Consider the following 278,877-nt stretch of genomic DNA (forward strand, 5'->3'; position numbering starts at 1 on the left):
TGTAAATTTAGTAGCTCATGGTCATTTTTGGTGTCAGCTGTCATGTGTGGTGAGATGATGGTTGGAGAGGACTCTGAGGCCAGACTTCCTAGGGCCAGACCCCCAGACTCCGCCGCTGACAGAGTGTGTGACCCTGGGCAACAAATGTCACCTTCCTGTGTCTCAGGCTACTGAGCTGTGAAGTTAGCCTTATCCTAAGGATTCAGTGGAGGGCTTCCCTTGTAGCTCAGTCGGTGGAGAATCTGCCTGCAGTGCAGGAGACCCGGGTTTGATCCCTGGGTTGGGAAGATCCCCTGGAGAAGGAAATGGCAACCCACTCCAGTATCCTTGCCTGGAAAATCCCATGGACAGAGGAGCCTGGTGGGCTGCAGTTCATGGGGTTGCAAAGAGTCGGGCACGACTGAGCGACTAACACTAAGGATTCAGTGAGCTAAGCCAGGGGTAGCTGTGCCATCAACCTGTTAAAGAGTACAACTCAACTGAGGATCTAATTGGCTTTATACTAAACAATCAATGAATCTAGCAGCATCTCACCTAGCCAGGAGAAACGCACTCTGAGGAGCTGTACAAATCGATGGCTTTTATAGGCCTAAGTTGGGCAGGATGAGGAGGCGATTAGCCAAAGAAAGAAAAAGGATTATTTTAGTCAATTATTTCCTTACAGGCAGAGGTCAGGAAAGATAGAAGTCTTATCAAGAAAATTACCTCACTAGTGTTGATCAAGAAGTTTCAGACTGGTTAATTTAAAGTTTCATGCCTGGGAACAGCTGAAACTATAATCAGGTTAAGTATTAAGTTTTCGTTTGAGTGACTTGGCTCAACACAAATGGACTCCATTTGAGGTCTGTTGCCTCATCTTTAATAGATCATAAGTTCTATGTAAATGTTGGCAATTATAGATCCTTTTTTAGAAAAATATTTATTTATTTATTTGGTCATGCCAGGCCTTACTGCAGCATGTGGGATAGTTCCCTGACCAGGGATCGAATCTGGGCCCCTTGCACTGGGGGCATGGAGTATTAACCACTGGACCCCCAGGGAAGTCCATTTAAAAAAAATTTTTTTTTTCTTTTTTCTAATGTCAGTGGCTGGAAGCTTTTATTTATTTGTTTATTTTTGGCTGCACCATGCAGCATGTGGGAATCTTGGTTCCCCAACCAGGAATTGAACCCCATGCAGTAGAGGTGCAGTATCCTAACCGCTGGACCACGGGTCCCCTCTTATACAGCAGTTTCTTGACTGTTGCTTTGTGGTTTCCCTTTCCTGATCTCTCTCCTAGTTTCTGATATGCGCACATTTAGTTTTATAATACATAAAGTAGCTAATACTTGCATCTCTTCTTTGCATTGTCTAGAGCTATACTGTCCAATACAACACCAACTGGCCAAGTGGGACTATTTTAATTTAAATTAATTAAAATTCATTAAGATTTAAAATTCAATGGAAAGAAAGATGTGGCTTTTATACACACACATACACACACACACCTACACACAATGGAATACTACTCAGTCATAAAAGAATAAAATAATGCATTTGCAGTAACATGGAAGGACCCCTAGGGATTATCACACAAAGTGAAATAAGTCAGAAAAAGACAAATATCATATGATATCACTTATATGTGAATCTAAAAAAAATGATACAAATGAACTTATTTACAAAACTCAGTCATAGAAAACAAACTTATGGTTATCAAAGGTGAAAGGGATGGGGGAGGGATAAATTAGGAATTTGGGATTAACAGGTACATATCACTGTATATACAATAGATAAATAACAAAACCTATTTCTAGCACAGGGAAACTATATTCAATATCTTATAATAACCTATACCGGAAAAGAATCTGAAAAAGTATATATTATATAATATACATATTTTTATTCTATACATTATGTAATATACATATAGGATAAAAGAGGAGAAGGCAATGGCACCCCACTCCAGTCCTCTTGCCTGGAAAATCCCATGGACGGAGGAGCCCGGTAGGCTGCAGTCCATGGGGTCACTAAGAGTCGGACACAACTGAGCGACTTCCCTTTCACTTTTCACTTTCATGCATTGGAGAAGGAAATGGCAACCCACTCTAGTGTTCTTGCCTGGAGAATCCCAAGGACAGGGGAGCCTGGTGGGCTGCCGTCTATGGGGTGTCACAGAGTCAGACATGACTGAAGTGACTCAGCAGCAGGATAAAAGAATATCAGGTGGCTCTAGTGGTAAAGAACCCATCTTCCAATGCAGAAGACATAAGAGATGTGGGTTCAATCCCTGGGTGGGGAAGATCCCCTGGAAGAGGGCATGGCAACCCACTCAAGTATTCTTGCCTGCAGAACCCCATGGACAGAGGAGCCTGGTGGGCTATAATCCACAGGGTTGCAAAGAGTCAGACATGACTGAAGCAACTTAGCATGCATGTGTTGTTGTATGGCAGAGACCAACACAACACTGTAAATCAACTATACTTCAATTAAAATTTTTTAGCTAATTAATTTATTTTGGCTACACTGGGTCTTTGTTGCTGAGAATGGGCTTTCTCTAGTTGTGGCGAACAGGGGCTACTTTCTAGATGCGGTGTGTGGCCTTCTCATTGTGGTGGCTCCTCTTGTTGCAGAGCACAGCCTCTAGGGAGCTCAGGCTTCGGTAGTTGTGGTGCACAGGCTTAGCTGCCCCGCGGCATGTGGGATCCTCCCAGACCAGGGATAGAACATGTGTCTCCTGCATCGGCAGGCAGATTCTTAACCACTGGACCACTGGGAAAAACCAATGTAAAAAAAAAAAATTGTTTTAAAGATTTAAAATTCATCTCCTCGGTTGCAACTAGCCAGCCGTATTCCAAAACAACACATGGCCAATGGCTTCACCGTACTGGTTAGCACAGAAGTAGAATATTTCAGTTATCTCAGAAATTCAAGATCAGCACTGTCTGATCTAGAGTCTGGATCAGCAATGTCTGGTCCAGGGTTTGAGTCTAAAAATGGAACACTATTCATTTTCTTTCCTTTAAATATTATACCAATATTATTCAGTGCACAGTCTAATAATTTACTAAGATTACCCATTCTTAATTATGCTTCTTTATTTTTTCCTAGAATATCAAATTGCTTTTCCTAGTTGCTTGCTCTGAGTGGCCTACCTGTCCCCCTGCCTCTCCTCATGGCTACACAGCTTCATCCTGGGACTGGTAGTTATTTCTCTTGAAAGTGGAATCCCCTGTTACCTGAACCCTACATCCTTCTTTCATGATTTATCCCTCATTTTTGTTGGAACACATCCTCAAGTCACTTCCTAAGAAAGTGACCTTCCTAAGAAGAAGTTAAACTTTCTAAATAATCTTACACCCTAATATGTCTTTATTTTATTCTTATACTTGCTTGATACAGAATTCTTGGCTAAAAATACTTTTCTTTAGAATCTAGAGGGTATTGTCTGATCTTCTTCTACTATCTGAATACTTGATTTTGCTGATGAAAAGTCTGATGCTAATCCAGGAGATTTTTCTCAAAAAAAAGGAAAAATTGAATGCTTTCAAGTTGAGGAGCCCTACTCCAGTACTGAATGCTTTCAAATTGGGAAGACCTACTCCAGTACCTCGGAGAAGGCAATGGCACCCCACTCCAGTACTCCTGCCTGGAAAATCCCATGGACGGAGGAGCCTGGTAGGCTGCAGTCCATGGGGTTGCTAGGAGTCAGACATGACTGAGTGACTTCACTTTCACTTTTCACTTTCATGCATTGGAGAAGGAAATGGCAACTCACTCCAGTGTTCTTGCCTGGAGAATCCCAGGGATGCGGGAGCATGGTGGGCTGCCGTCTCTGGGGTCACGCAGTCGGACACGACTGAAGTGACTTAGCAGCAGCAGCAGCAGCAACTCCAGCACCTAAATCCCCAATTAGCTTTATTAGTTCACTGTAAAATATGAATATACTTAAATACCAGACAGTCAAAAAAAAAGCCGTTGCAATGTGAAAAGAAAGTGCCCAGATTAACCAACCCCGTCATCTATCCTGCCTTCCTCCTTCCTAAGAGAACCTCAGTTCATTCAGATGGCCACCCTCTCTGCATATCAGGGACACTGGCCCCTGCATATCAGGGACACTGACACACCCTTTCAGCTCCAGGAGAAAGTCTGATGATCTAAAGTAACCACCACCACTTCTACCCACAATTGGATCAGAAAAGAGAATGTGACCCCATTCTAGCCACTGAGTTGCAAGCTTATAAGGTTTGAAAGTTCTTCTTTGGCTAAAACAAAAACAAACAAATAAAAAAAACAGGAGAAATGACTTTTCCTTCCTACACATGATTAAAACACATCCTACAACTCTGAGAAGAACCAGCCCTAGGATGCTGACAACGTTATGGGTGCAGAGAATGGAGACAAACAGCATGGGATCCTGGAGGCCTTATAAAAACCAATCAATGAGTCCTGAGTCCCCTTTGGTCCCCTTCTATGGGCTTCCTATTAGTTGGTAAAATTGCAGAATACAAAATCAGTACATAAAAACCAACTGTGTTTACATACACTAGTAACAGACTATCAGAAAGAGGAATTAAGAAAACAATCCATTTATAATCGCATCAAAAAGAATGAAATACCTAGGAATAGATTTAACCAAGAAGGCAAAAGATCTGTACACTGAAAACTATAAGGCATTCATGAAAGAAACTGAAAAAGACAGAAAAATGACATTATATTTCATGTTCACAGATTAGAATAATATTGTTAAAATGTCCATACCACCAAAAATAATCTAGATTAAATGCAATCCATATCAAAATTCTAGTAGCATTTTTCACAGAAATAGAACAAACAATTCTAAAGTTTGCAAGGGATCACAAAAGACCCCAAGAGCCAATGCAGTCTTTTTTTTTTTCCACTGGAAGTTGGCATGAATGTATTTCACAAATGAGAATTAAGTTGGAAAATATTAGTGCAATTTAATCACCACAGGGGTGATTAATAAAGATATACTGACAGTAAACAAAACAGTAAAAAATTACAGCTTGTTTTTTAAACGGCACCCATTAAAGACTGAAATAGTCAAAATTTGAGACACTGTCACACATTCAGTACTTTAAAAAGTTCACAGACAACAATGAATTAAAAGGCACTTTTTAAAAAAATCTAGTTTTTCACTGCCACTTGGGAAGAAATTCCATGGTAGCAGTTTCTAAAATCCTTTCTTATTGTTAAGGAGTAATTAGTGTTGGCACCAGAGGATGCTATTTGCAAATGGTAGGTAGCAGTCAGTCCAAAAAACATATCTGGGCCAGGGCTGTCTTGCACTCCTGCTCTCCAGCCTTCTGTGGCTAAATGGTGGTAACTCAGAGAGGAACAGGCTTTGGACCACAAGCTCTGGCTTATCAGGAGGCCGTCTAGATGAGACATCTCACGGTTTGGAATACTGAAGTCCATCCTACTCCATAGGAAAAGGAGTGTCAAAGAGTGGGGTCACCCAGTGAATAGCTCAGCAGCTGTCATTTTGTGTTACCCCTGTAGTTTTTAACAAGAGCATCCTGTATGTGTGGATATGGGGGAAGCTGGGCTTGAGGGTACTTAAAAAGAGAACAGTATCTTACCTGTTGACAACAAGCTCATAAGTTTGACATTGGTCTTTCCAAGTCAGCCGGCACAGGTGCTGACCCACGGGCCTGCCTACCTACTCAGGTGCTTCAGGCTCCCATCCCTGCCTCCTACTGCACCGCGCCAGAGAGACTTCTGATTGGAAGTCAGTAGACAGGATTTTATGTTGGCACATGGATGAGAGAATGAGGCAAAGGACCAACAGGTTATTTAGTAAACAAAAAAAACTACCTACCCACAGTGATTTTCCCAGGCCAGCATTACAAAAAATTATGTAAAGAACCAAGTCATCACTTGCTTCTGCTGGCCCAGTGTATAGATACTGCCCTGAGTGGTTGGAAAGGTGGGGAGCCACCAATATTAGGACCAGGCAGGTGCCTGGCTGCTTAGCACCTTGGTACCCCTTTCTCCACACCCCCTGTTTCTACCTCCCAGAGCCCTGGAGGTAAGACCCAAGAAAGGATCCTTGGGCTTTGCATTAAAACCACCTCGCTGCCAGTGGAGCTCTGACAGGATCCAACAGTTGTTGCTAAGGGAAAGAGTGCTTTTGCAAAAGGGGCAGGTTAGAAGAGGGAGGTGATAGTGAATATCCTTTAGAAGAACTCAAATCCATCTGCTGAACAATACCCAAAAGGCTGAGGCCACCCAAGACACAATTTGCAATTTGGTCCAGGGAATACCGAGTAGGCGGCCTCACTGCCTGACTCATGGGAGCCATCAACTGTCCTTTTTGGCTGGAGGAACATCAAAGAGCCGGGCTGCCTTTTTGCACAGCAGAGAGAACCAGTAGATCTGTGGCGCGATGAGGAAGGCATTGGCCACATTGCAGTGGAAAGGAATGTGGAAGGGCACTCGGAGCAGGCTCAGTCCCTGCTGCCGGCCGTAGGACCAGTACATGAAAGGGAAGAGGAGGATCCGACACAAGAAGAAAGTGGTCAGCGTGAGGATTCCATTCACCTTGTACAGCAGCGTGTGCTGCTGCTTTAGCTGGATCAGAATTCTGCCCAGCGATACAAATGGAGTGCTCAGTTCTGCTGTGAAGATGCAGCCGACAAAGAAGTCTCCAAGCTCTCCCCTGAGCTTCTGGGCAATGGGCACAAGGACAAGCAGAATGAACACATGGTGTGTGATCATGAGGCGGTTTTTGCTTAGGAAGTTTTGAAAAATGGTGAGGGAATGTCTGCTGCTCTGGTCCCCGGCTCGATACCACTCACAGAGGTACATGGCGTAGGTGTCATAGATCATGTAGGGAATCAAAAACCAGACATACTCTCGGGCAAGCCAGTGCCTGTCGGTTATCACGTCGCTGCAGGAGCGGATGACGATGATCCCAGACCCGGTGGTCAACACAGCCTGCACTGAAGAAACCAGCCTGGTGCTGATCATCACGCAGTCGTGGTGGGTCCAGGCGGGCCGCGCGCGCCGCAGCCCCCAGGTGCAGACCCCGAAGAGCCCCGGGAAGAAGAGCGAGCCCCAGGCCAGCGGCAGCAGCATGGGTGCTCGGGCTCGGCCGCCTCGCTCGGCGCCCTCGGCGTGGCTCGGTCGGCTCCGCATGCGCGGCTCGGGGACTGGCGCGGCCCGCCCGCCCCTACTTCTACCCTCCGCCCTCCGCTCCCGTCCCGGCCCGCCGCGACTCTGGCCGCCGCCGGGCGATGGCCCGGAGCTCGCGGCGCCACTCCCCGCGTGACCAGGCCGCGGACCGCGATAGGCGCGGGCCGGCCGGGCGGGGCGGGGTCTCGCCGCCGCCGCCCCTGGGCGGGAGGCTGCCCCGGATTCCCCGGCCGGCGAGTGGGCGGCGGCGGGAGCTACTGCCCGCCGGGCCCTGAGCGCGCCGATGCTGCGTCCCCGACCCGCGGCGCGCCAGTGGCCGCCGCCCGGCCGAGCCAATGCAGTCTTGAGAAAGAACAAAGCTGGAGGCATTACACCTCCTGACTTCAGCCTATATTACAAAGCTATAATAATCAAAGCAGTATGACACTGGCATAAAAACAGACACACAAATCAATGAAACAGAATAGACAGCACAGAAATAAATCCAAAAAATATGGTCAATGAATTTACAACAACAAACCTAAGAATATACAATGAGGAAAGGAAAGTTCTTCAATTAATGGTGTTGGGAAAACTGGACAATCACATGTAAAAAAATTAGTCTTTGTTGTTTAGTGACTAAGTCGTGTCTGGCTCTTTTATGACCCCATGGACTGTAGCTCACCCATGGAAAGCTCTTCTTTCCATGGGATTTTTCAGGCAAGAATACTGGAGTTGGTTCCCATTTCTTTCTGCAGAGGATCTTCCCAACCTAGGGACTGAACCTGCATCTCCTGAATTGGCAGGTGGATTCTTTACCACTGAGCCACCAAGGAAGCCTTAATGTGCACCCTTATCTTAACATCATACACAAAAAAGATCTCAGAATGGATTGAGGCTGGAACTTAAGACCTGAAACCATAAAACTCCTGGAAGATAACACAGGTAATAAGCTCCTTGACATTGATCTTGACAATGACTTTTTGAACTTAGTACCCAAAACAAAAGTAAACAAGTGGGACTACATCAAACTAGAAAGTTTCTGCACAGCAAAGAAAACTACCAATAAAATGAAAAAGCAGGGACTTCCCTGGTGGTCCAGTGGTTAAGAATCCACCTTCCAATGCAGCGAACTTGGGTTTGATCCTTGGTCAAGGAACTAAGATCCCACATGCCGAGGAGCAACTGAGCCCACACAACCCAATTAAGACCCAACGCAGCCAAACAAACAAAATCCAAGGCTAAGAAAGAGCAAGTAGAGTGACAAACTCCACATCTGACTATGAACTTCCTGGGGCCGACCCCCAAAGGGACAGTTTATATGATGAGTTCTCTTATTCAAGGAGGAAGAAATACAGTAGTTCCTCAGAGGAGTCCGGTGTTTTCCTGGCACTCACACAAAATTACTTTTCACATGAGAATATCGCTCATGCTGGTTAATGTCAGGGATGACATCAACCGACAACATGTCAGTCATGAGTAAGGGTCTAGGCCTTGAAGGCAAACATTCTAGCCTGACTCCCTGACATTAACTGTGTGAAGTTGGGCACGTTTCTTTCCTTTTTTCTTTTTATGGCTGTGCCATGCAGCTTGCAGGATTAGTTCCCCAACCAAAGATGGAACCCTGGCCCCCCGCAGTTAAAGCACCAAGTCCTAACCACTGGGCCATCAGGGAATTCCCTTGGGCACATTTCCGATTCTCAGTTTTCGAGACCTTTGAAATAAGAATAAAGAATCTACCTCATAATGTTATTTGATCTGTTCATTTATTTCATAAATATTTGTTGAATACTAAATTCCCCGGTGACTCAGCAGCAAAGAATCCGCCTACAAGGCAGACGATGCACGAGATGTGGGTTTTTTCCCTGGGTCAGGAAGATGCCCTGGAGGAGGGCATGGCAACCCACTCCAGTCTTCTTGCCTGGAGAATCCCGTGGACAGAGAAGTCTGGCGGGCTACAGTCCATGGAGTTGCAGAGTCGGACACGACTGAAGCCACTGAGCATGAAAGCAACCATGAATTAGGCATAGTTTATAATCATGAACCAAAGAAAGTGCCAGTCACCTGTCCTGGAGGTGACTGTCTCCCAAGGGGAGACAGAGTCTAGACAAATCTACAGTGTTTGCTATTACGGAGAACAAAGTCAGATCAAAGAGCCTGTCAGCAGATCATGCCTGGCGTGTTCTGGGAACCCCAAGGAGGCCAGCATGTCTGAAGCAGAGTGCATGCCAGGGAGAGGGTGGGAGGGAGGTCGGAGAGAAAATAGGGCCAGATTCTGAGGGCAGGAGTTCCTGCCCCGGGTCAGGTGAGAGATGAGGGAGTCTGAACCAGGATGATGGGCAATGTGGAGGCCAGTTATCAACTGTTGCTTATCTTCTGAGGTAGAACCAATGGAATTTCTTAGCTTATTAGCTTTGGTGGGCGTGTGTGTGGGGGGGGTGTTGTGAGAGAGGGGATCTGACAACACCAAGATTTCTGTCGCAACTAACTGTAAGAACCAAACTGTGGTTTTCTGATACGAGAAGGCTGGGGATGGAGCAGGTTTGGGGGAGAAGATAAAGAATTCATCTGGGAACATGCTAAATTTGATACGCCTTTTAGATACCCAAGTGGAGGTTCCAAGTAAACAATTCTCTATGAGCTCCTACCAGCAAGTAAGGAGCTCCCAGAAGACACCCACACTGAAGGTGTGGATTTGGGGGTCATCAGAATATGGTTGGTATTTAAAGCCATGTCCAGATGAGCTCAGCTCACGAGTGAGTGTTAGGGCTTCCCTGGTAGCTCAGAGGTTAAAGTGTCTGCCTGCAATGCGGGAGACCAGGGTTCGATCCCTGAGTTGGGAAGATCCCCCTGGAGAAGGAAATGGCAACCCTCTCCAGTACCCTTGCCTGGAAAATCCCATGGACGGAGGAGCCTGGTGAGCTACAGTCCATGGGATCACAGAGAGTCGGACACGACTGAGTGACTTCACTTTGCATCACCAAAGCAAATCAAGAGTGAGCGTTGATGAAGAGACGACGACATGTGAGGTGGGTGTTACTCCAGTGAAGAATGGGCCACAGTGGCTCAGAGAGGTTAAGTGACTTACCTAAGATCACACAGCTGGTATGGAGTAGAATCTGCATTCACAACTAGGTCCTAGTACTGCATTCAAAATGGTCTTAGATCTTTAGTACTGCTTTAGAGTTGTCATTGTAGGCTTCTCTTTATCCAATTTGACCTGGGGCTATCATTGAGAGTGTTTAAAGGGTTTGTGTGCATGCCTGCTAAGTAGTTTCAGTTGAGTCTGACTCTGCAACCCTATGGATTGTATGTATATTTGATTTACAATGTTATGTTAGTTTCAGGTATACAGCAAAGTGACTCAGGTGTGTATATATATTCATGCAAGCTAAGTCTCTTCAGTCATGTCCAACTCTTTGTGACCCTATGGACTGTAGCCCACCAGGCTCCTCTGTCCATGGGGATTCTCCAGGCAAGAATACTGGACTGTGTTACCATGCCCTCCTCCCAGGGATCTTCCCAATCCAGGGATCAAACCTGTGTATCTTAAATCCACCTGCATTGGCAGGCAGGTTCTTTACCATGGGCACCACCTGGAAACCCTTAGAGGGTTTAACTGGTGTTTAACTGCTGCTGCTGCTGCTGCTAAGTCGCTTCAGTCGTGTCCGACTCTGTGCGACCACAGAGACAGCAGCCCACCAGGCTCCCCCGTCCCTGGGATTCTCCAGGCAAGAACACTGGAGTGGGTTGCCATTTCCTTCTCCAATGCATGAAAGTAAAAAGTGAAAGTGAAGTCACTCAGTCGTGTCCGACTCCTAGCGACCCCATGGACTGCAGCCTACCAGGCTCCTCCGTCCATGGGATTTTCCAGGCAAGAGGACTGGAGTGGGGTGCCATTGCCTTCTCCGGAGCTTTGAGAAAAGCCAGAGAATCAGTAGTCCAAGTTCGGGCCTGGAGGTCTGATGGGATTCCCACACACCAAGACAGTGAAGATCTGTGTGCTTTGCAAAGCCAGAGGTGGTAGGAATTTAAATACTAGATTTCGGAAGTTAGAGGACCTGGCTGACCAGGTATTGGCCATTAAGGCATGTTTTGGGATCCATTCCAGCCCCAGAATAAGTAATGAAGTACTCAGTACACCCATGCAGCTTTCCTCCAGTCTGGAAAATGTCACCAACGGGTGTCACCAACTGCTTGCCCTCATCCCAGCTCTAAATTGAAGGGAATGCTAAAATGATAAATGACAAATGGTAAGATGGTAAATGATAAAACAAAAATAATGCTTGTCTCTCCAGGAATGCTATAAGATTAAACAAGAAAATGTCACTGAAATTACCCAGCTTAGGTCAAGCACTGGCACAAAGCTGAATTTCTTCTCCTGCCTCGGCCATTAAGAATCTCAGCAGAGATCCCTCAGAAGCCATAAGACTTCCAAGGGTCCCCTCTTGCCTCTGCCCCAGGCACTTGTTCAGTTTGACACATCCCACCTAGGAAGTGGTTTTCAGAGTTCCATAGACCCTGGGGTTCAGAAGTGGTGCTTTGGGGCTTGTCACCCTAGCCTGATTTGTCATCTGCCTTCCACCCCGCAGATCCCTTCTCTGCCCTGCTCTCTACCCTGGAGGCTCCTTTGCTCTCTGGCTCCCACTTGGGTTCAGTTAAAGTTAGGACAGCCTGGAGATCAAAGGGAAAGAAGAGAGGACATTTCTGGCCCGCTCTAGTCACACTTCTGACTTTATCTCCCTGCTCATGTCTATAGGATCTGTGAGGTGATCTCCTGTGATATTGTGATTCGAAATAAGAAATATATATTTAACCTTTGTCTCATTTCTGGCACAGAACTCCCCCAAACCACACACACACACACTGGAATTGATGATCAGAATTTTATCCCCTCCTGTGTCTCCACCTTTCACTGGGGTTCAGCAACACTATTTCTTCCCTTAAATCTTGGAATTAGTAACAGTTTCCCTTTATTGTTAGCCTCTAGGGGCTTCAACATTCTTTGTAGGTTCCTTTAATCATACCTATAACTCTACCAGGAGTCCCTATATTAAAGCCTCTGGAATTGTGCTGTCCTATACAATAATCACTACAATTTAAATTGCAATAATTAAAATTAAATACAATTTGGGACTTCCCTGGTGGTCCAGTGGTTAAGAATCTACCTTGCAAGGAAGGGACACTGGTTCGATCCCTAGTGGGGGAACTAAAATCCCACATGCCTTGGAGCAACTAAGCCTGAGAGCCACAACTAGAGAGTCCTCACTACACAACAAAAGACACCATATGAAGCAAGGAAGATCCTGTGTGGTGCAACTAAGACCTGATGCAGCCAAATAAAATAAATTAATTAATTAAAAAAAAAAGCCACTGGCCCAAGCTATCCCTCCATTAACCCCCATGGAGTCATTCTGGCTACTCCTTCAGGAAACTCCAGAAGGCCCCACATTCCTGCTACTGATGAGTTTACACCCAGATAGCAACTGGAGAATGGAATGGAAACCCACTCCAGTATTCTCACCCAGAAAATTTCATGGACAGAGGAGGCTGGTGGGCTACAGTCCACAGGGTCACAAAGAGTCAGACATGACTGTAGCAACTTAGCAGCAGCAGCATTATTATCACCACCAAGGCAATTTCAAGAACAATCAGAAGACAAACCTCCAGTGGGCTTCAGGTAGGTGTTACATGTCCTGCTTCCTTGTAAATCTCAGAATAGCTGGTGGCTGTAGAGCCACAGGTAACCTGCTGTAACTGAGTAGGACCCTATGGGCCTTCGTAGGATTTCTCCCTGCCTCCTGCCTATCCTCTGCCTGCCTCTTTACTGTAGAAAAACGTCAGCCTCCGAGGTCTTCCCGGAGTTCCACAGAATAAATTTAATCAGAGAAATGAGAAAATGCAGAAGCAAAGGAAAATAGTCAAACAAGACAACATAATAGTAGTTTAGGCATTAAACAAAGTCAAGGACCTTTAGTTCCCTTTCTTATCAAGGGCTACAGATAATTCTTGGATCTATTTTGCAGATACTTTCTATTTGCAGAAATCCCCTCCGGGTGGAAGAAGTTCACTGTATATTGCCCACAAGCATGTAGACCCCAGACAGGTTGGAACCAGAAGGTTGATGATGCTGACTTCAGTTACCTCACTGCAAACCAATCAGAAGAATGACCACACGCTGATCATGGGCCCCACAACCCTCTTTTCAACATGTAGCTGCTTCCTCTTTCCCCTATACAATCTCCAAGCAAAAACTCGGGGAGTGGGGAGTTGGTTCTTTGGGACATGAGTTCACCTTCTCCCTAGGATTGCTGGCTTCCTCAATAAAGGTGTCTTTCCTTACGTAGCACTTGTCTCGTATTGGACTCTTGAGCAGTGAGCAGCCAAAACTGAGTTCAGTAACAAGCCTGTGGCCATGACACTCAAGGACTGGCTCCTTCCACTGCGCCTGTTTCCCCACGCCTGCCTCTAGCCCACATGGCATGGGTGCCCATGAACACAGAGAATGGGGGCTTTCTGCTGGCCTCTGTGGAGAACTCTGGGGACATTTGTAGAAAACCAAAAGCTGCCCTCTACTGTCTCAGCTGCCACTGATCTGGGGGCACAAGGTGGGGCTGGGCTGGGGTGCCACATAGTGTAACCAGAGAGCCTGCCTGGGGCTCTGATCAGAATGCAGTAACAGGGGCTGGACATACCTACTTTTTACATTAAAAATTTTTTTTTATTTTTTAAAATATTTATTTATTTGGCTGCATCGAGTCAAAGTGAACAAGGATGGGATCTTTCATTGCAGCACCTAGGCTTCTCTAGTTGAGGCACTTGGGATCTAATGTGTTCAGGTTCAGTAGTTGTAATACATGGACTTGGTTGTCTCTCCGCATGTGGGATCTTAGTTCCCCAACCAGGGATTGAACCCACATCTCCTACGTCTCCTGTGTTGCAAGCGGATTCTTTACCCACTGAACCATCTGGGAAGCCCTCCAGTCCTATCTAAAGAACTAAAAACAAGTCTTGAAAGCATCAAACTGTTTTCAAGGCACTATGACCCCCCCCACCACTTCCAAATTTCTTAGCCAAATAATAAAATTGGTTTTTAATTAATTAGTTAATTAATTTTGGTTGCACTTGGTGTTCGTTGCTGCATGTGGGCTTTCTCAAGCTGTGGTGCATGGGCTCAGCTGTCCCCCAGGTCTGTGGAATCTTCTCTGACCAGGAATCAAACCTGTGTCCTCTCCATTGACAGGCGGATTCCTGGGACCACCAGGGAAGTCCCAACATAACTGTTTTTGAGAACAAAGTTCAAAATATTTAGAGGAGGTTGCCACCTATGTTTGAGTGATGAGGTCAGAAAATCCTCTCCCCAAAAGTAACTATAAATCTGGGCAAAACAGACAAAACAGTCACTTCGGAGCTCTGAAACTGACCAAACACATGTCCCAATCTAAGAAGGAATTGACTTGAAAACTGCTCAACTTTTAGTTAGAACTGGGGGAGGCTGTTCTTGTGTTCTTGCTTGAGGCTGCTTCATCTCACCTCATCCCAGCTGCCAAGGTGGGACAGTGTTGAGGACCAGCAGGTTCACTGATGAAGGGGGCTCATTGGATTTAGAGATGCAGACAGTGCCCACACCAAGCAATGTTTCTGGTAGAAGTAGCCAAATTGGGGGTGTGAAAGTGAGAAGAGCTGATGCTTTTACTAGCCTGATGCTGTGGTTGAGGCTGAGGCACGCATACTCCTAGTTGAGGCTGTGTGCATTTGCAGTGGAGGGCAGGGGGGCCCACTCCATCCTTCCACGCTTGGCTAACCCTGGGGCCACATGAGCAGAGAAGCTTCAAAAGGGCTCAGTGGAAAGTAAAGCTGGGGCCAACTTGAAAACAGCTTGAACTTTGTACTCTCCTACCCACACACAGATCTTTTTTGGCAGAGAACAGAATTCTCACTGATTCGAGGTAACTGCGTACAGCCTCCATTCAATAAGTGGCTGACCATTAAGTGACACCGACACAGAGGTCTTCCTAGGAACCCAAGCTTAAAAATAAAAACATCAGTTGGTTAAAAAACAAAACACGAAAAGACAGGGTAGAGACCATGGCCACACACCATGAAGGAGGCAGATTTCACAGATACTGCCTACCAGGCTAATTATTAAACAAACAAACAAACCATGACAACAACAACCTTTAGGGGGCATCAGTCCAAACTCAGTGGGAAAAAAAAATGTAATAGACCAAGACTTTGAAGTACCTATTATAAATATGTTCAAAGAACTAACAAAGAAAAGTGTGACAACAAAACAAAGACTCAAAGCATGACAATGAATCAAAAATAGATCATCTTGAGAAGGGGGAGAAATCATGGATTTTTTTCAAAGGAAAGAAGTTCTGATACCTGCTACAACATGGATGAAACTTCAAAACAGTATGCTAAGTGGAGTAAGTCAGACACCAAAGGGCAAATTCAGAGAAACAGAAAAAATGGAGACTACAAGGGATTGGAGGGAGAGAGGAATGGGGAGTTTTTTGTTTAGTTACGGTACAGAGTGTCTGTTAGGATGATGAAAAATTTCTGAAGGACTTCCCTGGCAGTTCTGTGGTTAGGAATCTGCCTGCCAACATGGGAGACAAAGCTTTGATCCCTGGTGTGGGAAGATTCCACTTGTCATGGAGCAACGAAGCCCAGAAGCCACAACTACCAAAGCTTGAGCGCCCTAGAGTTCATGCTCCGAAACAAGAGAAGCCACCACAATGAGAAGTTCGAGCACCACAAGCAGAGAAAGCCCACACATACAGCAACGAAGACTCAGCACAGCCAAAAATAAATAAATACATAATTTTTAATAAAAATAAAAATAAAAATAGGCCATAAAGTGGGTCAGATCTCTCACCAAAAATCCTGGCTAAACTTCAGAATCACACAGACCTGGGTTCTATCACTCTATCATTTTCAGATTCTTCAACATGGGGCAGGTCAGTTTTCCTCACCTCTCTGAGCCTCATTTTTCTCATCAGCAAGATGGGGAAAATATGTAGTTAACTAGTAGGTTGTTGGGAAGATGAAACATAATACTCCTAACTTATTTAGATACTTAAGAAATGTCAGAAATTCCCTGGTGGTCCAGCAGTTGGGACCCTGTGCTAGCACTGCTGAGGGCCTGGGTTCAATCCCTGATCTGGGAACTAAGATCCCACAAGCTGCATGGCATGACCACAAAAGAAAAGGAAAAGGAAAACAGAGATGTCAAATGATTTCCTCTTCTCTTATCAAATAGAGACGGGTTTAGAGTAAGAAGTCTGAGTCAGATAAGAGGCCTTTAGGACAAAGGGCAAAAGCCCACATCGTGTCCAAGTGACCATGGAGAGCTTGAAATAGAGAAATGTGCCCAAAACAGGGAGCCACAGGGCCAGACGCCACAGAGTTGAGTGGGGCAGAGACATGCAGGGTAGTGGGTGGAGAACAGGAAAGTGAGAGCAAGGACGATAGCATCAGAACAGGAAGACCAGATGCTGCCCAAGCAAATCTCAGACAGCATCAGCATCTGCAGCTAGATTTTACACACTTGTCATATGCAGGGTTTACACAGGGAAAGTGTTAGTTGCTCAGTTGTGTCCAATTCTTTGCAACCCCACGGACTGCAACCCGCCAGGCTCCTCTGCGCATGGGATTAACCTGGTAAGGATACTGGAGTGGGTTGCCATTTCTTCCTCCAGTGGATCTTCCCAACCCAGGGATGGAAGCCGGGTCTCCTACGCTGCAGGCACTACACCATCGGAGGCCCCAGGGCAGCTGTGGCTTACACAAGGAGGTAGGCCTGACCTACAGGGCAGGCTGGGCCAGACAAGCCTCCTGGAGAATGGGGGTAGTGTCGGCCCCCAGCCAGCCAACTGGAGATGTGAGCTGGGACTTTCCCCCTGAAGGAGGCTGGTGGTGGTCTGGGAAGTGGTGAGCCTACCACAGTGAAAGTGTATCATTGAACTTGGGGAATAGTCAAAAAGGACCAGCAGCAGCCCAGCCTCTGTGGGGAGTTCAGAAATAGCTACTGACATTGTCCATTACCCACCCTGGGATCATGCGCAAAACGTACCCGCTCCGACTCCATGAACTGCAGCCCACCAGGCCCCTCTGTCCATGGGATTTTCCAGGCAAGAATACTGGAGTGGGTTGCCATTTCCTCCGCTGGGGATCTTCCCAAAACAGGGATCAAATCTGTGTCTCTGTGTCTCTGTGTCTCCTGCATTGACAGGCAAATTCTTTACCACTGAACCACCTGGGAAGCCCTCCGTGTGTAAAACATCTGCTACTAAATCCACTCTTGAGGGAATTCCCTGGCAGTTCAGGGGTTAGGACTTTGCACTTTCACTGCTGAGGACACAAGTTCAATCCTGGTCAGGGAACTAAGATCCCGAAAGCTTCTGGATATGGCCAAAAACCAACCAACCCACCCTTGAGAGGAATTCCTCTTGGGTCTCAGCATCAGGAAGAGATGGGCATCTCCAGGGCTCTAGCTTGGTTGTGGCTGGGAGCAGAGTGGAAGGCAGGCTGCCAGGTTCAGGCCTCCCCACTGCCTAGGAGCCTGGGGTCCAGTGACTGTGCAATGAGGCGTCAAGCCAGCCAGGAGGGTCTAGAATGGAGGGCACGTGTGTCAAAGGTATGAATATACCACACCTCCTCAGGCTTTGTGGATTCTGACTCTTCATTAATCTTAACCCCTTTTGGGGCTCCTTCTCAGACCTCATCTCCCTCAGGACCCCACCAGAGGCCCAGGGCAAAGTGTGATACCCTGGAGTATCCAGACTCCCCTCCCCGAATCCTGCTACTCTTCCAGAAAACAGCCTGCCAAAGGCAAGAGGCTGCATTTCAGAGGGGCAGGTGTGCGATGCAGTAATGACACCTGCAACTTTGACCTTGAACTCTACTGTAAATCTGCCCCTGGCTCAATGATACCCTCAGGAGTTAGAATGAAACGACCCCTCAGCCCTGCCTCCTTGGAAGATGCTTGGCCTTCCCAGGTGGCCCAATGGTAAAGAACCTGGCAAGCTATAGTCCATGGGGTCACTAAGAGCCAGACAGAACTGAGCAACTGAACAACAAAGCCCTGCTCATACTCTAATCTTGTCAGAGACCTCACCTGTGAACCATATGTTATAAATTCCATCATTAAATTCTGCCGGGTTGGGGCACATACTTTTTAGAGGCAGAATCCCAGTGTGTCCCCCTTCGTCTGGCAAAGTAATAAAGCTCTCCTTTTCTATTCCACCCAAAACTCTGTCTCTGAGATTTGATTTAGCACTAGGGTAGAGAGGCTGAACTTTTGGTAATGGAGCCTGGAGCCTGGAGCCTGGAGCTGAGGGAGGCAGCAGGGAAGAGACACGTGGAGGTAGAAGGGCTGGTTCAGGCCAGGCCATAGGAAACCCATCAGCTTCAAGTTTTCAAACTTGATCTTGAGGGCAATGGGGAGCCTTGAAAAGTTCCAGTGAGGGGCTTCCCTGGTGGCTCAGTGGTAAAGAATCCACCTGCCAATGCTGGAGATGCAGGTTCAATCCTTGGGCCGGGAAGATCCTTCACGCTGCAGAGCAATTAAGCCCGTGCGCCACAACCACTGAACCTGTGCCCTCAAGCCCGTGTACCCCAACTACTGAAGCCCGACTGTCCTAGAGCCTGCGCTCCACACCAAGAGAAACCACAGCCATGAGAAGCCTTCGCACCTCAACTAGAGAGCAGCCCCCTACTCACCACAACTAGAGAAACACCTGCACAGCAATGAAGACCCAGCACAGCCATAAACAGATAAAAACCAATTCCATTTATGTAACATAGAAAAGATGTAAGTACTTAAAAAAAAAAAAAAGTTTCAGTGAAAGACAAGGTTCCTCACTTCTGTCTTCCTCTTCCAAACCCATAACCCAAATCGAATCATAGGGGAAATTTCAGACAAGTCCAAATTTTAGGAATTTGACCATAAACCACACCAGCATTCCTCAAACTGGTCAAGGTCAGTGAAAACAAATCGGAGGAGCAGTCAGAACAGAGAAAGCTAAGGAGACATGACAGCTAAATGTACCGCGGTGTTCCAGACAGGATTCTGAAACAGAAGGGGGATGTTACGGAAAGTTAGTAAAACACAAATAAAAGTTTAACCCATCCACACAAGGTAGTAATATAGTAATCTATCCACACAGTGGAATGTTACCCAACAATAAAGGAGAATAAATAAAGGAGAATAAAGTACTATTACACGTTACATCGATGAATCTTAAAAACATGCCAAGTACAAGAAGCACACACAGAAAACACATTAGACCACATATGGGATGATTCCATTTGTGTGAAATGCCCAGAACAGGCCAACCTCCAGAGACAGGAAGTAGGTTAGAGGAAGGCAGGGGCTGGAGGGTGAGTGGGGATGGGGAGAAATGGGGGAGAAACCACTGCTGGGTGGGGTTTTAGACAAAATTCTAAAATGAGGTTGTAACAATGCTTTCGCAACCCTGCGAATGCACTAAACAAATGGTACTTTAAGTGGGTGGATTCTATTGCAATAAAGCTATTTAAAAATAGTAATGTCAAAAACAAAACAAAATAGTAACATTGGTTCATGGGTTAACAAATGTGCCACTGAAAGATGTTCACAATAGGGGAAACTGGGTGTATGCTCTGTACTATTTTTGTAAATCTACAAAACAATTGTAAGATACAAAAAGCTTATTTATATAAAAATTATACAGTGATTTACCTGGCCCTTCAGTGGTTAAGAATCTGTCTGCTAATGCAGGGGACAATGCAGGTTTGATTCCTAGTTTGGGAAAATTCCACATGCTTCAGAGCAACCGAGACCCCACAACTTTTGAGCCTGTGCTCTGGAGCCCATGAAACACAACCCCTGAAGCCTGAGCGCCCTGGAGCCCATGCTCTGCAACAAGAGAAGCCCGTGCACCGTAAGGAAGAGTAGCCCCACTGAGACCAGAGAAAGCCCATACACAACAACAAAGAGCCAGTACAGCCAAAAATAAATAAAAATTAAAAACAGGGGAAAAAATAAAAGACTGCACCTCCAATGCAGTGAACGTGAGTTCGATCCCTGGTCAGGGAACTAAGGTCCCACATGCTGTGTGGGGTGTGGCAAAAAAATATTATATATTCACATGTAAAAATTATGTATATGTATACACACACACATATATATACACATACAGTTTGTTTGGTTTAAGGCAAGGGAGTTAAGCGTTGATAGGGGCTTGAAACAGGGACATGGCCAATGAAGAATTGAGTGAGGTTTAAGACGGGGAGAGACATTCAGCTGGATGGAGTGCTAGTTTCCTACTGAGGCTAACAAATGACCTCAAACTTAACACAGCACAATTTTATTAGTTCTAGCAGTGGTCAAAAGTCCCAAGTGGTTTCACTAGGCCAAAACCCACAGTGGAGCTGCGTTTCTTTGTTCCAGCATCTACAGGTACCCGCATTCCTTGGTATCTAGCCCCATCTTCCAACTGCAAAGCCAGCAGCAGGTGTAAAATCTTCACCTCCCGCTCACTTTGACCCTCCTCAGTTCCATTCACTCAATAGGACCCATGGGAACATACTGGGCCCGCCTCACTAACCCAGGACACATCAACGTGATCATGTTTGCAAGCTCCCTTTTGCCAGACAGCCGTGCATTTACAACTTCTGAGGCTTAGGATGTGGCCATTGTGGAGGACTATTAATCTGCCCACACCTGTTGTCCTCAGGGATGTAAACACAGAGGGGATGTGTCTGTGTCCACCCAAAGCTGAGGAGCTAGGATGCCTGCAGGATATCTGGGGGAACTTCCCCTTGGCTTCCATCTATTCACCAAACACTACGCACCTCTGATGAGTCAGTCACTGGGGATATAAACGTGAATACTGTATTTCATTGGTTCTAAAACATCTGTTTTTTCACTTTGGAACATATCTGAAATCAGGATGCAGCTTTGATTTGAGTCAATGACATCTTACAACTGCAACAAGCAGGGTTTTCTTTCTAACACATGAAGACATCTTACAACTGAAGGTATCTTGAAGTCAGTGAAATCCAGGTCTGGACAAAGCACTAGAGTAGGCTCCACTGCTATAGACATTATTATAGAAGGTAGCTGCCTCACTAGAGAATCAAGTATCCCCACCCAGCCCCTCCACCCTTTCCTGGTTCTCAGCCTGCCTCCTTCCGCCCCAGGATGCCCATTGCCCCATGGCTCTGCTGCTCAACTCTTGGCTAACTGACGCCACCAGAACCATAGCCACACCCACGTTCAGCTCTAACACATGAACTGGTCCGTGAACCGGGCCCTCTCCCAGGTGTAACCTCGAGTTGGGCCCTGTGGTTTTCCACCTGGATGCACATGGGAAACACCTGGAAAACACTTGGGAGTTTTTCAAAGACCCAGGCCATCCCTAGACCAAATCATTCATAATGTCTGAGGAGTGAGGTCACAGTTCCCCATAGACTCCAACAGAGAGCCAGGTGGAGAACTAATTGGTGTGAGTAAGGAGAGGCCTGAGGCAGCACCAGTGGGAGGTGGAAAGTGTTAGGTCCAGACTACACAATGACACCTATCGGTCTTCCTCCCAATCCTCCCCAGACGCACTCTGAATGGAAAGGACCAGCCCAGTTCTTGCAGTTTCCTAAAGGAACTAAACTCAGTCAAATATATTGTAGGAGCCCAGGAAATGTAAGCTGCACAGACTCCAAGGCCAGCCAGAAAAGGCCTGGTGCCAAGAAAGGCCTTCGAAGGGAGTCCACTGGGTCGGGGACGGTCCTCTGATTCACTGTGTAACCTCCAGCGAGACACTGCCCATCTCTGGGCCTGTGCAGACTGGCCCAGGTGGCCTTGAAAGTCCTTTAGGTGCCAACATTGAGTTTAGACTTTACCTCAGAGACCATTTCTATCTGCTTCTAAGAAGTCTGAGACAGCGGGGAGCAAGCCAGTAAGCATCAGCCTTTCTGCTCACTCCCAACAGATGTCTCAGCCCATCCAAGCCTCAAGATTCCACTTCTGGGGCTCTATCCTATATTGGTTACAAGGCAGAAGCCAAAGACCTAAGAACAGCAAAATGGGAACCCTCAGGGGATTCTGAAGAACAGCATGTGAGTGGAGAGATTTTTCAGCTGAGAACAAAGTCCGGATTGGGAGGCCACAGGACACCTCACAGGCCCGGCCCTGCCCCAAGGAACGGGAAACAAAGGTGAGGTGGTTCGAGGGACCAGAGAGAAACTCCCAAGGAGGAAATTCACGAGAGGAAACGCTAAGGGCAAGAACAAGTCCAAAGGGACCTGGAAGAGGTTCCCAGCTCCACCTTCTGGCCATCAGCACAGCCAAGGCCCCTAATACACAACTAAAGGCTTTTATTGGGAAAAGGAAGTTGACTGAAAAGTGGCCCCCAACATCTTCACTGCCTGAGGCAGCCGGGGCCTCCTCCACAGAGTCCAGCAAAGAAGGGACCACCAAACTGGGCCCTCAGGAGGCTCAGGTGTAGAGGTCAAAGTCAATCCGTTTGGAGTTGTAGAACTGGCCACCCGGGGGGTCCAGCTTCCGGCAATAAACGCCATCTGGGAAGTAGCCTTCGTTCACCCAGGTCTGCAGGAAGAGAGGGCAGAGCTAGGAGAGGACTGATGGGGTGGGGGGAGGGAAAGAAGAGGCACAGCAAAGTAGAGAGAAGCTTACCTGCATCTGGGTGCTGGTGAAGGGCCCGTACAGCTCAGCATCCCCTGTGTTCTCCCACTTATATTCCCACATCACGTCCGCAAGACCATCTCCAGGTGACTCTGCTTCTAAAATAATAGGCCAAGTCATTTGGGCCTCCAGTGGCCTGCCCCCTGCCCACAACCCCCCTCCTCTGCCCTTCAACCTTACCTTCCCTCTGGGCAGGGGTTGGGGTCTCCAGCTCCCCCTCTGTCACTTCCTCAGCAAACATGTCCAGGGAGGGGGGCGGTGTGGGGTCACGGGGTCCCTGGGTCTGGCACGCCAACCCCTTCAGTCGCAGGGCCAACCGTTCCCTTGTCTCCTGATACACTCCCAGGTTGCCCTGGGCCACCATCTGGTCAGCCAAGCCGGAGAGCCGGTCGAGGCGCTGGGGGGAACTGGGCCGCCCGGGCCCCTTGCTGCCTTCTTTGCTTCCCCCTCGGGCTCCCAGACGCCTCAGTGCCCCAGCCACTGTCTCTCTTGGCAACATCAGTTCCAGAAGGCCCTCCAGGAGGGCTTGGGTGCTCATTGGTGTCTGGCCCAGGCTGTCCTCCTCCTCTGAGTCTGACGGCGGCCGCTGATCAGGTGGCCGCTCCCTGATCTTTACCTGTAATGGGAAAACAGGAAGGTTTTATTTCTGACAAACTGCCAGCAAGGCCCAAGCCCAGCCATGCTAATCTCCGGGCCTCACCCAGTCAATGTTATCCAGCCAGCTGTCTCGGATTTGAGCATCCCGGTTCAGGAAATAGTTGCCGTCTGCATCAAAGTGGCCTTCCTCCATCTCTTCCTGCAAGTTGAAGGGTGTGATCCGCACACCTCCCTCACTGGGGAGCGTGGCTGCTTCCTGACCTGTACCCAGACAGACACAAGAATCCCATGCTAGGCATGCAAGAGACAGGAGCCTCCCGTCCTCCACGGCCCCAGAGGTCCCTATTTGTTCCCCCAGCAAAAAGTCAATTCTTGGTACAGCTCACCTTCCACATCCTCTGAGGCCAAGATGTCATATTTGCTGGACCCTTCCTCCTCCTCCTCCTCCTCCTCATCGCTGTCCAAAGAGTGTTTGCCTTTGAAGCGGCTCCCGGGACCCCCTACCCCAGCTACAGGGTCCACCAACTGTGGGCAGGAGACAGAAGTTAAGAAAGAAGCAAGTTACTGGCTATGACCCCAAATACTCTAGAATCTACACTCAAACTGAAAATCTTGCAAAACCATATCTCAGAAATACGCGGAAAAGCTGACCCTTTCCATCCTTTCTTTGTCCCTCTAGATCTCTCTTCTGGCTTCTAATTTTTTTCTCCCTTCACACCGCCACAGAACAGAGGAGTCTGGCCCCCCTCACCTTTTTCTTGGGGACACTGATTTCATCCTCGTCATCATCTCCCACGCCTTGGAAGGTCACTTTCCTCTTTGGCATGACTGGACAGAAGGGCTTTTCCAAACTGAGCAGAGGGAAAGGGTGCAGATTAAGGGAACTGGGTGAGGAGGCAACTCCCCGCGAGGGGGCCCCCTGCACAACAGATCTTTTACTTGGCGGGTACTAGATCCACTTTGGGAAGGGAGTACAGAATCAGGAGCCGAAAGGCGAGCTGGTAGTCCAGAACCCGCCCCTCCCCCCGCCCCTCCCGGGACTTGGCTTAGCATCTAAAAGAGCCGCTGGAGCGGAGACGCAAGAGCGGACGGGCGGAGGAGCTCCTATGGGCACCCCCACCCTTGACGAGAGGAGACGGGCTCCCCCACGTGACCACCCTTATTCCAGGCCCCAGCAGTGCTGGGCGCGATGTGCTTCGCGGGTAAACACCCGCTCCACCACCCCCAGCTTCCTCGGAACCCGAGGGGCCCCGGCAGACCCAGGACCTAGCGCCCTGGCAGCCCCGCTCCTCCCTGCGCCGAACTCCCAACTCCGCGGGGTGACTCCCAACTGTCTTGGGCTGTGTACAAATTAGAAAGGCGGCAGGGCCACGGGGACACCAGCAGTCCCGCCGGCACGCGCTCACCTAAGGATCCAGGAAAGGTGGGGGAAGAAAGGGAGAGAGGGTTTCACCAGGGCTACATCCGGGCCACCCGCCCGCCACCACCCGGAAGAGAACTGCGGAAGGCGGCGGGGAAAGCCGGAAGTGGCTTCACTCGGGTTAGATGAACAACTGAAGGAGCGGGCGGAAGTACGCGCCGCGCGGGGAGAGACGCCCCCTCCCAGAAGTGACGCGAGCCGTGTGGGGCGACTATGGTGAGAAGAGGGGACATTTGAACGCCTAGACCCTGATCGGACGAGGATGGCCGGAAGTGGTCTCGGTTTCCTCCTACAACACTAGAGGCTCTGAAGAGAAAGGGGCGCCCAGGTTCACGATGGAGGAACAAAGTCCCAGCAGGGCCGGTGGGTTCCTGCCCTAGTTTTCTCTTTCCCGGGTTGTCTCCTTTTCCCCACGGCTGGTTCTGCGCCCTTCATCATCTCATTAGAAATCCTGCCTTCCTACTCTTGGCGTCCAGTTGTCCGCCCTTTGCTAGTCCGAGGTGTAGCCTTGCTGTTGTCTCAGAGGTTCTCCTGGGACTTTCCGAACCCAGCTCCTTTTAGGACCCAGGGGAAGTCTAAAATCAGCCGCCTCCTATCCCCTGGCCAAGTTCCTGGTTTCTGAGGTGGGAAGAGTCAAATAGGAGAGGTGGCAGTGGCACCTGTTCCCAGTACCGAGGCCTGAAGTCCCTTGTGCCCTCATCTCAGGTAGGCCTGGGAAAGGGCCGTAGTGGATATCCGCCAACCCCAACCCCAAACAGGACCCCAGCACTACAGTCCTGCCCAGGTTTTGTAATTTGGCCCAAGGGGCAGAGCTGAGGTTGGGAGGTGGGTGGAAGGTCCTTCTTGAAAACTCAAAAGAGTTTGAATCCCTCTAGACCAAGACCAAGACAGTGCCCAGAAAGAGCCTGCTGGAACCAGAGGAGGGCAGTGCTGGGGTACTCCGGATCACCAAATGCCCCACTCCTCCTTTCTCCGCTCCTAGGGTTTCTTCCCACAGTGGGCTACCATGAAACTGCACCGAAAGTCCGTGCTCCGTTTCTTCCGTGGGTACAGAACACAGGCTCCAGACCGGGAGGGCATCCTGCTAAAGAAGGGGGCCCGAAATACCAGTTATCAGCGCCGCTGGTTCATCCTGCGAGGAAACCTCCTCTTCTACCTGGAACACCAGGCTGACCACACACCCCTGGGTCTCATCCTATTAGAGAACTGCCAGGTGGAGCCACGCCTTGGAGCCACAGAACCTTATGCCTTTACCATTCGGACTCCAGGGGGAGATGGTGGGCGGGCCTACAGGCTGGCAGCAGAAAACCGGGAGGAGCTGAGAGCCTGGCTGTGGGCGTTGGCCGGAGCCACCTGGACGCGGCTGGCTGAGCTGCTACGCCCCCTGGAGGCCCAGTACCGGGAGCTGTGCCAGGCAGTTGGCCAAGAGCCCGGCTCACCCCCAGAGGACTGTGGCTCCCCAGCCACCCCCAGGACCCTCTTCAGCTTCCAGGAGTTGCACGAGCACTTTGGAAAGGAGATCCGGATGCTGCAGGCTGTCCACAGACAGTTCCAGGAGGCCAGTGACAACGGAGGCAGCAGATCCCCAGCAGGTGGAGGTGAAGCAGGAACGCAACAACTGTGTTGATGAGTGACTAATAGACTAAAGACCCAAAGGTATCTGCCAAGTCTAGTCAACAGCTTCCAGAGACACCCAGATCCTTGCTAACTCATCACTCCCTCCCTCCTTGTCCTTACTTTAACCCCACTCATCAAGTAACAAGGCAAAAGACAGGCCCAGGTACAACAGCAGGTTCTTTTCCGGTTCCTCAAAGCGGCCGCACAGGGTGGGGGCAGAGACAGAAGAACATGTAAACATTGGGTTCCACCCCCTGGGGCTCAGGGGAAGACCCTTACCCAGGAAGGGGCTGGAGGGTTGGAAGGGACAAAGTGAAAGGCAGGGGCCCTGGTCAGATAAAGCAGGGGAGGCCTGAGAATACAGAGAAAGGTGGGTGAAGAGGAAGGAGAGCAAGGAGGGTGGTGGTGGGAGGTGGGAGACATTTCCTGTTCCAGTGCGTGTCCCCTTAAATAAACTAGAGTGCAAGAACACTGAGGAGGGAGAACCAGAGAACAGAAGATGGAGTGAACACCCCCACCCGGGGCCCACCAGGTCCTCTGTACATAATTACAACACAGAGATGTCCAGAAGGAGAGCAAGAAGAGCCTGGGCCCCCAACCAGGAACTGGGGGAAGACAGGCAGGACTGAAGGGGGTAAAGGAACCCAGCTTCACTTCACGGGTAAGGGGAGTGACTGGAGTGTAAGAATCTGAAAACTGCTGACTCCCACTGCCACAGGTCACCCCTGCGGTGACCAAAGGCCAATCAGGAGAGTGGCACCTGGGAAGGGACCCCAGTTGGGCCGAGCTGGAGGTGAGGTGTCCACTGCTTCCCCAGGGAAATGCAGCTGCCCCCCGTTCTGACTGTCCTGGCCACGTGGGGATCAGCGGCTGGCACGGAGACGGGGAACAAGCCACTTTCCTCAAAAAGAGGGACAGCCTGCCAAGGGCGGGCTGGGAGCAGGACCCCAGGCTAGGTCTGCTCTTGGCTGAGGGAAAAGAGGGGGCCACGTAGTCCAGCCCCAGGGCAGAGGTCAGAAGTACGCATCCTGCCGGGCCTCTGATGCTGAGGACCTGTCCCCGCCGTCCTGGGGGGCAGGCGGTCCATCTGCCTTTCGACGGAGTGAGAGCTTCCTGCCCTGGGCCTTCTTCTCCTGCTTCTGCCGCTCCTTCTCCTGTTTCTGCTGCTCCTTCTCCTGCTTCTGCCGCTCCTTCTCCTGCTTCTCCCGTTCTTTTTCCTGTTTCTGCCGCTCCTTCTCGCGTTCCTTTTCCTGTTTCTGCCGCTCCTTCTCCTGCCTCCGGGCCTCCTTGCCGCTAGGGGCCAGAGGGGCGCTGTTGCCAGTAGGCGAAGGAAGGGATGGACGCAGTCCCTCGGCGGTGACCACGGGCCCTGGGGCAGGCCCCGCGCTGGCCCTGCGGACGGGAGGGGGTGGGGAGGGGACCCCTCCACCTGCCCGGGAGCCCCGGCTCTTGAGGCCAGGGAGGCTGAGGAGGCTGGAGGAGGGGCCCAGGGGGGGCAGCTGCCGCCGGCGCTCCTCGTGGATGGCCCGGGAACCATGTAGTCTCCGTGAGGGCCGATACTGCAGCTCGCCCCGGGTTTCCAGCCACTTCTTGAGCTGGGCTGCGTTCTCTCGCTCAATCAGTGCTTCTGTCACTTGGAGGTTGGTCACCTAGATGGAGAAGACATGGGTACCAGGGTGAAGTGGGGTGGGGATCTACTGAAGCGGGTGTGAGGTACGCTAAGGCCAGGACCTACCTCGTGCACCAGGAAGTCCTCCTGCATGCACTGCTGAGGCAAGTTCCGCAGCTGCTCCATGGTCTCATACATGCCTTGGCAGGAGCGCAGCTTTTCCACCGAGCCCAGCGTGTGCCGCAGCAGCACCAGGGCCACCCGGAAGATGATCTTGACGCCTGCAGGCCCGAAGAGAAGAGGCCATGGGTGATCAGCCTGGGGGGGTCTCAGCCTGGCCCGTGCAGGGGGTACTCACAGCCCCCATCCCTGTGTATTGTTGACCCGACAGATGAGGAAATGGAGGCCTTGAGAAGAAAATGAGCCACCATGGGTTTTAGGTTCCTGGGAGGCAAAGCAAGCTGTGGCTGGTGGCAGAGCCAGTAAGATCAAGTCTCAGTTTCTCCAGCCCCGAGATGGATCTCAGCCACCATGGAAACCCCAGTCCCACTACTGGCCTACGTGGCTACAGAAGTACCTTCACAGAAGAACATATCCCAGACCCGGAGCACTGAAGCCCAGGGCAGGGTGCGGGCGAAGATGCACATGAACCACTCTGTCATGTAGAGCACGGGATCAATGCGCTGCCGTCGCAGGTGCCGATGTGCCAGTGGGGAGGCCCGGCGCAACAGAGCAAAGAAGATCTCTCCGTCCAGCTGAATGGCCTCCTGGAAATGGGATGAACCATGAGAGGCGCCCTGGCTGTGGGCCCCCTGGGGTGGGACTGGCGCTGGCAGTCGGATCCCATCCGTGAGGCGGGAGCCTCAGCTCAGTGGGAGGGCCCAGAGCAGCCAGCCAGAACGGCACAGGGTGAGGCTCAGCCCGCCCCGAAGTCCTAGGGACAAGCCGTAGCCCCAGGCGCACCAGCCTCCACACACTCACCAGCCCTGCGCTGTAGTAACCAGGGAGATACTTGTCGCAGATCTGCACCAGGCACCAAAAGGCTTGCTGAGAAAGACAAGAACAAGGAGGGAGGGGTGGGGCCAGAGGAACAGGGGGCAGGGAGCTCCCCCGTCACCCCTGCAGGCCCAGCCCCTCCCTGACTAGGTCCGGCGTCTGCTGACCTCAGCAGGCATGTGCATGAGCAACACCGCGGCCACGGGGGCCTGGGCCTGGCAGTAGCCCTCGTCGGGCCGGTAGATGGTGTAGGCCTTCAGGATTCGATACAGGTCCTGCTGCCTGTGGGCACGGGAAAGACCATAAAGGCAATCACAGTACTTGGGACTCCCTGCCCCTGAACAAACCCCGACCCCAACCCCACCCCAGACTCCCCCAGAGCTTGTGCAGGATCAACCCCGGAGCTTTACCAGCACACACCTGATGTAGCTACCTTCCTACCTCCTGAGCTTAAGCCAAAGTCTCAGATCATCATGGAGGCTTTCTCCCAGGCTCCAGCCTTCCACCCTTGCTGCACACCCACGTGCTCCCTACCCATTCCCCACAGGCTCTGCTCTCCATCTGCCACCATCCCTAAACCCTCAAGGTCACCTTTTCCAGGAAGCTCTCCTCTGCAGCATCGGCCCTCCTCTGGCACTGTCTGCGTGCTTTAACCTCCCAGCAGGTGCTCTCCCAGGGCAGAGCCTGCCTTATCTGACTGGATTTCATCAGTTTCCCCCCAGGCCAGGGCCTTGGTTCTTTCGGAGTCCTGGGAAGCCAGCTGGGCCTCAGATTTTCCTCTTATCTCTGCATCCAGAAGAATACATGCTCTGCCCCAGATCTGTCCCTTTTGCTTGAGGGTGCTCCATAGCTGTATGAGGGAACTCCAACCCCTCAGCCCCCCATTAGAAAGCAGAGGGCCTGCCACCCCTCCCCACAGCTGGTCATCACATCATATCAACACTAAATTCTGAATTTCATTCGTGTCTAGGCCTTCTCTCCAGCTTCCCTGGTGGCGCAGAGGTTAAAGGGTCTGCCTGCAATGTGGGAGACCTGGGTTCGATCCCTGGGTCAGGAAGATCCCCTGGAGAAGGAAATGGCAACCCACTCCAGTATTCTTGCCTGGAGAATCCCATGGACAGAGGAGCTTGGTGGGCTACAGTCCACGGGTTGCAGAGTTGGACATGACTGAGTGAGGCGGCCTCTCTACCTCCACAGTTACTGAGCAGCTCAGCCCTTCATCTCTTAACCAGGGAAATGTTCATAACCTCCCAGATCTTCTCCCTGCCTCCAGTCACACACTCCTGACCACAGCTTACAACAGTGTTTCTCAAAATTCAGTCACTGAAGTGTGACCTTCATTTGTGCTTTATCTGCACACCGCCCCACTGTTATTTCTCTACTTTGTAATAACATCCATGAAATGACAGGTTTGATATACTAGTTATTTCACCTAATATGTATTAAATATGTAACTTCCACAAGCTCTCATGCTACTTTCACCCACCTGCCTGATTCTGTGCCTCTGCCTCCTCCCGCTGCTATGAGTGAACTATTTGTGAATCTGACCAACCACAGCCTTTCCAATGGGTCCCATCCCTTCTTGCCTACACAGGCCATCCTCCAGCAACCTTCCCATCACTTGGGTATCATCCATTTTTCTCTAACTACAGATGCTGGCAGCATACCAACATGTCATTTCCTCTAGCTTATAAAAAATAAAAAAGTCTATCTACCCAAATTTCCCCTCTGAATATCACACCATTTCTTTCCTGCCTGTTCAGGCAAACCCACCCAGAGTACAGATTTGCTATCCTCAGTTTCTTTCCTCCGATCCTCCATTTGGGCTTTAGTCCTTGCTCCACACAAAACCGCTTTTATCAAGGTCACCAATGACCTCCACATTGCTAAATCCAGAGGTCAGTTTACAGATTTGACTTGACTCGATCCATCAGCAGCAGCTGATCCTGAAACTTCACTTTCCTTCCAGGAAACACTCTCCTGGTTTTCCTTCTAGCTTTTTCCAGTTTCCTTTACAGGTCCTTTCCCATCTTCCTATTCGTGAAATGTTAGCGCTGTACGCTCAGTCTCTGAACACCCTCCTTTCATAGCTACACTTCCTACTTTGATGACCTCATCTAGTCCCATGGGTGAGATCTGGTCCCATCTAGAGGCTGACATCTCTCAACTTCCAATTTATCTCCAGTTTAAATCTCTCCCAGACTTCTCTGGTGGTCCAGTGGTTAAGACTTCACACTCCTAGTGCAGGGGGCACAGCTTTGATCCCTGGTTGGAGAACTAAGATTCTACATGCCAAATAGCATGACCAAAAAAAAAACCTCTCCCTGGATGTTGTGTATATTGTATATCCAGCTTACCTGGCATCTCACCTGGATGTCCAGTGAGTATTTCAAACTTCACATTCACAAAATGAGTTCCTGATACACCCCTCAAGGTTACTTTTCCCCAACCACCCATATCAGTATATTGTAACTACATTCATGCTAGTTTCTAAGACCAAGAACCTTAAGAGTCTTCCTTATCTACTCTCTCTCTCACACACACCACTCCACATCTAATCCACTGGCCTTGGCTCTACCTTGAAAATATATTCAGAGTTCAATCCCTCCTCCCCACAGTTCCACTGCTACCACCCTGGTCTATCTACCACTGTCTCTGTCTGCGATTATGGCAACAGTCAACCTGGTCTCTGTTGCTGCCCTTGTCTCCAATCATCTGTTTTCACCACAGCAGCCAGAACAATCCTAGGGGTTTTTTTGGGCAGAGTTGCACAGTATGTGGGATCTTAGTTCCCAACCAGGAATCCCAGGGATCAAACCCATGCCCCAGGCAGTGGAGTCTTAGCCACTGGACCACCTGGGAAGTCCCAGAATGATCCTTTTAAAACACAAGTCAAATCAGGTCACTTGTAACCCCATCTCCACTCACATTCTCTATTGGCCTTTCTTGCTTTAAACTCTTCTATTTATTACCATTGTACATACGACATATTTTCATTCTTTGTTGTCTATCCCTACTAAAATATAATAAGCCTGGAGAGGGCAGGAGTTTTTATCTTTCATTCACTGCTATCATCTGTAACTAAAACAGTACCTGGAAGCTAGCAGGTGCTTGATAAGCACTTGCTGAGAGGATGAACTTACTGTTAAAGTTTATCCACGTGCTCCCACAAGGAGCTGAGAACCATCTAAAAACATCTGGCACACTACTAGGAAGCGATATATAGACTTCTTGAGGAAGTCTGGCAAACAGAACAAAAATCGAAGGGCCCTGGCACAGCATTTAAGGGCTCTTAACTGCTTTGCCAGCTTCAGCAGCTCTAGCCAATGCCACTGCCCAGACAGAGCTTACATAACCCCCCAGCCAGGAAAAACCCTGCCCCTTGCTCTGCTTCCATCTATCCTTCAAAACATCACTCACATGCAACCTCCCCAATGAGGCTCTAATGTGTCCCACATCCCCCTTACCAATACCCCCACACCACTCCCCCATCACCCCAAGTCAGTGTCTCCCTCCCTGGACCCATCCTTCAGTATGTCTTGACCCTCAATTCATCAAAGACCACTCCTGCAGAATTCCTGGGAGGCAAGAACTGCTTTCAGCCCAGACTTGCGTCCACCCACCACGGACTCACACAATCAGGTTGCCTTACCCGTGCCCGCCTCGAGCAGCAAACATCTCGTGGAAAGGGAACTGGCGGTGCAGGTCCTTCTCAATCACATCCAGCCACTTAGGGTCCCCAGGAGCCCGTTCCAGCTCCTGCAGTGGGACAGCTGAGATTACCTCAGACTCTGGGGGTATGGATGATGGCCCTCACACAGACTCTGTCATTGGCCCCACACCCTGGAGCCGTGCGCACCTCAAACTTGCCCGGGTTCTGCTCCAGGAGTTCCTTGCTATTGGACAGGTACTGCCAGGCCTTGGCTCTGAGGGAGGAGGGGATCCCCTTCCGGCAACGCAGCTTCACCTAAGGCAGGGTGGCCAGCAGGGGAACAGCTTCAGTGACTGCCACAGCCTCCAAGCCTTCCCCTGAAGCCCTCAGGCTCCCTGGGACACCCAACCTGGCCTTCTATCTTTTAAAGTTACTCCTCCCCCAGGCCCAAGAACCACCTACCCGCAACATGGTCCAGAGAGCAGGTAAGACTAGGTTCCTGGGCTTCCCCAGAGCCCATGGGCCCACCCTGTCCTCCCCACCCCCACCACATCCGTGGCCCTGCCCACTACAGCCTTCTCAAACCTTCTGGAAACGCCGTGACAGCCACTTATCCCAGTGACTGAACATCTCCAGCCATTTGAGCTCCCGCTGCCGAGCCACATCCACAGGAATGGAGCTCTCTCTGAGGATATGGGGAGTAGGAAAGAAGTCAGTAGCAGCAGTATAAATCCTGATGCTGCAAGACTGAGGCAAGCCCTCCCAATCTCCAATGAGAGCCCAGACCACAAACACATTCTGTGAGCTATCAACACATCAGGATGTCTGGTCACTCCACCCTCCAAGGCCCTAATTCACCACACTGAAAGGAATTCCCTTTGGACGGAATCTCCGAACAGAGATCACATTCTCATGTTGGACCTCTATACAGAGGCTGTGTTCAAATCCCACTTCTGACACATAAAAGTTGGGGAGAGAGTACAGGATATGTATAAAGTATACTTTGTACTGGGGCTTCTCTGGTGGCTTAGATGGTAAGAACCTGCCCACAACGCAGGAGACACAGGTTCCATCCTTGGGTTGGGAAGATCCCCTGGAGAGGGGAATGTCTACCCACACCAATATTCTTGTCTGGAGAATTCCATGGACAAAGGAGCCTGGCAGGCTACAGTCCATGGGGTCACAAAATGTCATACACAACTTAGCAGCTAACACTTTCACTTTCACTTCACATATTTTACATTAGACCTTCACCACTTACTCACTGTGTGGCCTTGGGCAAGTCACTCTCTAAGCCCCAATTTCCTCATTTGTAAGATGGAGGAAAAAACAGTATCACCTAGCACGGCCTCAATGAGTAAGCAGCAATTATTATCCACAAAATTAAATACAGAACAAATATCTGTCTCCTTAGAAGCAACTGAGTTTCCTTCTACCAGACTCTTGAGATCCCTTGAACCATCTGCAATCTCCTCTACCTCCTCCTCCTTGGAATCACCCCAGATTACCAAGCAAATGAAGCTCTCCTTGCACGGCCTGCTCATTGTTCTAGCAAAGCTTCACACTCAAGATACCACATCAGTCTTAAAACAGTTACTTGGAGGAGCCAGCATTAGGTGAGTGGAATGGAAGAAAGTGCTAGTTCCCAGATAGACCTGAGCTCAAATCCCACTTGTCCCTTAGAAATTGGGGAGTCTAGCAAGTGAGAATCAAGTCTCTTCCTTAATCTGTTAAAAGGGATGCCACCGCCTACATCACCAAGTTAGGGGAGGACTACTGAGAAACTGTATATAGAGGACTGTTAAATGGAAGGTTTAATGTTAGTTTCTTTTGTTCCAGAAGCTCCTTAAACTGAAAGGTGATTTCTCTATCTTAAAAGTCAATTCCAAACTCTACTAAAGGCCAGAAGGAGTAAGATCCCTTTCCGGCCCTCGAAATGTCACAAGCTAGCAGAGGGATGACGGCAATGTGATGAGGGAAACGCAATGCCACAGATGCACGGAAGAGGCAGCTAACTGAAGCAGGGGCAGCAGATATCAGAGAAGGCTTCCTGGAGGAAAGGACATCTGAGGGAAGCCATGAAGGACTGAGTAAAAGATGGCAGGAAAAGGCCAGGAGAAGGGCATTCCTGGCTGATGATACAGCCTGAGTATGAAAGGAGAAAGACTACCATCACTTCAACAGCACACAGCACATGGTGAAAAGTGGGAAAGAGGACCAGAGAGGTTGTCAGGGCTGATAATAAGGAACCTGTGTCTAGGCTAAAGCTTAAACTTTATCCTCTGGACAGTGGGGAGCCGCTAAAAGTTTGTAAGAAAACGTGCCCCACGGTCAGCCTGACCTCAGAAGTAGATTCTGCCAGTGTGAAGATGGGTTTTAGAGGGAGAAAACCACAGAGCAGAGAGTTAGCACCCAGCACGGTGCCTGGTACACAAGAGGGGCTCACTAAAATCCAATTCAATCCAAGTTCCTTAGGGCAGGATAGCGCCATAGGTCACGTGGATCCAAATTATTTGAATGGGGCAATTCACTCGATTGCTCTAATCCTGTTTCTTCATCTGTGAATTAGGTACAACAATGCCTCCGTCATGCATGGGAAAGCACCAGCCTTCCCCACATAGGACCGCGAATGTTGATGCTCGAAGATTTTCTGAAATTTTGTTGTTGTTTTTGGATTATACCCCCTGCATTCTTTAGAATACCCTTCAACAGGGCTTCCCCCAACACCAGGCAGGTCCCCCTGACCCCAACACACACAGCCATGACTAAATTCTCATTCTCCACAATTCAGATCAGTCTGGCTGAATTCCCAGCCTGGGCAAAAGATCCCTCCCCTAGGTGCTCACAAAACCCCGTGATGATCTCCAGGCTAAACCTAACATATGATGTCGAAACCAACGGTTTAAGTATTTGTCTCTCCCTCTAGATGATGAGCACCTTGAAAAGCCCATTTGATCCTTGGTACCCAGCACAGGGCCTGGCACCGGGGTTCTCTGGCGAAGCTGTACACTGAACTGACCAGCAGGTTAAAGGGGTACAGGACCAATGGGGAGCATCCAAAGAGAGGAAAGGAAGAAGTCAGAAGTAATTACACCCCCACCTTAGGAGTGACTCAGGCGCCTGGAGGGAACTAGGAAAGAGTAAGCCCGGCTAGGGAGATGAGGAAATGGGGAAGAGGCCTCCCCCACCCCCTTTCCTTCAGTGAAGACACAAGCCTGCTCTTCTGTTTCACAGAGATGCCCTGCCTTCGGGTCTCTCTTCCATCAGACTTCCCCAACTCATCACCCCATCAGACCTAGGGCTACGGGGGAGAGGTGCTTGCACCCCTCCAGACTTTGCCCCTAAGGGACCAACGATCTCTATCAGAACCCCTGTCTGGTCAAACCTCCAGACTATCCGGCCTGTAGCTGGAGACTCCCATCAAGGAGCTGGGACAACCGGAGGTATCATCTCATTCTACCTTTCACTTCACAGAGGAGGCAAGTGAGGCCCTAACTCCAATGGGGAAGGCACTCACTCAAGGGCGTGCAACACACCACCAAAGGCAAGGCTTAGACTCAAACCCAGAACTCCTGACACCTGGTCTGAAACCTTAACAGGCTGGTGCCACAGAAATGGATGTTCTAGGATCCATGCCTCAGGACGCTCTAGGCAGGATAGGATCCTTAAGCATCCCACTCCCACTGGTCACTCCCTGGATCCTCAGAGAAGGATGCGCCAAGAGAGTGTAGGCAAGGTGTATCCTTTCCTCCCCATCCCGCCCCACCTCTGCTTCCTTGAAACAGGCCCACTGGGTACTCACAGGCTGCCTGAATACTGGCTGCCCCCAAGGAAGCCGTACTTGTCCGTCTTGCGCAGGGCCAGCCCGTTTATCTCAGAGTCTGAGCCCATGGAGCTCACATCATCCGCCAAGGACTCCAGGGTCCCAGACATGAGGCTCACGGAGTCCAAGTAGCTCAGGGTGTCTGGGGCCTGCCCTCGAGGCCCAGAGATGCCAGGTCCCAGGCTGGACATGGAGCCTAGGTCCTGAGAGTTTTCAGCGGGCTCCGGAGCTGGGGTCACCGTCACGACAGCTACCTGGGCCTCACATGACCCTGGAGGGCCTGTGCCAGGCCCTGAACGGTCCTCGGGAGCCTGTCCGGTTGATGCTGATGTTGCTGCCGCAGCTCCATGTCCACTTGTCACCTGTCCTGCTGTCACAGCTGCAACCCGTGCAGTCACACCTGAGGCCACTGTGGTTCCCGGCTTGGGGGCGAGAGGGGGTTTGGCTGTCAGGGCCCCAGGAGCCGTTCTTGAAGGGGTCCTGGTGAGGGTCCCGGGTCCAGGATCGGGTGAGGGTATAGCCTCCTCCGTCTTCGGAGGGTCTGCCCCTGGGGCCTGAGCCACGGACATCTCGGCTCCAGCCACAGCCTCGGGCACCAAGGGCTCCGGGCTGGAGACCTGCGCCCTGGGGGCATCGGGTGAGGCCTCCAGAGGCAGTGTCACCTCCGTGCTGCCTGTGACCGTCGGGCTGGGAGCCGAGTCTGAGGTCTGGGTCGGACCCGGTACCCATGCGGGCCGCGCCTCCCCGGGGGCCACCAGGGTGACCGGGGCCGAAGTGGCCGTGGTCACTGGCGGCCCCGGAGCCACCACCAGGACGGGCCCGGCCCGAGAGCCGCGGGGCGGCGGCGAAGGGGCCGCGGGGGCGCCATGACGGCGCGGCGGGGCCACCAGGGGCGCCGGGCCCGTCTCCATGTCCGCGGGCCGCCCCTCACATCCCCCCGCAGCGGCGGCCGCAAAAGGCGCCGCCCCTCAGGCCGCTCCGCGCCGCTCGCCGAGGAAGGGGAGAAGGCGAAGGGCGCGGCCCGGCTCGCGCCGGGGTCGAGGGCGGCGCGCGGGCGGCTGCCCAGCGCGCGGAGCCGGGGAAAGGGTCCCGGGGCGCCAGGCGCCGGGGTCTCGCTCGCGCCCTCTACCTCCCTCTCGCTCTCTCGCCGCCGCCCCCTCCCTCCCGCTTCGGGCGAGTGGCCGACCTCGCGCCTGCGCACACGCCCCGGTGCCGGCCAAGCGGCCTGCTTCTCGGCGCTTCACGCCTGCGCACGGGCAGTCCCATCGCGCTCCTTTTTTCTCCCGCCTCGTCAGAGGTCTTGGACGAATAATAGGAGAGAGGGAACTGGGTTTCTGCCAATCGTTGGGAGGGTGGGTGGGGCTGGAGGTGGGAAGGGGTGGGTAATTTGGGAAGAGGAAACAGAGAAGGCGGAGGGTTATAAAACCAATGAGAGGGCGAGTGAAACCCAGCGGAGGCGGGACGAAGGCATTAACTAGTAGGAAAGCGGGAAGCCGAACCTCCTGGCCAATAAAGATGACTGAAGAGTGACAGACCGTGGAAGGAGGCGGGTGCTGTGCGAGAAGAGGCGGGCCTATGTAAAAAAGAATGGTTAAAAGGGAGCCAATGGAAAGGGAAGTGGGAGGAGGTCAGGTTGACAGAGAAAACTATTTGGGCGGTGACAGACAGTATCCGCAGTCAATAGCAGCTGAGGGATTCTTTGGGTGTCCCAAGAAGGTCCGGAAGAAATGACAGCTGCGAGGGGCGGGCCAAATTTGCGATTAATTTGCCTTGTCAGCCAATGAATGCATCCTCTCATTTTAGTGATAAGGAAGGAAGAGAGACAGCTGTCTCAGCCAATGGCAACATCCAAAGGAAGGGGGTGCTACCAGCAGGCGGTGCCAAGCCAGGGATGTCGGTGACAGTCGGAGACAAGCGCGGGAGGGGGTGACAGTTGGGGACAGCGCTGAGAGGGGCGGGGTTCGGGAGCATTGGTGAAACCCTTAGCCAATAAGCGCCACGCTGCCCTGCCTGAGTCCTCTCTTGGACCAGTTCTTTCAGCTCCCAAACCCACCACGGGGCACTTGATTAGGTGCTCTCTGATCGAGTACTCTTGCCCTTCACTCTGTCTCTGATTCTTATCCCAGTCCGCTACAAACTCCAGGTGACTATAACAAGAGCCCCCAAATCCTGTAAGTGACTTATCCTTCTGGATCCACCATTTCCTGCGGGTATCCCAACCCCTAGGTCCCTGTCCTCAGATCCATCTATCTGAGCTCCTCCCAGAATCCAGGCTCCGGTTCCTCAGAACTCATCCTCTGAGTGCCCCCTCCATTCTAGTGGAGATCCCAGACCCCAAATCATGGATTCCCACTACCATGAACTCTCATATCTCTGTTCTTATTCTTTGGAGGATGCAGAACAAACCCTCTGGACGCCTCTCATTGACACACCGTTCTGTGCTCCTCCTTTTCTGCCAGGAAACCAGACCCCAATCTCATAATCCCTCTACTCCCCCCGCACCCCACCCCAGGCTACCCTAGACCACAAACACAAAGCCCAGACTTTACCAGCCCCTCCTCTCTCTGGGCTCCATCTCCCTGGGGCCCAGGATTCAGGATTCAGCCCCAGAAGGGCTCCAATTTCTGTGCAAAATCCACCATCCTGAAATTTCAGTCAGGCCTAGCTAGCTCCCAGTTTCACAGTTCCTTGGTCTCTGAGTTCTCTGAGGCTCCTTTCCCCAGCTCAGACTCAGATCCTGTGAACTCCAGTGTCTGAGATCTGCCGCTCTTTATCTCATTCTTTTCAAACTCCCCACTTTCCATTAGGCCCAAGCTTCCTAAGTACTTCCTCCATTCCCTTCTATTGAGTTCTCCTCCCCTCCCACAACCCAGTAAGAAGTGGGCTCTTCCCTGAGCCTGGATCCCCATGGTAACCTTATAAGGTGAGGCAGCTGTTGACTGAGGCAGGGAGGGCCCAGTGCAGGAGGCCAAGGGCAGCTGCTAAGTTTAGGGTGGCTCCTTCTCCCTTCTTAGAGACAACAGGTGGCTCGACCTCAGTGCCCAGAAAAGAAACTGTCTTAGAGGCATTGGCATGAGTCTGGAGGAGGGAGCCGGGAGGAGGCAACTTCTTCAGGACATCAGGTCCTAAACGGAGCAGGAGGAGGAGGAGACATAGGTGTCCTTGCCAACCTTGAACCTTCTGGGGCTTCCTCAGCCACTATTTCCCCAGGCCTCCACTGTATGGAATGGACAGGCACTGAGGCCCAGAGGGTTGGGAGAGAGGACCTCAGAATCTCACGGTCAACCAAGCTGGTTCTTGCCCAGATTGGAGAGAGAAGCCATTGGCCATCCAGCCACCAAGGTGGAGGTGATTAATTAGCTTCTCTCTTGGTGTCTTTGACTCCCCTCCTCTTGAGTTCCAACTTTTACATCCATATCCAAAAAAGTGATTAAAGACTCACACTAGACCATGTCTTTCTCCTGTTTCAAAACTTTTCAAGGCTCTCAAGGTCTCAGCCCTCAGTCCAATCTCTGGTGTCCAGGTCCTTGTATCCTCTGCTCAAGCCCCATCCCAATTCTGGCGATCTGAATACTTCTGATCTTTGATTTTTCCAGGTCTTTGCCCATCCTTGCCCTCCACTTAGCATGCCTGTTCCTGCACTTCTACCCGACACTTCTAGCGGCCTTCATAAGGTCATTTCAGTATTCCTACACAGGCCTGCTATGCCCTCTACTTCTGTATTCCAACTGGTGTGTCATTTTCTGCATTTACCCTCTCTCCAGAGCTAGACTGTAAGTTCTACCAAGGCAGGGCCTGAATATTAATTGTAATGATTGTAAGAATTCCCTGGATGTCCAGTGGTTAGGACTCCAGGCTTTCACTGCCAAGGGCCCAAGTTCATTCCCTAGTCAGGGAGCTAAGATCCCACTAGTTGTGCAGTGCTGCCAAAAAAAAGAAATTATAACGATCATACATCACTAATTGTTTCCCAATATGTTCACATCCACAAGTTCTTTGGCCTGGGAATTACCTTCCCATTTTACAGAGCAGGAAACCAGGGCCCAGAGAGTTGGAACACAAAACCCAATGTCACAGAGCAGGCTCGCTGCTCCAGGCTGTCTAGTCTCTTCATACTTAGTGATTCCATGCCCCACATCTTCCCTCACAGACTGCCCCCTCTCCTTGAAGGGGATGTAGACTTCCTGATCCTTCAGCTTCCCCAGATAGCTCTCTCCCACTTTTAATCTGTCACTACCCAAATACATACATACTCTTGACTGTGAACTCCACAATGGAGGAGGACTGTGTTTGCCCAAGTGCACCCACGTGGTGCGCTTGGAGGGACAGCAAGGGGTGTCTTTGGTCAGCCTTCAGCCTCCCTTCTCCAACGCCTCCATGTTTGATCAGACCCAGATCCAGGAGTTCAGAGGTGAATATGGGGAGAAGGGAGACTGAAGTATGGTCCAGTGCCTGGTACACTATTGCTGCTTAATAAATTTACTGGGTTTAAACCTTGCAGGGATACAGGAGCTTGGTTCCTCTCTCTCCTAGTCCTGTGTCTCAGCCTGGGCCCTCTCTGAACACTGGCACATTCCAGCTTCCTTTGGGGAGAAAGAACATCCCTTCCTGCCCAGGTCCTAGCAAGACATGTCGCCCAAGACACCCTCCCTCCTTTGTCCCTCGCTAGGCTCCAGCTGCTGCTGGCCCTCCAAGAAAGGAGAGGCCCTGAGCTGGGCTATTTTCGTATCTGGGGTGGGCACCCACAGGGCTAAGGTTACAGTGGTATGTTAAGGGCTCCCTGGGGCAAGACTATATAACTCCAGAGGGAGTGCTCCAGACGGACTCTCTGCTCCTTTCCAGCCAGAGCTGCTGCCTTGATCCCAGGAGACCTAAAACATGGTGAGTGAGAATCCCCCAGCCCAAGATCAGATTTCTCAGACTTCAGGGCAGCCTCACCCATTGAAAGAAAGGAGCTGGTTCCAAGTCTGGCAAGAGGAGAAAAGATGAATCTTCCCTTTCTTGGTATCGTTAATGGGGAATATATAGAAGGATGCCCTAAAGGACCCAACCAAGGATAATCTGCCCAGACACTCCACTCTCAGGAGCCCAGTCCCTCTGAAAGCACACTCCTTCACCTTCCTATATCCCCTGGAACCAGCCAGGCCAGGATTCCCATTCCCATTTTATAAATGAGAAGGTAGAGGTTCAGACAAGGTGAATAAGTGGATCATGGACACACAGCAAGTCTAGGACTCAGAGGAGCCAGGCTCAGGGCATTCAGAAGGCAAGAAACATTTCCCTTGTTGGGCAGGGTGGAAGGATGGGTACTTGAGGGCTTCAGATAGAAATTTGACAATCCAACTGAAACAAGTCCCCTCAGCAAAGAGTCGTAAGGAAGGGGAAGCCTAGAGCCAGAAGAGTTGCTTTAGAAGAATGAACTTAAAGAATCCACCAACTCCAGAGGAGTAAGGATGGGTCCACGAACCCCTCTGCCCAACCCTCACCCTTCAGGCACCCAAGAAGGCCAAGAGAAGGGCAGCGGCAGAGGGCGGAAGCTCCAATGTCTTCTCCATGTTTGATCAGACCCAAATCCAGGAGTTCAAGGAGGTAAGTGTGGGGAGAAGGGAGACTGAAGGCTAACCAAAGGCACCCCTTGCTGCCCCTCCCCCCACCCCTCCCTGGAATGTGCACCTGTTTGGGGGAAGGAGAAGGGCTTACATTCCTTACTCCCCTCCCTGCTTGGAGTGTAAGAGGACCTCTGGCTGGCAACCAGAATCTCAGAATCTGATCTGCCTGGAGTAAGGATGCTGAAACTTGGCCATGGGAGACCTAATCTCTCCTTGCCTCTGCCCTCCACAGGCCTTCACAGTAATTGACCAGAACCGGGATGGCATTATTGACAAGGAAGACCTGCGGGACACCTTTGCAGCCATGGGTGAGCTGCCTCCTCTACCTGTAAAGATTCAAGGCTGCAGAGTCCTGGGAGTTCAGCAGCTGTGGGTCCCAGTCCTGCCAGGCCACCTTGGGACTCAGTCTATCCCGGATAAAATTGGATGGGATAAAAAAATAAAAATGGATGGGATGATCTGAATTTATAGGAAGCATTATTCTCTGGCTGCAAGACCCCACTCCAGCCCCTGCTTTCCCAACCCTGTTCCAGGGCGTCTCAATGTGAAGAATGAGGAGCTAGACGCCATGATGAAGGAAGCCAGTGGGCCCATCAACTTCACTGTCTTCCTGACCATGTTTGGGGAGAAGCTCAAAGGTGAATGAAGTATGATGTGTCCTTGGTCCAACACCTCAGCTGCCTCTCCTCAGAACTTTCAGGGACTGACCCTTTAGCAACCTTTCAGCTACATGTGCCCTCTGACCCCCTCTAGGTGCCGACCCTGAGGATGTGATCACTGGAGCCTTCAAGGTCTTAGACCCTGAGGGAAAAGGCACCATCAAGAAGCAATTGTAAGTGACACGCTCCAGCTGCTCCCACACAGAAAGCCTCTTTCAATTCCCACCAATAACAGGCACTGCCAGTGATAAGGGTGGCTCAGACAGTAAACAATCTGCCTGCGCAATGCAGGAGACCTGGGTTTGATCCCTGGGTTGGGAAGAACCCCTGGAGGAGGGCATAGTAACCCATTCCAGTATTCTTGCCTGGAGAATCCCTTGAGAAGCTCTTCAGAGGAATCTGGCAGGCTACAGTCCATGCGGTCTTAAAGAGTCGGACACGACTTAGCGACTAAGCACCGCACAGCACAGGGATAAGGGAAAAATCAGGACTGTGGAAATGGGCGATGGAACACAGGAAGAAGGGCAAAACGGGAGGTCAGAGTGTTTGGGAGACCAATGAGGAATCCAGAGTGACCCTGGTTTTCAAGATGAGACTGGGAATGGCAAGGGGGATGAGGTGGGAGGGCGTGGAAAGGAATCACGAAGTCCAGTCTCAAACCTCCCGTATATCGATCACCTCTCTCCAGCCTGGAGGAGCTGCTGACCACGCAGTGTGACCGCTTCTCCCAGGAAGAGGTGAGTGGAGGAGGGGTCTGGAGAAGCGGAAGGATGGGGGAAGGGGAACGTAAGGAACCAGTTGGTGATACTCTGCCTGTTTTCCACAGATCAGGAACATGTGGGCTGCCTTCCCCCCCGACGTGGGCGGCAACGTAGATTACAAGAACATCTGCTACGTCATCACGCATGGCGACGCCAAGGACCAGGAGTAGAGCGGACCCTTTTCGGCCTCTGCTAGTCAAAGCCTTCCTGCCAGTCCGATCTCCCCACCCAGACTAATAAATTGAAAGGGTCTCGTTTCTTATCCGCGGCGCCTTCAGTGCGTTTGTGTGAATGGGATTCAGGTGGGAGGCTGGGCAGACACACCGGCTGGCACGAAAGGAGTGCCCAGCAAATGAATTAATAAATGGTGGCCCGGAGGCTTGGGTGGAGCGGTTCCACCCGCTAAACTCGCACTTATTCCCGCTGGGAAAGAGAAGACTTGCGTGCCCTCAGAGAAACTCAGTTTTTATTGAAGTCACGGATAGGGAGAAGTGGGGAGCGGATGCGGGTGTTCAGGGTTGGAAGACGAGGTCGCGCTCCAGAAGTGAGCTCGGGCGGAGCCAAAGGCGGGGCTACAAATTCCAGGATTGGGAGAACCTGAGAACCCGCCCCTTAGAAGGGCGGGCCTTACAGGCTGGGGCTCCGGGATTAGGCGCCTGGCAGCCTGGGGCTCAGGGATTGGACAAGAGACGAACCGAAGGCGGAGGCGAGGTAGAGAAAGCCCCGATGGGGGCCTCAGAGAGCGTCGGACTGCTCGCCTTGAGCTTGGCTCAGCTGCATCTGGGCCTGCATCTTCTCCAACATCTCTTGCATGCGGCGCAGCTGTGCGGGGCAAGATTGCAGGCATTGGGTCCGGACGAGGCCAGAGAGGGGCTCCAAAGAGGACTTGGGAGTCTTGGTCTGGGGGAAATCTCACCTCTTCGTCTTTCTCGCGAATCAACTTCTCCGTGTCTGCCAGAGGCAGCATGGGCAGCGGGATCTCTGTGGCGCTTTGGCGGGAAAGCTTACTAGGGGATGGGAGAGAAGGCAAGGAATCAAAGGCGAGGGCCTTGGTTGAGTCATCGCTGCAAGACAGGATCTGGAGTTAGTTTGGAGTCTAAGATGCGGAGCCATATCCTTAGGTTAGGGAGGTAAGCAAAGGGGATGGGGAAAGAAAGGCCCTGGGAGAGAGGTCTAGAAGGTGAAGTCGAGGTCATGGAGAGGGAGGGTGGGGCCTTGGAAGCACCTAACTCTCCGCGCTGGCTCTCACCTACGGCTGGCTCGATCCCGCGCCCCAGGCCGGGCCAGGCTCTGTAGGCAGCGGGCCCGGTAGCCCTCGTAGAGCAGGTCGTGCGTCACCTCCTTCAGGTCCTGCAGGTGTGTCTGCACGAGCATCCGTCGCAGGTTCAGGAAATCGCAGTGATGTGGATTCTCCACTGGGGGGCGGACCCGCGAGCGTCAGGGAACTTAGATCGGGTGGGCTGCCCAAGGACCTCTCTTGGGGCTCCTAGGACCCCTGGGACCAGAACTTTCCCCAACTTCACATGTTGGGTACGGTTAGCTGGGAGGCGGCCTGGGCTCCCTGCTGGCCTCAGGACGCGTACCCGGCCTTAACTTACCCTCTACAGTGCCCCAGGAGTAGTGGCGTCCTCTCACCGGTCGGGGCCCGCCATCCCGCACTACTTCGCAGGAACCGACGACGGCAAAAGGGATGCTTTCCTAGAGCGGAGGAGTCAACGATCTCCATCCTCTCCCCTTCCCGTGGACAGAAACCTTTCTCAGCTCCCACCTCCACATCCGCCTCCCCTGGCTTCTCAGTCTCGTCCTGTTTTGCCTCTGTACCTTCATCTCCGCATCCTGCCTCTTGAAGTCTTCATCCTCATCAGAGTCACATTCGGGGAACTGGTAAATATTGATCTCTTCCTCCTTCAACTGTTCCCGGATCTTGGAGGAGACAAATGCAGACAGAAACACAGAGGCTGTGAGCCACAAAGGCCACCAGAGACAGTGAAATCTAGATACAGACATAGGATGAAAGAGACAGAGAGGAAGGCGTGAAAAACAAAGATGGTGAGAGATGGGCATCCAGGAAGACTGAAAACAAAATCTCAGACGATGAAAGAGACATGCTGCTGCTGCTGCTAAGTCGCTTCAGTCGTGTGCAACCCCATAGACGGCAGCCCACCAGGCTCCTCCATCCCTGGGATTCTCTAGGCAAGAACACTGGAGTGGGTTGCCATTTCCTTCTCCAATGCATGAAAGTGAAAAGTGAAAGTGAAGTCGCTCAGTCGTGTCCGACTCTTACGACCCCATGGGCTGCAGCCTACCAGGCTCCTCCATCCATGGGATTTTCCAGGCAAGAGTACTGGAGTGGGGTGCCACTGCCTTCTCCATGAAAGAGACAGAGGATGAAAAACTGAGACCTTACCCTAAGAGGGAAAAGACTGATGTTTGGGAAGTTTTGAAGGTGAGCAGACACCAAAAGACCAGGAGAGAGAGACATAAGTGGAAACAGTGGGAGAGGGCGCTGAAGAAGTGGGGAAATGGGGGCATGGTGAGCATCCTGGGGCCAGACGGATAACATGGGTCGTTATGTCCACACTCCTGCCCTCAGATCTTAGCCAAGCATCCAGCCCAGGGATTCTATTCTGAGCCTCCAGAGATGTGGCTTCCTGAGGCAGCTTATGACCCACCTTTCTCAAAAACTTTCTTCCAGTCTAGCCTGACACATCACGCTCCGAAAAGGCTACCCCAAGATCAAAGAAGTCAAAGCTGAGTTCAGCTTTTGTCATGACTTGGCTTCATGTGCAGACCAAAGGTCAGAAGCCACCACACATACCTTCTGTTTGAGGGCCTGTGTTTCCTTTGGCATCAGGGCATCTGCTTTGCCAATGACTGGGATGATGTTGACCTTCTCGTGCACCGCCCGGAGAAAGGCCACATCTAGGGGACGGAGCCTGCACCCAGAAATTTGTCAGGGCTCAGTTTCAGGGCACAGAGACCCGCCCCCCGCCCTCCCCAAATGTCCCAACCCCCTAGGGTGTCCCACAGACCCCCGGCCAAAGGGTGAGATGAAGTAGAGGCAGCAGTGGACACGGGAATCCTGGATGTTCTTCCGGTTCAGGCCACTCTCATCCCGAAGATACTGCTCAAACTGCTCCTCGATGAAGCGCACCACAGGCAGCCAGCTGGGGGTGCGGGGAGAGTGCCGGCAGTCAGAGATCTGGACCGCAGTGGAGGGCAGGGGGCAAGGCTAGCCAGGACTGTGGGGGTGAGAAGCAGGGTCTTTGGCTTCAACCAAAGATGTCAGAGGGAACTGGCAGGTGAGATGTTGGGAAACACAAGGCGTTTTGGGCCCCAGGACCACCAGAAACAGCTCCTGCTGTTGCAGGGACGTGAGTAGGGCAGGGCAGACCAGCCCTGAATCCGACCCCTCGATCTCAGAGTAGCCACATTGGGAAGCTGAGCCCTGAGCTCTCCCCCATTCCTCACCAGTCTGAACAGTCCACTGAGTCCCCAAAGCCAGGTGTGTCCACCACAGTCAGCTTCACCTTAATACCCCCCTCCTCGATCTCCACGCCCCGGCGCTCGATGGTCAGCGTTTGCGTCAAGCGAGCTATGAGGATGGGGAGAGGTCAGGGAGCTGGCGAGGGGTCTGAAGCAGGACTAATTTCCTTTCTCAGACTCACAGTTGCCCCCCACCCATTTTTCAGGGGAGGAGACTGAGTCTCAGAGAAAAGCAGTGAGCTGCCTGAGTTCCCCAGAATGTCATGGGAGACCCAGAAGGAAAGGAAGAGTGTGCAGTCTGGGAGGAGAGGGGTCAGAGGGCGTGGGCAGCGTGGTGAGGAGAGGGGCATCTTACCACTGGCTTCTGGTATTTGCCGATCCTCATAGAGGTTGGTGAGAAATAGGCTGTTGATGAGGGTAGATTTTCCCAGGCCTGACTCCCCTGTGGACAGGTCAAGCCCAGCTGGTCAGGTGAGGGGACAGCCAAGGTCTCTTGAGGACCCCCTACCAGGCCCCTCTCCAAAACCCTCAGACCTGCCACCATGAGTGTGAAGTCAAAACCCTTCTTGACAGACTTGCGATGCAGCTGGTTGGGGAGGGCGGCAAACCCCACATACTCCTTGTCCTGTTGGTGAGGGTGGACGATATGAGGCTGCTGGGGGTGGCAGGCAGGGTCCCCCAGTATGACCTGATCTCAGAGGCTAGGAGAAGTCAGCCTACTGTGGGTGGACCTGGACCTGGCTACCCTGGGGTCTGGGGACGGAGAGATGCCTGGATTCCTGGGCGTAAGGACTCACCATGGCCCCGATAGCTGTTGCTGCACCTGATAGCTCTCCCCACTTCCTCTGGTGGGGCAGGAAGTTGAGGGCGGCAAACAAGGGGGCGGGCAGTATAGGATCTGAGATGCTCCAACTGGCCCAGAGAGTGGGGAAAACCAAGATCGAGAACAGCTGGTTCTCGATTCTTGGGTCCTTTTGCCCATCACCCTGATAGGAAGCCTCAATCCCTCTGTTTTTTCTACACGTTTATTCCAAGCCCCGCTGTGGCCCCATCACCCTGATGGAAGGTAGGGTTTAAGCAGAGAGGAAGGAAGTGGGTTGGTCTCTCTAGCAAGTGAGGTGAAGGCTTGGATAAAGACAGTTTAAAACAGTTTCAGCCTGGTGCTCTGTGATGACCTCGAGGGGTAGGATGGGGGTGGGGTAGGGAGAAGGCTCAAAAGAGAGGGGATATATATATATACTTATGACTGATTCATGCTGTGGTATGGCAGAAACCAACACACCATTGTAAAACAATAATCTTCTAATTAAAAAATAATAAAATTTTAAACAATTTCCAAGGGTCTGAGTGGACCAAAAGCAATAAGATTGAGGGTAGGAGGGACTATCTATTTTCCTCCCCAGCTCATGCACTGGATTCTTAAAAAAGGACTTCAGGTCTTTGGATTTTACTGCCAGAGAGTCTGCCTTCAGAATCCTAGCGAAGGCACTCCTCTGCTCAAAACCCTTCACGGACTTCCCGGTGATCTTAATCAAGTCTGAGAGTCCTGGCCAAAGCCTCCTGCATCTGACCTCATCACCTCCTCTGATTCGCCCTTGGCAAGTGCCCACATCCTTGGCTCTGTCTACGATTTTGTTTATTTTTGCCTGTGCTGGGTCTTAATTGCTGCAAGGGCTTCTCTCTAGTTGGGACGTACAGGCTTCTCATTGCGATGGCTCCTCTTGATGCAAAGCACAGGCTGTAGGCGCAAGGGCTTCAGGAGTTGCAGCTCCTGGGCTCTAGAGCAGTCTCAGTAGTGGTGCACAGGCTTAGTTACTCCTTGGCATATGGGATCTTCCCAGATCAGGGATGGAACCCATGTCTCCTGCACTGACAGGTGGATTCTTTACCACTGAGTCACCAGGGTAGCACCCTTGGCTCTGTCTATATTGGACTTTTCCTTCTTCTGCACCAGGTGAACTCTGTCTTTCAAGAGTTTGATTCAAAGGGTTCTTCCTCCTTTATGAAATCTTCCCCACCCACAAAAGGAAGAGTCATTTGCCGTCCTCTGGACTCGCCAGCACCTTTCATAGCCCCTCCAATGCCCACCTTTGCTTACCTGGCTGTCTCTTCTACTCCTGGCTGAGCTTTCTGAGGGCAGGAACTATGTCTTCCTAATGTTTACATCCCTGGTGTCTTGCACAGGGCCTTCGTGGTGCCAATAAATAATATACCAGATGAATGAATGCATGAAAGAGTGAGTGATTGAAATTAGTTAGGGAAAAGGCAGGGAGGCTACAGAATGTGTAAAAGGAACTTGTCTTTGGAGTCAGAAAGAACTTCCCAGACCTCAGTTCTACCACTTGCTGTGTGATCTTGGGCAAGTCATTTGCCCTCTCTGAACTCCATTTTTTTCATAGTAAGATGAAACGCACACACTTAGACTTTTTATCAGGAATCAGTGATTTTGGATGACACAGGCTTTGGAGCTAATCATTTATGTAAACAACATACCATATATACATATATATATTAATATATATGTACACCTGTTGTTGTTGTTTAGTTGCTAAGTTGTGCCTGACTTGTTTGCAACTCCATGACTGTAGCCCACCAGGCTCCTCTGTCCAGGCCAGGTAAGAATACTGGAGTGGGTTGCCATTTCCTTCTCCAGGAGATCGTCCTGACCCAGGGATCGAACCTGCATCTCCTGCTTGGCGTGCATGTGCACGCGCACGCGCGCGCACACACACACACACACACACACCAACTTTAGAACTTATAAACTGAATGATCTCTCTGAACCTTAATATGACCTATAAAGCACTGTTTGGTCTATGTGTGTGTGTGCGTGTGTGTGTGTGTGTTAGTCATTCATTCGTGTCTGACTCTGCAACTTCATGGGCTATAGCCCACCAGGCTCCTCTGTCCATGAGATCTTCCTGACAAGAATACTGGAGTGGGTGCCATTCTCTTCTCCAGGAGATCTTCCCGACCCAGGGATAGAACCCACGTCTCCTGCATTGCAGGCAGATTCTTTACCATCTGACCCACCAGGGAAGCCCATTGCTTGGTCTGGATCCTGCCTATTGCTTCAACCCCATTTCTGTCCTTCACTCCTTGTGGTTCTATTTTTCATTTCCCATTTAGCCCCTGTTGTGTCCCCCCTCCCACCTTCATGTGTTGGAGCCCTTACCCCCATGACTATATTCGAAAGTAAGACCTTTAAGGAGGTAATTAAGGTTAAATGAGGTCAGGAGGGTGGGGCCCTGATTGGATAGATCTGGTGTCCTTATAAGAAAAGACACCAGCAATCTCTGCGCATGCACAGAGAAAAGGCCATGTGAAGACATAGTGAGAAGGTGGCTGTCTGCAACCCAAGAAAAGAGGCCTCACCAGAAACAGCCTCTGCTGGCATTTTGATCTTGGACTTCCAATCTCCAGAATTATGAGAAAATATAAATCTGTTGTTTAAGACTTCTAGTCTGTGGTTCTCTGTTATGCCAGCCTGAGTTAATACAGCCCCATAGCACCCTCCTTTATCCTAAGGCAACCACTCTAATGTGCACAATGTGTAATGGTTTTTTTTTGTTCGTATATATTTTGAAAAATGTGTAGTTCACGGTACACAAATGTTTACAGAAATAGTTGTATGTGTTTGCATATGTGTTATATATATGTTATGTATGTAATGGGCTTCCCTGGTGGCTCGGAAGGTAAAGAATCTGCCTGCAATGCAGGAGACCTGGATTCAATCCCTGGGTTGGAAAGATTCCCTGGAAAAGGGAACAGCTACCCACTCCAGTATCCTGGTCTGCAGAATTCCATAGACAGAGGAGCCTGGCAGGGTACAGTCCATGGGGCCACAAAGAGTTGGACATGACTGAGCGATTTCCACTATGTATGTAATACATGTACATAGTACACAAATGTTTACACAAATAGTAGTGTAGTAGTGAAAGACATTCAGTCGTGTCCGACTCTTTGCAACCCCATGGACTATACAGTTCGTGGAATTTTCCAAGCTAGAATACTGGAGTCGGTAGCCTTTTCCTTCTCCAGGGCATCTTCCCAACCCAGGAATCAAACCCAGGTCTCCCGCATTGCAGATTGATTATTTTCCAGTTGAGCCACAGTTATCTGTGTTAATATATATTTCTACTTATTAATTTATTCAGTTAGCATTAACTTTCAAGATCCATCCATGCTGACATCTTATCCTTGTTTCAAGCTCATTTTTATTATATATATATGTATATTTCAAATTATTAATTTTTGGCTGTGCTGGGTCTTAGTTGCTGCACGCAGGCTGTCTCTAGTTGCAGCGAGTGGGGCCTACTCTAGTTGCTGAGCACAGCCTCTAGAGTGTGGGCTTCAGCAGTTGTAGTGCCTGAGCTCTGTAGTTGTGGCACACGGGCTTAGCTGCCCCATAGCATGTGGGATCTTCCCAGACCAGGGATCAAACACGTCTTTTGCAGGCAGATTCAAAACCACTGGACCACCAGGGAAGTCCTTCAGCCTCACTTTTAGTACTCCCTTTCTGTAACCCTGGGAAAACCACCCCTCTGGCCCTTACTTTCCTCATCTATCATATGGGATTGCATACTCCTGCCACACTGAATTCACAGAAGTTGTTCCAAGTTTCATATGCTTATGTAGGGATTAAGAGCTGTGTGATCCTGACCATCTTACTTTAACTTTCCTGTGATTTCGTTTCTGTATCTGTTAAATGATTCATTAATAATTTCACCTCATAGGGCCATGATGAGGATTATCTGTCTGATACACATAAAACTCTTAGCAGTGCCTGACATAAAAGATGAGCTTGAATGCTAGCTCTTGCTATGACGTGAGCTGAGAGGTGTGACAGTGCCAATAGCTCCAACCTAGCGACTGCTCTTCTGAATCAGTTGCTGAGAATCCAGACGGAGTGAAATCAGTCAGGGTTGCCGCCCTCTGGGGAGACGGAGACAGCCACAAGTGTGACACACAGCACTGGTGCTAAAAATGTAGTGTAATAAAGAGATAAACAGAGAACTTTGAGAAGCCGAGGGATGGGATAATTACACCCTTCCCCTGCACCACAACTCTTCCTCCTACACTTCTCATCAGGCTAAGCAGCCCTACCATTTTAGTTAAAACTCTGAACGCCTCCCTCCCTTGCCCTCTGCAAATATATTCAGTTGATTTTCAAGTCCTTTCTACTGATGAGAAAAAGCAGCCCTTCCTACCTACATCCCTCACTGTTTTGCCCCTGCCCTGGTTTCAGACTCAAATCAGGCTCTTCCCCGAATTACTCAACAACCTTTAAGAAAATAACATGGACACACCTGTCAGAATGGCTATCATCAAAAAGACCACAAATAACAAATGTTGGCAAGGATGTAGAGAAAAGAGAACCCTCGTACACTGTCGGTGGGGATGTAAATTGGTGTAGCCAATGTGGAAAACAGTATGGAGGGTCTGTAAACAACTAAAAATAGAACCACCATGTGACCCAACAATACCACTCATGGGCATGGATCCAAAGAAAATAAAAGCACTAACTCAGAAAGATACATGCACCCCAGTGTCCAAAGTATGGAAGCAATAACAGCCAAAATGTGGGAGCAACCGGTGCCCATCAACAGATGAATGGATAAATAAGATGTGGTGTTACATACACGCACACAATGGAGTACTACCTGCTGCTGCTGCTGCTAAGTCGCTTCAGTCGTGTCCGACTCTGTGCGACCCCATAAATGGCAGCCCACCAGGATCCCCCGTTCCTGGGATTCTCCAGGCAAGAACACTGGAGTGGGTTGCCATTTCCTTCTCCAGTGCATGAAAGTGAAAGTGAAAGTAAAGTCGCTCAGTCGTGTCCGACTCTTAGTGACTCCACGGACTGCAGCCTACCAGGCTCCTCTGTTCATGGGATTTTCCAGGCAAGAGTACTGGAGTGGGGTGCCTCAGTCATAAAAAAGAATAAAATTTTGCCATTTGCAACAACATGGATGGACTTGGAGAGTAATATGCTTAGTGAAATGTCAAAGACAAATACTATATATTATAACTTACATATGGAATCTAAAAAATAAAGCAAGCTAATGAATATAACAAAACAGAAAGAGACTCACAGATCTAGAGAGTAAACTGGTGGTTACCAGTAGGGAGTTGGGAGGGAGAAGGGCAAGATAGGGCTGAGAGATTAAGAGATACAAGCTCCTATGTGTAAAATAAATAAACTACAAGGATATATCATACAGCACAAGAAACAGGGCCAACATTTTATAATAACTATAAATGCAGTATAATCTTTAAAAATTGTGAATCACTATGTCATACACCTGAAGCTTATATAATATTGTAAATCAACTATACCTCAACAAAAAAGAAAACAAGAGAAAAATAACATGTATATTCGTTTATTTATTGTATAACCAATACATATTCTCATGGGAAAATGAGCAACTGCAAATGGTTAAAAAACATACATCTAATATCATTGCTGATATAACCTCATTTTGATTTTCATCCTTCTGGATTTTCTCATATGCCTATGTATATGAATAAATATATATTCACAAACCTAAGATCATACTATAATTTTAGAAACCTGTTTTTGTCATTTAATATGTCCTGTAAGTCTATGATCACAAACACACATCTACATTATCATTTTTTAATAATTTTATTTCATTATCATTTATATACACTTATATTTCACTTGTATTTATTTATTTATTTGGCTGTGCCAGGTCTTAATTGCGGCTTGGGGGATAGAAGCTGGGTCCCGTGCATTGGGAGTGTGGCGTCTTAGCCTATATTATCGTTTTCATAGCTGCTTAGTATTTAGGTTGATGGGCTTAGTATTTAGGTGGCACTAGTAAAGAACCCACCTGCCAACGCAGAAGACATAAGACATTTAGATTTGATCCCTGGGTCGGGAAGATACCTTGGAGGAGGAAATGGAGTGAAAGTGTTTGGGCTGTATTCTTGCCAGGAGAATCTCACGGACAGAGAAGCCTGGCAGGCTACGGTCCATAGGGTTGCAAAGAGTAGGATGTGACTGAAGCAACTTAGTGCACACAAACACATTTAAGTTGATTCCCACTCTTCCCCGTGATAAACAACGCTGAGCTGGGATGACTATGTTGTGCTATCATTGTGCACTTGTCCAAACCATTTCCTTGGGCCTCATTTGTATAAGGGGAATTACAGAGTCAAAGGAAGTCACACATTTAAGGCATTTGTACATGTTAACAAATGCCCTCAAAAAAGGTTCGTGGCCTGGTTAAGTTCAGAAATGACATGAATTAGTAGTGACACAATATTCCATTTACATGCTTATTAATTCCAACAAATTATGCTTAGTCATTTCTGGGATAAAGACTTTATAATGATAAAATTTGGGGCCTGTTTGGAGAAAGGAAGATCCCCTCTTGAGGTTTCTATGGGGCAGTGAATGGTAGACAGCAGTCTTACCATTTCATAATCACCTCAATTACTTCTTTTTCATCTCACCATCATATCTTCATAACCACCTATGGCCCTACCAGACATCCTTGGAAGGGCTTCTATATCTTCAGACCTGAGTTCAGATTCAGACCCAATAACTCCAGGTTTCATCTTCTCAAAGTTAGACCTTGTTCTACAAGTGACTATGGCATGAGGGCTGACCAGCCTTTGGGGGGTTCCCTCCAAGAGGGACTGGCTCTTTGCCATTTTGGTACCCTCTTACCTCCATTTCCCAGGAATGTGCCTGGTACATGTTGGACCCCCAGGAAATGTTTGTGGAACTAATCATCAACTTACCATCTTATCTGCAGCTTCCACTACTTTCCTATTATGTAAACTTATGACACATTAATCAGAGCTATTATTTATTTTCCTCTTTTGAGGACTGATCATAATCATGGAGATTGTCATGTCATAAATAAATATATATACATATATAAATCTGTATGCAGGTCAGGAAGTAACAGTTAGAACTGGACATGGAACAAAACACTGGTTCCAAATAGGAAAAGGAGTACGTCAAGGCTGTATATTGTCACCCTGCTTATTTAACTTATATGCAGAGTACATCATGAGAAACGCTGGACTGGAAGAAACACAAGCTGGAATCAAGATTTCCGGAAGAAATATCAATAACCTCAGATATGCAGATGACACCACCCTTATGGCAGAAAGTAAAAAGGAACTAAAAAGCCTCTTGATGAAAGTGAAAGAGGAGAATGAAAAAGTTGGCTTAAAGCTCAACATTCAGGAAACGAAGATCATGGCATCCGGTCCCATCACTCCATGGGAAATAGATGGAGAAACAGTGGAAACAGTGTCAGACTTTATTTTGGGGGGCTCCAAAATCACTGCAGATGGTGATTGCAGCCATGAAATTAAAAGACGCTTACTCTTTGGAAGAAAAGTTATGACCAACCTAGACAGCATATTCAAAAGCATATTCAGAGACATTACTTTGCCAACTAAGGTCCGTCTAGTCAAGGCTATGGTTTTTCCAGTAGTCATATATGGATGTAAGAGTTGGACTGTGAAGAAGGCTGAGTGCCGAAGAATTGATGCTTTTGAACTGTGGTGTTGGAGAAGACTCTTGAGAGTCCCTTGGACTGCAAAGAGATCCAACCAGTCCATTCTGAAGGAGATCAACCCTGGGATTTCTTTGGAAGGAATGATGCTAAAGCTGAAACTCCAGTACTTTGGCCACCTCATGAGAAGAACTGACTCATTGGAAAAGACTGATGCTGGGAGGGATTGGGGACAGAAGAAGGGGACGATCGAGGATGAGATGGCTGGATGGCATCACTGACTCGATGGACGCGATGGACAGGGAGGCCTGGCGTGCTGCGATTCATGGGGTCGCAAAGAGTCGGACAGGACTGAGCAACTGAACTGAACTGAATATATAAAGATAATTACAGTCTATATAGGGCTTCTCTGGTGGCTCAGGCAGTAAAGTATCTGCAGAATTTGCCTGCAATGCAGGAGGCCCGGGTTTGATCCCTGGTTTGGGACGATCCCCAGGAGAAGGGAATGACTTCCCACTCCACTATTCTTTACCTGTAGAATTCCATGGACAGAGGAACCTGGCAGGCTACAGTCCATGGGACTGCAGAGTTGGACACAACTGAGTGACTAACACTTCCATTTTTCATATATATATACACATATAGATATATGTATGTATTTGCCTGCTCCAAGTCTTAGCTGCAGCATGCAGGATCTTCAATCTTCATTGCACATCAGGGATCTTTTAGTTACAGCATGTGGGATCTAGCTTCCCCACCAGGAATTGAATCAGTGTCCTCTGCACTGGGAGCTTGGAGTCTTAGCCACCAGATGACCAGGGGAGTCCCCTTAATCATCTTTGGATCCCCAAGCTTCTAGCGCATAGTAGGCTTTCCATTAGTGTGTGAGCCACTGTGCCTGGAGTTCTTCATTCAGGGTCCCCTTCAGCCAGGCTCTGGACTTCGCTGAAATCTTAGCTGATTGAAAGGATCAGCTTGAAAACACCTTCTTCCTTGGTTACTTCAGCCCAAAGAGTCACAACTGATATTTTTTACTGAGTACTTTACACATATTATTCTCAACCATTCAAATTAGTTAGTATCTCCATTTTACAGTTCAGGAAACAGAAGTAACTTCCCCACCCAAGGTTAAAGGGAGTAAATGACAAGATCAGGAATAAAACTTTGCATGAATGACCTTAAAGACAATGTCCGCAGCCACTAAACTCTATAGGTTTCTCTCTGTACCACATTCCTATCATATCTTTGTTCACTAGGTCATTGTAGATTGTCCACATATCTGTATGTCTCCATGTTCTAAATGTGATAAATTGGGCCATAAAGAAGGCTGAGCACCAAATAATTAATGCTTCTAACTGCAGTACTGGAGAAGACTTTTGAGGGTCTCTCGGACAGCAAGGAGACCAAATCAGTCAATCCTAAAGGAAATCAACCCTGAATATTAATTGGAAGGATTGATGCTGAAGTTTAAGCTCCAATACTTTGGCCCCTGATGCAAAGAGCTGACTCATGGGAAAAGACCCTGATGCTGGGAAAGATTGAGGGCAGGAGAAGGGGGCAACAGAGCATGAGATGTTTAGATAGCATCACCAACTCAATGAACATGAATTTGAGCAAACTCCGGGAGACAGTGAAGGACAGGGAAGCTTGTCATGGGGTCACAAAGAGTTGGACATGGCTTAGCAACTAAACAACAAACATTTGTGCACGCTCATTCCCACAAAGACCTCTTCCTGGTCTCCCATACTATATCTTGAATTAGTGCATATAACTCTCATGCCCTTACAGTTCTTATTTATCATGAATTGTGTGCTTGCCCCTTTAAAATGGTAGCACCCCAAAGACAACTCTTACATGTGCTTTATCTCTTTATCAAACTGTTGGCATAGTACTGAGGCACTAATAAGTGTTGACTAATATACAAATCTTAATTAACTCTCTCCATCATTAGATGAGCTGCAAACAGAGGCACTCCAACCACTCCCCAAAGGCAAACATGCCCAGAGGAGATACTGGGGATCACACCCCTGGGACCACTGAAACAGCCCCAACCTGGGCTGCACCAAGCTGGGAAACAAGGTTTAATGTTTTCGCTTCTCCCTGGGTCCTTTTGTAGCGCCGTAGGCCTGTCCCTAGTCTTCCCATGGCCTCTTTTCTATGCGTCTGTCTCTCTTTGTCTCTGCCAGTTTCTCTCTTTGTTCCTCTGCCTCCGGGGTTGTTTCTCGCCAGGTGCCCTGCCCAGTTCCTCCGACTCTGCTTCAGCGACTTTAATCTCTCTTATCTGTTTCTACATGTCTTTGTTTCAGGAGGCCAATCTTTTGCTCCTGCGTGTTTGGTCCGCTGCAGTCTCTCGGTCTCTCTGCCTTTGCATCCTCTGACTGGGGGCTCTTTGGGTTACGACTCTGAGAGTCTCCGGATCCAAGTCTAAGTCCGTCGGCCTGACTCTCCCCAGCATTTATCTGGCGTCTGCCACTAGCTCCCGATGCCGCCTCGGTCTCCCCAAGCCGAGCCCAGCCCAGCCCCCACCCCCGGCCCTCGGCCTCGCCGACCAGCCCGGCTTTGTTTCCTGCGTCTCGGCGCCCCGCCCCCGCCCCGTCTGGGGTCTCCGCCGCCCTCTGCCGCCCTTTGTCTGCCTTGGTCTTTCCCCCACCCCTTTCCCTGGGTCTGTCTTTGGCTGTCTCTTTGTTTCTCCAGGCTGGGGTGGCTGGAGCTGTCTGCCACCTCCGGAGGTCGGCGCGGGTGGCCGGACACAGCGACAATTAGGAAGAGTCTTCGGCCCTCCGCATCCAGCTCCAGCCCAGGAAACACACGGTTAATACCACAGAGTTCGGGCAATTGGACTTGGCTCAGAGTAGCCCTTTCCGCGGCACGCGGCTGCCCGCCGGCCACCGAGCTCCAGAGGACACGGGCGGCCCCCACAGGCGTGCAGCTCCTCCAGGGTCCTAGAGCGGCCCGGTGCCGCCCGGCGCTTCCGCTTCCCGTCCCCGCCCCCGGCGGCCGCCCCCGGGACGCCCGGGTCCGAGCCCCCTCCTCGTTTGGCGCCGAGCCCGATCCCCTAGCCACTGGTGGCACGGGCACCGGAGCCCCGCGGAGGAGCTCCGGGGGGCCCCGGACTGGCGGAAGCGGCGGCTGAAGCGGCAGCGGCAGCGGCCGGAGGGGAAGGGGGAGGCTGCGCGCCGGAAGGAGCAGCAGGTGCAGGGGGGACCGGTGGCGCGGGCGAGGGTCACCGGAGCCGCGCCCCGTACCTCGGACACCCGAATGCTGTCCGGTGCCCGTGCCGGCCGGCAGAGGGCAGCGGCAGGGCCCCGCCGTCCGCACATGGCTGTGTGACCGTGAAATTGTGTCTGTCTCCTTGCTCAGGGCGGCGTGCCGGCGATGGAGCGCGCGGTGGAGCCCTGGGGTCCGGATCTCCGCGGCTCAGAGGAGAGAGAGCATCTGAGAGGCGCCCGCACAGGTGAGGGCCGAAGCGGTGCACCTCCATGGGCAGGTAATGGCCGGGTGGGGCCCCCGGTTCTGGGCTTTGCCTAGCCCAGACCCAGAAAAATAGGACGTGAACTGTGCTGCCAGGGAGGGGGAGGGAACCAGTGTTTCTGAGCACCAGCTAAGCGACACGCCTTGAGGGGCATCATTTCAAGGACTCTCTCCCCGTCCCCTGCAGTCATCATCATCCTCCCTGCTTCAGTCCTACTTCAGGCCTCGTTCTATCTCATCCTGGCAAATGCAGCGTCCTCCCCTCAGCCCTTTTCTCTCCAGTGTTGACCTCACTGTGCAGCCACATTGATCTGAGTCCTGGTCTAATCCTGTCTCTCTCCACAAAAATCTTCCCTAGCTCCCTTCTGCTACTAATTAAAAGCGTTAGTCTAGCGTTCAGTTCAGATCTTCCATGCTTCATCCAGTCCCAATATCCTTTTCCAGCTTTATCACACATTCCTTTCCATGGTTTACTTTTTTTCTGCGCTGTGAAAGCCTAGCCCTATCTCTCTAATGTCCTCTCTCTAGTGACAGCACAGTTCATTCTGAGCCTACAGTTATAATTATTTGTGTTTTATCTTATTTCTCCTACCAACGCTAAGTATCCTGAGGGACAGCTGTGTGTCTGGCTCCTCTCAAGTACATACAAGATGACTGAAGAAATAAACTGCAGATTGGGATAAAATCTAATTAGTAAATACCAGGCTTTCCACATAGAATATAAGGTAGGGCTTAACAGCAGGCTTGGGAATCAGACCCGAGTTAGAAACCTGGCTTTGTTACTTTAGAACCTTGAGTGAGTGACTTAAAATTCTCAGAGACTGCATGTCTGTAAAATGGGGACAGTCAATAGTATTACCTCATAGGATTGTTTGCAAGGATTCAGTAATGATTGGCACATATGAAAGGCATGGTAAAAGGAGGTTACTGTTACTGAGAGGCACAGACAATATAAGGGCTTCGGAAATTCAGAGGAGAGAGATCTTTGCGACCACAGATTGTCAAGGATGCCTTTCTGGGGAGACTGCTATTGAAGATAGTGTGTTAATCGCTCAGTGTGTCCAACTGTGCAATCCCATGGACCCACCAGGCTCCTCTGTCTGTGGAATTCTCCAGGCCAGAATACTGGAGTGGGTGGCCATTCCCTTTTCCAGGTGGTCTTCCCAACCCAGGGATCGAACCTGTTTTTCCCATGTCACAGGCTGATTCTTTACCATCTGAGTCTCAGAGGGAAGGCTGAGCCAAAAGGCAGGATCTACCGCTCCTTTTTCTTTCCCCAGGTCTAGGGAGTGAGCATGCGGAGATTTCTCAGCCAGATGAGTTTGAACATGCCCCACAGGAGGATGACTTGGAGTTCAAGGAAGAGGAAGATTTGGCCCCAGGTCATGAAGTAGGAAATGCCTCTCTCAAACCTAAAAGCATTCAGACCTGGGATGACCTGTGGGTCCAGAGGGAGGGGCCTGGAAAACCTCAGGCTCGGGACAGAGGCCCTCGCCTCCTAGGAGAACCACGCTGGGGCCAGGCTAGTGATCGGGCTGCTGTATGTGGCGAGTGTGGCAAGAGCTTTCGGCAGATGTCAGATCTGGTGAAACACCAGCGAACCCACACCGGGGAGAAGCCCTACAAGTGCGGGGTCTGTGGCAAGGGCTTTGGGGACAGCTCTGCCCGGATTAAACACCAACGAACTCATAGTGGCGAAAAGCCCTACAGAGCCCGGGCGCCAGCCCAGGGGCCCCCAAAGATTCCTCGGTCCAGGATCCCGGCTGGCGAGCGCCCCACTATCTGCGGTGAATGTGGCAAGAGCTTCCGGCAGAGTTCGGACCTGGTGAAACACCAGCGGACACACACGGGCGAGAAGCCGTACAAGTGTGGCATCTGTGGCAAGGGCTTTGGCGACAGTTCTGCCCGTATAAAGCACCAGCGGACACACCGAGGGGAGCAGGTCCCCCGGCCCGTGGTGCCCCGGCGGCAGCCATCTCGAGCCGCCACGGCAGCTGCACAGGGACCTAAGGCCCAGGACAAGCCATACATCTGCACTGATTGTGGCAAAAGATTTGTGCTCAGCTGCAGCCTCCTGAGCCACCAGCGCAGTCACCTGGGGCCTAAGCCCTTCGGCTGCGATGTGTGTGGAAAGGAGTTTGCCCGGGGCTCAGATCTGGTGAAGCACCTGCGAGTGCACACAGGAGAGAAGCCCTACCTCTGCCCCGAGTGTGGCAAGGGCTTCGCTGACAGCTCTGCGCGAGTCAAGCACCTCCGCACCCACAGTGGCGAAAGGCCTCACGCCTGTCCCGAGTGTGACCGTACCTTCAGCCTCAGCTCCACCCTCCTCCGCCACCGCCTCACTCACATGGAGCCCCAGGACTTCAGCTTCCCAGGCTACCCTCTGGCCCCCCTGATCCCCAGCCCACCCCCTAGCTCCAGCCCACCCCCACCTCCTCTAGGCACCAGCCCCCCGCTGACACCTCGAAGCCCTTCACACTCAGGGGATGGCCCTTTTGGCCTGCCTGGCTTGGAGCCGGAGCCCGGGGGCCCACAGGCTGGAGAACCGCCACCACCACTGGAGGGTGACAAGCCCCACAAGTGCCCTGAGTGTGGCAAGGGCTTCCGCCGGAGCTCGGACCTGGTGAAACACCATCGTGTACACACGGGGGAAAAACCCTACCTCTGCCCAGAATGTGGCAAAGGTTTTGCCGACAGCTCAGCCCGAGTCAAGCACCTCCGCACCCATCGTGGGGAACGGGCTAGGCCACCACCACCATCCACTCTCCTGAGGCCACATAACCCCCCTGGCCCAGCACCCACTGCCCCTCGATCACGAGTCCGGGCTCAGCCCTCTGGACCCAGCCAGCCCCATGTGTGCGGCTTCTGCGGGAAGGAGTTTCCCCGGAGCTCAGACCTGGTCAAACACAGGCGTACACACACTGGGGAGAAGCCATACAAGTGTGCAGAGTGTGGCAAGGGCTTTGGTGACAGTTCTGCCCGTATCAAGCACCAGCGTGGGCACCTGATCCTGAGGCCCTTTGGGACAGGAGATGGTCTGGCAAGGCCCCTCAAACAGGAGCCACCAATGGGACTGGAATGATGGGGTCCAGGGAGGGTGGAGGCCCAAGAGACCAAAGGGAGGGTATCTGCTGCTTAAGCAGAGAAGAAAGGGCCTGGGAGGTGGTGGGAGGGAGAAGGAAGGGAAGAAACAAAGGGGACAAAGGAGTGAATAGATAGAAATAGAAATTTGGAGACAAACGATCTTGAAGCTCAGGAAACTGTCCTGGCTGGGCTGGGTCAGGACCTTGCCAGTTTGGTTTATACCCCCAGCTTCTAGAACACTGCCTGGAATACAATAGGCAATAAATACCTGTTAATAAACTAGCGTTAGCCTGAGGGCCCTTAAAGAATTCTAAATTCCTACTGCCTCTTAACCTGTAAATTGACCCCTCCCAACCTTGCCTTCCCCTCCACCCCCACCCAGACCAAGCATCCTGAACCAGGTTTGTTAGACCTAGAAGCAATGAGACTTCTGAGGTTAAGGGTAAGAGTGAGGCCGGGCCATCTTGACCATCCTGCTGATGGGGAGAGTACTGTTGGTAGGCACGCAGTACCCAGCCTCAGGCCACTGGACATGGTGGGAGCCAGGAAGAGGACACTTGGAGTGAGTTCAGACCCAACTGCCCTGACCACCTGGACACAACAGAATAGGTGAGACAGCGGAATGAGCACTCATTTGCTCTGGATGCCAAGCCCAGGTCCTGGTGGACAGCAGCAGACACACATTGGCTGGGAGAAGGGCAATATAGGAGTGAGGAAAGGCCAGGGAACTACCAAGGCCTAACAGCCACATCTCCATATGTCTTCTCGCCAATAAACTGCTTCTTATCTGAGGCTTGGACTGGTGTGTGCGTGTGTGTGTGTGCATCGTGAGGGGTGAAAAAGGTGCTGAAGGGTCACCACAGGCAAAGCCCACAAGCCATGTGTAAACTTGCCATCTTTGAGCCCATCAAAGAAATTGGGTCGTCAAAGCTGCTTTTTAGCTCAGGCAACGGGTTAAAAAACGGCCACCAGGTCTGTCAGTTGATGCCCTAGACCTGAGTGCTGGCTGCCCACAGGCGCCACCTACGCCACAGGATCTAGCGCGACCCTTAAAAGGAAAAACGCGACGCCACCGGTGGGAGCGTGCGGGGGTCAGTGTTAGGCAAGCGCTGTTGCTATGGCGACAAGTACCCGGAGAAAAAGTGGCCAGCCGGTCTGGTAGGGGCGCAGAAGACCCAGACGCTGATGCTCTGCCTTCAGGGAAACCCCGCCTTCCTACGACCCCTTTTTATTTGTCGAGAAACGGGTCATTAGGCTGCATAGCCCAAAGGCGATGTCTCTATCCCCTGGAAAAGGCAACCATATTTCCCAGCCATCCGTGCGTCGTTAGATGCTGGACTCTTAATTCCCAGCTTTTTCCAAGGAGGGCGCCAGTAGGGAGGAAGGGGGGAAAAGGAACTGACCTAATTGGCCAGGGACCAAAAAGACTAGGGCGGCTCACCCATCTAAGAAACGAAGTACAAGACTGCTCTGCAACTTCGCTGGCTTGGCATTTCAGCTAATCTGCGTGCGGTAACGGTCCCTGGGTAGAAGTTCTCGCGACATCTTAACCACTGGCCGGGATTCCCTAGAAACCAATGAAAGCTTGCTGCAGCGCGGTTCCTCCCAGCCTTCCCATCCCTACCAAGTTGTTACACAGACTCGAAATCCCAGTGTTTTGACTTCAGCCCCGGGGTTCTTTGCGGCTTCTGTCCTTAGATGCACACACCCCTCAAAGACTTTAATGGAGGCCTTTGGGAAGATTGTTTCTGCTGGTTTCCATGTCTCTCCACACTACCAGGTCGGCTTCCAAGCTAATCTGCCGTGAACTTTGTAAAAATTTGACCACATCACTCCCCTATTAAAAACTCTGCCGTATAGCAGCATGTCCTGTCTGTAAAACTTAACTCCTTAGTTGGCATTCAAGACCTTCCACTTGTGTGGTTTCAACTCTGTGCCTCTTAAATGTTTTGTTTTCGTAACTTGGAATGCTCGCCACCCCCAATCCAAATACCTTAAGCGTTGCTTCCTCCCAGAAGTCTTCCCTAAACTTCCAACCTGGGTTAGAACCCCCTTCCTCTGAGCCCTTAACACATCAAGAGCTTCTTTAGGATAAAGAGACACTCAACAACAGCATTACCTACTGCGTGCTGGGTATAGGGCATAGAAAGATGAACAAGACAAAACTTCTGCCCTCAGTTTCTATGCAGAAGATAAACATTGAACAAATATTTTCAAGTGTGGTAAAGACTACGCAGGAAGCTTGCAGGTAGGAGAGAATCCTACATGATCCAATGCCTCTTCAAAGAAGTGGCAATTATGTTAAGACCTAAAGAATGATGGATGCCGGATGGTGTGTTCTCTGTACCAAGTCCTTAGGGATTCAGGAGCTCAGGTAAACTACTGAGGCTGAAGGCAAATAGTGAAATGCAGAATAGTGAAAAGTAAGATAAAGACTTTTCCAAATTCAATTTTCTACTGCCTAGTCCTAAACGGGGCCTGGCACATAATAGCGCTCCCTCAATACTTTGGTGAATGATGTCCTTGAACATGATGTGCTCTTCACAAGAGTTCACAATCTCACAAACTGCTACCTGTTTGTCCCTCTGGCAAACCCCCACTCATCTTTGAAGGTCCTTTATCTCTTCAGCGGAGAAGGAAATGGCAACCCACTCCAGTACTCTTGCCTGGAAAATTCCATGGACTGAGGAGCCTGTTAGGCTACAGTCCATGGCATCAGAAAGAGTTGGACATGAGTGAGCGACTTTACTCACTCACTATCTCTTCAGTGAGGCCTGTACCCAATATCCACTCCCTTCCAGGGAGTTATTCACTCATCCCACTAGTCTCCTGCCAGAACACCTATTATTTCCTTTTCATATGTATATTTCATATGTTTATTTTTCATATAAAATATTATCTAGGCTTCCCTCATGGCTCAGACAGTAAAGAATCTGCCCACAATGCAGGAGACCTAGGTTCAATCCCTGGGTTGGGAAGATCCCCTGGAGAATATATTATTGGGTTTTAAAACTTTTTATTTTTGGCTGTGCTGGCTCTTTGTTGCTGCACGGGCCGCTCTCTAGTTGCAGTGCGCAGGTTTCTCATTTCAGTGGCTTCTCGTTGTGGAGCACAGGCTGTAGTCGCACAGGCTCCAGTAGTTGTGGCTCCCAGGCTCTAGAGCACAGGCTCAATAGTTGTGGCACACAGGTTTAGATGCTCAGTGGCATGTGGAATCTTCTCCGATTAGGGATCGAACCTGTGTCTCCTGCACTGGCAGGGGGATTCTTTACCACTTAGCCCCTAGGGAAGCCCTTCATGTGTGTTTTAAAATCATGATCTTCTTTACTAGACTAAGAGACCCTCAGGAACAAGCTTGGATTCCAGACAGGTACTTGTTCATGATCCTCCTTCTGCAAGTGTCTGTTCCCAAATCCTCCCACAGTAGGAGGACCTTCCAGTGGGGACTTTCACTGCTCCCGGCTGAGTCTCCTCACTGATTCTCCGAATCAGGGCGAAGCACGTCTGGCCTTTTGCTAGATTTCCAGCCATAATCTGGCCCCTGCCTGCCTCTCTTCCAACTCTCACATGACATTTCTCCTCACTTGGCTCCAGCCACACAAGTCTTCTCTCTTTCCCTCAGACATGCCAACTTTAACCTCACCATAAAGTTTCTGTAGTTCTGTCTAGAACATTCTTCATCTAGATTTTCAAATGATTAACCCTTTCTCATCATTCAAGTTTCATTTCATGTATTATTTCCTAAGAGATGCCTTCCCTGCTCACATTAAAGAAGCCCCCAACCATAGCCACCCCCTGTTGCACCATCTGGTCCTATTTCCTTCTGATACTTATCCTTAGCTGGAATTATCTTATTTACTTGTTGACATTTTTTACATCCTGAGAAGTGCCATAGTAGTCAAGGTTTTCATCTCTTTTGTTCATGCCTGCATCTCCAATATCTAAAATGGTGTCAGGCACACAGTAGGGCTCAATAAATATTTGATGAGAGAATGAACACAAAGTGACTTGGGGGATCCTGATTGTATCATACTCATTTACCCTCTTTTCACAGGTCTGAGGAAGAGCAAAACTTTGACCAGATGTAATCCCAACATCCAAATTATGCTCTGGGTTCTGCAGACTGAGGATCAGGCTTCACTCCTGGCTCTGCTACTGATTTCCTCATGTAACCTCAGTTCTGAGAGATAATTTGGTGCAACAGAAACAAAATGAGCTTTGGAATTTGTTACTTACCAGCTATGTGACTTTGAGCAAATTACTTAAGCTCTCTAAGCTTTTAGTTCCCTCATTTGTCAAAGGAAGATAATATTATTGATCCCCACAGGGTTGTTGTAAGGACACTAGGGATTGTAAGCACTTACTGAATGTTATTTCTCTTTCTTTCATCATTTCTGAATTCACATTGCCCCATTCATAAAATAGAATTAGGTATATTTTTCAAGAGAAGTGCGAAAATACAAATCTTTATATATGAACTATCTCAATTTTTAAATATTGGGAATTAAAATTTGTAAAAGACCTCTCAGGCTTTTTTTGAAGTATACTTTTAAACCTGAGGGCCAAAATACTTCTGTGGATTGGATCTGGTCTGTGTGCTATAAATTTCCACCTAGGCTACTGGGTTGTCAGAGATGCTATGACAACACTTACTGTGAAACTTAGGTAAATCATTTTACCTCCTTGAACTTCAGTTAGCTCATCTGTGAAATGGACCCACCTTTGTGAGGAGATCAGGGGTGTAAAAGGCTTAGCATAACGATGGCGCCCAAGAGGCGCACCACACAATAAATGGCAGCGATAACTTGGGTGCCTGTTGGTAAGTATGTACTAAAGGGGCAAGCTATCCCAGAGACCACTGCCCGAAGGCAATGCCGGGAAAGCAGAAAAGATGGAAGAGGAGGCAAAAAGAGGGAAGGAAAGAGGTAAGGAGGCAACAGGGTCCGCCCTCCAGGCGGGGCGCCAGCGAGAGGCCCAGGCAGGGGCGGGAGCGCACGTGGCCTATTTCGGGCGGAGCAGACGCGCTTGGCCGCCACGGAGACCTCCGAGCCGGCCACAGGAAACGAGCCTTGAAGGTAGGTCACAACTGGACTGTGAGGACGTTGAACACCGAGTAGGCCGGCCTGGGGTCTTTGGGAGTTATGGAATAGCGGAAGGCGCTGGGTGTGGGCTTGCCACCCTCCCAGGGCAGTTTGGGCCGGACGCCTGGGTCCTCTGACCCCTCCCCCTCGGGGGCGGAGTTATGTGTTCTGAACCAATGGCCAGTCGCCTCTGAGGCCCCGCCCATGCCCCGCCCCCGGAGTCGCAGCGTCGCAGAGTGCCCAACCGCCCGGCGCCCTGGCCTGGGGCAGCGCGAGCGCCCGAACCTGCGGCTGGTGAGTGCGCACCCCCCAGGGTCTCCGCCCCGATCCCGCCTCCAGCCCGTGCCCTAGAGCTCCGGGCCGCTGACCCAGGCTCCTGGGAGTGACTCAGCGCGGGGAGGGTGGCGTCTCAACGGGGCTGGAGATTCGAAGTGTTCAGGGCCTTGAATGCCAGGATGAGTAGCGTGAACGAGTCTTTCGAGCTGGTCCCGGGACAAGGCTGGGGCCTAGAGCCGGGCTGGGATACAGGGAAGAGGGTCAGACACAGATCTGGGCATGGGAGGAGAAGCCACGGCTGCATCGCCTTGTGTGGGCCAGAGCCATGGTCGAGGGGGCGGGTCCTGAGCTGACTCAGCTCCCTGCCCCAGGACACCAAGATGCCCGGTGAACAGCAGACGGAGGAGGAGGAGGAGGAAGAGATGCAAGAGGAGATGGTGCTGCTGGTGAAGGGTGAGGAGGAAGAGGGTGAAGAGAAGTATGAAGTGGTGAAACTCAAGATCCCTATGGACAACAAGGAGGTACGTGTCCCACACCACGGGGGTTCCATCGGCCCTAAATCTGGTTCAGGTCCAACCTCCCTCAGTCAGAAGCCAGGGATCCTGCCCCTACTTTCCCAGGACTCTCAGGCTTAGAATCTGAGTTGGCCACCCATCCTTCTGTCCCATTGTCCATGCTGCCACAATACAGATGTCACGCCTACTGTGCCAGGCTCTGTGCTGGGTGCTGGGGAGTAAATGCCCTCCTCGGTTTCTCGTGGAGCTTGATGTGTAGCAGGGTTAGACTGACAAGGGTGTGGAAGGTTTAAAAGAGGGGAGTTTTAAGGAGATCAAAGTATGAGATTTCCCCTTTCAGGACCCTAGCTGCCACTAGGTATATTTCTGTTTCCCAGAACTCTACAAGACTCCCATCCCCAGCCAGAGCAGCCCTTGTGTCCATATGCAGGTTTTCTGGGCCCGGGTTCCCTGATTTCTTTCTGCACAGGGGCCAGTTCCCAGGAAAAGAAAGTTCTGCTGCCCCCTAGTGGGTGTGGTGGACCCTAGGGGGAGGGGGCTAGCTTCTGTGGCCTCCTCTTCCAGTCAAAATAACTATTTAGGGAATTCCCTGGCGGTTCAGTGGTTAGGACTCCGCGCTTTCACTGCCTTGGCTCGTTTAGTTCTGTTTTTCTCAGGCCTCCTTGGCCCATCCTCCTAGCTCAGCCTGCCTCTTCCGGCCCTGTGAATCCCCTGGTCTCCTTTGGCCTGTAAGTTAAGAACTCAAGACTCCAGAGTTTAGGGTGGACTTTCAACTCCATCACTTACTTACCAGCTGTGTGACCTTTGGCAAGTTTAACCTCTTTGTGCCTCAGTTTCCTTATTGGTAAAAGTGAAATCATAATAGCACCTACTTCTTGGGATTGGAAGGATTAAATGAGTTAATACTTGTAAAGAGTTAGAACTGTGTCTGGCACACAATAAACATTCTGTACATATTTGTTGCTATTATTATTCATTCTTCCTCCTAAAGTTCAGGACGTTGGGCGAGGTCATCCTTCTGGAGATGTTCCAACTCATTTTTATCAAGGCCTCAATAAGGCTGAATCCTGGGGCTGGATGTGAACAGGGAAACCAACATGGAGGCCTAGACTGAGGATTGAAGGCAAATAACTCAAGGCAGTAGGAAAGGTTTCAGGGAAATAACTTTGACATGGGCCTTGTAAACTTAGCGGGAGTATGGCAAATAGAGGAGGAGGAAGGGCATTCCAGGATGAGGAAAACAGCAAGTGCTCAGAAAAGATAAGGCCAGAGAAACAGATGGACCAGACTGTTTGCGTATGTATAGTCAGCCTATAGATTTGTACCTACTGTGTTAGGTTATGCAGTGCCGTGAGAAGCTTCAAATCAGAGAAGAGGTATGATCACATTTCCTTTTTAGAATCGTTGGTTGTCATGGGGAGACCAGGTCAGGTAAGGCTGATAACCTGCTCTAAGGTAGTGGCAGCAGTGGAGGGAAGATGGAAAGAAGGAGATATTTGGGAACATTGATTGGAGTGGCTGGAGCTAAGGATGGAAGGGTGGAGGTAGGCATGGCTAGTCATGAAAGGGAGGTAGGGCTACACTCTGAATGGTGTCACTTAGTGGTTAAAAGCGTCGGTTCAAATCCTAACAACCACATTTACCAGCTTTGCCTCAACAGCTTTCTCATCTATAAAATGAGATAATGAAAGTAAAATCCTTGAAATCCAGTCTAAATATCATGTGGGTGACTGGATTTGGAGGAGAGTAGAAATGAGTTACACACACATCCCACAAAGATTTAGCACTGTGCCCACAAAATAGCTCATCAACTTGCTGTGTGGTCTCCGTGAGTCTGGGTTCTTATGAAATAGTGGTCTCCAAAGCTCAGTGTCCACATTCTATGAGTCTCAGCTCTCACCCAGTCCCATGGCCAGTCATTGTCCAGGACAGGCCCTAATTATGCTGCACGCAGGGATCAGTCTCTTACCCCCTTATCAAAATCCAAACTATCTTAATGAATAGAAAGATTTTTTTCCCAGAGGGTTCTACGTACATCCAGTTCTGTCTTTCCTTGCTTAAAATCGAACCTTGAGCGGTTTTGTTTCTCTAAGCTCCCACGCCTGGCATTCCAAGCTCTTCATCCTTCGACCTCATGGCTTCATCTCTAGTCAGTCAGCATCCTTCCCATGCCCCAGTTTCAAGTACACCTGACCTTGAAGACTTTGCCCATGTGGTCTTTTGGCCTGTAAAATGCTCTTTACTTTTCCCATCTGCTTTCTCTGGGAGTAGTGTGCCTCTCTTCTAGATCAGCTTTCATTTTTAACATGCATACATTCCACTTGGGGATCTTGCTAAAGTGAAGATTCTGATTCAGTAGGTTTGGAGTGGGATTTGAGATTCTGTATTTCTAACAAGTTGCCAGTGACGCTGCTGGTCTGTGGACCACCCTTCTTGTAGCAATGAATGAGGGAGGTCAGGATTGTATTTTATACTCTGTACTCCAAAGAAGGGAGATTTGGATAGCTAAAAGAATCCAGGGAGGGAGACAAGCTGTGGAGGTGACCTCAAGCTTGTCAGTGAGATAGGATTGCATCATGGCTGAGAGAAAAGGCATTTTGGACAATGACAGCCTTCCGTTGTAAACCCTGGCCCTGCTGATGGATCAGCTGTAGGGCCTTGATAGTCACTTACTTCTGAGTCTTCTATCATTTTAAAATGGAGCTAATACAATCTAACCCAAAGGGTTGGGAGAATTTAAAACAAGAACATGGGTGAAAAGTATTTATTGCAGTTCCTGGCACATAGTGAGTGCTTAGTAAATGGTAGTTATTTATTAATTAGAAAAGTAATGGTTGAAGAAGAAACTGGAACGTTTGCTCTTTTTTTAAACTTAAGCAGAAAGACAAAAATCACTAACTTTAAATACTTGGATTATCATATTATTATACTACATTATCCCCCTAGTGCTCTCATGTTAAGAGTGCAGACACCCATTATTCTAATTTTAAAATCTGACAGTTGTAGAATTGAAAAGACATGTAAGTCTGGTATTTGCCAAACTTCATTCACGTGTCTATTACTCACCTGTTGTGCTCATTTATTTAGTTGCCTTCTTCAAATAGATTCATGTTGTTTTGATAAATAAATTTACCTTCATCTGAACAATAATGCTGATAAAACTGGGATTCATGTGATGTGTTGTTTTTCTAATAATCATGAAGATAAATACATTATGATCATACTAAGATAAAAGTAAGCCTACATAATACTTAGAAGCCTCTTGCATTCTGTGATGTGCATACTTCACGTCTGGAAATACTTGATGTTACCTAGCCTACCTTGCCTTCCTTGGTTCAGTGAGGCAGGGGGAGGGAGGGACTTGCCTGGGGTCTTAATGAGCTAGACTCAACCCCTCTTACCAAGATTCTTCCTGGAGCACCCAAGGCCTCTCCTCCTGGAGTTGGAGATTCCAAGGGTACTTGTGTGAAGAATTTCTTTTTCCCAAATTAGTGAATCCAGGGTTAAGAAAGTCCTCAGACTGGTCAGTCACCTAAAAGAAGGATGCCAAAGAAAAAAATGGGCCAGAAAAATATAGATATAATGAGAAAAATTATTTCCACGATATAAACCCCTTGGTTGTTAAAACCAGGGCAAGACTGGAAAGTGTGACCTTGAATTCAGACTGTGCCAAGTTGCTGTGGGGAGTTTCTCAATTTAAAGTATCAAGTTGTATTTTAACCTTGAATCCCTCTTGGAGAGTGCCAGGCACTTGGAATCCAGCCGCTGGCACATCTTGGCACTCTGAGTGCAGGGAAGCAGTGTAGCCTATGGCTGAAGGATGAGAACTCTAAAAGTCAGTCCTGACTCTCATGGGCTATATCAATTTAATCTCTCTCAGCTAAGTCTTCTCACTTACCAAAAGATAATGCCTGATCCTGAGGGTAGGGGTGGGGGAGGGGTGACAAGAAGATTTAATACAATAATGTACATAACAACACTGTCAAATCTTATACTCTAATGTTATCACTAATATCATTATATAACTGTTGTAGCCAGGGTTGCTTTGGTTGGTGACTAATTTTTCAAACTGCTTCGTTTCCACATTATTGAAAAAGTGAAAGTGAAAGTCTCTCAGTCATGTCTGACTCTCTACGACCCCTTGGACTACATATAGTCCATGGAATTCTCCAGGCCAGAATACTGAAGTGGGTAGCCTTTCCCTTCTCCAGGGGATCTTCCCAACCCAGCGACTGAACCCAGGTCTCCCACATGGCAGGCAGTTTCTTGACCAGCTGAGCTACAAGGGAAGCCCCACATTTCTGAGGTGGTTACCAAAAAGCTGCTGTCTTTTTAAAATTAATTAATTGATTATTTTGGCTGTGCCAGGTCTTAGTTGTGGGATGTAGGATCTAGTTCCCTGACTAGGGATTGAACCTGGGCCCCCTGCATTGGGAGCATGGAGGCTTAGCCACTGGACCACCAGGGGAGTCCCCAAAAACTAGTCTTTAACAAAGGATCTTGAAGGCCCTGAAGCTGCTCTCCTTACAGCTTCAGAAAAAGGCCTTACTACTCCCTAGTTGTCACCTCTCTCAAGCTGTTTCTTTATCTATAAAAGAATAATGATAATTACTTGGTAAAGAAGGAATATGGGGAGACGGAAGCTAATGCTTTATCCTTAATACATGCCTGTTTTTTCACTTGGTCATGAATTAATATTCTATTTGCTTAGTCCATGAAAGTGAAGTCTCTCAGTCGTGCCCGACTCTTTGTGACCCCATGGACTGTAGCCTACCAGGCTCCTCTGTCCATGGGATTTTCCAGGCAAGAGTACTGGAGTGGGCTGCCATTTCCTTCTCCAGGGGATCTTCCCAACCCAGGGATTGAACCTGGGTCTCGCACATTGCAGACAGGCACTTTACCATCTGAGCCACCAGGGAAGCCCTGCTTAGTCCATAGCAAAGATTCAACATCACTTTTGCTAGGATGAGCCTTCTCTTTTCTACCAAGGAAGCAGTGTATCCTCAGTACTCCTCTTTACTGTTAGTACAAACTGTTTTCCCTTCATCTGTCTCTTATAAAGCATTTATTTTTTCTGATTTTATCTCTAGAGACCCAGACCTCATGAAACTGATTTATTCTCAAATTCTTTTCATTTCAGGCCTCAGAGTATTTGGGTTTCACCCTTGCCGCCTTTTGTGCAGCTTAAAAAAATGATAGGTGCTTGCTCTTAAAAGTTTATTAAAGAGCCTGAACTTGATTGTAGCCTGGCTCTAAGACACCATGCTCTCCTGGGTCTCTGACCTCACTGGCTGCTGTCTCCTTTGCTGGCTGCTTTGCATCTTGCCTCCCAGTTCTCTCTAGTCCCTGGGTGAATTCATCCAGTCTCAAGGCTTTAAAAATCCCCTGCAGGCTGATGTCTTCCCAATTTACATCTCCAGCCTGGGCCTCTCTCCTGAGCTCCAGATGTGTCCAGGACAACTGCGGATAGGATCAGAAACAGATCACAGGTACCAACTCGTTGTTCCCCCCGCAACCCTCCACCCCCACAACCATTCTGTAGATGATAATTCCGCCTTTGCAGTTGCTAAGCTCTAAGTCCTTGGAGTCGTCTTGACGCCTCTCTTTATATCTCATGTCTAATCTATCATTAGGTTGGCTGTCTCCAATTGCAGACTATATCCAGAAGCAGACCACTTACCACTTTCACTTTCCACCTCTGTCGCCTGGGTCCAAGCCATTGTCTTCTCTGGCCTGCAGTACAGGGGCCTCCTCGGTGGGTTTCTGCCCCTTCTCCTCCGCTATTCTGTGGAACCTTTTAAATATGAGTCTTATCTGTACCTCATTGCTCAGAACCTTCCGACATCTCCTCTACTGGTTCCTCATCAGATTCTCATTCAAGGCTCTATGCTAAGATAACGCCTTAAGGACCACTCCATGGATTACTCCTCCCCTCCTGTGTTCTGCCCTAGGCACTTTTTCTTGTCATTCCTGGAACAGAAAAACTCCTCCCTCGGGGCCTTGCTTTCCCCTCTGGAACCTGCTCTTTCACCTCCTTTAGGTAAAGGCTCATGACATCAGTGAGGTTTCTTAACCCTATTTAAATTTGCACCATCGCCCCGTACCAGCACCCCTTTCAGCCATTCTTCCTGAAATTATGAATTCAAAAAAAATTTAATGCTGAATCCTCAGTTCCTAGAACAGAGTCTGGCACATTACGCGCTCAATAAATTTTGGTTGAATTAATAAAGAATAGCTGGAACGACACCAGGCATTGTAATATGTGCGTTAATTATCTCATTAGACGCGCACAACCGTCCTGAGAGGTGCACCCCTTGATTTTAACTACTTAACAAACGAGGGACGGAGAGGCTGCAGCTGGTGGAGCCCCAGGTCTCCGGCTCCTGGGTCTCTCCGTCAGGGCTGACCTGTCCCCCTCTCCCCGCAGGTCTCGAGCGAGGCGCCAGCGCCATCGGCGGACCCGGCACGCCCACACGCGTGCCGGGACTGCGGCCGCGCCTTTGCACGCCGCTCCACACTGGCCAAGCACGTCCGCATACACACGGGCGAGCGGCCCTTTGCGTGCACGGAGTGCGGCCGGCGCTTCTCGCAGAAGTCGGCGCTGACCAAACACAGCCGCACCCACACAGGCGAACGGCCTTACGAGTGCCCGGAGTGCGACAAGCGCTTCTCGGCCGCCTCGAACCTGCGGCAGCACCGGCGGCGCCACACGGGCGAGAAGCCGTACGCATGCGCACAATGCGGCCGCCGCTTCGCGCAGAGCTCCAACTACGCACAGCATCTGCGCGTGCACACGGGCGAGAAGCCGTACGCGTGCCCGGACTGCGGACGCGCCTTCGGCGGCAGTTCATGCCTGGCGCGCCACCGACGCACGCACACGGGCGAGCGGCCGTACGCCTGCGCCGACTGTGGCACGCGCTTCGCCCAGAGCTCGGCGCTGGCCAAGCACCGGCGCGTGCACACGGGCGAGAAGCCGCACCGCTGCCCTGTGTGCGGCCGCGGCTTCGGCCACCGCTCCAACCTGGCGGAGCATGCGCGCACGCACACTGGCGAGCGGCCCTATCCCTGCTCCGAGTGCGGCCGGCGCTTCCGCCTCAGCTCGCACTTCATCCGCCATCGTCGCGCGCATATGCGGCGCCGTCTCTATATCTGCGCCGGCTGCGGCCGGGACTTCAAGCTACCAGCTGGAGCCACTGCCACCGAGCGCTGCCCAGATTGTGAGGGCAGCTGAGCCGCCGTTTCTTTTCTCCGCGGGGTGCGAGCCTCCAGGTGGGGAGGGGCACTCTGGGATCTCAACCTGGGGCTGCGTTAATCTGGACAACTCCCCGCCCCACCACCAGCGTCTTGAATAGGATGGGACTGGCAGGCCTGGCTGCCCTGGAACTGGGAGACAGGATTCCCTTACCGGGATCCCTGGAAACGTGCCCACTTCCCCCTCATTACATCCCCTCCGCCCATGTTAGAGTGAATAAAGTATTATATCCTTACCCCACCCGTGCCTGTGTTTGAGGTGGGTGGGGAGAGGCGGAAAGTTGGGGGGGGTCTCCCTAGGCTTAGGTGAATCGGCATGGATTCAAGTGGGGCTATAAGCCCCAAAGTGTTCCAGGAACTGGGTTTGTGGGTGTGGAGTCATTCTACACTTGCTCCTTGGTTATGTCTTCATGAACTCAGATCTAGAAGGGTTCATAAATTTGTCACATTTGTAATCAATGGGCACTGCAGTTCGCGGAACTTTGGTGAGCGGGCATGAACCTCATGCAACTCAGTGTAGCAAAGAGAAGCAATGGTGGCAACTTTGTGTGCAGGTGTATGCTCACTCATGTCCAGGCCCCTCTGGCCGTGTAATTTCCCAGGAAGAGTACTGGAGCAGGTTGCTATTTCCTTCAGAATTTTCCCAACCCAGAAATTGAACTCATGTCTCCTGACTTTCCTGCATTGGCAGGCAGATTCTTTACCATTGCACCACCTGAGTTTAAAGGCCTTCAGTGCTAGCTCATTCTCATCGTCAAAGCATTCCAAAGTTAGGTAACTCATCTTACCTTTATTTCTGCAGATAATCAGAGAGGTACTGACAGCGTCAGTAGTCCCTTGGGGGACTGACAGCAGTCCCTTGTCACTGGGACCATGATGGTGGAGCTGTTGGATAGGAGAGGTCCTCAGTGCTATCTTGGAGTTTAGAGAAGCTCTTCCCAGAGGTGACGTTTTTTAGCTGTGCCCTGCAGGGATCTTAGTTCCCTGACGAGGGATGGAACCTGCACCCTCTGCACTGGAAGCATGGAGTCTTAACCACTGGACTGCCAGGGAAGTTCCCTCAGAGGTGATATTTAAGCTGGTCTTAAGGTTAAGAGAGTTGGGGTTGGGGAAGTATGGAGAGAGCCCCTGAAGCTGCATAGCAGACTTGTTAGAGCTTACAGACATCCTGGGGGTGGAATGTACGGACAAAAAGCAAGGAGGTTGGCAGGAGACAGACCACTAAGGACACTGAAAGCCAGGTGAATGGTTCAGAGGCCACAAAGAAGCCTTGAGGGATTAGAGGGGAGGCAGGGATCTGACATAGAACTAGAATTCATAGGAGTTAAAGGTGGACCTGGGACACGGGAGAGTTGGGGCTAATTTCACTTCTTAGCTTGGGGGACTGCAGGCAGTGTCACTGAAATGGGGCCACAGGATGAGGCGCAGGACAGGAGTTGAGGGGGCAGCCATTGTTGCAGCCCAGTCTGGGCACACTGAGTGTGAAGTAAATGTGGAGGCGTCAGGAAGGTGATAGAAGTAACAGCTCAGGGGTGTCAGGTCTGGAAGGTATGGCACCACATCCAGAAGAGGGTACTCGAGAACTTGAAGCTGTAAAGGAACAGCCAGAGGTAGAAAGAAAACCGAAAGTGTCTGGGACATCTAGAGGAAAGTGTTTCACAGGAAATTTAGCTGTCAGATGCTGCTCTGGCGACCACTGTGTGTGTGTGAATTCAGGGAAAGCGAAGAGAACAGTTTCCGTTGAGGTGTGTGCATGCTCAGTCCTGTTGTGTCTGACTCTTTATGAGCCCATGGACTGTAGCCCGCCAGGCTCCTGTCTGTGGAATTCTCCGGGCAAGAATACTGGAGTGGATTGCCATTTCCTCCTCCACAGGATCTTCCTGACCCAGGGATTGAACGCAGGCCTCCTGTATCACAGATGGGTTTTTTACCCCTGAGCCAACAGGGAAGCCCCCCAGGGGAGGGGTGGGGCTGAAAGCCAACCTTGAGTGGGTTAGGGCAGAAATGAGGAAGCAGAGTGGGTGGCTTGGCTATGAAAAGCATGATGGAAATAGCTGGAGTTTTGTTGGTTTTGCCTTATCAATAGGGAAGAGGCTCGATTAGGATTTATGGGCTGGTGGGAAGGGCTAATGGAAAGGAAGAGACCTTGATTATATAGAGGAGAGAGAAGATAATTGATCAAGGAGGCAGGATGAAATAAGAGATCAATAAGATAAAGCTCTTGCTATCACTGTTAGGAAGAGGAAAGGAGGGTTTGGGAACTTAAAGCAGTTCCAATCTGATGGATTCTCTTACCAGGGAAGTAAGAGAGGTCACTGGTTAAGAGGGAGTGAGGTCATTAATAAGAGGACTGAGGCCAGTAAAGAGGAAGGCTTCATTTCACTGATGTGGAAATAGGGTGAAGGAGGCAGGCCACAGCTATCTCTGAAAAGGAAGTGATGTGCTTGAGGTCACACAACGTGTGAATCATAATGTTCCCAACACTATCTTTAGGTATAGAAGTGGAACAAACTGGCCTTGGGAAGGAAGGCCGCAGAGGGGATGGGGAATGTTAGGCATTGCAAGGTCCAAAAGACTGGGGCCTGGGACTCAGCCCTAGGCCCAGGCTGGCCTTAACATGATATTTCCTGCCCTGGGCCCCTGAAAGTTTTGAGTTGAAAGAGCAAACTGATAACGACAACTGCAAAGTTAACAACTACCTACTATGCACCAGACACTGTCCTAAACACTCTACTTTTTTTTTTTTTTTTTGACCGTGTGGCATGTGGGATCTTAGTTCTACGACCAGGGATCAAACCCAGGCCCCCTGCATTGGAAGTGGAGGGTCTTAACCACTGCACCACCTGGGAAGTCCAGCACTCTATTTATAATATAATAGCTTACTTAAACCTTACAACCCTATTAAGTAGATACCATTATTTTCATTTTAGATGAGGAAATGGAGGTACAGAAAGATAAAAATATAATGAACATCGTGTTGCATGCTAAGTTGCTTCAGTCGTGTCCAGCTCTTTGCAACCCTATGGACTGTAGCCCGCCAGGCTCCTCTGTCCATGGGATTCTCCAGACAAGAATACTGGAGTGGGTTGCCATGCCCTCTTCCAGGGGATCTTCCTCACCCAGGGATCAAACCTGTGTATCTTGTGTCTCCTGCATTGGAGGCGGGTTCTTTATCACTAACACCACCTGAGAAGCTCCATAATGAACATCATCTGAGCTCAGATAGCCTGGCTCCAGAATCTGGGCTCCTATCCAACATTACATAAAGCCTCTGATCTTATTTAGAGAAGGGGAAGGGACTTACATGAGATCAGACAGGGAACTTTCTAGAAATCAGATCTCTCTGTTCTGCAGGTGGGAGGTACAATAGAAAAACATGGGAGTTGGGCTCGCAGGCATTGCGGGTGTCCCTCTCCAGCGTGGACTGAGACAGAGCCTCCCCGGCTGCCCCAGGAAGAGTTTAGAAGCTGATAACCAAAAGTTTTATTGAGGGAGAAAAAAACAGGAGGCTATCTTCTGGAGGTTCTGGGCCCTTAGACCTCAAGAAGTGTAGCCCCCAGGTCCGTGATCTCTTAGGAAAGAACTAGAATGAGATACATTGGCCAGGCACCCTCTGCTCCTCAGAGGCCATGCTGAGCTGCAGGTTCTGTGCCCATGTTTCTAGGTTGAGACCTGACCTATGGACTCAGAGGCAGGGTCTGTAGGCCCCATGGCCTGGTTTTCAGAGGTGGCCCCATGGGGTAAGTCTGTATACTTGCAGGCAGAGCCACGGGATAGATGCGCTGGGTAGCGTCGCCGGTTGGTGTCCATCTTGGAGAGCACTGCTTGGGGCAGGTCTACACGGCAGCGGGCTGCCAATGCTACCAGGTAGATGAGGACATCACTGAGCTCCTCTTGAAGGGCTGCTCGTTCCCTGGGGGACCAGGCTTGGGGCCCAGGCTCCTCATCAGGCTTCCACTGACTGGGGACAGAACACACAAGACAGGCACACACACATAGATGCTAGCTAGGACAGTGGGTTCCACCTCTCTTAGGAGCAGCCCAGTCCTTGAAGCGGTGAACTCCCACCTCCTGGTAAGTTTCTTCCAGGACAAGTCAACCCATCTGGGCCCTGGACTCCTTATGGTGGGGAAGAGACCTCATCAGATGATTCACCCAGACCTCTGTGTTCCTACCTAAGCCAAGGAGAGGACATTTCACTTATTGGGACCCAGTCCTACTTGCCAACCCCCAGTCACTTCTACCCCAGACTAAACCTTAGACCTGGACCACGGCAAAAGTCTGCTAACTCATCTTCTCTTCTTACCCTACCATCTTTTAAAAGAACAAATTACATTTCATCCCTCCCCTGCTTAAAACTCCCCCAACTGGACTTCTCTGGTGGTCCAGTGGTTAAGAATCTGCCTGCCAATGCAGGGGACACGGGTTCGATCGCTGGTCTGGGAAGATTCCACATGCCATAGGGGCAGCTAAGCCCGTGTGCCACAACTGTGAGCCCATGCACTGCTCGAGCGCCCTAGAGTCCATGCTCTGCAACAAGAGAAACCACTACACCTAGAGAGTAGACCCTACTCACTGCAACTAGAGAAAACTCACATGCAGCAACAAAGACCCAGCACAGCCAAAAGTAAAAATGACAACTCCTTCAACTGTTCTTGGAATAAAATCCAACCTCCTACCTCGCCCTCCAGGTTCTGCATGAAATGACTCCTGTCTCTGCCAATGTCATTATCCACCACACTCCCTCTGACCTGCCCCCCACCCACCCTTAAAGCCATTCATTCTGGCCTCTTCTGTCTTGCAAATAGGCCAAACTGTCACAGGGCCTTTGCACTTACTGCTCCCTCAACCTTGAATGCTCTACCCCACCCATGCTTCCCATCAGGTCTCAGCTCAAATGTTACCTCCTTAGAACAGCCTTCTCCCTCTGTTACCTTCTTTCTCAACACCTTGTGTTATTTGCCTCCTAGAACTTGTCACAATTCCATATCTTTCAAAGTTAGTTCACTTATTTATTGTCAGTCTCTTTGCACTGTGAGTGTATCCATCTTGTTCAAGACCATATCTTGATTCTAGATGACCTAGCACCCAGACAGTGCTCATGCACCTGTAATGAATGAATGAATGGACTGCCCTCCCACACATCTGTGCTGTCATTTCTCCATGCCCCTGAGACTACCCTGGTTTAGTCCTCACCACATTTTGCCTCACCTACACCAGTCTCCTCACTGATTTCCCCTGACACAATTCTCCTAGGGGATCAAATCCACTCTGCAGGTACAGTGATCTTTCTACCACTCAAATCAGGTCAGGCGTTCTGTCCAGAACTCCATTACTTCCCAGCCGAATCCTACCATTCTGTGTTCCTATCCTACCCCTCTCCTCTGCGGCCACAAGAGATACATGTATCAAGTACTTATTGTGTGTTGGGTACTTGAGACACACCAGAGAACAAGACAGATACAAAACCCTTGCCCTTTGTCAAGAAGCTCGCACTAAAGGAATCCTACCTTGTCGCTGAATTCCTACATTCTCACTGAATTTAACTCGCCCTTTTCCATCTCACTACCTTTGCAAATGTGGTTCCCCCTCTCTGGAATGCCTTCTATAGAAGATCAGCCTTTCTACCCCAGAGGCAGAGGTAAAGGAAGGTTGCCACCACCCCTTCTCAGACCTGGATCTACCTTGCTGTTTTTACACCTTTCTCTCCCAGGAGATTGGGAGCCCCTAGAGGGCAGCGGACCCATAAGTCATCTCTCTAAATGCCCAGCAACCAGGTACAGAAGAGCTTGGCAGTGAGGAGCGGAAACTGGATCCATGGATATTTGATGGTCAAATGAATCCTCCCCTCCCCTCCTCAACACAGACTCTTCCAGAGAGCCTGTCATCTACTCACAAGAGCTCTGCCAGCTCCCCCACTTCCCCCACCAAGGCCAGGAGGAGGTTCCGAGGCTGATGGAACTGCTCCCAGTCTCGTTCAGCAGCGAACTCAGCATGGAGGCGGCGGCTGGAATGGGAGAAAGAGGTGGAAGTCCAGGTCCAAGGTTAGGGGATGGGGGAGGAGATGCGGGGCCCTGGCAGGTACTCAGTGAGATGCAATGGGGGCATGCGAGTCAGAGGGGATTCTGCAACTAATTCTTTGGATGGCCTAAACAGGTCATCTCTTTTTTAAAGGATGTGGTTTTCTCATCTGTAAAATGGGTGCATCCTTACACAGACCCTAAACTATCGAAATCTAATAATACCCTCGTTTTCATTATTCCACTTCCTGTTGCTGCTTCTACAGTTTTCCTCCACCTGGAATAACCCTGTCTCTGCATATCTAAATCCTATTGATTTTACGGAATGCAGCCCCAGGACACTTCCCCCAAGAAGCCCTCTTGGATTTCCTCTAGAAAGAAATGTCTTCGACGTCTCAACACTGCATTTGCTCCCATCCTACCTCCCGCTCCTGGAGGACAGAGGCAGGGCAGAAGCATCACCGTACTCCGGCATGTCCCCTGCCTCAGATGTGTACAGTTAAGCCCATTTTGCAGAGGAGAAGGTTAGAAGTTCGCCTGGGGTCAGCCCCCAGAACTAGAACCTGAGCACAGCTGCTAGCCTTTCTTTCCGAACACGTGGAGGGACCCTACCCGAAAGGAGGGAGTAGGGGCGATCTACCCAGCTCAGGCTGGGCAAGGACGGCTTACATGTCCTCCAGCGTTGGTTCCGAGCTGAAGCTGAAGGGGCCGGTAGCGGTAGTGCTCTCTCCTCTGGCACCTCCACGAATCTCTTCATTCGCGGACATGCCGCCCACCGAGCTGCAGCGGGGACCGTCAGGGAGAACCAGCAGCCAAGCTCGGAGCCCCCGCCTCCAGAGCCCTGACCAATCACAGGCGTTTGTGATTGCCTCACAGGGGCGGAGCCAAAGGAAAGACCAGTTACTCATGTGGAGTTAGCTAAATCCCTCCCCTTACCCGGACTGGACCAATCTGAGAGGCCTTCAAGCGGGTGTTCTTTGGCTTTCGCCCCTGAATTCTTGAGTCTTGACCAAAAACCTTAAAGATATAGGTACCGGATTTGACCAGGGGAAGAGACAAAGGGCAGAGAGCGGAGAGCGCAGGCGCGTCATTTCCCTTTGGGGCGCCAGATGGCACCAAAGCGAAATGACAGTTCCGGGAGCCTCGTGGCGAACCCCAGAAACGAATGGTTTAAAGGAGAGGGGAGAGTTTATTAAAACGATACAGGAATGTCTCCAGGATAAAACTGAGCCTGAGGAATGAACTGGAACTAGGGTTGTTCAGTCGCTCAGTCGTGACCGACTCTGCGACCCCGTAGACTGCAGCATGCCAGGCTTCCCTGTCCTTCACTGCCTCTCGAAGTTTGCTCAAACTCGTGTCCTTTGAGGACTTCTCTGTAACCTAAAAGGCGAACAATCTGCCTGTAATGCCAGAGACCAGGGTTCGATCCTTGGATCTGGAAGATCCTCTGGAGAAAGGAATGGCAATGCACTCCAGTATTCTTGCCTGGAGAATCCCATGGACAGAGAAGCCTGGTTGGCTGCAGTCTGTGGGGTCGCAAAGAGTCGGACACGGCTGAGCCACTAAAACACACACACACACACACACACACACACACACACACGTCCATTGAGTCGATGATGCCATGCAACCATCTCATCCTCTAGGGGAACTAGGGAAGCTGTTTCAATTTTACATATTTAATCCTCACAGCCTTTCATTCAGTCCTCAAATCAGCCCTCTGAGGTAGTTAATATTATAGTCATCATCTCCGTTTTACAGACACAGAAACTGAGAGATTGAGTAATTTAACTCTACAGCTAGTTAAGTGGTAGCCAGGTTACAAATTTAAGCAGTTTGGCTTCAGAATCTGGGTTAACTCCTACACTGCTGCTACTGCTGCTGCTGCTAAGGCGCTTCAGTCGTGTCCGACTCTGTGCGATCCCATAGACGGCAGCCCACGAGGCTCCCCCGGCCCTGGGATTCTCCAGGCAAGAACACCGGAGTGGGTATATTGTCTCAAATGGTGATAAGTACTATGGTAGATAGTAAGATAGAAAGGACCTGGATCCTTGATAACATTGCTGAGCCACTTATTTTAAAATAGGTTACAGAGATGCCCGGATTTAAGACTCTGGTTGTATAAGATAATAAATCACTTTATTGGTCAAACCACTTTTACGGTTTTGTTTTTGCTACTTGTCTTTGAGAAATTGACATTTAACCTGAGTAATTATTAATAAATCAAGGGAAATAGGGGACTTCCCTGGTGGTCCAGTGGCTAAGACTATGCACACCCAATGCAGGGAGCCAGGTTCAGTCCCTGGTCAGGAAACTAGATCCCACATGCTGCAATTAAATATCCCAAATGCCTCAATTAAGTCTCCCAAATGCTGCAATGACGATCAAAGATCCTGCATGTTGCAACTAAGACCTGGCATAGCCAAATACATGTTTTTAAAAAAACATTAAAGAAAAATCAAGGAGAATAGAGTACTAGGTAGAGAGGACACCATTGGTTAAAGTAGGGAAGGCTTGGCATGTTCTAAATGCAAAAAGAGTTCCAGTGTGGCAGGAATGCATTGAACAAACAAGAGGGAGAATGGTGGGATGTGGTGTTGGAGAAGTAAAAAGAGATGAGATCAGATCAATCAACCATTGATTTTATTTCATATTTTATTTTATTTTAGATTTTAAGTATGTGGGAACCTTTTGAAGGATTTTAGGCAGGGGAGCCATATGATCATATTTTGTATTTCTGAACCCTCTTACTGCTGTGTTAAGAATGAACCGGAGGAGGGACTTGCCTGGTGGTGCATGGATAAGAAGATAAGGTGGCATCCATCTGCCAATGCAGGAGACATGAGGTTGATCCCTGATCCAGGAAGATTCCACATGTCAGGTAACAACTAAGCCAGTGCACCATGACTACTGAGCCTGTGCTGCAACTGTTGAAGCCCACATGGCCTAGAGCCCATGCCCCACAACAAGAGAAGCCACTGCAGTGAGAAGCTCTCATATGGCAACTAGGGGGTAGCCCCCACTCACCACAACTAGAGAAAGCCCTCGCAAAGATTCAGTGCAGCCAAAAATAAATAAACAAATAGTTTCAAAGAGAATGAACCAGAGGAGGGCAAGAGTAAGAAGCAGGGAGATGCATTACTGCAGTTTTCTAGCAAGAGATGTTGATGAATTGGCCTGGGCTGATGGCAGGTGAAGACGAAAAAAAATAGATGCTTATCTTGGAGATAGACCTGTAGGTTTTGTTGGTTTTGAACTAGTGAGATGGGAGAAAGGGTAGAATCAAGCATGGCTTGCAGGTTTTGAGTGCTGAGCAGCTTGGTGGATGGATGGTGACTAATACTGGGATGAGGAAGATGAGATGCAGGATTGAACACAAGAGGCATCAGAAATGTGGTTTAGGACAAAGCAAGTGAAGACCCACATCAAGTTGGCAGGTGGATTTATGAGCCTGAGGGTTAGAGGCAAGATGAGGGCTGAAAATTCAGATTTGGTAGTCTGTCATTTAAACGCTAAAGTTTGGGAATTCGAAAATAACTAGTACAAGAATCTAGGTAGGCAAGACTAAGATTTGGGGTACTCTGACATTTAGCAGTTGAGCAGAAGAGAGGAAAAGGGCTACCCTTGTGGCTCATTGGTAAAGAATCTGCTTGCCAACGTGAGAGAGAGGAGGATCGATCCCAGGGTCGGGAAGATCTCCTGGAAGAGAAAATGGCAACCCACTCCAGTATTCTTGCCTGGGAAATCCCATGGACAGAGGAGCCTGGCAGGCTACAGTCCGTGGGGCTGCAGAGTCAGACATGACTGAGCAACTCAATAACAAGAGAAGAGAAGGTGAGGTAGGAGGAAAATTGACAGAGTGTGAAGTTATGGACGCCAAGAGAGGAAAGTATTCCAGAATGAGTGGACATCTGATGCGGCTGAGCAGCTGGGTAAAGTGAGAGCACCGAATTTGCTACTGGATTAGGCAACATGGAATTTAGATATGGGAGGTTGGAGATATGAGGGTGTCCTGGGTAACTCCTAGGTTTCTGGCTTGAGTAAATAGATGAATGGTTTTGTCATTTGCTGAAATGAGGACATAGAAGATCTGGAAGTGGTGGTAGGAGGGAAGATACTGAATTTAGTTTGGGACAGGTTGAGTCTGAGATCTAGGCAAAACATCCAGGCAATGTCCAGCAGGTAGGTGGATATACAGGTCTGAAGTCTGGAGCATTGAGCTGCCTTATGGATCTGGGTACTAAAAGTTTCCGGAGCCAAGTACCACCCCTAGCACCTTCCTTGGTGTTTACTAAGCTTCTCCAGTTGTGTGTGTGCTCAGCCACGTCTGACTTTGCTGCCCCATGGACTGTAGCCTGCCAGGCTCCTCTGCCCATGGAATTCTCCAGGCAAGAATACTGGAGTGGACTGCAATTTCCTAAAGCAGGGGATCTTCCCTGAAGGCAAAGGTCGAACCCTCATCTCTTGTGTCTCCTCCACTAGCAGGCGGATTCTTTACCACTAGTGCCACCTGGGAAACCCAGCTTCTCTAGCCTGAAGACAAACTCTTACTGGAATATAAAATACCACTTGGAGAGCAACTTTCTCGGGAGTCCTCTGCATCATCGCAGATTTTTTAAGAGTCAGGTTTTCAGGATTTCTAGAGTTCACAGGTCAAATGGTCCTTGGAGACTGATCTGAAGGAGGAGGCACTCTCACTGAGACTGCCTCTGCCCAACCCCCCTCCACCAGGAGGTTCCCTGGCAGAGCTGTAAAGCTCTTCCAAAGCATCCTGCAGGGACATCCAAGTTCTTTGCTCCCAAGACATCATCCTCTAGAGACCAACCGGGACTTCTCTAGCAGTCCAGTGGTTAAGACTCTGCTTCCACTGCAGGGGGCCTGGGTTCACCCCTGGTCAGGAAATTAAGATACTGCGTGCTGGGCAGCGCAGCTAAAACAAACATACAAAGGTGTTTCTCCATTGCCGGCTAATAAATGTTTAATGACAGAGTGGACGGAACTTTGTTTTTGCTGAAACAGGCACACATACACCCTTGTACCACTCAAGAGTTTGGCCACCTTCCCCACTAGAGCCAAACAGGTGCAACTGGTCTCAGTAAGGCTCTTTGGGAAAACTTGGAGTGGAAGTGGCCGCAGCAGCCGGAGAACAAAGCAGCAAAGGCCTGTAAACTGCGAAGGTGGTGTCCGGGTAGGGGAACCTGGGCCAGTCAGAGGTCCCAGAGACAACAGAGAGCGATGGGAAACTAGGACTCAGGTGATTGATTGGGAACCTACCTGCCAATGCCCTTGGGAAGACTGTTTCTCTTCTCTGAGCCTTGATTTCCCTATCTATATAATGGGGATCTGGCCTAGATGGCCTCCAAGGACACTTCATAGTGTGCTAGGAGGACCAGGACAATATGTATTTTGTCCATGGGTGGGTCCCAATAATCTACTTCAGTTTTGTTTTCTTTTTTTGCATTGCTAAACAGTTTGTGGTATCTTAGTTCCCTGACCAGGGTTTGAACCTAGGCCCTTGGCAATGAAAACTCGGAAAGTCCTAACCACTGGATTGCCAGGGAATTCCCAGTGCTGTTCTTATTGGAGGTAGATCTATAGGCCTTACTGGTTTTGAACTTGGGAATGGGAGAAAGGGTGCTGCTATAATTAAAATGGGCTTCCCGGTTGGTGCAGTGGTAAAAAATCTGCCTGCCAGTGCAAGAGACGTGGGTTTGATCCCTGGGTCAAGAAGATCCCATGAAGGAGGAAATGGTAACCTGCTCCAGTATTCTTGCCTGGAGGATCTCGTGGACAGAGGATTCTGGCAGGCTATAGTCCATGGGGTCGCAAAGAGTCAGATACAACTGAGTGATTGAGCATGCACACATATAAATTTTTCAGGGCCAGTCATAACAGAGCTTTTTTCAGAAACTCTAGCCTAGCCCTGTCAGGCCAGAGAGTCCCCAAGACCCTTGGAAGTCCTTCGCCAACCTATTTGTCTGGCCATATCCCCCTACACACAGGCTGAAATCCACTCTCCCTGCCTTTGCTCACCCACTCCCCTAATTCTGGAATGCCCATCCCCATTCTCTGCATATCCAAATCCAAATTCCACCCATCCTGTAGAGCCCTGCTTCAAAGCCTCCTCTAGGAAGCCTTCCGAAACTTCCTCCAAAAGGACAGAATTTGGTTTTATATAGTACTTCCTTCACTCTTATTGCCACGGCACTTACCACTTCTTACTTTAATTTGGGGGAGACTGGTGACCCTGTTCTAGATTCACCCTCAGTCCAGTCTCCTGGAGAACAAAAGCAGTGTCAGGCTTTTGTTTCCCAGGACCTGGTACTTGAGTTGATCTATACATACATTTAGAGGAGGGTATCTCACGGGATCCTCTCCATGACTTGCCTGCCACAGGTGAGTATGGCTGTGTCTATTTTACAAATGAGGAAACTGAGACCCAGAGAGGTCTGGAGACTCATCTGAGATCATCCGGAAGGGCGAAGGCTGAAGCTCCCCAGAGTCCCCAGTGCTCTTCAGCACGGAGTAGAGGAGGCAGCTCACAAGTGCCTGAGTATCTGCTGAGGTCGCCTGGCGCTGCCTTTCCTTCTGTCCTTTCTGTCCCTCCTTTTCATCTTCCTCTCTCTCTACTTTCAATGTCCTCTCCTTTTTCTTTTCTTTCTTTGGCTCCCTTTTTCTTTCTCTTTCTTTCTCTCCATCACCTTTTAAGAAAACCTTTTTTTGCTTTTTCTTTATTATTATTTATTTTTGGCTGTGCTGGGTCTTCATTGCTACCCTCAGGCTTTCTCCAGTTGCAGGATGCGGGCTTCTCATTGCTGTGGTTTCTCTAGTTGTGGAGCACGGGCTCTAGGGTATGCAGGCTCAGTAGTTGTGTCCCATGGGCTTAGTTGCCCTGTGGCATGTGAAATCTTCCCAGACCAGGGATCAAACCCGTGTCCCCTGCATTGGCAGGAGGATTCTTAACCACTGGACCACCAGGGACATCCTCCTTCACCTTTGTTACACCTTTGTTTATACCTGTGATTCTGTTCTGATTTCCACCTCAGGCCTGTCACCTCCCATTACCTGCTACTTCCACTTTGCTGCCCAGGCCCTCTTCAAGGAATAGTTGGATGCCTACCTTGCTTCCAACCCCCTAACCCTTCCTAGGTTAACTAAGAGGACCCAGGCCAGGGAAGCATCTGATCGTTTTCCTGCCCTTTTCTACTGTCCAGCCCAAGCAAGAAAATAAACCAGTTACAGAGTTGTGGCCCAAATTTCTTATCCAAAGCCTTGTCTTGAGAGATTGGTGGTACCAACTTCCACCACTAGGAGACACTAAGAGCAAGGAAAGTGTGAAAACAGAGGGTGCCGGAGTCCCAGTGTGTCTCACTCACTCACTCATTGATTCAGTATATCCTAAGCATTAACTGTGGGCCAGACACTGTTACAGGTGGTGGGGATATAGAACGTCCTCTGCCATCTTGGAGCTTACACACTTGCAGAAAGGGACAATTAAAAAGTAAACTAAGAAGGAACTTTCCTGATAACCCAGTGGATGAGACTCCGAACTCCAAATGCAGGGGCCCTGGGTTTGATCCCTGGTTGGTTAACTAGATCTCACATACCTCAAACTAAGACCCGGCATGGCCAAATAAAAAGAAAACAAAATATCTAAGAAGCCAAGAAAGGGCTTCCCTGGTGACTCAGCAGTAAAGAATCTGCCTGCAATGCAGAAGACACGATTTTGATCCCTGGGTCAGGAAGATCCCCTGAAAGAAGGAATGGCAACCCACCCCAGTATTCTTCCTGGGAGAATCCCATGGACTAAAGAGTCTGGTGGGCTACAGTCCATTGGGTGGCAAAGAGTTGGACATGACTGAAGCAACTGAGCACGCAGACATGCCAAAGGTAATAAATAGGATGATGAGTTGGAGAGTTGCTTGGTATTGGCTGAGGTCAGAGAGGGCTTTTATGAACAGGTTTTATTCTAACTGAGCTAGGACTGAAAGTTAGCCAGTTGTATAGAGAGATGGAGAACAAAGGATCTCGATTTGTTTGAGAGAAGTAACTCAGTCGTGTCCGACTCTGCAATCGCATGGACTATAGCCTACCAGGCTCATCTGTCCATGGGATTTTCCAGGCATGAGTACTGGAGTGGGTTGCTATTTCCTTCTCCAGGGGATTTTCCTGGCCCAGGGATCGAATCCAGGTCTCCCACATTGAAGGCAGGCGCTTTACCATCTGAGCCACCAGGGAAGCCCAAATACTTCTTTGAGCCCCTTTTTTCGGGGGCGGGGGAGGCAAGAATACTGGAGTGGGTTGCCATTCCCTTCTCCAGATCTTCCTAACCCAGGGATTGAACCCGGGTTTTCCACATTGTAGGCAGACACTTCACTGTCTGAGCCACCAGGGAAGTCATAGAAAGGCTAATGGGCTAGATAGAGTTCAGTGAGAAAGGCAGTGAGTGTGCAGTGAGATGAAGTCCCTTGAGATGAAGCAGGGGTTTTGTGGAAAGTAATTTGAGAGCTTTGAGCTCTGAGAAAACCTGATTGAATTTATCTATTTATTGTTGTTAGATTACATTTTGTTTATTTTTGGCTAGAGTTGATAACTGCCTCAGTTTTTTTAAATTTGCTAATTTTCTATGTTGTTGCTTTCGTTTAGTTGCTCAGTTGAGCCTGACTCTTTTGCGATCCCATGGACTGCAGCCTGATGGGCACCTCTGTCCATGGGACTCTCTAGGCAACAGTACTGGAGTGAGTTGCCATATCCTTCTCCAGGCGATCTTCCCAAGCCAGGGATTGAACCTGAATTGTCTGCATTGCAGATGGATTCTTTACTGCTGAGCCACTGGAGAAGCCCCAATTTCCTATGTAATTATCACTAATTCTTTTTACATCTTCCGATTACCTTCCAATACAATTTTTCACACAATTAAACATATCAATACTCTATCAGTTCCATTTTCCTTTTCCTAGAAGCCTTCCAAGCTTCTGTTCCAGCATGAGCTGGTTCTTCTCTGTGCCTGGTGGACAGCTCTTACCTTGAGAGCTCCCTTCACCTTTCACCTGTGCTGGGTTGCATTTCCTGGACCCCCTGTTTTTCCTCTTTCTCCGTTTGCTCCCTTGTTTTGCTGGAGCACATCTTCGAGCAGTTTCTTAAGAAAGAGTGAATGCAATGAAAACACTTCAATACCTTGCACATCTAAAAATATCCTTAGGCTATTTGTTTGGAAAAAAAAAACAACGTGGCTATAGAATTACACAGAGAAAATCACTTACCCTCAGAATTTTGGAAGCACTTTCTCATTGTCTTTTAGCTTCCAGTTCACTGCTGAGAAGTCTGATACCAAACCTTTGTGATCTCCTCTCCTCCCAGAAGCTTTAGGAGCTCACCATGATTGGAAGCATGGACTTTGGAACCAGGCTGTTTAGTTAGTAGACTGCCAGTGCAACCTTGACCAAATTTCTCAATCTCCTTGCACCTCAGTTTCTTCATTTGCAAAATGGGGTTGTTGGAAGTTTACAGAAGTTAATACATATAAAAGCACTTAGAACAGTGTCTGGCAGAGTATTATATAAGCATTTGCTATTGTTTTTATTATGGTCTTTTAATCTGTGGTATTTTAACAATAGTTAATAATAAAATGAATGTAGGCCTTTAACCACTCCAACTCAAAAGGCATGTTAACAGACACAACTTTTAAATTTCAGAAAACTTTCTTGTGTAATTCTTTGTTTTCTTCCTTTCATATGTTTTATTACCTCTTTCTGGAATTCTTATTTGTTAAACCTCCTGGCCCATCTCTGACTTTCCTGTTTTCCCCCTTCATTGTGCATCTTTTTGTTTTGTTCTCCTTTCTGATAAATGTCAGCTTTACCTTCTAAATCTTCTACTGAGGACTTCCCTGGTGGTCCAGTGGTTAAGACTCCAAGCTTCCAATCCCTGATCAGGGAACTAAGATCCCTTATGTCTTAGATAGTGATAGTGAAGTCGCTCAGTCGTGTCCGACTCTTTGCGACCCCATGGACTGTAGCCTACCAGGCTCCTCCGTCCGTGGGATTCTCCAGGCAAGAGTACTGGAGCGGGCTGCCGTTTCCTTCTCCAGGAGATCTTCCCAACCCAGGGATCGAACCTGGGTCTCCCGCATTGCTGGCAGACGCTTTACCATCTGAGCCACCAGGGAAGCTAATGACAACAAAAACTACTGAATTTAAAGATTTTTAGCTGTGTTTTTATATTCTAAGTGCTTTGCTCTCTTATTATCTTTCAATGGCTGCTTTTTCTTCTTTTATTCCTTTTTTTTCTTTTGCTCCCTGTATAGTCTTTTTGTCTTTTTTGTTCGTTTGTTTGCTTTCTTTCCAGTTGGAACTTGCCTCAAATGTCTGGTGATCCTTTACTGCTCCTATTTGACAATGAGGCATTAAAAAGAATGTTTGTAAGTGAAGCTTTCCAACTGGGAGGCTTCCTAGTACAGGGATTTTCACTGGGGGCTCCCTAAATGTTTGTATTTATAGGTTTTTCTCCCCTGGGCAGACTTATTTTCTCCAGAGAAGTACCTTCCACCTGTGCCAGGCAGGGGCAATATAAGCTTCCCAGTGTTTCTAATACCGAAGCTGAGAGAGAGAGGGCTGGACAATCTTGTTTTTGTCTTTACTCTTGCTTTTGGTGAGGCTCCCTGTTCTCTGCTCTGCTGATTGCCTTTTTATAGTATTTTTTAAATTCACATTTTCCAGAGACCAAACTGTCCTTTACCTACAGAGGTGAGAGGCAGTCATGTGGCTGTATGACACGGTGCGGGGAAAAGTTTGAAAACTGTGAAGATTAATTACCCTATGCATAAACTTTTAACCAGTATCTTTGACCCCATCTTCCTTGGTGTATTTGGAACCTATCCCCAACTCTGAAGGCATTTTTTTAGGGGGGCCACACCTTGCAACTTTTGAACTGTGGTGTTGGAGAAGACTGTTGAGTCCCTTGGACTGCAAGGAGATCAAACCAATCAATCCTAAAGGAAATGAGTGCTGAATATTCATTGGAAGGACTGATGCTGAAACTGAAGGTCCAATACTTTGGCCACCTGATATGAACTGATTCATTGGAAAAGACCCTGATGCTGGGAAAGACTGAAGGCGGGAGAAGGGGATGACAGAGGATGAGATGGTTAGATGGCACCACCGACTTGATGGACAGGAGTTTGAGCAAGCTCTGGGAGTTGGTGATGGACCGGGAAGCCTGGCATGCTGCAGTCCATGGAGTTGCAGAGTCAGACACGACTGAGCAATTGAACCGAACACCTCACAGCATGTGGGGTCTAAGTTCCCCAACCAGGGATGGAACCCATGCCCCCTGCAGCGGAAGTATGGAATCTAACTATTGGACCACCAGAAAAGTCCTTCTGAAGGCATTTATACTTTGGCCTCCTCTGTTCTAAGTCAATTACCCCTCTTACACCCACCTTCCACCTTCCAAGAACAGCTGACACCTTTCCTTTGCCATTTCCTCTCCCACCCTCTAGGCCTTGGGATTTATGACTGTTATGATCCTTTGCTATCAACACCAAATGTTATGTTGGTTCATTTTATAAAGCTGTAAAAGATGAATAATTCCAAAGATACATTCGCCAGAAGAATTTTCAACAAAACTATTTCACTAGAAATGGCTTTATTGATGAAATCACCAGGAATTTTCAACACAAGATTTAACATCTTAATGTCCACCAAGACCTGGGCTCTGGGGTTTGGTCTGCCTCTCCCAGTCCTTAAAGGGGTTTAGAGAGAGACGTCATTAACAGAGACCAAGTTAGGTGGTTGGAGGTCCTCCTTTCCCAGTCATTGGACAAGCTGCTCAATTCTTGTCCAGAGTAGGAAAGAGCCAGTGTTTCAGAGTAATCTAATAAGAATTTGACATTGCATTTAAATCTCTCATAACAATTTCAATTTATCAACAGTATTGGTCCAAACTTATTTGTTTCTGATCTAAGTCTTTTTCATTTTGCATTTTTGGTGTAATTTTAGTAAATAATCTCACTCCCTGTGCAGAAATCAATTAACCCCGTGCCAAGAAAAATACCTCAAACCTGAGTAATCTCCTCTTACTCTTGGAAAGAGGAAACAGGGGGTTTTCTGCTTTTTCCACTCAAGAGATGACCAAATATATACCCTCGACCCCCCGGAAGTCCAAAATGTTACTTCTGGCCTTGGAATGTGCAGCTTTTGATGGGCTGATTCAAATTACCTAGGAAGAGCAGCTGGAACTACTATGCAGGCAGCCTTCTTTGGAAATTTCTTCCTAAAATAAACTCTAGTGATTGCTCCATGCTTGTGTACAAAGGCTGTACAGTTCGAACAACTTCTGCTGTTCCATCTCACAAGCTAGGCTCAGAGGAGACACTGGAGTTCTCAAGAGCAAGAGTAGCAGTGGCCCCACGAGGTAGGACCTCAATAACGCGAGGCTTGTCAATGATCCGGGCTGTCCGGTTTCCTTTTTCCACAATACCGACGATCCAGGCTTGATGACCCTCTCCATACTTTGAAGATTTGATTTCTGAACAAAAGCGAGCTGCTTGTTCTCTTGGCAGACAAATCAGTAGCCCCCCAGAAGTTTCTGCTGAGGTTCCTTGCAGGAGACCGAAGCGCCCGCTGGCCTTGCTGATGGCAGCCATCTTGGCAATGATGGGCAGATTATGAATGACAAACGAGACCTCATTTCTTTGTTGTTTTGCAAGGTTCTGAGAGTGACCCAGAATGCCAAAGCCGGTGATATCTGTGGCTGCGTGGGCATTAAACGTGTGCATCAGCCCGGCAGCAATTCTATTGAGGGTAGCCATGTTGAACATGGCTTCCTGATAACCCAGCTCTACCTCTTCTCTGGAGACCACCATCTTTATCTTATTCCATCGTTCAGGATTATCCAGCCATTGGTGGGCATTGACGGCAACCTGGGTTCCTAAGGGTTTAGTTAACACGAGCACATCCCCAACAACGGCGCTGTCAGGCAAGATGAATTCATTTGGTTGACATACTACAGTGGCAACTCCACCTATGATAATCCAAGGGTTTACCACCGTTTGCCCACCAGTCACTGCAGTCCCTCCTTCCTCGGCAGCATCCCGAAAGCCTTTGATCATGAGTGGTGTTATCTTTTCTCGCTCCTCCTCAGGCATACTCTGGCTGACGCTGAGTAGCATCAACATGTTATCACACTCAGTAATGCCCATCGCGTAGAGGTCACTCAGCACGTTGGCACATGCGATGCGCCCCATCATATAGGGATCTTCCACCAGGGGGTAAAAGAAGTCGGTGGTCTGCACCAAGGACAGGCCCCCGTGTCTCAGGGGTATGACGCAGGAGTCCATCCCAATGCCCAGGCTGGGGAAGGGAGGGCTGGGTTCCGCCCTCACCGGCAGACCGGCTTCCTGGGCCGTCTCTTCAAGGCCTCCGACCAGGCCCCGGCCCGGCGCGGGCAGCACCTCCGGTCGCGTCAGTCCCGCCAGGAGTTTGAGCAGCGTCTCCTGGGGGACCTTACAGCCTCAGCCCTTCATGCCAGAGAAGCCAGTGAGCCGCCAGCTCGGGCTGAGACCCAACGCCTGGGGCTCGAAGGGCCGGTAGCTCGAGAAGCCCCGGCCTAGAGGCAAGCCCACCGGGCCCGAGGAGCCTTCCCCCGCCGCCACTGCCGCCATAGCCTCTCCGCCGGCGCCAGTCGCCGCGACTTCCGCCATTACGCCTGCCCGGCAGGGAGGGAGAAAAGAGGATGGAGGAGGAGAGGTCCCTTTTATTTTCCACTCCAGTTAGTAAGGCGTAACGACATTACCGCAGACTCTCTCTGGCACGACTCGCGGAGCACAACCGCCGCCACACCACGCGCTCCAGGATGTCCCGAGGAAAGGGACGCCGGCCTCTCCGTATTTATCTTGCTGGTGATTGACAGCCGTACCAGCCAATGATGGCTTCGCCACTAAGGGGCGGGTTTCCTTTGGTCTAAAAGATATACTACAAATCAACCACCAGCTTGCGAAATTGGTCTCGGCAAGATTACTGAGCAAATGCTTTGGTTCATTTCCCTTGATGTAATTTAAATGATCTCTTAGGAGTGGCTGGCGGAACTCTGATTCCCTAGAGAGAGTTTACCAAGTCCAGCATTTTCAAAGACGAGGGCAGATCGGTCACTTGGTCAACCTCAAGCCGGTCAGATTAGTCCAAGGGTCACTTGGTAGCGCACATGATCTATCCAGGGTAGAAAAATAGCCCAGGAGAAAAATCGGAACGAATATTGAGAAATTAGATATTAAGTTACTACCATTATGTAAGCAAACTGCAGCATCAACATAATGAAATGTTAACGAGGACTTGGTCGGACATGACTGAGCGACTAAGAACAGCGACTGAACAACAACTTTAAAGTGTTTTAGGACTCTGAAGTCCAGACTCCTGCGAGGGTTTTGGTGCTATTTCCACCACTAAACCTATGCCAGTCACTTCCTCTCTCTTGGGATCAATGACTCATCTGAACAGTAAAGTAGCTTTACCTAGGGTTCTTCTAGTCTAAATTTTTTATATCCCTTTAAGTTAATATATACGAGAGTGTGTGGTGTATTCATGAAGGAAAGCTTGTCAATATCTGTTAAAATGATAGCTGCACTAAATACCTTTGACCCAGTAGTTCCATTCTAGAACTTTATCTTTTAGATATACTCACCTATGTGAGTGGGAAATGATATTTATTGCTGTGCTATAAGCATACCTGAACAACTTAAATGTTCATCAGTTATGATTAAAATAAATTGATACATATATATAATGGACTATAAGACAGCCATAAAAAAGAATGAGAAAGCATTGATATGATTATGCTGACAATAGTTACAGTTCTAATAGGCAGGATTCTAAATGCTCTACATATATTAACTAATTTAATTCTCATAAAGACATTATAAGTTAGGATTTGTTCCACATTTTACAGATAAGTAATATAAGACACAGAGAGATTAAATGGCCTAATCAAAATCACCATGAGTTTAGCTTGAAGCTGAATATGAATCCATGCAATCTGCTCCAGAGACCACCAAATTATATTGCCTATAATGTTTGTTAAGAGAAACAAACAAGCTTCAGAGAAGTATGTATAGAATACTACAAGTTGTTGTAAAAGGGGGAAATATATGCAAAAACGTATTTCTGGAACGGTGATCACCAGAAACTGGTAATTTTGATTATCTGTGGGGAGACAATAAGATGATTAGGCGACAGAGATTCTTTTCATTGTGTTGTCTTTTTGATCTTTTTGAGTTGGAACTTAAAATTTAACATTTGAATGTAATACTTAAAACAAAATTAATGCCTATGGGAGTATAAATTGATGCAAACATTTTGAAAAAGAGCCTGACCTTAACTGATAAAGTCGGACATATGCAAACCCATGTGATTCCACCCAAGGACATGCCCTAGAGAAAAATCCTGCCCTTGTGCCTCAGATAATATATACAAGAATGGCTGTAAGAGGTCTGGAGAGGATTGTACAACAGTGTGAATGTACTTAACACTACTGAACATAAAAGGTTTAAAAAAGTAGATAAGATGGTAAATTTTATGTTGTGTGCATGTGTGGTGTTTTTGGTTTTTTTTTTTTTTTTTTGCTGAGCTGAGAGGCATGTGGTATCTTAGTTTCCTGACCAGGGATCGATCTGTGCCCCCTACAATGGAAGCAAAGTGTCCTAACCACTGGATCGCCAAGAAATCCCCTGTTATGTGTGTTTTTCCACAGTCACAAATATAAAAAAATATAGTAGATACTTATAGACTTTATAGTCCACCATTACATTTGTTTTTTATTACTGCATAAGTGAAGTGAAGTTGCTCAATTGTGTCCGACACTTTACAACCCCGTGGACTATAGCCTACCAGGCTCCTCCATCCATGGGATTCTCCAGGCAAGAATACTGGAGTGGGTTGCCACTTCCTTCTCCAGGGGATCATCCCGACCCAGGGATCGAAACTGGGTCTCCCGCATTGCAGGCATACTACAGTATTAAGTCCTGGAGTGAACTGGAAGGAACCAGAATGTTAGATTTAGAATAAGCTGTCACCATGACTCTCCTAAAAGGCTTAGCTAATTTGTCTAATGTGTGGCTGTGTGGCCTAATGGATAAGGCGTCTGACTTCGGATCAGAAGATTGCAGGTTCGAGTCCTGCCACAGTCGAAAGGGGATGGATTGCTTTTTGAGAGCTTCCCGGGTGGCTCAAGTGGTAAAGAATCCACATGCAATGCAGGAGCCACAGGAAATGCACGTTCGATCCCTGGGTGACCCCTTGGAGGAGGAAAGGGTAACCTACCCCAGTATTCTTGTCTGGAGAATCCCATGGTCAGAGGAGCCTGGCAGGCTACAGTCCATAGGGTCACAAAGAATAAGACACGACTGAAGCATATCAAATAGAGATGTTAAGAGAATTGAATTTTTAAAATGTGTGTAAAGTTCCTGGCTGATGGTAAACTCAAAATAAATGATAGAACTTTTATCATATAGTACTGATATTGTGGTTGTAGGGACTGAAATTTAAATTCACAAATCTTGTAACATCGTCCAGAGTTTTTTATAAAAATAAATGTATCCATCTTTCAAAGGAAAAAGAACTGTAACAGAAAATGATCCAAGTTCTCATTAACCTAAGAGTGCACAAACAAGCTGTGGTGTCACCACACAATGGAATATTATTTATCTTTAAAAATGAGGTGTAGGCATCATCAATATGAATAATCTCAAAAACAAAACATTGAAAAGAAGCAAGTTATAGAAGAAAACATAAACTAGGATACCATTTATAAACAAGCAATAATATTTTATTAGTAGCAAATATTAATATTTTATTAGTAACAAGCAATAATATTGTTGAGATGCATACTTGATAAAGACTCTTAAAAGGTAAAAAATGAATGATTAACAAAGGAGTTGTTAAAAGATTAGCATAGGAATTACTTCTGGGGAAGGGTATGTAAAAGAACTTTTGGGCTATGTTAAATTCTGTTCCTTGGACTGAGAAGTAGTTACATAGGTTTTCTTTAAACCATGCACACATATTTCCCCATGCTTTTTGTAAATAAACTATATATTTCAACATTTTCAAAAGAAGAAAATAGGCTATATTTCAGAGTTTTAAAAAAATGAGATACTGAAGAAGCAATAGATGTGAAAGCAAAGGACCTCTGGGTTTTATCTGATCTCTGTGTTTGCCCTCAGTGAGTTGTCTGGCCTTAAGGAAGTTACATAACCTCTCTACACCTTAGTTTTAATTTCTGTTAAATGTGCATCATCATCTCTGCTTCAGACCACATGAACATCTCAACTATGAAAAGTTCTCTGCAAAATGTTCAGCGTATTGTTCATGTGAAGAATTCTCTTATCAGTGAGTGAAACGCAAACACAGTCTATGATGTCTGTAATAACTTCAACTGGGTTAAAAAGTGGCTAGATTAGGTGGCCCTGGTTATATTTTCTCTTAGTTCTCTGGACTTTTCCTTCTCAGTATTTGGTGTAATTTGTACTTCTTCATTCATGTGGTTACACCATGACTATCTGTTCCACTGACCTGTAAGCTCCAGAGAGCAGGGGCTGCTCAGTTTCATCCACCCTAGCATTTAAATAGCCAAAACATTCCTTGAATGAATACTTTATTTTATACAATACAGTTTGCTGAGCACACGAGTCATGTGATGTGTTCATGCATGCTAAGTTGCTTCAGTCGTGTCCGATTCTTTGCGATCCCGTGGACTGAACTATAGCCCACCAGGCTCCTATGTCCATGGGATTCTCCAGGCAAGAATACTGGAGTGGGTTACCATTTCCTCCTCCAGGGGATCTTCCTGACCCAGGGATCAAACCTGCAGTTCCTGCATTGCAGGCAGATTCTTTACTACTTGAGTCACCAGGGAAGTCCCCTGAGTCTCATGGTAGTGCTGAGCATTTTCATTTATTTATCTCCTCATTTATCCTCAGAGCAGCCCCAGGGAATCAACACTCTTACCTGCATTTTACAGATGCAGAAACTGAGGTCCCTGATAGGTTAGGAGAGTCTTGCACAGGGTCAACCAGCTAGGAATCAACCTGGTGAGAATTGCAAATCCGAGTTTGTCTAGCCTGAAGGCTGGTGCCCTACCCCTCATTTTGGCAGGCCCTTTGAAAATACTAGTAACCCTCACCACACCCCTCAAGAAAACAAGACTCTTTCTTTTTATAGGTACATAAGGTAATTTTTTAAAGTTTAGTTTTAGTTGGAGTATAATTGCTTTAGAATGCTGTCTCTGTTTCCGCTGTACAACAAGAATCAGCAACATGTATGTATATATCTGAGCTTCCCAGGTGGTACTAGTGGTAAAGAACACATCTGTCAATGCAGTAGACGAAAGAGACATGAGTTCAACCTCTGGGTCTGAAAGATCCCATGGAGGAGGGCATGGCAACCCACTCCAGAATTCCTGTCTGGAGAATCCCATGGTCAGCGGAGCCTGGCAGGCTACAGTCCATAGGGTCACAAAGAGTAAAACACGATGGAAGCAACTTAGCACAGCACAGCACAGCCCGTACACATATCCGCTCCCTCTGGAGTCTCTCTCCCACTCCTTCCCCTGCTGTCACCCTTCTAGGTCATCACAGAGCACTCAGCTGAATTCCCTGTGTTATACAGCAGCTCCCATTAGCTGTCTATTTAAACGTGATAGTGCATGTATGTCAGCATCAGTCTCTCAGTTTGTCCCACCCTCTCCTCCCTCACCCCCAGGGACTCTCTGGGGGGAAAGTATGTATCCATATTACTTCCTGTCACTTCTCCCTGGGACCAATGTTCCCTGGTGCCAGTGCAAAGAAAGTCTGGAATTTTCCTTGGCCAGTGACCAACCCCCTGGGCCAGGACAAGTTCATGTGCCTTTGAGCAGACCATTCACCTGGGTGGATCCTTGTGATTGCATCATGAGCTTTCGAAAGCATCCTTTTTATCTTTTTCTTCTTTTTTCACTAAGAGATTCATTAAACTACATTTGCCATTCGGGCCAAAGACTGCAAGGTAGAAACCTGGAGATGGAGTGGGGAGAGCAGACAAAAGAGAAGAAAGAGGGATTTTAAAGAATAAGATAATCTGAGTACCAGCCCATCATGTTAAAGAAAAACAGAGGTACATAGTTGATTTACAATGATATTAGTTTCAGGTATACAGCATAGAGCTTCAAAACTTACAGATGTATTCAACTTAAAGTTATTATCAAATATTGGCTATACTTCTCCCGAGCTGTACAATACACCCTGTAGCTTACTTATTTTATACACAGTGTCCGTAGTTTGGACCTCAATCCCTTACCCCTGTCTGTTGCTCCCCACTCCCCCCATTTGTTTTTCATATGCAATGAAAGCCCTGGGGCTGGGGCTACTTACAGTTATTTCCAGTTATAATCATTCAGAATCATAACACTACACTTTAGGCTTCAGTGCACTTTTTGTTTTATTTATTTTATTGAGTTGGCCGAAAAGTCTGTTTGGATATTTCTATACAATCTTATGGAAAAGTCCAAATGAATTCTTGGCCAACTCAATACATGCTGCCCTGCCGAGCCGCAAGCAGGATCTTTGTACCTTGACCAGGGATTGAACCCATGCTGCTTGCATTGGAAGTGCAGAGTCTTAACCACTGGACCAGGAGGGAATTTCCTCCATACACTTGGAAAATTTTGTTGTTGTTGTGGGAAGATAGACATTCTGTACATTTTCAGTACACTGAAAACACTTCAACAGGCTCTTTCCATTACATTTTTTTCTTGTTACAAAATCACTGTCTTGGCATTGTCTGTGGCCATGTGGCCTAATGGATAAGGCGTCTGACTTCGGATCAGAAGATTACAGGTTCGAGTCCTGTCATGGTCGCAAGGACAGGTTGCTTTTTGAGGGCTTCCCTGGCGGCCATGCCGGTGCGGCAACCCAAGAAGGGCGGGTCACGGTGGAGAGGTCTGACAGAATGTAGTCCACTGGAGAAGGGAATGGCAAACCACTTCAGCATTCTTGCCTTGAGAACCCCATGAACAGTATGAAAGGGCAAAATGATAGGATACTGAAAGAGGAACTCCCCAGGTCAGTAGCTGCCCAATATGCTATTGGAGATCAGTGGAGAAATAACTCCAGATAGAATGAAGGGATGGAGCCAAAGCAAAAAAAATACCCAGCTGTGGATGTGACTGGTGATAAAAGCAAGGTCCAATGCCGTAAAGAGCAATATTGCATAGGAACCTGGAATGTCAGGTCCATGAATCAAGGCAAACTGGAAGTGGTCAAACAAGAGATGGCAAGAGTAAACATCGACATTCTAGGAATCAGCGAACTAAAATGGACTGGAATTTAACTCAGATGACCGTTATATCTACTACTGCGGGCAGGAATCTCTCAGAAGAAATGGAGTAGCCATCATGGTCGACAAAAGAGTCCGAAATGCAGTACTTGGATGCAATCTCAAAAATGACAGAATGATCTCTGTTCATCTCCAAGGCAAACCATTCAATATCACAGTTATCCAAGTCTATGCCCCAACCAGTAACGCTGAAGAAGCTGAAGTTGAACGGTTCTATGAAGACCTATAAGACCTTTTAGAACTAACACCCAAAAAAGATGTCCTTTTCATTATAGGGGACTGGAATGCAAAAGTAGGAAGTCAAGAAACACCTGGAGTAACAGGCAAATTTGGCCTTGGAATATGGAATGAAGCAGGGCAAAGACTAATAGAGTTTTGCCAAGAAAATGCACTGGTCATAGCAAACACCCTCTTCCAACAACACAAGAGGAGACTCTACACATGGACATCACCAGATGGTCAACACCGAAATCAGATTGATTATATTCTTTGCAACTAAAGATGGAGAAGCTCTATACAGTCAACAAAACCAAGACCAGGAGCTGACTGTGGCTCAGATCATGACCTCCTTATTACCAAATTCAGAGTTAAATTGAAGAAAGTAGGGAAAACCTCTAGACCATTCAGGTATGACCTAATTCAAATCCCTTATGATTATACAGTGGAAGTAAGAAATAAATTTAAGGGTCTAGATCTCATAGATAGAGTGCCTGATGAACTATGGAATGAGGTTCATGACATTGTACAGGAGACAGGGATCAAGACCATCCCCATGGAAAAGAAATGCAAAAAAGCAAAATGGCTGTCTGGGAGGCCTTACAAATAGCTGCGAAAAGAAGAGAAGCGAAAAGCAAAGGAGAAAAGGAAAGATATAAGCATCTGAATGCAGAGATCCAAAGAATAGCAAGAAGAGATACGAAAGCCTTCTTCAGAGATCGATGCAAAGAAACAGAGGAAAAGAACAGAATGGGAAAGACTAGAGATCTCTTCAAGAAAATTAGAGATACCAAGGGAACATTTCATGCAAAGATGGGATCAATAAAGGACAGAAATGGTATGGACCTAAAGGAAGCAGAAGATATTAAGAAGAGGTGGCAAGAATACACAGAAGAACTGTACAAAAAAATCGTCATGACCAAGATAATCACGATGGTGTGATCACTCACCTAGAGCCAGACATCATGGAATGTGAAGTCAAGTGGGCCTTAGAAAGCATCACTACGAAAAAAGCTAGTGGAGGTGATGGCATTCCAGTTGAGCTGTTTCAAATCCTGAAAGATGATGCTGTGAAAGTGCTGCCTTCAATATGTCAGCAAATTTGGAAAACTCAGCAGTGGCCACAGGCCTGGAAAAGGTCAGTTGTCATTCCAATCCCAAAGAAAGACAATGCCAAAGAATGCTCAAACTACCTCACATTGCATTCATCTTACATGCTAGCAAAGTAATGTTCAAAATTCTCCAAGCCAGGCATCAGCAATACGTGAACCGTGAACTTCCAGATGTTCAAGCTGGTTTTAGAAAAGGCAGAGGAACCAGAGATCAAATTGCCAACATCCAGTGGATCATGGAAAAAGCAAGAGAGTTCCAGAAAAACACCTATTCCTGCTTTATTGACTATGACAAAGCCTTTGACTGTGTGGATCACAATAAACTGTGGAAGATTCTGAGAGAGATGGGAATACCAGACCACCTGACCTGTCTCTTAAGAAATCTGTATGCAGGTCAGGAAGCAACAGTTAGAACTGGACATGGAACAACAGACTGGTTCCAAATAGGAAAAGGAGTACCTCAAGGCTGTATATTGTCACCCTGCTTATTTAACTTATATGCAGAGTACATCATGAGAAACGCTGGGCTGGAAGAAACACAAGCTGGAATCAAGATTGCCAGGAGAAATATCAATAACCTCAGCTATGCAGATGACATCACTCTTATGGCAGAAAGTGAAGAGGAACTAGAGAGCCTCTTGATGAAAGTGAAAGAAGAGAGTGAAAAAGTTGGCTTAAAGCTCAACATTCAGAAAACAAAGATCATGGCATCCAGTCCCATCACTTCATGGCAAATAGATGGGGAAACAGTGGAAACAGTGTCAGACTTTATTTTTCGGGGCTCCAAAATCACTGCAGATGGTGATTGCAGCCATGAAATTAAAAGACGCTTACTCCTTGGAAGAAAAGTTGTGACCAACCTAGATAGCATATTCAAAAGCAGAGACATTACTTTGCCGACTAAGGTCCGTCTAGTCAAGGCTATGGTTTTTCCAGTAGTCATGTATGGATGTGAGAGTTGGACTGCGAAGAAGGCTGAGCACCGAAGAATTGATGCATTTAAACTGTGGTGTTGGAGAAGACTCTTGAGAGTCCCTTGGACTGCAAGGAGATCCAACCAGTCCATTCTGAAGGAGATCAACCCTGGGATTTCTTTGGAAGAAATGATGCTTAAGCTGAAACTCCAGTACTTTGGCCACCGCATGCGAAGAGCTGAGTTGTTAGAAAAGACTCTGATGCTGGGAGGGATTGAGGGCAGGAGGAGAAGGGGACGACCGAGGATGAGATGGCTGGATGGCATCACTGACTTGATGGATGTGAATCTGAGTGAACTCTGGGAGATGGTGATGGACAGGGAGGCCTGGCGTGCTGCGATTCATGGGGTCACAAAGAGTCAGACACAACTGAGCAACTGAACTGAACTGAACTGAACTTGTGGCTCAAGCGGGAAGGAATCCATCTGCAATGCAGGAGCCACAGGCAATGCAGGTTCGATCCCTGGATGACCCCCTGGAGGAGGAAATGGTACCCACTCCAGTATTCTGGCATGGAGAATCCCATGGACAGAGGAGACTGGTGGGCTACAGTCCACGGAATCACAAATAATTGGACACGAATGAAGTGACTTAGCATAGCACAAATTGTCTAACCTCTAGGAACCTCAGTTGCACTGCCTAAAAGATAATAATACATATCAAATAGGAATGTTAAGAGAATTGAATTTTTTAAATGTGTGTAAAGTTCCTGGCTGATGGTAAACTCAAAATAAATGATAGAACTTTAATCATATAGTACTGATATTGTGGTTGTAGGGACTGAAATTTAAATTCACAAATCTTGTAACATCGTCCAGAGTTTTTTATAAAAATAAATGTATCCATCTTTCAAAGGAAAAAGAATTCCTTAAAAAAGATTTTTTAAGATTCCTTAAAAAATTGCAAATAGAACTGCCTTATGACCCAGAAACACTACTGCTGGGCATACACATCGAGGAAACCAGAATTGAAAGAGACACATGTACCCCAATGTTCATTGCAGCACTGTTTATAATAGCCAGGACATGGAAACAACCTAGATGTCCATCAGCAGATGAATGGATAAGAAAGCTGTGGTACATATACACAATGGAGTATTACTCAGCCATTAAAAAGAATACATTTGAATCAGTTCTAATGAAATGGATGAAACTGGAGCCGATTATACAGAGTGAAGTAAGCCAGAAAGAAAAACACCAATACAGTATACTAACACATATCTATGGAATTTAGAAAGATGGTAATGATAACCCTGTATGCGAGACAGCAAAAGAGACACAGATGTATAGAACAGACTTTTGGACTCTGAGGGAGAGGGAGAGGGTGGGATGATGTGGGAGAATGGCATTGAAACATGTATACTATCATGTAAGAAACGAATCGCCAGTCTATGTTCAATACAGGATGCTTGGGGCTGGTGCATGGGGATGATCCAGAGAGATGATATGGGGTGGGAGGTGGGAGGAGGGTTCAGGATTGGGAACTCATGTACACCCGTGGCGGATTCATGTCAATGTATCACAAAACCAATACAGTATTGTGAAGTAAAATAAAGTAAAAATAAAAAATTTTTTAAAAAAGGAAAAAGAGGAACTGTAACAGAAAAACACTGAAATGATCCAAGTTTCTCATTAACCTAAGAGTGCACAAACAAGCTGTGGTGTCACCACACAATGGAATATTATTTATCTTTAAAAATGAGGTGTAGGCATCATCAATATGAATAATCTCAAAAACAAAACATTGAAAAGAAGAAGCAAGTTATAGAAGAAAACATAAACTAGGATACATTTATAAACAAGCAATAATATTTTATTAGTAGCAAATATTAATATTTTATTAGTAACAAGCAATAATATTGTTGAGATGCATACTTGATAAAGACTCTTAAAAGGTAAAGAATGAATGATTAACAAAGGAGTTGTTAAAAGATTACCATAGGAATTACTTCTGGGGAAGGGTATGTAAAAGAACTTTTGGGCTATGTTAAATTCTGTTCCTTGGACTGAGTAGTAGTTACATAGGTTTTCTTTAAACCATGCACACATATTTCCCCATGCTTTTTGTAAATAAACTATATATTTCAACATTTTCAAAAGAAGAAAATAGGCTATATTTCAGAATTTTTAAAAAATGAGATACTGAAGAAGCAATAGATGTGAAAGCAAAGGACCTCTGGGTTTTATCTGATCTCTGTGTTTGCCCTCAGTGAGTTGTCTGGCCTTAAGGAAGTTACATAACCTCTCTACACCTTAGTTTTAATTTCTGTTAAATGTGCATCATCATCTCTGCTTCAGACCACATGAACATCTCAACTATGAAAAGTTCTCTGCAAAATGTTCAGCGTATTGTTCATGTGAAGAATTCTCTTATCAGTGAGTGAAACGCAAACACAGTCTATGATGTCTGTAATAACTTCAACTGGGTTAAAAAGTGACGAGATTAGGTGGCCCTGGTTATATTTTCTCTTAGTCCTCTGGACTTTTCCTTCTCAGTATTTGGTGTAATTTGTACTTCTTCATTCATGTGGTTACACCATGACTATCTGTTCCACTGACCTGTAAGCTCCAGAGAGCAGGGGCTGCTCAGTTTCATCCACCCTAGCATTTATATCGGAGAAGGCAATGGCACCCCACTCCAGTACTCTTGCCTGGAAAACCCCGTGGATGGAGGAGCCTGGTAGGCTGCAGCCCATGGGGTCGCTAAGAGTCGGATACAACTGAGCATCTTCGCTTTCACTTTTCACTTTCATGCATTGGAAAAGGAAACAGCAACCCACTCCAGTGTTCTTGCCTGGAGAATCCCAAGGACAGGGGAGCCTGGTAGGCTGCAGTCCATGGCATCGCTCACAGTCTGACACGACTGAAGCGACTTAGCAGCAGCAACAGCATTTATATGGCAAAAATATTCCTTGAATGAAAACTTTATTTTATACAATACAGTTTGCTGAGCACACGAGTCATGTGATGCGTGCACGTGTGCTAAGTTGCTTCAGTCGTGTCTGATTCTTTGCGATCTCGTGGACTGGACTGTAGCCCACCAGGCTCCTATGTCCATGGGATTCTCCAGGCAAGAATACTGGAGTGGGTTACCATTTCCTCCTCCAGGGGATCTTCCTGACCCAGGGATCAAACCTGCAGTTCCTGCATTGCAGGCAGATTCTTTACTGCTTGAGTCACCAGGGAAGTCCCCTGAGTCTCATGATAGTGCTGAGCATTTTGCGTTTATTTATCGCCTCATTTTATCCTCAGAACAGCCCCATGGAATCAACACTCTTACCTGCATTTTACAGATGCAGAAACTGAGGTCCCTGATAGGTTAGGAGAGTCTTGCACAGGGTCAACCAGCTAGGAATCAACCTGGTGAGAATTGCAAATCCGAGTTTGTCTAGCCTGAAGGCTGCTGCCCTACCCCTCAGTTTGGTCAGCCATTTGAAAATACTGGTGGGTCAGAGGTTAAAGCATCTGCCTGCCATGTGGGAGACCCGGGTTCGATCCCTGGATTGGGAAGATCCCCTCGAGAAGGAAATGGAAACCCACTCCACTATTACCTGGAGAATCCCATGGATGGAGGAACCTGGTATGCTATAGTCCACAGGGTTGTAAAGAGTCGGACACAACTGAGCCACTTCACTTTCACTTTGAAAATACTAGTAACCCTCACCACACCCCTCAAGAAAACAGGACTCTTCTTTTTATAGGTACATAAGGTAATTTTTTAAAATTTAGCTTTAGTTGGAGTATAATTGCTTTAGAATGTTGTGTTTGTTTCCACTGTACAACAAGAATCGGCAACAAGTATGTATATATCTGAGCTTCCCAGGTGGTACTAGTGGTAAAGAACACATCTGTCAATGCAGTAGACGAAAGAGACATGAGTTCAACCCCTGGGTCCGAAAGATCCCCTGGAGGAGGGCATGGCAACCCACTCCAGTATTCTTGTCTGGAGAATCCCATGGTCAGAGGAGCCTTGCCATAGGGTCACAAAGAGCAAGACAGGACTGAAGCAATTTAGCACAGCACAGCACAGCCGGTACACATATCCACTCCCTCTGGAGTCTCTATCCCACTCCTTCCCCTATTGCCACCCTTCTAGGTCATCACAGAGCACTCAGCTGAATTCCCTGTGTTATACAGCAGCTCCCATTAGCTGTCTATTTATGTCAACATCACTCTCAATTTTTCCCACCCTCTCCTCCCTCTAGTTCCTCTTCACTTTCTGCCATAAGGGTGGTGTCATCTGCATAGCTGAGGTTATTGATATTTCTCCTGGCAATCTTGATTCCAGCTTGTGTTTCTTCCAGCCCAGCGTTTCTCATGATGTACTCTGCATATAAGTTAAATAAGCAGGGTGACAATATACAGCCTTGAGGTACTCCTTTTCCTATTTGGAACCAGTCTGTTGTTCCATGTCCAGTTCTAACTGTTGCTTCCTGACCTGCATACAGATTTCTTAAGAGACAGGTCAGGTGGTCTGGTATTCCCATCTCTCTCAGAATCTTCCACAGTTTATTGTGATCCACACAGTCAAAGGCTTTGTCATAGTCAATAAAGCAGGAATAGGTGTTTTTCTGGAACTCTCTTGCTTTTTCCATGATCCACTGGATGTTGGCAATTTGATCTCTGGTTCCTCTGCCTTTTCTAAAACCAGCTTGAACATCTGGAAGTTCACGGTTCACGTATTGCTGATGCCTGGCTTGGAGAATTTTGAACATTACTTTACTAGCATGTGAGATGAGTGCAATTGTGTGGTAGTTTGAGCATTCTTTGGCATTGCCTTTCTTTGGGATTGGAATGACAACTGACCTTTTCCAGGCTTGTGGCCACTGCTGAGTTTTCCAAATTTGCTGACATATTGAAGGCAGCACTTTCACAGCATCATCTTTCAGGATTTGAAACAGCTCAACTGGAATGCCATCACCTCCACTAGCTTTTTTTGTAGCGATGCTTTCTAAGGCCCACTTGACTTCACATTCCATGATGTCTGGCTCTAGATGAGTGATCACACCATCGTGATTATTTTGGTGGTGAAGATCTTTTTGTACAGTTCTTCTGTGTATTCTTGCCACCTCTTCTTAATATCTTCTGCTTCCTTTAGGTCCATACCATTTCTGTCCTTTATTGATCCCATCTTTGCAGGAAATGTTCCCTTAGTATCTCTAATTTTCTTGAAGAGATCTCTAGTGAAAAAGTTGGGTTAAAGCTCAACATTCAGAAAACGAAGATCATGGCATCCGATCCTATCACTTCATGGCAAATAGGTGGGGAAACAGTGGAAACAGTGTCAGACTTTATTTTTTGGGGCTCCAGAATCACTACAGATGGTGACTGCAGCCATGAAAGTAAAAGACGCTTACTCCTTGGAAGAAAAGTTATGACCAACCTAGATAGCATATTCAAAAGCAGAGACATTATTTTGCTGACTAAGGTCCATCTAGTCAAGGCTATGGTTTTTCCAGTAGTCATGTATGGATGTGAGAGTTGGACTGTGAAGAAAGCTGAGCACCGAAGAATTGATGCAGTTGAACTGTGGTGTTGGAGAAGACTCTTGAGAGTCCCTTGGACTGCAAGGAGATCCAACCTGTCCATTCTGAAGGAGATCAGCCCTGGGATTTCTTTGGAAGAAATGATGCTTAAGCTGAAACTCCAGTACTTTGGCCACCTCATGTGAAGAGTTGACTCATTGGAAAAGACTCTGATGCTGGGAGGGATTGGGGGCAGGAGGAGAAGGGGACAACAGAGGATGAGATGGCTGGATGGCATCACTGACTCAATGGACGTGAATCTGAGTGAACTCCGGGAGATGGTGATGGACAGGGAGGCCTGGCGTGCTGTGATTCATGGGGCTGCAAAGAGTCGGACACGACTGAGAGACTGAACTGAACTGAACTGAACTCCTCCCTCACCCGCAGGGACTCTTTGGGGGAAAGTATGTATCCATATTACTTCCTGTCACTTCTCCCTGGGACCAATGTTCCCTGGTGCCAGTGCAAAGAAAGTCTGGAATTTTCCTTGGCCAGTGACCAACCCCCTGGGCCAGGACAAGTTCATGTGCCTTTGAGCAGACCATTCACCTGGGTGGATCCTAGTGATTGCATCATGAGCTTTCGAAAGCACCCTTTTTATCTTTTTCTTCTTTTTTCACTGAGAGATTCATTAAACTACATTCGCCATTCGGGCCAAAGACTGCAAGGTAGAAACCTGGAGGTGGAGTGGGGAGAGCAGACAAAAGAGAAGAAAGAGGGATTTTAAAGAGTAAGATAATCTGAGTACCAGCCCATCATGTTAAAGAAAAACAGAGGCATATAGTTGATTTACAATATGATATTAGTTTCAGGTATACAGCATAGAGCTTCAAAACTTACAGATGTATTCAACTTAAAGTTATTATCAAATATTGGCTATACTTCTCCCGAGCTTTATAATACACCCTGTAGCTTACTTATTTTATAACACAGTGTCAGTAGTTTGGACCTCAATCCCTTACCTCTGTCTGTTGCCCCTCACTCCCCCCATTTGTTTTTCATATGCAATAAAAGCCTTGGGGCTGGGGCTACTTACAGTTATTTCCAGTTATAATCATTCAGAATCATAACACTACACTTTAGGCTTCAGTGCACTTTTCGTTTTATTTTTTTTATTGAGTTAGCCAAAGAGTTTGTTTGGATATTTCTATACCATCTTATGGAAAAGCCCAAATGAATTCTTGGCCAACTCAATACATGCTGCCCTGCCAAGCCGCAAGCAGGATCCTGCTGCTTGAACCCATGCTGCTTGCATTGGAAGTGCAGAGTCTTAACCCCTGGACCACAAGGGAATTTACTCCATACACTTGGAAAATTTTGTTGTTGTGGGAAGATAGACATTCTGTACATTTTCAGTACACTGAAAACACTTCAGCAGGCTCTTTCCATTACATTTTTTTCTTGTTACAAAATCACTGTCTTAGCATTGTCGGTGGCCATGTGGCCTAATGGATAAGGCATCTGACTTCGGATCAGAAGATTACAGGTTCGAGTCCTGTCATGGTCGCAAGGACAGTTTGCTTTTTGAGGGCTTCCCGGGTGGCTCAAGTGGTAAAGAATCCACCTGCAATGCTGGAGCCACAGGAAATGCAGGTTTGATCCCTGGCTCAGGAAAATCCCCTGGAGGAGGAAATGGCAGCCCACTCTAGTATTCTTGCCTAGAGTATCCCATGGACAGGAGAGCCTGGTGGGCTATACAGTCCACGAGGTCGCAAAAAGTTGGAAAACGACTGAAGCGACCTAGCATGCACGTCATTGTAGAAAAATCACGAATTGCAACTTAGGCAGGAGGAAAAAAGTTTTAAAAAACACTTGAAATCCTTTCTCCCAGAAAGAGTGTTAATGACCCCTTAGTAGAGCAGAGCTAAGTTTTTCTTCCTGTGCTACGTGGAGGGCCACCACTTAACACTGAGCTCTAGGGGGCGCCCAGTCATTCCCTCCAGGCTATGTGGAGCAGCATCCTGTGGATTTGGTGCATTACATAAGCTTACACACACAAAGAAAGATGGAGGACTTCCCTAGCGGTCCAATGGTTAAGATTCTGCGCTTCCACTGCAGAGGGTGAGGGTTTGATTCCTGGTGGGGGAACTGAAATCCTGCATGCCTCTTGGCCAAAAAAAAAAAAATTCTTGAACTGAATGAAAATACAACGTATCAACTTAAACTTTAATAATTATTTTATTATTTTTATTATTATTTTACTTATTTTTATTTTTTGTCTGTAACTTGCCACATGTGGCTGTACCATACTCCAAATTGGGAAAGGAGTACATCAAGGCTGTATATTGTCACCCTCTTATTTAACTTATATGCAGAATGGTGGTGGTTTAGTCGCTAAGTCATGTACGACTCTTGCGACCCCATGGACTGTAGCCTGCCAGGCTCCTTTGTCCATGGGATTCTCCAAGCAAGCATACTGGAGTGGGTTGCCATTTCCTTCTCCAGGGGATCTTCCTGACCTAGGAATTGAACCTGGGTCTCCTGCACTACAGGCAGATTCTTTACCAACTGAGCTATGAGGGAAGCCCTATATGCAGAATACATCATAGGAAATGCCGAGCTGGATGAAGCACAGGCTGGAATCAAGATTGCTGGGAGGAATATCAATAACCTCAGATATGCAGATGACACCACCCATACGGCAGAAGGTGAAGAGGAACTAAAGAGCCTCTTGTTGAAAGTGAAAGAGGTGAGTGAAAAATTTGGCTTAAAACTCAACATTCAAACACCAAAGATCATGGGATCCAGTCCCATCACTTCATAGCAAATAGACAGGAAAACAATGGAAAGAGTGAGAGAGTTTATTTTGGGGGGCTCCAAAATCACTGTAGATGGTGATTGCAGCCTTGAAATTAAGACACTTACTCCTTGGAAGGAAAGCTATGACCAGCCTACACAGCATATTGAAAAGCAGAGACATTACTTTGCCGACTAAGGTCCGTCTAGTCAAAGCTATGGTTTTTCCAGTAGTCACATATGGATGTGAGAGTTGGACTATAAAGAAAGCTGAGCACTGAAAAATTGATGCTTTTGAATTGTAGTGTTGGAGAAAACTCTTGAGAGTCCCTTGGACTGCAAGGAGATCCAACCAGACCATTCTGAAGGAGATCAGCCCTGGGATTTCTTTGGAAGGAATGATGCTAAAGCTGAAACTCCAGTACTTTGGCCACCTCATGCGAAGAGCTGACTTATTGGAAAAGACTCTGATGCTGGGAGGGATTGAAGGCAGGAGGAGACGGGGATGACAGGGGATGAGATGGTTGTGTCACGCGAGTGTATATTCCTCAGTTGCCTCGTCACAACAAAGATTTGGAGTGACGGACATGAAAGCCCTCAGCGCGTCACAGCTCTTGGGTCTTGGACAAATCGTGTTATAGCTCTTAGGCAAATCAGTGTTACAGCTCTGTTTTATTTAGAAAATAGCAGGAGAATCCATCCTCGAAGTGTGAGGGCATGCCAACCCAAAGACTTGAAGGAAAGAGAGTGGAGGAGCGCATGGGGGAGGGGGAGAGAGGGAGAGAGAGAGAAAAAGAGAGAGAGAGAGCGTTTTGGCTCCTCCTTTTATATGTTTTTTTCCTCCACCTGGGCCTGCCCTATGCAAATTGGGCTTAGACAGGAGTGCTGTTTGTTGTACCTGAAGTCTTCACTCTGGTCCTCGGACCTTCCTTTGACCGTCCTTGTGTTTTAGCCACTGCCATTTTGGACTCCTTATCCCTAGTCTACCACTGACTCAATGGACATGAGTTTGAATAAGCTCTGGGAGTTGGTGATGGACAGGGAAGCCTGGCGTGCTGCAGTCCATGGGATCGCAATGATTTGGACATGACTGTGCGACTGAATTGAACTAACAAATGACTGCCCTTATCTATTGTTATCTCTGTCTCCATTAGCATGTCAACAGACTGATGACAGGGATTGCTGTTCACTTCTATGTCTCTAAGAGCCAGTGTACAAAGGAGGTCTTCTATAAATACTTGTGAATGAACCTAGGGGAGTCTCAAGCATGTATTACCTACCAGATATTTTCCTACCACTCTTTTATTTCTTATTAGAAATAAATAGGATAATCCTCTTTTTATTATTTTTTTAGTTTTTAATTTAAACTGGGGCTTCCCTGGTTGTCCAGGGGTTAAGATTGTGTGCCCCCACTGTAGGGGTCTTGGGTTTGATCCCTGGTCAGGGAACTAAGATCCCACACGCCACAGTTCAGCTCAGCCGCTCCGTCGTGTCTGACTCCTTATGGCTTAGCTGGTAAAGAATCCACCTGCAGTGAAGACTTGGGTTTGATCCCTGGATCAGGAAGATCCCCTGGAGAAGGGAAAGGCTACCCACTCTGGTATTTTGGCCTAGAGAATAGTCCATGGGGGTCACAAAGAGTCAGATACAACTGAGCGCCTTTCACTTTCTTTCAGGTTGCTCATAGCTTTCCTTCCAAGGAGCAAGTATCTTTTAATTTCAAGGCTGCAGTCACTATCCACAACCGATTCTGGAGCCCCAGAAAATAAAGTCTGTCACAGTTTTCATTATTTCCCCGTCTATTTGCCATGAAGTGATGGGACCAAATGCCATCATCTTCGTTTTCTGAAAGTTGAGTTTTAATTCAACTTTTTTCACTCTCCTTTTTCACTTTCAACAAGAGGCTCTTTAGTTCCTCTTTGCCTTCTGTCATAAGGGTGGTGTCATCTGCATGTCTGAGGTTATTGATATTTCTCCCAGCCATCTTGATTCCAGCTTGTGCTTCATCCAGCCTGGCATTTCGCATGATGCACTCTGCATATAAGTTAAATAAGCAGGGTGATAGTATACAGCCTTGATGTACTCTTTTCCTGATTTGGAACCAGTCTGTTGTTCCATGTCCAGTTCTATCTCTAATTTATTAGTTAGGGATAGATTTAAGAAGAAAAAGTAAAATCTGGAGAGAGGGAGGTAAGAAGTCTGGTATGTGAGTGTGCATTGTGTGATTGTGGCCAGGGAAGGCCTCACTGAGAAGGTGACCTTGAAGTAAAGACCTGAATGAAAAAAAGGAATAAGAATGCAGACACCTGGGAGAGAGTGTTTCAAGAAGAGAGAATGGCAATTGCAAAGGCCCTGGGGCAGGAAGGAGTGCACCTGGGGAGTTCTAGGAACAAGGAGGCCAGAGTGCCTGCTGCATAGTGAGTGGGGAGAGTTTGAGGAGATGAAGTCAGACAGAAGGGCACAGGGTAGCAGGCACAGGACATAGGGTTTCATAGGTCTTTGTAGGATTGATATAACCTCACTTTTAAGCTTTTAATCTTCAGTCAAATCCCAAAGATTCAAAACTTTTCCCATAGGCTTGAGCCCCCCTGCTCTGGCCTGACACCCAGGTCAGTGTTCTCATTGCTGGTCTCTGATTTGGACCTGACCCAGGCCATGTTCAACCCTAGTTCCCATTTCTCACCTCGCCTGAACTTGCTCTGTGGGACATCTAGCAATGTTGTAGCCACGCGTTCCAGGAAACAAACTCACTCAGAAGGACAATGCAGATAGTGGAGTGCAGTTTATTACACTGGCGGGCCCAAGGCAGAGTCTCCTCTTAACCTAGGACCCCGACCAGTTTTTGTGAAAACCTTATATACCCTAAGTGTACTTGCTCAAACCCACCTCCCCAAATTCCTCGAAACTAATCTGGACAAGGTAAAAGAGAGATACGATCAAAGTTGACCCATGATTCATGTGTCACAAGACTAGATAAGCAGTGGATATTTATCAATAGGCCTGTGGTCATATCCCGATAAACATAACAGAATTGACCACTTTGTTCTGTTACAGAGATAATTAACATATTTTTTAGGCAACAGAGAGTCCAAGTACAAGTCCTGAGGTTCTTTTATCCGGGGGTCTGGTTTTCCATTGGTGTGCCGTTTCTATAGACACCGGGCACAAAATTCAGAGTCCATCAGGAGGGTGACCATACTTGTAGCCTAATGTTTGCAGCCTGGTCTAAGATGGAGTCCAGCTGTTTCCTCCTTCAGCAAGAGCCCCTACCTCAGAAAATTTGAGAAGTGACACCCACAGCCACATAGCTATCACACTGTTAACCACCTGCCATCATCCCAAATGGCAGGAAGTTTCATCTCTGTATTTGGGGCAAATGTGAGAAGCCCTAGTGAGTCGATGCTTGCCACAAGAAAAAAAAGAGAAGCAAGGAGAGAAAGAGGCTGGGAGTGATAATGGTACTTAGGGAAGAGAGGGTTCTGAGACAAAGATAGAAATCTGAAGAGCGGCTTTGAAGATGATGAGAGAGGAAGTCATGTGATCATCTAGGAGCACAGATTTCCAAACAGAGAAACCCCTGGAGCAAAGGCCCCAGGCCAGAGGGAGCCAGATGTGAGCGGAAGAGCAGGAGGCCATTGTGAGCAGTGACAAGTGGGTGAGAGAAGAGGTGGGTGAGAGAAGAGCAGGAAGGGGTGACGTCAGAGGGGCAATGAAGAGCCTGATGTGCAGAGACCATGGGCCACTATGAAGGCTTTGGCTTTGGCTCTGGGTGAAATAGAAGATGTTGGATGTTTAGACCAGAGGCCTGACATGACAACTCTGACTAAGCTGGGGGCAGATGGGTTTGGGAGTTAGAAGCAGGAGGACAGTGAGGAAGTTTCTATGAAAACACAGGGAAGAAGCAATGGTGGTTTGCAGCAGTGGCTACACTGAAGATGGCGAGAGGCAGTCGGAGTCAGGACATGTTTTGAAAGTAGAACCAACAGATTTCCTGATGACTTGAGTGCAGGATCTCCTGGGTGGAGGATCTTTGGATTTTTTTCTCCTAGTCGCAAGAGGAAGCCACAGAGTTGGTTTTGAGCAGGGGGTTGACATGGTTGCCTTTGTATTTTTGAAATATCACTCTGCTGTTAGGTCAAAGATAGTCTGGAGGGGAAGCATGCAGTGGAGGGCAATGAGGGATGGTGATAGCTTGGACTAGGAGGAAATAGGTGGAGGGTTAAGCAACACACCACAGCTCTTCCTGCTTCTAGGCCTTTGCACAGGCTGCTCCCAATCACCCAAAAAGTGTCTATGGCTGACAAGTGCTATTATCGTCAAGACTCAGGGAGTCCCTCCCCCAGTGATTTCCTCTGTTCTAGCATTATCATGCTGGGTTTTCTCTGACATCTGTGAGCTTCTCACAACGGGGATCACATCTCACTAAGCTCTAAGAGCCCAAGGCCCAGCACGAGGTCTGGTGCAGACAAGGCCTTAACGAGCATTTGTTGAATGAATAAACAAAAAGAATGTGAAGGAGGAAATAGATCAACACCGTGATTTTCGGAGCTCACCAAAGCACTGTAAGCTCACCAAAGCACTGCGAATCCTTTATTATTGTTGTCACTGTTTTCTGATTATGAAAGTAATAAGTGCTTTTTATAAAAAAAAGTTACAGATATCAATCATATCATTACGATCCCCCAAACCTCATCCTCTATACTCTAGAAACAAGACATCTCTAGTATTTAGAAACAATGGCACCCCACTCCAGTACTCTCGCCTGGAAAACCCCATGGACTGAGGAGCCTGGTAGGCTGTAGTCCATGGGGTCACTAAGAGTTGGACCCAACTGAGCGACTGCAGTTTCACTTTTCACTTTCATGCACTGGAGAAGGAAATGGCAGCCCCCTTCAGTGTTCTAGCCTGGAGAATCCCAGGGATGGCGGAGCCTGGTGGGCTGCTGTTTATGGGGCCGCACAGAGTCGGAAACGACTGAAGCGACTTAGCAGCAGTAGCAGCAACATGCAGAGTTCAGGAAACATTCTCCCCCCATTTGTATATAGATACACTAAAACACAAAATGTCTAAGAGGCAGAGAGATGGGAGAGAGAGAAGCTGAGAAAGACAGACTTCCTGCCTAGTAGACAAACAGATGTGACACACTGCTTTGCAACTTTTTTTTTCTACTCGCATTATCACAACAATCTTTCTACACTAAAAATTTACTATTTTTTGGTAAAAGGCTGAACAATATTCTATAAGATGAATTTGTTTAAGCGATATAAGCAAATTCTTATTCATATTGGCTATTTAACTTGTTTTCTACCTTTTTTTTTAAAATGTAAAGGTTTCTTTGGATATCTTTGTTGTATGTATTTTGAGACATCACCTTTTTTTTTCTGGGCTGGGCCTTGTCTTCATAGCGGCCTGCGTGTATTTCTCTACTTGCAGCTCTTGGGTTTAATTGCCTCATGCCATGCCATGGAGATCTTAGTTTCCCCACCAGGCAGCAAACCCAAGTCCCCTGCATTGACCACCAGGGAAGTCCCTTTAGACACCAGATTTTAGAAGCAGAGTTGAAACATGTGTTCCTCTTGTGGTGGTTTTAAGATTTGGGTCTTGGTCTTATGTGACTATTAGATATAGTCTAATATCTAATAGTATAATTAGATCACATAGTGATCACACACAATGGTGTGATCACTCACCTAGAGCCAGACATCATGGAATGTGAAGTCAAGTGGGCCTTAGAAAGCATCACTATGAACAAAGTTAGTGGAGGTGATGGAATCCCAGTTGAGCTATTTCAAATCCTGAAAGATGATGCTGTGAAAGTGCTGCACTCAATATGCCAACAAATTCAGAAAACTCAGCAGTGGCCACAGGCCTGGAAAAGGTCAGTTTTCATTCCAATCCCAAAGAAAGGCAATGCCAAAAAATGTTCAAACTACCACACAATTGCACTCATCTCACATGCTAGCAAAATAATGCTCAAAATTCTCCAAGCCAGACTTCAAGAGTATGTGAACTGTGAACTTCCAGACGTTCAAGCTGGATTTAGAAAAGGCAGAGGGAAAAAAAAAAAAATTTAAAAAAAAAAAAGAAAAGGCAGAGGAACCAGAGATCTAATTAACGTCTGTTGGATCATCGAAAAAGCAAGAGAGTTCCAGAAAAACATCTATTTCTGCTTTATTGACTATGACAAAGCCTTTGACTGTGGATCACAATAAACTGTGGAAAATTTTGAAAGAGATGGGAATACCAGACCACCTGACCTGTCTCTTGAGAAACCTATATGCAGGTCAGGTAGCAACAGTTAGAACTGGACCTGGAACAACAGACTGGTTCCAAATGGGAATAGGTATACGTCAAGGCTGTATATTGTCACCCTGCTTATTTAACTTATATGCAGAGTACATCATGAGAAACGCTGGACTGGAAGAAACACAAGCTGGAATCAAGATTGCTGGGAGAAATAACAATAATCTCAGATACACAGATGACACCACCCTTATGCCAGAAGTGAAGAGGAGCTAAAAAGCTTCTTGATGAAAGTGAAAGAGGAGAGTGAAAAAGTTGGCTTAAAGCTCAACATTCAGAAAACGAAGATCATGGCATCTGGTCCCATCACTTCATGGGAAAGATGGGGAAACAATGTCAGACTTAACTTTTTTGGGCTCCAAAATCACTGCAGATGGTGATTGCAGGCATGAAATTAAAAGACGCTTACTCCTTGGAAGAAAAGTTATGACCAACCTAGATAGTATATTCAAAAGCAGAGACATTACTTTGCCAACAAAGGTCCGTCTAGTCAAGGCTATGGTTTTTCCCGTGGTCATGTATGGATGTGAGAGTTGGACTATAAAGAAAGCTGAACACCAAAGAATTGATGCATTTGAACTGTGGTGTTGGAGAAGACTCTTGAGAGTCCCTTGGACTGCAAGGAGATCCAACCAGTCCATCCTAAAGGAGATCAGTCCTGGGTGTTCATTGGAAGGACTGATGTTGAAGCTGAAACTCCAATACTTTGGCCACCTCATGCAAAAAGTTGACTCACTGGAAAAGACCCTGATGCTGGGAGGGATTAGGGGCAGGAGGAGAAGGGGATGACAGAGGATGAGATGCCTGGATAGCAACACTGACTCGATGGACATGAGTTTGTGTAAACTCCGGGAGCTGGTGATGTACAGGGAGGCCTGGCGTGCTCCGATTCATGGGGTTGCAAAGAGTCGGACACGACTGAGCAACAGAACTGAACTGAACTGAGGATTTTCAGCCAGGAAGAGACTAAGGGCTGATATGAGCCGTGTTCACATTTCTCAAGAGGCTTCCAAGTGGGAAAATAAATAGAGTAGTTCTAAGCATTTCCCCAGGCTTGCCCAGTGGATCAGTGGTAAAGAATCCACCTGCCAGTCAGGAGCCCCACCCAGAAGATATGGTTCAATCCCTGGGTCAGGAAGATCCCCTGGAGGAAGGTGATAGCTTATGGTGAAAGGTCAGATTCCTGATCTCCAAAGAAGAAGATTTACCTTCAGGACTTGATCACTCAAGAGCTTTTGTATAGCAGAGTTTTATTAAAGTATAAAAAGAGACAGAAAGCTTCTGACACAGACATCAGAAGGAGGATGGAGCGTGCCCCCTCGCTAGTGTTAGCAAGGGAGTTATGTACTTTTTTAATTGGTTATTACAATAAATCAAAAGAATGGCTCAAGGTTGTAAAGATCTGACTAGACCCACTCCCACAATTTACATTTTAAGATAACAAGATTAGTCAGAAGATTTTCAGAAAGGAGAAACTGTCCTTAAGTGGGATATATTATTATTATGTAATCCTTAGTACAGAGTTTAAACTTATTTGTTTGTTGTGTAATGATCAGTTCTGGGCTTAAAGAAAAAAACGTTTCATGTGGCTAAGACTAAGGAATGTAGGGAAAAAATGTTTGTCCTTTTCTCCTTGAGAATTCCAGACCCCTTTCTCCTCCCCGGGAACCCTGGACTTCTTATCAACCAACCTAGGAATTGACTCTCTCATTCCCCCCTTTTCTTTTAGGAGAAATATGTTGCAAAGGGAAAGGGGTGTCATTTTCGTTCCCTAACTACTTCCTGCTGTTGAGGGGCATGGTCCCTAAATTGTTGAGGCAACATATTCCCTTAAGGCTCATATTGAGGGTCTCTGATCCAGGGGTTCCAAATAATATTTGGAAGAGGTTGTGGCACTCCTAGGAGCCTGGACAACCATTTGTAACTTAAAAGCTTTCAAATGGTTAGAAACAAATCCAGTTATACAGTTACAGACGCAGGGAGCAAACAGTAAAAACAGAACAATTAGAATTATTACGATTAAGATAGTTTTCCAGCATGGGGAGCTAGTTAACGTTTCCCAAAGTGAGGTGACTGAGGCTTTAGGAGAATCCATAGCCTGAATCATCTTGTTCATGTGTTTAGTAAAGTGAGCAACATTAGTACTCATACTGGGTGTGAATAATGGCACAAGTTTCTCCTTGTGCAGCCGTTAGAATATCTAAGGCCAATCTGTTTTGTAAAACCACCTTTCTAATTTGTATTTGTTCATCACTAAGGGCTGAAAGTTAGTCAGAGCGTCCACTTGCAGCATAGCATCTTATCTGTAGTTCCCAGAGAGGGAACGAACATTGCAGCCAGATAATCATACCAGTGAAATACATATCTTGCCCAGTGAGTTTTAACATGTGGCAGATTAGTAAGGCTTCTCTGTAAGCTCTGAAAATATGAAGCCAAGAGTAAAAGCTAGACCTAGGGTGCATCTCCCTATCCAACCAGGGGGAAGCCACACCCATAGGTAAGAGCCACATATCCAGTAGACCCTGTCTGGGGCAAGCCAGCATGCCTGGGGGATCCAGTCCCAATTATTGCCTGGCCAGGCAAAAGGAGGACCTGAACTGGGATTGGAAAACACAGGAACACAGGAATGATTAGACTGCATATTTCTTGAGGCAAAAATCTCAATTGTTTCTAATCATTATAATTACTTTGTCGGCTAACTTCTGGGGGTGGCTGTATTTGTTTCCAGCATATAGGAATATCAGCTAGGAGGTATCTCTCTTTAGGAGTTAGCCATATGACCTCATCCCATATTTGATAAACATCAGGTAGAAAACCACCAGATCTAGACCCATTTACCTTCTTTTGTGCAGCAAAATAGTCATTAAACCAAGTTGAAACATAATCAAAATTAAAAGTTACATTATGCCCATAGTTACATCCATCTTAGGATTGTTGCTGCTGCTGCTGCTGCTGCTGCTGCTGCTGCGTCACTTCAGTCGTGTCTGACTCTGTGCGACCCCATAGACGGCAGCCCACCAGGCTCCCCCATCCCTGCGATTCTCCAGGCAAGAATACTGGAGTGGGTTGCCATTTCCTTCTCCAATGCATGAAAGTGAAAAGTCAAAGTGAAGTTGCTCCGACTGAGCGACCCCATGGACTGCAGCCTACCACGCTCCTCCATCCATGGGATTTTCCAGGCAAGAGTACTGGAGTGGGGTGCCATTGCCTTCTCCATCTTAGGATTGTTAGATGACATTAAATCAAGAAGAGGAGTCACATATGATTGTTGGTGAAGGTATTCTCAGAACTGAAGAAAGTCCTTTCCTTGAAGTGGAGAAACTCACCATGGGAAGTCTTTAACTGACGAGGAGGGGAGTGCTCCGCAGACCCAGCAATTATGTGGCGTAGGAATGAGCCCAGGGCAGGAAGGCGTTGTCTTGAGGGTCAAATGGCAGACTCAGGACTTTTGGAGTCAGCAGAAGCAAGCCCACATAGATTCTCAGGCCCATCTTGGTTCCTGGCTCAAACACCATCTTGTTTGATTCAAAGGCTGGGTCAGGAATTAACCTCCCAGTAATGTCTTTTGAAAAGCTAAAAGCTGAGTCACATAGTTAATTTTAAAGCTTCAGGATCTATGACAATATCTGTTCACAAAAACAGTCTGTCATAGAGACAGCCCCTTCTTTGGATGGGGAGGGCAATTCAAGACCTCATTAAAGCTATGGGTAGAACTGTAAACCAGCTGTCTTGTGTTTCCTGAGTTACCTTACATGGGTGTCTTTTAATAATGTCACTAGCCTTTTCAACTTTTTCTGAGGATTGGGGTCTTCAGGAACAGTGTAAGTGATAATTCTATTCCTAGAGCTTCTGACACCCAGCAGCTTTAAAGGTGGAGCATTGTTGCTCTGAACTTTAGAGTTTAAGATTCCACTTACATCATGAGAAGTCAGTACAGTAAGATTTTGCCCGTTAGTCAACTTACAAGCTTTAGGCATTAGTAAAACAATAATAACAATCACTCTTAAACAATGTGGCTGTAGCTTTTATTTTCAGTAACAAACAAACTAAACTCTGATCCTGTGGGCAAACTCAAAGTTGAAGGCTGCAAGAGAGCAATTTGAAGAGTCTTAAAAGCCTTTTGAGTAACTAGAGACCAAACCAGCTTGTCGGTTTGGGCCTAAGTCTCAGTTATAAGTTTATATAGAGGCCAGGCAAGTTCCCCATAACCTGGAATCCAAATTTGGCAGTAGCCTGAAATGCCCAAGAATCCTTTCAATTGTCTTAAAGTCATATAGGTTTAACTCTAGAAAGCATCCCTCAAATCAATGATTGAAAAATATTTGGCTTGTCCAGACAGCCCTATTACAGCAGTGGATCATGAAGAAAGCAGACCAGGAGCTTTACTGAGCAGAAAGTGGCCCCAGTGTCCAAAAGAAAAGACTGATTGGCCCTCCACAGCTATTAATACCCGGGCTTCCTCAGGTGTTACTAGGACAGGAGCTTGTGTGGGGATCCCCGGGCACTTCCGGTCCGATTGTCTTGAGAGTCTGACCCCTGGGGCCTACACCTCAGAGGGCAATCTCTTCTCCATAAGGTCCTTTGCAGACAGGACAGGGAGCTGGGGCAGCTTAGCTGCCTGAGGGCAATCCCACTTGAGATGCCCCTCCTTTCCACAGTGATAGTAAGCCCATCCCTTTTCACCTGGGTTCCTCTGGGCTTTTTTCCTGAGGCTGTTTCAGAGCAGATCTAACAGCTTGGGGCTTCAGTCTTTTGCCTGGTTCTCTTTTTCCTTCTATTTTCCTCCTTCTGCACTTTGAAGATTGACATTAGTAAACTTGCGGAAAGGCTCCCGTCGTCTGTACTAGGAGTTTATCAGGACTTTCCTTCTCTCCCTGTTCTATGTCAGCAAACTTAGCATAGTTTAAAGTTTTAGCATGTGCTCACTTGAGTCCTTTAAGAATACACCCAACAAAGTGACTCTGTTATAGGAATTGCTTGGCTCCTAGTAGGAAGGAGGGCTATTTCATGTTCCCTCTTTCCCCTGGTCTCACGTTCAAGCCATTCGTCTCCAAAAGTAGTAGCTTCCCTCAGAACTAGAGCTCTCGAGTCAGGAGTCAGCGTCTGTCCCAAGACATACATTACATCTTTCCAAGTAAGGTCATAAAGTAAAGTTAGTCCCGCAAAGTCTTCTATATACTTTTCTGGATTCTCTAGATAGTCTCCACTGCAGTTGGTACTGTTTGAATTTCTACCGAGACTGAGGCAACCCCTCCTGGAAGTGTGCCCTGATTCTCAGCCTGTTCAGTTGGGAGCCCCTGATACAGGGGCAAAGAGGACAGGAAGGAGCTGAAGATTTCACACCCAAATCTGTGCCCTTAGGACATAAGTCTGACATGTCTTACAGAGAGATAAAGAGCAACACATATGTCACTTCTACCCATTTCTCTTGTTTTCTACAGATCTGGTCTAGTTGTAAAACAGTGATAATTGAGATCCTTCAACAGATCAGCATTCCCCATCTTCTAAAGGACACTGTGGCCATTCAGTATCATGGAAGAAAATCAGGAGTGTCTTTTTTAAACTCTGGGGATCAAACTTGTCCCAGTTTTTAAAAATACATTTTGAAGAAGTCTTTCTGGAATTGCTAGCTCCCATCTGTAAGAGAGAAAAAGCGGCATCCACAGCCATGACTTTTTTCCAATGGAAGTGTCCTTCCCTGCTCTAGATGGGGATGTAGACAGACTCTCCACCGCAGCTTTCTTTCCCTGGTCGGACTTAGTCTGTCCCTTTACTGACACAGGCGTCTTACTCACCCCTCCTGGTTCTACCACTGAGGCGGGGTGGAGATGCCCCAGGGATAGACCTGATGGCATCCCAGAATGATTTAGTTCCATACCACCAAGACCTTTATTTGATTTCCCCTTTTCCTCTGATGCCACCCAGAATGTAACAGATTAGCTTTCCCAAGCAAGTACTTGCTTGGAATGTTTCCCAAGCCAGTACTACTAGGGGGAAGCATCCGTCTTCCATGTGCCCATGTACATTTCTGAGTACAGCCCTAACCGCAGTAGAAATGGTGAGTGTAAAGTGATGAACAACAGCCAAGATGTCCCTTCTGTGTCACCACGCCAATATATGTGACAGCAAAAGAGGTGGTGGAGGGTTGGCCAGCGAGGAGAAAGTGATTTTTCTCCTCAAGCTACTAGGGCCAATCCTTCCAGTTCATTTCCACAGATTACACAGAAAGAAATACCTAAGGAATTGAGATAAAAGCCATCAGAGGGTCTCCTCTGGCCCATTAAGAGCAAGGCTACCAAAGGAAGAAGCCCATTGTATTTCCAATCTGACCAGACCCTGTAACCTGATCTGTGTCCTCAAGAAACACATGGTCACCAGCAGTGCTTCTATCCACAGAGAGGAGACACAGCCATGACAAAGACTCACTTTCAGGTTGCTGGCCCCTGAGGCAGGCAGCCAAGGGAGTAACCTCTAGCCTGAGAGGCGTTCCTGGAGCTCGAGTTCTGCCGAGTTCCCGAACGTGCTGCTGGAGCTAGAGTTACATGCTCCTAGTAACTTTCTCAGAGAAGGCAATGGCACCCCACTCCAATACTCTTGCCTGGAAAATCTCATGGACAGAGGAGCCTCGTAGACTGTAGTCCATGGGGTCGCTAAGAGTTGGACACGACTGAGCAAATTCACTTTCACTTTTCACTGTCATGCATTGGAGAAGGAAATGGCAACCCACTCCAGTGTTCTTGCCTGGAGAATCCCAGGGATGAGGGAGCCTGGTGGGCTGCCGTCTATGGGGTCGCACAGAGTCGGACACTACTGAAGCAACTTAGCAGCAGCAGCAGCAGTAACTTTCTAGTGAGGCTTGCCTAGTCTAGCAAGGTTAAGCGCTTCCATACATGGGGTCTATGTAAAAGTACACAGTAGCAGCATGGATCACAATTCCCTTGAAAGTGTATGATATGACAAATTAGGTTAGTAGTTCTAATTCCCCATGCAATCACTAAATGGTCAGAGACCAGGAAAAGATGACCAAGAAAGGAAAGTTCAGTCCACACACTCTGCCTGTCTCTGGCCGTTCCCCTAGCAGGGACCTTGAGTGTCCCTTGGCCTTGACAGGTCGGTATAAACCCCCGACAAGGCTCCCTTTTTTGGGACTGCCTTCAGTCATTACGAGGCACCATGAAACCACAGAGCAGGGCTCATCACTTGCATCGCACAGGGCATGTCATTCATTTATACAAGCACACCATAGAGTTAGTAAAGTAAAGCAGAAAATGTGCATACTGAGAAAGCAGAGAGGCTAGAGCTCTGACTGTTCTTACCTTGTCCTGACGATACCAGACAAGCTCCCAAGATGATAGCTTGTGGTGAATGGTGTTGGATTTGTGATCTCCAAAGAAGAAGATTTAATTTTGGGACCAGGGACCAGACTTGATCACTCAAGAGCTTTTGAATAGCAGGGTTTTATTAAAGTATAAAAAGGGACAGAAAAAGCTTCTGACATAGACATCAGAAGGGGGATGGAGCGTGCCCCACACCCCGCTAATGTTAGCAAGGGAGTTATATACTCTTTTAGTAAAGAAGTGAAAGGCAAAAGAGAAAAGGAAAGACACACCCATTTGAATGTAGAGTTAAAGAATAGTAAGGAGAGATAAGAAAGCTTTCCTCAGTGATCAATGCAAAGAAATAGAGGAAAGCAATAAAATGAGAAAGACAAGAGATTTCTTCAAGAAAATTAGAGGGAATATTTCATGAAAAGATGGGCACAACAAAGGACAGAAATGGTATGGACCTAACAGAAGCAGAAGATATTAAGAAAGTGAAGTTGCTCAGTCGTGTCTGACTCTTTGTGATCCCATGGTCTGTATTCTACCAGGCCTCTCTGTCTATTGGATTTTTCTAGGCAAGAGTACTAGATGGGGTGCCATTGCCTTCTCCAGGGGATCTTCCTGACCCAGGGATCAAACCCAGGTCTCCTGCATTGCAGGCAGACGCTTTACCCTCTGAGCCACCAGGGAAGCCTCTGAGCCGCCAGGGAAGATATTAAGAGATATTAATAATACACAGAGAACTATGCAAAAAAGATCTTCACGACCCAGATAATCATGATGGTGTGATAACTCACCTAAAGCCAGACATCCTGGAATGGGAAGTCAAGTAGGCCTTAGAAAGCATCACTACGAACAAAGCTAGTAAAGGTGATAGAATCCCAGATGAGCTATTTCAAAGCCTAAAAGATGATGCTGTGAAAGCACTGCCCTCAATATGCCAGCAAATTTGGAAAACTCAGCAGTGGCCACAGGACTGGAAAAGGTCAGTTTTCATTCTGATCCCAAAGAAAGGCAATGCTAAAGAATGCTCAAACTACCGCACAATTGCACTCATCTCACATGCTAGCAAAGTAATGCTCAAAATTCTCCAAGCCAGGCTTCAAGAGTACGTAAACTGTGAACTTCCAGACGTTCAAGCTGGATTTAGAAAAGGCAGAGGAGCCAGAGATCAAGTTGCCAACATCAGTTGGATCATAGAAAAAGCAAGAGAGTTCCAGAAAAACATCTCTGTTTTATTGACTATGCAAAAGACTTTGTGTGAGTCACAACAAACCATGGAAAATGCTTAAAGGAAAGGGAGTACCAGAAGCCCTGACCTGCCTTCTGAGAAATCTGTATGCAGGTCAGGACGCAACAGTTAGAACCTGACATGAAACAATAGACTGGTTCCAAATTGCGAAAGCAGTATGTCAAGGCTGTATATTGTCACCCTGTTTATTTAACTTATATGCAGAGTACATCATGAGAAATGTTGGGCTGGATGAAGCACAAGCTGGAGTCAAGATTGCCAGGAGAAATATCAATAACATCAGATATGGAGATGACACCGCCATTATGGCAGAAAGTGAAGAGGAACTAGAGAGCCTCTTGATGAAAGTGAAAGAGGAGAGTGAAAAAGCTGGCTTAAAACTCAACGTTCAAAAAACGAAGATCATGGCATCTGGTCCCATCACTTCATGGCAAATAGATGGGGAAATAATAAAAGCAGTGACAGACTTTTTTTCTGGGGCTCCAAAATCACTTGTGGATGGCAACTGCAGCCATGAAATTAAAAGATGCTTGCTTCTTGGAAGAAAACCTATGACCAACCTAGACAGCATATTGAAAAGCAGAGACATTACTTTGCCAACAAAGGTCCACCTAGTCAAAGCTATGGTTTTTCCAGTGGTCATGTATGGATATGAGAGTTGGACTATTAAGAAAGCTGAGTGCCGAAGAATTGATGCTTTTGAACTGTGGTGTTGGAGAAGACTCTTGAGAATCCCTTGGACCGCAAGGAGATCCAACCAGTCCATCCTAAAGAAAATCAGTCCTGAATATTCATTGGAAGTACTGATGCTGAAGCTGAAGTTCCAATACTTTGGCCACCTGATGCAAAGAACTGACTCTTTGGAAAAGACCCTGATGCTGGGAAAGATTGAAGGCAGGAGGAGAAGGGACAACAGAAGATGAAATGGTTGGATGGCATCACTGACTCGATGGACATGAGTTTGAGCAAGCTCCAGGAGTTGGTGATGGACAGGGAGGCCTGTCATGCTGTAGTCCATGGGGTTGCAAAGAGTCAAACATGACTGAGGGACTGAATTGAACTGAATGGACAATAAATCAAAAGAAGGTCTCAAGATTGTAAATTTACATTTACGCTAACAGGATTAGCCAGACGGTTTTCCAGGCAGGAAAAACTGTCCTCAAGCAGGATACACTGTTATTATATAATCCTTAGTACAGGGTTTCAAGAGAGTTGTTTGTTGCGTAATCATCAGTTCCCAGCTTAAAGAAAAAAAACGTTTTATGTGACTAAGATTAAGGAATGTGGAGAAAACCAGATGTTTGTCCTTTCCTCTTTCTTGAGAATTCCAGACCGCTATCTCCATTTCAAGAACCCCTGACCCCTTTCTCTTCCCTGGGGACCCCAGACTTCTTATCAACCTGCCTAGGAATTGACTCTCTCAAGGGGGAGAGTCATCTCCCTGGTGGCTCAGATGGTAAAGCAGTTGCCTGCAGTGCAGGTGATCCGGGTTTGATCCCTGGGTTGGGAAGATCCCCTGGAGAAGGAAATGGCAACCCACTCCAGTACTCTTGCCTGGAAAATTCCATAGGCTGAGGAGCCTGGTGGGCTACAGTCCATGCGATCGCAAAGAGTCGGACACGCCTGAGTGACTTCAGTTTTAGTTTCAGTTTCAAAGGCATGGCAGCCCTCTCCAGTGTTCTTGCCTGGAGAATCCCATGGATAGAGAAGCCTGACAGGTTGTAGTCCATTGGGTTGCAAAGAGCCAGATATGACTGAAGTGACTCAGCACACAGGAATGCAGGTACAAGAATTTCCCTAGGGCAGAACCAAGTCTAAAGCAGGGGAGATTTCCCTGACATTCCAGCGGTTGGGACACTGCACTTCCAATGCAAGGGGCACAGGTTCAGTCCTGGTTGGGAAATGGAGATCCCACATGCCATGCAGGAAAAAAAAAAATTGAAGAATAGGACTTGCAGGAAGGCACATTGGCATGTAATACAAGAAAGCATTTTCCTACAGGCAGCAGTGCTGGAGACACAGTGAATCTCCTTGAGAAGTCATGCGTGTCCCATCTCTGGAGGTGTGTGAGTAGCCCCTGGCTGAAGATTTGGTGGAAGTTAAAATATAGCAGATTTATGTGAAGTGAGGGAAGGTTGGATTAGGTGATTCAGGAGTTCTTTCAAATCGGAAACTCTCTTATTACACTTCTAGCAGAAGATGTCATAAAGGATGGAGTGGAGAAGCTGGCTTCAAGCCTTTGAGATCACCTTGGGAAGATTCTGACACATGGTGATGGGGAATGCACATTTCAGGCAAAACGGATGGGCCGACGAGAGACTGAGGAAGAACGAGTAGGACATGAAGCTAAAGAAGTTTCAGCCTAGTTATGTCGTAAGATTGAAATTTACCCCAAATAACAAAGAACTTTGGGCATTTCTGCGTCACCCTAGCCTCTCAACTTCTATCTGAGTACTACTGCCCCTTCCAGGGGCGTTGAGGATGAGATGGCCAGATGCAGGTTTATAGGCTGGTTTATATTTCGAATGTGACCCTGTTCCCTTGGTCTCAGCTGACTACTGTAGAGTAGACATTGGCACTGTAGCTGGCCCAGTCAGGTTCTCCCTTTTTAGATGGGATGCCTGCTCCAGCCACCTGGAAGACTCAGTTGTTTTGAGGTCCCCCTGAGGGCCCCATGGTCTTTTCATTTGGGATGAGGTTGTCAATAATGGGTAAACTTGGGACTTCACTGGTGGCCCAGTGGCTAAGATTCTGTGCTCCCAAGACAGGGGGCCTGGGTTTGATCCTTGGTCATGGAACTATATATATCCCACAAGCTGCAACTAACAGTTTGCATGCCACAACTAAAGATCCTGCATGCCACAACTAGGACCGGGTCAGCCAAGTAAATAAGCATTTAAAAAATAATAAAGGGCAACCTTTTTTGAGCTTTGTTGAAGAGGTAGAGAAAGGTGGTCTGCAGAGAGGAAGTGAAGGATGGGGGGAGATGGGTTGCTCGCTCCAGCCACCTGGAAGACTCAGTTGTTTTGAGGTCCCCCTGAGCTTTGTTGAAGAGGTAGAGAAAGGTGGTCTGCAGAGAGGAAGTGAAGGATGGGGGGAGATGGGGTGCTCGCTCCAGCCACCTGGAAGACTCAGTTGTTTTGAGGTCCCCCTGAGGGCTCTGTGATATCCTTTAAACAGATTTATTGTTTTAATTTTAGCCAGTTCAGATGAGCTCCTGGTACTTGCCACAATGTGAGATTTGGCCAAGACCTTCTTTCATAGGGAGTCAACCAAGGCCGTGAAGGGAATTATCCATAGTTCCTGAAGGAGTTTCAGGAATATTCATCTGGAGGAGGGGTGGCAGAGAAGGTAAGGTCTCCCTGATCACTTAGCTATCCCCCCAAACACTTCATACGGTGCAAACACTTGTACAATAACCAGTCTTCCAGATTCTGTTTTTCTGTTTGACCTGCTTTCTCTTTCTTGCCTCCCTCCTCTCTTTCTTTCTGGCAATACAACATGGCTTGTGGGACCGTAGCTCCCTGACCAGGGATCAAACCCTGACCCACAGCAGTGAAAGCACAGAATCCTAACCACTGAACCACCAGGGAATTTTCCCTGACCTGTTTTCTAGATGGACTCAAGCCTTCTAATCAGAAGATGGGAAATGTTTTCTTTTTTCTCACAGAGGTAGAGAGATGGTAGGGAGTCACTTTCTTTGCCGTAACAAATCAAACAGGGTGACGTTACTGATATCCTCAATACACATAAAGCAGGCCAAACTTGGGTTATGACCACTTTGGAAGTTCAAGAATGGCTGGGCATGCCCAGAGAAGTTTCGAGGTAACCCTACAGAAATTCTTTTCAAGAGAGAGTAGAGAAGTTTCCTGAAGATGAGGGAGACTCATGAACTTGACCCAAGAATGAAGTTGCCAGAGGGGAGCTGAGGTCTTTCCTATGTACAGTAGCTACTATCTAAGTATATATATCTGGCTCAGCCCCCTGAGCATAACTGAGGGTTCAAGACCAAGAGAAGTTGAGACAGCAGAGTAAGTAAAAACTGAAAGAACTGCTTCACCAGCTGAACGCCCCGGAGCCCAAGCAGTGGAGCCTTGGGGACACCTCTACCATAATGGAAATTCAGAATAGAGAGATTTTCTCCCGACTCTATCACCCCCTGGAGTCAGCTTTGGCATTTGAAGGACTTGGGGCTAGTTGCCTCAGGTCTAGGCTCTAGAAGCTGAGGTAGGAAGCCTGGAGCAGCTCACATACCGGGACTGGCCTTCTGAAATAGCACAGAAGACTTGCAGGAAGCTGGAGACCTTGTAGTAGCTGGTGGGATTCAGAATGCAACAGCATGGGAGGATAAAGATGAATATGATCCTATTTGAACTCACAGAGGTTGACTCCTGTCCTCTGAGCTACGTTCAGAAGAAGGAACCGCCCAGAGAGGTAAAGAAATTGATCAGCACCACATGGCAAGACAGTAGGGCTCAACTGAGTTCCAGATTGCTGGCCCTGAACTATATTAGTTTTTGGCCACAAAAGTCAATCCCCCCCCCCCCCCAAGAAAAAAAAATCAGTGTTACATCTAGAGATTGGGAATGGAGCCATTGAAGTGAGGTCACCCAGGGACCACGGGGTCCATGGATTGCAGGTGAATGCCCATCTTTAGGAGATCCCTACCTTTGGTGTGTTCCACTCAGCCCTCCCTCCAGGTAGAGGAAAAACCCAAGTTGAGTTTCTAGAACTTTAGAATGCATGGTCCACCTAGCCATGACATCATAAGGGCCTTGGAAGAGGGTGATAGACTTAGTAAACTCCTTTCCCCTGAGGCTCTGTCTCCTTCTCTGGGGAGGTCTGCCTTCTAACCTCTACTGGCAGCTGGGAAGAAGAGGAAGCAACCTTGTGGTGGCCCAGATATTTGTGTCAGAATCATCCTGACCAAAGCAGCTTGTATCAAGACACCCAGGAGGAAGTAGTGGGTGGGGACCCGGCGGCTGGGAAATAGCAGCTGATGGCAGCCGGTGGCATTTACACCAGCGGATCTGCTGTGAATCTAAAAAGAGAACTCTGCCCTGATTTGTCCTGGGTTTAGAGGCAGTTGGGCCTGGTGGATGGTGGGTGTGGCAGGGAGGCCTCAGCCCCTTCCTGTTGCCAGCTACATCACCCAGAGGCCCGCTGGTCCCTGAACACTGGAGTCTCCCTCCTGCCACAGCCTTGCTTAGTCAATATTTTATTCATTCAAGAGCCACAGGAAAGGGACTTTTTTTCTGGTCCAGTGGGTAACAGTCTGTTCTCCCAATGCAGGGGGCCTGGGTTCCATCCCTGGTCAGGGAACCATTATTAGATCTTGCATGCTGCAACTAAGACCCAGCATAGCCAAATAAATAAATAAGCTTTAAAAAAAAAAAAATGAGCCACAGGAAAGAAAAGGCTCAGTGTGAGAGTCCAAGTGGACTGGGACACGAGAGGCCATTAGGAGTGGATGCCGCCTTCCAAGTTATCGCTGTGCCTGGTTTATGGAGCTCATATTTCTATCTCTCATGACATATTTCTCTGCGTGTTTGCACTGCCCTCTCCTCACTTATAACTGGACAATCCTCTCTCTGTTCCCCAGCTCACATTCTGGCAGAAGCCAATGGATTGCTTACCTGCCACCAGTGTGTTGTTTCGTGTTATACAGCCATTAAGTAAGGAACTCAGCCTTCTTCTTTAATCTCCTTCAACCTCTTCCTTTAGGATGATACAGATTTTTGCTTCTTAAGAGCCTAGACCCTGGAAAGCAAAAGCCTCTTAACTATCCTTAGAGAAAAGGGTAGCCCCAAGCATTCATTCATTCAATAAATACTTACTGATTCAATATTTATTCACTTTGCTCCAAGTACTGCTTTAGGTACTGGGCACACAGTGAGGGCTTCCCAGGTGGCGCTAGTGGTAAAAAAAAAAAACCTGCCTCCCAACGCAGAAGACACGAGGGTTCGATCCCTGGGTCTGGAAGATCCCTTGGAGGAGGGCATGGCAACCCGCTCCACTATTCTTGCCTGAAGACTCTCCCAAGGACAGAGGAGGCTGGCGGGCTACAGCCCATAGGGTTGCAAAGAGTTGGACACGACTTACCGACTAAGCACAGCACAGGGAAGATGGACAATCAACTGGATGGCTAAGGAAATTAGGCAGTAAAAGTAGTTTGTTAGTGCTAAGGAACAAGAACCTCAAGGAGATGAGGGAAGGAGCCTGCAAGAGAACAAGTGTCCGGAGGCAGAGGGTGATCAAAGAGCCGGGAGAGCAGAGAGGCTGAAAACGAGTGAGCTTGAGGCGAGCAAGCTCAAACAGATGATGAGATATCTGATGGATTAAAGCTGCATGGGCAATGGTGAGAACTTTGGCTGGTATTTTGAGTGAAATGAGAAGAAGTTGGAGGGTTTTGAGCAAGAGATTGATGTGATCTATTATTTTTGTTTATTTATTTTTGGCTGAGCACATGCCATGTGGGTTACCAGTTCCTCAACCAGGGATCAACCCATGTTCCCTGCAATGGAAACCTGAAGTCTTAACCACTGGACTGCCAGGGAAGTCTCTGACATATTTTCAAAGGACCCCTCTGGCCGTAGCAGAGGCAAAGTTGGAAGCAGGACCGGTTAGTTAGGGGACTGCCACAAAATCTAGGTACAAGGAGCTTCTGTACTGGTGAACAGGTGGAGGTGCTGGGAGAGGGTAATGCCTGGAGAGGACAAGGAAGCTCTTTCCTCACACCCTGCCCTGTTCATCTTTTCCTTCTGGCTGTTTCTGAATTATCAGTTCAGTTCAGTCACTCAGTTGTGTCCGACTCTTTGTGACCCCATGGATTGCAGCATGCCAGGCCTCCCTGTCCATCACCAACTCCTGGAGCTTGCTCAAACTCATGTCCATTGACTCAGTGATACCATCCAACCATTTCATCTTCTGTTGTCCCCTTCTCTTCCTGCCTTCAATCTTTCCCAGCATCAGGGTCTTTTCCAAAGAGTCAGTTCTTCGCATCCGGTGGCCAAAGTATAGGAGTTTCAGCTTCAGCATCAGTCCTTCCGATGAATATTCAGGACTGATTTTCTTTAGGATGGACTGGTTGGATCTCCTTGCGGTCCAAGGGATTCTCAAGAGTCTTCTCCAACACCACAGTTCAAAAGCATCAATTCTTCGGCACTCAGCTTTCTTTATAGTCCAACTCTCACATCCATACATGGCCACTGGAAAAACCAATAGCCTTGCCTAGATGGACCTTTGTTGGCAAAGTAATGTCTCTGATTTTCAATATGCTGTCTAGGTTGGTCATAGATTTTCTTCCAAGAAGCAAGCATCTTTTAATTTCATGGCTGCAGTTGCCATCCACAAGTGATTTTGGAGCCCCAGAAAATAAAGTCTGTCACTGTTTCTATTGTTTCCCCATCTATTTGCCATGAAGTGATGGGACCAGATGCCATGATCTTCGCTTTTGAATGCTGAGTTTTAAGTCAGCTTTTTCACTCTCCTCTTTCACTTTCATCAAGAAGCTCTTTAGTTCCTCTTCACTTTCTGCCATAAGGGTGGTGTCATCTGCATATCTGAGGTTATTGATATTTCTCCCAGCAATCTTGATTCCAGCTTGTGTCTCCTCCAGCCCAGCATTTCTCATGATGTACTCTGCATATAAGTTAAATAAACAGGGTGACAATACACAGCCTTGACATACTGCTTTCCCAATTTGGAACCACTCTATTGTTCCATGTCAGGTTCTAACTGTTGCTTCTTGAGATTTCTCAGGAAGCAGGTCAGGTGATCTGGTATTCCCATCTGTTGAAGAATTTTCCACAGTTTGTTGTGATCTACACAGTCAAAGGCTTTGGTGTAATCAATAAAGCAGAAGTAGATGTTTTTCTGGAATTCTCTTGCTTTTTTGATGATCCAACAGATGTTGGCAATTTGATCTCTGGTTCCTCTGCCTTTTCTAAATCCAGCCTGAACATCTGGTAGTTCACGGTTCACATACTGTTGAAGTCTCACTTGGAGAATTTTGAGCATTACTTTGCTAGCATGTGAGATGAGTGCAATTGTGTGATAGTTTGAGCATTCTTTGGCGTTGCTCTTCTTTGGGATTGGAATGAAAATTGACCTCTTTCAGTCCTGTGGCCACTGCTGAGTTTTCCAAATTTGCTGGCATAATGAGGGCAGCATTTTCACAGCATCATCTTTTAGGATTTGAAATAGCTCAACTGAAATTCCATCACCTCCATTAGCTTTGTTTGTAGTGATGCTTCCTAAGGCCCACTTGACTTTGCATTCCAGGATGTCTGGCTCTAGGTGGGTGATCACACCATCGTGGTTATCTGGGTCATGAAGATCTTTTTTTGTATAATTGTTCTGTGTATTCTTGCCACTTCTTCATATCTTCTGCTTCTGTTAGGTCCATACCATTTCTGTCCTTTGTTGTGCCAATCTTTGCATGAAATGTTCTCTTGGTATCTCTAATTTTCTTGACGAGATCTCTCATCTTTCCCATTCTATTGTTTTCCTCTATTTCTTTGCACTGATCACTGAGGGAGGCTTTCTTATCTCTCTTTGCTATTCTTTGGAGCTCTGCATTCAAATGGGTTTATCTTTCCTTTTCTCCTTTGCCTTTCAGTTCTCTTCTTTTTTCAGCTATTTGAAAGGCCTCCTCAGATGACCATTTTCCCTTTTTGCATTTCTTTTTTAATAAATAAATACTTTAAAAACACCTAGACATTACAATGGAAACAACGTTGCCCACCATTCCTGTTCTACAGGATTAAGTTGTAAACCACAGCAGTTGCCTGCTGACAGTACAGGGAATTCCAGAAGAAAAATAGGTGGAGCTTTCTGTGTTTGGGATGTAGATAATTAAGATGCATGTCTAAGGAAGAATGTCAATGACCCCAGATGCTTGCATCTTCTCATATGTAGAAAAGTAGTAAAATCATTAATTTAAGATCTCTGGCTTTGTGATTAGATTAGTAATCTTTTACCAAGATGCATGGGCTTCCCAGGTGGTGCTAGTCGTAAAGAATCCACCTGCCAGTGCAGGAGACTAAGAGACTGGAGTTCGATCCCTGGATCTAGAAGATCCCTTGGAGTAGGAAATGGCAACCCACTCCAGTATTCTTGCCTGGAAGATTCCATGAACAGAGAAGCCTGGTTGGCTACAGTCCATGGGGTGGCAAAGAGTTGCACACAGCTGAGCAACTGAGCACACGTACACCCAGATGCATGCTTGACGACGTGTATTTCCCAGCCCCAGAGTCATGGGTATCCTGGCTCCTCACTTCCCACTTGAGAGCAGTTCCTCAGAGCTATCTGAGAGGCCAGCTCCTGGGTATAATACTCAATAAGGTCTGAGATAAAACTGAAATTTGATGCTTTTACGGTGTGCATTTCTTTTTTGGTGGGGGGTCGGGCAGGGGGGGTCTTCCCTTATGGCTCAGCTGGTAAAGAATCTGCCTACAGTGCGGGAGACCTGGGTTCAATCCCTGGGTTGGGAAGATTCCCTGGTGAAGGGAAAGGCTACTCACTCCAGTATTCTGGCCTAGAGAATTAGTCCACGGTGTTGCAAAGAATCGGACATGACTGAGAGACTTTCACTTTTTTTTTTCAGTTGACAAGACCATCAAGAGAAAAAAAGGTGAGATGTTGACAAGTAAAGAAAAGAAGAATTGGTAGAATTGCCATGATTCCTCTGAAAGACAATTTATTATTATGTATTGTTTTTGAAGATATATATGCCTTATGACTTTAATTCTTATGGCTACATCATAAGGAAATTTATAAAGAATAAAGAAAGAGACATATACCAGGATTTTTATTGAAGCATTGCAACTCAGTATCTATCAGAAAAGGAAGACTTAAAAAAAAAAGGAAGACTACATGTGAACATAATCCAAATAATGGAATATTATATAGCTGTCAAAATGAATAAACCAGAGCTATACATATCTGGGCTTTCCAGATGATGCTAGTGGTGAAGAACCCGTCTGCTACTGCAGGAGACACGAGATGTGGGTTCGATCCCCGGGTCGGGAAGATCTCCTGGAGGAGGGCCATAGCAACCCATTCCAGTATTCTTGCCTGGAGAATCCCATAGAGGAGTCTGGCAAGCTACAGTCCATAGGGTCACAAAGAGTTGGACATGATTGAAGTGACTTAGCACACATACATGCATTCATATCTACTTTGATTGGGCTCACAGACACTGAGTTAACAAAGCAAAGTACAGAATATTTTATACAGTTTGGAAATTATTTTGTCAATTAAAAATCACAAATATCACAAAATGTTTATTGTGATATTTATACATACTAAAATATAAAAGCATCACTGAACTGAACTGAAGTCACTCAGTCATGTCTGACTCTTTGCAATCACGTGGACTGTAGCCTACCAGGCTCCTCAGTCTATGGAAAGCATCACTACCTTCAAACAATTGTAATTATTGCCTTGAGGAGAGGGCATGAGGGAGGATTACAGTATTATTTGTACTGATACACTTACCAAAAAATATAGAATAATCTGATGCAAAATAAAAAAATCTGTGCACAAAATGATGATGACTTGAACCATGGAATGATCAATGATGAAGGTGCAAAAGACCATAATATAGGGCATTCCCTGGTAGGTTAGTGGTTAAGACTCCACACTTTCAGTGCAAGGGCATGGGTTTGATCCCTGGTTGGGGAAGATCCCACATGCTGCAAGGTGTGGCCAAAAAAAAAAAAAGCATGATACAACGTCCTGTTTGCCTTCTTGATTGGAGCAAGAGAAAATTTTCTCATAATTTTCAGATGAACCTACAGAAAATTAAGACAATGAAAATCACTTTACCTTAGAGAGGGCACAGAGACTTGAGGCATCCAAGCCATTGGTTCAGTCTTAGTTTCATGGATTTTGTGTAACCTGGAACTCCCCAATCTGAGATCTCACTTGTCACTCCTCTGCGAGGTGACAAGTTTGAGCTCATTTCCATGGTCCTGTATGGAACAATTCTTAAGTGGAACAACCATGTCATCCTGGAGAGAGCTGTATCTGTTGAGTGCAACCTATCCATGGCCATCTTTGCCCTGGGCTTGACGTCAGGTCCCATCAGCCATCACCATGCCAACAGGATCTGTTTCACACTGCTCATGTGATGCAGCCCAGATGACATAACACAGAACCAGCTGCTGAAGCTACTTCCTTAGAAGGAGGTGCAAGTATGACCAACACTATGTGAGTTTCATCTGTTTTTCTCTAGATACTTGGTCTGTTTGAACACTGAGGAGACATTTGTAGCTTCTTGAAGCTACAAAGCACAAGTAAGCCCCCCACATTCTGGCAGGTCAGAGGCCCAATGCAGGAGACAGCAAGTGATTTTTTTTTTTTCCAAACTGAAAACCAAAATGTGATAAATATACAAAGGAGTATACCCACCTGCTGAAACATACACATAAACTATAAGCCAAAAAGTGGAGACTTTGAGATTGTTTCCTGAATTCCTTTCATCCCAGGTGCTCTATTCATTGCTACTAATACACTTAATGTTTCTATAAACTTAAGCCCTAACTCAAGCATCTAAAATTTGAAGCTGGTGTAAAGCAAGGATTCCCAACCTCTGAGATCTAAAATGCCTGATAATCTGAGGTGGCACTGATGTAATAAAAATAGAAATAAAATGCACAATAAACGTAATGCTCTCGAATCATTCTGAAACCATCACCATCCCCCTGCCCGACTCCCTGTCCAAGGAAATGTTGTCTTCCATAAAACCAGTCTCTGGTGCCAAAAAGTTTGGGGACTGCTGGACTGTATAGGAAAACCTTCACACTGGAGATGGCTAATTTGACTATTAATTCTGGGTTAGATGTTCTGTGGGTCTCCCTGGTGGCTGAGTGGTAGAGAATCCACCTGCCAATGCAGGAGACATAGGTTCCATCCCTGGGTTGGGAAGATCCCCTGGAGGAGGGCATGGCAACCCACTCCAGTATTCTTGCCTAGAGAATCCCATGGACAGAGGAGCCTGGTGAACTATAATTCATGGGGTTGCAAAGAGTCAGTCGGACATGACAGAGCAAGTAAACAACAACAGATGCTCTGTGGTGAGAGGAGAATTACAATTTTTCCAGACAGATAAAATCCGTATGCATTTAACTACTAGAATAATTTTTTGTCACGAAGAATGTACAACTCCAAATGGTTTTGTTGTTTTTTAGCTGCTAAGTCGTGTCCAACTCTTTGCGACCCCATGAACTATAGCACGTCAGACTTCCCTGTCTTCTACTTTCTCCTGGAGTTTGCTTAAACTTATGTTCATTGAGTCAGTGATGCCTATGGTTATTCTAGAGATTTTATTCTGTTACTTTATATACTTCTATGATGTTTGAATTTTAAAATGTGCATTCTTTTTGTAGTTAAAAAACAGAAGAATTTGGTTAGCTGTAAATTGGAACTGCTGTACAGAGAATTAACGAAATCAGTCTGACTTACCTGATTTTAACTGAATTTGAAAAAGACTATTTAACATCATCTCATTATCAAGAGCTAGCTTGTCGCATTGTAACTGCTTGGCAGTAGATTACCGGTAATCTGCTTGCAAAAGCTTTCCCCAGGAGACTTCCCTGGTTATGACTGGGACTCCATGCTTCCAATACAGAGGGTGCAGGTTTGATCCCACTTCTTATGGTGCAGCCAAAAAAAAAAAAAGCCTTCCTCAAGGCAATAATACTAAAAGTGATCTTACTGGTTGAGCAGGATCTCCTCGCAATAGGAAGATAATCTGAAGTGTATCAGCATTGCCTTCCCATAAACAAGTATGCTTCCTCTTTTCTGTTGTGTTTTTAATTTTTTTTAAAAAATTACCCAAGTTGGGGTTTCCCTAGTGGCTCAGTGGTAAAGCATCCACCTGCCAATGCAAGAGACACGGGTTTGATCCCCTATCTGGGAGCATCCTACATGCCTTGGAGGAACTCAGCCCGTGCGCCACAACTATTGAGTTTGTTCTCTAGAGCCCACAAGCCACAACTACTGAACTACGTGGCCTAGAGCCCGTGCTCCGCAACAGCTCCGCAACAAGAGAAGCTGCTGTAATGAGAAGCCCAAGCCACAACTAGAGAGTAGCTCCCTCTCACCACAACTAGAGAAAAGCCCTCACAGCGACGAAGACCCAGTGCAGCCAAAAATAAATGAGTAAATAAAATTGAAGCTACCCAAGTTTGACATCTTTGTTGTTAAAAAAAAAATTTTTTTTCCAGAAATATGTAATCTATATTCTGCTGAGGTAGCCACTGTTTGGAGTTTGGTTGTGTCCTTTCAGATTATTATTTTTTCTACACACTCATGATTTCAACTTCCATTTTCCCCTCTTCCTTTGTTTTTTAAATATAAATCACACGCCATTCATCGGTTTCATGTATTTACAAAGTTGTGCAACCATCGCCATTAATTTCAGAACATTTCCTCACTCTAAAAATATCTCTATACCCAATAGCAGTCACTCCCTTTCTCCAGTTCCTGATCCTGGCAACCACCAATCTATTTTCTGTCCCTAGAGATTTGCCTGTTCTGGAGATTTCACCTCAGTGCAATTATACGGTCTGCCTGGAATGCGGGAGACCCAGGTTCAATCCCTGACTCAGGAAGATCGCCTGGAGAAGGAAATGGCAACCCACTCCAGGACTCTTGCCTGGAGAATCCCATGGAGGGAGGAGTGTGGTAGGCTACAGTCCATGGGGTCACAAAGAGTCGGACACGACTGAGCGACTTCACTTTCACTTTCTTTCACGTAGCATGATTTTCAAGGCTTGTCCATGTTGAAGCATGTACTAATATTTCATCCTTCTAAAAATATTTGTTTTTTAAGCTCAACAATTTGTATTTACTTATTTATTTAGCTGCCTTGGGTCTTAGCTCTGGCATCGGGGATCTTTTGTTGTTGTTGCAGCGCATGGACTATCCAGCTGTGGCTTGCAGGCTCCAGAGCTTGCAGGCTCAGTAGCTGTGGCTTGGATTTAGTTGCTCTGAGGCCTGTGGGATCTTAGTCCCCAGACCAGGAATTGAACTTGGGTCCCTTGCATTGCAAGGAGGATTCTTAATCACTGGACCTCAAGGGAAGTCCCTGATTTTTTAAAATTTATTTTTTCTTATTCACTAATTTTTTTTACCCACACTGCACTACATATACGATCCTCGTTCCCCAACCAGGGATCAAACCCAAGCCCCTTACAGTGGATGCACAGAATGTCAAGCACTGGACCACCAGGGAGGTGCCAACTTCATTCTTTTAAAAAAAAAAAATTTCTTTTAACACCCAAAACACTTTGTATTGGGGTATAGATGATTAACAATGTTGCGATAGTTTCAGGTGAACAGCAAAGGGTCTCAGCCATACATATACATTTATCCATTCTCTACCAAACGCTCTCCCATCCAGGCTGGCACATAACACTGAGCAGGATTCCATGTGCTATACAACGGGTCTTTGTTGGTTATCCATTTCAAAGACAGCAGTGTGTTCTTGACCCTTCCGAAGTCCTTAACTATCCCTTCCCCCTGGGGCAACCATGAGTTCGTTTTCTGAGTCTGTGAGTCTCTTTCTGTTTTGTAAGTTTATTTGTGTCGTTTCTTTTTAGAGTCCACATGTAGGGGATGTCATATCATTCTTTTTTTTATAACTGACTAATATTCCATTGTATGAATAGACCACATTTTGCTTACCCATTCATCAGTTGGTAGACGTTTGCATTGTTGCCAATTTTGGGTTAATACGAATAATGCTGATTTGAGCACTCTTGTATAAGTTTTTTTGTAAACACATGTTTTCAGTTCTTTTGGATCTAGACCGAAACTGTGTTTAACTTTTCTGAGGGACTGTCAAACTGTTTTTCACAGTAGTTTAAATTCCCACTGGTAAAGCAAAAGGGTTCCAGTGTCTCCACATTCTCACGAACCCTTAGTTCTTTTCTTTCTTTCATTTTCAGTCTAGCCATCCTCGTGGGTGTGAAGTGGTATCTTTTAGTGTTGATTTGCATTTCTCTAGTGACTAATAATATTGAACATTTTCATGTGCTCAGTGGCCATTTTATATACTGTCTTTGGAGAAACATCTTTGCCCACTTGAAAAACTGGGTTGTCTTTTTATCACTGAGCTACAAGAGTTCTTCATATATTGTTTCGTTTTTTCCTTTTTTGGCCACACCTCACGGCCTGTGGGATCTTAGTCCCCAGAACAAGAATTAAATCCACTCCCTCTGCAGGAGAAGCTTGGAATCCTAGTCACTGAACGCCTGGGAAATCTCACCAGAGTTCTTTATATATTCTGGATACAAGTCCTGTACCAGATGATTTACAAATCATATATCTTCCATTCTGTGGAAATTACTTTTTTGTTGTTATTTTTTAGACTCAAAATGAATGATTAAATACACTGTTCTGTAACTTGCTTTTTTTCTTTTCTTCAACAGTGAGTATATTACGGGCATCTTTCAATGTCAAGGGAAAGCTATTTCATCCTTTTCCCCCCACCCCCATCTTATTTTTTTCTTTCCTTCCTTTTTTGTGGCTACATAGCATTCCGTGACGGTTGTACCACAGTTCATCTGACCAGTCTTCCCCTGAGCGTTAATGAATCCTAAGTTCTTATGTTGGTGAAGGACTGAGACACTGCAGCTGTTGGGCAGCACGACTGTGCTGTCTTCCCCAGGATAATATAAAAATGCAAGAGGCACAGGAAGTGTCTAACCTGCTGAACACTTCCTCTCCAAACCCCATGCATGCGGTTTCACAACCTCCCTAGGCACAACCTCTCTCCCCCGGATTCTGTCACCAGCCTGGTGCCTCTGTGAGAAAGTTCCACTGCAAGACGCCCTGGGGATTTATCATTTCCCTCTTTCACCCATTCCGGTCGCCAGTAAATCCCAAGAGCCCTCTGGGGTGGCTCCCTCCAGCCGGCCTGAAAGATGAATTCCTGCACCATCGTGATGAGGTTCCTGCTGTCTGGGCCTTTTGTCTTTGGTAGGCAAGGGAGATGGGGAGGGGAAGGGGCATGTCTCTGTGCTGAGGGAAACAGCAGGTCTTTGTAGAACTTAGAACGGAGTAAATGAGAAGCTGATTTAAGTGTGGCATGGGCCATAGGCAATGCGGGGGGCTGGGGAATCCTGGAGAGAGGGGAAGGAAAACAAAGAAAGTCAGACAAACAAACAAACTACAGGCAGGATCTGAAGGTCTTTTTAGGCAAAAGAGGGAGAAAAAGGTCACAGCAGTGAGAGATGGGGGAGGGGGCCCTGAAAAAGGGGATGTGCCTGCGTGCTAAGTCGCTTCAATTGTGTCCAACTTTATGTGAACCTTGGAGAAGGAAATGGCAACCCACTCCAGTACTCTTGCCTGGAAAATACCATGGACAGAGGAGACTGGTAGGTTACAGCCCATGGGGTCACAGAGTCAGACGCAACTTCTTAGAGACTTCACTTTTGCACGTTTGTGCGACCCTATGGACTGTAGCCCACCAGGCTCCTCTGTCCATGGGATTCTCCAGGCAAGAACACTGGGCGGGGGGGGGGCGGGGGGGGGGTGCCATGCTTTCTGGGGGGAATGGTTAATGTGCACATAGATCTGGCCTAGGATCTGGTTCTATGCATGGTTCTACCTCTCATTGTCATCTTGGACAAGTCCCTTCTGGGGCTCAGTTTCTTCATCTGAATAAACGAGGCCTGCATCTCTGACACCTTAAGTTGTATGAAATAAGCCCAAGACCTGTAAGGAAAGCAGGGCTGAAAAAAGACAGTTTGGGGCCTTTCAGATGACACCAAGGATCACTGAGGTTGGGGAGGTGATAGGGGAATTTGAGATCTAATGGTTATGGCAGAGACTGGTGCATGGGGGTGGGGGAAGTTAGGGAGTGTTACCTGAGCAAGGAGGCAGCCTCACAGAGTCAGGGGATCTCCAACTTTCACAGGGAGGAAGCCTGAGGCTAATGATCTGAGTTTTCAGGGCGACTGGGCCCCATGTCCCAGGGAGAAGCGGGTGTGTGAGGAGCTGCGAACCCTTGCGGCATTCCCATCACCACAGGTGGCCCCTTCAGATTGCTCCTCCCTTAGGCGCCACCATCTTCTCATCCTTCCTTTGCTGAGAGGCCAGTCAGAAGTTGTGCGCCCTTTAGAGCTCTGGGTAGTAGGAATCGCGGCTTCCATATGCCCTGCAGTCCAGACCCCCAGGAGAGGTTGGAGGTCCTGCAGCTTCTGGTCCTGCCCCAGGTGTGGGTGGCTTGACCACACTAAGAGCTGTGGTTGGCAGCCAATCAGCGCCTGCCGCTGTGGGGGCTTGTGAGGTAAGGAGGAGCCCCTGGTCGGAAGTGGCTGACCCGCTTTTTGTCTCAGCCCCAGCCTGGAGCTACAACCTGGATGTGCGACACGTGCAAAGCTTCTCCTTCCCACTTGCCGGGAGGCATTTTGGGTACCGTGTTCTGCAGGTGGGAAACAGGTGAGCTGTTGCTGCAGGCCCTCTCTGCCCTGGCCAGGACCTTTCTGTTTCGAGGAGTCTGTGGTGGGATCCAAGCAAGGCCATCTGATAGTAGGATGAGAACTATCCATCGTTAAAGGGCCCCAGAACTTCCCTGGTGGTCCAGTGATTAGGACCCCAGGCCTCCACTTCAGGGGCAGAGTTCAATCCCTGGTTGGGGAACTAAGATCCCACATTGCGGTGTGAAAAAAAAAAAAAAGAAAAAAAAGCCCTATAAGTGCCTAATAGAAGGGGATACATATGACAACCCCTAAAACGCTTAGCCACACTTTCTCAATTCCAGACTCTCCCAAACTAGACAGTGAACTCCTTCAAGGCAGAGATTTTGTTTCTCTCTCAAATCCCCTCTCCATCCCTAGTACATAGCACATAGCAGGTAAGCCATATGTGACTTTTGAATTGATTGCTGATTGAATGAAACCACAGTGTCACATTCTGGCAGATCATTCTCTCGGCCTGTTTTTCTGTACTGTCAATGGGAAAGATCCTTAACTTTCTAGAATTCTGGCATATTGGATTATTTTTCTGGGATCCAATAAGGAAGAGATGGGAGCTTAGCATCCACCCGGATAGGGAGTGGCTGAATTGCTTCCAGAAACCTTTTGGGAGATCTGAACCCCCTTAATAGGTCAGAGTGGTTGGGCAAAGACCTGGGCAACTCCATCTCACAGGTGGAATTTCTCATCAGGGTTGTTGTGGGAGCTCCAAATGAAGGGAACAGGATGGGAAACCTGTATCAGTGCCAGCCAGAAACTGGAGACTGCCTGCCAGTCACACTGAGTGAGTAACTGGTTTGGGAGGAATGTGCTCAGGAAGTCGAGGCTGGCCCCATCACACCTGGGTTGCCTAAGTTTCTCCAGGTGAATCTTCTGGTGCCCACAGGTTCCAGCTATACCTCCAAGTACTTGGGAATGACCTTGGCAACAGACCCCACAAGTGGCAACCTTTTGGTAAGATTTTTGTATAGTGTGATATCAGTACCTATGAAGCTTTTGCTAGGAAAGGGAGACAAAAGAAAGAAAAAAGTGAATTAAAGATCCTATACAGATGAATGAAGAAAATGTGGTACATATATACAGTGGAATATTGCTGTTGTTTAGTCTCTAAGTCGTGTCTAACTCTTTGCGACGCCATGGACTGTAGCCCACCAGGCTTCTCTGTTTATGGGATTCTCCAGGCAAGAATACTGGAGTGGGTTGCCGTTTCTTCTTCCAGGGGATCTTCCTGATCCAGGGACCAAACCCAAGTCTCCTGCATTGCAGGTGGATTCTTTACCATTGAGCCACTGGGGAAACCACACAATGAAGTATTTCTTAGCCATAAGAAGGAATGAAATTGGGTCATTTGTAGAGATGTGGATGGACCTAGAGTCTGCATGCAGAGTGAAGTAAATCAGAAAGAGAAAAACAAATATCATATATTAACACATGTATGTGGAATCTAGAGAAGTGATATAAATGAACCCATTTGCGGGTCAGAAATAGAGACGCAGACGGAGAGAACGGATGTGCGGACACAGTTGGAAAGGGGAGGGTGGGACAAATTGGGAGATTAGAATGGACACATATACACTGTCATGTGTAAAATAGATAGCTAATGGGTAGCTTTTGCATAGCACAGGGAGTTAAACTCAGTGCTCTGTGATGACCTCGAGGGGCGAGATGAGGGGACTGGGAGGGAGGGCCAAGGGCCCAAGTGGGAAGTCCAAGAGGTCCATGTATACGTATAGCTGGCGCTATACGTACACTTCGTTGTACAGCATACATTAACATAACATTGTAAAGCAAATATACTCCATTTTTTAAAAAAGATCCTATGGAAGATTAAAGGCACCAGAGAGATTTGGATTCAGTTAGCATTTATTGAGACCCAACTATCAGCTCTTTTTAAGACCTTAGCTACCTCAGTTGTTGTTTTTTTTCCCAAATGTGAAATATCTGTGACCATTCATACACAAGATGACTTATGGTGGTATACGACTTTAACATTTTAATAGTTATACATTGATTTAATGGTTTATTAGAAAAAAATATACAAGTCCCTCAAATTCATGATTTCTTGGATTGCATTGCTTATGAGGCTAAAGTTTTAAAAAGTAAATTTTTTTTTTTTTTAGACAAAGCAAAAACCCAAGAGGTAATGCAAAATGGGACTGGAAGTAGGTCCAGGAGAAGGAAGCAAAATAACTTACAGCATAAATAAGTTAAAAATGAACCAGTTATTACTGAACCAAGAGACTCACAATACATTTCTATCCATTGCACATAGCTGCTTTGTCATCAGAAACAAGAGTTTCAGAACTGGCCAGGGAGGGGAGTGCGGGGCCAGCAAAATTGCTACATTGTATTCACAATTGGGTTCAGAGGCTGTACAGGGAGGAGAAGCCCCCTATCCCTTTTCTTACCCCTTTGGTCCGTTAAGACCATGAGACCCGATGCCCAGAGTTGATTTTAAGCCACAAAGTCCTGGATTTGTTTTTTTTTTTTCTTTTTAATTCTGTTGAAGTCTAGTTGATTTACAATGTTGTGTTAATTTGTGCCGTACAACATAGTGACTCAGTTATACATATGTTTTTTCATATTCTTTTCCATTATGGCTTATGACAAGATATTGGATATTGTTCCCTGTGTTATACAGTAGGACCTTGCTGTTTATCCTATGTATAACATACATTATATAGGATAACTATATATAATAGTTTGCATTTGCTAATCTCTAACTCCCAATCCTTTCCTCCCCTATCCCTTCTCTCCCAACAATGTCCTATTATATAACACAAGGAACTATATTCAATATCTTGTCATAAGCCATAATGGAAAAGAATATGAAAAAGAATGTACATATATATATGTGTAACTAAATCACTTTGCTGTACTCTAGAAACTAACACAACATTGTAAATCAACTGTACTTCAATGTTTTAAAAAAATAAATCTTAATTAAATGAAATATTAAATAAATAATAGTATGTGTGATATGCCCATATGGCAGAAATTGTGAATTCCTACACAAATGCCTAAAGCTTGAGAAACCCTGCGTGATCTCTTCTAATCCTTAGGACAGAGGTGAGATAGGGATCAGTATACACATTTTACACAGGAAGAAACAGGACCCAAGGGGTTAAAAGCCTTTGTCAAGATCACACAGTTTTAAGGAGGTAGAGTCAGGATTTGAATCAGATTGCTATCTGAGACAAGTCCATTGTTCTTCCCAATTCATCTCAGCAGTATCCTGACCCAGGTGTATGAGAGACAGAAGGTTAAGTGAGTGAAATAAAGGGTTGGCTGAAAAGTTCCTTTGGGTTCAGTATGGAAAAACCCAAACAAACATTTTGGCCAACCCAATATTTATCCAGTATTAACTTGGAGTTTGGTTACTTAGCTATGATTACACACCAGGCACCGTACTGGGTTCTGATGGGGGAAAGGGGAATGAGATACAGAGACGACTATGACATGATCCAGACCTTTCAAAATTACAGTCTGGCAGGAAAGATAGTCATCAAAAAGGAAGCAGCATTGAAGATTCTAGGAATAGTCATTTGATTTGGTGTAAACGCAGAATGTGTCATTGGGAATAGAAGCAGATGGGCCTGGAAATGTACAATAGTGCCCACTGTAAACAATATGAATGCCAAACTAACGAGTTTAGATTTCATCCTGGAGGCAGCGAGCATCCATTGGGGTATAGCATTGATAGTGAGGATGAAGAGACTGATACAAAAGACCTGGAGGCTGAATTACCTTGCCTTGGTAACCAGTTGGTTATAAGGAATGAGAGTCGAGGGATAACGATGCTAAAAGGCAATGTAGACTTGGTATTTCTGTTTGATGGCTCAAGGAGCTTGCAGCAAGATGAATTTCAGAAAATTATGGACTTCATGAAGGATGTGGTGAAGGTTTTTGTTCTTGGCTGATGATGCACAAAAGACACACAGCAAGAGGAAGCCCCAACCCGTTTCATTTTTTAATAATTTAATTATTATTTTTTTTTTTTCTGGGCTGAGTCTTCATTGCTGAGTGGGCTACTCTCCAGTTGTAGTATATAGGCTTTTCATTGCAGCACCTTTTCTTGTTGCAGAGTACAGGCTCTACAACACATGGCCTTCAGTAGTTTCGGCTTCTGGGCTCTAGAACAAAGGCTCAGTTGTTGTGGCACATGGCTTAGTTACTCTGAGGCATGTGAGGTCTCCCGGGATCAGGGATCGAACCCATGTCTCCTGCATTGGTTAGCAGATTCTTTACCACATGGAGCCACCAGGGAAGCCCGCCTCAACCTTTTTGAAACTCTTTGCTTCCTTCAGGCCTGTGATCCTGGGCTGTCTCGAACATGTGACCAGAACATCTATCTAAGTGGTCTCTGTTACCTCATCCACGAGAATCTGAGGGGTCCCGTGCTACAAGGGTACCCTGGTTATCAGGGTAAGGAGTGGGGGGCCCAGTGGGGAGCAATACCTCCAAGTGGTTGCCCTTTCATGGGAACAAGCATGGGGAGGCCAACCCCTGGAGACCCTTTACCAAGTCCCTCCGTGTCTGACCTCTGTAGAATGTATAAAGGGCAACGTAGACTTGGTATTTCTGTTTGATGGCTCAATGAGCTTGCAGCAAGATGAATTTGAGAAAATTGTGGACTTCATGAAGGATGTGATGAAGAAACTCAGCAACTCTTCCTACCAGGTAAATATAGTAGTTAGGATTCCTGGCGGTAGGCAATAGCTACCTAAAGGCATAAAGGGAAATTCCAGTACTAATACAATGTGTCTCTATAACCTAAGGGCATGACTATTACTGGACTTTTGCTTCCAGAATTCTCCCTAATTCGTATTTCTGTTTCTTTTTGCCTCTTGCTTCCCTCTTCTCTTTCTTTCCGTTTCTCTCTGCAGACTGGCTCTCAGCTTCTTTAGATCACATGGGCTGGTAGAAAGTGCCCAAGTTCACATGTTCAAGTTGCAGGAGGGCTGTTGGGTTTTTTAAATTTTTTTAATCATCTTCTCAAGCAACCCCTCCCTCTGTAAATTCCAGTTTCACACAGGGAAGATTTTGACTGGCCTCACCTCAGTCCAGTGGCCAACTTCGGCCCAGCCAGTTGTACCCAATTTAGCAGGGTCATATTCATACTCAGCAGAAATATGGCTGCTAGGAACCATCTCCTGTTGGTGAGGTGGGCAAACCCAGAGAACCAGAGCCCAGCAGACAGCATTCTATAAGGGATTTGAAATGTATTTATTTCTGTGTTTGTTTATATACGACCTCATTCCTTCTTCTTCTTTTATACAGCCTCATTTTCAAAAGAATGATTTGAGGCAAGAATGTGGAGTTGGGTTGCCCAGGTCTTGGATAAGAAGTTGAGATTGGAGCAGACAAGTGGGAAGGGCTGTGTAAAGAGCTTCATGTCTTCCTTCTTTTTTCTAGTTTGCGGCTGTTCAGTTTTCTACAGATTTCAAAACAGAATTTACTTTCTTGGATTACAATAGACAGAAGGACCCTGACGCTCTGTTGGCTGGAGTCAAACACATGCGTTTGTTGACCAACACCTTTGGTGCCATCAACTATGTTGCGTGAGTTCCCTTTTGTGAAAGATCCCATCCATCGGTTGTCCTGGGTATTACTAGCTTCTTCAGGTTGCAAGGTGTAGGAACTCAACAGGTAGATCTAGCAAGGGACAGGTTATTGTAAGAATTCAAGGGGAGCTATTTTAGTTCAGGTCCTTTCATTGATTTATTTTTAGTTGAATGATAATTGTTTCACAATGTCATGTTGGTTCCTGCCATACAGCAACGTGAATCAGCCATAAGTATACATATGTCCCTCCCTCTTGAATCTCACTCCCACCCTCCACCTCATCCCACCTCTCTAGGTCCTCACAGAGCAATGGGCTGAGCTCCCTGAGTTATACAGCAACTTCCTAGTAGCCATTTTTTTTTAACATATAGTAATGTATATGTTTCAATGTCACTCTCACAACCTTTTTTAAAAAAAATATTTATTTATTTTAGGCTGTGTCACGTCTCAGTTTCTGCATGTAGGATCTAGTTCCCTGACCAGGGATCAAACCTGGGCCCCCTGCACTGGGAGCCTAGAGTATAGGCCACCTGACCACCAGGGAAGTCTCTCATTGGTGATTTTGGACAGAGGAGTGATAATCTGACTTATGTTTTTAAAAGGATCCCTCCAGCTGCAGAGTTGTGATCAGACTGTGGGAAGGGCAAGGGTGGAAGCAGGGAGGCCAGTTTGCAGGCTATTGAACAATCTAGAAGAGAGACGACGGTGGCTTAAGCCAGGGTGGGAATCCTTGAACAGGATCCATGATAAACTGTGTTCAGGTGGATGGAAGCTAGGGAAACAGTTGCATCCGAGATAGAACCAGAGATATTGGCAGCAAGTGGTTTTGACCCGGCCCACCCATCAGATTCTTCTGTCCTTGGCAGCTTCCGAGTGTTAATAGCTCTCCCATTCTCCCCTCGTTATCTCTTCACCTCACACTGTGGCCTCTCCAGGTGACTTTCAGCTTCTGTGCCCAAAGCAGATCATGCCCTAAGTCAGCGATGGTGGGATGGCCACTCTTGGATAAATTGTCCATCTTTGGTTAGCTGCAGAGAAGGCAATGGCACCCCACTCCAGTACTCCTGCCTGGAAAATCCCATGGACAGAGGAGCCTGGTGGGTTGCAGTCCATGGGGTCGCTGAGGGTCGGACACAACTGAGCGACTTCACTTTCACTTTTCACTGTCATGCATTGGAGAAGGAAATGGCAACCCACTCCAGTTGTTCTTGCCAGGAGAATCCCAGGGATGGGGGAGCCTGGTGGGCTGCCGTCTATGGGGTCACACAGAGTCGGACACGACTGAAGTGACTTAGCAGCAGCAGTTGGTTAGCTGTGGGGTGAGGAGAGAAGGATGGTTCAGATAGAGTGGCTGTCCCAGGGGAAGTGGTGGGCAGCCCGTCTTGCTTCAGAAGGAGGCTGTGGGCTCCTGGAATTTGCAGCCTGGACCTGTCCAGAATTTAGCCCTCCCCTCTTTCTCTTCTGTCACATGACTGAGCACCTACTCGAGTCAGAACCCAGAGATACAGCAGCAAATCAAACATGGCTCTTTCCTCGGGGAGCTCATGATTTGTGGGGGAAAATTGATGTGAAAACAAGCCTCTTTGATTCCCTAGGAAACTTGCCATTGCAGAGATGTACAGGCAGCCTGGAGATGATTGGGGAGGCAGAGGTGGTGTTGAATGAGCTTTCTCTAGAAGAGTGCCTTTCCAGTTCTCTTTGGCTATGGAACCCATCCTTCCCCTGGAATCTCACCTAGATCACCAGCATATCTAACTGATTGAAGGGTAGTTGCCATATGGTTGAAATGGAGAGTAGGAAGCCCAGAGTCTCCCCTCACTGCCCACGGTCTCTGGGACAACCTCGTGGCTACCTAGAATTCTGTTGAAGACCACTGGTCCAGAAGGAGAGATATGGCGATCTGGGCTGAGGAAGGAGGCTCAGAAGAGAGCTTTTGAGGGCTGGAAATAGCTGCCTGGTAATTGTGAAGAGGGGTTTGTCATCATTAGCAGGGCAGTGACTTAATAAGCATGGTGAGGCAGAGCTTCAGAGGATCTGGCAGGGAGTCTCTTACATCCCCCTCTTCCTGGATACAGGAAAGAAGTGTTCCGGCAAGAGCTGGGAGCCCGCCCAGATGCCACCAAAGTGCTTATCATCATCACTGATGGGGAAGCCACCGACGAACAGAACATTGATGCGGCCAAAGACATCATCCGCTACATCATTGGGGTACAGGCCCCAGGTCCCTGCTACTTCTTAGGACCCGTCTTCCCTCTCCTATTCTTGAACCCCACTCCCTTTCTCCCCGGGGCCAGGGTCTTGTGAAAATAGTAGAAAATTGTTCTGCAAGTTTGGAGATGCCAGCTCTTCACTCTTCATTTCTTCCAGATTGGAAAGAACTTTAAGACCAAAGAAAGTCAGGAGGCGCTCCATCAGTTTGCCTCCAAACCCGTGGAGGAGTTTGTAAAGATCCTGGACACATTTGAGAAGCTGAAAGACCTATTCACCGAGCTGCAGAAAAAGATCTATGTCATTGAGGGTGAGTGGCAGGCCCTGGGAGAGAGGTTTTGGGGGTGTATAAAGAACCTCACCTAGGACGTTAGATTTGAGGCATGCGGAATAATAATCACGAGCGCTTACAAAGCATGTGTCACTGTGCTAAGAGTTCTCTGGATAAAAGACCTCAGGTAGGAACTTAGGGGAGGGTGATATAGGAGCAGCCTCTATTTTCCTCTGAAGTTCTGTCTTCCTCTTGAAGCTCGGCCTGGTCCAGGACGGGGCTCCAAGCTGACCTATGTCTTATTGGTGTCAGCTGTGTTCTGTAGAATGACTATAATTGTTTCCATAACTCAGCTCCCTCGTTGTCATTTAACCTGGGCTTTAAATTATTTGAGAGCAAGCAGGGAGGGGCTGAGTGCAAGGAGCCCATAGGCCCTCTTTCTTGCCCCAGAATAAGAGAAGTTTGGTTGTAGTTGTCAGACAGGAGAGTATTTCCCCAAGTAGCCTAGTCTGCTGAAAGGTACGTGATTCCCTCAGGAAGCCCCTTCACTTAGGACACAGCCTTGGTGTTCACATCATGTGAAGAGGCAATGTGTTATATATAATGGGACCAAGCAGAATTAACTCTGCCTGTGTTGTGTGACCTCAGGCAGGTCACGTTCCCTCTCTGAGGCTCGTTGCTCTGTCAAACAGGAATCGTAATAGCTGTCTCAGAAGGTGGTAAGGTTTAACCACTGTATTCATTTCCTAGGGCTACTGTAACAAAGTACCAAATATGAGGGGGCTTAAAGCAAGAGAAATGGGTTGTCTTACAGTTCTGGAGCCTAGAAATCAATACTCAAAAGCTTGACAGGGCCATGCTCCTTGGGATGGTTTTGGAGAGAATCCTTCCCTGCCTCTTTCTTTAAAAAAAAAAAAAAAGTGAATAATTAATTAATTTGGCTGTGCTGGATCTTAGTTGAGGCACACAGTATCTCTGATCTTCATCGGGGCACACAGGATCTTTTGTTGCAACATGTGGCATCTAGTCCCCTGACTCAGTCCCCTTGCATTGGGAGGGTGGAGTCTTAGCCACTGGACCATCAGGGAAGTCCCTCCCACCTCTTCTAACTTCAGCGTTTGCTAACATTCCTTGGCATTCCTTGTCTTGTAGCTACATCATTTTGGTTGCCTGGCTGTCTTTTCCCTGTGTGTCTGCCATTATCTTTTCTGTGTGTCTGTCCTTCTGTGTCCAAATTGCCCCTTTAATAAGGACACCAGTCATATTGGATCAGGGCCCACTCTAATGACCTCGTTTAAACACATCATAAGCTAATGCCTGTGGCTGGCAATTTGTTATATAAGGGAATATTGAAACACTCTTATCAATAACATCCGAGTAACAAAAGACGTATAACCATGACTCTGGTCAGTAAGTTGTTAACTTGATTACCTCTGTAAAGACCCTGTTTTCAAATATGGTCACGTTCTAAGGTACAAGGGGTTAAGACTTCAGTATATTTTCTTTAAGGTACGCAGTTCAAGCCTTAATGACTGTTTAGAAAGTGCTTGGTAGTTTGTAGGCTCTAAGTGAGTCATAGCTCTTATCCTCTATCCTCCCAGCCCTTACTCATCCTTCAGATCACAGTTTAGATGTCATCCTCTCTGATACTTCCTTGTTGATCCCAAGTCTGGGATCCTGTGTGCTGCTTTAACCACTGTGTTTGTTTCCCATCACACCGCTAGGATATACATTGTATTAGAACTCCCTATTAGGATTTCCCTAGGGGGTCCAGTGCTTAAGACCCCAAGCTTCCACTGCAGGAGGCATAAGTTTGATGTCTGGTCAGGGAAGTTCAAGTTTGTTAATTCTAGCCGTGGAGTCATGAATATATTGAGGGCTTTCCTGATGGCTCAGTGGTAAAGAATCTGCTTGCCAATGCAGGAGACAGGTTTGATCCCTGGTCTGGGAAGATCCCACATACCACAGAGCAACTAAGCCCATGCACCACAATTATTGAACCAGTGCTCTAGAGCCTGGCAGCCACAACTACTGAAACCTAAGCACCCAAGAGCCCAAGCTTTGCAACAAGAGAAGCCACTGCAGTGAGAAGCATCACAACTAGAGAAAGCCTGCACAGCAATGAAGACCCAGCACAGCCGAAAATAAATAAATACATTAAAAAAAAAAAAAAGAATACATTGGAAAATCACTGGAGAAGGTACATCGATCATAATTCAATTAAAAAACAAACAAATAGGAACTTCCCTGGGGGTCCAGTGGCTTAAACTCTGTGCTTCCAATGCAGGGGGCCCAGGTTTAATAAGGGAATATGCTGCAGCTGGTGGCTCAGACGGTTAAGCGTCTGTCTACAATGCAGGAGACCCGGGTTCCATCCCTGGGTCGGGAAGATCCCCTGGAGAAAGAAATGGCAAGCCACTCAGTACTACTGCCTGGAAAATCCCATGGACAGAGGAGCCTGGTAGGCTACAGTCCATGGGGTCGCAAAGAGTCAGACACGACTGAGCGATTTCACTTCTTCATGCTGCAGCTGAGAGTTTGCATGCCATAGCTAACACCTGGTGTAGCCAAATAAATAAATAAAAATTTAAAACAAACAAAAACTTGGACTGAAAAAAATTGAAAAAGAGAAAGAACTCTCTATTAGATGTCTGTCTCCCACACTATACTGAGATGTCTATCTCGGTATGCATGGTGCCTGATTTTCCACCACTGTGTTCCTGGCACCAAGTATTTAGTGACTGTAAATATTTCTTCAGTGCATGAACACATCTTCATAATAATGGCTATGGTTCTTAAAAACTTACAGGTCACAGGCCCTTTATCTATATCACTGAATCCATTCTTAGTATCCTTGCCAGGCTGGTGGTAATTATTTTCATCTTACTGATTAATGCTGGCAGCAACTATGGAGCAGACACTGTGAATCCGACTCTCAGGGATAGTGTCAACATAGAACTCATGTTCAGGTTGAATAAAGAAAGATAAGGGGCTTTCCTGCTGGTCCAGTGGTTGAAAGTCCTCCTGCCAATGCAGGGGACATGTATGTGATCCCTCATCCAGTAGGATCCCACAGGGGCTGCACCCATGGAGTCCAAGCACTCTAGAGCCTGAGCTCTGTAACAGAAGAGGCCACTGTAATGAGAAGCCCATTTGTGGCAACTAGAGAAAGCCCTTAAGACCCAGCACAGCCAAAACCAAATAAATACAAAGAAAGATAGTAAGACAGGAAAACAGTGGAAACAGAGACTTTATTTTGGGGGCGCTCCAAAATCACTGCTGTTGGTAACTTCAGCCATGAAATTAAAAGACGCTTGCTCCTTGGAAGAAAAGCTGTGACCAAACTAGACAGCATATTAAAAAGCAGAGACATTACTTTGCCTACAAAGGTCTATGTAGTCAAAGCTATGGTTTTTGCAGTAGTCATGTATGGATGTGAGAGTTGGATATAAAGAAAGCTGAGTGCTGAAGAGTTGATGCTTTTGAACTGTGGTGTTAGAGAAGACTCTTGAGAGTCCCTTGGACTGCAAGAAGATCAAACAATTCCATCCTAAAGGAAATCAGTCCTGGATATTCATTGGAAGAACTAATGCTGAAGCTGAAACTCCAATACTTTGGCCACCTGATTTGAAGAACTGACTCATTTGAAAAGACCCTGATGCTGGGAAAATTAAAGGCAGGAGGAGAAGGGGACGACCGAGGATGAGATGGCTGGATGGCATCACTGACTCGATGGACATGAATTTGAGCAAGCTCCAGGAGTTGGTGATGGACAGGAAAGCCTGGAGTGCTACAGTCCATGGGGTCACAAAGAGTTGGACACAACTGAGCAACTGGATTGAAGCAGGATGTTTCAAGATTGTGATAGGTACTGTAAAGTAAATGAATAAAGAGATAATACAGGTTTAACTGGAAGAAGCCATGTTAAGGAATCTTTTTAAGGAAGGCCTTTCTGAGATGCAGAATTTTTTTGTGGCCACACTGACCAGCTTTTGGGATCTCAGTTCCTCGACCAGAGGTTGGACTCAGGTCACAGATTGAAAGCCTGGAATCCTAACCACTAAGCCACCAGGGAACTCTCATGAGATGCCTTTTTTTTTTTTTTAATTGAGATAAAATTCACTCAGAGATGACTTTTGAGCTGAGGCGTGAAAGATGAGAATCAGACAGTTATGGGAGGAGAGTAGACAAAGAGGATTATAGTCAGAGATAAGGTCAAGTGCAAAGGCCCAGAGATGGGGCAGGGATGGACATGGAGGAACAGGGGAAAAGGTCGGTGTAATGAATGTGGGGAGTAAGGGAGAGAAAAGGCTGGAGAGGAAGGCAAGGCCTCCCAGTTCCTCATAAGGAGTTTGAATTTTAGTCTTCAGACCAATGCGAAGTTGTGAAAGGCTTTAAGAAAGTGAAAGATGGGATCTGATACACATTTTTCAAAAAAAGAGTTAACTTGCTCTGTGGAAAGAGGCATAGAAAAAGGAAAAAATGAAGTCCAAGGGGGTTCCCTGGCAGTCCAGTAGTAAGGGCTCTGTGCTTCCACTGCAGGGGATGTGGGTTAGATGCCTGGTCAGGGAACTAAGATCCCACTTGCCTTGAGGCATGGCCAAAAAGAAATTAAACAGAACGAAAGAAAAGGGAAGAATCAAGGTTGATTCCTGGCTTTTAGCATGAGTCGCTAGGTGGATGGGAGTGGCCTTCATTGAAGAGGGGAAGCCTGAGGAGAAACAGAAATCAAGAGCTGCCTCTTAGATGTGCTGAGTTGGATAACAGAATATCCACATTTGGGTCCCATGGAGTCTCAGGGGACACTCAGGGCATAAGTGGCTTCCCCGTCTGACTCTAAAGTCCATGCTTTTGGGAATTCCCTGATGGTCCAGTGTTTAGGACTTGGTGCCCTCCCTGCTAGGGCCCCAGGGTCGACCCCTGGTGGGGGAACTAAAATCCCATAAACTGTGTGACGCAGCCCCCCCAAAAGTTCATGCTCCTTCTACCTTGCCTATGGGCAGATGCTGTGTGATTTTTTTCTCAGTCCTTTCATGAGCATCACTGCTCCTTGGGATTCAACCCATTCTCCCTACTTCATCCCTCAGGCACAAGCAAACAGGACCTGACATCCTTCAACATGGAGCTGTCCTCCAGCGGGATCAGTGCGGACCTCAGTGAGGTGAGTGACGGGCCTGGGGCAACAAGCAGAGGAAAGTGGTGAGAATGAAGCTGATCCCGCTCGTCTGCCACTCTTGGCAGGGCCATGGCGTTGTGGGGGCCGTTGGAGCCAAGGACTGGGCTGGGGGCTTTCTCGACCTGAAGGCAGACCTGCAGAGCAGCACATTTGTTGGGAATGAACAACTGACAGTAGAATCGAGGGAAGGATATTTGGGTAAGTATTTCTTTTTTTTCTGCTGGTTTCTTTCCGGTTTGGGGAACCAGAGAATCACTCACGTTGACTTTCAAAATCATAATGAAAGCAATGAAGCAACAGTATGAAGAAGTTCAGTTTAAATATGGTCATAATAGTCTCCATTTTTCTTTAACAGCCCCTTGTGTGTGGGTGCATGCTCACCATGTCTGACTCTTTGACCCCATGGATGGCAGCCCATCAGGCTGCTCTGTCCATGGGATTTCTCAGGCAAGAATACCAAAGTGGTTTGCCACTTCCTCCTCCAGGGGATCTTCCTGACCCAGAGATGGGATCTGAGTCTCCTGCATAGGCAGGCTGATCCTTTACCCCTGAACTACCACGGAAGCCCCAAGTATGGTCCTGACAGTCTTTATTTTTTCCTTAATAACCTCTCACCTAGGTATTAATCACATTTTTATTTTCTGTGTCTTATGATGCTTTGACATGTTATGGCCTCGCTAGTCCTGGAGAGACTGGCTCCTCCCAGGGCTAGTTAATTTCTACAGGTAGAAAACTGCTTGCCTGGGAGAAGGCCTTCCATTGGCCAACCAGCCAATCCAGAGCCTGCTCCCCGATCAGTTCTTTATCTAACTTTCATGCACCAGGCTAGTATCTGCCCTGACCTAAATCATCCCTGGCCCAGGTACTAGACAACTGAAGACCATCCCTATAGCTCAGAGCCTACCAATGTTATTCAAACCGCCCAGTCTTATGTGTGTGTGTGTGTGTGTGTGTGTGTGTGTGTGTGTGTCTAAGTTAGTCACTCAGATGTGTATGACTCTGCGACTCCATGGACTATAGCCTGCCAGGATCTCTGTCCATGGAATTCTCCAGGCAAGAATACTGGCATGGGTTGCCATTTCCTCCTATAGGGGATCTTCCTGACCCAGGGATCAAACCCAAGTCTCCTGCATTGCAGGCAGATTCTTTACCTTCTGAGCCACCAGGGAAGCCCAACCTCTTTGTGTTGTCATTCAGTCATACCTATGAAATTAAAAGACGCTTACTGCTTGGAAAGAAAGTTATGACCAACCTAGATAGCATATTGAAAAGCAGAGACATTTCTTTGCCAACAAAGGTCCGTCTAGTCAAGGCTATGGTTTTTCCAGTGGTCATGTATGGATGTAAGAGTTGGACTGTGAAGAAAGCTGAGCGCCAAAGAATGGATGCTTTTGAACTGTGGTGTTGGAGAAGACTCTTGAGGGTCCCTTGGACTGCAAGGAAACCCAACTTGTCCATTCTGAAGGAGATCAACCCTGGGATTTCTTTAGAAGGACTGGTGCTGAAGCTAAAACTCCAGTACTTTGGCCACCTCATGAGAAGAGTTGGCTCATTGGAAAAGACTCTGATGCTGGGAGGGATCGGGGGCAGGAGGATAAGGGGACGACGGAGGATGAGATGGCTGGATGGCATCACTGACTCGATGGACATGAATCTGAGTGAACTCCCGGAGATGGTGATGGACAGGGAGGCCTGGAGTGCTGCGATTCATAGGGTCGCAAAGAGTCGGACACGACTGAGCGACTGAACTGAACTGAATTGATGCATTAAGTCCTGAACACATTTTACTGTGATGGCTTCTCTTGTTGCAGAGCCTGGGCTCTAGAGCACTCAGGCTCAGTAGTTGTGGTGCACAGGCTTAGCTGCCCCATGGTATGTAGGATCTTCCCTGACCAGGGATCGAACCCACGTCGTCTGCATTGGCAGGTGGATTCTTAACCACCGGACCACCAGGAAAGTCCAAGTACACTTTAAAACAATCTAACTCATTAATAGGCGGACCAGCCCCTCCTCTGCAAGGTTTCTTCTTCTAGAATTGTCCAGGAACTCCAGGATTGATTCAGTCTCAAGAGTTCACCAGATGCCAAGCACAGAGGAAATGCGTTTGGTCAACTCACAACTGTTATTACTTCTTTCTGCCTCGTGATGTCTTGTCCTGCACAGTCCTGGGGATGCTGTTCATCCAAGGTGATGCCAGTCTCATGAACAGAGGGATCTTGGCCTTGCACTCAGGGTTATAGCCATTCTAGTTCATGTTCAACCAGTCTCAAGGCATAAACTGACTTCAAGAGCCCTGCAGTAGGACTGCTTCTGGGTCAAACCCCCTCACAGGTCTAGAACCAACAGCTTCCTCCCTTCCTCACATGTGACCCTTGCCTAGGAGTGGGCTCATTACACAAAGACTATTATTTTTCAACTCTCAGAACACAAAGATCTTGTTAAATACTTTCCTCGGGGAAATTGGTGCTATTCATCACGCATCTACCCTTCTAAGGGGGACTGCCCCAAGTGATTTTTTTCATTTTCTTTTTTTGACAAGTATTTGGGACAAGTATTCTTTTTTTGTGAAGGCTTCCCCAGTGGCTCAGTGGTAAAGAATCTGCTTGCAATGCAGGAGCTACAGGAGATGCTGGTTCAATCCCTGATTCAGGAAGATCCCCTGGAGGTGGACATAGCAACCCACTCCAATATTATTGCCTGGAGAATCCTATGGACAGAGGAACTGGGTGGGCTACAGTCCACGGGCTGCAAAGAGTCAGACATGACTGAAGCGACTTAGCATGCATACATTCTTTTTTTGTGCAAGTATTATGCACCAGGCACTGTTCTAAGTGCATGACACCTATTAACTTCTTTGATCTCATTTTATCTTCCCAGCAACACTGTAAGTAGGTATTTTTATCATCTCTATTTTACAGATGAAGAAACTGAGGCCAGGAGACTATTTATTTATTTATTTTGGCTGCGTTGAGTCTTCAACAGATCGAGGGCTTTCTCGAACTATGGTGCCTGGGCTCTAGAGCACATAAGCTCACTAGTTGCAGCAAATGGGTGGAGTTGCCCCTGGGCACTTAGTTCCCCGACCAGGGGTTGAACCCACATCCTCTGCACTGAAAGGCGGATTCTTAACCACTGGACCACCAGGAAAGTCCCAAGCCCAGGGGACTTTAAATAACTTGTCCAGGGTCACAGAGCTAGTGGGTGGAACCCAGGGTCTGTGGTTGGTAACCACTTCACTTACCCTACAGCATCTACACTGCTGCCTTCAAAGAGGTTTTTTGTGCTTCAGTATCCAGCTGGCTCTCCGCAGCTGTGGGTTCCATGTTTATGATCCAAGGTTGGTTGAAGCCACAGATTTGAAACTCGGGGATATCAAGGGCCAATTGTAGGACTTTGAGCGTCTGTGAATTTTGGTATTGGGGCAAGTCCTAGAACCAATCCACTGCGGATACCTAGGGACAACTGTACTGTAAAATAGTTGGCAAGGTGGCTCCCTAAATAAGAAATAATGCCAAAGTTGAATCTCTAGTTAGGCACCCACCCCACAATACACACACACACACACCCACACATAGATGTCTGTGTGCGTGTGTTTATATATATGTAGAAGTAAATATATTCTTGATTTCCTGCTACGTTACTGTCCTTCAGATCTTAGTTTATGTTTCACTAGCATGGTGCCAAGCATCTTACATCCACGATCTTATTTAATCCTCAAAACAACCCTGTAAGATTGGTACTGTCTCATTTTTTTTTTTTTTAATGAGAAAACTGAGGCTCAGAAAAAAGAAAGTAATTTACTCAAGATTATACAGCCAGGAAGAAGTCACACTTGGATTAAAACCTAGTCTCTCTAATTTCAGAGATCAAGTTCTTAATCCCTGTGCTTCAGGAATATACATGAAGAAACCAGGAGAGTGGTTTGGCCTCTTCACCATTCCTCTCCTGGGCTATAGACTCTCAGACATCTCTTTGTCTCACTCACTTTGAATTGCTCTAAGCAAAGAAGGTCATGCAGGGAAGAGATAAACTGAGAGATCAGGAATGATATATGCACATTAAAGTGAAAGTGAAAGTGAAGTCCCTCAGTCGTATCTGACTCTTTGCGACCCGTGGACTGTAGCCCACCAAGCTTCTCCATCCATGGGATTCTCTAGGCAAGAATACTGGAGTGGGTTGCCATTTATTACTATATATAAAATAAAAGTATATATTGTATATAGCCCAGGGAACTCTACTGAATACTCTGTAATGGCCTATATGGGAAAAGAATCTAAAAAAGAGTGGATATATGTATATGAATCAGTTTGCTATATATGTGAAACTAACACAACATTGTAAATCAACTATACTCCAATACAAATTAATTTTAAAAAATAAGCAAAGAAGGTCAAGTTGGGTTAGTGAGCCATCTTCAGAGCAGTCCTATAAGCTGGCTCTTGGCTCTCACACAATCCCTGATCTAATTTCCTGCAGCACTTGCTCCAGCATTTTGTCAGTAGGAACAGAGGGCAGGAAACCTCGCCACAGAAGCTGTGAAGTATGAAGATAACCTCCGTGATACTTTGAAGCAGGAAATATTTTCATGTCACCTCCTTTTTTTTTTTTTTTCCTTGAGGTATGGTTGACTTACAATAATATATTAGTTTCAGATATACAAGATGGTGATTCAAGTTTTTATAGATTATGCTCCATTTATGGTTATTATAAAATATTGGCTATATTCTCTGTGCTGTACAGTCACTACTCTTTGTGTTTGTCGTTCAGTCGCTCAGTTGTGTCTGACTCTCTGGGACCCCATGGACTGCAGCGTGCCAAGCTTCCCTGGCCTTCACCATCTCCCGGAGTTTGCTCGGACTCATGTCCTTTGAATCAGTGATGCCATCCAACCATCTCATTCTCTGTCACCCCAGCTCTTTATGTTTACATTTCAGTATTTTTATTAGGCTATGTCTCGAGGCTGATTGATTTGTATAATCTTTTCATTTCAATCTTTTCTATTAAATTTTTATGAAAAAATTTTCAAACTTTTGAGAAAAGTTAACAGTACAGTGAACACCCATATACTTTTCACCTTATCAGTTATTAACATTGGCCACTTTTGATTTATCTCTCTTTACGTATATATGTAAAGAATAACATACACAAATGTATATTATCAGTCAGCATTCTCCGGAGGAAACAAAGCCAACAGGATATATCTAGATCTGTATCTTTATAAAGATAAATAATTCTTTTTGTCTCTTTTCTCATCTATCTATAAAGAGATTGGTTTTAAGAAACTGGAGACTTCCCTGGTGGTCCACTGGTTAAGAATCTGCCTGCCAGTGCAGTGGACACAGGTTCTAGCCCAGGTTCGGGAAGATTCCACATGCTGTGGGGTAGCTAAGCCCGTGCACCACAACCGCTGAAGCCTTCTAGAGCCTGTGCTTGAAACAGACAAGTTACCACAGTGAGAAACCCTTGCACCACAACAGGAGAGTAGCCCCCACCTGCTGCAACTGAGACCCAGCTCAGCCAAAAATAAATGTTTTTCTTAAAAAAAAAAGAAAGAAAGAAATTGGGTCATGCGGTGTGAGAACTGCCAAGTATGAAATCCATAGGGCAGGCTGGCAGTCTTGAGGTCTCTCTTGCCCTGTTTTTAATCTTCATGCAAACTTTGCCTTCTTCTTACTAATATATCACATTTTATTTCATTCTTTAAAAAGAAGGTAGTCTCCTTTACAGACCCTCAGGTGAACTGAATCTCGGAAAGATGTTTACCCTTTAGCACGCGGCTGCTTTGTCTGCGCATGCGTTTTATCCACGGTTTTAGAAATAGTTTTGGACCATGGCGCCAGGATTTGTACCCCTCGGAGCACATGGCTGCTCTTCTCAGGAGAAGGTCTTCTGATGATTTCAGTGCATCGTTCCTGCTAACCCAGCTTCCCAGGATCTCCACCACCTTTTCCCCTGGGGTGTACCTTCTTTCAGCAGCCCTTGTGTTCCTGACTCCAAGGCCCTCCCTCTCTCTCTCCTCAGGTTACACGGTGACCTGGCTGCCCTCCCGAGGGATGATGTCATTGCTGGCTACTGGAGCCCCCAGATACCAGCATGTTGGGCGGGTGCTGCTGTTCCAACAGCCAAAGAGAGGAGGACCCTGGAGCCAGATCCAGAAAATAGACGGGATCCAGGTGAGCGTGGCTGCAGTGGCATCAGTCGATGAGGGGCTGGCGTGATACTAGTTATGCTCTCTGTCGTCTTCTGAACACTCATGCACCTGTTGTGTGGTGGCCCTATGCCAACCACTGTCACATTTGTTCCCCACAAAGCCTCTGGGGTGTTCTATCATCCCCTCTTGCCAATTTAGGGGCTTCCCTGATGGCTGATCGTCTAGTCCCATCACTTCATGGCAAATAGATGGGGAAACAATGGATACAGCAAGAGACTTTTTTTGGGGGGTATGGGAGCTCCAAAATCACTGCAGATGGTGACTTCAGCAATGAAATTAAAAGACACTTGCTCCTTGGAAGAAAAGCTATGACCAAACTAGACAGCATATTAAAAAAGCAGAGACATTACTTTGCCAACAAAAGTCCATCTAGTCTAAGCTATGGTTTTTCCAGTAGTCATGTATAGATGTGAGAGTTGGACTATAAAGAAAGCTGAACACCAAAGAATTGATGCTTTTGAACTGTGGTCTTGGGGAAAACTCCTGAGAGTCCCTTGGACCGCAAGGAGATCCAACCAGTCAATCCTAAAGGAAATCAATCCTCAACATTCATTGGAAGGACTGATGCTGAAGCTGAAACTCCAATACTTTGGCCACCTGATGCACAGAACTGATTCATTGGAAAAGACCCTGATGCTGGGAAGAATTGAAGGCAGGAGGAGAAGGGAACGACAGAGGATGAGCCGGTTGGATGGCATCACCAACTCAATGGACATGAGTTTGAGTGAGCTCCTGGAGTTGGTGATGGACAGGGAAGCCTGGCATGCTGCAGTCCATGGGGTGGCAGAGTCGGACATGATTGAGCAACTGAACTGAACTGGTGGCCCAGATGGTGAAGAATCTGCCTGCAATGCAGGAGACCCAGGTTCGATCCTTGAGTCGAGAAGATCCCTTGGAGAAGGTAATGGCTACCCACTCCGGTATCCTTGCCTGGGAAATCCCAGGACAGCAGAGCCTGGCAGACTACAGTTCATGGGGTGGCAAAGAGTCGGACACGACTGAGCGAATAACACTTTCACTTTCTTGCCAATTTAAGAACCCAATTTGGACTCTTTGGTGGTACAGTGGATTAGAATCCGTCTGTCAATGCGGGGGGACATGGGTTTGATTCCTGGTCCGGGAAGATCCCACATGCCGTGGAGCAACTAAGCCCACGGGCCACAACTAAACAAACAAACAAAAAGAACCCCGCTTGTCTAAATTCATATGGGCTCTAAGCTGGATTGTTACTTGGCCTCCTTCATCAATTGAAATTGATCAGAGGCCGGACAAGAAACTCAGGCGTGGCTTTACTGGGGTCCTTGATGCAGCAGGGCAGATCAAGAACAACAGGTTCCCTTGTGGGCTTGCTCCCCAAGAGGGGGCAGACTTGTTCCTTCTGTGAGGTGAGGGTAGGGTTCCTTCTATGAGGGAGGGCTGACTTAGGTGGTTTGCCCACTCCTTAGGTGGTGTTGGGTGCCGGGGGCATGTGCATTACCCTGCTTTTGCTCCCAACCCCCTGTTTTTGCTCCAGGCTCTTCAAAAGCCGCAGTTAGGTTTTTTTGGTCTCTTTGTATCATTTGTCCAGAATTTGACCCAACTGCGGGCACATACACAGTTAAATTTAGTCTCACACAATTTCTTTGTATAAAATACAAAGAGATGTGTGCAGGTCCAAGCATTGCAACGCTGCAGCCCAAGGTGTCACAGGTCCTAGCTTGTCTCAGGATCCAGGACTTGCACCTTTATTTGAGGGCTTGGAGTAGGATGGATGTGGTGCAGCTGATGAGGAAAGAGGTGTGTGGCTCTGGATTTCTTCCTCAAACATTTTCCTCTCCTTGCAGGTTGGCTCTTATTTTGGTGGCGAGTTGTGTGGCGTTGACGTGGACAGAGATGGGGAGACAGAGCTGTTGCTGATTGCAGCCCCCCTGTACTATGGGGAGCAGAGAGGAGGCCGGGTGTTTATCTACCAGAAAATACAGGTGGGGACCAGAAAACTAAGCACAGAACGAGCGAGAGACTCCCAGGCTTTCTCAGGTCTCAGTTATTCTGAATGTTTCCTGTCTGACCCTGTGTTAATCAGACCTTTAGAACAATGACAAACAATAGCTAGTATGCAGGGGTGGCTAAAATGTGTGCCAGGCCCAGTGCCAAACTTTTTATATGTAGGATACCTCGTTTGAGTCTCATAATCACTTTCTGGGACACTATGAGCTTTATGAATGGAAATGTTGCAGCTCAGCATAGTTGGGCAACTTTCCAAAGGCACGAAGTCATACCGAGAGCAAGGGTGGGGAGTTCCCTGATGGTCCAGCAGTTAGACCTCTGCCAAATAAAAAAAGCGGGAGCTGGAACTTGAACCCAGGTTGATGTGACAGCACTGTTCCAGTTCTGGAAAGGACCACACCCAGTATTTCTGTAGTGTTCTTCCTGTCCAGTGGAGAAGGAAATGGCACCCCACTCCAGTATTCATGGCCGGAGAATCCCATGGGCAGAGGAGCCTGGTGGGCTACGTTCCATGGGGTTGCAAAGAGTCGGACACGACTGATGCGGGCACACACACTCCAGATCCAGTGCCTTACCCTGTGAAAGCTTACTGAGTGACTGAGGCGCAACCTGTCGCCTTGCTCCTTCCCAGCTGGGGTTCCAAATGGTCTCAGAGCTGCAAGGGGAGACCGGCTACCCCCTTGGACGATTTGGAGCCGCCATCGCTGCCCTGACAGACATCAATGGGGATGAGCTGACGGACGTGGCTGTGGGAGCCCCTCTGGAGGAGCAGGGGGCTGTGTACATCTTCAATGGGCAGCAAGGGGGGCTGAGCCCCCGGCCCAGTCAGGTGAGGATCCTGACCTGCCAATCAAAACCCATTCCCAGGCCCCTGGAAGCTTTCAAACCCCTATCCTGCTCCCCAGTCCAGCTCTTCCCACCCTTCTGCCCATCCTCTCCGCTAGCTTAGCATGAATTTCTCTCTTGGCTTCAGCGGATAGAAGGGACCCAGATGTTCTCAGGAATTCAATGGTTTGGACGCTCCATCCACGGGGTGAAGGACCTCGGCGGGGATGGCCTGGCAGATGTGGCTGTGGGGGCTGAGGGCCAGGTGATTGTGCTCAGGTAAGATGGGACTCCTGAGTCCTACCTGGGGATGGTTGCAGCTCTCATCTTTTGAGCAGTTGTGGTGTAGTAGGCGTCATGCTAAATGCTATCGCCATCAGCACATTTGGTCTTCAGCCCAACCCTGTGAACCTGGTTCTCCTATACCAGCTTCGTGTCTTACTCCAGATTACACAGCTGCTGTTCAGTGGCAGATTGTGGTTTGAACTGAAGTCTGACACCGGCTTCCCTGGTGGCTCAGTGGTAAAGAATGCGCTTGCCAATGCAGGAGACGTGGGTTTGATCCCTGGGTCGGGAAGATCCCCTGGAGAAGGAAACGGCAACCCACTCCAGTATTCTTGCCTGGGAAATCCCATGGACAGAGGAGCCTGGTGGGCTGCAGTCCATGGAGTCTCAAAGAACTGGACACAACTTAGCAACTAAACAACAACTGTCTGACACTAAAACCTCCTACTGAAGCATGTGATAGCTTTAGAACCTGGTCATTTGAGTTCAAGTCAAAGACCGTTATTAACTTCTTGGGTCATCTTACCCCAGTCACTTAGCTGCTCCGGACCTCAAGGTTTTAGTCATCTTTGAAACTGTAATGGCATTTCCTGCCTGACGCATGTTTTAGAGTCACTGGAAGCCTCATGTCATGTCACATAGTGAATGACATCATGCTAAATACTTGATGCACCTGCTGTCTTCAGTACTGAAACAGGCATTGACTGCGGGGTGTATGGGGTGGGGGGGAACATATAATAAAAAAGTACAATAAATAGGTAACTATAACTGTGGTAAGTGCCACTAGGGACATGAACAGGGTTCTGTGAGAGAGAATAGCAGGGGAGAACTACGATAGGCTGGATGGCCAAGAAAGGCCTGTTTGAGGAGCTGGGACTTGAAAGGTAAGAAAGAGCCAGGCTTGCAGAAATCTGGGATAAGAGCTTTCTATGTTGAAAGCCCAGGAGGTGCCAAGGCTATAAGGCAGGCAAAAGTATGACATGTCAAGACTTTTCTGGTGGTCCAGTGGTTAAGAATCCAAGCTTCCACTTCAAGGGATACAGGTTTGATCCCTGGTTGGGGAACTAAGATTCCACATGCCTTGAGGCCACAATGTAAAAATAAATAAATAAATCAGGCCAAGATATTTTAAAAATTACTAAAAACAAAAAAAAAAACAAGTATGATGGAACTGAAAGAGGGTAAGGAACTGAAAGAGGGTCAGTGTGGTAGGTGGTAAAACTGGAGAGGCAGGTGGTATGAAAAGACAGTGAAAAGTCTGGATTTTACTCTGAATATCATGGGGCATCCTTGCAAGATTACTGGCATTGAAGTAGTACAATATCTTAGTTCCCCCACCAGGGATCAAACCTGGGCCCTTGGCAGTGAAAGCTTGGCGCCCTAACCACTGAGCAACCAGGGATTTCCCTGACTTCTTTCTTTAGAAACTCACTCTTCTGTATGGAAAATAGGTCAGAAGGCTGGTAGGATGAATTATCATTATGGGGAGCCCTAATGAATGATCATTATTATTGTTGTTGCAAAGAGACAGTGACAATGAGGTCTGCAGTGGGGAAGGGAAGTCCTCTGGATTCTGCTGGAGCCCCAGGTCTGATTGGGGGTGGCAGCTGAGGCCAAGGGAGAGTGTTGGTTGTTTCCTGCCCTGCAGCTCCCGGCCTGTGGTAGACATCATCACAAGCATGTCCTTCTCCCCGGCCGAGATCCCAGTACGTGAAGTCGAGTGCTCCTATTCCACCAGCAACCAGGAGAAGGAAGGCGTTAACATCACAGTCTGTTTCCAGGTCAAGTCTCTCATCTCCACCTTCGAAGGTCAGTGCTGTCCTCTGGGTGGCCCCCAATCCCAGCCCCTGGCCCCAGGATCTGCCACCACTCACGTCTTGCCTTTCCACCCTGCCCAGGGCACCTGGTTGCCAACCTCACTTACACTCTGCAGCTGGACGGCCATCGGACCCGAAGCCGAGGGCTGTTCCCAGGAGGGAAACACGAACTCAACGGGAACACAGCTGTCACCTCTGTCAAGTCCTGCTTTATGTTCTGGTTCCACTTCCCGGTGAGGAGCCAGCAAGGCTGCTTGGGGCAGGGGAGGGGTGGATGAGCTGACCACAGTGGGAGGCAGCCCCAGTGCCAGGCTCAGCTCCATCATTGTCCAGTGAGGGTCACAGGTCACCTTGATCTCCCAGTCCTACCATTTCCTCTTTGTACCATAGTAGTAACTATACCTTCAGCATGTTATCTTAGAGTCCTTAATCCACGTCCACAGGCATTTTTAACATGACTACAACTGTAAAATGCTTACCATTTTTCCCATACTCTATTCACACATTGTATATCAATGCTGCAGTCTAGCTTTCAGATTTATTGATTCTGGGGGGGAGCCATACCGAGCAGCATGTGGGATCTTAGTTCCCCAATCAATCAGGGATCAAACTCTTACCCCCAGCATTGGAAGCTCAGAGTCTTAACCACTGGACTGCCAGAGAAATCCGCAGATTATTTTTAATGGCTACAGAATATGTAGTCTTATGGAATATTCAGGCATGGCAGTGTGTCACTATTTTCCAGGTATACATCGTCATTTATTATTAGCATCCATCCCCAAAAGAATTTTTTTAAGTTATTAGTTTAAATAACTGCTAAAATATCCAAATTCAGTTTGTTGACAACCATCCTGTGTGAAATAGAATTGATACTAGATTTTATCCTGGTCTCTTAAGTATTTCATAAGAAACTGAGTATAAAATTGGTGTGTAAGTTTGTTTTTAGTTTTTTATTAAGGGAAATTTTGGACATACAAAAGTAGAAAAAATAGTTCAATGAAATCCCAAATATCCATCTCCTGGTTTCAACAATTATCACTGACAATCTTACTTCATTCAGAGCTTGTCTGTCTCATACTGCAAATCCCCACCATAGAATTTAGACATTTTAAATAGAAATTAGCCAGACAAGAGGCACTGTGACATCATAGAAAGACTTTAGGCTTGGGAGTTGGAAGGGTCTGGGTTCACTACCTAGTTCTGGTCCTTAGGGAAATGTGTCACCTTTTTATACTTCATTTTCCTTGTGTATAATTTGAGGATAATGATACCTACCTCTTCAAGTTGGGGGAAATGTTACCTAAGTATAATCTGAATGTCTCCGAAGTGTCAGGCACTGGTATTAATAATAACATAAAAGACCAAGACTCTGGACTTCCCTCGTGGTCCAGTGGTTAAGAATCACCCTTGAAGGCATATACCTTGAGGAAACCAAAATTGAAAGAGAAACATGTATCCCATTGTTCATTGCAGCACTATTTACAATAACTAGAACATGGAAGCAGCCTAGATGCCCATCGACAGATGATGGATAAAGAAGTTGTGGTACATATACACAATGGGATATTACTCAGCCACAAAAAAGGAACGCATGTCAGTTCTGATGAGGTGGATGAACCTAGAACCTATTATACAGAGTGAAGTGAGTCAGAAAGAGAAAGATAAATATCATATTCTAACTCATATATACAGAATTTAGAAAAATGGTACTGAAGAATTTATTTACAGGGCAGCAATGGAGAATCAGACATAGAAAATAGACTTATGGACATGGGGAGAGGGGAGGCGAGGGTGAGGTGTATGGAAAGAGTAACATGGAAACTTACACTACCGTATGTAAAATAGATAGCCAACGGGAATTTGCTGTATGGCTCAGGAAACTCAAACAGGGGCTCTGTATCAATCTAGAGGGGAGTGATGGGGGTGGGAGATGGGAGGGAGGTTCAAAAGGGAGGGGGATATATGTATACCTATGGCTGATTCATGTTGAGGGTTTGACAGAAAACAACAAAATTCTGTAAAGCAATTATCCTTTAATAAAAAATTTTAAAAAATAATAATAGAAATAAAGTGCACAATTAAATAAATTTTTAAAAAAAGAATCCCCCTTGCAATGCAGGGGACGCAGATTCAAGCCCTGGTCCAGGAACTAGGATCCTACATGCCACAGCTAAAGATCCTGGGTGCCATGACTAAGACCCAAGATGTCCAAATTAATTAATTTTTTAAAAAGACTAAGACCCACTCCTGTTCTGGAGGACCTAAGATATTCTGGTTATTCTAGAGTATTTTTTCTTTGTGCAAACTTTGATAGTTGTTACCTAGATGAGTTCGGCAAAGATCTGGGGGCTTCTGTTAGGACTCAGGGAGGAAAAGCACTGTGGTTGATGGCTGATATCTGCCTTGGAATTGGGGCTGAGAGATGAACACTGACAGAAAAGCAAGTCAGGCATTTCACAAACACCCGATGTGTAGTAAACATATTCCCACTGGTAAGTTCTCAGACAGCTAGCTGCTGGAATTCCCTCATTTATAAAGTACGGACAAGGTGTGTCTTTCACTGGAAGTGTTGTAAAGGTTAAACTCTTGACAAGGGATGTATTCTTGTGGTCCTCAGATATGCATTCAAGATCTCATCTCTCCCATCAACGTCTCCCTAAGTTACTCTCTCTGGGAGGAAGAAGGGACACCGAGGGACCCAAGGGCGGTAAGAACAGAGGAGTTGGGGGAATTGATAGTAAACAGGGGAGAATAGAAATTCGATTTGGCAGGATTGTATTATATTGGATTCAAGCAGTAGAAATGAAATATGCTTACTTAAGCAGGAAGGAGTCTATGGGAGTTTTGTACTTACAAGACATTAGGAAAACTGGGGTTGGAAAGATGGGGGACCAGCGTGGGTAGAGTCTCTAGGGGCTCTCAGTAGGAAGAAATAACGGATGGACTGCCCAGGGCATGGCCCCTTCTGTGAATCTTCTCCCAGTCCCTCAGCGCATCAGCTTCAGACTTCATTAGGCTTCTCTTGCCCAGTTGTATCTGACTCTGCAATGCTATGGACTGTATAGCCTGCCAGGCTCCCCTGTCCATGGGATTTCCCAGGCCAGAATATTGAAGTGGGTTGCCATTTCCTCTTCCAGGGGATCTTCGCGGCCCAGGGATTGAACCTGCGTCTCTTGCACTGGCAGGCAAATTCTTTACCCCTGGGCCACTTGGGAAGCCTCATTAGGCTTCCAACAGGAGGCAAATGTCTGAGAGATTCAAATTCCAGGGAGAGAACACCAGAAGGCCTAGGACCATATCTGTGGAAGAACAGGGCACCTTGATCAGCCTTGCCAAAGGATACTCCACTGAGGGGGCAGGTAGTTCCCGCAGAGCCTCACTGGGGTGCCCTTGTTATGGAAAAGAAGAGGAAAACCCTGTCTATCTTTGTCTACCTGATCACATGCTCCCTGCCCAGCACCAAAAGCCTGGTTTCCTCTTCTCAAATCCTTGACACTCAGCCACTGGTTTAGCTTCTGTTGGAAGGGAGCAGGGTCTGATGGAAGGAACCTGGGCCTGGAAGCCTGAAGATGAGGATTTTTTTTTTAAAGGAATATTCTTGGTTGATTACAGACCCAGCCAAAGCTGTTTATTGTTTTATTTATGGCTGTGCCGGGTCTTTGCCACGGCACAGGCTTCGCTCCAATTGCAGCAAGTGGGGGCTACTCTCTAGCCGTGGTGCTCACAATTCTCTTTGCACTGGCTTCTCTTACTGCAGAGCATGGGCTCCAGGGTGCAGGCACATGGCCTCAGCAATTGTGGCTCCCAAGCTCTAGAGCATAGGTTCAATAGTTGTGGCTTAGTTGCTCCCAAGCCTGGGCGATCTTCCTGGACCAGGGACCGAACCCCTGTCTCCTGCACTGGCTGCAGATTCTTCACCACTGAGCCACCAGCCAAGACCCCTGGATTTTTTTTCCCCTGCCCCGGCGCAAGCAGGTTCTGTCTTACTCCGGCACTGTCTCTGCTCTGAAGTGAGTCCCAGCATTGTGGGCCCCTTCAGAGCTGGAGCATGGTGACTGCTAAGCACCATGTGGGTTTTGCCAGTGCCCCACTCCCCAACCTGCCACGCACTCAGGATGTACAGGGACAACCAGCAGTTTCTCCCCCTGGTACTAATTAAAAGAAAAGACAAACTGTGTGGGGTGGCAACTCAGGGTTAAAAAGAGACCTGAGGTCACAGTTGTCAAAAAGGCTTCCTGGGGGAACTGTCACTGGTTCTGGATCTCACAGAATGAGTGGACTTTGTGGGGAGGAGAGGCATGGTTTTAATTTTGGAGACAATGAGAAGGTGGGCTTAGCTTCTGTCAGGACAACTGAGCAAGACAGAGGCCCTGGATGCCCCTTTGGGGACCGACTGTAGTTTCTGGTGGGTGGTGGGAATAATTTGTGTGTGAATGTTGAGGGTAGGCGAAAGCACTCAGCAGAGAATGCCAGGACCCCTGCCTTTAAGGAAGAGTCAGAGGCTGCTTGGCAGGTGGCTTAGAAGTCGAGGAGGCTGGAGTCTTCTCTAGAACATACAGAGGATCACCCATAAAATATTTCTGTGACCCCATTACCCTCCACTGCCTAATATGAATTGTCAGGCCAGGGGGACTTGGACCCCGCATCTGGACACCTCCTGACAGGTGGCACCCCAGCCGGTCTGAGCACCTCTCTGCTCCTTACACCTTACGCGGGCAGTCTCTCTTGCCTTGGTCTCGGTGTAAGCTGTTCTTTCTTCCTCTCTCTCCATCCTCTTCACCTGGCTCCCTCCTCCTCATCCTTTATATTTCAGTTGTGATGCCATCCCTTCAGGAAGCTTCCCTGATCTCCAAGCATGGGAGAGTGCCCTTCTACACCCTTTAAACACATCCTGTACTTGTCCCACCCTCACGCTTGAGGGTGCCTGGCCCTTTCTCTCACCAGATTGGGAGGAAGGGCAGGGTGTCTGTTTTGTTCTCTGGTGTGGGGGGGGGTCTGGGGGCTTCCCAGGTGGCCAATGGAAGAGACATAAGAGACTCAGGTTTGATCCCTGGGTTGGGAAGATCTCCTGAAGGATGAAATAGCAACCCACTCCAGTATTCTTGCCTGGAGAATCCCATGGACAGAGGAGCTTGGGGGGCTACGGTTCACAGGGTCACAGAGAGTCGGACATGACTGAGGGGACTGAGCATGCATGCACATGGGAGTCTGGTCCAGAGCAGAAATTCTAGAAACATTGAAAAAACTGGCCTTGATCTAATAAGAGCTGGAGAGCTATTCTAGAAGGGAAGTGGGACTCACACGAAAGAACCACAGGAAGAGCTATTCCCCAGCAGAAGAGCCTAGATGCTGTGCAGCCAGGTGCTCCTGAGAGCAGAGAAGTTGGGCTGGGGAAAGCTAGGGGAATGCGTGGTCAAGGCCCAGATCTCCTGGCCAGGATGGGAAGTGGACACACGTGCTGAGCCTCCCTCGAGGAGCTGCCTCCAGAGGAGGGCGGCACAGACAGCCTCAGGCTGAGTTGGGAGGTGGGGCCCACACTGGGAAGGCTTTGGCTCCTGGGAGGGATGCAACCACACCCCACCCCCCAGCTGAGCCCTGGCTCTGAGCCCTCCAGCTCTGCTGCCTCAACCACCTACTCCTGTCTCCCCCTCCTCCGTGCTCAGCAGGGCAGGGACATCCAGCCCATCCTGAAACCCTCACCACACTTGGAGACCAAGGAGGTAAGAGGGGCAGAGGGGCAGACAGAGAGGCGGGGGCCAGCCCTCCTGGGTGTGGGGACCTGAGCCTCCAGGTCCTTTCTACTTGGTCTTTCAGATTCCTTTTGAGAAGAACTGCGGAGAGGACAAGACTTGTGAGGCAGACCTGAAGCTGGCCTTCTCCGACATGAGGTCTGTAAGGCTTCCCACCCCCGGGCCCTCCTGTTTCACCCAATGTTTTCCCGAGGCAGCTCCTGGCTATAGAAGGAACACAGGGTGGATTTCCCTGGTGGTCCAGTGGTTAAGAATCCGGGTTCAAAAAAAAAAAGAAAGAATCCGGGTTCAATCCCTGGTCAGGGAACTAAGATCCCTCATGCCTCAGGGCAACTAAGCCCCCATGCCACAATCAAGACCTGAAGCAGCCAAAAATAAATAAATATATAAGTAATTTTTAAAAGAAAAGAAAGAAGTAGTATTTGTATGATGTGACGGTCTGAAGACCCCCATGGACACTGACTCTTATTTGTCATCTGGGCCTTAGATTCCTCCTCTGAGAAATGCTGGTTCATTGCAGCCCTCCTATCAGGAATAGAGGAGATGGCAAAACTTAAAGCCTGTGCATAGGAGCACATTTTGCTATGTTTCTTTTTTCTGGCCTACCGGATCCCTCAGTTCTGAAAGCCTCCACCTCTGATCCTGTTTCTTTCATGGACTCCCATAACTTTGCCCTGATTTCCCCTCAGATCCAAAATCCTGCATCTGACCCCCTCCGCCAGCCTCTCTGTGAGGCTGACACTGCGGAACACAGCAGAAGATGCTTACTGGGTCCAGGTCACCCTGAGCTTCCCCCAGGGACTCTCATTCCGCAAAGTGGAGGCGCTCAAGGTGAGTGAGAGGGCAGGGCCTGCCCACAGACCAGGCGCCAGGCTAGTCCTGCAGCATCTGCAGCCTCCTGGAGCCCCAGGCGGCCAGGACAGCCTGCAGATGTGGGTTCAGATCACGTCTGGGTTCTCAGCCTGATGGCCACCCATGAACTGTGAGAACTAAGATACAAGGTTCATGCTCTGTGAGCCTCAGATTTGCCAACAAGAGGTGAAGCTGGGGATGTCATGGGATTAGAGAGAAGGTCGCATGAGATGGAGAGTGTGACAGAGGCTTAAGGACCTGGGGACCAAAAAGAAGTACACAGATTCAGAGAGATGGAGCCACCTTCCTCCTAAAGGTGACCAACATGTTTTCGAGGAATGGCCTGGGTTTTTTATTTTTTAATTCCAGTTTTATTGAGATATAATTGACAGAAAGCACTGTATAAGTGGAAGGTGTACAACAAGAAAAAAGTACACTCACAGTTCATGCAACCATCCCCACTATCTATCTGAAAAAGTTTCCAGAACTTTCCAAAAAAAGTTCTGTACCCACGAGCAATAACTCCCATTCCCCACTCTCTGCCACTGGTAACCTTTAATCTATTTTCTGTCTCAATGAATTGGCCATCTCTAGATATTTTGTATACCTTGAGTCATATAATGCTTGTCCTTTTGTGTTTTGTATCACTTAGCATACTGTTCTTCACCTTTGCCTAATGTTTTTGAGGTTCATCCCTGGGATAGCGTATGAATTTCATTCCTGTTTAAGGCTAATATTTTATCACAAGGATATAGCACATTTTGCTGACCTGTTGATGGACCCTTGAGTTATTCTTATACAGCAACATTCACTGCTTCTTTTTGAAAATTGTTATTTATTTTTTTAATGGCTGCATTGGGTCTTTGTTGGTGCGCGCGGGTTTTTCTCTAGTTGCGGTGAGCAGGCACTCTTCGTGGCAGTGCACAGGCTTCTCACTGCGCTGGCTTCTCTTGTTGCGGAGCACTGGCTCTAGGGCGTGCAGGCTTCAGCAGTTGTGGTGCGTGGGCTTAGTTTCTCCTTCACATGTGGAATCTTCCTGGACCAGGGTTGGAACCTGTGTCCCCTGCATTGGCAGGCAGGTTCTTAACCATTGGACCACTATGGAAGTTCTGAGTGCTTCCTTAAGGGACACATAGTAGAGCTATTAAGAACTTGAGATCTGGAGTTAAACAGACCTGTGTTCAAGTTCCTACCAGATTCCTGCCAAGGTTACCTAATTATGAGACTGTGGGAAAGTCACTCGACTTGCCTGAACCCTTATTTCCTGTCTAACTTTCTTCCCAATCTAAGCTGAAACCTGTCCCTTCCAGATAGTCATGAAGATAAAGGGTTTTGTTCTGCTTAGCCCAGGATCAAATACATTTTGGAAATGGTTACTGAATGTGTGAATGTAGCATTTTAACTCTCCTGTGATTGTACCTCAATTCACTGAACCATGCTTCTCTTTGGCTTGTTGGATCGCTTCCAGTTTCTCCCTAGGATAAATAGTATTGCAGTGAACATCTTTGTTTTTTAAGTACTGTTTTAAAAAAAAAATTCCTGTACCTTTATTTTTTTTCCCAAACTTTAAACTTATTTTGTATTGGGGTTTAGCCGATGAAAAACATAGTGGTAGTTTCAGGTGAACAGTGAAGGGACTCAGTCATACATATGCGAACATCTCTTTTAAAACTTTATTTGTTTATTTGGCTACACTGGATCTTCTTTGCTGTGTGTGGACCTCCTCTAGTTTCGGCAAGCAGGGGCTCCTCTGTAGTTGCAGTGCTCGGGCTTCCCACTGCGGTGACTTCTCTTGTTGGGGAGCCCAGGCTCTAGGGCGCATGGGCTTCAGGAGTTGAGACGTGGGCTCTAGATCACCAGCTCGGTAGTTGCAGCGCACAGGCTTTGTTTGCCCCCCACAAGTAGGATCTTCCCAGACCAGGGATGGAACCCACGTCTCCAGCATTGGCAGGAGGATTCTTAAATGCTGGACCACAGGGAAGTCATTACAGTGAACATCTTTGTACTGAATCCCTGATTCTTTGGCCCGACTGTTCTCTACACGGGCCCTGGCAGGGAGGAAGTGGGCCCTGAGAGGTTAGTGGCCTTTGGGGAACCCTTAGCTTTGCCCACTAAAAAGCTCCTTCTCTCGCATCTCACCCCCAGCCCCACAGCCATGTACCTGTGGGCTGTGAGGAGCTTCCTGAGGAGGCCATACTGCAGAGCAGGGCCCTCTCCTGCAACGTGAGCTCTCCCATCTTCGGAGCAGACAGCATGGTGAGTGCCTCCAGCCCCCAGGAGCCCAGTGGCCAGGGGCTGTAAGCTCAGGAGGGGAGGGAGGGAGCTCCTGGCTCTGGGGAAGGGGAAGGTGATTGACAAGGCCAGGTGTACCCCACTCCCTACCCCCAAGAGAGTGTGTGCAGAGGTGTCCTGTGTCATGTTCAAGAAGCTGGACTTTGGAATCGGAGAAACCCAGGGCTGGGTCATACATACTGTGACCGTACACTCGCGTCTTAATCACTCGGAAGCTCGGTATCCTCGTCTCTACAGTGGGGATGAAGCACCTAGCCCAGGGAGGTTCCTATGACTATGGCAGTGGGGCCACGGGGCTGTGAGGGCCCAAGGCAGTCCCCCGAGGCCCAGGCCGCTTCCTTCTTCATACCCTTCTCTTCTCCTGCCAGGTTGATATCCAGGTGATGTTTAATACGCTGCAGAAAGGCTCCTGGGGGGATTTGATCGAGCTGCACGCCAATGTGAGCTGGTGAGCAGACCCCCAGCCGCGTCTCCACCCGCCCTTGGCCTCAGACTGTCTCACAGTCCTGGCCAAGCTGTCTCCTAACACTGCCCTCTATCCTGCCCCCTGCAGCGACAATGAGAACTCAAGCCTCCTGGAGGACAACTCGGCCACCGCCAGCATCCCTGTCATGTACCCCATCAACATCCTCACCAAGGAGTGAGTCCTGAGCAGCCACCCCGCCTTCTCCTCCTGCCTCGGCCTCCCCACGCAGGGCCCCAGCCTTCCTCCCAGGGCTGCCCCTCCCCCCACCCACTAGAGGCCCAGGGGCGATAAGAACTGATTCCAGCCACAACCCCAGCAGATTTCAGTATTCTGTAGAGCAAAGGCCCTCAGAGAGTTCTGAGTCTGAGTCAGATGGAAACTTACTGACCTGGTGTCACCTTCTGCACCAGCTGCGATGCACAGCTGGGGACTTTCCTGGGAGCTTTTAATACCTCGTGGGGCAGCCATTTTCCTCTGTCCCATTTACTTATGAACCACGAGGCCCAGAGAAGGGAAGAACTTGCCCAGAGGGGACAACTACGAAGCACTGACCCCAGGATCTGAACTTGAGTCTGTCTGACTTCAAACCCCAGCCAAGCTCTTTACTACTTCCAGCTGTGCTAGACTCCCTCTTCCCCGGGGCCAGCAGAGCTAGAAGAGATAGAAAAGTTTTCACCGTGACCCTTGCCCACGATTTTATGGTCAGGTAGGAGAGCCCAAACTCATGTACACACAGAGGAAATGAGTCTCAGAATGTTGTGGTAGGAAGGACCCATAGGGCTCACTTGTTGGATTTTCTCGTTTACCAAAAGGGGAGGAAGCCAGAAAAAGGAAGTGGCATTTTTAAGTCATCTGAATGAGATAAGGATGAGGATGGTGTCTGAGCCGGCGTCCCTGGTGCTTTTGAACATAAATGCCACACACAATGATGTTTTCTGAGGCGTGATATGGAATTAGAGTCAGGAAAGATGATGTGGATTGGAGGACACTTGGAAGGAAGGGTTGGTGGGGAACAGGAGCTCGAACTGGGGTCTGGAGGATGGGGGTGGAAGTGGTTCAGATATGGGCCAGGAAGGAAGGCATCTGTGGTTATCAGAGAGACAAGTGGAGGGGGCAACATGGAGGCAGCAAACAGTGGGGCCGATCCGGGGAGCAAGGAGTGGGCAGGCCCAGAGGTGGCAGGTGTGAGCGGGGAGCAGTCAGCAGGTAGACCAGGAAACAAGCAGGTCTGGCTGTGGGGGAACACTGGACCTGACTCATTGTGGGCACCAGGGAACCACTGATGGATTCAAAGGAAATGCATGACAAGATTAGGAAGGTCATTAGAAGGATGGAGTGGGGAGTGGTCCAGAGGCTGGTGTAGTTCTCTAGGGGATAAGCAGTGGGGTCCAGAGGACAACGGAGGCCCCAACGAGGTGGTGTCTAGTGGGGAGAACACAGCTCCAAAGGCCACCCCTCTGTGATCCAGCCCTGGCCCCCCACTGCCGGACTCTGAGTGAGACCGACCCCTTCTGTGAGCCTGAATTTCCAAAGGGCAACAGCCGAGCAGCGTCAGGATGATGTGAGACCGAACCTGCGCCATTTCTAGAACAGTGGCTGGCAACTCCAAGGCTTCCCCTAGCCCTGGGCCCCCCGCGTGACTGGTTTGCTGTCTTCTCCATCATCTCCAGCTGCTCCTCTCTCTCCGCAGCCAGGAAAACTCCACGCTGTATATCAGTTTCACCCCCAAGAGTCCCAAGATCCACCATGTCAAGCACATCTACCAGGTATGAACCTCAATGTGTAAGAGTCCTTAGAAGTGCCAGGCGCAGCCCCATCCTAAGAACTAAGTATGCAGCAGAGACCAACTAGATCCTGTCCCTAAAGGACCCCAACCCTCCACCTTCTGTGATCCTTTCCTGAGACGCTCCCAGTGGCAGCATACTCATCGGCTCCTTTCCAGCCCTGGATAAATTATTTCTGGAATCACAGAACTCAAGAACTCAGAATCTAGAGCCCAGTACTCTAAGAAAGAACCTAGTTTTTTGAGTTTTGTTCTCATATTTAAAATTTTTTTTGATATGGACCATTTTTAGTCTTTATTGAATTTGTGACTATATGGCTTCTGTTTTTTGTTTTGGCTTTTTGGCCCTGAGGCATGTGGGATCTTAACTCCCTGACCTGGGATCAACCTGCACCCCTTACATTAGAAGGCAAAGTCTTAACCACTGAACCACCAGGGAAGTCACTGATTTGTGGTTTTTGTATTTATTTTACTGAAGTATGATTGATATGTGCTTCCCAGGTGGCATAGTGGTAAAGAACCCACCTGCCAATGCAGGAGACTATAAGAGATGCAGGTTAGATCCCTGGGTTGGGAAGACCCCCTAGAGGAGGGCATGGCAACCCACTCCAGTATTCTTACCTGGAGAATCCCATGGACAGAGGAGCCTGGCAGCCTATGGTCCATAGGGTCGCAAAACTTAGCACGCATTCATGCATAATTGATTTTCAGTGTTATAATGCTTTTTTGGTTTTTTGAAATAGAAAATTCCCATTTATTTTAAGATTCAATTATGTAGACATTTGATCTGCTAATTGTGTTCTCAGTTAGGTATGGAATCCAATTCATGTCTTTCAGAGAAAACCTAGGTTTTTGTTTGTTTGATTGTTTTTGCCTCAAGGCACTGCTTGCAGGATCTCAGTTCCCCAACCTGGGATTGAACTTGGGCCACAGCAGTGAAAGCCTGAAATCCTAAACACTAAGCCAGTGAACTCCCAGGAAATGTTTCTTAAATTAATCCAGTGCACTTGCCAAAATGTCTTTGCCAACCTGCATTGTGCAAATAATTTTTGCATCCGTCCTTGTTAAATGTCCTTCCTCTTCCACTCATTCAGAAAACAACTCTTGTGAGGCTGGTTATGTGCTGCGTACTGTGTCATGGCCGTATGAAGTGCACGTGAAAGGATCCCTGGCTCCTGCCCTCACACAGCTCAGTCTAGGGGGATACACACACACACACACACAAGCAGATGGTTTACTATCTTGCTGGGGAACAAAAGTGCTGTGGGGGAGTCAGCCAGACCTTCAGGGATGATGTCTGAGCAGTATCTTGCAGGATGGGCAAGAGTAAGCCACATGGAGGAAGCAGAGAAGAACCCAAGCTCTAAGGGTGTGATTGACCATGGCCCGCTGCCTAATGAAGAGGGGGGCCCTTGGGCCCCAGCCAAGGAGGATTGGATCTGGGGTGACAGTTGGGGTGGCATTCAGGGCTTTGCAGCCCCTTGTCTTCTGTACCAGGTGAGGATCCAGCCTTCTAACTATGACAACGTGCCCCCACTGGAGGCCTTGGTTAGGGTACCACGGGTGCACAGCGAGGGGCTCATCACCCACAGGTGGAGCATACAGATGGTGAGTGGGCCCAGAGGAGGGAAGGGCACCCAGGTCTGTGCGGGGGAGCTCCTGATGGGGAATGAGGGGCGAGAGATGGGTAGAGATGGTAGTGGACTGATTGAACCTGCCAAGAACCAAGCAGGGGTGAACTGGGAGACAAGGTGGTATCTGAGAGGTGGGGAGGAATGATGGGTCTGGGCTCAAGGGGCCAGCATCCTCTCAGCTCTGGACTAACTGAAGACCCTGACTCCTCCTTCCCAGGAGCCTCCAGTCAACTGCAGCCCCAGAAATCTGGAGAGTCCATCTGATGTGGCTGAGGTACCGGCCGTGACCTCAGCAACTGCAGCAGGGGCGGGGCAGGGGCTGGGCAGGGGGCAGGTGGAAAGAGACCTCTCTGACTCCCTGCTTTCCTTCTTCCCATCAGCCTTGCTCGTTTGGAACTGAGTTCCGCTGCCCAATCGACTTCAGGCAGGAGATCCTTGTCCAAGTGAATGGGACGGTGGAGTTGAGGGGGACGATCAAGGTAGGAAGCACCCACTGGCCACAGACCCCAAATGGTTGGCAGGGGGGTTGGCCTCAAGAGGTGAGAGTAGGTTCTTCCAGCAGACCTGCCTTTTTTTTGTTGTTCTGTCTTGAGGAAATGTCCCCGACATTTACACAGTTGCAGATGAAAGAGGGCCAACATTTGTTTAAAATTTGCAGGACTGTTTTCATGGGCCGACCGATGGTTCTTAGGGCTTCCCTGGTGGTTCAGACGGTAAAGAATCTGCCTGCAATGCAGAAGACCTGGCATTGATCCCTGGGTCGGGAAGATCCCCTGGAGGAGGGCATGGCAACCCACTCCATTATTCTCGCCTGGAGAATTCCATGGACAGAGGCGCCTGGCGGGCTACAGTCCATGGGGTCTCAAAGAGTCGGGCATGACTGAGTGACTATCACTCACTCACTCACGGATGGTTCTTACAAGTTCTTTGTAGGAAAAACCTCCTTCCCACAGTAACAAGCGGCACGTTAGGACACTCCAGGAGAGAATGGAGTAGAGACAATGTGCCCACCAGGACCCTTCCACTGCCTCTGCCCCTTGAGTTGTGCTGGGGGGGCAGAAGTCAGGGGGTCCCGAGTCCTCCTTCCCTCCGGCCTGATAGCTGCCCCTCCTGCACCCCTGCCTCCCACAGGCCTCCTCCATGTTGAGCCTTTGTAGCTCCCTCTCCATCTCCTTCAACAGCAGCAAGCACTTTCACCTCTATGGCAGCAACGCCTCCATGGCCCAGGTATCTCTGCCTCAGAAGCCCCAGGAACAGGGGAGAGCAGAGGGGTGGGAGGAGCCCCAGGGCAGAGCTAGGAGAGCGGAAGCTGGGAGTGTGGGAAGCCAGGGAGGAGAAGGTTGGGGCGTTAGTGCCATAAGAAGCTCCTCTCAGCCAGAGCCACTGGCCTTGGCACAGCTCCCCACCACCGCTGGCGGGCAGACAGACCAACCATAAGGCCAGGATGAGTTTGACGGCAGCTCAGCCAAGGGGCCGCTACCCTGCAGGCGGGGCACAATGGGAAGGTGCTCTGGGCAGAGAGAGTAGCACGTGCAGGGCCCAGCTTTGAGAGAGCGGGCGAGGTGGGTTTAATAGCAGGAAGTTCAGGGACTTCGCTGGCAGTCCAGTGGTTAAAACTCCACGCAGCCGATGCAGGGGGCATGGGTTCGACCCCAGGTCTGGGAACTGAAGAGTCCGCAGGCTGTGATGCATGGCCAGAAAAAGGAAAAAAATAAAAATAAATAAGAGCAGAGAGCTCAGAGCAGAAGGGAAGAGATAGCTGAAAAAGTAAACCGAAGCCAGGTTCCGGAAAGCTTTGAGTTGGGATTTCATCCTGGGACTGAGCGAAGCCTTTCAAGAGCTTAAGTGGGGGCCTGAGGTGCAGGTTTGCTGGTTCATTACAGTGGCTGTGGTGGGAGATGTACTAGAGAGGGAGGGTCTGGTCCCAAGCCCCGTGCTCTGCGTGACACAGTCCAGATGGGAAAAGCTAAGACCTAGAGTCTGAGGCCAGATTCACACGTTGCATCCAGGGTGGGAAGAGCTTCCTCCCCGCATTTCTGTCTCTCCTCTCCCACAGGTCGTCATGAAGGTTGACCTTGTATATGAGAAAAAGATGCTCTATCTCTACGTCCTGAGTGGAATCGGGGGGCTGTTGTTGCTGCTCCTGATTTTCATAGCTCTGTACAAGGTAGGAGCTTCTGGAAAGAACGGGCACCCAACCAGGCTGTGGAAAGCAGAACTGAATGGAGTCAGGGAGCAGAGCACCAAGACGAGAGGGTGTTAAAGCCAGAAGGGACCTCAGCCTACTCCCCCTTCTACAGATAAGCCCGCTGAGGCCTAAAGAGCAAGCAAGACTTGCCCCATCCCTCAACAAGCACTAGCAAAGCCAGACCTGGGTACCCAGGGAGAAGAAGAAGGAACTTCCCGTGTATTGAGGGCCAGACCCTGGGATACAGAGGCACAGACTACACACATGGTCCATGCCTCTGAGATGCTCCCAATCTCTACGGCGGATGGATGCGAACATGCTCTGCAGCCTGTAACACAGGAGTCTAACCGAGGCTGGGGAAGTCCAGGAAAGCCTCTCAAGAGAGGCGGCCTTTGAGTTGGGATTTGAAGGATGAATAGAAGTTAGGGCTCTGCTGGCTCGTTGTTCACTCCAGTGTTGTCTTCCTACAGGTTGGTTTCTTCAAACGGAACCTGAAGGAGAAGATGGAGGCGAATGTAGATGCTTCCAGTGAAATCCCTGGAGAAGATGCTGGGCAGCCGGAGTTGGAGAAAGAGTTCAAGGACCCAGGCTGCCTGGAGCCCCTCCAGAAGGAGGATGAGGATGGAAGTGGTGGAGATTGAGGTGCAGCCCATATGCAGAGGGCCCAGGACTGGACTCGGGGTGCCTGGTACCAGCCTACCTCTACCTGAATTTCACTGTGTGTTCCTGGGCAAGTCACTGCCCCTCCATAAACATCAGTTTCCATATCTTGAACATGGGCCCTTTCCTGCCTGCCTCCTGTGCAGGCTTGTGGTAAAGATCCACTTAGGGATGCACCAGGAAGGTCACAGAGGTGAGGCCTTGTAATCATCACATGTCCTGGTTCCCACCGGCCCCTGTTAGTTTCCTCCCCTGGAAGAGAACATCCGATCTAAATTTGGAGAAATGGTCATCTCAGGACCTAGTAACACTCCAGGCTGTCATATCCACCTGTGCCTGGATGTCCTCAGGGACCTCAGACCACGCCCCCCTCCCCAGAACCTTGCCCTGCCTTCCCTGGAATCCTGTCAGCTTTTAATTCTCATGCCAGAGCAAATCTCTTCTGTGTCACTACACTGCTCCTGCAAACCCTTTGACTAACAACCAAATTCCTTAATATGCCTTCCAGAATCTGCCAAATTGGGCCCCTGTTTCCCTCCCAGACTCTTCTAGAAATGTCCCACCTTCCTTCCTGAGGTGACTAGCCTTTTCACTTGCACCGCTCCTTCCTGGCTTACTGCCTTCACCCAGACTCTTCTCACTTCTCACTTCAGACTCCTCTCACGTTCCTCCTGCCTAACTCTCAGCCTTCAGTTCTCAGCTTACACATCACTTTTGCAGAGCAGCACCACCCCCCCAGCCTCACCTCAGTTGGGTTCCCATGTTATACATGCTTACACAGCCTGTACTTGTTCTGCATAGCACTGATCATATCTGTTAATTGTTAAATGATTTACTTCATATCTGTCTCTGAAATTAAACGATGAACTCCATGAGGGTGAGGATCATAGCTGTCTTGTTCACCTTGGGACCCCTGGTGATATCAGAGCCAGATACATAGTAGGTGCTTGACACAGTTTCACTGTATTAGTGTGGGTGCCTGTGGGAAGACAGGGAAAAAAGTTTGGGTGGGCCCCCTGGGCAACCTCATCCACTGAGGCTCAGCCTCCCCCAGGCACCTGCCTCCTCATTCTACAGCCCCCCACCCCAGGACCCCATCACATCCTACTGTGGCCCCCGCTGGGAGATTGTGAGCTCAAAGATGGAAACTACGTCCAATGACTTGGCCCCCAGTGCCAACCACAGTGCTTGCATGTATTTAGCAAATAAACAGGAAACTCTGGCCAATTTTGTGATGTTTTTGTACTGGTGTGACATTCCAGCCTGACTCAATTAAATGAACATTTCCTCCTCAACCCTTCCACTAAGTGGGCCCAAAACAGTCAGATTTTTTTTTGGTTGTTTTCTTTCCTTTCTTTTTCTTCCTTCCTCTTCCCCTTCTTCCTCTCCTTCCCCTTCTTCTTCTTTTTTGCCATGATGACCCTCAGAAACTGACTTGTGCCTGATATTGTGAGTTAATTGAAGAGAAGCAGCAAGAGAGACTTCCCTGGTGTTCCAGTGGCTAAGACTGCACTTCCAATGCAGAGGGCCTAGGTTCAATCCCTGATCAGGGAATAAGATCCCACATGCTGCAACTAAAGATCCCGTGTGCCGCAACTAAGACCTGGCACAGCCAAATAAATAAATAAATATTGTTTAAAGAAGAAGAAGCCGTGAGAGAGGCACAGAAAGTGAGGAACAGGTTAGGGAGGGGCATTGAACATTTATTAGGCTGTGACAATAGACCTTCGCTGACATTACCCCCCCACCCCACCTTTTTTTATTTGTTGCTTGGAGATTATTTTCCACTTGGTACAAGGCAAGGGTTATGGGACATCAGGAAGTCTCTTGAGTGGCTTGGATAGTAAAGGATGGGGTTCTCTCAACTTCCTTCTTGGTATTTTTCTGTTTTCATATTAAAAGCCCAACTGTCTCTGTGGGTTGCAGTCTGCTTAGTCTTGGAGAGGGGATGGGAGAGGAGGGGTCTCTGATGAGCCTGTGCCTTGGAAGGAAGTCTGGGGGCTGCTGGTGGTCACTCAGGATTGGAAGCTGCCGTTGGCTTTGCCAGGCTGCTACTTCCCCATGGCTTCCCGAGCCGGGTCACCGGTGATAATACCAATGGATCCTGGGCAGATTCCGAGCGCTCGATGGCCATGAGTGGGAGAGCAGGCTTCGCAATAAAGAAGCTAGCTCACCAGTATCCCAGGTCAGCTTTGGGGAAACAGAGGTGGTAGACAACCCCTCTTTTAAATTTTATTTATTAATTTATTATTTTGTCTGTCCTGGATCTTCGTTGCTGATTTATCCTATTGTTGATTTATGCCCACCGCCCCCTCTTTTTAAAAAAGCAATTTATTGTTGTAGGGCCTTGACCCTGAAACCACCTCTACCTTCAGAAGGAACAGACGGGACTGGTCACTGCTGCCCTCTTGTGGTCAGTAGGATTCCAGGGGAGTATTGAGTACTCATATGGCCAGCTCCTGTCCAGACCTGGGAGGTGAGAAGCAACATTTTGTTCTCCAAGCAGTGACCTTTGATGGCTCCTTTCTGTCTACAGCAGGGTAAGTGGACATTCCTGAGCCAGACACACAAAGCCCAGAACAGTCTTTCGAAGCCTGCCAGCCTCTCCACTTCATCAATGCCCTTCTGGTCCAGCCCCCAAGGAACCATGGGTCTGGCTCCAAAGCAAGACATCAAGCAGGAAGAAGCAAGGCTCATTTTTCCAAAGAGGGGAAAAAATGTTTTGACCAGGCGTATCACAGGAGAATTCCCTGGTGGTTTCATAGTTAGAACTCCAAGTTCCCATTGCAAGGGGCACAGGTTCCATTCCTGGTCAGGGAACTGAGATCCTGTATGCCATGTGGCATGGCCAAAATAATAATATTAAAATGAAATCTCATCATGCTTGTGCATGCTCAATTGCTTCAGTTGTGTCCAACTCTGTGCGACGCTGTGCACTGAAGCCCGCCAGGCTCCTTGTCCATGGGGATTCTCTAGGCAGATGGCCATGCCCTCCTCCAGGCAAATCTCATCATATCAAGTTTTTTTTGTTTTTAAAGGAGTATCATAGAACTACTAAAAGTACATGGAATGATCTATAAGCCTTGGAAGCAAGAGGTTCTATTCAGGGTTTCCTGAGCACTCTGTGTCAGGCCCTGGGCTGAGTTTGAGGACATGGTGAACATAACAGACAAGTCCCTGCCCTCAAGAAGCTTCACTCCAGTGGGAAACAGAGCAAAAAGTAGAAATATGATTCTAGGTAGGGATAGGGCCGTGAAAAAAAATGAAGCAAGGTAAGGGGTAAGAGGGTGAAGGAAAGGGGCCTTTTACATAGGTGATCGGGAAAGTCTCTCTGAGGAGGCAATACGATGTGACATGAGGGGAAAAGTGGATGTTTTCATCCAAAGTGAAAGTATGAGTCACTCAGCTGTGTCTCTTTGCGACCCCATCGACTGCAGTACACCAAGCTTCCCTGTCCATCACCGACTCCCGGAGTTTACTCAAACTCATATCCATTGAGTCGGTGATGCCATCCAATCATCTCATCCTCTGTCATCCCCTTCTCCTCCTGCTTCAATCTTTCCCAGCATCAGGGTCTTTTCAAATGAGTCAGCTTTTCACATCAGGTGGCCAAAGTATTGGAGTTTCAGCTTCAGCATCAGTCCTTCCAATAAATATTCAGGACTGATTTCCTTTAGGATGGACTTGTTTGATCTCCTTGCAGTCCAAGGGACTCTTATGAGTCTTCTCCAACACCACAGTTCAAAAGCATCAATTCTTCAGCACTCAGCTTTCTTTATAGTCCAACTCTCACATCCATACATGACTACTGGAAAAACCATAGCCTTGACTAGACCAAGGAGGAGAAAAGGACAAACTTTTTGGTTTTTTTCTACATTGATTTGTCTTAGTCACCTAAGACTTTATTTTCTTTAAGCCCAGAGTCAATGATTACATAAGACAACTCATCTTAAACTATGTACCAATAATGTATCCTGCTCGAGAACATGTTTCTCCTTCTTAAGAAACTTCTGATTAAACCTGTTATCTTAAAAAGCAAATTGTGGGAGTGGGTCTGGTAAGACTTTTCTATTCTTAGTTCTAATCTTGTTAATTTAAGATTTATGTTATGGGAGTGGGTCTGTTAAAGTATATAAGGCCTTGATAAGACTAGCTGGAGACACTCTCCCTTCCCCTTCTGATGTCTATGTCAGAAGCTTTCTCTGTCGTTTTTCACTTTAATAAAACTCTGCTACACAAAAGCTCTTGAGTAATCAAGCATGGTCCCTGATCCCAAAGTTAAATCTTCTTCAGAGACCACAAATCTGACATCATTCACCGTAAGCTATCATTTCATAATGGTTTGATTCAGTGATCCTAAGTGTATATGGATTAAATCTATTGGTTTTATCCAATTAGAAATTGAAATGGAGAAAAATTTAAAACATAAGAATACCCCAGTCCACATTCCACGCAAGCCATCAAAGTGATGACATACGTTATCATATGTCAAGCAGCTTCTAGAAAACTGTTCCTTGTGGGAGAAAGAGAGTGAAAAAAGTAAATAACTTCTTAGTATTATTAATGTCAGTCGCTCAGTCGTGTCTAACTCTTTGCAACCCCATGGACTGGGGTCCTCTGTGCATGGAATTCTCCAGGCAAGAATACTGGAGTGGGTTGCTATTTCCTCCTCCAGTGGATCTTCCCAACTAAGGGATCAAATCTGAGTCTCCTGCATTGCGGACATATTATTTACCGATTGAACCACCAGGGAAGCCCTTAGTATCCTTAGGAAGGGATGGAATCCAGGCTCTTCCGCTTCCTAGCTGTGTCATGTAGAGCAAATTCCTTATCCTCTCTGGGATGCATTTCTTCATCTGCTAAATGGGAGTAATAGCTCAGAGCTGCTCTGAGCATTAAGTAACATGTGTAAACTGCTTAGCACTGTTCCTAGTGTGTAAGCACTGATGGTGGTGGACAGAAGTGGTTGGTCTGTTGTGCAGGTGAAGTGACGTGAAAGTCACTCAGTCGTGTCCGACTCTTTGTGACCCTATGGATTGTGTCCATGGAATTCTCCAGGCCAGAAAACTGGAGTGGGTAGCCTTTCCCTTCTCCATGGGATCCTTCCAACCCAGAGATCGAACCCAGGTCTCCTGCATTGCAGGAGGATTCTTTACCAGCTGAGCCACAAGGGAAGCAGGAGGACATAGTAAAAGCAGCAGGCTGAGACTTCCCTGGTGGCACAGTGGATAAGAATCTGCCTGCCAATGCAGGGGACACCAGTTTGATCCCTAGTCCAGGAAGATTCCACATATCTCTGATGCAACTAAACCCATGTACCACAGCTACTGAGCCCAAGTTCTAGAGCCCACGCTCCCCACCACAGTGAGAAACCTGAGCACCACAACAAAGAGAAGCCCCCGCTCACCGCAACTAGAGAAAAGCCCATGCAAACAGCAAAGACCCAGTACAGCCATAAGTAACTAAATAAACAAAATGACCATCAAAAAAAAAAAAAGCAATAGGTTGACCAAGAGTCAAGAGACTTGGTGCTGGAGACCAAGATCTTCCATTATCCCTTCTACCTTGATGCTGAAGAACACACATGTCCTTTCTGGGTTTGGTCTGCTCCACCTGGCAACTGAAGGTACCCCAGGAGCTGTCATGAAGGGAGGGGTAGGAGCAGAGCATCTATATCTCCATCCTCATTTGAACCGATTTTAAATACCTAGGCTACTGGCAATTCCCTGGCAGTCCAATGGTTAGGACTCAGTACTTTCACTGCCAAGGGCACAGATCCAGTTCCTGGTTGGGGAACTAAGATTTGGCATAAAGGATGTAACCAAAAAGAAAAAAAAAAAAAAAACCAAGGCTACTTTGTGGTGCTACAGTTGAACACCACAGGCACTGTGCCCAAGGCCTACTAGCTTTCAAGTGCCTACATTTTGGAGCCAAAGAGAAATCCACCTCCAAAATGAGGAGATTGAATTGTATAATTGAAATAAATGTTGCAGTAAGTGTCTACTAATGTGATATCATGTCAGATATTCAAATGCAGTTCTGTTCAACATATATGAATTATATTAGATGTGAGAACTGGAGTATTTTACTATCTGAAATTGTGTGTAGTAGTGTGTCTGTACAGAAATATGCATACATTTTACAAAGGTCTTTAAAAAACTGAGATTTCACTTGAAAAGTAATGTTCTGTATCCAAAATCATCTAAACTTTGAAAACCACTAAACACACCAAACTGTACTGAACTATGTGTCTGGGGGCCCTTTCCAGAGTTTATAGATCCCAAGAGGTTGGACTGAAATGTGCTTAGAGAAGTTATTTGCTTTTGACAAGTTCTAAGGCGGTTATGAGGATGGGTGTGGGGCCGAGGGTGATGTCAGGGTCCTGGGGCCCTAGAGGTCTCATGGAGCAATGAATCCCCACCCGCCTGTGAGGCTGAGCTGTTGGGGACAGCTGGTGCCAGGCAGGCATGTTCTGAATGTCTCCTTCACAGGGCACTGCCCAGCCCTCAGTAGGTGCTCATCTCAGATGTGTCCGGCAGCTGGGTAATTCCCTGAGGGGCAGCCTGGCCTCCTCAGCTAAGGTCATGACTGGCCACACTCCAGAATCCCCCAGACTGATGGCACCAACTCCCCATCATTTCCTGAGAAGTTGAGTGTTGGGAGGGCTGAGACTCAGGAAAGGAAAGTAGGAGAAAGGTGGGGTGGTAACAAGGTGGTCCTAAAAAGGACCAGCCTGGTGGGAGGGTCTTGAAGCCTGAAGCTGTCTAACCTTCATACTGGATCCAGTATGTTCCCTTGTGGGTGGGGTTGGAACTGGAGACACTCCCTGTAATTGACACACCAGTGTGTACAGAAGGGTAGCTAGAGGTTCCAGCTGGGAGGGGGAGGGGATGGCCCAGCTGGGTGCTGGGAGCCCAGGAATGCTGGAATGCAGGCTCTGGGCCTGGATATGAGAATCAGGGTCTATTTTCTGGCCCAAGGACAGACCTTCCGTGTTTGTGAACAAAGGTGAGTTTTTCTCACACCGACCGTGAATCCCTTTCGCATTTGTGCAGGATTCAAAGCACAGGACATGAACTTGAGCAGATATGGGCAAGTCATGTCTCCTGTGCCTTGGATTGGTGAAACGCTGAATCTAAAAGCACTTCCCAGACAAGGCCTTATGGCTTCGTTGGCTGCTGTTATGACCCAGCATCTCTCAATGCCCAGGGAACTATCCACACACAAAATTTAAGGACAAGTCTCTTTTACCACATAAAGGTATTTATTGAACTCAAATTCAGGGGCTCCAAAGCCTGAGGAAGACAAGAGAGGCTGGGGTTTGCGCTCAGAAGCCAGGCCCCACTTTGGGCCCCACCCCTCCCCTCACCCCTTCCTGATTCAATGAGGGTCTCAGTAGCTACCAGTCTAAGCTACCCGATCTAATTAAGTAACCCGACCCCCCCTCCCCCCACCCCCATCTAGCACTTTGCCAAGCCAGGCTTCCACCAAGGGGCATGCTGCTGCTGAGGCCAGCTCTCCACTGACCTCTTTCTCGATCTCTCCCAGAGCCTCCGGCTGCCAGCTTGGCCTCCCTCCAACCCCTCTTCATAGCCCATTTACCACAACTCTCCAGGGCATGTCACTTCCTCCACCCTGGCCCCCTCACCTCCTAGAATCTCTTTTCTCCTCCCGTCTCCACTATTCTCTCGCAAAGTTGCTCTAGCTCCCTGTCCCCTTCTTTTCTGCCTACCAGCTCCCCAACCCCGACGGGGCCCCGGGTCAGCGCCGGCCGGCTGCGTGGGTCCGCTGGTGGCGGATGAGGTCGGAGCTCTGAGAGAAGGCTTTCCCACAGTCATCGCACTTGTAGGGCCGCTCCCCACTGTGGACCCGGTGATGCTGCAGCAGCGTGGAGGAGCGGCAAAAGCCCTTGCCACACACAGCGCACCTGTAGGGCCGCTCGCCCGTGTGCGAGCGCTGGTGCTGAATCAGCGTGGAGGAGCGATTGAAGGTCTTGCCGCAGTCGGGACAGCTGTAGGTGCGGCCTGGCAGGTGGGTGCGGGCGTGGATGGCGAGCACCGAGCTCTGGCCAAAGCGCTTGCCGCACTCAGGGCACTTAAAGGGCTTCTCGCGGGCATGGCTGCGGGCATGGGGGATAAGTGCCGAGCGCTGGGAGAAGCTCTTGCCGCAGATGCCACAGCTGAAGGGCCTCTGCCCAGTGTGCACCCTCTGGTGACTACGCAGGGAGGAGTTCTGGCTGTAGCACTTGCCACACTCGGGGCAGCTGTAGGGCCGCTCGTGGCTGTGAGTGCGCTGGTGCCGCAGGAGGTAGGAGCTGTCGCCGAAGGCCTTGCCGCAGTGTGGGCACTTGTAGGGCTTCTGACCAGAGTGGGTGCGCTGGTGGCGAAGCAGGTAAGAGCTGTCAGCGAAGGCCTTGCCGCAACGGGGACACTTGTAGGGCCGCTCGCCCGTGTGGGTGCGCTGGTGTTTGATGAGGTCAGAGCTCTGGGAGAAGGCCTTGCTACAGACCTCACATTTATAGGGTTTTTCACCCGTGTGGATGCGCTGGTGCTGGATGAGGGTGGAGCCCCGCCCGAAGCTCTTCCCACAGATGCCGCAGATGTTGGGCCTTGGGCCCTGCCCACCCCTGGCCCGGCCACCCCGGCGGCCTGGACCACGAAGGGTCCCCGTCAGGCCCAGGGGATTCTGGAGCATCTCAAACTGGGGTGGAGCCAGCAGGGCCCCCGTGGGCATCTCAAATGGGGGCCCTAGGGGCATGCCCCCTGAAGGCTGTTCCCCAAACCCCTGGGTGAAGGCGTCCAAGGGGTGGACTCCCAAGGGGATGCTCAAGGGATTCTTTTCCTCAGGATTCAGAAGAATTTCTGCACCTTCCTGGAATTTGGAACTTTCAGCTTCAAACTCGGGGCTTTGGGTTTTGAACTCCGGATTCTGGGGTTCATACCCTGGGCTCTGGGGTTCATACCTGGGACTCTGAGATTCATATCCAGGGCTCCGGGGTTCATACCCAGGGCTCTTGGGTTCATACCCAGGGCTCCGGGGTTCATACCCAGGGCTCTTGGGTTCATACCCAGGGCTTTGGGGCTCATACCTAGGGCTCTGAGGTTCAAAATCGGGGCTCTGAGAATCTGATTCAGGGCTTCTGGGTGCAAATTCTGGGCTTGGGGGCACAAACCCAGGGCTTCGGGACTCAAAACCTGGGCTTTCAGGCTCAAACCTGGGGCTTTGGGGTTCAAACTCTGGGCTTTGTGGCCCAAAACCAGGGCTCTGGGGTTCAAGCCCAAAAGATATCTCTTCGACCTCATAGTCCCCAGTGCCTTCTTGCTGAGAAATTTCCTCTTCCTCATTCTCACTCGTGTTGCCTGCAGGATCAGAGAATTACAAAAAACCCAGATTGTGTGGGACCTGGAAGGTTACTGGGTCCCATCATTAATTGACACAAACCTTTCCCTCCTCCTCAATCAGGGTCGCTGGCCCTTGGGCAAGTGCTGAAATTCCCACCTCCCCCTCAGCAAACCCAGGCCACCAGGTCCCCAACCCCGCCTCCTCCAAGTCCCAGGTGTCCAAGCCCCCTGCTTTCTTCCCCTCCCACCCCCCACAGCCCCCTCTCCCGCTCCCAGGCACACTTCTCGGAGGGGCGCTCCCTCCCTCACCTTTGAGGGACCCTTCAGGGCTCCCCATTTCATCAGGACTTTGCATATCTCGGGGCTCGAGGCCCCACGGCGACGCCTCCCGTTCCATCCCCGCCGACTCCCAGTGCGGCGGCGGGGGCGATGGTGGACGATCCTGCGACTCGGTCTGAGTGCCCCAAGACCTGAGCCCTCGCCGCCCGCCCGCTCAGCACCGGCCAGGAGACCCGGCTGTCCAGCCCCGGCCCCTGAGGCCGGACGTCTTGACCCTGGGCCTCTCCGGCCCGCCGGGCCCCTCCCCTACCCGCGGCCCCGCCCCCACCCACAAGGTCTCGGCTTGCCCTGGGGTCCTCGCAGGCCCCCAAGCGTCGTGGCCTCGGAGGTGAAGGGCTTCACGACTCGCCTTGCTGCCCCCCGATACCGCTCCCCACCCAAGACCCCGTCGTCTGGCCTCCCAGCCCACGGCTGGGCTGCGGCTGGCCGACCCCCTCCCCTCCGCACAGGAAGTGTCCGTCCGCGGCCAGTTTCCCCCGCCGGCTAGCTTCGCGGCCTCTCTAGGAGCGGCTGGAGGTGGAAACTCGTTGGCATTAACCCTGGGCAGGATGGCCCCGGCGTCGAGGCAGGGGGAAGACTGGGCGCCCTGGAGCCCGCGGGAGAGGCTGGGGCAGTTTATGTGCCTATGTCGTAGGTCTCCGTCCGCCCGAGGGCCTATCTGTCCGTCTCCAGGGCCCTGCGTCCGTCAGTGCCTGTGGCCAAGGGCGAGGCAACGAGAGAGACCAAGGTCAGCGAGAAGGAGCGACGCTTCCCGGCGCCAGCGGGGGCGGTGTCTAGCTCCTCTCCCCTCCCGGGCCTTGGGGTCAGTTCTGGCCGCGTCTCGGGAGCCTGGACAGACCTCCCGCTACCCTCACCCCTGACTTAGGCTCATCGAGGCACCTGAGTCCGGGACGCCCCTCTTCGAACTCCACTCCCCTATACGGGCGCTCCCGCCCTCACTCCTCCTGGTCCCCCCCGCCCCCCGCACCTCGCTGCTTCTCCTAATCACCCTTCCCCCGCTCTGGGAGGGCTAGGATCGTTGCCAAGGAAACAGCCCCGCCTCCAGCTTCCAGAGGCACCGCCCGTCCCTCCCAGGGAGCTCCGCGATTGGTTGGTGGAGCTCGTGCTCTCACCATCCCGCCTCTTACCACTACACCAACTATTAAGCGTTAAGGGTCGCCAGGGACCGCGAGGCACCTTTCTGATTGGTTGCAGGGTGCGCAGGCCGGTTCCACCTTCTCCGTGCTCCAAAAGTGCCCCCGGGAGGAATGCGAGGGAGGTCCTGGCGTCTCTCGTCTTCTCTGACCTGTACTTTGAGGGCTTTTCCCGCCCTCATTTACCCTTCATTAAAGTTTATCTTTCTGAAGAATGAAAGACAGGGATTTGAGGACAGACACCCTTGGCTCCTCTCTCTCCCTTTCCCAGCAGTTTTCTTTTTCTCATAGGTTCCAGGTTCCCAAAGGGGCCAGTCCGAGCAGAGGAGGTTGGGTTGGGGGGATCCTGCTGCAGAAAGAAGGTTGCTTCCTTTTCTGTTACCCTGCTTCTCCCCCCATCCTGCTCCGAAGCCTGAGTTTAAGTCAGTCCCTTGGAGCTTTAGTCCCTGGTTCCTGGATTTTCTCACTGGGAGGCAAGGATCCTATGAAAATTCCTTCAGGTGAGGGTAATAGAGTTCAGGAGGGGAAGTGGATAGAGAACCATCTGGCCTTTAAGGCAGTTAAGAATTTTCCACTCCTGTCTGACTTGGATAGAGGCTTCTAGAGAAAGGGAACCTGAGAAACATAGGTGCAGCTTTGAATCAAAGGAAAAGTGATCCTGGAAAGACAACTGAATAGAATCCAATTCTTGACCTTTTTCTACCCTTGCTGCTAAAACTAGTGTTCTTGACAACCAATGAACCAAATTCTCCCTTTGTGAATGATGCAGGAGCCATAGATTGTTCTCCTGTCGCCTACTCAGATGAAGGAAGGAAACTGGTTGAGAGAAAAGATGACATCTTCCATTCTCCTGAAAAGCGATGAGAACAAGAATTTGGAGAATTGCAAATGGGCAAAGGCTGGAGAGAAACAGTTCTCAGTAGAGGCTTACGAACAATCACAGACAGACACCTTCCTACTAATAAAGCAGAAGTCCTTTTCTGCCCTCCAAAGGATCAGCTTCCAGCTCCATACCTCTCTCCCATCACAGGGTCCAGCACTAGAGGGTCCGCAGGCAGAAGAGCCTACAAGTGCAGTGATTATGGGAAGAGTGGGACCTGGGGCATCTTCTGATCATTGCCAAAGCACACAAAGGACCTTCCCGAGACAACTTCTCTTTGACCTCCAACCTTCTTACCTACCAGGAAATTCATACCAGAGAGCAGCTGTCCCCTGCAAAGTGTATAGTAAGCCCTCCAGCCCCATCTCTGACGTGGTCCACTGCCTGGACTCTTCATAGCACAAGCCTCAAGCCCCATGAGTAGCAGGTGTGGGGCCAGGGCTTCATTCGGCTCTGGCACCAGTATTTCCACGTGGAAATTCAGTCTGTTAGTACATGACCGACTGCCAGGCAGCCTCCTCCAGCACCTGTCCTCTCTCATCAGTGGGCCTTCAAGAGGCAGCCAGCCTCTGCCTGCCACACGCCCATAGCAGTGACAGGCTAGAAGGACAGGTAAGCCTCTGATGAGGGTTCCAACTTGACCCTGAGTGTGTGTGTCCTGAGTTGGGCAACCACTTTATCCACAGAATCATCCCGTGATGTGCAGCAGCACCGGGGCAGAGCCTTGGTTTATGGTGGCTTGGCCCACATTCAAGGTAGGTTCTCAGTGTGAGAGAGGCACCTCTGTGATCTGCTTCCTCCCTGCATGCAACGGACCAACCCTCTGAAAGGCCTTCTGGGGCTTCCCTGGTGGTGCCATGGTTAGGAATCTGCCTGCCAATGCAGGGGACATGGGTTCGAACCCTGGTCCAGGAAGATCATGTGCTGAGGAGCACCTAAATCTGTGCCACAACTACTGAAGCCCAGGTGCCCTAGAGCCCATGTTCTGCAACAAGAAGCAATGAGAAGCCCACACATGGCAACGAAGAGTAGCCCCCACTTGCTGCAACTAGGGAAAGTCTCTGCATAGCAACAAAGCCCCAGTGCAGCCAAATATAAATAATAGTCAAATAATAGTCAAAAGAAGAAAAAAAAAAAAAAACCTTAAAAAAATAAGTAAAAGTCCTTCTGTCAGATGCTACAAGCGATGTCCTAGTATATTCAAGATTTAAGGTACCCAGGAAAAGACCGGTCATGGCACAGGCCCTTTTGGGAAGAACAAAGGAAATGGGAATCTGTGTGTATGGCAAGGTCATCGGCTGGCCTGACACATTCGGAACATGCCCAGAGACCAACCCCTACACTTGTAAAGCTAAGAGCAGCCAGAAAAATAAGTTTTCTGTTCAGAGCAGTCGTCCTCTCAAACTTTAGCAGGCATAAGATTCCATCCCTGGAAATACTGATTCAACAGACTAGGGACAGGGCTCAGGGAGACAGCTGCTTCTGAAAAGATACTACATATAATTCTGCGACTGAAAGGCCTTACTTTGAAAAGTACTGGTCTGGGGCAGATTTTAGCCTCTGAATCATAAATGTCTTTGCACATGTTCCTAGAAAGATACACATAAACAAATATTGCCCACCCCCCAACCCTGCCCAGACTTAGGGGGTCTTTGGAGCTCAAATCAATACTCTTTACATGACCTGGACACATTAGGGATAGGCCATGTGGATAGGGCTCAGGTTTTCACTAGTACAGATAAGCATTTCTCCTGATGCACCAAAGAAGCCCTAGAAAAACCCTCTTCCTGGCTCAACTTGCTTCGCGGGCTGAGCCTCAAAGACCTATGGTATATCCCTGGTGGTCCAATGGTTAAGAATCTGCCTGCCAATTCAGAGGACACGGGTTCAGTCCCTGGTCTGGGAAGGGTCCACGTGCCTTGGATGCAACTAAGCCTGTGAGCCACAACTACTGAGCCTGCACGCTCTAGAGCCCATGGTCTGCAACAAGCAAAGCTACTGAAATGAGCCCATATACCACAGCTAGAGAGTAGCCCCCACCTGCTGCAACTAGAGAAAGCCATGCACAGCAGTGAAGACCCAGTGTAGCCAGTAATTAAAGAGAAGCCCTATCTTTAGCGGGGCCAGGGGGAAGAATCCATGCCAAGGAGTGAGGAGCTAAGAAGGGGGCAAGACTGAGGCTTAGGTGTTCCATGACTCTCAAAAACTCATTAAATGGAGGAAATTTGGGTCAGGAGGGCAGGAAGCAGAGGAGTTGGATTTGGTTTGAGGGCCCTAAGCAAGTCTTGAAAACTTCAAAGTACTCAAGAGAAAATAGTAATTACAATACTTTTAATTTGCAAGCTCAGGGCAGGGTCTAGATCTGGCTTTGAGGCTGAGCTGAGAACTGGTATTGCAGGCTGTGTGTTTCTCAGGCAGTGCTGAAGGGCAGAAGGATGGCTTCTTTAGGGGATTAAAAGGTAGCTACTACTGCCAAGGTGCCTCTCCTCACTCCCACATCTCCCTTGTGACAGTTGGCAGATTCTCCCAGTGCTTAAGGCTAAGAGAGGTCTTGGTGGGGCCAATTAGGTTGGAATCAAGTCAGTTCATCAGTTTACCTAAACAGTCTTTTCCCCAAATTTTCAAGCTCTTCCTTTAGAAATTCCTTTAGGCTGACAAATCTGGTTTCTTCCTAAGTTAGGCCAGACACAGGGCTGAGTTGTCAGAAGGCAACCGAGAACATAGGCCCTTGCTAATCCTACTTGAGGTGAAAGGTTGTCCTGACCAGTGGCAGGAAAGTGTCTGTCCATGGCTGGCTGCTTCCATCACCTGGGCAATGCTGGACTCTGACCACAAAGAAATGAGTGGAAGATGAATAATGGAGTCGCAGGGTGATGGGGGAGGGATTCTGTGCAGAGCTTGGGAATATAGACAAGCACAGTTCCCTCTGGCTGCTGATCCCAAATGTTCCTGTTCTGGTCCCCCTTTGCTGGTGATGGAGATCCTAGAGAGTGAAGATGCAAAGTTTGATTTTGTTGGCCCTGGAACTCTCCTCTCAGGCCGGTTTTTCCCTTGCCTTGGCTTTGTCACTCATCCTGTACCTGGGCTTCACTGACATTGGGCTGCTCTGTCCCTGTCTGGGAGATGCCTCCAGAACCCTGGCTGAGACACTGGCAAGGAACTCAGGAGTGGTGTGAAGACAGAAGGAAACCCAGAATCCTAGCGTCTCTTGCCCTGTGTGAGATCGTGGGCAGGTTACTCAGTCTTTCCCAGTCTGTGTCCCCAGCTGCAAAAGGATGGAAAGCCTCAGATCTCTTTCAGTTCAAAAATGTGATGAGGGACTTCCCTGGTGGTTCAGTGGTTAAGGCTCTGTGCTTCCTATGCAAGGGGCACAGGTTTGATCTCTGCTCAGGGAACAAAGATCCTACATGCCAGAGAGCAAAAGATTAAATGAAATAAAGCCATTAAAAAAAAAATGTAATGAGGCCTTCCTATCTGAACCTAAAGTGGCAAAGCCTAAGCCATAGGGCTCTCCCAGGGAGGCCCAAGAAGGGAACAAAGATCCAACACATCACAGGAGCTCTTGGGTCCTTCTCCTTCAGAAACAGGAAGTTCAGGTCAGCTGAGGGGTGCCGAGGTGGAGCCACCACTTGTTTGGTGCAACAGATTCAGTCCTGGAACTTCCCTGGTGGTCTACTGGTTAAGAATCCACCTTCCAATGGAGAGGATGCAGGTTCAATCCCTGGCCTGGGAACAAAGATCCTACATACCACAGGGCAACTAAACCTGCACCCCCAACTACTGAGCTCGTGTGCCACAACTAGACCCAATGCAGCCAAATAAATATTGAAAAGATTCAGTCCTAACTGCCTCTTCCTGATGACCTGTCCTCTCCAAGCAGATGCTTCCTTCCAGAGGCTATTATGAGGGTGAGTTGAGTTGTTGGACAAGATAGTCCTTTGTAAACCATAAAATGCAATATGAGCCAAGATCTAACAGAAATGCCTACTTTTACTTCTCTCCTGCTGCCCTTTCACAAATGTGCTCTCTACCTGAATCCCTGATTCAAAAACAACTGAATGCCAGAGACTATAGTTTGTAAACTCAAATGACTAAAGGAGGGGGCATCCCTGGCAATTCAGTGGCTAAGACTCAGTGCTCTCAATGCAGCAGGCTCGGGTTCGACCCCTGGTTGGGGAACTAGATCCTAAGACCACTAAGACCAGCCAAATAAATAAATACATATTTTTATGTATTAAAAATACATATTGTTTAAAAAGTGACTACAGGACTCCAACAGGTCATGTAAATGAGTAGAAAATGCCAGATGAAGAGGGCCTGCTTTGCCAGAAACAGCCATGACAAGTGGCAGCTGACACTGGTCAGGAAGTGCTGAGTTGGCAGGTGGGCTGAACTGAAGAGCCTGGGCTCCATTCAAAGGGGCCTCTAAGCTCCTGTCAACGGTGGTTTTGTGGGAGCTCAGGTCAAGTCGCCAAATCTTTGGATTTTTTTCAAGAGGCCAGAAACTTGGTTTTCTGTGTGAAATAGCCTGATTTTTACATCTTAACAAATAATTCATAACACTTAAAAATGCTGGCTGGTCTAAAACTACATGTATTATAAAAGGCTGCTGGGAGACCAGATTCAGTACCTGGCCGTCAGTTTTTAACTTCTCCAGTCGTCAGTGGATAAAACAAAATTCTCCACCTCAGTCCTCTTACACCTAAGTTGAGAAACAAGCCTTTCCCAGAGTGGAAGTCTAGTGGGGGTTCTTACCTCAGCCCTGACTCAACAAAGGGGGCTCTAGAGTCTGGGACCACAGGAGACAAGGTCTCAGCAGATGAAACTAGTGAAGGCCTAAGATAAAATGGTCCTCACCTCCCACCCCCAGGTCCAGTGCCCTCTGGGAATTTTGTGACCTCCCTGGAGTTGCCTGAGTTTGAGGCCCCTGAGGCCATCTTGGGCCTCAGACAATGTCTACATCTTCACCCTTGGCCTTGTCACCCATGAAGCCATCACCCACACTCCTGGAATATCTCTGGGTAATGCTGGAAGCCCACGGGGGGATCCAGGTCCCCTCGGGCAGAGGCCAGGGGCACAGGCAGCCCACCGGCACCCCCACCCCTGCGCACCCCCGCCCCTGGACGATGGACCCACTGGTGCTTGGCCATGGCTGACTTCTGGCCAAAGCACCTGCCACACTGAGGACAGGCGTAGGGGCGCTCGCCGCTGTGGGTGCGCCGGTGGGCGGCCATCTCCGAGCTCTGCCGGAAGCAGCGCCCGCAGTCTGGGCACGGGTAGGGCTTCTCGCCGGTGTGGGTGCGCACGTGGCGCCGGAGGTCGGAGGCATGCGCAAAGGCGCGGCCACAGTGCGGGCAGGGGAAGGGGGTCTCCCCGCTGTGGACCCGCTGGTGCTGGTAGAGGGCGGAGCTCTGGCTGAAGCAGCGGCCGCAGTCAGCGCAGCGGTAGGGCTTCTCGCCCGTGTGGACCCGGAGGTGGGTGGTGAGCGCCGAGCGCTGCGTGAAGGCCCGGCCGCAGTCCGGGCAGCGGTGGGGCCGTTCCCCACGGTGGATGGCCCGGTGCTTGCTCAGAGAGGACGCCTGGCTGAAGCCCTTGCCACAGTCCGGGCAGCCGAAGGGCTTCTCGCCCGTGTGGGTGTAGAGATGCTCCACCAGGGTGGAGCGCCAGGCGAAACTCTTCCCACACACGTAGCAGCCATGCCGCCGGTCGGCTCTGGGGACCGGGGGGTGGGCAGAGAGTGGCGGGCGACCCCGGCGAGGCACCTTCGGTGGCTGCTGCCAACCATAAGGAAAGCCAGCAGAGAGGGGTTTCAGAGCCGTCAGCCCGGGAAGCTGAGTGTCCACAGAAGGAATCTTCCCCAGTGCTTGCCTCCCTCCTCTTTGTCCTTTTTCTGCCTGATTTCCGGAAACTGCTGGGAGACAAGGGGAGAGCTCAGACCTCAGCTTATCCTGGTCCTTGATGCCCACACCCACTATCAGAGAAGCCTCTTAGATACAGCTGCCTCTGGGACTCAGCTTGGTACAGGCAGGGAAGTTAGAAGTTACACTGTACCCTCAGTCGCAGGGGACAGAAAGAAAAACTGTAGAGACAAAAAGAGAAGGAAGGACAGGGGCATGGTACATTCTGGGAGCTGGGGAAATGGGGGTAGGAGACGACAGTTGAGCTAGATCACAGAGCATGAGTGGATGTTAAGTATGCAGCCAGCAGCGGGAACAGCACTGAGAGGCATGAAGGAGGCAGGCATTGCCAAGTTCAAAGGGGCTGGGCACAAGTGCAACAGGAGGGCAGAATGAACCAAAGGAACAAAACAGTACCAGCCAAGAGAAAGGAGGCTGCAACAAAAATATAACAAAACCAAAGTGAACACAGGAGGTGGTGGAGGAGCTAGAGAACAGGCTAACAACAGGTGGGGTGATGTGGCGCTCAGAGGAACTTAAGAGACCAGCTAGAGGTCAGGGGCTCAGGTTCAGAGGAGCTGGGGAGTGGAGAGGCAGGGATGCCTGGGTCACACTCTCAGGCCCTTTCTAGGCTGAATCCAGAAGCGAGGCAGGATCAGGCATAATTATAACCTTAGCTGGGAAAGCAATTCAGGCAGGAAACTGATGAGCAGGTAAGGAGTTGGCAGAGGGTAACATGATGGGTAGGACCCAGAGGAGGTCCCCACTACTTCACCTGTGTCTGCTTCTGTAAGACACTCTCCCATCTCAGGAGGCCCGGCATCTGGACGCCACAGTTCTGCCTCTTCCTCCACCCAGGAGATGAGGGCTGGCTTGGTGCCTCGGAAGCCTGGAGGGAAGGGGGAGAGAACGCAAAGCCCACGCTGCGGGGGAGGCCGCAGCCCAGGGTCCCGACTTCCTGGGCCCTCCCACTCCACGTGCAGGATCCAGAGGCTGGGCGGGGTGGATGGGGTTGTGAGCACAGGCGGGCGGGTGGGGCCTCACCGAGCGCGCCCAGGTGGCCATAGGTCTCCCGCATCACGTCCCGGTACAGGGCCCTCTGCGCGGGCCGCAGATACCCCCACTCCTCCGGGGAGAAGTACACGGCCACGTCCGCGAAGCTCACGGGCTCGGATGTCCCCCCCTGGGGCCTGACCCCGTTAGGTTCCTGCGCGGGGAGCGGGGCCGGGGGCGGCGCCATCGTAAATGCCATCCGGGCGGCGGGCCAGCGCCACCCCTACCCGCCGGGGTCCGCGGAGCCTCCGAGATCCAGAACGCTCCTCGGCCGGGCTCAAGAGTCAGGGCGCGGTCGGGAGGCCGGGAGAGCAGGAACGGCCCCTCGAGGGTCCACGGGGGTGGCTGAACACTGAGGGCAGGTGGCTGAAGGTGCTCTCCTAAGAGATGGCGGCCACGCGGCCCCACGCATTTCGCTCCCGCGCCATCGTGCCCGGATGACGCCACCCTGCTGTCTCCAGGTGGCTTTGTCTTCGAGCCCTCAGCCAACATGGCCGCGGCGGCTACAGGCGCCCGGGAAGGCGCCGCCACCGGCCCGGGCAGTGGGGGAGGCGTTCTCCAGCGCGGCGCCGGGCCTCGGAGGCGCGGCGGCCGGGCTTCCCCGGCGGGTCCCCGCGCCCGCCGCGCTGGAGGCCTCGCCGCGGCCCCGCCCAGAGACCTCCAGCCCCGACTCCGGCCCGCTCCGCGCAGTGATTTCAGACGTTAGGTTTCGTGGCTGGCCCATCGCTGGGTGACCGCACGCTTCCCGCACTGTCGAGAGTAAAAGAATGGAGCGGGAAAAAGAAACTTGATCGAGCTTTGAAATTGTGGGAACTTCAGTTTCAGGAGATCGTGGGGGCAGTCGGCGAAGGGTAGGATGAGGTCTGAGAAAGGTCGGAAGGACCCTCTTTCTGTAAGCTTACCCCCTCCCCACGTACCCTTTAGGACGCCTCCCAAACATGCATTTAGCTCTAGCTCAAGGCGAGTTGGCAACCCACTCCAGTATTCTTGCCTGGAGAATCCCAGGGACGGGGGAGCCTGGTGGGCTGCCGTCTATGGGGTCGCACAGAGTCGGACACGACTGAAGCGACTTAGCAGCAGCAGCAGCAAGGCGAGTTCCTTGAATTCCTGGTCCCAGAGCCACTTGCCACCGTGCCCTGGCATGGATGGCCCACGAACACCTCGGATTTTGCAGGCTCAAGCTGAACTCATCCTTTACTTCCCTCTGCCTGCCGCCCCTGGGGTGTTGTCTTAGCAAATGGCACCAACTCTCTTCATCATTTTTACCTCCAAGCTCTCTCTCTCACTGGACACATTTACTGACTGCCTACTCAGTGCTTCCCACAAGCTTTCATAAATATACCCTGCCTAAGAAGCCTTGATATTTTTCCTTTGGCCAGATCAATCAATCACTGCATTTCACACACTTCATGGACAAGCGCTTCACATTTGCTGGTCTGGGGTCTTACTCTGGAGCTTTGGTCTGTTTGCCTCCTTCCTTCCAAAGGCCTCCCTGAGACCTTCGCAGGCTGCTTTTCCCCAGGCCAGCTGGGCAAGTAAAGAACCGATCTCTGAACTTCCCTGGTGACTCAGTGGCTAAGACTCTGCACTGCCAGTGCAGGGGGACCGGGTTCCATCCCTGATCAGGGAACTAGATCCCACAGGCTGCAACTAGTTTGCATGCTGAAACTAAAGATCCCGCATGCTACCATGAAGATCGAAGATCCTTCGTGCTGCAACTAAGATTCAGCACAGCCAAAAAAAAAAAAAAAAATCTCAACAGAAGAAGGGAAGGGGAAGACATAAACTTGGGAGGGGTCAGCCTGGCTAAAGAGAGAGGCTTGTTGGAGGGTGGCCAGTAGAGGACAAGGACTAAGGGCACAGAGTTGACTAGGGGCCCTAGTCCTCCTTGCCTCTCAGGCCCCCTGAAAGACAAAAAAGACAACAGAAAATTTCCATTAAGACTGAAGGCTTTTTGTCACCTGTCGGTGCCCAACCCCATCACACACAGACCGGGAAGAGAGCCCTGGGTAGTCCTGGACACTTGCAGGGGGGTCTGGACCCTCCTGGAGAAGAGCCTAGGGCGGAGTCTGCTCCCCTAGATGGGATTCTGAGGGCCACAGCACCAGGCTGGTGGGTCTGCTAATGGCCTCTGGCTGCAGCACCTTCCACTGTGGGGACAGTAGTAAGACTCCTTGCCTGTGTGAGTCAGCAAATCGCATGAGAGGTACAGCACTAGCTGCAGGTGAAGGGTGCCTCTCCAGAGTGCACTGGGCCCGGACTACCCTGGCGGTCCAGTGGTTAGGACTCAGTGCTTCCACTGCAGGGGGTCTGGGTTCAACCCTTGGTCAGGAAACTAGATCCCGCATGCTGCAACAAAGACGTCACATGCCACAACTAAGACCTGGCACAGCCAAATAAAATAAATATTAAAAAAAAAAAAAGAGTACCCTGGGCCAAGTTGAAGGTAAGGGTAAAGCATAATTGCACTCCGGCTGGGGATGAAGGTAAGTCGTCAGTGCCAGGTGTTGAAGCTGGGCACAGGCTGAGGGCCTGGGAAAACCCCGACTACAGGAAGCCTTGGCCATAGGCTCAAAGACCACGTCAGTGTCTCTGACTCCAGGGCCTCATGACAACTCCTTTTGCTGACCCCTTCCAAATGTATCACTTTTCTGAATGAGTGCTGGGAAACAGATTCAAAACTTACATTTTTCCCTGTTAACTCTCCAAGGTCTACTCATGTTCAGGCTGATAGAACCAAACTTCACTAAGAAGCATTCAGTGGGTACCCAGTCCCTGGAAGCCCCCTTCTAGACTGTGTTGGCCAGTTGAGGGCTTGCAGGTCAGGGACATTCCCACCCACTCCAGGGTCAACAGAGGAGATACTCTCAACCAGAGGAGCAGCTGTGATGGGACCAGGGACCTGAGAGACAGATAAACTGTCTCCATCCTAAACTTTTATTTTTTGGCCATGCTGTGGGACATGCCTTGGGAGCACAAAATCTTAACCACGAGACTTCCAGGGAAGTCTCAAACTGCCTCCCTCTTAAACTTGAATTCACACACAGCCACTGACCTTTGGATGATTCATAAAGTATGACCTAATCATGGGACCACTTGGATGCTTCAGAGCCAATTAAGTGAGAAAGAGAAGGTCAAGATTGCAATATCCAGTGGGTGTCATAAATTCAGATCAGCAAAAACTAGTAAGGTCAGCGGTAAAGAACATGCAGAGGGTGTTTCTTACTCAACAAACATTTTTCCCTTCCAGCTGGAACTGGGACATCGATTCTACTTTTCATCTTTCTGGCTTGCCTTCAGACTTCCTACTCCTGGGAAGACTACCTGTATGGACTTCCCTGGTGGTCCAGTGGTTAAGAATCTGCCTTACAATGCAGGGGACTCAGGTTTAATCATTGATTGGAGAACTAAGGTCCCACAAGCCTTGAAGCAACTAAGCCCCCTGAGTCACAACCACTGAGCCTGTGAGCTACAACTAGAGTCCATGTGATCCCTTTGCCAAAACTAAGACCCAGAGCACCCAAATAAAATAAACATTTAAAAGAGAGGCATGCACTGGGCCAAGTTGTAAGTAAAGGCAAACCATGATTGCACTCGGTGGCGTGGGGATGAAGGTGCAGCCTGAGGGCACCTTTGCATTCATTTAATGAAAATGTATTGGGCACCTCGGGCTTCCATGGTGGCTCAGACAGTAAAGAATATGCCTGCAAAGTGGGAGACCTGGGTTCAATCCCTGGTTTGGGAAGATCCCCTGGAGGAGGGCACAACACGCTGGTCCAGTATTCTTGCCTGGAGAATCTCCATGGACAGAGGAACCTGTCAGATGAGGTCACAAAGAGTCAGACACGACTGAGCGACTAAGCACACAGCACACTGGGCACCTCATATATGCCAGGCATTGTTCTAGGTGTTTTAAGAGAGATTCCAGGTAGGAGCTTTGCTGGCAAAGGTGCAGAGAGGACTTCTGGGCAGACTGTGCTCAGGGCTAGAGATGGACACAGAGCCACAGTTTGGAGACTTCCAGTACAGGGCAGAAAAGCTCCAGAAGAAATTTCTTTACTCTCTTTCTTTCCTTCTTCTTCTTTTATAAATTTGTATTGGGAGTATAGTTGATTTACAGTGTTGTTAGTTTCAGGTGTACAGCCAAGTGAATCAGTTACGTATACATTGATTCTTCTTTAGATTCTTTTCCCATATAGATCATTAGAGTATTGAGTAGAGTTCCCTAAGCTCTATAGTAGGTCCCTATTAGTTATTTATTTTATTTTTAAATTTTTATTTATTGATTTGATTGTGTTGCATCTTTGTTGATGGGAGGGCTTTTCTCCAGTTTCAGTGAGTGGTGGTTACTCTCTAGTTGCAGTGCCAGGGCTTCTCAGTGCGGTGGCCTCTCGTTGCAGAGCACAAGCTCTAGAGCGAGCAGGCTTCAGTAGTTGTGACACCTGCGCTTAGCTGCTCCTCCGCACGTGGGATCTCCCCAGACCAGGACTGAACTCATGTCTCCTGCATTGACAGGCAGATTCTTTACCACTGAGCCACCAGGGAAGCTCTAGTTATCTATTTAATATATATAGTAGTGTGTATTTGTCAATCCCAATCTCCCAATTCATCCCTCTCCTAAGAAATTTCTTGAAGACAGCATCTGAGAAAGGCAGTGAAGGGTGTGAGAGTTGGAGGGTAGTGTGTAACAGACAGAACAGCAAGAACAAAGACTCATTAAGCTAGAAGCATGTCCAAAATACAAAGATTCTACTTGGCAGGAGCCAATGAGATGGCGTGCTGGTACAGAAAGAGGAAGATGTTGAGTGTTACGGGCCTTGAAGACCAGTACAGGTTCTTTAGTTTTTGCACAAGTCTTGCGGAGCCAGTATTGGTATCTGACAGTGGAGGGTAACTCATGAATTTCAGTCAGACTGATCTGGCGAGGATCGCGGGAACCAATTATCATGAGGCAGGAGTGGAGTCAGACACCCAGCCCGGCTCTGGCTCTTCCCACCCACTGCCTTCCCTTCTCGGAGATCCGGGACGCTGGGCGTCACCGAACGCGCCCAGGTGCAGGTTTTTCACCGCAGACACCCCACTCCTCGGGGAAGAAATATAGGGCCACTTTCACGATGCCCGCGGCCTTCTCCCACCTTCTTCCCGCCGGGTCTTCACCGACACCTCTGGGCGCCCAGATCGGGAGCCGGGGGTGGACTCTAGAGACTCGGCCTCCGATGCAGGGTGGGGGTGGGTCCCTCCAGGCCCAGGCGACCGGAAGTAGCTTGTAGTGGGACCCCCTCTAGGACGGCGGGTAACGGCCCGTTAACCGAACTCATTGGTCCGTGGGTCGAGAAATGAAGGCTCCCTCAGAAGAGGCGGTGGCACTCTACCGTCCATTTTAGAGAAAGGCATTGATATCTGGTTTATTCCCCCCTCGAGTTGTCTTCTCTTGCTGTTCTGCCGGTGGCCTTGCAAGGGCCTCTTGCCCATAGTTAAGATGGCCGCAGCTGCTTCGGCGTCCGCGCTCATATCTGGCGGGTGAAAGGTGAGGCGGGTGCGCGGGTGCGCGGTGGCGAGGAAGAGTGGCCACAGGGCCAGGAATAAGGGGCGATACGAACAAATGTCCCCTTCTCAATCCGCGAAAGAAGGCCCATTCAGTGGCCTGGTGTTTAAAAAAATTTTTTTAACAAACTATTTCTCATATTTTTGTTTATTTTTCATTTAGAAGGTTACAGCAGAATATTCAGTGAATGTCCTCTCCCCTAGCCCCCACCATACCTCTACTAACGGTTTCTTAAATATTCCTACACTGATTGTCTACGCCCTGCAGAGACATCTATCATTTTCACACATTTACTGTATCTTACTGAGGGCACTGGGACGCATGCTTCTCAGTGCCTTAGAGTTCAGGCATTTTACAGACGAGGAAACTGAAGCCCAGTTAAGACCCAAGGTCTGGCAGTGTGTTAGTGACTGGGTCTTCAGACTCCTAATCCAGCCTTTCCTCCTGGCGCTGCCTCCTTCAGACGCCTTCCAGAAATGCAACAGTAACGTTTCGAATTTACGGGCCCCTGCCATCTCTGGGGTCGCACAGAGTCGGATACAACTGAAGCGACTTAACAGCAGCAGCTGACATTGTGAAAACGAACTGGATTCTCAAGTTATTAAGTTATGTTTGAAGTAAAAAAAAGATTAAAAAAAAGTTTTAAAATGTGAGATGAATTAAGGGATGACAGGACTCATTTGCTTTCAATGCTCCATCTCAGTGTGCCTCCAATTCCAAGCTCTCCTAACAGAACAGTGGCCAATTATACAAGAACTGCAGTTGGTTCTGTGAAGTGAGTAAGACATCAATAATATTAGCTTACCTTGATCGATCACTTACTATTAATACATGCCAGACTCTGTTCTAAGTGCATTTGCCTGTTAACTCATTTAATCCCTCAGAACACTTCAGAGATAAGTACCCTTCTGGATCAGTAGACCACAGCCCCGGGGAATGACCTTACTGCAGGCCACACAGCTAGTGAGTGTTCTGACTCCAGAACCCATGACATCATGGGTTACTGAAGACACAATCTCAGCAACCTGAGAGAGGTGGGATTTTAGGCCAAGTCACGAAGATGCAGTTGTATGTGGGGTAGGACAAGAAGCAGGGACCTGGAAGTCAGAAATACTGCTTCTGGTCACCTATGCCATTCCACTGTTGTTCTGTAGTCACCAAGTCATGTCTGACTCTTTGTGACGCCATGCACCTTAGCACACCAGGCTCCTCTATCTGTGGGATTTCCCAGAAAGAATAATGGAGTGGGTATGTGATTCCATTCTGTTGCATTAAATGTAGAGAGAAGAAATTAAAATGATGAGCTCTAAATATTTTTTTTTTTATTTCAACATCCTAGAATTCGAAGTCAAGTGGGCCTTAGGAAGCATCACTACGAACAAAACTAGTGGAGGTGGTGGAATTCCAGTGGAGCTGTTTCAAATCCTGAAAGCTGATGCTGTGAAAGTGCTGCACTCAATATGCCATCAAATGTGGAAAACTCAGCAGTGGCCATGGGACTGGAAAAGATCAGTTGTCATTCCAATCCCAAAGAAAAGCAATGCCAAAAAATATTCAAACTACCCCACAATTGCACTCATCTCACACGCTAGCACAGTAATGCTCAAAATTCTCCAAGCCAGGCTTCAACAGTACGTGAACTGTGAACGTCCAGATGTTTAAGCTGGATTTAGAAAAGGCAGAGGAACCAGAGATCAAATTGCCAACATCTGTTGAATCATAGAAAAAGCAAGAGTTCCAGAAAAACATGTTTCTGCTTTGTTGACTATGCCAAAGCCTTTGACTATGTGGATCACAACAAACTGTGAAAAATTCTTAGAGATGGGAATACCAGACCACCTGACCTGCCTCCTGAGAAATCTGTATGCAGGTCACGAAGCAACATTTAGAACTGGACATGGAACAACAGACTGGGTCCAAATCGGGAAAGGAGTACATCAAGGCTGTATATTGTCACCTTGCTTATTTAACTTATATGCAGAGTACATCATGAGAAACGCTGGGCTGGATGAAGCACAAACTGGAATCAAGATTGTCGGGAGAAATATCAATAACCTCAGATATGCAGATGACACCACCCTTATGGCAGAAAGTGAAGAAGAAATAAAGAGCCTCTTGATGAAAGTGACAGAGGAGAATGAAAAAGCTGACTTAAAACTCAACATTCAGAAAACTAAAATCATGGCATCTGATCTCGTCACTTCATGGCAAATAGATGGGGAAACAGTGAAAACAGTAGCTGACTTTATTTTGGGGGGCTCCAAAATCACTGTAGATGGTGATTGCAGCCATGAAATTAAAAGATGCTTGCTCCTTGGAAGAAAAACTATGACCAAACTAGACAACATATTAAAAAACTGAGACATTACTTTGCCAACAAAGGTCCGTCTGGTCAAAGCTACAGTAATCATGTATAGATGTGAGAGTTGGACTATAAGGAAAGCTGAGTGCCAAAGAATTGATGCTTTTGAACTGTGGTGTTGGAGAAGACTCTTGAGAATTTCTTGGACTGCAAGATCAAACAAGTCCCTCCTAAAGGAAATCAGTCCTGAATCTTCATTGGAAGGAGTAATGCTGAAGCTGAAGCTCCAATACTTTGGCCACCTGATGTGAAGAACTGACTCATTGGAAAAGACCCTGATGCCAGGAAAGATTGAAGGCGGGAGGAGAAGGGGATGACAGAGGATGAGATGGTTGGATGGTATCGCTGACTCCATGGACATGAGTTTGAATAAACTCTGGGAGTTGGTGATGGACAGGGAAGCCTGGTGTGCTACAGTCCATGGGGTCACAAAGAGTCAAACACAACTGAGTAACTGAACTGAAAAATTTTTTAATTAATTTATTCTTTAATTGAAAGATAATTGCTTTACAGAATTTTGTTGTTTTCTATCAAACATCAACATTGACTCTAAATATTAAAAGTACATAATAGAAAAAAATGAAAGTTGCTCAGTTGTGTCCAACTGTTTTCAACTCCGTGGACTGTGTAGTCCATAGAATTTGCCAGGCCAGAATACTGGAGTGGGTAGCCTAGCCCTTCTCCAGGGTTTCTTCCTGACCCGGGAATCAAATCAGGGTTTCCTGCATTGCAGGTGGATTGTTTACCAAAAGTACATAATAGGGTTGTGTTTAGGGGTCAAATCATGGGAAATGAGTATGTCGTTTGAGTGCTTGGGAGTTATGGTACATGTTCAGATGGGAGAGCGTCTGTCTACAATGCGGAAGACCTGGGTTTGATCCCTGGGTCGGGAAGATCCTCTGGAGAAGGAAATGGCAATCCACTCCAGTGCTATTGCCTGGAAAATCTCATGGACAGAGGAGCCTGATAGGTTACAATCCATGGGGTCGCAAAGAGTCGGACTCGACTGAGCGACTTCACTTTCACTTTCACTTTCAAATGCTTAGTAGATATGTGTTAACTGGATAAACGAGAAAGAGTAGACAGCACTTGCTCTGTGCCAAGTGCTGACCTGGGCAGTTCTGCGTGACACATTATGTCTGGTTCTGCTCCCCTCTCGGTGGCTCCTCCTCTCAGTTCTCCCCCTGCCCCCCATAACTCACCTCATCCAGTACTGGTCACCCCTGGACCTTCACACCTGCCCTAGTGCTTGGGCTCCCTGGCTGCAGCTCTCTACGCTTGAAACCTCTGGGGCTTACTTGTTCACAGCTCATGTTGGTCAGTTCACTGAACCATGCAGGTTCTATGACAGAAGTCTCTCAGGAGTACCTTTCTTTCCAAGGTCAGCAGACAAGGGCAACTGCAAAAAAAAAAAAAAAGTCTTGCTTTCTAGCTTGGTCCCACTACTAATTGTTTCTACCTGGGAGCAGATGCCCAGTAGATTTCCCATGTCTCATGCCCAGGCTCCTCTCATGGGTCACACTGCACACTGTTTGACAAAGACATATATATATATATTAATTTGGCTGGGCCACAGGGCATGTGGGATCTTAGTTCCCTGACCGGGGATCAATCCCTCAGCCCCTGCATTGGAAAGTTGGAGTCTTAACCACTGGACCACCAGGGAAGTCCAGACAAAGACATTTTCTGACAGTTTCTGACAGCAGGAACTCGCTCCTACTGAGTACAGGGACTTTCTATGGCTCCTCAGTGCCTACAGGGTGAACCTCAAGATCCCCCACTAGGATCTGTGGTCCTCCCAGATAGGTTCCACTTCTTGGCTGCATCTGGTATCCATTATTCTTTACTTTCAGTCTTTATGTTTCAATCAAGTGGAGCTGCTGATCATTCCCTATACATGCCCATCCTGGTTGAAATCTTTCTCATCCTTCAAGGACAGTTGAAGTACCTCCTCTAGGAAGACTTCCTTGATTCAGAAGACCTGCCCATGTCTCCTCTTGGTCCTGCTCACGTACTATTTTGTATTGTGTTTGAATAACAACAATAACCAATGTTTGTTAAACTATAATGTACAAGGCGTCATCCTGTATTATCTCATTTAATCGTTACATCAGTCTTTTGAGGTAGATGCTATTATTATCCAGGTTTTATAGATGAAGATAGTAAGGCATATAGAGGTGACTTGGAGCAAGAAGTGACTTGCCCAAGTTTACAGTTACAAAGCAGCTGAGTCAGGATCTGAAGGCAGACAGTCTGACTCCAGAGCCCATGCTTCTAACCTCCACTCCACACTGTGTCCATCTTTTATCCTTTCTGGGAAATAAGCCTCCATCCCTACTTCCTCTGCCTGAAAAATCTCACTACAAACATTTCTTACATAATGCTGTAGGAAGCACAACCACTCCTTTTCTTCCAAGTTGTATTTCCTGGTATATCACCAACCAGGATGGTGGTGCCTCTGGACTCCTCCATTACAGCCCCAATCAATCTTTTGAATGTTGGTCCTGAGTCAGTGTGTCCCTGGAGCCCTACACAAAATTCCACAGATGGTGTTGCAGAATGAGGGAAATTAGTTTTCCTCATCTTGGGAGTCCTTTATCACCAGGCAGTGTCTCCAACAGAAGTCATTCAATATGATCACTGAATGTTGACTTTTTTCCTCTTTTAAGACCTTTTTCTTTATTTAGATCATTTTTAAAGTCTTTATTGAATTTGTTATAACACTGCTTGTTTTATATTTTGGGTTTTTGGCCACAAGGCATGTGGGATTTTAGTTCCCCCACCAGGAATTGAACCCTAGTCCCCTGCATTGGAGGGCAAAGTCTTTACCACTGGACCACCAGGGAAGTCCCTTGACTGCCCTTTCTCAGTGAAAGGTCTCTAGCTATGGTGGGGCTCTCACTTTCCTGCTGAGACTGCCCAACGGGCAAGGCTGGCTCCTCACTTCACTCTTACCTGAGGCCCTGATCTGTGTTCTGCCCAGATCTGACTGCTAATAGGAAGTAGTAGAAATATGTGGGCAGTGCCAGTTTCCAGCTTTGCGGCCTTGTAGCAGTGAAACTTGGAGCCCTGGGTGACTCATCTGGAAACACAGCTATTGATACTCATCCCTGCCTCCTTAGCAGACTTCTTTTCATGATCTGAAGTGGAAAATATCAACAGTCATTTTCACTCTTTCAACAAATGTTTATTGCACATTTACTTTGCCACACATATTATCTTGTTACAATGTCGGTCTTCAGTAACCCTTTGAGGTAGATATTATTGACCCTCATTTTACAGATGAGGGAGCTGAGGCTCAGGGAGGGAGGGTGACTTACCAGCTGTGCCTTGAGAGCAAGCTACAGACATGAGGTCTGCATCTGGTGCTTCTGTGCACTTCCCACCCACTTCACTGCCTGGGCCTCCTGTTGGTTGAGTGACCTAGGGCTTGACCAGGCCCTCCATCTGAGGCCTCCTCCTCAGCCTTAGTCCCCCTCGGCATTTACCTCTGCTGCAGATAAGCAGTGGGGATTTTTGTAGACAGTTTTGATCTTAGTTGCACCTGCCACTGAGATAACACTTTGAGAAAAGTCCAGCATCTCACTCTCTTCGTTGTTTTTTTTTTTTAAGAAAGATGGGGGGAGAGGGGGTATCGAGTTTGATCTATTTGAATCTTTACAGGCACTTCTCTTTTTACAAGCTTGGAAACTTGAGGGATCCTTGAGGAAAGCCCAAGGGATGAACTGTGGGTCCCAAAGCCCTGACTCAGGAGCCTCCCTTGGGACCCAGTGAGTCCTCAGCGCCGAGGTCAGGCTCAAACCCTGCCAGCGGAAGCCGCTCACCCGCACTCCTCAAAGATGTCCGGGTAGTGCCGGAATAGCACCGGAGGGTCCCGGTCACCTCGGACCGGGGCCCGAGGCACAGCCCGGATCCCAGGCCTCCGGCCCCGCCGCCCCCCAGAGCAGGAGCGGTGGATCCACTGGTGAGCTTCCACGGCGAACTTCCTCTTGAAGCGCATGCCACACTCGGGGCAGGGGAACGGCCGTTCACCCGAGTGCATGCGCCGGTGGCTGACCAGCAGCGAGGGGTAGGTGAAGCGCCGGCCGCAGTCTGCACACACGTGGCGCCGCTGGCTGGTCTGAGCATCCGCGCTGGGTACAGGGGCCGGGGGCTGAGCACCTGCACCCTGGTCCCAGACAGCTTGTCTGGGTGGCTGTGCTCTGGCTGAGGTTTTGCTGACGGTCGTGCCAGGGTTGTGTTTAATCAGCTCCTCAGGCCTCTCCTTCCCAGGAGCCTTTCTCGGTGCTTTGGCTCCTAGTCCTGCTTCAGGTTCCTCTTCCTTTTTGTTGGGGGTAGCTCCTAGGAAACAGGAATCAAGTTCCTTTTAAAAACACATTTGCTTATATTGTCTTAGGTTATAGGATGCTTTTCCTCAGGGAAGTGCCAGAAAAGTACTGCCCAGCGAGTAACACCGGCTTTGAAAAACCATACTGCTACTGCTAACTCACTTCAGTCGTGTCTGACTCTGTGCGACCCCATAGACGGCAGCCCACCAGGCTCCCCGGTCCCTGGGATTCTCCAGGCAAGAACACTGGAGTGGGTTGCCATTGCCTTCTCCAATGCGACAGTGAAAAGTGAAAGTGAAGTCGCTCAGTTGTGTCCAACCCTTAGCGACCCATAAGCAGGGTTCAAATCTCTTAGGTGGACCTTGGTTCCCCATGTGTCAAATGGGAATCATAATGCTTTCTTTACTTCACAGGGTTGTTGGGAGGATTACATGTGTAGAAGCATCACTTAGTAAATGCTTAATAAGCAGTAGCTATTATTTTTATGGTTCCTCAATTTTTTTGCTAGGATTAAGGCATTTACAGAGGAGGAAAGACATTTGCTGATGAGCATTCTGGTGAGGGCCAGTGGGGAGTGAAGAGCCAAGCTGTCAATTACTGGGTATTTTCTCTTGTGCCACTTTGCTTTGCTTGAGGAATGTAAAAGGCAGACCTGAAGCTGTTTTCATTCTTCTATGCTAAGTTGCTTCGGTTGTGTCCAACTCTGAGACCCCATGGACTGTAGCCCACCAGGCTCCTCTGCCCATGGGTTTCTCCAGGCAAGAATACTGGAGTGGGTGGCCATTTCCTCATCTAGGGGATCTTCCCCACTCAGGGATCCAACCCCTGTCTCTTGTGTCTCCTGTATTGGCAGGCAGGTTCTTTACCTCTTAGGGAGTTTTAGTTGTTCCTGAAAATGAGAGAATGAGCACCATTTCTAGGACAGGGAGGCTGGGCTCCTGATTCTTATTCTGGTCTCAAGTTGTCTCAAGTTCTGAAAACTTTGTATCAGGTCTGCCTTTTTTCCTTAGGTAGTATCCAACATCGGTTGGCTCTTTCATTCCTTTAGGGGTGCCGGAGGTGGGGATCTGAAAGGAAACACTGCTAGACAGGAAGCTCTGGAACGCCAGGCAGGGAAGACCTGGGACCATCCCTCACCTCTCAGAGCTCCTCCCAGGCTTTCCCCCTCCTCAGGATCCTGGGCGGCGGGGCTCCAAGCCTCACTCTCCTGTTCCATCCAAGAGATGAGGGCTGGTTTGGGGCCTGGGAATCCTGGGAGAGAACAGGGATCATGGTGCTGGCTTGAGGCTGCCCTGGGAAGACGGCGCCCCCCGCGTCAGGGTGAGGGCATCTCCTCAAAGTTTAGGCTCAATCTGGACTAGGTCTCCAGTGCGCCTTCCAGAAGGAAGCAGATGTGGGATGCAAGGATTCCCGTGGGGTTACCTGAAACGTTAGGGATGGGAGGTGGCAGGTGCTGTTTGTGGGATAGGGCGGGATTAAGGCTTACAATCCTCCAAGTCCTTATTTGATCTCCCCTGTGAACCCCAGTGAAGCAGGAGGGGGGCTCTGACCCGGGGCCTCACCGAGCGCGCCCAGGTGGCCGTAGGTCTCCCGCATCACGTCCCGGTACAGGGCCCTCTGCGCGGGCCGCAGACACCCCCACTCCTCCGGGGAGAAGTACACGGCCACGTCCGCGAACCTCACGGCCAAGGGCTTCTTGCAACCAGGCCCGGTCTCCCCCGGTCTCAGCACCAGGAGCGGGGCCGGGGGCGGCGCCATGGGGCCTCCCAGCCCCGAGCAGCGGCCGCCTGGTCCCCGCGCCCGGCCTCAGCTCTCGTCGTCCACAAGAAGGGCTCCCAAGCCCGAGGCCCCGCCCAGCCTCGGCTTCCGTACGCAGCCAAGGGAACCGAAGTAGCAGGGCTGGGATTCGGGATTCTGATGGGACAAATAGACCGCCTCGGTGTTTATTCACTTCATGGCAGCTTGGACACAGACACCAGAGTTAAGAGACCCGGAAGGTGCCTCCAGAAAATATGGCGACACGGTGGCTTCAATTCTGTCTGCCTTTAAGGGCGCCGTCCTTTGACCGTATCAAACATGGCGTCCGTCTGGCTTCTCATCTTTCACTTGCCCTTAAATACAATGGCTCTGCAGGTGGACTTGTAAGGGACTGGAAGGCAAAGGGTAGTTTTCTTGCCTTCAAGAAAGATGGAAGGCCCCGGGCCTTCTAGCACTCTCCCTGCCCGCGTCGCATGGCGGCGGGTGATTGGCCGCGACAGCAGGAAGCGGCTGAGCCGCGAGACCGGTGTTTGGGGGGCGTTTTCGCCCGGAAGTTTCGATGAGCCGGATGTGGAACCCACCAAGGACCTCGGCGTTTGTTGGGTCCTGGACTGTGTCCCAACGGCCCCAACACCTCCCGACCGCGGATCCGGAAGCGGGTCCTGGCTCCTGCGGAAAGACGCACACACCTGTCCTAACCCGGGGTCGCCGACGTAGAGACCTCGTACAGGTTTACTCTCTTCCCCGCCGCGGCGCCCACCCGACTCCGACTCGACTTAGGAAGGTGCTTGGTGAAGCTGGAATTAGGAAGTTTTAAATTATCTGTGTGTGTGTATTTAACTGGAGAAAAATTGCGTTATAATGTGTTGGGTTTTGCTGTGCAATAAGGGCTATCAGCCATAAATATATATATATATAATCTCCCTCTTGAGCATTCTCCCACCCTAAATTTCGGTTCAGGTTTTTCCGAAATAATTAATATGCATGGCTTTTAAAAATTAATACAATGACTTCCCTGGTGGTGCACTGGTTAAGGCTTCCTGCTCCTAATGCAAGGGGGCCCAGGTTGGATCCCTGGTTGGGAAACTAAGATCCTGCCTGTGTCATGGGCGCAACCACACCATGATGAACATGTGAGTGTTTACCATAAAATTCTTCCTTTATTTGTCTGTGTTGAGTCTTGGCTGTGGCATATGAGATCTTCATTGCGTCATTCAGGATCTTTCTTTGCAGTGCATAGACTCTCTAGTTGTGGCTCCTGGGCTCAGTAGTTACAGCGCTCTGGCTTAGTTGCTCTGTGGCATGTGGGATCTTAGTTCCTCAACCATGGATTAACCGGGAGTTCCCTGGTTGGCAAAGTGGATTTTAACCACTGGACCACCAGAGAAGTCTTACTATAAAATTCTTCAAACTCTAGAAATGTTGAAAATTTTTCACACTAAAATGTTGAGGAGGCAGCTCTGCTATTCATTCTTCAAATCATAAAGATATGCCTAGATGCCTTCACCTTTTATCTCAGACAACTCTGTGAAGTTGACATTGGTCTTATTTTGCTAGTGGAGCCAACTAAGGCTCAGAAATGTTGAGTAATCTACTTAAGGCAGGATGTCCCTGGACGTGGTTAAGAATTCATGCCTACCAGTGCAGGGGACCGTGGTTTGATCCCTGGTCTGAGAGGATTCCACAAGCTGTGGAGCAATGAAGCCCTCAAGCCACAACTGCTGAGTCCATGTGATGCAGCTACTGAAGCCCTTGCACCCTAGAATCCATGCTCCACAACAGAAGGAGCCACCGCAATGAGAAGCCCTCCCACTGCAACTAGAGAGTAGCCCCAGCTCTCCGCAACTAGAGAAAGCCCACATGCAGCAATGAAGACGCAGCGCAGCCAAGAATAAATAAAATGTTTTAAAAATACATGCTTAAGGCTACACAGCTAGTGGGGACTGAGTTGAACCTGAAATCCAGGTCTACCAATTCAGAAGAGGCTATGTGGCAAAGTAAAAGTAACCCTCAGTTCCCATTAATAATCATTTTTGGAAAACATATTCAGAGAAGTCTCTGGTCAAGAGATACCAATATTTGAGCCTCCAGCACCACTCCTTACATGCAGACATACTTAGTCCCACCAACCTTGTGTTTATTCTTTTAAGAGTTTCCTGTTCTAAAGTAGGGCTAGCAAATCTCAATGGGTCAGAAAGACCTCTCAACTGTTGACACATAAAAACATTATGGTAAAAATAAAGATGGAAGATAACTATGTCGTGATTTCAACTCTAATCACAAGTAATATACTCCTTAAAAAATTCCCCAGCATATTTCCAGCTGCAGTTCAGAAAGCAGAACACTCTGTAAGGGAGGAAATAACCCAGAAAGAAAAGCCAGTTAGGTGAATTAGTTTCCAAGTGTGAGTGGGAGCCTCAGAAAATGGGTTCAACTGCTGTATTTAAAATCGATAGACCTACTGTGGAGCACAGGGAACTCTCCTCCAGGTTATGTGGCAGCCTAGACGGGAGGGAAGTTTGGAGGAGAATGGATACACTTAGGGGCTTCCCAGGTGGTGCTAGTGGTAAAGAACCCACCTGCCAGTGCAGGAGATGTAAGAGACACCAGTTTGATCCCCTGGAAGAGGGCATGGAAACCCAATCCATTGAGAATCCCTTGGACAGAGGAACCTGGGGGTGGGGCTATGGTCCATAGGGTCGCAAAGAACCAGACACGACTGAAGCGACTTAGCAGGCACGCACGGATACATGTATATGTATGGCTGAGTCCCTTTACTGTCCATCTGAAACTATCACAACATTGTTAATCTGCTATGAAACTGAAAGTGTTGGTCGCTCAATTGTGTCCCACTCTTTGCGACCCCTTGGACTGCAGCCTGCCAGGCTACAATTCTCCAGGCAAGAATACTGGCGTAGCCATTCCCTTCTCCAGGCATCTTCTTGACCCAGGGATCGAACCTGGGTCTCCTGCTTTGCAGGCAGATTCTTTACCACCTGAGCCACTACAAAATAAAAAGTTAAAAGGAAATGAGTTCAGCCTTCATGCTGAACACTAAGAGCAGGTGGCTGAAGGTGCCCTCCTAAGAGATGGCAGCAATGCAGTCCCAAGAGTGCTGCTGCTAAGTTGCTTCAGTTGTGTCTGACAATGTGTGACCCCATAGACGGCAGCCCACCAGGCTCCCCCGTCCCTAGGATTCTCAAGGCAAGAACACTGGAGTGGGTTGCCATTTCCTTCTCCAATGCATGAAAGTGAAAAGTGAAAGTGAAGTCGAGTCAGACTCTTAGCGACCCCATGGACTGCAGCCTACCAGGCTCTTCCATCCAGGCAAGAGTACTGGAGTGGACTGCCACTGCTTTCTCCACCCAAGAGTGCTACTAGTCCTAATTTAGGTGTTCTCTTGGGCCATTGTGCTTCCCTGGATAGCTTCCGTGATATCAGGGCTTCCCTGATAGCTCAGTTGGTAAAGAATCTGCCTGCAATGCAGGAAACGCTGGTTCGATTCCTGGGTCGGGAAGATCCCCTGGAGAAGGGAAGGCTACCTATTCCAGTCCATAGGGTTGCAAAGAGTCGGACATGACTGAGCGACTTTCACTCACTTGGGCCACTGTATGGTGAGAAAGGAAGCTTTCTGGAGATGAGATTCAGGGAGACATGGAGGGGCTCTGGAGAAGGGAATGTGTGCAAAGGATCAGAGTAGGGGAGGCGTTTATCTTTCTCTCGTCTCTGCTAACAGCAGCTGAGATCTGGACCCTGAGCCGGCACCTCTCCTTCCACCAAGGGGTAGAATCCAGGTATGGGGTCTTAACTACCTCCTAGAAGGGTCCCTGTGGCTCAGCTGGTAAAGAATCTGCCTGCAATCCTGGAGATCTGGGTTCGATCCCTGCGTTAGGAAGATCCCCTGCAGAAGGAAACGGCTACCCAACGCACTCCAGTATTCTGGCCTGGAGAATTCCATGGCCTGTATAGTTGTCTATGGGGTCGCAAAGAGTCGGACACAACTGAGCGACTTTCACTTCACTTCAAAGGGAAACACTGGGCTCCCTTGAGAACCTGAGAGGCGAGCTGAGGACGCTTGCCCAGTGCCCCACACTTCCAACCCACTCGCCTCTGGGCACATCAGTCCTCCCCTCCCACAAAGTACTGCGTCCTCGCTGAGCCGCCCGTGCTGCAAGGACCGCGGCCAGGAGGCTGTAAGTCTCCAGCATCATGTCCAGGTTCATGGCCCTCTGGGCAGGCCGCAAAACATCCCCACTCCTCCGGGAATAAGTACCCGGCCACATCCGCCGAAGCTCCCGGCCCCTCGGTTGATTTCCTTCCTCCGCTGGGTCTCGGCCTCCCAGGGCACATCTGCCACTTTCAACGGGACCGGGGGCGGCACCACGGGAAACTTCTGTGCTTCGCAGAGAGGCTTCTGGGAAATGTGGAAATGCTGTTAGCTGTTTCCGCCCGGCCTCACAAAAAGGCCAGAAGGGCCCACAGGCCTGCCCTTAACTAGGATGGCGCCTCGCCGACGTCAACATCCGGGGTTTTTTCGATCTGTCCTCTACGTACAAGGAGGCTTAACCCTGGCTATAGATAACGTGCGTTGGTTGGACAGCGCGGGTCGCCGTGGGAAGGACTCGGATTAGACTTTCCGGGGCGGTTTGTTTAAAAGGCCGAGAGTACAGTAACGGCAGAGCTGAAGGTGGTCGGCATTGAAAGGCCGTGGGGTCGCTCTTGATCTGGCTTTTCTGGCATCTAAAGAGAGAGGTTCTGACGGAGTAAAGGTACTCCTTTCTGCTGCTCTCTTGAGATCTCCGGGAACTGGAGGTGTGTAAAAGCCCAAGGGCAAGATTGAGGCGGGTTCTGGAGGTAAGGGAGTGGAGGGAGGCTTATCCCAACGCTGTGGCGTGCTGCGATTCATGGGGTCGCAAAGAGTCGGACACGACTGAGCGACTGAACTGAACTGAACTGTGCCCTGGTACTCGGGCAGGACTGACTCCTTGGGCCGTGGAAATAGGTTCCTCAGGTATTTGATCTGGCCCATGCTCCAAGGTCTCAGACGTCTCCCCTTTTACAGACAATGAAACTAAGTGACGGGGCAAGTGACTGCTCAAGGGGCAGCAGAGCTCGATTCCAGAGTCCTTTTCTAGCCCTCGTTTAGGTTGAACTTAATTTCAGCCAAGTGCTTAGGATAGAGCCTTGCCCAAAGTAAGTACTCAATAAATAGGAGCTTGTAGTTGTTATTGTAATTATAACACTAACTGGACAGGCCTCGGTCTGAAAACCTGTGTTCAAATTACTGCTCATAAATGATTAATAACACTGGGGAATGAAGCAGACCATCTCTTAAAAATTTTGTTCAGTTTCATATCAAGCTGGTGGAGGACACACTGAAACTACAACCACATATAGAACCGCTACCTCTGAGAACTGACCTGAAGAGTAGCAGACAGATTTTCTACAACTAAGGGTATAAAGAAAAGGCCATATTAAGAAAGGTAGGAGGCGCAGAGTCCTGGTCTAGTGAGAACCACCCCCACATACTCCTGTGCGGCAACCCACAAACAGAGATATCACAACTGCAGAGGTACCCCTGAGGAGCAGGGGTCCAGGTCCCACATCAGGCTCCCCAGCCTGGGGGAACCTGCACTGGGAAGCTGAGCGCCCATAACAGCTGACTTTGAAAATCAGCAGGGTTCCCATCTCAAGGAGCCCAGGGGCTGTAGGAAAGGGAAGAGACTCCACTTTTAAAGGACTCACAAAGAAACTCACTTGCTCCAAAGTGCATCATAGAGGCAGCAGCTTGAAAAGTGCCTGGGCCATGCAAGAAAGAGAGTCATTGACTCATTGACTAATTTCAGGGTATGCACCAGAGGGGCAGAGGTCCAGTGGAACTTTAGGGATGGAAGTGCTGGCAGACAGCATTTGTTTTTACTTTCTTTCCACGTAGCTGGCATGGTACTGCTGAGCACCATTTCAGTCAGTCTCCATCAGCCTAACTAACACCACCTGCCCTGCCCCTGCTTTCCCCTGAGAACTCAAGAGGCCACCTATACACCAGCACCCCCTCCCCACAGCAGTTTCATCCAGAGCCCGTAGACATTTGGGCCAGGGACCAGCTTGACCTACTAAGGCCATCTGCAGCAGTCACAGCCAAGTCTGCCTGGGGACCAGTCTCACTCACCAACACAGCTGCAACAACTGCTGTCCATCCATCACAGGAGGTACACAGCCCACACAGGGGATACCCTGGGACACCTGGCTTTGTTGACCAGGGGAGATTGCACCACTGGACCCTATAGGACACCTCCTACATAAGGCCACTCTTTCAAGGCTGGGCAACAAAGCTGATATACGTAGAAAAAAACACAGAGTTAGGCAAAATGAAGGAACTACAAAATGTCTTTCAAAGAATATCTTTCAAATATGAGGATCTCTCAGAAAAACAACTGAATGAAGAGGAGATAAGAAACTTACCAGATAGAGGATTCAGAATAACAGTTGTAAAGATGTTCATCAGACTCAGTAGAAAACTGGATGAACTTGATGAGAGAATCACCAAAAGCCTAGGCGATTTGCAAGCCTCCTTCAGCAAAGGGCTAGAAACTATAAAAAAGAAAGATTTAGAACTTTTGAGTTCATTTACTGACACCAAAATACACTAGTGGAAACCAGCAGGAAGTCAGAGAAGGGAAAAAAACAGACCGGTGATCTGGGTGACAAGGGTAGTAAAAGTCACTCAATCAGAACACCAAAAAGGAAAAAGAATAAAACAAAAAAAAACGAGAATAGGGCCCATGAGGTGTCCCAGCTGCTCCGGCAGGGGAAGGAGCAGCCGTGGGCAGGCAGACCAGCTTCCAGACTCCTCTCCCCACTCCCAGCACGTGCCCACTCTGCTGCCAGGGTGCCCCAGAGGAAGGTCAACTCCTCATCAGGGGTGGGGAAGGAGGAGCCCAAGAGGCGACCTGGGAGGTTGTCAACTAAATCTACTCCTGCCAAAGTGGAAACAAAGCCAAAGAAGGCAACAGGAAAGGATGAATCTTCAGATACAAAAGGGAAAAAGGGAGCAAAGGGAAAACAGGTGGAAATGGCCACCCAAGAGACTAAAGGTTTACCTGCATCAAATGGAGAGACTGAAAACAAGGAAAGAAAGAAGTTACGTGTGATTAATATCACACACCCAAGTCTATCAGTGGTCCCTTCTCAAACAATCCAGAGGAATATTTTTATCAATTATTTTGTAAATGCAAAGTTTTTTAGTAGCTCTAGTAGTATCTTTAAGAAAGTAGAAATCCTACTTCATTTTTAAAGTGCAAGTACTTTTTTTATTGGAGCATAGTTGATTTACACTGTTGTGTTGGTTTCAGGTGCACAGCAAAGTGAATTAGGTGTACATATATCCAGTCTTTTTTAGATTCTTTCCTATATAGGCCTAAACCAGAGTACTGAGTGGCGTTTCCTGTACTATACTGTATACTGTGGAATTTATTTGATATATAGTATGTGTCTTTGTCAATCCCAGTTTATCCCTCCCTCCCTGCCCCCCCACCCCTAATCATAAGGTTGTTTTCTCCATCTGTGACTCTATTTCTGTTTTGTAAGTTGTTTTGTACCATTTTTTAAGATCCCACATATAAGTGACATCATATGATATTTGTCTTTCCTTGGCATTACTCAGTTTGACAATCTCTAGCTCCATCCATGTGGCTGCTATAAATACTTTTTATTTAAGAGTTGAGATTATTTGCTGGTTGGTTTTTTTTTTGTTTTCTGGTACAACCAGAAAATACTATTATATTGAATTTGGGAAGCATATTAAATGGCGATTTGGAATCAGCAGTGCATTTAATGTCTTAAACACTTTTTTTTTTTTTTTGGCTCTGACACGCAGCATGAAGGATCTTAGTTCCCTGACCAGTGATCAAACCCATGCCCCCTGCTTTGGGAGCATGGAGTTTTAGCCACTGGACTGCCAGGACAGTCTCATTGAACACTTTAAATTTCTTCTCTTTCCCTGTTGTTTTTGGGTAGAATTGTTTCCCAAAGCAAACCACTCCTTGATCTTGGCTCTCTGGTCAGAATTTTGTGCACTCTGTAACGTCTTGGGTCATGGTAGTCCAATTTTCCTAGTAACTTTGTTATTTGCTATGAACACTTGAAAACCTTGAGTATGTCTTGTATATAATACTAAATTGTGAATTAGTGGGACTTATGATGTAACAACATATCAACATTGGAAGATATTGGTAGGTGTATCCTGTTAAGTAATATTCTATTGTATGTATGCACCACATCTACTTTACCCAGCCCTCTGTCAGTGGACATTTAGGTTGCTTCCTCTGCCTCCATGTCTTAGCCTCCATTGTGCGTGTATCTTTTCAGATCATGTTTTTCTCTGGAGATATGCCCATGAGTGGGATTGCAGGGTCACATGGTAGTTCTGTTTTTAGTTTTTTAAGGACCCTCCATACTGTTCTCCATAATGGCTATACCAATGTACATTCCCACCAACAGTGTAGGAGGGTTTCCTTCTCTCCACACCCTCTCCAGTATTTATTGTTTGTGGCTTTTGTGATGATAGCCATTCTGGCTGATGTGAGGTGATAACCTCGTTGTAGTTTTGATTTTCATTTCTCTAATAATTAGCAATGTTGAGCATCTTTTCTTGTGCCTGTTGCCCATCTGTATGTAATCTTTGGAGAAATATCTACTGAGGTCTTCTGCCCATTTTTTGAGTGGGTTGTTCGTTTTAACTGTTAGATGTCATGAGATGTTTGTAAATTTTGGAGACTAATCCCTTATTAGTCATACAGGTGCTCGTAGTAGTCTTTTAGGATCCTTGGTATTTCTGTGGAGTCAGTTGTAACTTCTCCTTTTTCATTTCTAATTTCATTGATTTGAGTTCTCTCCCTTTTTTTTCTTGATGAGTCTGGCTAAAGGTTTATCAATTTTGTTTATCATTTCAGAGAAGCAGCTTTTAGTTTCATTGATCTTTGCAGTTGTTATCTTGGTCTCTATTTCATTTATTTCTGCTTTGATCTTTTTCTATTTCTTTCCTTCTACTAACTTTGAAAGTGAAGTCGCTCAGTCCTGTCCAACTCTTTGTGACCCCTTGGACTGTAGCCTACCATGCTCCTCCCTCCATGGGATTCTCCAGGCAAGAGTACTGGAGTGGATTGCCATTTCCTTCTCCAGGGGATCTTCCCGACCCAGGGATCGAACCCAAGCCTCCTGCATTTCAGGCAGACGCTTTAACCTCTGAGCCACCAGGGATTTTTTCTTCTTTCTCTAGTTGTTTTAGGTGTAAGGTTAGGTTGTTTATTTGAGATTTCTCTTTGTTTCTTGAAGTAAGGTTGTGTTGCTGTAAACCTTCCTCTTAGAACAGCTTGGGCTGCATTCCATAGGTTCTGGACCCCTGTACTTTAATTTTAATTTATCTCTAGGTCTTTTTTTAATTTCCTTTTTGATTTCTTCAGTGAAACCCATTGATTATTTAGTGGCATATTGATTAGCCACCATGTGCTTGTGTTTTAGAGTTTTTTTCTTGTAGTTTATATCTAATCTCATAGCATTGCAATCAGAAGAGATGCTTGGTCTAATTTCAATTTTCTTAAATTTGCCAGAGCTCGCCTTGTGGTGCACCATGTGGTCAGTCCTGGAGAAGGTTTCGTGTGCACTTGGGAAGAATGTGTAGTCTGCTGTTTTGGATGAAATGCTCTTTAAATGTCATTTAAGTCCAGCTCTTCTAAAATGTCACATAAGGCCTGTGTTTCCTTATTCATTTTTTGTCTGGATGATCTGTCCATTGGTGAAAGTGGGGTAGTCAAGTCCCCCACTATTATTCTGTTACTGTCGATTTCTCCCTTTATGGTTGTTAGTATTTGCCTTACACACTGAGGTGCTCCTTTATTGGGTGCGTGCGTGTGTGCTCAGTCGCTTTGATTGTGTTGGACTCTTTGCGATCCTGTTGACTGTGACCTGCCAGGCTCCTCTGTCCATGGGATTCTCCAGGTGAGAGTGCTGGAGTGAGTTATCATGCCCTCCTCCAGGGAATCTTCCTGACCCAGGGATCAAACCCTAATCTCCTGTGTCTCTTGCATTGGCAGGCAGGTTCTTTACCCACTAAGCCATGTGGGAAACCCATTCAGTTCAGTCACTCAGTCGTGTCCAATTCTGTGACCCCATGAACCGCATCACGCAAGGCCTCCCTGTCCATCACCAACCCTCGGAGTTTACCTAAACTCATGTCCATTGAGTTGGTGACGCCATCCAACCATCTCATTCTCTGTCGTCCCCTTCTCCTGCCTTCAGTCTTTCCCAGCATCAAGGTCTTTTCCAGTGAGTCAGCTCTTCGAATCAGGTGGCCAAAGTATTGGAGTTTCAGCTTCAACATCAGTCCTTCCAATGAACACTCAGGACTGATCTCCTTTAGGATGGACTAGCTGGATCTCCTTGCAGTCCCACGGACTCAAGAGTCTTCTCCAACACCACAGTTCAAAAGCATCAGTTCTTCAGTGCTCAGCTTTCTTTATGGTCCAACTCTCACATCCATACATGATTGCTGGAAAACCCATAGCTTTGACTAGATGGACCTTTGTTGGCAAAGTAATGTCTCTGCTTTTTAATATGTTGTCTAGGTTGGTCATAACTTTGCTTCCAAGGAGTAAGCGTCTTTTAATTTCATGGCTGCAATCACCATCTGCAGTGATTTTGGAGCCCCCCAAAATAAAGTCTGACACTGTTTCCACTGTTTACCCATCTATTTCCCATGAAGTAACAGGACCGGATGCCATGATCTTAGTTTTCTGAATGTTGAGCTTTAAGCCAACTTTTTCACTCTCCTCTTTCACTCTCATCCAGAGGCTCTTTAGTTCTTCTTTGCTTTCTGCCATAAGGGTGGTGTCATCTGCATATCTGAGGTTATTAATATTTCTCCCAGCAATTGTGATTCCAGCTTGTGCTTCCTCCAGCCCAGCGTTTCTCATGATGTACTCTGCATAGAAGTTAAATAAGCAGGGTGACAATATACAGCCTTGACATACTCCTTTTCTTATTTGGAACCAGTCTGTTGTTCCATGTCCAGTTCTAACTGTTGCTTCTTGACCTGCATACAGATTTCTCAAGAGGCAGGTCAGGTGGTCTGGTATGCCCATCTCTTTCAGAATTTTCCAGTTTATTGTGATCCACATAGTCAAAGGCTTTGGCATAGTCAATAAAGCAGAAATAGATGTTTTTCTGGAACTCTCTTGTTTTTTGATGAATCCAGCAGAAGTTGGCAATTTGATCTCTGGTTCCTCTGCCTTTTCTAAAACCAGCTTGAACATCTGGAAATTCATGGTTCATGTATTGCTGAAGCCTGGCTTGGAGAGTTTTGAACATTAATTTACTAGTGTGTGAGATGAGTGTAATTGTGCAGTAGTTTGAGCATTCTTGACATTGCCTTTCTTTGGGATTGGAATGAAAACTGACCTTTTCCAGGCCTATGGCCACTGCTGAGTTTTCCAAATTTGCTGGCATATTGAGTGCAGCACTTTCACAGCATCATCTTTCAGAATTTGAAGTAGCTCAACTGGAATGCCATCACCTCCACTAGCTTTGTTCGTAGTGATGCTTCCTAAGGCCCACTTGACTTCACATTCCAGGATGTCTGGCTCTAGGTGAGTGATCACACCATCGTGATTATCTAGGTCATGAAGATTTTTCTTTGTACAGTTCTTCTGTGTATTCTTGCCACCTCTTCTTAATATCGTCTGCTTTTGTTAGGTCCATACCATTTCTGTCCTTCATTGTGCCCATCTTTGCATGAAATGTTCCCTTGGTATCTCCAATTTTTCTGAAGAGATCTCTAGTCTTTCCCATTCTGTTGTTTTCCTCTATTTCTTTGCATTGGTCACTGAGGAAGGCTTTCTTATCTCTCCTTGCTATTCTTTGGAACTCTGCATTCAAATGGGTATATCTTTCCTTTTCTCTTTTGCTTTTCATTTCTATTCTTTTCTCAGCTATTTGTAAGGCCTCCTCAGACAGCCGTTTTGCATTTCTTTTTCTTGGGGATGGTCTTGATCCCTGTCTCCAATGCAATGTCACAAACCTCCATCCATAGCCGTGTTGGTGCATATATATTTATAATTGGATTTATATATATATATTTATAATTGGATTTATATATATATATTTATAATTGGATTGAACTCTTGATCGTTACATGTAGTGTCGTTATTCTTCTTGAAATCTTAAGAAATCTAAGTGATAAAAGCAATCCTATCTTTAAAATTAGTGCAAGAATGTTGTTCAAAATTTGATTAGGTTATATTTATCATTTTTGCAGTATCATTGGGTTGTATTTTTCATGGAACATAAGGATAGAAGGGGCCTTAATGGTTTTTTAGTGTAATTGTGCTTTTGCTTTGCTCTTTTACCGTTGTTGATGAGGTAGTGTTTTTCCCCTTGGTGGAGATAGTTTAGTACTTCAGTTACAGTATGTTGTGCTTGTAGTATGTTGTTTATATTATATATCATCAGTAAATGTATATGTGTAAGTACACTATGATAATAGGGTTTTACAGTTATGCATCTTGTCATTTATGGCAAATCATGTTCCAAGGTGACTCATTTGCTGCTGCTTCCTAGGTCAGGAACACTCTTACTGGTGATAGCATTTTTCTTGTGACAAAATGAGAGCAAGTCATTTTATGAGTTCAATGCATTAAATTCCATTCAGTGAACATTTTTTGCATAGTGGCAAATTTGGATGTGGCATTTCTTCTGTAAATGTCAAGGGTTAGATATTAGTAAACTCCCCTGGTAGGAAAATTTGTGTTAGAGAAACTTAAGAGTGGATAGAGTGTAGAGGGGGCTTCCCAGATAGCTCAGTTGGTAAAGAATCCACCTGCAATGCAGGAGACCCTGGTTCAATTCCTGGGTCGGGAAGATCCCCTGGAGAAGCGATAGGCTACCCACTCCAGTATTCCTGCCTGGAGAACCCCCACGGACAGAGGAGCCACGGGGTTGCAAAGAATCAGACACAACTGAGCGACTAAGCACATCCTGTAAGGAAAACTTTCCTCTAATTTCAAGCTGGAAAGTCACTGGAATAACTGTTCAGAAAATAATCACAACTAAATGATTTTTTTAGATTTTTAGTATGTACCTTAAGAATTGTGTACAAATTGAAACATCTGTGTATTGATCCTCAAAACAACCAGTAAAATCTCAATTATAGAAGAAACGGAAACAAAACAAAAATGAGGATAGTTTAAGGGACCATTGAGGGAACATCAAGCAGATGAACATTTGCATTAGAGAGGTCCCAGAAGGAGGAGAGAGAGAGAAAGGGACAGAAAACCTATTTGAAGAGATAACGGCTTAAAACTTCCCTAGTTTGGCAAAGAAACCAGACAACCAGGTCCAGAAAGCAGTGAGTCCCAAACATGATGTCCCCAAAGAGACCCACACCAAGCCACAGTTAAAATGTCAGAAGATCCCACATGCTTCATGGCCAAAAAACCAGAGTATAAACAACAGAGTTGGGCTTCTTGGTGGCTCAGTGTAAAGAGTCCGCCTTCCAATGCGAGAGTCACGGGTTTGGTCCCTGGGCCAGGAAGATCCCACATACCTTGGAGCAACTAAGCCCACAACTATTCAGCTTGTGCTCCAGAGCCTGAGAGCTGCAACTACTGGAGCCCGCGTGCCCTGAAACCTGTGCTCTGCAACAAGGAAGGCCACTCCAGTGAGACAGCTGAGCACAGCAACTAGAGAGTGGCCGCTATACTCCACAGCTAGAGAAATCCCACAGAGCATGGAAGACCCAGCATAGCCCCCTGCCCCCCCCCGCCCACGAAAGAATCGTGATAGAGGGTTGTCTTTTGTTTCTAGAGTGCTGACAGATTGATTCCTGTTTTAAGTGCTGGATACTCAGATGTATTCAGTTTGTGAAAACTGAGCTGTACACTTGTGATATGTGAACTTATTTGTATGTGTATTATGCTTCAGTTTTTCACCAAAAAAATCTCTTCTCTAGTGTTTTTCCCATCCCTTGAGGCAACTTCTATAACCGGTTTCTTGTGTCCTTCTTGAGTTATTTTAAGCATATAAAAGCTTACATCTTTTTTTTTCCCCACAAGTACCATATGAATCACACTTCACTGCTTTTTTTGCCCCTTTCACTTTATATCTCTTTTGAATTGCTCAATTTCAGCACATATAGTTCTGCTTTTTTTAATGGGTCTGGGAGCATCCTCCTAGCTCTGAATTCAAAAATTGGAGGTTTAAAAGAGAAGCAGTTCTCAAAGATATCATGCTGAATGACAGAAGCCTTAGACAAAAGAACACATGTTCTGTGATACCAGCTATATGAAGTTTTATATAATGGAAAATGAATGTATGGTCGGGACAAAATTACAACAGTAGTTGTCTCTGGTGGGGTATGGTTGGGATTGACTAAGTAAGGGCCTGAGGGAAATTTCTAGGATGATGATAATGTTCTGTATCTTGACAGGGGGTTGGGTTAGACAGATGGGTGCATTTGTCAATACTCAGCAAAATACACTTAAAATTTGTGCATTTTATGTAGGTTTGACTCAAAAATATGTAAAACAGATACTGAGCTCTAGTTGACGACATGCATGCTGAAATGTTTAGGGGCGAAGTGTACTGATGATGACAGTGTCTTTGAAATGCATCAGAAAATAAAATGGACTGGTAAAAAGATGGGTAGTTATGTGATAAAGAATAGTAAAGAATAGAATAGTAAAATGCTAATGGGTAGAAAATAGTTGATGAGTATATGGGTGTTCACTGAAAAATTCTAAAAGTAAAATGTTGGGAGGAAAAGAGAAAGAGAAGCAAGCTGGGTATTGTCTGGACAAAACATGATTAACCATTTTAAAGTGTACAATCAGGTAGCATTTAGTGTGTTCACAATGTTGTATAACCACCGCCTCTCTAGTTTCAAAGTTTCATCACCATTGACTTTGATTCAGGGTTACATTTATTCCTAAGTATTCTTTTTATGCTATTGTAAATGGAGTTGTTTTCTTATCTTTTTAGATTGTTCATTGCAACTGATTTTTGTGCGTTGATTTTGTATCTTGAAACTTTGCTGAATTCATTTATTAGCTCTTAGTGTGTGTAATCTTTAGGTTTTCTAGATATAAGATCATGTTGTCAGTGAATAGAGATAATTTTACTTCTTCCTTCCTAATTTGAATACCTATTTCTTCTTCTTGCCTACTTGCTTTGCCTGGAACCTCTAATATAATATTTATTAGAAGTGGCAAAAGCAGACATTGTTCCTAATTTTAGGGGAAAAACTTTTAATCTTTCACCACTGAGTATGTTATTAGCTATGGGTTTTTCATGTATGGTTTTTATCATAGTGAGTTTCCTTCTGTTTCTTGTTCATTAAGTGTTTTTATTGTGCAAAGATGTGGAATTTTGTCATGCTTTTATTGCATTAATTGAGATGATCTGGGGTTTTTTTCTTTCATTCTATTAAGGTGACATATCACATTGATTTTTTGTCTGTTGACGCATTCTCAAATTCCGGGAATAAATCCCACTTGGTCATGGTATATAAACCTTTTTTTAATGTACTGCTTTGGTTTGCTCATATTTTGTTCAAGATTTCTATGTCAATATTCACAAAGGATATTTGTAATTTTTTTGTAGTGTCTTTGCCTGTCTTTGTTATCAGTGTAAAAGTTTTCAAAATATATGCTGGATGCAAATTCCATTTCAGATCTGTGATTTGCAAATACTTTCTCCCAGTCTATGATGGATTTTCAGTCTCTTCAAGGTGTCATTTGAAGCACAAAGTGGTTTTTAAAATTTTGGGTTTTTTTGGCTGTGCTGCATGGCTTACGGGATCTTAGTCCCCCAACCAGTGATTGAACCCAGGCCACAGCAGTGAAACCACTAAAGTCCTAACCACTGGACTACCAGGAAACTCCCCCCAAATTTTGATTTTGATGATCAGTTAATCAGTTTTTTCTTTTATCACTTGTGCTTTTGGTGTCATAGCTTAGTATCCATTTCCTAATCCAGAATCACAAACATACTTATGTTTCCTTTGAAGTTTTATAGCTTTTACATTTAGTTCTGGGGTTCATTTTGAGTTAATTTTTGTATATGATTAGAGGTCCAACTTCTTTCTTATGATGTCCCAAGACCATTTGTTGAAAAGATTGAGACTTGAATTGTCTTGGCACCTTTGTTGAAAATCAATTAATCATAACTATTAGGGTTAACTTCTGGAAGAACATTTTCTCTTATTTAATAAAATTTCTCTCATTTGGACCTCTTAAGAATTAGAACCCTGAAAATTCTAGTTACTTTCCTTCTCCCATGCCCAGCCATCCTGGTAAATGGGTGCAGGTATATTTGGTAAAGAGTAGGAAGACAGCATGTCTTTGCCAATGTAACAAGGTCCTTCATCACGGGGACCCAACCTCCTATCAAAAGGCTCCAGCTCTGGAATTGACACAAATCTGAGAATTTGTTGAAGACAGGGCCTTGCAGTTTTGCATACTCAACAAGATGTGTTGCAACATGAGAGTCCCAAGGAGGAGCATTTCCTAACACTGGCTTTATGGAGTTCTTTTAAGAACTACAGACAGGAATGTATATAAAGTGCTTAACACAGTACACAGCACATCATAGATGCTCAACAAAGTGGCTAGAATACTATTGCAGTGGGCCAAAGAACAAACAGAGCAGATACAGTGAATGTAGACTACTGTTTCAAGAAATTTAGCTGAAAATAGGAGATTAGGACAGAGGCCAAGGGAAATTTACTGTTTTTAAAGACAGATTTTAGCATGTTTATAGGTTGGTATGTGTTTCAGAAGAGAGACTCTGAAACTAGGACTTCCTGGTGGTCCAAGGGTCAAGACTCCATTCCCAGTGTAGAGGCCCCAGGTTCAACCCCTGGTCAGGGAACTAGAGCCTGGATGCACAACTAAAACCTGGTATAGCCAAATAAATAATGAAATTTTTTTTTTAAGGTATGTTTGTACCTTTAAAAAAAAAAAAAACAAGACTCTGAAACTATAAAACTTAGAGAATAATAGATGGAGCAAAGTCCATGAGGGGGCAGAAGTAGAGGAAATCCAGGCATACCTGTACTGGGAAGCACTGTATGAGGGGCCTCCCCTGACAGCAAGTAGGAACAAGTGATCACACAGAGCTTTTGGAGTGACAGTATAGTGGAATGTTAAGCGAGTTCTTATTTGACACCCTGTTTTCTTAGTGAAAGAGAAGGCAGTCAGTGGTTTGGGACCTATGAAAGACAGTGATGTTGAAAGTTCAGCTGAGGATAAAGTGGAAAGGCTGGCTCCTCTCAGCAGCATTGTAATTATCTTCCTTCATAGCCCACACATAGGCATACAGATGGGAGACAGACCTATAATGGCGTTGTAGATTAGTTCATTCTTTTGGTCACAAGTAACAGACTCTTAACTATCAGAAGCAGAAGAGAGAATCACTTGGAAGAATACTGGGACCAACAACTGACTACAGGGACTTCCCTGATGGTCCAGTGATTAAGAATCCAAGCTTCCACTGCAAGGGTCATGGGTTCGTTTCCTGGTCAGGGAACTAAGATCCCGCAAGCTATATGGCACAGCCAAAAACAAAAACTCTCCCACTGGCTAGATCAACCAGCTCAAGTTGGGATCCTGGGACTGATGAGGTAAACCTAAGAACTTGTCTCATCTCAGCCCTCTACAGACCACATACTGGGAGTGCCTACCAACAGCTCTGAAATTTTATGAGTTACAATTGAGGTCCAAAGAAATTTCTAAAATTCCTAGGAAAGGAAATAGTTGGGTTAGCCTGGTGATGAAAGTAGGGAAAATAATCAGTTCTACAACAGAAGGTGAGGCAGAATTCTAGTAGGTCTCTGCTAGGCAAGGGCAAGGTTTCTATTAGAACTATAAAAATGTCTCCTCAGTCAAGGAACTAGATTTATAGTTTATAAACAATAATTTCACAAGGAACATAGTCACTGATCAGACATTTTAATGAATCCCAATCTGATATGACCTCTGCTTTGGGGTAGCCCATCAATCCAAGAAGAAACAGTTAAAATGCAACTTGCTAAAAACCAGAACAGAGGTAATTACAAACACTCTGCCCCAGCCACAGACCCTTAGGGCTGACGGCAGAAGAAATGAGGGAAGAAGCAATGGATAGGAGGATGAAAGACTCCAAGGGTTGGACTATACATCATGTTTGGAAATTCCAATTTGGTGCAGCTCCCCAAGGCCACGTGGTAGGCCTTGTTTAATTAATTCAGTAAAGCTTTACTGAGCACCTACTTAGGGATGGGTGCCATGAAGGCAAATCAAAGGTTAAAACATGTTGCTGCTGCCATATGGAGCTTCTGTGAGGGAGGCAGGCATGAACACAACTTGATGACTAGACTTCTGCTTCATATTCAATTATCTAACTTTCTAACTTTGCTGAATGGCCTCGCCTCATTTCATGAAAGATGCTGACAGAGGAATCAACAGAAGGTTCTATACTAGTGTTTCCTTATTCTCATGAGAATCAGGGAGGAGTGAAACCCTATTCCCAAGAAATTCAAATCCACCAGATAAAGTACAAGCTGGTCCTGGTTTTACTTCTTGCTGCTAGACCACAGCTCCCCCACCCTGCTTTTCCTTAGTATCAGTCTCCCAAAGCTCACCTGTGCTTATGTCCCAGACCTACCTTGAACCAAACTTCCAAACGCAGGGTGCAGAAGACTTAAGCATGTGGTTTAAAAAAACAGCTTAGATATATATAGGTGTCTGCAACCCAATAAAGCCCTGGTACACTGTCACCACCTCCAATCCAGTACAATCTAGACCTCTTCAAACAAGTCCAGACCAAGGAGGTATAGTGCACACTATGATGCTGACTTATTTTGTATGACTCTTTTAAAAAGACATCGAAAAACCAGGACCTGCCTGGGGAGAGATCACGTGTGGGAACTGAAAGCCTGTCTTTTAGGAATGATTGACCAAATTAATGCTATTTAACCTGAAAACAAGGCCTGGCGTGCTGCGATTCATGGGGTTGCAAAGAGTCAGACACGACTGAGCAACTGAACTGAACCTGAAAACATGGAAACATATCTGTGATTAAGTTTTCTGAAGGGCTGCTGCGTAGATCAAGTTTTAAACATATTCTGGGCAAGGCTTCCAGGGAAGGAGAATGTAGTACGTAAGGGCCTTCTAAAGGTCAGAGCTATGCCACAGTGAAAGGACCCGCCTTGTGAGGTAGTGAGCTGCATTAAGGGAGGTTTTAAAGGGCAGATCACTTGGCAGGAATACTGTCAAAAGGGGGCTAAACCAAGTTTGTTTTAAACCTAGCAGGGAAGAAGAGGCAGAGGAGAGGGAAGATCTTGTACCCCATGAATGGGATCCTCCTGACTACATGCACAAACTAGAAAACACAGCCCCTAAATGAGATGGGGAGAACCTTTAGCCTGATACCCCACACAGAGCAAGTCCTTTAGGACAGGGCAGGTTGGAAAATTTTTACCGCATAATGTCCCCTCTCCTTACTGAGGCTGTCTGTTCTAGATACATGTATTAAGGCAGCCAGCATGGTAGAATACACTAAACTTCAGCTCTGTATAGCAACAGGGTTTAGTTCTGACTCTTGATCTGTATGATCAGGGGTCTCCTTCCCTTTTCTGGGCCCCCTCCATGAAGTGAAATGAACTTACACAGTCCCTCCCCTTCTAAAGGGCCTGGCCTTTCTGGCTAGGCGCCCCTATGGCAGATCTAGGGCCACAGTTCTGGACGCTGGGGCTACACTTGTGGACCGCCAGAGACCACCTCTGGCGGAAGCAGCGGCCACACTCCAGGCAGGGGAAGGGCTTCTCCCCCGTGTGCAGGAGCTGATGCTGAGCCAAGTGGCTCCACTGGGCAAAGCGCTTGGAGCACAGGTCGCAGGCGTAGGGCCGCTCGCCCGAGTGGACGCGCCGGTGACTGGCCAGCAGTGAGGGGTAGGCGAATCGGCGACCACAGTCATCACACGCGTGCAGCTTCTCCTTCTCCTTCGTGTGCGTGCTGCGGTGGATGGCGAGGGAGCCGCTCCGTCGGAAGGCGCGGCCGCAGTCCGGGCAGGGGTACGGCTTCTCTCCCGTGTGCAAGAGCTGGTGCTGGAGCAGTGTGCTGCGCTGGGAGAAGCGAGCTTCGCAGTGCTCGCAGGCGTAGGGACGTTCCCCGGAGTGCACCCGCTGGTGACTGACCAGGCGAGAGGAGGACGAGAAGCGCCGCTCGCAGTCCGGGCACGGGTAGGGCTTCTCACCCGTGTGGATGCGCTGGTGGATGACCAGGGCAGTGCGCTGGCGGAAGCGCCGGTTGCATTCCAGGCAGGGGTAGGGCTTCTCTCCGGTGTGTGTACGCTGGTGGATGGCGAGCAGGGAGGGGTAGGCGAAGCGACGCCCGCAGCTCGGGCACTGGTGGGGTTTTTCACCCGTGTGCGTGGTCCGGTGATTGGCCAAGGACCGACTCCTCCGGAAGCAGCGGCCGCAGTCAGGACAGTGGTAGGGCTTCTCACCTGTGTGGATGACCTGGTGCTGGGAGAGGTTCTTGCGCTGGGAGAACCGCTTGCCACACTGGTCACAAACGTAGGGACATTCCCCAGAGTGTGCCCGCCGATGACTGACCAGCAGGGATGGGTAGGAAAAGCGGCGCCCACAGTCCGGGCAAGGGTAAGGCTTTTTCAGATTCTGGGCACACTTGTGGCTCTGCAGGGCTGGGTGATCGGGAAAGGTACAACCACAGTCAGGGCAGATGGGACTTCCTGAGGTCTGCCGGGGAATCAGGCGGGGTTTGCTGGGCCGCCGACCACGCTTCCCCTTTCGGGGAGCTTCCTTAGGTGGGAATACTTCCTTCTCTTCATTCTTCTTTCTGGTTTCTACAGGGACACAAAGGAGAAATTAACAAATACTGGGCTTCTACTCTTTCCTATTAGTGTTACAGGTTATAAAACAGACTCAACACCATCTTCAAGGAGTGTTAGTGACACAGACAACCAACCAAGTGAGACATACCACTCCAGAATATGGAGGGTACTACCAAAGCCCCTAATCCAGCTTGGAGAAGTCAGGGAAGGTTTCTTGGAAAGATTAACCTGACTATAAAAACTAAAAAATTTTTGAAGAGGTTAAATTTAAGGCAGGAAATGAAAACAAATGAGGTATGATCTGGCAGTAACTAGGTCATAAGGCCCTCTAAGTCCATGCTTCTCAAATTTTATTGTGATCCTAATCATTTGGAGCATTTAATGAAACACATTAGGGCTTCGCAGGTGACGCAGTGGTAAAGCTGCCTATTAATGCAGGAAACTCAGGAGATGAGGGTTCAATTCCCAGGTTGGGAAGAACCCTTTAGAGGAGGAAATGGCAACCGAATCCAGTATTCTTGTCTGGAGGATCCCATGGACAGAGTAGCTTTGCGAGCTACAGTCCATGGAGTCGCAGAGTTGGACACGACCCAGTGACTGGGCATGCAGGTATGAAACAGACTGTGGGGCCCTACTCCCAGTTTGGGATTCAGCAGGTCTAAGGTGGGGCCTGGGATTCTGCATTTTCCAATACACTCCCAAGTGATGCTGCTGCTGGTTGTCTGAGACCACACTCTGGGAACCAAACCTAAATATACAGCCAAATCAACTGGGGCTATTGAAAATATACACACACACATACACACACATCTATATGAGTAAATGAATAGTTCTGGGATAGGGTCCAGAAATGTGTATTTTCACCAAATTCCCCAACTGACTTACATATAACTGCCAACCATTTGACAACTGCCTTGGCAAAAACTGAAAAGTTTTAAGCAAGGAAGTATGTCAAAACTTAGAAAAATCCCTGCTCTTAGAGAACCTGGCAAAGAAACTCCAGTTACCTGAATGGCCTTAATCAGAGCCTTACTTCATCCTGAGGGCTAAAGATTCCTGCACTGATCAGGGTCACTTGGCCAGAAGGGCAAAAAGAAGCCAGCGCACGCCAGACCACTCTTCCCTCATCCTTTCAATCCAAACCTGGAAAACTCAAGAGGTATAGGTACTCTCAGTGTTAGCTGCTCAGTCCTGTCTGACCTTGCGACTCCATGAACCACAGTCCACCAGGCTCTTCTGTCCACTGAATTCTCCAAGCAAAAATACTGGAGTGGGGTGCCATGCCCTTCTCAAGGGAATTTTCCTGACCCAGGGATTGAACCTGGGTCTCCTGCATTGCAGGCAGATTCTTTACCTTCAGAGCTTCCAGGGAAGCCCTATAGGCTGTCTTAGAGCCCAATTTAAAACAGGCTGGAGGCAGAGTCCTGGGAAGGAGGCAAGAGGGTGTTGGAAGTAGAGGTTTAGTTGCTCAGTCATGTCTGATTCTTTGGGACCCCATGGACTGTTGCCGACCAGGCTCCTCTGTCCATAGGATTCTCCAGGCAAGAATACTGGAATGGAGAGCCATTTCCTTCTCCAGGTGATCTTCCTGACCCAGGGATCCAACCAGGGTCTCCTGCATTGGCAGATGGATTCTTTACCACTGAGCCACCTGGGAAGCCCCAAGAGGATGGTAACTCTTATTAAAAGTTCACTGATCCATTTACACAACAGACAACTGCATGTGGTCAGTTTAGAAATTGACAACAGGGATTGGACACCATCACAGAGAAAAAAACTCTGAAGTTCTGAAAATAAATACAGTAAATGGAGCATTCCAGCTTGGGTCATAGCTACCCCTCGGCACCGGAAAACTCTGGACTGAGTCATTAGAGGCTGCAAGCCCTCCAGAGGCATTTTCCACTCACTTCTTTGGACTGCTACCCCTTTTGGGCACTCCTGTGGATCCAGGGCAGCCGTTTCCCAATCATCAGTATTTCGTTCCAACCAGGAGATGAGGGCTGGTTTGGGACCTGCGCAGCCTGAGGGAAGGAGAACCAGTCAGGCCCAGCTCATACACAATCCTGGGTAGACTGATCTACCCGGTGGCATCATCTGCCCAGCTCCCGTCCTCCTCCCCTGACACGACGGGGTCGCAGGCCAGGACCCTGGACCTCTAGACTCCCTGCTTCCTCCCACCCCCAGCTCCTCCATCCCTTCGGGCCGCGGAAGCAGACTGGGCCGGGCCTCACCGAGCGCGCCCAGGTGGCCGTAGGTCTCCTGCATCACGTCCCGGTATAGGGCCCTCTGCGCGGGCCGCAGACACCCCCATTCCTCCCGGGAGAAGTACAAGGCCACGTCCCCGAACTTCACCGCCCTCGGTCTCCTTCCCCTTCTCCGGCCGGGTCTGGCCTCTCCTGGTCCCCGCACAGGAAGCGGAGGCGAAGGCCGCGCCATTGGACCCGAGAAGCCGGCACCACAGCCTTGCCCGTCCCAGCGTCGGCCCCTGGGCGCTGGAGGGGCCGGGGATTTGGGAGCCCCCGCCGGACCCGTGCGGAGCGTGCCGGGGAGGCCCGGCGGGAACCGGAATCAGCCGCCTGCGGGGCTAACGGAAACCTTTCGCTGTTATTCAGGAAACTCCTGCCCGAACTTGGGTGAAAGGCACCGGAAGATGCCTTCGGGGAAAATGGCGGCGCCGCTACTGCACCGCCTTTGCCTGAAACACAGGCAGTTTCCAGCTATCGATTTTATTGACCGGAGCGCCATGCCAGCTGCCTAACCTCTTTGCCCTCAAGTGTGATGGCGCTGCGATTGGGCTTCACGCCCTTTTTTCCCCCGTTCCACGCGCTCATTGGGCAGCGGCCGAAGATCGAGCATTCTGATTGGATGATGCCGAAAGCGGCCTGTTTGAACGAAGCCAAGGGAAGCGTAAGGGCAGATAAGCTGGACCCTCGGGTCGGGTGACTGCCAGGAGTCTTGAGGCGGAAAGGGGCGAACCCGTCGGGGTCAGGAACGGTACCCTGTTCCCTAGAGGTGCAGCCCAACCGAGGCAGGGAAGGATTTCAGCGACGGAGCCACTCTGGCCAACCGGGGCCCGCAATTTCCCTGGGTTGTCTTTCCTGGCTTTCTCTTCTGATAGTGGGTTAGTTCCTTATTGCCCTTTGGGGAAGGGAATTAATATTAGTGTTTCCTGTACGCAGGTACCTCGCCCAACATATTACACATTTCAACATTTATTTTTTGCTACTTCTGTGTGAAGTGATGCTTATCATCCTGGTTCTACCGATGAGGAAAAAGTCAGAGGGTACTTGCTAGTAAGCAGAAGGAACAAAGATTTTGTGGTACTGAAGAAAAACGCACCAGCCTGAAACTTGCGAGTTGAGTTTTATTCAGGGACCTTAACTGAGGACTATATTCTCTCCGATAGCTCTGAGGAACTGCTCCGAGGAAGGAGCCAGTATATATAGCAGATTTTGTTGGAAATAATATTTCCACAAAAAATATGTGTTGGAAATAATAAAAAGATTTTTGCTGATCACAAAAAACCCCGACATTTCAAATTAGTGATATTGTACTTTTCTCTGTTGGAAGAGCATCGGGACGTGTTGAAAATGTTCTTTAGATATGCAACTTATTGTAACTATAGCCCAGTATCTAAGGAATAGAATGTTTCCTGTATTTTTCCGTCTTGAATTCACCTCAGGGTGCCCATTAGGACAGGGACAGGGGGACTTGGCGGTTTTAGTGGCTGATGGCGGGCAACATTTGCGGTTTATTCATTCATTAATTCATTATTCATTTATTCATGCCAACATTATGGCATGAATAGCAGGATATCTTCCCTCTCCATAGGGCCCCGCCCTCTTGGTGTGCGGGGGTACCCCCCTAGGCTTGTGAGATCTCAGTTCCCCCATGAGGAATTGAACCCTAGCCACAGAAGCGAGAGCCTGGAATCCTAACCCCTTGGCCACAGGGAACTCTCATACAGGGCCTACCCCACCCCCCATACAGGGGCCCCTCTTGGTCATAAATTCAAGTTAGGTTTAAGAGGCATTTCATAATCAATTTGTCCCATGGCACCAGGAATTTTCATTTCTAGGTCAGAGGAGGATTTTATTGATCAGCCACCCAATGTGCTATTTTTGGACTAGGACCAGGAAATGTTTTCCCCTGTTGCTTCTTCATACCTAGAGTAACACTGTTAGAATTATTTAATATAGAGTTATATATATGATCAATTGCCTCAAGACATTTAGCCACCATTAATTCTGTTGGAGGCCTGGTTATACATTAGGTAATGCAAGAAGTGAAGTCGCTCAGTCGTGTCTGACTCTTTGCGACCCCATGGACTGTAGCCCACCAGGCTCCTCCATCCATGGGATTCTCCAGGCAAGAACACTGGAGTGGGTTGCCATTTCCTTCTCCAGGGGATCTTCCTGATCCAGGGATCGAACCCAGATCTCCTGCAATGCAGGCAGACACTTTAACCTCTGAGCCACCAGGGAAGCTGGTTATACATTAGGTAATGCAAGAGGCAACAATCTTATAAAATAAATAGGCTGTAAGTAATACAGCTAGTAATATTAATAAGATTATAGTACAGCAGAGAGACACAGGGCTTCCCTTGTGGCTCTGTCAGGAAAGAATCTGCCTGCAATGAGGGAGACCTGGGTTCGATCCCGGGGTTGGGAAGATCCGCTTGAAGAGGGCATGGCAACCCACTCCAATATTCTTGCCTGGAGAATCCCCATGGACAGAGGAACCTGATGGGCTGCAGTCCATGGGGTTGCAAAGAGTCGAACATGACTAAGTGACTAAGCACAGCACAGCAGAGAGACACAGAGCATACATAATTTGAAAACAACAAAAAGAGAACAAATTTCAATGATTAGTATAGCTGTGATTTGGTTATAAGAAGCCATCAAGTCCAGAGGTGAACTAGCTATGCTCAGTCGTTCAGTGTGTCCAACTCTTGTGACCCCATGGACTGTAGCCTGACAGGCTCCTCTGTTCATGGAATTCTCCAAGCAGAAATACTGGAGTGGGTTGCCATTTCCTATTCCATGGGATCTTCCCGACCCAGGAATCAAGCCCCCATCTTGTGCATCTCCTGCACTGGCAGGCAGATTCTTAACCACTGTGCCACCAAAAATAGTATAGCTGTTCCTCTGAAATTGAAAAATATAATTTATTACCCAGCAACTCCTCTTTGAGTATATACTCCAAAGAAGTCAAAGCAGGGTCTTAAGGAGATATTTATGCACACACGTGTTTATAGCAGCATTATCCACAATAGTCAAGAGGTGGTAGCAACCCAAGTATCTGTGGACCAATGAATGGATAATGAAAATGTGGTGTTTACAAACAATGGAATATTAACCAGTCAAAAAATTAAGAAATTCTGCAACATGCTACAACTGAGATGAAACTTGAGGACATTATACTAAGTGAAATAAACCAGTCATAAAATGATAAATACTGTATGGCTGCACTTATATGAAGTATCTAAAGTAGCCAGTTTCATAGAAACAAAGTAGCATGGTGGTTGGGTGATTATCATGGGCTGAGGAGAGAGGAATAGGAAGGTGTTTTTTTTTCTTTTTTTTTTTCCCTCTTGTTTTCTTTTTTGTTGTTATTCTAGTGGGGTTATAGAAAGGATTATATACCATGATTGGATGGGAGTTAGCCCAGGGGTGCAAGATTGGCATGACATCTGAAAATTAATTCATGTAATACATCATGTGTCAATAAAGACAAAACCACAGAATCATCTTAACAGATGTGCAAAAAGAATTTGACAAAATCTTTTACATTTCCTTTACATGCAGTGTCCAGAAAAGGCACATCTACAGAGACCGAAAGCAGATTAGGGTTGCCAGGAGCTGAGGGAGGAGAGAATGAGGAGTGATAGCTGAGGAGTTTCTTTCTGGGGTTATGAAAATGTGCTTAGTTGATTGTGGTGATGGTTTCATAACTCTAAATATACTAAAAAAAAAAAACAAAAAAACACCCCACACCATTGAATTGTACAGTTTAAACGGGTGAATTATATGGTGTGTGAATAATATCTCAATAAAGCCGTTAAAAAACAAAACTATGTCTTGCCTGGAGAATCCCAGGGACGGGGGAGCCTGGTGGGCTGCCCTCTCTGGGGTAGCACAGAGTTGGACACGACTGAAGCGACTTAGCAGTAGCAGCAGCAGTCATAGACATAGCAAGATGATCGTGGTAAATAATTATAAAAGGCTTCGTAGACACTCTAGGACAGCCCCTCCCCAAGCTTCAGCTCACTACGCCCCCTGTTCCTCGGGCATTTTGCCCGGTTTGAGTAATCCGCTTCTGCGGCTCCCGTCTAAGAACTCGCTTAATTAGGTACTCCGTGAATAGACGAATAAAGGGAGACCACGAAAGGCCCTCACAGAGTGCCCCCAGGTGGCCATAGGTCTCTACATCACTTTCGGTAAAGAGCCTTCTGCGCCTCAGATTTCACTTCTCCAAGAATACTCGGCCGCGGCGGTAAAGCTAAACAGCTCACAGCCTCCTTGGCGGGATCCAGGCTCTGGGCTTCAACTGCGGAACGGTGCTGGTGCGGCGGGCTTGAATTCTTCCAGTCCCCAAGTCCTGGATGCCCCAATCCAAGGGCCACTCTCTTTTCCGAGCCAAGGAGCACTGCCCTGCTAGACCCGGCGTCTGAGTCGGCCCGGATCTGGCTACACGTTGGGGCCAAGCTGCGGCCAAAACAGAGGAATCATAGCGTCGTGGGTCACTCTAGGACTCAACAGTGAACAAAGGCATCGGAAAATGCCCTAAGAGAATATGGCGGCGACTGCCTTCACAACCATCATTCAAATACAGTCGGAAGCTAGTCATTCGTTTCCTTCAGATGATCTTATCAAATAAGAGCCAGCTCCAAATATTTAGCTCCAGCTCTTAATACTCCTAACCCATTGGTGCTTGCGGAGATTAGCTTGAGGACGTGTCTTCTGACAATGCCCAGTGATTGGACTGTTTACATCACTGAAATAACGAAGTCCACGCTGATTGGCCTCCTGGGCCAGACTCCAGGACGCTGTTGCTAGGTAACGCCTGACAGAGGGCCAGGTTCGCAGGTCTGCAGCAGGAGTCCCCAGGAGGTTACTAATGCAGGGAGCCCAAACTGATCAGCGCCCTCTGGGAGATTCTACGTCGACTCTTTCTGTTCTGCTGACCCCCAAGGCCTCAGAGAGTGCGTCCTGACAGCAAAATGAACTGGGTTCCTGTCCTGAGATATGCCGGTTTTATGGAACTGAGCACCTTTGTGGAATTTCTACATTGTTCCAGGTGCAAAACAGTCTTCTCATTGGAATCATCTAACTCTGAGCAACGCTCCATGTGAGGTCAGGGAGTGTGGTCCCTGTTAAAGACTCTTTGCAACCCCAAGGACTGTAGCCTGCCAGGCCCCTCTGTCCATGGGATTTTCCAGGCACGAGTACTGGAGTGGGTTGCCATTTCCTTCTCCAGGGGATCTTTCCAACCCAGGGGTCGAACCCAGGTCTCCCGCATTGCAGGTGGACGCTTTACCGTCTGAGCCACCACGGAAGCCCTATTTAAGAATAAGATTTTTTTAAAAAAAGAACATTGAGACTGGGTGACTGGTACGCAGGTCTATCTGGCTCCAAGTCCAGTGCTCTTTCTGACCTAATCACTAGGGCTTTTCCTTCTGAGACATCTTGGCCCCGAGACTGTCCATTTCTTGACAGTCTTGTCATAAAGTCCCTGACAGACTAGCTGGACTTCAGTGACTTACAGAAGAGCCCCCTTCCCTTTTCTCCACCGCTCTGACAGCTGAGTGGGCAAAGTCAGAATTTAACCTGAGCATCTAATAACTATAGTGAAACAAGAAAAACAACCCACACCGTGTGCCAGCAGCTGTGCGGTTTGGTGGTTTAGTCGCCAAGTTGTGTCCGACTCTTGCGACCCCATGGACTTTCCGAATGGGGGCGCTCAAGCGCAGTCGAGTTAGAACCTCTTTACTGTAACATTTGTGTGTGCTATGTCGCTTCAGTTGTGTCTGACTCTTTGCGACCCCATGGACTATATAGCCCACCAGGCTCCTCTATCCATAGGATTCTCCAGGCAAGAATAATAGAGTGGGTTGCCATTTCCTTCTCCAGGGGATTTTCCCGACCCAGGGATTAAACCTACGCTTCAGGCGGCTCCTGCCTTGCAGGCAGATTCTCTACCGCTGAGGCACCAGGGAAGCCCAACACTGCTAAATTAAGGAACAGCAATAGAATCCAATGTATCTGATTTTGAAGCCCATGTATCCTAACCATTCTGCTGTACAGCTACTCCTGGCACAGCAATTTCTCAAAAATATTGAAATAATGGGGAAAAAATTTGTTTGCTTTCCCCTTTTACTGGCTACTGGGCTACATTTTCATCACCTGTCCACCTAGGACAAATTCATGCCAACCAGGTTGTTGTCCTACTGTTCTGCTAAAGGAATTCTCTCCAAGTCCTGCCAACCTCTTTGTTAAAACACTCTGCCACTTTCCTCCAGTGGCTTCTGAATCCCTTTTTGTTTTGTTGGTTTTATTTTTCAGTTCATCTTTCTGTTTTCTTTGTTACATCCCTTATTTTTAATGTAAATTTCCCCAAGTTTCAGGCATCCAACTGCAGTTGAGAAATCTGCCTCTAGGCCTGCACATCTAACTGGCTGCTAAATATTTTCACGTATTTGTTGAGTCAAAAGAGCTTGTTGTTTTTCCTAAACATTTTAGTTGATTATTCAACTATACTTCATTTACGTTGCTAGTATATCAGACCTAAAATCCTGTTATCCTAGTCCTTCCTTCTCATGGCTTTTCCCTGCCAGTTCCAGTCTATTCTGTATCCTATAGTTTAGGATAAATCTGTGGAAAAAAACAGGCCAAGGTCCTCTCAAGATGCTTACATTCCACAGTGGGAGAATGGTCCATTTCTAATAAACATAGATAAGGGTGGGCCCAAGGGTATCAGTTGTCTTGCTCAGAACCAGATAGTCCTGCTCAGTGAAAAACTGTCCTTTGTTCCCCATCATTGTCAGAATGCTCCATGGACATTCATGTAGGTAAAAATAGGTTTGTGATTGTCTGAGTACAGAACCTGAATCTACTTTATGTAGAAGCACAAACTTACAAGTACAGTTTTAATCCTGACATTTCCAGGAAAGCCTGTGTATATGGAGGGAAGATTTTATTTTGTTTAGTTTGGAATTTTGCTGAGAATTGTTTGCCATTTTGGAAAATCACAGCATAAATGGCTACACTTGAATCTGAATCAGCAATAGAACCCATCTGTGACAGCCTGAGTTTGTAGCTGCTCAGTTTAGTTCAGTTCAGTTGCTCGGTCGTGTCCAACTCTTTGCGACCCCATGGACCTCAGCATGCCAGGCCTCCCTGTCCATCACCTACTCCCAGAGTTTACCCAAACTCATGTCCATTGAGTCAGTGATGCCATGCAACCATCTCATCCTCTGTCGTTCCCTTCTCCTGCCTTCAATCTTTCCCAGCATCAGGGTCTTTTCCAATGAGTCAGTTCTTTGCATCAGATGGCCAAAGTATTAGAGTTTCAGCTTCAACATCAGTCCTTCCAATGAACACTTAGGATCGATCTCCTTTAGGATGGACTAGTGAGGTCTCGTTGCAGTTCAAGGAACTCTCAAGAGTCTTCTCCAACACCACAGTTCAAAGGCATCAATTCTTTGGCACTCAGCTTTCTTTATAGTCCAGCTCTCACATCCATACATGACTACTGGAGAAACCACAGCTTTGACTAGAGGGACCTTTGTTGGCAAAGTAATGTCTCTGCTTTTTAATATGCTGTCTAGGTTGGTCATAACCTTCCTTCCAAGGAGTAAGCTTCTTTTCATTTCATGACTGCAGTCACTATCTGCAGTGATTTTGGAGACCAAAAAAATAAAGTCAGCCACTGTTTCCCCATCTATTTGCCATGAAGTGACGGGACCAGATGCCATGATCTTAGTTTTCTGAATGTTGAGATTTAAGTCAACATTTTCACTCTCCTCTTTCAGTTTCATCAAGAGACTCTTTAGTTCTTCTTCACTTTCTGCCATAAGGGTGGTATCATCTGCGTATTTGAGGTTATTGATATTTCTCTCAGCAATCTTGATTCCAGCTTGTGCTTCATCCAGCCCATCGTCTCTCATAATGTACTTTGCTGCTGCTGCTGCTAAGTCACATCAATCGTGTCCGACTCTGTGCGACCCCATAGATGGCAGCCCACCAGGCTCCTCCATCCATGGGGTTCTCCAGGCAAGAACATTGGAGTGGGTAATGTACTCTGCATGTAAGTTAAATAAGCAGGGTGACAATATACAGCCTTGACGTACTCCTTTTCCTATTTGGAACCAGTCTGTTGTTCCAGGTCCAGTTCTAACTGTTGCTTCCTGACCTGCATACAGATTTCTCAAGAGGCAGGTCAGGTGGTCTGGTATTCCCATCTCTTTCAGAATTTTCCACAGTTTATTGTGATCCACACAGTCAAAGGTTTGTAGCTGCTACGTTCATAGAAATTCTAGGGAATTCCTTGGCAGTACAATGCTTAGGAATTTCACTGCTGAGGGTGCTGGTTCAATCCCTTGTTGGGGAACTAAGATCTTGCAAGCCACTCAGCACAGCCTAAATAAATAAATAACATTTTTTTAATTTTTAAAAATTAAAAAAGTTAAACAAAAAATCCTATATGTGAAGTGTTAGTCACTCAGTCATGTCTGACCCTTTGCAACCCCATGGACTGTAGCCCACCAGGCTCCTCTGTCTGTGGAATTCTCCAGGCAAGAATACTTGAGTGGGTCGCCATTCCTTCCTCCAGGAGATCTTCCCAATCCAGGGATTGAACCCAGGTTTTCCCGCATTGCAGGCAGATTCTTCAGCATCTGAACCAGCAGGGAAGCCTTTTGTGTAGGTGCAAGCATATTTCTATATGAACACTTCACTAAATCCTTTGGCAAAGCCTTACCCAAGCATTTACATATTGAGATGTACATTTTTTTTTTATTTAAAGCATAATATATACAAAGGTGCACAAATCTTCAGTGTAAGCTCAATGAATTTTCATAAAATGAACACACCCACACAACCAGTATCCAGATCAAGAAACCAAAGCATTTCCTAGAAACCTCTTATGCACCTTCTAGTCACCACTCTTCCCAAAGATAACCACTAGTCCAATTTCTAACATTACAGATTAGTTTTGCCTCTTTTCAAACATAATACAAATGGAATCATTTTGTATACACACACACACATTTTAACATCTGCCTTCTTCTGCTTCAAAATTCACTCATTGTTGCCTATAGCTGTAATTTTTATTCTAAGTTATCTATAGGTTACCACTGGATACATATTTTTAAGTTAATGATTTTGTCCTTTAAATTGTATTAAGGGTTAGTGATTTTCAGAAAATAGGATTGTCGATGGGTTATTTCTCTACTCATTTATTTTGTCACAGTAAAAGGAGCATATATTCAACACATTTATTCTAAAAGGTGTGCATTAGTTCTTTTTAAGACATCTTTTATACATTTATATTTTTTAAAGATTTATTTATGCTATTTTTGTCTGTGTTGCTTCTTCATTGCCGTATGCAGACTTTCTCCAGTTGCCATGAACAAGGGTTATGAGGTTTATTGTGGTGCACAGGTTTCTCATTGCAGTGGCTTCTCTTGTTGCGGAGCTCGGGCTTTAGAACTCGGGTTTATTAGTTGTGGCACATGGGCTTAGTTACTCCTCAGCACGTGGGATCTTCCTGGACCAGGGATCAAACCCATGTCCCCGGCGTTGGCAGGCAGATTCTTAACCACTGGACTGCCAGGGAAGCCCGTGTGCATTAGTTATGGAAGGCTGACTCTCAAAAATTATTTGCAGCCTCCTGAGTTTACCCTCTGCCCCTCTGCACAGTTGTACTGACCCATGTACAATCTTCTCCTTCCCCCAAACCCTTTTCCTTCAGTTCTTAGATGATTCATCACTTTTTCTGAGAATTTCTCTAGCTCTGCTTATGTCCTTTTTGGGAATCTGTATATAAGCTGAGTTTAGCATTTATGTCACTATTCACCATTCTCTTTGCTTCTCTCTCTGTGGATAAGGACTCTCATTGTCTTGCTTGCCACAGTATTTTTTGTGTGGCTGGCGTTTTAAAAATGTGTTGAACAAATAGATGGACATGTCATCTCATATTTAGAGCCTTTTTGACAAGCCTTGGCCCTTGCCTCCTTCACCTAGGCCTCTTTCTCTAGGGCAAAGGTCTTGGCATATGAGTGTGGTTTTCTTTTTTTTCAATATGTACTTATTTATTTGGCTGCGCTGGGTCTTAGTTGTGGCTAGTTGCACCATATGGGATCTAGTTCCCTGACCAGGGAATGAATCCAGGGCTCCTGAATTGGAGCATGGAATCTTAGCTACTGGACCACCAGGGAAGTCCCCGTGAATGTGTTTTCTGCGTGTCATGGACCTTCCTGCCCCAGCACTGCTACTGATACCACTATCTCTCTTTCTTCCCACCTATAATACTGGGTGCACCCATTTCTAGACTTGTATTCTGAGTGTTGTCTAGAGCTGGCCATCACCTGAAACCACAGAAGGCCAGGAATGGCTTTGAGACAACAGGGCAGCTGTCCAGCACAACATCCTCCACTGTGGTTGAGTCAGCTTCCTCACAGGCACCATCTGTTCTCATTTTTGATTCTTTTTCAGGTGTGATAGGAGTATTCAAAATGCCTTTAAGGAATATGTCCGCAATGAAGATTTTAAACCTCTGTCAAAAATGGCCTACTCTCTCTGAAATATTTTCCTATTAATTGCAGTAGGAACTTTCAAGATTTGGATATTCCATTTTCTTTAGTACAAAAACACTGGTATTTTTGTTGGTGATGGTGCAAGTCTGGGTGCAATTGGGAGAAAGAATCCACACAGCAATTTCAACAAGGACGAATTAATTATCAGGAATTCCTTGGTTGCCTGGTGGTTAGGATTCTGGGCTTTCACTGCTGTGGCCCAGGTTCAATCCCTGTTCAGGGAACTGAGATTCTACACAGCCAAAGGGGTAAAAAAAGAAAGAAAGAAAGAAAATCAACTATAAAAGTGAAGTGAAAGTCACTCAGTCGTGTCTGACTCTTTGTGACCCCATGGATTGTTATAGTCCATGGAATTCTCTATACCAGAATACTGGAATGGGTAGTCTTTCCCTTCTCCAGGGATCTTCCCAGCCTATGGATGGAGTGAACCCAGGTTTCCCATGTTGCAGACGGATTCTTTGCCAGCTGAGCCACAAGGGAAGCCCCAACTATAAAAGGGAGTTAGAGAAATGAGGAATTGGATTATATATTAGTTTCCTAGGGCTGCCATGACAAATGACCACAAACTGAGTGCCTTAAGACAACACAAGGACTTTCCTGGTGGTCCAGTGGTGAAGAATCCGCCTGCCAATGCTGGGGACGTGGGTTCAATCCCTGGTCCAGAAAGATTCCACACGCTATGGGGCAACTAAGCCTGTGTGCCATAACTACTGAAGCCTGTGTGCCCTAGAGCCCGTGCTCCCCAACAAGAAAAGTCACTGCAATGAGAAGCTCTCCCATCACAACGAAAGACTAGCCCCTGCTCTCCACAAGAGAAAGCCTGTGGGCAGCAATGGAGACTCAGTGCAGCCAAAACTAAAAATAAATAAATAAAACTTTAAAAAGACAACACAAATCTATTCTCTTCTAGTTCTGGAGACTGGAATTCTGAAATCAAGGCATCAGCAGGCCTGTGGCCACTTGGAGATCCTAAGTAGAATCTTCCCTTGCCTCTTCCTAGCTTCAGGGTCTGCTGGCAGTCTCTGGCCTTTCTTGGATTTGCAAATACGTCACTCCAGTCTCTGCCTCTGTTACCACATGACATTCTTCCTACGTGTCTCTCTGCCTATCTTCACATGGCCTTCTCCTTTCCGTGTGTCTCTGTACAAATTTCCTTCTTCTTACAAGGACACCAGTCATTGGAGTGAGCCCCTCCCCCTGCCCCAAATCCATTATGACCTCATTGATTATATCGGCAAAGAGTCTTTTTCCAAACAAGGTCACAGTCAAAGGAACTAGGGGTCATTTGGCAGCACTAGATCTTAATCTCAGCTCGTGGGATCTTCTAGTTGCAGCACACAGGATCTTTAGTTAGGGCACGTGGGATCTAGTTCCCTGACCAGGGACTGAAGCCACGGCCCCTGCATTGGGAGTTCAGAGTCTTAGCCACTGGACCACCAGGGAAGTCTCTTGAACATATCTTTTTAAAGGACACAATTCTGCCCACTAGAGATAGTAAGATGTAAAGAGAATTCTAAAGAATACAGGAAGAGTGGGTCTGAGAGCAGCCACTAGGGCTTCCCTGGTGATTGAGTGATTAAGAGTCTGCCCTCCAAGGAAGTGGACTCGGGTTTGATCCTGGTCATGGAACCAAGATCCCACCTGTTGCGGAGCTAAGCACCACTAAGCTCATGCACCACAACTACAGAGTCCAAGCACCTTAGAGCTAGCATACCACAACTAAAGAGAAGCCAAGCATGGCAACTAAGACCCAACATAGCCAAGTAAATACATAAATAATCCTGTTTTTTAAGAGTAGCCATTGTCCCTCAGCTGGAGATATTGCACCCAAGAAAGAGCCTCTATCTGGGCCTCCCAGGGGCTGAGATCCAGGATTTAAAAAAATATTTATTTATCTTCCTATGGCTGCATTGGGTCTTCACTGCTGCATGCCAGCTTTCTCTAGTTGCAGTGACTGGGGACCACTTTCTTGTTGTTGTGTGCTGGTTTCTCATCCTGGTGGTTTCTCTTGTCGCAGACCTGGGGCTCTAGGGTGTGCAGCCTCAATAGTTGTGGCGGACGGGCTTTGTTGTCCCTCAGCATGTGGGATCTTCCTTGAGGGATCAAACCCACATCCCCTGCACTGGCAGGCAGATTCTTTACCACTGAGCCACCAGGGAAGCCTGGAGATCCAGAATTTTGGGGGGAGAACACAGAGGTCTCTGGAGTGCCACTCTGGTGGAACTTGCTGGAAATCTTCCCTCTAGGGTACCAGGGAAAACTGTTCATGGGAATGTGTCTCACAGAGGCACTCCACTACAAACTACCCCGGGGTGTACCAGGGGAAGTTGCTGGTCACTGGTTGCTGCTGGCTGCTATTCACAGCGGGAACCCAGAAGCAAAGCCCTTTCTTCCTGAAATGTTTCCCCAGCTCTCTACTGATAAAACTTAGTAAGATGCCAGCTGGCAAAGAAAAAGTAGTTCTAGGGTCCAGCTCCATTTTCATAGAGCAGGCCAAAAGAATGACATTTTTTTTCTGAGATGTAATAAATGAATAACTGTCACAGTGTTATAAGTCTGTTTCAGATACTAATAAGCAGCTTCCTTCACGCTTTTTTTTAAATTGGAGTATAATTGCTTTACAATGTTGTGTTAGTTTCTGCTGTACAATGAAGTGAATCAGCTGTATGTATACATCTATCCTCTCCATCTTGGACCCCCCCTCCCACCTAGCCCCCATTTCACCCCTCTGGGTCACCCCAGAGCATCAAGCTAAGCTCCCTGTGCCATACAGCAGTCCCACTGTCTACTTTATACATGGTAGTGTGTATGAGACCTAATCTCCCAATTCATCCCACCCTCCCCTTCCCTCTCTGTTCAAATGTCTGTTCTCTATGTCTGCGTCCCTATTCCTACCCAGCAAATAGGTTCATCTGTACCATTTTTCTAGATTCCACTTATATGCAGTAATGTGATATTTCTTTTCTCTTTCGGACTTACTTCACTCTGTATTACAGACTCTAGATCCATCCCATCTCTATAAATAACTCAATTTTGTTCCTTTTTATGGCTGAATAATTTTCCATTGTAAATATGTACATCTTCTTTCCCTTCCCCCTTCCCGACTCTCTCCAGTCCTCCCAACCATCTCCCCTCCCCTGACATCTTCCTCATAAGCCCCCTCACTTCATCATTCAGTTCCTCCAAACTTGACACCTGTCTATCATACCCTCCCCGCACACAATAGGAGGCAAGGTTAGAAGTGGTGGCAGGTGGTTCTCTAACCTGGGGAAGAGGAGTTAGACCATAGGTAGGACCAACTTCCCCAGGTAAATAAAAATTCTAGGAAGTAGCTGACCAGAGTGAAAGAGCCCCCAGAGGTGGTCTAAAAAGCTCCTCACTAGGGGAATTAAATTGGTGCTGGTATCTGGCTGGACTAAGTACTTCCCGGTGGAGGGGACTGAGGCTGACGGAAGCAATGGAGCCAATGGCCACCTTATATACAGGCATATAAACTCCAAACTCCTCCGGACAGGCACTTGTCTGTTGCCACAGCATGGCACATAGACATTGCAATTTTGCTGAATAGTTGATGTGAACCAGAGTAACAACCTAAACTCAAAAGCTTCCTATCATTTCTCACAGGTGGTTCTTTTTGCTTCTTAATTAAATATTCTTTTTGGCTGTGCTGGGTCTTCATTGCTGTGTGCAGGCTTTCTCTAGTTGCAGTGAACGGGCTCCTCATTGCAATGGCTTCTCTTGTGGAGCACGGGCTCTAGAGAGTGGGCTCAGTAGTTATGGCACATGAGTTTAGTTGCCCCACAGTATTTGGAATCTTCGTAGAGCAGGGATCGAACTCGTGTCCCCTGCATTGGCAGGCAAATTCTTAACCACTGGACCACAGGGGAAGTCCACAGGGGTGGTTCTTGGCAAAGGGTTGTAAGTGCATTCCTCTCATCTCAACACCCTGTGGCCACAACCCAACCTAATCCACCCTGGGTGATCTACAGCTCAGGCTAGATGCTTCTGCAAACAAAGATACTGAGCAGAGCAGCTGGCTTGAGGACCAGAAGAGATAGGGTACTCTGTGAGAAGGAAGAGGCAGTTTGTTTATCATCCTCTTTTTACCTGCAGCCTGAGACTTATTTATCAGGCACATTCAGATGTGCCTTCTCACTTGATCTTCTCATTCTGTTTTGAGACAAGTATTGCAGGGTTTATTGTTTCCATTTTACAGTTGAGACCACTAAGGCCAGGACCAGTTAAGCAGATGTGAGACCCAGAGTCTAACTGGGTCCAGGGATTCTGAAGAATAGATACATGGATGTGCCAATCTCCAGCCACATCACCTGCTCCAGTGAAGGCTGGGAGGGTCCTCTAATCACTGATCAGCACACACTGGCCTTGCCTGGGGTATGCACACAGATAGTGATAAGGTAAGAGTTGTTGAAAGGGTAGTCACAAAGAGGGGTGAGGCAGGACTGTGAGGGTACGAAAGCTCATCACTGCTGGCCTGGGTTGAGGGCCAAGCCCTTCCCAACCAGATTCTCAGAAACCAGGCCCTTTCTCTAGGTTACTTCCTTTACCCTTGGCATTGACTTCTTCAGCAGACTTAAGAGAATCAAAACTCAGACCAGGTTTGCTCTGCCCTTGAAAGCGTTTCATTAACCTGCAGTCTGGGAAATACCTCCGTGTTTAAGCAGGCAAGTGAAAGCCTACAGGAGGCCTCTCAATTTACCAAGATGGAGAGGGATCTCTGCTTACAGCTGGATGCATCGCCATACCAGCAGGGACCCTCCTCATGCACCTGTGTAGCCAGCCCTGCTCCAGGGGAAGAGAGAACACTTCTAGTTGAACCAGTTATTGCTTATTCTCACCAGAAGTCTCATGATGGATTTCCAGAGGACCCAGCCGGCCTTGTACTACAGAGAGTGGCTGTAGTCCTAGGACGCCTCTCTGGCTGAGTCTTTCGTTACAGAGTTGGGGAGACTTCACGTTCCACACCAACACTTCCCAGTGCTGCTCTTTTTACATCATCCTTTCTGGGTCATTACTCTTATCACTCATCCCATAGAAGAGAATTACGTTGCGCCGAGTAGGTCACTCTTCATCTTCATTCAGACCCGATTTTAGGCTTTAGTCTTTTGTGTTGTATCAGGAAAAATGAGTACTAGTTTGTACCAGCGAATCCTGGGGACCTAGAACTAGTGAAGGCATGGGATTTGGTAAAGCAGTGAGGGCGCGTTCACAGTCCAGAAGCCAGTACAAGCCCCCACGTTACCTACCCCCAACAGCAGGCTCCTGATTTAAAAGTTTCACGAAGCAGCCTCTCTAAGCAGCAGGATCCCTGATCCCTTACTGCTCAGGATTATTTACACACCCCATCAGCCAGGCTCCTCTTCAGAGTGCTCGTGGGAACCCGTCCTCTATAGAAACCTCCTCTCCTGCAGGAAGAGGTACACAACAGTCGGGTGAAGTGAACGCCCCAGCCTCCTCCTCACTTTGACTCAGCCCAGTCTCTCCGGGACACCGTGCGAGCAAAGAAGCCTGAGTCGGTACCAGCGCTAATCTCTGGCCCCGATCACCCCCTGCCAAACTTTTCCCTCGCAACCTGGTTACGCGATTCAGGAACCTAGAATAGAACTGGAAACCGACTCAATGGGGCCTCTCTAGGAAACTTTCACATATCGTTAGCACTCAGTTCACGTTTATTGGTCTAAGAATGAAAGAACCGGAAGATGCCCTTAAAAAACGTGGCGGTAGCCTAGCTTCACCAGAGTTGCCTCAGTAGCTCTAGAAACTTGCCCTAGACTTCGGCCACCCACCGGCCAGAAAAGAAGACGCCGTCCGGTCCACTTTAAGTTCATCCAGCCCAGCACAATCTGCCCTCAACTATAATGGCGGCACTGCCCAATTGGCTTCTTACCCTTAGGCATGATGGCCGCCAGGCGGCTTCACTTAGTTTCTCACCACCCCGGAAGACCAGGACCGGCGATTGGGCGGTGCCCAAAGGCTCCGAGAAGAAGGCCCTCGGCGGTTGGGCAGTGCTGGCCAAGGCTAGTTTTAAAGGAGCCGGAGGTGGGAGCCGTCGAAGACCCGGGATCCACGGGAGGCGGCGGTGAGCGGCGCGCGGGGGAGGGCACCGAGCGGCTGGAGAGAGGGCAGGAGGAGGGAGGGAAAGAAACTTTTGGACCATCTGGTCCCGGGCTGGGGAGAGCGCTGGGCGGGGATCAGGGGAGGGCGGAGGGAGGGGGTCTGTGGGCGGGACCTCCCGGGATTGGAGTGAAGGGGGTATCTGCTTGACAGTGGATCCCCGGGGATCCGGACTGAGTTCGTGATGCTCAAGCTCGGGCCGTCTCTCTTTGAGTGTAGCTTTGCGAAGCCGAAGCTCACAGGGAGAGGAGGATACTCGCGCGGCGTCTGTTTGGAGGAACCGCGCTGGAGCATTGTGTCCGCGGGGATCCAGTCTAGGGGATCAGGTGGGAGGGAGGGCCGCCGGTGTGTCCGAGTATTGCTTCAGAGTGCTCGGCCACTCCCCGTGGAGAGATCCGGCGGAAACTGAGCCTCCGAGGACTGGGATCCCAGCTGATCCCGGGGATCTCAGGGCGGAATCTGCAGGGACAAAGGCCCCAGGAAGCTCGAGCCGTGGGAGAACTGGGACCGCTGCAACCCAGATTCTCGCGGCTCAGGCAGGGCGATCGCCGATCGCCGCGGCGGCAGAGGGGAGATACCCGTTCCCGGTAGCCAGGCGAGGGCGCCCTTACGCGCCCCAGGGCTCCGAACCGTGGGCTACCGGGAGCCGCGGGCGGACCATGAAGGGTGGAGCCCCACGGGAGGGGCTGGCCCTCACTCCCCGCTCCCCCGCTCCCCCCCCCACCCCAGGCTGGAACCTGGGATCCCCCAGGGACTCCCCGGAGCCGCCGCTTCCCCCATGGACTTGGCCGGGGACTCCAGGTGAGAGCGCACCCCGCCCGCCTGTCTTGAGCCCGGGAAACGGGGAGCCTGGTGGCCGTACCGGGGAAACCACAGGGCCAACAACAGGCTCAGGCGACCGTCCTCTGCTTTTCTCATCCTTCAGCACGCCTGGCCGGCAGCGTCTGTGCCGCCAACCCCTTGCTGGAGCATTATGGGGAGCCAAGAGCCCCAAACGGCCGAAACTGCAGCCTCTCGGGGCCCCTTCGCCCTTGGAAAAAGCCTCTCGGCGGGTCCTGGCCGTGGTCCTGGAAGATGTCATGGCTGCCCGCATGGTGAGCCTCTTGAACTGAGAGGCCCCCTTCTTCATCAGGTCCCCTCAGTAGCAAAGTCAAACTAGGTCAAGTGAGGATCACTGAGGTCTAGACACCTCATTCTCACACTCATCAGTCAGTCTCCCTAATGCTATTTTTTTTTTTTTTTTTGCTTGGCTTTCACTTACTCCAACCTGGAATTGGGCAGGGTCTCTGGTGCCAAAACCACATCCCCACAATTCTTAAGTGTGAGAAACTCCCCTGCTTTCTTCCCTGCCCAATTTCTAGGCAATCCTTGGGCTGAGGTCTTTGGCTCCACTGCACAGATTAGAAAAACTGAGGCCCCAACTAGGGCAATGACTCACTTCAGGTCACCCTGTCCTTTTCATTTATGCAAATAGCCTGGGTGACATTACCCAGGCCCCATATCAAACAGCTCGGGCCATAACTGACCTCTTCTTTGGGGATTGCAAATGAATTCTAGCCACTATTTCTGTCATCTTGATGACATAGGGCACTGTTAGGCATGGGGAGGCCCCGTTTCGTCCAGCCTCATTCCATCACCTTCCTCTTGACATCTCCTCCTCTCTGAGGTCCCCCTGGCGCCCCAAGAAGAGAGTTCCACCCCACGACACCACAGCAACCGTTGGGATTCTGTTCGCAGCCAGCTGCCTGCCTCACCACCCCGGCAGGCCACGTGGTCCCCACAAGCCAGGTGAGCATGGCAGAATTGGGAGGAGCTGGGAACACAGCTGAGCCCCACTGATCTTCCTGTTCCCTCTCTAGGCCTCCCGACCCACTGCACCTATGTCGAGAGCCCTTGAGCCGTGTCCGTCGGCCCCCTTCCACCCCAAGGCGGCAATCAAGGACAACACCTGGCCCAGAGGAGGGCCCTTCACAAAAGGTGGACCAGGTGCACCAGCCCACCCTGGTGGTGATGCTACAGGACATTGCCAGCTCCAGATCCCGAGCTGAGGTATGGGAACTCCAGGGAATGATGTCAGGGGTTTAGCTGGGCGCAGACATGTCACTGGGCATAGAAGAAAGTTGTGGGAGGACTGTGTCTGGGGTGGATTTTGCTCAGAGCGAGGAGGATGGCATTTTAGATTGGAAGACACTGCCTGAGCAAAGACCTATATGAAAAAGTCTTTAGCGTGAACCCAGGCAGGCATCTGGAGACTGACAGAGTGGGGATAGGGGAGCTACGGAGGCCACAGGGGGCTTCCCTGCCTCCCCATGAACACCCCCTGTTTATATCCAGGGCTTTGCTGATGAGGCTCCCAACTTCATCGTCCCAGCGAGAAGGTGAGAGGGTTGGGAAGGGATTATGAAGACGTGTAGGTGGCAGCTCTTATCCAGGCAGCCAAAGCTAGGGGCATCAGACTTTACATGTCCAGTGCTTCCTTGTAGCACCTTCAGAAGCATTAAGGGACAGGGGAGGTCCTGGCTTAGGTGGGATCTGAATCTGAAAGGTTCCTCTGCCTTTAACTTGCCTCTTCACCCCAGAGCTGAGCCCAAGGTGATGGTTCACCAGCCAAAGCCTCCGTCCAGGGACCTGCCAGCCCCATCCCATCCATCTGCCCTGTCTGCAAACCCTCTGGCGAGCCCACCACCAGGTAAGGATTCAGATGGATGAGAAGGAAGGTTCTGGAAAATTCTAGCTGAGCTTAGAAGTGTCAGGTGCAGAGGTGGGGATGGGGCTTAACCCCTTCTCAGGGCGGAGCTTGGTATGTGAAGATGGAGTTTAGAGTTCAGAGACTGAAGCTTAACTACTGAATTTAAGGCTTGGTATTTTAGGGCTGGGCTTATTCCTCAGTGGGCAAAGGTTAGTGTTTGGGGGAGGGACTAAGGCTCCTGAAGTGGGGCTTAGACACCTGCAGCTAAGGAATATGCACCTGACCCTCTCCTTTCCTCAGCCCCAGATCCTGTTCTGGAGCCCCCATCGACCCCACCGCCGTCCAGCCTTTTACGCCCCCGCCTCAGTCCCTGGGGCTTGGCCCCCCTCTTCCATTCCGTCCGCTCCAAGCTGGAGAGCTTTGCTGACATCTTCCTCACACCCAACAAAGCCCCGCGACCCCCACCCCCATCATCCCCCATGAAGTTGGAGTTGAAGATTGCCATCTCAGAGGCCGGGCAGTCTGGGGCTTCTGAGGGCACTGTGGCAATCAGTCCCCGGCCCCCTATCCGCCAATGGCGGACCCAAGACCAGAACCCCCCAGCATCTCTCACTAAGCCCTCTCTGGGCCGAAGCCACTCCTGCCCTGACCTGGGGCCTCCTGGCCCAGATCCCTGCAGCTGGCCCCCTGTTCCGGCCCCCTCAAGCCGGCCACGGCCTCGGCGGCACACGGTGGGTGGTGGAGAGATGGCCAAAGCCCCACCACCCCCTCGGCCCTGTCTCCGGAAAGAGGTCTTCCCTCTTGGAGGAGTGGGAGGCTCTCCTCCCCTCGTCACATCTTGCTCGTCTACTGCATCCACCTCTTCCTTCTCTGAACCTGCAGAACCCAGGTAGTGCTCTTGATAAACCCTCCTTAAAGCTCTGGCCACAGGAGGGGGCACAGCCTCCTACCCTAGTATCCAGTGGGCAGGAGAGGGGGAGGCAGCTGGGAATGAGCCTAGCAGCTGCCAAGGCTCAATGGCTCTGAGCCTTGACCTTCTCTACAGGTTGAGCTCAACCAAGAGAAAGGAGCCAAGGGCCCCAGAAGACCAGGTGCTTTCAGACTCTGAGACCAAGGTAGGGGTACAGGTGAACGGGGAGGAGACAAGCGGGAGCCTGAGTCCACGCTGCACTTTTTACCCTCTGCCCCATCTCTGCAGACCATTGGGAAAGTTTCTCGATTCAGAATACGCAGGACACCGGCCCGTTCTCAAATAAACCTCACACCAATGGGGCTGCCTCGGCCAGTCAGGTGAGAAGCTTGTCGTGCATGGATCTGAAGCAGGTGTAGGCTCAGGTCCCCTGAGTGTGGCTCTCCTTCCTCTCGGTCAAGCTTGGAGGAGTTCATTAGTTCTGGATGTGGTTTGCATGTAGAACCATCTGTCTGCCTCAGGCAGCACTCCCGGCTCCTGGCAGATCCTAGAAACTGAAATATAGACCAGGCCTTACTTATCCCTTCTCTAGGGCCACTGGCCCCAGGTTTCTCAATGACCTCTGCTCTTGGCTCGTAGGTTGAACAAGAAAGAGTTCAGCTTGGAAGAAATTTACACCAACAAGAATTACCAGTCACCCACAACCAGGAGGTGAGAAACTTTGAAGGCTTAGGGGTGACAGAGGGAAAACTGGAATCAGGGGGCATGCTGGTAACCTGGACTCCTCCCTGCCTGGTCCAGGACCTTTGAGACCATCTTTGAGGAACCCCGGGAGCGCAATGGGACTCTGATTTTCACCAGCTCAAGGAAGCTCCGGCGGACTGTAGAATTTCGGGACAGCAGTCTTCCTCGATCCCGGCGGCCATCTCGCGGGGCCCGGGCTGCAGCTGGCAGGACCCTTCCTCCCAATCTGGGCCCCAGCCCAGATGTAGAACCCCTGCTGCAGCAGCGACTCCAGGAGCTGGACGCTTCACTCCTGGAGGAGGAGGAGGAAGGGGATCAAGATCGGCCCCCTCGGACTTAAAAGCTCCATTTGTTTGTCTGTCCGTGCATCTTGAGGGGGTGGGGGGAAGTCTCTGAGGCAGTTATAATTTTTTCTCTATATTTCTAGTAAAGTTTTCGATATGTTTCTGATTCTTCTGTATGTCTCTAGCAGAGTTTGAGATTCACTGCCAGTCCTGGCTGATGTTTCTACTTTGGCCTGTAAAACTGGGAAATGAGGGTGGTACCAGGAAAGACCATGAAGTGGGATATAGGGAACGGAGTAGAGGAATGGTCATTGGCGATACCTTCTTGGGTTGAGAATTTTCCTATGCAGAGGGATACTTCTGAATCTGCTCCAGAAGATACTGTGATACTGGACCCTGGTCAGGGACTGAGGGGAAGCCCTGGTGGTCTAGGGGTTAGCATTCTACGTTTCCACTGCAGGGGCTGCAGGTTCCATTCCTGGTTGGAGGACTAAGAGCCTGCACACTGTGTGGCACAGCAAAAAAAAAAAAAAAAGGAAGAGGCTGAAAGTCCTAGAGTGGACTAAAGCCCTGTTCTAGATAGCCCTGAGTTCCTTCTAACACACAGGCCAAGAATCTGTTGTTGGATTCAAGAACTAATAATAATTAGCTATAAGTAAGCACCTACAACAACCTGTCACAGGTACTTGACCTACAAATAGCCCTATGAGAATTACATCCATTTTATCCATGAGAAAGCAAACTGTCAGTGTAATGTCCACATTAAAAAGGAAACCCAGGCAACCAGAGAACACAAGTGTCACACTACAACTTTCATAACTTAAAGGTAGAATAGTGGCCAGGAGCACAGACTGGAGCTAAGCTTCCTGAGTAAATTCTGCTTAGGAAACTGAAAGTGTATCAATTCCCCTCTCCTGTAAAATGGGGCTGATGGTAGTACCTTCCTAAGAGACTTCTGTCAAATAAGTTCATATATGAGAAAGTGTCCGGCACACAATGCCAACTTTTTCTTGTTAGCACGCAGACCTTAGGCCAGCACTCCTCCTGCACCGAGCAATAACTGGAAAGCTTCCTTTACGCTCGACTGGCGCTCTCAAGCCGCGTGCTCTAACCACCCGGCACGGCGGGGGATCCCGCTGAGCTGCCAGCGTGATGGTTGTAGCATCACGCGCGTGCGCGAGAAGCCAGACAGCCTGTGGACTAAGCCAAGTGGCAGAAAGGGAGAGAACACATAACTGGCAGTGGACAGTGTCCTTCCGCGGCCGCGCGCCACCCAGCGGCCAACTGTCCCCAACGACTCGCACTCTAGATCCAGATCCTCCGCTAGACGCCGTCAGGAGAGTAGCCAATAAACGAAGAGCAGGAAGAGGCAGGATCATCTGGAGGACCGCCCCAAGCACCTACTTCTAACCAGTTGAGTCACAAGACTTGATGAGGGGCGGAGCTAATCTGACGTATACCAAATCCAAGATTTGAGGGCGGTTACATATTACTCACTCCCTCCCTCCCGCGTTTGACTCCGCCCCTTCGGCTTGACGTACATGTCTCAGCCTATCAACGGCTAAGCCTGTAGAGGGGTGAGAGGAAGGGGGCGGAAAGTGGGAGGAGACAGAGAGAGGAAGGAGGCGTAGGCTGAGGAGGAAGAGGGAGGAGGGGCAGGGAAGTCCTGGCGGAGAAGAGGCCCAAGACTCCAAAGGAGACGACAGGAGGGTGAGCTGGAGCTCCCAAGCTGCTCAGCAGCCGTTCCGGATTCTTTAAGGAGAACGTCAGACAGAGACGGAGGAAAGAAGGAAGAGACTTTTATGTCGGCAGACAGACAAGCTCTACCCGTCACCGTTGCCTCACATCCGGGGCTTTGGAGGGCTGGCCCCTCGGCCCCGCCCCCCACCTCGCGCCTTTCATGGCGACCGGAGGCGGAGGCTGGAAGAGCTGGGCCTGGAAGAGGCCCCTTTAAATCTCCTTAAAGGGGTGGCCACCGATCTCGGCGGACTACAACGCCAGCCTTTAAAGGGGAAGCCGCCGAACAGACGCTGACAAATTGAGAACTGTGCTGTTGGGAGAATTGGAGCGAGCAGGGGATTCTCATCGCCACTTCTCAAAGCTAGAAGTCCTTTAAATTCAACTTAAAGGGGAAGTGGCCGTTTTTGGAGGACTAGAAACTAACTCCCGAGCCCTTAAAGGGGCGGCCTGCTGTTTGGAGAACCCGGGACTCCTTAAAGGGGTGGCCTCTTTTAGCCGGAGGACTTGAGGCACTTTTAAAGGGGAGGTCGACGTTTCGGGGCGAGCTCTCGGCCCCTTTTAAAGGGGTGGCCCTTCCTCTTCCTCGGGGAGACTTGTCTCGACCCCTGGTAGGGGGCGGCCACCGAACTAGGCCGGTCGGACACCGTCGGGTCGTCTTAAAGGAGTCAGGGACTGGACAACTTGAGGCCTTGCCTTAAAGGGACGGCCGCCCCGTTTTCGCTGTCTCGGCCCCGCCGGCCCCACAGGGGGGGCTCTCGGGCTTGTCGCCCCGGGGGCGGCGCCGGCTCCCTGGGCCTTGGCCTTGGGGCACGCTCGGGGCGAGCAGATCCTGCTTTAAAGGGAAAGCCGTGGCCCTCTCGTCCCTGTGCAGCCGCCAGCGCCGCGCCTGCGACCCCGGGCCTGCGGACAGGCCGCTCCGGGGCCCGCCGCCTCCGGATGCGGCGCTGAGGGCGGTCGCTATGGAGACGGCAGCGGCCGCGGCTCCTGGCCCGGGCTGGGCCGCTGAGGGGGAGCGGCGGCGGCGGCGCTGCTCGCGCCGAGACCGAGACCGGGAGCAGCGGCGCCGCCGAGGTCCCGGCGGCGACGCGCCCCGGGCCCTGTTGGCCGCCCCGCGCGGCTCCTCGTCCTCGTCGTCGCCGCCGCCGCCGGCCAGGCCGTGGTCGTCAGCTTCGTCTGGAGAGCGGCCCGGAGGCCCGAGACGGCGGCGGCCGCGTCCCAGGCCTCGGCCCCCGCGACCCCGAGCTCGGAAGCGGCCTGCTGGCTCGGGCAGCCGCGGGGAGGAAGAGGAGGAGGAGGAGGAGGGGGGCGCAGACGATGGGGAGGCCGAGGAAGAGCCTGAGGAGGAGGAAGAAGAGGAGGAGGACTTGATCGATGGTTTCGCCATCGCCAGCTTCGCCAGCCTCGAGGCCTTGCAGGTGGGGCCTGTTGGGGCCGGGGACCTTTGGGGGGCTTCAGAGGGCCAGAGAGGAGGGTACGGTGTCTGGAGTGGGTGGAGTTGAGGGGGGAATGCTGGCACCCCAAACCAGAGCAACCGGCTCCTCTGGCCAGGCCTCTGCCCCACCCTGGGGTGGGAGGAGGTAGAGCTAGTCTCCGGGGACCAACCAGGTTACCGGGCCGAGAGCCACTTTGGTAGCTTGGTCACCCCAGAGAGGTGGGGGAGCTTTCCTTTCTCCACCATGTAGTTTAGTCCCACCTCCTCCTCCACAGAAGGATGCGTCTCTTCAGCCCCCAGAGCGACTGGAGCATCGGCTGAAGCATTCTGGGAAACGGAAGAGGGGTGGCTCCAGTGGGGCAACTGGGGAACCAGGGGACAGCTCTGATCGAGAGCCTGGCCGGCCCTCTGGGGATCGGGCCCGAAAATGGCCCAATAAGAGGAGAAGGAAAGAGGTGAGCTTGTCCCAGATCCCTGTCCTCTGAAACTCTGAGCCGAGTGTTCTTCATATGGACCCATTTTCCGTCAGTAGTGCTGCTACCCATGGTGAAGTGACCCCAGTCTCTTAGGGCAAAGAGAAAGGCAGAGCATATTTGAGCTCCCACTGCCCCATCCCGGACTGATAAAGACATGTTCACAGTGAGACTTGCCTGCTTTTGGCTGATACTGGGTCTGCCTCGAACATATTAATAATTCAGAGATGTATCGAAAGGATGTTGTTGAATTGTAAATTAGATGTGGTCTCTGCACTCCTTTTCAAGTCAGTGTCAGTCTAGTAGGAAAGAAATAATCTGAGCAAACACCTAGACCAAAACTTGAGAGGCACCAGAAGGTAGAGATCTGGAAGAGATGCTGCAGAAACCCACATGAGGAAGCCACTCATTCTGCCTGGGGGATGGGAGGAGGGTTGTGGTTAGGGAAAGCCCCCTGGGATGTCTTAGTCAGGCCTTGAAGGATCGTCATAAGTTTGCTGAGAAGAGAAATAGGGCTAAGTTGTTTTGGGCAAAAGCGCAGAGATGTGAGAATCTGGTAGATTTGAAAAGTTGCCAGAGCATTGGGAACTGGGTGGGGAATAGAAGACTGAGAACAGGTCGTGAGGGGCCTTCAGTGCCTTGCCAGGGAGCTTAGACTTTATCCAAAGGCCTCGCCAGCCAGCCTCCCTTACCTCTGGACTCTGGTCTTTCTCAGGCCTCCTCCCGTCATTCTCTGGAAGCTGGATACATAGTAAGTGCTCTCCACCTGTACGGGCCCCTCCCTGTTCATTCCCTGTCTGAAACACCCCTTGACCTTGGGCCCCCCTTCTCTTCCCTGTTGTGACACCCCTGTCTTTCCTTCTCCCCAGTGTGATGCAGAAAGTGATCTGGACGAGAGGGTGAGTGGGGCTAGAGCTTGTTGGGTGGGCAGTATTACAGCTCATGAACTGTGCCTTAAAGGTCTCCTTGTACAGCAGACAGAGCCTTCCCTTAAGTGGGGAAAGTGAGTTAAGTCGAGCCAGAAATAGATGTTTGGGGAGGATGCGTGGGGCAAGTGGGCAGGTTGGGGGGTGGGGGGGATTGAGAAAGTAAATGACAAGTTTTATTTGGTAATGGGAGCCAACTGACCAAAGAGTCAAAGGCCTATGCCTTCCTGTTCTATCCTTTCCAAAGCGCTTGGAGATACCAGTGGTTCTCCACGGAAATCCAGGGTGGCTCTGGAACCCAGTTGGTTCTTCCTGCTGGTTATTAGTCTGCTCCTGTAGATTAGAGTCTGTAGACAATAGTCGTAGCAGTGAGGACACTGAACTGTTGTACACAATGTAAGAACATATGCTATGAAGGTGCGTTTCACTTTGTTTTTAGGGCTGATGTGCTAGCTTTGAAAGTGTGTTCTAGCAGTTGATGCTCTTCTGTCACTAACTAAATGTGTGTTCCCTGATGTGTGTCTGGCTGTGGTTTAAAAAGTTGACTGGACAGGGACTTCTGTAGTGGAGCAAATAGTCCTTGTCCGTCTGAGCAGGGCACTAGTGGGAGGCAGGGAGCCTATTGTCAAGAAAACCTGAATCTGAGTTTTTATGAAGAATCTCCAGATTTCTAAGTATTTGCAGTTAGTTTAAAACTTTTGGTGACATTTATGGACCAAATAGATCTATAGGTAGACAGTCTGTGCCAGCAGTTAGTGATATCTGACATTTTTGCCTTGATTTGTCTGTTTCTCTGTTACTTCTGTACTGCCTCAGTTCAGTCTTCCTGGCCTATCAGATGCACAGGCTTAGTTGCTCTACTCTTTTCCCCGAGCATTGGGCCTCCTAGAGCCCACAGTCTTCAGTGGATTTCAGCTAAGCTGATGGAATAGACTTGTCACCACTACCAGTGCCTAGCCAACTGCAGAGGCTGTTGGCCTTCCTGGGTGAAGGCCTGACCTGACCAGAACCTGTGTCCCTATCCTTCTTCCTCAGGTCTCCGATGATGACCTCGACCCGTCCTTTACTGTCTCAACCAGCAAAGGTTGGTCCCAAGGGCTGGGGTTGGAGACAAGGGAGGGAAATTGGGTAAGCATGGTCCTTAACTGAGTATGTCTGCCGTCCTGCCCTCACAGCCTCGGGCCCCCACGGCGCCTTCAATGGGAACTGTGAAGCAAAACTCTCCGTAGTCCCTAAAGTGTCGGGCCTGGAGCGGAGCCAGGAACAGCCCCCAGGGCCCGACCCGCTGCTAGTGCCTTTCCCCCCGAAGGAACCACCGCCTCCACCGGCCCCTCGGCCTCCTGTCTCACCCCCTGCACCCCTGCCGGCCGCCCCCAGTCTGCCACCCCCACCCCAGCCCCAGCTGCAGCTTCGGGTTTCGCCTTTTGGCCTCCGCACTTCCCCCTATGGCAGCAGCCTGGACCTCAGCACTGGCAGGTGAGTGATTGGGAGGTCTGGCCAGGTCTGGAAATGCCTGGTCATTTTGGTGCCAACCCCTGCATTCTGTGTCTGGGGACATGGGTTGGTTCCTGTGGGATATCACTTGAAAAGGGATTTTGGGCTAAAAAGTTTGAGAGATACTGTGGGACAAATTTAAAGAGATTACTACAGGACTTCTCAAAATCCTTTATACCTTGACTTGCAGAGGAATTCAGTTTATGCCGTTTCCCAATTTTATTTCCCAAGGTTTTTTTTTTTTTGTAAGGCACATCTCTTAGGAATAGTGTTGTTTGGAACATACTTTGGGAAATGCTGACATGATGACTAAGAGTGCTGACTTTGGTGTTATTCAGACCTGGATTCAAATTCTTACTCTGCCACTTAATGGCTGTGTGATTTTTGACAAGTCACTTAACCTCTCTGAGCCTCAATTTTTTCTTTCTGTAAAATGAAATAATAATAGTACCTTCATTGTAAAGCGGTCGGGAGGATTAATTATGAGTTAATGCAGTGTTTCCCAAAGTGTGTACACACTTTTGTTAGTGGTGTGTGAGAGAATTTTAGATGGTACGTGAGTAAAATTTTTTCAGTTTTGATGTGTTTTTAAAAAAAATACAAGTAGTATCTCAGCCCCTTAATTTTACACATTGCTCTTTCGTGAGGCCAAGTGGAAAAGAAACTGAGTTAAGTTTAAAGAAGTAAAAGGTACAAGGGGTCCCAGGGATGCGGCAGCAGTTGGGAAGGTGATGTGAAATGTTGGAGACTTGGATTAGCATATAAAGCAGATGACAGCACTTGGCATACAGTAAGTGCTCACTAAAGGATAAGAATTAATGACACTTCAATGATTAATGCAATTTTTGTTGTTATTGTTATCATCATTATTATTTTTTCCCTTATTGAGAAAACTAAGGCTCAGAGAGAGGCAGTGACTTGCTCAAGGTCACCCAGGGTGTTAATGGTAAGATGGGCCTCGAATTCAGGCCTCCTGACTCCTACACCAGGCCAGCGCAGTGCTGCTTCCACTGTCTTCGGGTGGGAACCCAGGTGGCCTGTTGTAATTAAGCGTCAAAATGAATGATATGTTTTGTGCTGTGATTGAGTCAGAAAAGGGAAAGACCAGAGGCATCAGAAGCAGCTGTGTAGAAGGAGACAGGAGGAGGGGGGATTGTTGGGTGTGGGAGGTACCTCCGTCTGAGGATGGGTTCCCTGGGTGGGGGGTAGGGGTCCTGGGGGCCGGGTTCTACCACCTTCCATGTTGGAGAACCAGGGTCAAGGTATCTCCCAGGCTTCTGACCCCCTCCCGTCAGAGCTGGCACCTCCCAGCCCCTCACTCATCTCCCCACTTCTCTCCCCAGCTCTTCACGGCCGCCCCCCAAGGCCCCGGCCCCTCCCGTGGCTCAACCTCCCCCCTCATCATCCTCTTCGTCCTCTTCCTCCTCATCTGCCTCCTCCTCGTCCGCGCAGCTCACCCACCGGCCCCCGACGCCCTCACTGCCCCTGCCTTTATCCACCCACAGCTTCCCCGCTCCTGGGCTTCGGCCCCCCCCACCACCCCACCACCCCTCCTTGTTCTCCCCTGGCCCCACCCTGCCCCCACCCCCACCCCTGCTGCAGGTGCCAGGGCACCCTGGGGCCTCAGCCGCTAACGCCCTTTCTGGTGAGTTTGGGATCCTGGCCGGGGGGCGGGGGGCCATGGCCCTGGGCTTGGGCCCATTTGACTTCGGGGCATCTGGACCTTAGCAGGCAGCAGGGCTTGAGGAGGGAGTGGCCCACGGCCAGAAGGGAAGGCCAGTCACCCGGGCCCAAGGAGGCTGCCATGGTGGCTACAGATGTTAAAGCCTTCTCCCCCTCCCCTCCCACAGAGCAGGACCTGATCGGCCAGGACCTGAACTCTCGCTACCTGAATGCCCAGGGTGGCCCCGAGGTGGTGGGGGCAGGGGGCTCGGCCCGGCCCCTGGCCTTCCAGTTCCACCAGCACAACCACCAGCACCAGCACACCCACCAGCACACCCACCAGCACTTCACCCCTTACCCCCCGGGCCTGCTGCCACCCCACGGCCCCCACATGGTGAGCTCATTGGGCCAGTGATGAGACTCAGAGACCTGGGAGGGAGGGTGTGGCTTCCAGGGGAAAGCCCTGGGTTCCTGGCTGGCAGCTTACTCTTCCCTTCTCTTCCCTAGTTTGAGAAATATCCAGGAAAGATGGAAGGCCTTTTCCGGCATAATGTGAGTGTGTGTGTGTGGTGCGTGGGCATGGATATATCAGTGCGTGTGGCCCTGACTGTGGGGGTCCAGTCTTCAGCTTCCAAAGCAAGAGCCTTGAGCCTGGGAGAGCTCCCTGGGGGAGGGTGGGGGGTCTAGGGTGGAGGCCAGTGGACCGATGAGCAGACCAGCCCTGGGCTGCACCTCCACCCCCAGTTGGACTAGTCCCTTCTCTCCACAGCCGTATACGGCCTTCCCTCCCGCAGTGCCCGGCCTCCCTCCGGGCCTCCCGCCGGCTGTCTCCTTTGGCTCCCTGCAGGGGGCCTTCCAGCCCAAGGTGAGCTCCCAACCCAGCACCACCACCACCTCACACTCCTTACAAACCCAGGCACCCCTGGAACCATGTACCTTCTCATTCCCCCAAAGCACGCCCCTCCTCCTGCCCTCACCCTATGGATCCAGGTTTTTTCAAAGCCGTACTCCCTCCCAGTCCCAGCCCCAAGCTTGATTCTAGCCCCCTTTTATACCTGGCATCAGCTCCTCTGACTGATCCCTCCACTCCCCTTTCTCAGAGCACGAACCCCGAGCTGCCACCACGACTGGGGCCAGTGCCGAGCGGGCTTCCCCAAAAGGGGACACAGGTGAGGGGGGGTCAAGGCAGGTCCAAGATCTGTTGAGGGAGAGCAGTGCTGACTTGAGAGTGACCCCCTGATCCCTCTCTTTAATATGTGATCAGGGGTATCCCTGAGAATCTGAGGAGAGGGAATTTCTGTCGGTGAATGCTTTCTCAGGCATGAGGGATAGGAATTTTGTGAAGTTGCCCCAGAAATAAGATTACTAGGACAGTAGTTTTTATAAGGGTTTTCAGGGTTTTTTTTTTTAAGTCATAGCATTCTTTTTTTTAAATGACATCATACCAGGAAGTTCTGTCCTTAATGAAAAGATAAGCTGCCCCTTTGTGACAAGACATGGGCAACAGTCTTAAAGCCCAGGGCTCTAGGAACATCATGAAAAGCATAGGATATAGTTGCTAAAGAGACTAGACCAGAGGTTTTCCAGCTGCTTTTAACCATTGTAAAGATATTTTTCTAAAAAAATCTTAAGCAGACCCTCATTATACATGAAACTGTCAATCAGAGAGCAGCTCTTTTCTGAGAAACCTGCTGCCCACTAACGCATTCTACAGCCTTCTAGGCAGGGCACCTCCTTGGGGCCAGGTTCAATAACTTGGTGCTGGAAGGGAGATGCCTGGAGTGGGAGAAACGGGGAAAAGGAAAGGTTTGCGGGCGCCACACAAGGTCTTAGGGAGGTGCTTTGGTGGGCGGGGTACTGGGGACTATGGAGATGAGGTGCCCAGGTCAGTAAATGGGTTTGAACTGCCGCCAATCTCTGCTTTGCCCTTCCCAGATCCCTGACCATTTCCGGCCACCTTTGAGGGTGAGTTTGGTGAGGACCTCAGGCTGCATGAGGCTGGGGGCTGGCGTCAGCGTGTTTGTCTGATGGGTGGGTCTTGCTTGGGAATAAGCCAGAAGCCCAAGACGTGGAGGCAGCCAGATGGAACAGCAGGAAACAAAAGGCTTGCAAAGGTTCACACATAGCAGGCAGTGGGACCTTGGGCAAGACTGTTTCTCTCTCTGAGCCTCAAAAGTTTCCTAGGCTGTGAAATGAACCTAGTCCTAACCCCTCACTTGTGGGGGTTGACAGTGGGGATGTTGTGTGGCGATGCTGGGCCCAGGGCCAGGTCTGGAGTGGGTGATGAGTGAACGTTCTTTCCTTCCCTTTCCCTTTGGTCATCCTTCTGGGGCGGCAGAAACCAGGGAAGTGGTGTGCCATGCACGTGCGCGTGGCTTACATGATCCTGAGACACCAGGAAAAGATGAAGGTACTGGGGCCGGAGGGCTGGGGAGAGCGGGCCTGCCTGAGGTCTGGGTGTCTACCTTCAGTGGAGCTTGGCAGAATCTTGGCCAGAAACGTCCTCTCCTATCCCTGGTCACTGCCTGAGCAATTCCACAGTCAGTACTAGGTTCTCTAGCTAACTGGGAGGTGGTCAGAGAAGGTTTGGAGAGAGGCTGAGGCCCACCCTAGCCCTCCCTTGGCACCAGCCAGCTCTCAGAGGGGGCCTCAGGGTGGAAGAGCAAGAGCAGGACCACACCTGCCTCCTCACTCACTGCCCCTTTCCCTGTCCCATGCAGGGCGACTCCCACAAGCTTGACTTTCGGAACGACCTCCTGCCCTGCCTTCCGGGGCCCTATGGGGCCCTGCCCCCTGGGCAGGAGCTCTCCCACCCGGCCGCCTCCCTCTTCACTGCGACTGGTGAGTCTGGCCAGACCTCTCTGGGCCTGAGGGTGCCCACCTGTAGCCCGAGGCCCACCTTGCACACACTCAGCCTCATCCGCCTCTCTGCCCCAGGTGCCGTCCATGCTGCAGCCAACCCTTTCACGGCAGCTCCCGGGGCCCACGGACCCTTTCTGAGTCCCAGCACCCACATTGGTAAGAGCCAAGGGCATGTTGGGGCAACCCAGGCCTTGACCCTGACTTCTTGGAGGTGTTAAGCGGAGGATTGAAATTAAACCTGATAGGCAGCTGGAATGGAGGGTAGACCAGGGTCCGCTTGCTTCGTGACCTCGAGCAAGTTACTCTCCCTGCTCTGAGCCTTGATTTTACAATCTGTAAAATGGGATAACAAAGGGCAGAGTTATCACGAGTCCTCGCCAGCTCACTGTCTGCAATAGCCAGGGGTAGGGGGAAGAGGCATGTAGAGGAAGGCTGTGCAGCATGGTCCCTGGCTCCCAGTGGTCTCGGCCAGCTTCTTGGGGAGATTTATCCTAGTTTGGATGAACAAGGAGGAATTGAGCCGGCTGGCCCAGGGAAAGGTGTTCCAGAAGAGGCAATGGTGAGATTTCCCCAGCTGGCAAGTTAGGTGTTCTCACTGGCCATGTGACATACACACAAAGTCAAGGTTCAGTTGCATACAGGTGGGAGGCAGCTAGCAGAGGTTCCTCAGGCGAGTGGCTGGCTCTTGAGCTGGCCTGGGTGGCGGGTATAGGGGAATGTGGGGTAAGAGCCTGACCTTGGAGTCAGAGGCCTGGATTAGGGATACCGCTCGCTGGTTAGATGACCACTGATGGGCAAGTCACTTCACCTCTCTGAGCCTGTTTGATCTTCCTTAAGTGGGAATGATCCCGCCTCCCTCATGGAACTTATGCCATTAAACAACACATTGCACATTAAACCTCAGTACCTTTCCAAGGCCTGCTTGCTGACCAGCCTCTTTGCCAGTCCATGATGCCTGTTCAGAGCCGGCTGCCCAGTGCTCTGACCGTCCCCCGCTTTTCTCCCACAGATCCCTTTGGGCGTCCCACAAGCTTCGCCTCCTTGGCTGCCCTCTCCAACGGGGCCTTTGGAGGCCTGGGCAGCCCCACATTCAGTGAGTGCTGGAGCGGATGGGGAGGGCTGGGGTGGGGACTAGGGCAGTGGGTTGCTGTGCTCAGGCAGGGGGCCGGGAGGGTGCCTGAGTGGGCCCTGCCACGCCTGGCTCCCACCATCTTTTGCTCTGTCCTCTGTCTAGACTCCGGCGCCGTCTTTGCCCAGAAAGAAAGTCCAGGGGCCCCACCAGCCTTCGCCTCCCCCCCAGACCCATGGGGCCGCCTGCATCGCAGTCCTCTGGCCTTTCCTGCCTGGGTCCGGCCCCCTGAGGCTGCCCGGACCCCGGGCTCAGACAAAGAGCGGCCGGTAGAGCGGAGGGAGCCCTCTCTCACCAAGGAGGAGAAGGACAGGTGTGGTTTCACGCGCTCCCCACCTGCCCAGCCCTCTGCCTGCCGCCCGCCATCCATCTAAGCTCCTTCATCCTCTCCTCACCTCCCCAGGGACCTCCCCTTTTCCCGGCCCCAGCTCCGAGTTTCTCCTGCTACTCCCAAGGCCCGGGCTGGCGAGGAAGGGGCCCGGCCCACCAAGGAGTCGGTGCGGGTAAAGGAGGAGCGGAAGGAAGAGGCCGCTGCTGCCGCCGCCGCCGCTGCCGCTGCCGCTGCCGCCGCCGCCGCCGCCACCACCGGGCCCCAAGGCCTTCACCTGCTGTTTGAGAGGCCCCGGCCACCCCCATTTCTGGGCCCTAGTCCTCCAGAGCGCTGTGCTGGCTTCCTAGAGCCAACCTGGTTGGCTGGGCCCCCTCGCCTCGCTAGGCCGCCCCGCTTCTACGAGGCGGGAGAGGAGCTAACTGGACCTGGGGCCGTGGCCGCCGCCCGCCTCTATGGTCTGGAGCCTGCCCATCCCCTGCTCTACAGCCGCTTGGCTCCGCCGCCACCACCGACTGCAGCCCCAGGAACCCCTCACCTTCTCAGCAAGACCCCACCAGGAGCCCTTTTGGGGGCACCACCTCCGCTTGTGCCCGCCCCCCGGCCTAGTTCCCCTCCTCGGGCCCCTGGCCCAGCCCGGGCTGACAGGTGAGGGAAGGTGAGGGGCAGGGGCATAGCTCCATCCCCCCTTTCTTCTGACAAGGTCCTAGAGCTGAGGTTTTCAAGCCAGGGCTGGAGGGCAGAGGTCATGACCTCACCAGCCACCTCTGAGGTCATGGAATCTGGGAGCAGAAGTCTCAACCCCCATGAGATCACGCATCAGTTGGACCTTGGGGTCACTGGGAGGGCAGAGGTCACAAGCCTCTAGAGAGGTTTGTGTGTGTGTCTGAGAGAGAGAGAGTGTGTGTGTGTGTGTATTTGAGAGTGGGGGTCATTTCAGAGGTCACGTCTCATGATCTCCTGAGGTGCACCATTGCCCCTTCTGAGGGCCCCTAGGCCCTTGGCCCGCCTCCCCAAGGGCTCACTAAGCCAGAGGCCAAAGTGCCCCCCTCCTCGTCACCTACCACCCAAGTCCTCATGCCCTCTCAGGGCTGGGGGAAGAGGGGCTAAAGGAAGGGGGGTTCCGTGTACATATTTATCTCCCCTTCCACATAGCCCCCGAGACCTTTTGTACATTTTTACAGGGGTGCCCCTCCGAATAATCCCCCTTCCTGGTTAATTAAATCCTAAGACTGGTGCTGTGTTCCTAGCCTCTGGCCTCTCTGTGGGGGGAGGGGGAATTAAGGGGGAAGAGCTGGGAGGGGACAGGCAGGAACCCAGGGGTTATTCCTGGGAATACGGGGACCAGCAGGAGGGGGACCAACAGGGGAAAGGACCTGGGTACCTAGGCCAGAAAGAAGGGCAGATGCGTCCTGCTTGACTGACAGCCCGGGTTCCCCCCACCTGCTCCTGTTACCTCTGTGCCCTGCCTCCCCAAAGGCGCAACCTCTAAGCTTCATACTCCACCTCTTAGTGGCTTGGTCCCAACCCCCCACTCTTATTCCAAGTGCCCCCAGGATTCCTGGGCCCTGCTCTCCAGAACCCTGTCCCCCAGAACCCTGCCCCAGGCTGAGGAGGGGGCCAGAGAAGGTCACCATGTACCACACACCAAAGAAGGGGGTCGGCCTGGGGGTGGGCCACATAGGCGGCAGCTTCAGCAGCCTCTTGGCAGCAGCCCCAGCCTTCCCAAAGCAGCAGGTGCCCCCAGGCTGGGGCCCAACCTAGAAGGCAGGGGTCGGTTTAACGATAACAACGTTGACTTTTTTTCCCCAGTGGGGCTTATTCTGTAACATGATGCGGATATTTATATAAAAACCGAGTGTTACAATGAGGCCCCTTGGCTCCTCTTTGTGTTTGGATCACCTGGCGGGGTATTGGGTTGGGTCCTGGGGTCAGGGAGGGATGAGGACAATACTGCCCGTGTCCTGATGAAGGTTTTACCCTCCTTCCCACCTGGGCAGTCTGTTCTCCATCTGGAGGGGTTGGATTGGAGTGTTGGGCAATGAAGTTTTTTATACTTTTTGGCCGCAAGGACTACATATTCCAGTTGACCTTGAACACAGGTTTGAGCTGCACAGGTCCACTTATATGTGGACTTTTGTCAACAAATACCTCTTACAGTACCGCGCGATCAATGGTTGGTTGACTCCACTCCACGGATGCGGGACCACTGACAGGGAGGGCCAACTATAGCACCTGAGCATCTATCAACACCCAAGCTGCATACCCTTCAGAGGCAAACGCTGTCGATCACTTGGTGTTGGTGTTCACCTGCACATGTATATGGACATGCGTAGTAACTAGTGTTAGATAAGATGTGTAATTTTTTAAATTGACTTTTTAAATACGTGGTCATTATAAAACTATAAATACACAAATAGTACAAAGAAAAAATGCTTTATAATCCCATTCCTCAGAGATGGTCACTGTTAACTGTTGGGCATATTCCTCCAGTTACTTGGTATGCTTAAAATATTATGAAAAAATGGGATCCTGTGAAATGTACTATTTTACAACTCTCATTTTACAGTTAACATCCTTTGGTATAATCATTTAAAAAGCAAGTGACTACTAAACTAAGCTACAAAAGCTGGCTCTCACCCAAACTACCCAGAATTGACTTGTTCCAAGTGTACCCATCGATCACCTTAGGAAAGACAGATCCAGCGTTCTCTGCCACCGCCACACATACCTGACTTCTCGGGAGGACTCAAGCCTAGTTCATGCTGACAAGTCAGAAATGGATTGGCCAGGAGAAACTTGGCTTGCACACAAGGTTTCGCCTGGCAGTTCTTGTTCTCAGCTTCTCTTGAAAACTCATCTGTTGACACTGTACCTACTTCCCCTATGACTGTCCTTTGAGATGGGGCGTATTCTCTCCAGATTGCCACTGTCATTTCCAATCCATTGTTTAGGAATAGGCCACTGTCATGATTCCTGGCACCTCCCTGGTCCCCGTAAGCATTTGAGTGTGGAATTCTCAGGGAAGTGCTTTCTAGACACGTATATCCAATGTCTCCTAGATCTCTCCCACAAGTACCTCAGATCCCTGATGCTGTGCACCACCTCACCCCTACTCCATTTCTACCTCTGAGAGTTTTAACAGAGCCAAAGTCAGAAACCTCCTTTGTCTGCCTTTTATTCCTTCAGTGGCTATTCGCTGCATCCATCATGCTAGGTGCTGACCTAGTACCTGGAGATACAGGAGTAAACAACAAAAGCCCAGCATTCCTAGAGCTTACATGCTACAGTGAGAGAGGAACAGTAAACGCATACGAGATGAAAGAGTGAAATGAAAGAGTCCTGATAACTATTATCTTCCATTGACCCATCTCCTACTCTGACCTAACTCGGGCAGCTCTTCAGGCAGAGGTGAAGGGGGAGTCCAGAAAAGACTGTCAACATTGGGGAAGAACAAAACAAAACCATGATCATTTACCATCGAGGTGCTGCTATTTGGAAGTGTGTATCTTGCCCTGAATGAACTCAGGAGAGTAGCTGTGTAATCTTAAAGAATGTGCTCATTTTTGTGCCATGGTTTCCTTATTAAATGGAGGGTTTTAAAAACAACAAATTTTGTTGTTATCATTGTTCCCTCGCTGAGTCATGTCGAACTCTTTGCAACCCCATGGACTGTAGCACACTAGTCTCCTCTGCCCTCCACAATCTCCTGGAGTTTGTTCAAATTCACATCCACTGAGTCAGTGATGCCAACGAACCATCTCATCCTCTGTCACCCTCTTCTCCTGCCACCTTCAATCTTTCCCAGCATCAGGGCCTTTTCCAATGAGTTGGCTCTTCAAATCAGGTGGCCAAAGTATTGGAGCTTCAGATTCAGCATCAATCCTTCCAATGAATATATAGGGTTGATTTCCTTTAGGATTGACTGGTTTAATCTCCTTGCAGTCCAAGTGATGCTCAAGAGTCTTCTCCAGCATCATAATTTCAAAGCATCAATTCTTTGACACTTCTTTATGGTCCAACTCTCACATCTATACATAACTACCAGAAAAAAACATAGCTTAGACTATACGAACCTTTACTGGCCAAATGATGTCTCTGCTTTTTAATATGCTGTCTAGGTTTGTCACAGCTTTCCTTCCAAGGAGCAAGCATCTTTTAATTTCATGGCTGCAATCACCATCTACAAATGATTTTGGAACCCAAGAAAATAAAGTCTGTCACTGTTTCCACTTTTTCCTTTCTATTTGCCATGAAGTGATGGGACCAGACTAGGAAAGGTCAGTTTTCATTCCAATCCCAAAGAAAGGCAATGCCAAAGAATGCTCAGACTACCACACAATTGCACTCATCTCACATGCTAGTAAAGTAATGTTCAAAATTCTCCAAGCCAGGCTTCAACAGTAGGTGAACTGTGAACTTCCAGATGTTCAAGCTGGATTTAGAAAAGGCAGAGGAACCAGAGATCAAATTGCCAACATCCACTGGATCATCGAAAAAGCAAGAGAGTTCCAGAAAAACATCCGCTTCTGCTTTATTGACTATGCCAAAGCCTTTGACTGTGTGGATCACCACAAACTGGAAAATTCTTAAAGAGATGGGAATACCAGACCACCTGACCTGCCTCTTGAGAAATCTGTATGCAGGTCAGGAAGCAACAGTTAGAACTGGACATGTAGCAACAGACTGGTTCCAAATAGGGAAAGGAGTACATCAAAGCTGTATATTGTCACCCTGTTTATTTAACTTATATGCAGAGTACATCATGAGAAACACAGGGCTGGATGAAGCACAAGCTGGAATCAAGATTGCCGGGAGAAATATCAATAACCTCAGATATGCAGATGACACCACCCTTATGGCAGAAAGTGAAGAAGAAAGAAGTAAAGAGCCTCTTGATGAAAGTGAAAGAGGAGAGTGAAAAAATTGGCTTAAAGCTCAACATTCAGAAAACTAAGATCATGGCATCTGGTCCCATCACTTCATGGCAAATAGATGGGGAAACAGTGGAAACAGTGACAGACTATCTTTTTGGGGTTCAAAATCACTGTCCTTGGAAGAAAAGTTATGACCAACCTAGACAGCATATTAAAAAGCAGAGACATTACTTTGCCAACAAAGGTCCCTCTAGTCAAAGCTGTGGTTTCTCCAGTAGTCATGTATGAATGTGAGAGTTGGACTATAAAGAAAGCTGAGTGCCAAAGAATTAATACCTTTGAACTGTGGTGTTGTAGAAGACTC

At 48.4% G+C, this 278,877-nt stretch overlaps 14 protein-coding genes, 3 long non-coding RNA genes, 3 other non-coding genes and 1 pseudogene across 44 annotated transcripts; 9 read left to right on the forward strand and 12 right to left on the reverse strand.

Moving 5' to 3' along the window:
* Positions 1-4,883: 4,883 nt before the first annotated feature.
* Positions 4,884-7,533, reverse strand: LOC138429391 (TLC domain-containing protein 3A pseudogene; annotated as a pseudogene).
* A 14,929-nt stretch (positions 7,534-22,462) lies between these two features.
* CD2BP2 (CD2 cytoplasmic tail binding protein 2) lies at positions 22,463-26,185 on the reverse strand. 6 transcript variants are annotated; one of them, XM_069570878.1, is made up of 7 exons: positions 25,932-26,185; positions 24,156-24,255; positions 23,791-23,929; positions 23,508-23,665; positions 22,988-23,423; positions 22,799-22,905; positions 22,463-22,711 (listed from the first exon to the last, which is right to left on the reverse strand). In XM_069570878.1, the coding sequence occupies exons 2-7, from the start codon at positions 24,228-24,230 to the stop codon at positions 22,601-22,603; spliced, it is 1,026 nt and encodes a 341-aa protein (XP_069426979.1). In that variant the 5' UTR covers positions 24,231-24,255; positions 25,932-26,185; the 3' UTR covers positions 22,463-22,600. The 6 variants fall into 6 exon arrangements, with proteins under 6 accessions (XP_069426979.1, XP_069426976.1, XP_069426981.1 ...); XM_069570875.1 differs by having other exon boundaries at positions 25,843-26,126; XM_069570880.1 differs by having other exon boundaries at positions 22,799-22,902; positions 25,932-26,100.
* Positions 26,186-26,600: 415 nt separating this feature from the next.
* TBC1D10B (TBC1 domain family member 10B) lies at positions 26,601-37,679 on the reverse strand. The gene is made up of 9 exons (XM_069570874.1): positions 36,501-37,679; positions 33,284-33,383; positions 32,906-33,013; positions 32,699-32,805; positions 29,214-29,328; positions 29,032-29,097; positions 28,628-28,817; positions 28,177-28,331; positions 26,601-28,090 (listed from the first exon to the last, which is right to left on the reverse strand). The coding sequence occupies exons 1-9, from the start codon at positions 37,430-37,432 to the stop codon at positions 27,455-27,457; spliced, it is 2,409 nt and encodes an 802-aa protein (XP_069426975.1). The 5' UTR covers positions 37,433-37,679; the 3' UTR covers positions 26,601-27,454.
* A 461-nt stretch (positions 37,680-38,140) lies between these two features.
* MYL11 (myosin light chain 11) lies at positions 38,141-43,812 on the forward strand. The gene is made up of 7 exons (XM_069570882.1): positions 38,141-41,402; positions 42,015-42,110; positions 42,363-42,438; positions 42,664-42,768; positions 42,884-42,962; positions 43,478-43,526; positions 43,616-43,812. Exons 1-7 carry the CDS (start codon positions 41,400-41,402, stop codon positions 43,718-43,720), a joined length of 513 nt encoding a protein of 170 aa, XP_069426983.1. The 5' UTR covers positions 38,141-41,399; the 3' UTR covers positions 43,721-43,812.
* A 187-nt stretch (positions 43,813-43,999) lies between these two features.
* On the reverse strand, positions 44,000-48,151 carry SEPTIN1 (septin 1). Its single transcript, XM_069570881.1, has 11 exons — positions 47,834-48,151; positions 47,571-47,661; positions 47,392-47,478; positions 47,022-47,145; positions 46,583-46,717; positions 46,369-46,486; positions 45,372-45,473; positions 45,149-45,248; positions 44,800-44,965; positions 44,467-44,557; positions 44,000-44,372 (listed from the first exon to the last, which is right to left on the reverse strand). The coding sequence occupies exons 1-11, from the start codon at positions 47,834-47,836 to the stop codon at positions 44,286-44,288; spliced, it is 1,104 nt and encodes a 367-aa protein (XP_069426982.1). The 5' UTR covers positions 47,837-48,151; the 3' UTR covers positions 44,000-44,285.
* A 10,041-nt stretch (positions 48,152-58,192) lies between these two features.
* ZNF48 (zinc finger protein 48) lies at positions 58,193-62,883 on the forward strand. 4 transcript variants are annotated; one of them, XM_069570885.1, is made up of 3 exons: positions 58,193-58,348; positions 58,898-58,991; positions 60,289-62,883. In XM_069570885.1, the coding sequence occupies exons 2-3, from the start codon at positions 58,913-58,915 to the stop codon at positions 62,088-62,090; spliced, it is 1,881 nt and encodes a 626-aa protein (XP_069426986.1). In that variant the 5' UTR covers positions 58,193-58,348; positions 58,898-58,912; the 3' UTR covers positions 62,091-62,883. The 4 variants fall into 4 exon arrangements, with proteins under 4 accessions (XP_069426986.1, XP_069426984.1, XP_069426985.1 ...); XM_069570883.1 differs by having other exon boundaries at positions 58,219-58,348; positions 58,898-59,024; XM_069570884.1 differs by having other exon boundaries at positions 58,235-58,729.
* A 4,065-nt stretch (positions 62,884-66,948) lies between these two features.
* On the forward strand, positions 66,949-75,451 carry ZNF771 (zinc finger protein 771). 2 transcript variants are annotated; one of them, XM_069570887.1, is made up of 3 exons: positions 66,949-67,167; positions 67,821-67,970; positions 74,392-75,451. In XM_069570887.1, exons 1-3 carry the CDS (start codon positions 66,964-66,966, stop codon positions 75,193-75,195), a joined length of 1,158 nt encoding a protein of 385 aa, XP_069426988.1. In that variant the 5' UTR covers positions 66,949-66,963; the 3' UTR covers positions 75,196-75,451. The 2 variants fall into 2 exon arrangements, with proteins under 2 accessions (XP_069426988.1, XP_069426989.1); XM_069570888.1 differs by having other exon boundaries at positions 67,091-67,467.
* On the reverse strand, positions 73,168-73,758 carry LOC138429400 (uncharacterized). Its single transcript, XR_011252788.1, has 2 exons — positions 73,645-73,758; positions 73,168-73,424 (listed from the first exon to the last, which is right to left on the reverse strand). It is a non-coding gene; the product is annotated as an uncharacterized lncRNA (long non-coding RNA).
* Positions 75,452-78,683: 3,232 nt separating the features above from the next.
* Positions 78,684-82,099, reverse strand: DCTPP1 (dCTP pyrophosphatase 1). Its single transcript, XM_069570889.1, has 3 exons — positions 81,905-82,099; positions 81,112-81,222; positions 78,684-79,176 (listed from the first exon to the last, which is right to left on the reverse strand). The coding sequence occupies exons 1-3, from the start codon at positions 82,000-82,002 to the stop codon at positions 78,876-78,878; spliced, it is 510 nt and encodes a 169-aa protein (XP_069426990.1). The 5' UTR covers positions 82,003-82,099; the 3' UTR covers positions 78,684-78,875.
* A 67-nt stretch (positions 82,100-82,166) lies between these two features.
* Positions 82,167-90,625, reverse strand: LOC138429399 (uncharacterized). Its single transcript, XR_011252787.1, has 3 exons — positions 90,499-90,625; positions 90,261-90,374; positions 82,167-82,252 (listed from the first exon to the last, which is right to left on the reverse strand). It is a non-coding gene; the product is annotated as an uncharacterized lncRNA (long non-coding RNA).
* A 2,239-nt stretch (positions 90,626-92,864) lies between these two features.
* SEPHS2 (selenophosphate synthetase 2) lies at positions 92,865-139,832 on the reverse strand. 7 transcript variants are annotated; one of them, XM_069570890.1, is made up of 6 exons: positions 139,506-139,832; positions 137,538-137,833; positions 132,674-132,797; positions 109,974-110,100; positions 100,151-100,277; positions 92,865-95,442 (listed from the first exon to the last, which is right to left on the reverse strand). In XM_069570890.1, exon 6 carries the CDS (start codon positions 94,935-94,937, stop codon positions 93,585-93,587), a length of 1,353 nt encoding a protein of 450 aa, XP_069426991.1. In that variant the 5' UTR covers positions 94,938-95,442; positions 100,151-100,277; positions 109,974-110,100; positions 132,674-132,797; positions 137,538-137,833; positions 139,506-139,832; the 3' UTR covers positions 92,865-93,584. The 7 variants fall into 7 exon arrangements, 6 of the variants coding, with proteins under 6 accessions (XP_069426991.1, XP_069426992.1, XP_069426994.1 ...); XM_069570891.1 differs by lacking the exons at positions 109,974-110,100; positions 137,538-137,833 and adding an exon at positions 137,868-138,013 and having other exon boundaries at positions 139,506-139,806; XM_069570893.1 differs by lacking the exons at positions 109,974-110,100; positions 137,538-137,833; positions 139,506-139,832 and adding an exon at positions 137,868-138,142.
* On the forward strand, positions 97,343-97,415 carry TRNAR-UCG (transfer RNA arginine (anticodon UCG)). The gene has a single exon. It is a non-coding gene; the product is annotated as a tRNA-Arg (tRNA).
* TRNAR-UCG (transfer RNA arginine (anticodon UCG)) lies at positions 101,048-101,120 on the forward strand. Its single transcript has one exon. It is a non-coding gene; the product is annotated as a tRNA-Arg (tRNA).
* TRNAR-UCG (transfer RNA arginine (anticodon UCG)) lies at positions 110,859-110,931 on the forward strand. The gene has a single exon. It is a non-coding gene; the product is annotated as a tRNA-Arg (tRNA).
* A 2,745-nt stretch (positions 139,833-142,577) lies between the features above and the next one.
* ITGAL (integrin subunit alpha L) lies at positions 142,578-185,722 on the forward strand. 3 transcript variants are annotated; one of them, XM_069570896.1, is made up of 31 exons: positions 142,578-143,027; positions 144,389-144,491; positions 145,219-145,310; positions 145,413-145,480; positions 148,834-148,951; positions 149,076-149,206; positions 149,942-150,087; positions 152,167-152,299; positions 152,459-152,609; positions 157,658-157,731; positions 157,812-157,944; positions 163,768-163,919; positions 165,781-165,918; positions 166,575-166,772; positions 166,917-167,047; positions 168,702-168,862; positions 168,952-169,103; positions 171,488-171,577; positions 174,534-174,590; positions 174,685-174,758; positions 175,310-175,451; positions 177,618-177,728; positions 178,133-178,212; positions 178,318-178,404; positions 179,921-179,996; positions 181,511-181,621; positions 181,865-181,921; positions 182,028-182,126; positions 182,779-182,874; positions 183,704-183,814; positions 184,306-185,722. In XM_069570896.1, the coding sequence occupies exons 1-31, from the start codon at positions 142,973-142,975 to the stop codon at positions 184,474-184,476; spliced, it is 3,498 nt and encodes a 1,165-aa protein (XP_069426997.1). In that variant the 5' UTR covers positions 142,578-142,972; the 3' UTR covers positions 184,477-185,722. The 3 variants fall into 3 exon arrangements, with proteins under 3 accessions (XP_069426997.1, XP_069426998.1, XP_070145581.1); XM_069570897.1 differs by having other exon boundaries at positions 174,537-174,590; XM_070289480.1 differs by lacking the exons at positions 181,511-181,621; positions 181,865-181,921; positions 182,028-182,126; ... (1 more) ...; positions 183,704-183,814; positions 184,306-185,722 and adding an exon at positions 181,329-181,510.
* A 6,018-nt stretch (positions 185,723-191,740) lies between these two features.
* ZNF768 (zinc finger protein 768) lies at positions 191,741-195,783 on the reverse strand. Of its 4 annotated transcripts, none has more exons than XM_069570906.1 (3): positions 195,352-195,783; positions 194,146-194,867; positions 191,741-193,854 (listed from the first exon to the last, which is right to left on the reverse strand). In XM_069570906.1, exons 2-3 carry the CDS (start codon positions 194,231-194,233, stop codon positions 192,257-192,259), a joined length of 1,686 nt encoding a protein of 561 aa, XP_069427007.1. In that variant the 5' UTR covers positions 194,234-194,867; positions 195,352-195,783; the 3' UTR covers positions 191,741-192,256. The 4 variants fall into 4 exon arrangements, with proteins under 4 accessions (XP_069427007.1, XP_069427006.1, XP_069427005.1 ...); XM_069570905.1 differs by lacking the exon at positions 195,352-195,783 and adding an exon at positions 195,143-195,182; XM_069570904.1 differs by lacking the exon at positions 195,352-195,783 and adding an exon at positions 195,055-195,156.
* A 4,205-nt stretch (positions 195,784-199,988) lies between these two features.
* On the reverse strand, positions 199,989-217,393 carry ZNF764 (zinc finger protein 764). The gene is made up of 8 exons (XM_069569799.1): positions 216,936-217,393; positions 216,511-216,624; positions 214,870-215,386; positions 208,274-208,419; positions 203,629-203,888; positions 203,130-203,361; positions 202,861-202,974; positions 199,989-202,099 (listed from the first exon to the last, which is right to left on the reverse strand). The coding sequence occupies exons 1-8, from the start codon at positions 217,129-217,131 to the stop codon at positions 201,183-201,185; spliced, it is 2,496 nt and encodes an 831-aa protein (XP_069425900.1). The 5' UTR covers positions 217,132-217,393; the 3' UTR covers positions 199,989-201,182.
* A 2,491-nt stretch (positions 217,394-219,884) lies between these two features.
* LOC138429408 (uncharacterized) lies at positions 219,885-221,541 on the reverse strand. Its single transcript, XR_011252790.1, has 2 exons — positions 221,405-221,541; positions 219,885-220,135 (listed from the first exon to the last, which is right to left on the reverse strand). It is a non-coding gene; the product is annotated as an uncharacterized lncRNA (long non-coding RNA).
* Positions 221,542-221,808: 267 nt separating this feature from the next.
* On the forward strand, positions 221,809-261,756 carry PRR14 (proline rich 14). 4 transcript variants are annotated; one of them, XM_069570901.1, is made up of 13 exons: positions 221,809-221,985; positions 256,743-256,928; positions 257,693-257,764; positions 257,889-258,057; positions 258,630-258,751; positions 258,823-259,012; positions 259,298-259,341; positions 259,543-259,652; positions 259,953-260,541; positions 260,698-260,767; positions 260,851-260,942; positions 261,202-261,273; positions 261,364-261,756. In XM_069570901.1, the coding sequence occupies exons 3-13, from the start codon at positions 257,742-257,744 to the stop codon at positions 261,644-261,646; spliced, it is 1,764 nt and encodes a 587-aa protein (XP_069427002.1). In that variant the 5' UTR covers positions 221,809-221,985; positions 256,743-256,928; positions 257,693-257,741; the 3' UTR covers positions 261,647-261,756. The 4 variants fall into 4 exon arrangements, with proteins under 4 accessions (XP_069427002.1, XP_069427000.1, XP_069427001.1 ...); XM_069570899.1 differs by lacking the exon at positions 221,809-221,985 and having other exon boundaries at positions 254,499-256,928; XM_069570902.1 differs by lacking the exons at positions 221,809-221,985; positions 256,743-256,928 and adding an exon at positions 256,983-257,289.
* On the reverse strand, positions 235,115-241,020 carry ZNF689 (zinc finger protein 689). 2 transcript variants are annotated; one of them, XM_069570907.1, is made up of 3 exons: positions 240,246-241,020; positions 239,922-240,035; positions 235,115-238,026 (listed from the first exon to the last, which is right to left on the reverse strand). In XM_069570907.1, the coding sequence occupies exons 1-3, from the start codon at positions 240,448-240,450 to the stop codon at positions 236,843-236,845; spliced, it is 1,503 nt and encodes a 500-aa protein (XP_069427008.1). In that variant the 5' UTR covers positions 240,451-241,020; the 3' UTR covers positions 235,115-236,842. The 2 variants fall into 2 exon arrangements, with proteins under 2 accessions (XP_069427008.1, XP_069427009.1); XM_069570908.1 differs by lacking the exon at positions 239,922-240,035 and having other exon boundaries at positions 240,246-240,785.
* Positions 261,757-263,226: 1,470 nt separating the features above from the next.
* Positions 263,227-275,507, forward strand: FBRS (fibrosin). Its single transcript, XM_069570898.1, has 18 exons — positions 263,227-264,745; positions 265,038-265,217; positions 265,951-265,986; positions 266,105-266,134; positions 267,197-267,245; positions 267,337-267,637; positions 268,999-269,300; positions 269,506-269,711; positions 269,825-269,869; positions 270,087-270,182; positions 270,418-270,486; positions 271,253-271,282; positions 271,656-271,727; positions 272,038-272,158; positions 272,255-272,335; positions 273,189-273,272; positions 273,414-273,621; positions 273,712-275,507. The coding sequence occupies exons 1-18, from the start codon at positions 264,290-264,292 to the stop codon at positions 274,286-274,288; spliced, it is 2,943 nt and encodes a 980-aa protein (XP_069426999.1). The 5' UTR covers positions 263,227-264,289; the 3' UTR covers positions 274,289-275,507.
* Positions 275,508-278,877: the final 3,370 nt, after the last annotated feature.

This window comes from Ovis canadensis, chromosome 24, assembly GCF_042477335.2.
Source record: "Ovis canadensis isolate MfBH-ARS-UI-01 breed Bighorn chromosome 24, ARS-UI_OviCan_v2, whole genome shotgun sequence".
In the NCBI taxonomy this organism is placed as follows: Eukaryota; Metazoa; Chordata; class Mammalia; order Artiodactyla; family Bovidae; genus Ovis; species Ovis canadensis.

Coding starts and splice junctions, on each gene's coding strand:
- DCTPP1 (XM_069570889.1), bottom strand. CDS start 82,002: ATGTCCGCGAATGAAGAGATTCGTGGAGGTGCCAGAGGAGAGAGCACT. Junction 81,223..81,904: donor GAACCAACGCTGGAGGACAT/GTAAGCCGTCCT, acceptor CTCCCATTCCAG/CCGCCGCCTCCATGCTGAGT. Junction 79,177..81,111: donor GGGGAGCTGGCAGAGCTCTT/GTGAGTAGATGA, acceptor TTCTGTCCCCAG/TCAGTGGAAGCCTGATGAGG.
- MYL11 (XM_069570882.1), top strand. Junction 42,111..42,362: donor AAATCCAGGAGTTCAAGGAG/GTAAGTGTGGGG, acceptor TGCCCTCCACAG/GCCTTCACAGTAATTGACCA. Junction 42,963..43,477: donor GGCACCATCAAGAAGCAATT/GTAAGTGACACG, acceptor ACCTCTCTCCAG/CCTGGAGGAGCTGCTGACCA.
- ZNF768 (XM_069570906.1), bottom strand. CDS start 194,233: ATGGAACGGGAGGCGTCGCCGTGGGGCCTCGAGCCCCGAGATATGCAA. Junction 193,855..194,145: donor CCCTGAAGGGTCCCTCAAAG/GTGAGGGAGGGA, acceptor CTGATCCTGCAG/GCAACACGAGTGAGAATGAG.
- ZNF689 (XM_069570907.1), bottom strand. CDS start 240,450: ATGGCGCGGCCTTCGCCTCCGCTTCCTGTGCGGGGACCAGGAGAGGCC. Junction 240,036..240,245: donor CGGCCACCTGGGCGCGCTCG/GTGAGGCCCGGC, acceptor TCCTTCCCTCAG/GCTGCGCAGGTCCCAAACCA. Junction 238,027..239,921: donor AGGGGTAGCAGTCCAAAGAA/GTGAGTGGAAAA, acceptor GTGTCCCTGTAG/AAACCAGAAAGAAGAATGAA.
- ITGAL (XM_069570896.1), top strand. CDS start 142,973: ATGAATTCCTGCACCATCGTGATGAGGTTCCTGCTGTCTGGGCCTTTT. Junction 163,920..165,780: donor AGAAAATAGACGGGATCCAG/GTGAGCGTGGCT, acceptor CTCTCCTTGCAG/GTTGGCTCTTATTTTGGTGG. Junction 171,578..174,533: donor CACCGAGGGACCCAAGGGCG/GTAAGAACAGAG, acceptor CTCCGTGCTCAG/CAGGGCAGGGACATCCAGCC.
- FBRS (XM_069570898.1), top strand. CDS start 264,290: ATGGAGACGGCAGCGGCCGCGGCTCCTGGCCCGGGCTGGGCCGCTGAG. Junction 269,301..269,505: donor AGCCGCTAACGCCCTTTCTG/GTGAGTTTGGGA, acceptor CCCCTCCCACAG/AGCAGGACCTGATCGGCCAG. Junction 271,283..271,655: donor ATTTCCGGCCACCTTTGAGG/GTGAGTTTGGTG, acceptor CTGGGGCGGCAG/AAACCAGGGAAGTGGTGTGC.
- CD2BP2 (XM_069570875.1), bottom strand. CDS start 25,904: ATGCCCTCCCGGTCTGGAGCCTGTGTTCTGTACCCACGGAAGAAACGG. Junction 23,666..23,790: donor GGCCTCAGAGGATGTGGAAG/GTGAGCTGTACC, acceptor GTCTGGGTACAG/GTCAGGAAGCAGCCACGCTC. Junction 22,712..22,798: donor TCACCAGCACCCAGATGCAG/GTAAGCTTCTCT, acceptor CTCTTCCTGCAG/ACCTGGGTGAACGAAGGCTA.
- SEPTIN1 (XM_069570881.1), bottom strand. Junction 46,487..46,582: donor ATCTCACCCTTTGGCCGGGG/GTCTGTGGGACA, acceptor TTCTGGGTGCAG/GCTCCGTCCCCTAGATGTGG. Junction 45,474..46,368: donor CACAGGCCCTCAAACAGAAG/GTATGTGTGGTG, acceptor GTCTCCTCCAAG/ATCCGGGAACAGTTGAAGGA.
- ZNF48 (XM_069570883.1), top strand. CDS start 58,913: ATGGAGCGCGCGGTGGAGCCCTGGGGTCCGGATCTCCGCGGCTCAGAG. Junction 59,025..60,288: donor CGGTGCACCTCCATGGGCAG/GTAATGGCCGGG, acceptor TTCTTTCCCCAG/GTCTAGGGAGTGAGCATGCG.
- ZNF764 (XM_069569799.1), bottom strand. CDS start 217,131: ATGGCGCCGCCCCCGGCCCCGCTCCTGGTGCTGAGACCGGGGGAGACC. Junction 203,889..208,273: donor GAAGACCCGGCGGGAAGAAG/GTGGGAGAAGGC, acceptor TACTCTCGACAG/TGCGGGAAGCGTGCGGTCAC. Junction 202,975..203,129: donor TGGCCACCTGGGCGCGCTCG/GTGAGGCCCCAC, acceptor CCTTCCCTCCAG/GCTTCCGAGGCACCAAGCCA.
- ZNF771 (XM_069570887.1), top strand. CDS start 66,964: ATGCCGGGAAAGCAGAAAAGATGGAAGAGGAGGCAAAAAGAGGGAAGG. Junction 67,168..67,820: donor ACAGGAAACGAGCCTTGAAG/GTAGGTCACAAC, acceptor TCCCTGCCCCAG/GACACCAAGATGCCCGGTGA. Junction 67,971..74,391: donor TCCCTATGGACAACAAGGAG/GTACGTGTCCCA, acceptor CTCTCCCCGCAG/GTCTCGAGCGAGGCGCCAGC.
- PRR14 (XM_069570899.1), top strand. CDS start 256,708: ATGGCGGCACTGCCCAATTGGCTTCTTACCCTTAGGCATGATGGCCGC. Junction 259,653..259,952: donor TCTGGCGAGCCCACCACCAG/GTAAGGATTCAG, acceptor TCCTTTCCTCAG/CCCCAGATCCTGTTCTGGAG. Junction 260,542..260,697: donor TCTGAACCTGCAGAACCCAG/GTAGTGCTCTTG, acceptor CCTTCTCTACAG/GTTGAGCTCAACCAAGAGAA.
- TBC1D10B (XM_069570874.1), bottom strand. CDS start 37,432: ATGGAGACGGGCCCGGCGCCCCTGGTGGCCCCGCCGCGCCGTCATGGC. Junction 33,014..33,283: donor TGTCACGGCGTTTCCAGAAG/GTTTGAGAAGGC, acceptor ACCCTGCCTTAG/GTGAAGCTGCGTTGCCGGAA. Junction 29,329..32,698: donor GCTGCTCGAGGCGGGCACGG/GTAAGGCAACCT, acceptor CCGTGCCCACAG/GCAGCAGGACCTGTATCGAA.